The sequence below is a fragment of the Babylonia areolata genome, chromosome 24, assembly GCF_041734735.1.
Source record: "Babylonia areolata isolate BAREFJ2019XMU chromosome 24, ASM4173473v1, whole genome shotgun sequence".
Taxonomy (NCBI): Eukaryota; Metazoa; Mollusca; class Gastropoda; order Neogastropoda; family Buccinidae; genus Babylonia; species Babylonia areolata.
In genome coordinates this window covers 47,836,460-48,053,959 of record NC_134899.1, presented here as the reverse complement: position 1 = coordinate 48,053,959, position 217,500 = coordinate 47,836,460, and the positions used below count along the sequence as shown (strand labels likewise).

The 217,500-nt window shown below is 41.9% G+C and overlaps 3 protein-coding genes across 6 annotated transcripts in view; 1 reads left to right on the top strand and 2 right to left on the bottom strand.

The window, feature by feature from the left end:
* Positions 1-26,721, top strand: part of LOC143298660 (glutamate receptor 3-like) — a 148,369-nt gene extending 121,648 nt beyond the window's left edge. Inside the window, exons 16-20 of the mRNA XM_076611544.1 lie at positions 7,886-8,037; positions 8,946-9,063; positions 11,932-12,054; positions 23,162-23,299; positions 26,641-26,721. Coding sequence (XP_076467659.1) covers positions 7,886-8,037; positions 8,946-9,063; positions 11,932-12,054; positions 23,162-23,299; positions 26,641-26,721 — 612 coding nt within the window. The remainder of the gene's footprint in view (positions 1-7,885; positions 8,038-8,945; positions 9,064-11,931; positions 12,055-23,161; positions 23,300-26,640) is intronic.
* Positions 26,722-74,878: 48,157 nt separating this feature from the next.
* Positions 74,879-203,295, bottom strand: LOC143298490 (RING finger protein 150-like). 4 transcript variants are annotated; one of them, XR_013057394.1, is made up of 9 exons: positions 202,558-203,295; positions 184,019-184,284; positions 181,664-181,786; positions 159,368-159,439; positions 138,697-138,779; positions 116,874-116,970; positions 106,224-107,147; positions 79,575-79,773; positions 74,879-76,452 (listed from the first exon to the last, which is right to left on the bottom strand). XR_013057394.1 is itself a non-coding variant. In XM_076611304.1 (7 exons), exons 1-7 carry the CDS (start codon positions 203,024-203,026, stop codon positions 106,728-106,730), a joined length of 1,530 nt encoding a protein of 509 aa, XP_076467419.1. In that variant the 5' UTR covers positions 203,027-203,295; the 3' UTR covers positions 103,108-106,727. The 4 variants fall into 4 exon arrangements, 1 of the variants encoding a protein (XP_076467419.1); XR_013057395.1 differs by having other exon boundaries at positions 74,879-76,448; XR_013057396.1 differs by lacking the exon at positions 181,664-181,786 and having other exon boundaries at positions 74,882-76,452; positions 202,558-203,225.
* Positions 129,568-131,407, bottom strand: LOC143298491 (uncharacterized). The gene is made up of 2 exons (XM_076611305.1): positions 130,833-131,407; positions 129,568-130,354 (listed from the first exon to the last, which is right to left on the bottom strand). The coding sequence occupies exons 1-2, from the start codon at positions 130,954-130,956 to the stop codon at positions 129,972-129,974; spliced, it is 507 nt and encodes a 168-aa protein (XP_076467420.1). The 5' UTR covers positions 130,957-131,407; the 3' UTR covers positions 129,568-129,971.
* Positions 203,296-217,500: the final 14,205 nt, after the last annotated feature.

The following is a 217,500-nucleotide window of genomic DNA, read 5'->3' as shown; positions in this document are numbered from 1 at the left end:
AATGTGGTGGGATAACCAACAAATCAACTGAAACAAATATTGATTGCAACCATAACTAAATTTTATAACTGGAGTGCTATTTTACCAATACTAATTACAAATGTTGGTTGCAACTTAAATCGAATGTTTGTAAACAGAATACAAATATCATGCTGACAGCAGCTAAGTGTGACTATTTTCCCATGAATTCACAAATATTTGCATGAAATTATGATCAAATGTTAGTGAACTACTGATTTTAGACAGTATTTTAACTTTCTTATCAATCATAATTATGATTTGATATTATTTTAATATAGCTTTTTATATCCATATTAGTTAATGTGCATGGCTGACCAGATATTACAATATTACAATATCCCATACAGCAATCAGTTGTTTGTAAGCAGACATACAGTATATGTTAAGCTGAGTAAAACAAAGTGGAAGATATATACATGTCGTAAACTGACTGCATGTAAGTGTGATTTTCAATTTATTTTTTCCAAAGTGAAACAAATACTGATTGCAGCATTATTTATTATGTGGAACTATTTTCTCAATACTATTTACAAATGTTGGCAGCAACCTAAATAAAATGTTTGTAAGCAGACAGTATACAAATATTATGGGATTTATGCTGACTGTAGCTAAGTGTGACTCTATTTTCTCATACAAATAACAAATGTTAACAGTATGATTAGCGTTTGGTAAGCAACTGATTTCAGATAGCATTTTAACTTCCCTTCCTATCATAGTTCTAAATTGATTGTCTTTTGACATAGCTTATCATCCATCATAGGTCTGAGTGCAATCAAAAACTTATCTGCATGATTTCACCTTCAGCCCCCTACCTTCACCTGGAATAAACATTTCCCAGCAGTTTGTTCTTACAGTTTTTGCCAAATGACTTGTAATTATGTATATCAGTGTTTTGATAACACTGTTTGATAACTTACACACTGTTAATTAATATCAGTGTGTTTTGGTGTTTTCTGTTTAGTTGCAACTTGTGTTACTTCATATTGGAGAACTGTTAGTTGAACACAAATATATGCTTACATAATTGATTTCTCCTTCATGGTCTGAATGCAGTTGTAATTTCTTTTCTTTCTTTTCTAATCATAGTTTGGAACTGAAAAATGTTGGAATCTGATTTATCTGCAGTTATAACAAGCACAGTTTATTGGTATGAAGCTGTGCCACTGATGTGGAGAAGAAAAGAACTGTCATAATTGCACAAAACTAATGTAGATGAAAGATGCAACAACCTGAAATTGTAGGGATAACTGGATTCCCAAATATCTTTTAGAGCAATACACACTTCTACTTTATTTCCACCCACACATAATGTGCAAGTACACACACACACACACACACACACACACACACACACACACACACACACACACACACACACACTACAACACACCAAAACACACCACAACACACAACACACAAAAACACTACTGAACACTGACACAAACACTACTGAACACACACAACACACCACACCACACCACACCACACCACACCACACCAAACACTCGCACGAACACTACTGAACACACACACACACACACACACACACACACACACACACGCACACACACACACACACACACACACACACACACACACACACACCACAAAAACACTCACACACACACACACCACCACCACCACCACACCACACCACACACAAGAGCAACTAGCGGACTACATCCAGGAAAATCGGATATCCTCGGAAAAGTCAAAGAATACCAAAAAGAACAGATACAAGGCCATCACACCATCGATCGCCTCAAAGAAATAAAGGTAGAGAGAGTGAGCGGCCGTAAGTCTAGCATGAAAGTTAGAGCCCGATGCTTTGCAAATCAAACGAATATCGGCATCATTTCAAAATCAGCACTGCGCAAATTACTTCAAAACGGAACAGAGTCTCTGTGGGCTTTTTCAAATACAATAGACGCCACGTTCTTGGCATCAGAGATCTTTTCCCACCCCTCTTGCGGCCAATCAGTGGCAGCCTCTGTGCGTGTGTGTATGTGTGTGTCTGTGTGTTGGTGTGCGTGTGTGCGTGCGCGAGGGTGTAAGTGTACAAATGTGTCAGGAGAGCTGTGTGCACCTGTGTGCGTGCGTGCGTTTGTGTGTGTGTGTGTCTGTGTCTGTGTGTGTGTGTAGGGGATGAGGTATGTGTGTGTATGCATGTCTACACTGTGGGAGCAACGGAATATTGGAACGTGCGGGTGTGCATATATATATATATATGTGTGTGTGTGTGTGTGTGTGTGTGTGTGTGTGTGTGAGGTTGGGGTTGGGGGATATAGGCGTATGTGTGTGTGCTTGTACAAGTAAGTGGGTGGGGGGAGGGAGCGGGGGGCAGGTGCCGTGGAAGCTGCAATGTGTAGCTTAGAAATGAATGTGTGGAGGAGGAAGGGGTTGGGGTGCAGGGTAATGTGTGTGTGTGTGTGTGTGTGTTGGTGCTCATGTACGTTTGTGTGTATTTGATCGTGCTTTCATATCTGTGAAAGTGCATGTTTGTTGCATATCTGTTATGCATGTGTGTGTGTGTGTGCGTGTGTGTGTGTGTGTGTGTGTGTGTGTGTGTGAACGTGTGTCTGCATATTTTACATCTATTTGCTTATTAATCATCGTGTGTGTGTGTGTGTGTGTGTGTGTGTGTGTTTACCTAGAATTGACTTAATCAAGATTTTGCGCCTTTTTAATATTATTAGTACTATTTTTATGTATTTATCTCTTTTTTTCTTCTTTTTTTTCTCAAGGCCTGACTAAGCGCATTGGGTTACGCTGCTGGTCAGGCATCTGCTTGGCAGATGTGGTGTAGCGTATATTGATTTGACCGAACGCAGTGACGCCTCTTTGAGCTACAGATACTGATACTGATACTGATACTGAACACCCACACAAACACTACTGAACATACACTACTGAACACTCACACACACACACACACACACACACACACTGATTTTCTCCTTCATCCACACGCTCACTGTATACAAATATCATGGGATTTATGCAGACTGCAGCTAAGTGTGACTATTTTCTCATCCAAATCACAAATATTAACAGTATGACTGGTGTTTGGTAAGCAACTGATTTCAGATAGCATTTTATCTTCCCTACCTATCATACTTATCTGCCTTATTTCACCTTCAGCTTAAATAAACATTTCCCAGCAGTTTGTACTTACAGAGTTTGCCCAAATGACTTGTAGTTATGTATATCAGTGTTTTGATAACACTGTTTGATAACTTACACACCATTGTATAATATCAGTGTGTTTTGATGTTTTCAATTGTAACTTTTGTTACTTCATATTGGAGAACTGTTAGTTCAACACAAATACATGCTTACATAATTGTTTTATCCATGGTCTGAATGCAATGTAATTTCTTTTCTTTCTTTGGAACTGTAAAATGTTGGAATATGATTGTATCTGCAGTTATAACAGGCACGGTTTATTCGTATGAAGCTGTGCGAGTGATATGGAGAAGAAAAGAACTGTCATAATTGCATGTACAGGATTCTTACACATCAACACCAATGTAAATGAATTATGCAACAAACAGGTTTGGTTCCAATGTAAAATTCTTCTTAAACAAATTATTACATTTTCTTATGTATAGTATATATACACTTTTGGTATCTGATTGTAAACATCAACACATAGAGGACACACACACACACACACACACACACACACACACACACACACACACACACACACACATGTATACAAATAGACACATAGAACATACTCACACATAATTTTTTTGTATTCTCTCTGTCACTTTCCAATCAAAAGATCAATCCACCAACGCTCTCTCTCTCTCTCCTCTCAGATAGACCTGTATAAGGAACAGTACAATATTAGATAAACAAATACAATGCAGAATATATTCACTGAAGGAAAGGTTCCGTGAAAACTGGATGGCAAAGAAGCAAATAATGATAGAATTAAAACATGTCAACAATATAGTAGTAAACGAATAAAATGAAATAATGAATAAATGCAGTTTCATGTTTATAAATAAAATGTTGATGACTTATACATGAATTGAATAAAATGAAATCAGTGAATACATATAAATGAATATATAAGTATGAACTATGATAAATTTATCCAGTTTATCTTATTGCATAAATGAATAGATAGACAAAATGGCATGCTAAACAACACAGATTGTATTTCATTACATTGTTTGAGACAGTTAACAGATGAGAGATCATTTGATTGATGTAACAATTAATATTGACTGGTGAGTTACTGAATGATTGATCAAATGATTGATTTTGCAATGAATATCAATATCATGCATGGAAAAGTGACTGAATAATAACTAATAAACAGATTAACTGGATAGGGTGTGTGATGAATGAATTCAAGGAAACGTGGTGATGTGTTTGAAAAAAACGTCAAAAGAAAATAAAGAAACAAACAGTATATAAGACAGCAAAAGCATGTTATATCTTGCTGTTGCCCCATTTCAAATGTAAAAAAAAAAAATAATAAAAAATAACAACAACATCATCATAAACAACAACAAACAAGAGAGGCAAGGCCTTCAAGACTCACTTGTGATACACTTTTTAAAAAATCTATTCGTTAAAATGTGTTCTGTATTTGTTATTATAGTTATAATAAAACTTCAGGTAAAAAGAAAAAGAAAAAAGAAGTCCTAACCAGATTCGAACCCCGCGTGTTCGGGTGAGAAGAAACTGTCTTATCCATTACACTATCGTGGCTCCTTAACTGACGTTCTAAAATTTAATATTTGAACATACTTTTTTTAAAGTGCGATAAATCAATTGGGGTATTCACAGTGAGAACGCTGTTTAAATCATATTATTCTGGTATATCTTGGGCATTCAAAAAATCTTTAAGGGCAATAAAAAAAAAAATATTTTGAAGTTCGCGGTAAAGGAGACGTGGCTATCGCCGCAATCACACTGCAACATTTAGCCGTTTTCTCTAGATCTAGATAGATGTACAAGTTTAGTTACACCTGCCGGGAATGTAGTACGACACGGTCAATTCAATTTCTCTTTTATGTTCATTCTAGTTTTATAGTTTTAAAGTTGATATGAAAATTTAGTATTTTCCTAAACTAATAACATGTAGAGCCAAGTACAAGTACTTCTAAACGTCGTATGAAGTGAAAAGGACTTCATTTTGAGAAAAGTCAAGACTGGAAATTTTTTCGTTTCATCAATTCAAGGGTATTAACTCGCATGGTTTACAATTTTTAACTGTGAATTCCGACTGATTCTGTGGATATTTTTATGGCAGTTTGGGGCATAATCCAGTAAGTGATGATGCGTTCACAAATCTTTTTCTGAATAAATATTTAACTGTCTCCTTCTCCAACTTTCCATCACATGTTATCGTGTATTGTCCATTGAATATAGGATTGAACGGGCAGGTCAACATCTTGAAACAAAATGGCGTCGTTCGCGTTCGCGAAGAATGTGAGCACGCGCTTTGAATGTGTATAAATATGTGTACGCAATTGATTTTTGCCCATGACCTTCAGGGCTCAGCCAGTAGATCTATAAAGTCCACTCGTCATATTGATTTTAGTATTTTCCGATAAAGACCACTTGGGCGAATGAACATAGTGAAAGCCCTGTACACTGAGAGTAAAACACACAAGCTTTTTATGTATTGAGTATAATTTCAAAATGTAAATGTTTAAGATGAGAAAGATCAGGTTAAAACAAATTAAGTCCCCTAGCATTAATTACAGAGTAATTTCCCTTTTTTACTATCTGCACCAAAACGTTTGCAAAATAAATAAAGCTTCCATGCTTAGCAAAAGAAGTTCCTGTTTCAACATAAAATGATAATAATGACTGCTCTTGTTTTTGTGTCAGAATATTATATCAAAGTGCCAAGTTTATAAAATAAAGATAATATAAATTTTACAGTAAATGCAGTTTGCATATAATTTGGCTCCTTTTTTTTAAATTTTTTGTGCCCATCCCAGAGGTGCAATATTGTTTTAATCAAGATGACTGGAAAGAACTGAATTTTTCCTATTTTTATGTCTAATTTGGTGTCAACTGACAAAGTATTTGCAGAGAAAATGTCAGTGTTAAAGTTTACCACAGACACACAGACACACACACACACACACACTCACACACACACACACACACACACAACCGAACACCAGGTTAAAAGATAGACTCACTTTGTTTACACAAGTGAGTCAAAAACGACGTTTTTTGTTTTCTTCCTCGGAAAAAAAGGCGGGGGGTGGGGTGGGGGGGGTATTTTCATGGCAACAGTCAACCACAGTTTCCTCTTCAGTATCGACAATAAATTATCGTCAGGGCGACACTGACAGCACGTGACTTTCCAAATATGGAGCGTGATGCTTGGGGAGGTTTGTCGCGCGTGTGCGAGCGACATGCCTCGCTTCAGGTTTCAGGCGTCCGCGTGACAATGTAGCGAGGCACCAAAAAATGATGCGCGCCCGACGCTGACGCCCCGTGGGCGACGGGCCTTAGCCGATCATAGTGAGAGAGCGAGAGACGCTGATCTCAAACTGCTGTTTAACCGGGCCATGATTCGTGTTCGTGGCCGCCCCGACATTGCCGCTTGAAAAGACCCTTAAAGGCTGCTCTTTCACAGCTAAGATGTATAATAGAGGACAGAAGCTATTCAGAAGGCCGGTGGTGTGTTCCAGCTGTCTGGTCAGCAAGTTTCTGTCTATTAGTAGAGCTTACAGGCTGACAGGGCACAAGAGGGCACAAGAGAATGGGCCCAGCCTGAAAGCTTTCTTATTCTCAGCACCTAAAAGGGAGAGATAGGGTGAGGCAGGTGTGAGAGAGGGGCCGTGAGAGTCACATGCAGAGGAGGAATGGCAGAAAACAAGGGGAAAAGGCAAAAAGGCCAGGATAGACGCCCTGGATGACAAACAACGTTGAGCACCTCACTAGAAGGAGGCCACCTTATCAACGTTTGGAAATCCCCAAGCGTCTTCAGTTTCCAGAGACCCCCCAACATCCCCACCCCATCACCACAGAGAGAGAGAGAGAGAGAGAGAGCCTGCACACACACACACACACACACACACACACACACACACACACACACACACACATATATATCTTAAGATATAGAAATACACACAAACTGAAAAATCATTATGGACAGCCCAAGGGAATCGTTTTGGATCATGTGCCCCGATTACGTACCTGTGGCTACTTTTCTTTCTTTTTTTCTTTTCTTTTTTTTTTCACAATCAAGTTACATCGGAAACAACTGGAGCAAATCAAACAGACATTGGAGTGAACCGTGTTTGACTACTTTGGCGCAACAGTCAAGTAGTTAAAACGTTGGATTTTCAATCTGAGGGTCCCTGGTTCGAATCTCGGTAACCGCGCCTGGTGTGTGAAGGATGGAGATTTTTCAGATCTCCCAGGTCAACATGATTATGTGCAGACATGTTAGTGCCTGAACCCTCTTCGTGTGTATGCGTGCGTTAAAGATCCTGTACTCCATGCCAGCGTTCGATGGGTTAGGGAAACAATAACCTTCCCAGCATGCATACCCCCTAAAACGGAGTATGGCTGCTTAAATGGCTGGGTAAATGAACAAGACGGTCTTCACGTAAAATGTTACAGGTCTGTATGAGTGTGTATGTGTGTGTGTGACTGAAACCAGATTGAATGTCACAGGAAACGAATGACAAGCGCCCAAATGGCAAGTGTCAGTCGACTCTACCCAGGCAGGCAGCCTGCTGTGCAAATGACTCCATGTTTGTAAAGCGCTCAGAGTTTGGTCTCCGACCGAGGAAAGGCGCTATATTAGTAATCATATCACCATCATCAGTAAAGCGCGCCCATTTTGAACTCTGGCGTCCTGTGACAGGTACGGGATTCCAAGGGCAAGTACGCTTTCCTGACGGACAGCTCCGCCATCGAGTATGCCAATAATCGGGAACCCTGTGACACCACCTCTGCTGGTCCGAAACTCAACAACAAGGGGTTTGGTATCGCCACACCTCGCGGCTCTGACATGAGGTTGTTCAGCAGCAGCTGTGGTAGTAGTAGTAGTAGAAGCAGCAGCAGCAGGCGTAGCGGTAGTAGTCGTTGTTGTCGTAGCAGCAGCAGCAGCAGCTTTTGGTTCTTTAACTTCAAATCTTTTCAGTATTTAAAATCGTTTTCAAGTACAAAAGAAAAAATATATATACACATATTTGAGTCCGATGCTAATGAATGATCATGATTATTTTCTCTGTGTTTTTAAACTCATTTTATTGGATACATAGTTCATTTTGGAGAACAATCACATGTGTAGTTTACAATAACACCACACTGATATTTACTATCAGCTGAGTCTCGAGAGTATTACATTCCATGAATAATTATAATAATAAACGCATTTTATTTTCACATTTCAAGACATATACTTATTGGGTGGGATATGTAATAAACGTTTATTGTGCCAACTGTTCGGCCGAAAGAAATTATTCATTCAAGAATATAGGATAAAACATGGTTAGTATCTTTCCTTGAAAAGGATTGATACTCACATGAGTTCCGCATTCCAGTTTCTAATTGTGAATATTTTTAAGGCAGCCTGTGAAATTGCTCCATCAGATATTTGTTTATATGGGACAGCAGTTTTCTATGACTAATAATTTCAGCGTTTAACCCAAACACACACACACACACACACACACATACACGCACGCACGCACGCACGCACGCACACCCACCTAGGACGAGCTCACGGTGATGTATGATGCATGTGAAGACACCACAGAACGGACCGTGTATCATTTTTTGTCTGGCCTAATGTTTAAAATACTTAAATAAAATTACTTTTTTTTTCTTTCTTTCTTCAGTGTTTTTTTTTTTTTTAAGCCTGTGAAGGTTAACAGTGGACTACATTTACCTTTTAAAAGATTTTGTAATGTGCGTTTCAGAGATCAGATCACTCTGGCCGTGCTGCGACTCAAAGAGGGAGGAACACTGCACACACTGCAACAAAGGTGGTGGATAGAGAAGGGCCAGTGTGGTGGTGATAGTGGAGGAAACTCTAAGGTTGGCGTCTTTGTGTGTTCTGAGATGTGGCTGGTTGAGGAGATGAGAATTTAGAAAAGGGAAGTGGGGAAGACGAGGAGGCTCTGTGTGTGTGTGTGTGTGTGTGTGTGTGCGTGTGTGTGTGTGTGTGCGCGCGCGCGCGAATCGGAATTAGATTTTATTAGTCTTCACAGCCCAGCAGGTTTGCGTGACACAATCACGAAAAGAACATTCAGTTACTTTTCTTTAATAGCAGTCCGTTTAAACTGTCACTGTTCATGCATTCTGATGGCGAAGTAACGATATCTGAGTCTATAGGCTGGATGGGCTTTTTTTCAGATAATTCTCTCGTTTCATCTGCTCTTTTTTCTTTTTCGTTTTTTTTTTTTTTTTTGTTTGTTTGTTTTTTGTCAAACCAGATGTGGTGTAATGTATTTGACACCTTCTTGAAATTGAAACAAAAATCGTTTGATATGATTGGTGGGTCAAGAAAAAGAATTTCATATTCCAAGGTATCACACTGTGTGCTCTTTTTGTGGCTGGCGTCTTGTTAAGCCTTCCCTTTTCAATGTATATGGCCTATCATCAGTACTGATTCTGAAATTGTTCTCTTCTGTACTTCCAGATTTTACATGGTTGTTGATAAAATCCTCATATATTATCTGGTTTTATTTCATTATAACATTTAGTCTTGATTTTGTTTGTTTTCTTGTGTTTGTTTCATTAATATTTTGAATACCCTGTTCTCATTCCACGCAAAGTGTTCAGCGTTATTTTATTCTCAAATGTACACAAGATGAATCTGTTTTGGTTGACCGAGAAATTGTGTTGGTAGGTGTGTGCATGTGTGTGTGTGTGCGTGTGTGTGTGTGTGTGTGTGTGTGTGTGCGCGCGCGCGCGCGCGTGTGCGTGTCCGCGTCTGTGTCTGTGCGTGCGTTTATGTGCGTAGCCACCGCCTTTATGCTAACGCTGCAACACATCTTAATATTTTTCAGCGGTTATTTTGATATTACAGGCAGCAATGTTCTAACCATTCCACCGTCCATATGAGTCATGAATTTACCCATAGCTATAGACTTCGACTTTCAGAAATTGTAATACTTCTCCATCCAATTCAAACACATTGTACATGATTAAAAGTCCAGATGAGGCAAATAGAGTGAGGGAAATATTATCAACGAACAAATATGTTACTTCATCGAATAAAAGCTTACACCTTCGAACCATTACTACTCAGTGTTTTCCCAACAGCTCGCAGATAAATTGGGTTTTTTTCAAGTAGCTTGCATATAAGTAAATAATATGCACAGATGAACCCAAACAGTTCCGCACAAACAAAGCTCCAATTCCGTTAAAAAATTATTAATTACATGCATATACACAACAAGTCCGTGCATATACTCTTTACAACCACAGTCACAACAAAGCTCCAAGTCCGTTCATATACTCTTTACAACCACAGTCACAACAAAGCTCCAAGTCCGTTCATATACTCTTTACAACCACAGTCACAACAAAGCTCCAAGTCCGTTCATATACTCTTTACAACCACAGTCACAACAAAGCTCCAAGTCCGTTCATATACTCTTTACAACCACAGTCACAACAAAGCTCCAATACTTTGTCTACACAGGCGACAAAACACAGCGAACACTGGTAAACGTTGTCAGAAGTATATTACAACATCTTTGTTTAGGACACGTTTGGAATAATCAGTCCACATTCAAATTTCACAGTCTCAGTCACATTATCATGAATTAACTGTAATACGAATATGTTGTATTTTGGAAGAGAATCAAATCTGAAAATAAATCAAAATTACGATTTTATTATAAAATTACATATGGATACAGAACCGGATATTATATACGTGAAGGGTATCCTAATTATAATATATATTTTAAAAAATTAATTAAAAAAAACAAAAACGGTCACTGTGAAAATTAAGAATTTGCTGTTGTGAACTCACAGTAGAAAAGGGTAGATATTTTAACATCCCAAAGAAAATGAGACTATGCCTACCATGTCAAACAATTGAAGATGAATATAATTTCTTTGATGATTGCGAACTACACAAAGAAATTAGAGAAGAATGAATGCAGAAATTCAACAAAATTAACCTCCAAATTCCATCCAAACCAGTCAGCTGATTCTGGAAGACAACTTGTAGGAATGTTTGGAAAATGTGTCTACGTGTGCTGCCAAAAACGTCATCGCAAGGAGAACTAATTCAGTTTCTTGTTCTATGTTTTATCTATTGTTAATTTACTTTTTGTGTGTGGTATGTGTGACTGCGTATGTGTATCTTAGAAACCTTGTTGAAGTTTTATTGACAATTAATATCGATTCTGATTCCGATTCTGTACTCTTTAGATGCGCAACACAACAAAGACAGAAAAACTGCAAACACAAATAGCAGTTTGTCTTAAATGGACCATAGCCTACCTTTTGGTCTGGAATTCTCCGTGTAAAACAAAGTGAGGATGCTAATCAAATGCTTTGTAACATAGGTGTGTTTGGTATGATTGTAAAACCAAATGAGTCAAAGACAAAAAAGTGTTGAACAGCAAACACACAGTTGCTCTTGTTGATACAGAGCAAACAGCTATTAACACATGATTAGCTGTTTCCAAAAGCAGCTTTTTTTGATGGGAGCGTTGAAAACGAGAGGGATGACAGATTTTGCACATACAAATTTGACCTCAGTACAGTTCACTTGATTTCAAAATCCGATTCGGAGCAAATATGTATTTGCTGGTAGACAATATTTGATCAGTCTCTGTTCCTCCTGTGTCTTAAAAGACTGGACAGACGTGTGACAGTGTTTTCTGAGCATTCAGTCATAAAAAAAGTTCTGATGATGTCTGAAGTGAAGCATGTGGTTTGCAGGGCAAGACCCCACTGACGCTGAGTAACGTGGCTGGTATATTTTACATTCTGATCAGTGGGCTGGTTTTTGCCATTATCTTGGGCGTCTTTGAATTCCGCTGCTTTAGAAACAGGAGTGGCAAGGTATGTGATCATGCCAAGCGTAATTTGTACTCATATAACTTCAGCTATACTTGACAGGTGTGTGGGTTTGTGCGTAAAACGACATTTGTTTGTGAATTTATTTGTAACGGAATGCCGTAAATATTTTTTTAAATACCGACCAGTTTTGGTGAAAACAGCAATTTTGTTTCAGGTTACTATTCATAGGTGGAAGATTGGAATGGTTGGAGAGTTGAAATTGTGATGTGTTTCTTTATTTCTTTTTAACATATTTTCACAAATATGATTTAGACAATCAAAAAGGTTTTTCTTCATAAAGCAAAGTATCAAGTAAACACACGGACATGCGTGCGTGACCACAGAGACAGAGACAGACAGACAGACAGATAGAGTTGCGCGGCCATAAAGCCTTGCACACCTTAAAACGGTCGCCAAAGTGTCATCACTAAAACCAAATTTAATGGCCCATTTGCTTACCAATCCACTTGCAACCATATGAGATTACGGGACCGACAGTCCTGGTGACGAAAAACCCCCTTACCTCGGCGGGGGGAAAGGGGGGGGGGGGTATTATGTCTTCCCGGAAGTTTGATCAAATTGCTATCCAAATATACATGTGTATCAAAAAATGAATTACGGTATAAATATATAAGGGTACAGTTAAAAAAACGCACTACTTTTGCATTGTCGTGAAAGTGTGTGATCAATCAAAATGGTATGTAGTTATTAGTGAAGCGTTCTGTTCGATAAAAATTAAGTTTGTAGAGCTTAACATTATATTACCCAGCCATCTACCTTGAAAAATGACCTGCTAAATTGTACCCGAGCGCTACAGACGTTCTGTTACTATCAAAAACTCCACAAACTAAAAACAAAACAAAACAAAACTCCAGAATATCCAGTATCGCGTCCCCGCAATTTATAACAACATTTTACTTAGTAAACAAAACTTCATTAATGATTCATGTGTCCATATACCCCACTTACATCAACAATATTTCACAATATCTGCTTTATACTGTGGTCAGTTTTCTGTCCATGATTACTTGTCTCGAATAAAGTCAGTTGCGGTATCCATTTAGAAGAAAAAAAAATCTACAACAAGAAACACCAACTCCACTGTTTGACAGTTGCGAAATGACGTGGCAAACATATATATCAGACAGTTTAGAAATAATTGTAAAATTAAACTCAAGTCATCCCTATCGAATTACAGAATGGATCACTGAGTTGTTTATGTGCACTATCAGACTGTGCTGTGTTTCATCTTTCGTGTACGTCACATATCAATAACATACTTTTATGGCTTTCCCCCCTCCTTTTTAGGGGACTTTACGATGTTCATTTGCGTCCTCAGAGAGGTCATTTGCATCTGGTGAGTCTTAGATAAACTGTCCCATAGGAAGTCTCCCCAGAACTTCTAACGCTGATGTGGGCTCTGATGGCATGGTTGTTTTCCAGCCACAAAGGCTTCAGTGGAGCCACCGCAGCAGATACCTGACTGAACGACGATGCCTCCAAAGCCTGTTCCTCTCTTGCGTTTTCTCAGAGCACAAAGACAGAACAAGTAAAGTGAAACGCACTTAGACATACTGCATTCTTCTGGAACTGTTCATTGTGCCAAATGGCCATCGGTGCTTTCTTTGCAACTGCAAGGTCAAACGTGACAAAGGCATACTCCTGACCCAGTTGTCTTGTTTCGTTCAGTGACACATGCAGATCGTGTTGCACTGTCATACTACAGGATGAAGAACAGGTTGCATACAGTCAACTGGTGACTGCTCCCGCACATTGGCCAGATTCGTTCCAAAGAGTGACAACCAACCTGCCAATTCTCTAATGGGTTGCTCACAGAATACGTGTATCTGGTCAGCTCTGGTCTTTAGAAACTGGGTTCTATTTCCTGGCTTTGTTACATGACATGATGCAGACATCTTCTGGAAACAAAGCAGTGCAAGTTGTCTTTTTTTTTTCCTGGGAGCTGATGGTCCGCCTGAGGTATCTTCCTTCTCTTCGGATTTCTGTTCATATGTCAGTGTTTCACTGTTTGCATCTAAGAACGTGTCTGATATTTGTAAAGTTTTTGAAATACACTCCGTGAAATATATCCCATGTATCATCCAGTCTCTTTGCAAACTGTATGTAATCTTCAAACTGTGCACGGGTTTTGTGAATATATAAAATTTCATATTTCTTAATCTGAGCTTTGCTTTGTTCGGTCACAAATCATATGTCTGTCTCGAAGTTATTTTTGTTGTGGATGATGCAGAATTTGTTCGTCTACGCTTCTACCTTTTCTGTTCAACTCAAAGAAAATGAATGTGAGTTCATTATTTGGGTACTGTGGCGTTGCAACCAAGTATACCCCAGATTTCGTCAATATAATTTAAAGAAAAAGCAATATATATATATATATATATATATATATATATATACATATATATATACACTCCTGCATTCAAACCACATAATTACCCAGTCAGATTGATACAGTATGATTTCTTTCATTAAACAAAATGAAAAAGAAACGAAAAAAAGGTTTCATTTACAATATGGCCCTTGCGGTCGGCTGGGCTATAAATCATGTTCATTAAACTAAATAAATGCAATTCTACATATATAACACGAATGTAATCCTTTATCCAGCAACCAGGTTGCTGGCGTTTGAGCACCGGTGTAACAGGCCAGATCTTACCCTGTCCAGAGTTTACCCCCGTATGAACTCACCTAGGCCAGAATATAGCCCCGTATAAACTCGCCAGGGCTACATCAAAGCCGGGGTATAGTTTGGCCTAGGCCAATTTATACCCTCTGGGCCATTTTTACCCCCTCTCTTTTTCTCTGAAATACATGATATTTGAAGGGTGTCAAGATTAACAGCCTTAGAATAAAGGGTAAGTGAACTGTGAGGAATTTATTTTACACAGTATTTATTACCAATGGGCTTTTATTCAAAACTGGAAAGTAATCAATGTACTTGTTGCTTGAATAAAACTGTTGTCTTATTTGCAATTAAAATTGTCGATATGGAACACCTGTTTTAACTGATATTATGTTTGAACATGAAGTTCGTTCCCAGAGAGTTTCAATCACTCTGATGTACAGAGATTGCTTTTGGTGAATTATGCTTAGTAATCTTGAGGTGGAAATAGAAAGAGGGAGACGTAGTGGCACACCACGAGAGTTGCGGTTACGCAAAGTTTGTAATATGGCTGTGATTGGGGATGAGTTCTATTTTGTAATGGAATGCACAAAGTATAATGACTTCCAAACCAAGCGTGTGCATGAACAAATATTTGTCTCCGAAGTCGGTTTTCTTTTTCTTTTTTCTTTTCTTTTTTTTTCTTTCTTTCTGTTGTTGTTGTTGTTGTTGTTGTTGTTGTTGTTGTTCATAGGAAGCAGATGAAATTTGTTAGCTATAAGTACGTTTATCAAATTTGCACAAGTGGTTTATTCGAATGCTAATTGTTGCTTGACACATATTTGTGTTTTCGTATTAATTAAGTTATAATGTTGAGTATTTTAATGTCTTCTTTTGGGCGTAGAAGAATCATTTGATAGCAGTCCTCCTAAGCAAATGGAGTGAAAGGATGAATAAAACTTTAAACTATTTTTTTTTTTAGATGATGAACATGGAAGAAAGAAGAAACTAAGAAGAGAAACAAGAAAGGAAATGAGGGTATTGTTTCAGTTTCAGTATTCTGCGTTCGGACAAATCCATATACGCTACACCACATCTGCCAAGCAGATGCATGACCAGCAGCGTAACCCAACGCGCTTAGTCAGGCCTTGAGGGTATTGAAGAAAGGTATCTCTACTATAAAATCAAAGAGCAAGAAAAGAGACAAAAAACGCGCGCTTGCACACACACACACACACACACACACACACACACACACACACACACACACCACACACACACACACACTCCCTTTATTGTTGTGTCTATAAACCTTTCATTCACGGTTTTCATGACAAATAAATATGAATCTGATTCTGATTCACACACACACACACACACACACACACACGCGCGCGCGCGCGCGCGCGCGCGCGCGCGGCTTAGCGGTTTATTTTGCAGATAATTTGGTGGGTCAGGTCTATGTTCCCATAAGTCTGTGTTCCCCCAAATTTTCCTTCAGCCAGCTACAAGTTCTTACAGAACTATATTCCCCCAGGTCTATGTTGCCTTAAATTTACGTTTTCTGGGTCTTTGTTCCCCCAGGTCTTTATTCTCCCAGTCTATATCCCCCCAGGTCTATGTTCCCCAAAAAACGTTTTTGTTAGGTCTATGTTCCCCCAGATCTATATTACTCCAGGTCTATGTTCCGCCACGTCTAATCCCCCAAGTCAATGTTCCCCTAAGCATATGTTTGTTTAATCACACATACACTTTTGGGTGCTTGTCAGCAGTGGTCAGCAGTCAGTAGTGGTCAGTGTTGGTCAGTGGTCCATAGTGGTCGGCGGTGGTCACCAGTCGGTGGTGGACAGTGGTGGCCTGTGACGGTCAGCGTTCAGTAGTGGTCAGTCATGCTCAACGGTAGTCTGTAGTATGTATTGGTCAGTGGTCGTCAACAGTGGTCAGTGGTGGTCAGCAGTGGTCAGTAGTTGTCCGTGGTTAATGGTGGTCAATTGTTGTCAGTAGTGGTCCGTATATAGTTGTCAGTGGTTCTCAGCGGTTGTAAGTGGTGGTCAATGGTGATCTGTGATTGTGGTTATCGGTGACCAGCAGTAGTCAGTGGTAGTCAGCGGTCAGCAGTGGTCAGTGATCGACATTGGTGGTAATTAGTGGACAGTGATGTCAGTGGTTAGCAGAAGTCAGTGGTCAGTGGTGGTCAGTGCTGGGCAGCGGTGGTCAGTTGTCAGAAGTGGTCAGTGGTCAGAAGTGGTCACAAGCGGTCAGTAGTGGTCATAGGTCAATAGTCATAAATGGTCATTATGTAGTGGTCAGTGGTGGGTTCTGGTCGGTCAGTGGTTAGCGGTTGTAAGTGATAAGTAGTGCTAGTGGTCAGTGGTGGTCAGCTGTCTGTAGTGGTCAGTGTTGCTCAGAAGTGGTCAGTGGTGGTCAGCATTAGTCAGTGGTCATCAGTGGATAATGGTTGTGGTCAGTGGTCAATAATGGCTAGTGGTCAGTATATGGTGGACAGCAGTAGTCAGTGGTTAGCGGTGATCAGCAGTAGTCAGCGGTCAGTGCTGGGCAGCAGTGGATAGAGGTCAGTAGCGGTCAGCAGGAGTCAATGGGCAGTAGTAATCAGTGGACTGTAGTGGTCAGTGGTGGTCACTGAGTAGTGGTTGTCAGTGATCGGCAGTGGTCAGCAATGGTCAACGGTCAGTGGTGGTCAGTAGTGGTCAGTTTACAGTTAATAAAAACAAAAACCTAAAAACGGGACGTCTTGATAATGCACAAACGTGACAAAACGCAATCTGAAGATCTTTACGTAGTGGTCAGTAATGACCAACAGTATAGTGAAATCCTGCAAAAACGTCCCAATATTGCATACAAAGTGATGCAAGCTGAACTCTGATAGTGGTCAGTAGTGGTCATGCAGCGGTCAAACACCTTCAAAGACATAATACACAGATGTGACAAAATAATGCAGTCTGAGCGCTTCTGAATTGTTGTCAACAATGGTCAGCATTGGGGGAACATAGACATGCTCCCTTGCACTGCATGTCAACTAGGTCACTGATAACCTCTTTGACGTTGTCTGAAAGTGAGTTTGAGGTTAGTGGGCGTGGCACTGGCAGGCATGGCACATGAAGGACGTACGTGTGTGTGTGTGTCTGTGTCTGTGTGTGTGTGTGCGCGCGCGCGCGTGCACACGATTGTGTGAACATAGATGCTAAGGTGAACAACAGGATCGCCAAAGCCTTTGGGAGTCTCCGTGAGAACGTCTGGGAGCGGCGACGACTCAGCTCTACCACTAAGCTGAAGGTCTACTATGCAGTGATCCTTACCACCCTCCTTTACGCCAGCGAGAACTGGACTGTCTACAGCAGACACGGCAAACAGCTTAACCTGACCTGTGTCTCCGCAGACTCCGCCACATCAGGTGACAGGACAAAGTCCCCGACACGGAAGTCCTGGGACGAGCTGACCTCTACGGCGTCTAAACCCTCCTGCAGAAAGTCCAAGCCAAGTCGGCTAGACATGTACTCAAAATGCCAGACAGCCCACTGTCTAATCAGCTGTTATACGGAGAAGTGTGTCAGGGCAAGCGCACTGTTGGAGGACAGAAGAAACGCTACCAAGACTGCCTCAAAGCGTCCCTCAGAGTCCTGGGCGTCGACATCAACACGTGGGAGACACTTGCTCTGGACCGTCCAGCTTGGCACAGCATGATCACCACAGGAGCCCGTGCAGCTGAAGCCAGGCGCATCACAGGAGTGCAACGAAAGCGTGCTGTGCGCAAGGCCCGAGCAGTATCCACTGCCACAACAGCACCCACTCACTTGTGTCCTACATGTGGGCGAGACCTCAGGGCCCGGATTCGCCTCATCAGTCATCTCCGGACCCATAGCCACCGATCTTCCATCTGATTTTTGAAGCCATGGTCATCTTCAAATCCGAAGGACGAACATCATCACATCACTTTTTTGCATTAATTGCAAAGTGACGAGCGTTGGAAAGAATTATATAATTCCCATGATAATGATGATGATGATTATTGGGGGTTTTTTTGTTTGTTTGTTTTTTGTTTTTTTCCTCTTTTTTTCATTATCACCATCATCATTATCGTCATTAATGTAAATGTGATACAGACTGGCTGGGTGAGCGAAGTGTATACAGGGGCTATATTCTGGCCAGGAGGGGTATGAAATGGCCTTGGCTGGTTTAAACCAGGGGTAGAAAGTAGTCTAGGCTACTCCTTACCCGGGGTAAAAAATAACCAAGGATAGAGTTCGGCCTGTTACACCGGAAGTATTTGATAACGTGGCAAGCTAATACGGCACTAATCCAACTTAGATTCTATAGACATAAAGAAATTAGCTGGGTGATGCAGTGTGTGGATATCATACTAATGATAATGATAATAACAGTGTACATTCATGTAGCGCCCTTTCTCTCTAAGAGCTCAGGGCGCTTTACATGTAAGAAAAAGTTACAAATTACAGGAATAATTCATGGCCACTCTTTCTCAAAACCTTTCCCTCCCCCCAACTCTCCCTCTCTCAGTCGTTATGCATCCACAGTGAGCAGACAGGCTTGGGATGGTGTTGGAGAAGAAGAAACTGAACGTGCTTATAGATAGATTTAAAAAGACGAGTTTTTAGTGAAGAGGGAAAGGAGAGATAATATCAGATGCACGGATATGATAAGGAAGTTTATTCCAGATATGAGGAGCAGCAAAGAGGACAGAACGTCCACCACAGGTTCTTGTATTGACATGAGGTTTCAGAAGGTAAGAGTCAGAGGAAGAGTGGAGAGTCTTGAGGGAGTGTAAGCACTGATAAGGTCAGAAAGATAAGTAGATCCTGTGGAGTGGAAAACAGAATAGCAGATACACGCAATTCTTGCTTCGATGGGGAGCCAGTGTAGAGTACGGAGGTGGGGGAAATATGGTCAGTACGTGGGACTCTGAAAGTCAGACGGACAGCATTGTCTTGGAGTTTTTTAATTCGCTGAAGAAGGCTATGTGGACAGCCTGTGAGAAGGGAATTAAGTAGTCGATTCGTGACCGCACAAAGCAGAAATAAGAGGGTTTTATTGTAGTTTCAACAGAAATGTACTGACGGATAGAGTTAATCCAACGAAGTTCGCAATTGACTGTGTGTATCAGATTGACTATCTGAGCGTGCATACTGAGGTTTGAGTCAAGAATGACTCCAGGGTTCCTTGCCGATTTAGAAAACTAAACTGTGGCATCACCAACCACAAATGAAACAGATGTGGAGATTCTTAGAGAAGAAATAATCATAGCTTCAGTTTTGTCATCAATTAACTTAAGTTTGTTGAATGTCATCCAGGATTTGACATCAATAACACAATCTTGTATTGACTGAATCAGACGATTTGGTTAGGTTCTGCAGAGTTTTTCAGCTGTGTATCATCAGCAAAAGAGTGGCGAAGAACAGAATGACCAAAACAAAAAACAGTAGAAAGAGGAACAGTGTATGAAATGAACAGAACGGGGCCCAGGACAGAGCCTTGTGGCACACCATAGGAGATCAGGGTTGAATCAGACTTAAAGTTGAAAACAGAGAAATCTGGAAGCGGTTGAGTAGGTATGAAGAAAAACAATTCAGAACTGTTGAATGAATCCCAAAAACATGTTCAAGCCTGGAGAGGAGCATACTGTGGTCTATTGTGTCAAACGCACCCGACAGCTCGAGCAAGGTCAACACTCAAAACAGACAGTTTTCTTTCATCAACAGACAGTAAAAGGTCATTAACTACATTCAACAAAGCAGTTTCAGTGCTAGGCAGATCTAAATGCTGACTGGAAAGAAGAAAACAGATTGTTTGATGCTAAATGGTATAAAAGAACAATTTCAACTTTTTCAATGATTTTGGACACAAAAGCAAAGTTGGATACAGGGCAAAAACTTTCGAGGTCATTGTGATCCGTAATACAGTGTCATTTTAAGCACATATAACCCCAGAAGTTATTTATAGGGCTCAACGAAGAAAACTGGCCAATATTTACCCTTCCCGTGCATATGTGCCGTAATTTAAACTTGGCAGACAGTTACATTATGATGTCTGACATAAAAACACAAGAAAATCACTATTAAACTCCCCACCCCACCCCCCGTCGGGGTATTACCATTTGCCAGTCGACAGACTATGAAGTGTTGTCCCGATTTGCAGCCAATGGCATAAAATGGCAAACCATCGTCCAGGAAAAATACATATACAGTCATATAGGTACTCGCTGGGCTAACACGGAAGTGAAATCAATCTAGTGTTAGATGGATGTCTGCCTGTCAGTCAGACACAACAGGCAGGCAACTAACCTGAACTGATAACAGTGCTCTTCACCAAATGGGGATGAACCAGTCAACCCAGACCGTGACTTGCGATGAAAAGGCAGCTGTAGTACAAACATGGTACAGCTACTTTTGAAAACAACAAAGGAAACTTAAAAATTGGCACTAACCATCGGCACAGGCTTTTTAGCGAATAAAATCAAATCACAGAGAAGCACTTTGTGGACACTGCGTCAGTGCGCACAACTTCAAATTTAGTAGATACCTAAACAAATGGAAAGATGCCTAAATAAACGAGGAAGATACTGAACAAATGAGGTAGGTACCTAAACAACCCAAGATAACAAAATATATGGTCTGTTGTGATCCGAGATGAGCTTCTCAATATGATATTTGCAACATATCAAAATGATAAAGACTTGAACTAATAATGAGAAGCATTTACTGCTACCCAAAACCTAACCAGTTATATGCAGCGTTCAAAAAGTATCATTTGTAATTCGCAAGTTCAGATAGCAAACTGCGCAAATGAATGGCAACCCAAAAAATGACAATGGGAATAATATATGGGTTTTTTTTTCTATGCTGGAAAACAGGAAATCCCTTCCTTTCTTGTGATTTATTACCACAAAGGTGTTGTGTCAAATGCCGGCTTTGTGGTTCTCTTGACAGTTAATTTAAAGATTCTGAATGACAGAACTGCCTTGAACAGGAAATGTGTTGACCAGAGAGAGAGAGGATATATATATATATATATATATATATATATATATATATATCAAACATCTGTTCTTGTTGTTTTATGTGATCTGCTTATCTGTCAGGAAACGCTTCTTTGTTTATGACAATTATTGATTGCAGTTTTATCTTTTCCAAACCCATTTTAGCATCCTATCAATTTTATTGTGAAGACCGTTCAAAATTATTAAAACGTTGAAATTGCGTACGTTTACTCTTGTATTCTTTACTTTGATAATCAATAGGTTAGGTAGGCCTGATTGCGAACAGTGTGTAACTGCAAATGGTTCGTGTTGGTATAACGCCCCATTTCGATGCGTTCTCATCACACGCATTTCACAATTCAGCGTCTGCTTCGACATCGTTCTGATATCTTAATAAATCCTCATTTCTAAGAACCAGTCAAACGTCAGCTATTTCTGGCCATTTCCCTGCTCTTTCTTCTCTTCCCGCACCACTGCCGACCAAGTTCACAGACGCTCTCACAATCTTAAAATCAAGGGAAGCAAGCAAGACTCGTCATTTGCCTGTGACACACATTAAGATAAGGTGTTTGACTTGATCTGTTGAACGAATTGTGCGTTACCATTGCTGAGGGAATTTAAGAACGCATGTTGGTGACAGATCAGAACGTCAATTTCGACAGGAATCTCCAAAATATTGTCCTTTACAATTAGATATATGGTCTTTTGACGCGAGTATATTTACGAACGATGTCGCAGTTACTGAGCACTCTCAAAAGTGCGTGCGTGCGCGCGCGTGTGTGTGAGATATATATATATATATATATATATATATATATATATATATATATATATCAGAACGAACAAAAAACAGTCTGGTGCGATGTTCCAATAATATGTCATGTATAATGAGTTCAAGACTTGCTTCTGTTAAATTGTCCACATATACCCAACCCATCGTTCGCAATTGGACTTGCCCGTTCGCATTTACCGTCAGGCACCCTTGCTCATATCAACCGTTGAAAAAACGTTGAAAAGGAGGGGTTGACAAACTTTTCCTGGTGCAACCAATTGGAGAAAGCAGAAGAGCTATATTTGACATGTTGAGCTGGTCGCTTCGACTGGATCGTTCGCAGTAAGGCCTACTACCCATTTTGATTGACTGGTCGTTTGTGTCTTTTTATTTTGTTTCTTTAAAAATTGTTTCAACCATTCCTTGTTAGGAATAGTGTAACATGTTTTGGTGGGCTGACCAATTTGTTGTTCTTTTGCTGAAGACAGATATCGCATAATACATTGCTCATTATAGTATAACAAAATGCAATAAATCACAGCATCATTTTTTTTCGAAGATAAGGTCATTCTTCCCAGCATTTTTGTGTGTGTTCATTCAGTGCAATCAGATAACATATTATGACCCCCCTCATTCGTGTGGATTGTGTAAGTGGGTGGGTGGTTGAATTGGTGAGTTGGTGTTCCTCTATGGATCTTTGCAGTCAAGTGCATCAGACCACGACATCATGCGCGTGAGCCAGACCCATACACAGACCTCACTGGTTCAAACTCCATGCTCCCCAGATGACGGAATGCTGCCATATGACATCAACAACACGATGTCCAAAACGGCTACGGAGGTAAAACATACATAGGTCATTACAGTGTCTTTCAGTCCCAGCCGACGCGGGTAAAAATATGTATAATTTCCATGATTCGGTTGTCCACGTGTGTGTGTGTGTGTGTGTGTGTGTGTGTGTGTGTGTGTGTGTGTGTGTGTGTGACCCAATGCTTAGAGCGCTGGATTCTCGCCGGAGTTTCCAAAGTTCGATTCCCGGTTTCGGCGCTTTGGCGGGTTACAGGTGGAATTTTTTCCTGATCTGCCAGGTCGGCATGTGCAAGTCTGCTAGTGCCTGAACCCCCTTCGTGTGTATACGCATGCAGAAGGTGAAATGCGCACGTTAAAGATCCTGTAATTCATGTCAGCGTTTGGTGGGTTATGGAAACAAGAACATAACCAGCATGGCTTCTCCGAAAACGGAGTATGGCTGCCAAAATGGTGGGGCAAAAGAAAGGCCATACACGTGAAAGGATACATAACAGTGTGTGTGTGCGTTACTGAAACCTGAGTGACACAGGAAACGAATGATCAGTGCCCAAAGGCAGCTCTCAGTTAGCTCTATCCAGGTAGGCAGCCCGTTATGCAAATGGCTCTATAAAGCGCTTTGAGCTTGGTCTCCGACCGAGGGTAGGCACTGTATAAGTATCCATATCATCATCATTGTCATTACTGGAAATGGTAAATTAAACAAACATGGGAGTACCATTTATGGAATGAACCGTTGGAACTCAAGATCAAAATTAATGTCAAAGAACACAAAATAGCATGAAAACTGTAGGTACTGTGTCTAACCATAGTAACTTTCGAAACCGATTGTGAACCCAAGTGCCAATGTTACAGGCATAATAACATGGTGATATGAGAGTATTTATTTAAGACGATAGAAAGGCAAGATCGGAGGTAAACGTAATATGCAGCAACATGACACATACAATGGCTTTTTGATAGAGCTCAACGAGTTTTGCCAAAACATTGATCCTATCTAACAATGAAGGTCATTGATCATGATCACAATGTGTTGTCATTCAAATTATTGTCACAAACATTTTTGACTCGCATGCTGTCCACACACAGCGCCAGTCCATGTCTATGTAATAACCCTGTGTTTCAGTTGTCTTACGTACGCGCGCGTGTATGTGTGTCTTAGTGTATGTGTGTGTGTGCGTGCGTGGTTAACTTTTAAAAAAAATCATTTTCTCTGTAAATACTCCGTTGACACCATATTTGGCTTGAAAATATAAAAAAACAAATATTTCGACATTTTCTAATTATGATGATAGAGCACTTCTGGGTAGGGCATAATTACAAAGAAGCCTAAAATGTTACCCAAGTCAGGTTACTGTTATATTTTTTCTTACTCACAAAACTTAGCACCTTTATCATGTACACTGATAGATAGCATTAATTTTATCGTTTCAAGTTCAGTTAAGAAGTTCTTCTGCTAACAGTAGTAGTTTCATAGCTTCGTTTAACGGCTAGGAACAACAATGCCTAGACATGCCACTATGCCAAGTAATGGGCCATCAATCTGCATATGCTCTGTGAATTATTTTTAACGGACCTCACTCATCTAAAACATTAAATTCTAAAATATGACTCAAGGCATAGAAAGGCTATTGTATTAATGTACATCAGTGAATGGAGGCGTATTCAGAGAAAGATGTGTGCACTGGCCTAATCACTTACTACATAATGTCCCCTAACGACCAATAATCAACAAATATGAATTACAGTCCATAAATCGTCAGACATTCAGTCTCAAGTCGCACTACGCATGTGCATATTAATCTTTAACAAGCATACAAACAGCGGTCAACTTCCGCCAATATTTGGAGATAAACAGTCCGAAGTTTTCGAAAGTACTATTTCACGATTTCCGACATTGAATGTCCTTTTTCTTTTGGAACATCATCCTTATACTCAGGCAGACAGGTGGTAATAGACCGTCAGTCTACGCTGTTCAGAGAGCGAGAAACTGTTTGAAAGAATTTGATTTTTTAAGAGTAATTATCGTGTAAATTAGGGCCGATAATGCGTTTCGCGATTTTGTTATTACTTATATAAGCTGAAAAGTCGTGATCAAGAACAGTGAAAGTTTGAAACTTTGGCAGATCTATAAGATGCTCGTAAAGCAATGAAATGCCGGTCGATGTAGGCTGCTTAAGATATATTTGCTTAGTTTCCAGTACACAGCTTTCGGGTCGACAAATATTTGTTTCAGATGGTGTACAAAAATATGATTTGCATCATTATATACCCACCACCGTCTCCCCCTGGCCCCATCCGCCATTGGCGTTTTCAGTTTGGTTGTTGTGCAGAAGAAATCACACGTGAACCATGAAGGATCTTGTTCATGTGATGGGTTTGATAGGTGTGATTATTTTTGGATCCTCGCCTCTGTGGTAGCGAATGTACTTTAACAAGCTTTAAACGAAGGAACTTTCTATCTAATGTGACGAAAAACCCAACAGAGTTTGAAAAAAGGCAAATCAGCAGAGTTTTTAACTTACTTTCAAAAAACTTCTTTCGTTTCTTCTTAAACTCATTTGTTTGATTTTGGCACACTGGCGAAGCATTTATTTATACAACTTCTTGTATTTTTCTCTTGTTGGCTTTGACGTGGTCACAGCTCTCATTGATACATGTAGTTTTGCATTTACTTATTTATAAACTGTTTTCCTTTTCCTGAAAGCATATTATATGGGCTGTTTCCCTCATCAAGAAACCCATCGATCTTGGTTGAAAAGTGATTCCACCATTTTGTTTCAGGCTATCTCATGTGCGTTCGTTTTGAGTTTTGAATCAAGCTCCTAAAGATTTTTACACTTTTTGTTTAGTTAGAAGGTTGGTTACTAAGGATAGTTTTGCTAACAGAGAAGTGCAGATAATGGTGGTATAGCTTTCACGTCATTTACATTTAGTTAAAAAAATAAAATAATGCCTTTGTTCGGCAACAATGAAAGAGGACTTTATAAAAGCATGATTCGGTAAATCTGTTGTTGTTGTTTTTGTTCTTCTTGTTGTTGGGGTTTTTTGCGGGGGTTTTTGTCTGTTTTTTGTTTTGGTTTTTGTTGTTGTTGTTTGGTAATCTGATTTTTTTTCTTTTAAAAGGGTTTTGTTTTCTTGTAGTTTCTTAGATAGAAAAAGCGTTTGAATGTTTCATAAAGTGGAGCACAGTTTCCTTCATTTGCCAGTGTTGTCCTATTGATGCGCATATTGTCTTGCTTTTCTTAAAACCAGTTGTTCGATTTCACATTTTCCATTATTGTTAATGTTTATTTGACATGTTGCTCTTTTTGAAAGAGCGCGTTTCATATTTAACTCTATTACTAATACCTATATGTTTGTCATTTTTGACAGTATACATACGATGCTCCACGACTGATTGGCTTCGAGTCGTTCATGCATGGTGATCATGAACCCCGCTACAGCAACCAATGAGCAGACTATGAGCAGGTTTCACAGCAATGAATAAAATCGATTCTTCTTTTGATTATGCTACTTCGATAGATACCTAGCCCTGAACTATGATTAGTGGAACTTAGTCTTTAGTATGTGAGAAACTGAAACTAGTATGTGTATCAATCAGTTCAGAGACAACAGTTGTATTCAGCGCTTCATTGAAAGAATAATTCATGCGCTTAAATCTACTCAACTTCCAGTCTAACCATCTGTGTTTGTCTCTGTTCCGTTTCTCTCTCTCTCTCTCTCTCTCTCTCTCTCTCTCTCTCTCTCTCTCTCTCTCTCTCTCTCTCTCTCTCTCTCCAGTTTCTTTTCTCTCACCTTCCCAGGTGTCATTTCAGTGCAAGGAATGTCGTAACAAAATTAACTAGTCAAGTCTTCCATCACATGTTCTTTTTTATGACATTTTTCTTCTGAACTTTTGCCTTTCAAGATCATATTTCGGGGTGGTGTTGTATCTCTCTCTCTCTCTCTCCCTCTCTCTCTCTCTCTGAGTGTGTGTGTGTGTGTGTGTGTGTTCTTTTTTGGAACGTGAATCTTCTTGTAAGCAGCTGAGAAAAATGGCTTCTTTAAAATTCGGCAAATAGATTTTCAGTTATATAGGGTGTTCCAAGTGACATTTCTAAAACCGTACTGCAGTTGTGAAGGTCTATGACGTGACTATATGGTTGCTGTTAACGTAATTTCAAGCTCGGGAATTCGTTTTCATAACTGATATGATTCTCGAAGAAAATCTAAATGTACAAAGCATACAGGCTTATGTTGATAGCAGAGTGATATTCTATTCAACCCAACATCAAAAGAAAATTTCAAGGCTTGCCAAATGTGAAAAAGATCCATAGCAACTCAGGTCCACCTTAAGTCCAAACTCTGACCATCTCCTCCGTCTCAGAGAAGAGGCTTCAGTCAACAACTGCAACAGATACAGAACATAACTAAATACAGCTAATTTTCCCTCCTTTTCAGACGACCAAAGAAAACAGTCTGCTTCCACAGGAAGTAATCGACACCAGTCAGTCAGTACCTTTGAGTCAAAAGCCTTCAGCTTCCTGCTTCAGTTATCCTCCCATCCTCTCTCTCTCTCTCTCTCTCTCTCTCTTTCCCTGTGACTCTGAACTGTGTTCACGTGGAAGTCAGTGGCATGATTTTACAGCTTTGTGAAAGAAAATATTGTTCTTTTCAATATTTTATAATTAATACGACCCCTGACAATCCTTGATTGTGCCAGTCAGCGTGCAAAACCACCGGCTTCCCACTGGCACTGGCACTTTGTGTCAAGTTTAATCAAACTGAGGAAGAGAGAAGCGACAATTATCTCAAAAATGAGTCCGGGGTTTCAAACTCTTTGAATTTTGCTGACACCTTTTCGGTGTCACCACCCTTTTCGCTTTTCTCGTGATTTCGGGCAAAAAACTCAACCCTGGCAAAGTGAGTGGATATAGTACAAGCAACAACACCACAGCCATCTCTTCAACAACAACTGATTTGGTCAGTGCAATCTGTCGCCGATTCAGTAAAGATAACGAAAGACTGGAAGCGAACGAGAAAATACTGTCATCGAAAATAGCCGATGTTGAAACAACTATGGACACCCGTTTTGATAAACTATGCAACCGCAGAAAATACTAATAGACGATATGAATACTATATAAGAACACTACGAATATCTTCAAGACATTCAAAACATGCTCGAAAGGCTGGAAGAAAAAGTCGACAATTTCGAAAAAAACAGATGAGGTTATTCATTCTTCGGTGGCCTGTTGACCTGTGGGAAAGAATCATTGGAAAAAACATGTCATCGTGAAGTTTCTGTCCAACACAGACCGCGGCCAGGAAATGATCCTCCACTCTGTGAGAAAAGACCTGGCAGAGAAAGTCCGGAATACACAAAAGGGTCTGTTGGCACTAAGAAAAGAGATAAGGGACAAGAAGAAGAGGGCAGCGATCAGCCGTGACAGGCTCTGAACCGACAAAAGTGTGTTCACTTTTGACCAGGAGAAAAACGAAATTGAGGTATTTGCGACACACGACCATAAAAATGTCGAACCATTCCAATTAGGCATTACCGTCAGAGAAGAAATGCGGAACTAACAGTTCCTGTGGTAGAAGCGGTTGCATGATGCTTACAAAAATAATTACTGACAGCGCAGGATCAGATCACCGTAGACCTCAGAACAGGTCGACGACAGGCTTTACTTCGTTGCCAGTAGGCAGGCCAACCGAACCGTACGAGGGGGAGTGTTTGCTCACGCTTTTGTTTCCGTCCCAATGTGTGAGAAAAGTGGGAAGTCCCTCTTATGTTTTTTTTATTTTATCAAATACGTTTGCTTTGTCATGGGGGATGGTTTCTTGTCTATTCTCAACACAAAAAATGAGAGAGTGAAAAAGAAAAGGGGAATAGGGGACGATGACAGCGACGATCATGATGATGATTTTAATTAGTAAAGACGTTGGCGGTGATGGCACAGTACCGGTTTAAAACTTTTACTCACACATACACACGCGCGCGCGCGCGCGCACGTGTGTGTGTGTGTGTTTCTTTTTGTCTGGTTGGTTGGATGGTTTGTTTCTTTTCCTTCTTTGGCTCTTTTTTAAAATAATATTTTCATATTTTTGATGTCTTCTCTGAAACCGAAAATTTATTTTCAGTGCAACGTTGCATGCTGAAGGACGCTAACACAAACAGATGAACAATCATGAAATGAAGGAACATTCTAAGTAAATGTGACAGAAAAGGATGCATCACAACGAACATCATAACTTAATTTGGTCCAGTTTTCATGCTTTCTACGCGAAGGTGAAAGGTGAAGCATTGTGAAATACAGTTTGTCACATTTATATAGAAAGTTGACTCATTCAGTGTTTTTCCCAACATCCCTCGGGAATGAATGGGGTCAAGTCTTGATAATTGCCGTACCTTTGTTTGCTGTTGATTCCCATGTTAAATTTGAGGTCGACGCGGCAATGATCCGTCTCACATGAAATACCATAAATAGATGTCAGTTCCAGTGTCATCATTGTCGATGTGTCCGCTAACGTTGATGATTATGACTGTCATTATCGTCGTTGTCGTCGCCCTTCTCTTTCTTTCTTATTTTTCTCCCTCTCTCTCATTTTTCTTTGAGAAAAAGACAACAAACCAAACCCGATGACAAAGGAAATGTTTTTGATAAGAATAAGGGAAACTTCCCACGCTTTTTCACACTTGCTTCGAAGGCGCCCCTTGCTTTGAGAGGAACAACCATGCTTCTTTCACAGTCCTACGTTTTCTGGTAAAGTGAGAGAAAGCGTGTGCTAACATTCTGGTTGTCCAGCACGGTGGACTCAAGGCGTTCCTCCAGGGTGTCAGCAAAGCTCTGCTTGATGTTGCCTAGCTCCAGCTTGTTGACATTTAGGGTTGGTCATGGTGGGCGCGTAGGCGCTGACAATGGTGGTGAACTTCTTCCCGTTGCATAAAGGGAGTTTCATCGTCATCAGGCGATCGTTCACTCCTTTCGGGGGGCCAGCCAGCTTGCCAACGAGGGTTGTCTTCACTGCAAAGCCAACTCTAGCTTCACGTCACTCCTCAGGTCCGCGACCACTCCAAAAGACGGTGTAGCCTGCGCCTCGCTCAGAGTTCGCCTTCTTCTGCCAGTCTGGTCTCACTTAAGGCAGCGATGTCGATGTTGTACCTGGCTAATTCACTCGCAATGAGTGCTGTGCGTCTCTGTGGTCTGGCTGAGTCGCCTCTGTCCAGAAGCGTACTCACGTTCCATGTGGCAATGGTCAATGGGGTGCTCCTTGTTTTCTTCTTTCTTTCCTTTGTGTGTCGACCGCTTGAGTAGGGTCCCCGTTATATAATTGTGGCATTGTTTAGGGCATTATTATTACCAACTCAACTGGAAAACCTACTAGGTCTAATCGGCAACCCCCAGCTGAACGTTGAGTCTCCCGAGCTCTCGATTATGCAGCATTCTCATTGGTCCAAATGTATGTAGTCCAAACCGAGGCTTGTAGCAGACAGCTATTATTCTACATCCCCCTCGCTGAGCCTAAAATGAAAGTACATTACAACTGTGGCCCAAATGGTGTGTGTCCACGCATACTTGAACACACTAAGTGTCAGAATTTTAAACAATTTTAAAATAAAACTTTAAAGTCAACTTGAACTATAACTAACATATCTTACAGTTCATCATCACTCTTGTTTTGTTTTTATAAATTCATTTTTTGGGGGACACTTTACATGTCGTCCTCTTTTTGTGATGATTATTGCTTCTGACTGTGTTTTCTCGTCAGTGAGAATTCTGGGATGTTGCAAGGTTTCATCATCAGTAGATTGTTCTTTGGATGTCTGTTGATTGCAGCTCTGGTCTGGAAGTGTTGATGTAGCGCAGGGGGTTTGCTGTATTCCCGTCGAATGTTGATCACTTCTCTGACGCAGCTGATGTCGATTTCTTCTCTGTTTTCCTCTTTTGGTTTGTACAGTGTAAGACCTGGTAGCATTCTGTGGCAGTGATGATGTTGATGGTGAGGGACACACTACAACTGCTTCTGTGTCTGTTGGTGCTTTTATCCAAACTGGTTGTCCATTTTTTAGTTCTGGTAGTGGTCTTGCCTGATGACGCTTATCAAAGTCTTCTTTCTGGCGTTGTTTAATCTGAGCATCAGCATTTTGAAACTTCTTCAGATTCCTTTCATCTGGGACATGACATTTAGTGACAGTTGGTATTCTGTTTCTCAATTTTCTGCCCATGAGTAGTTCTGCAGGGCTTGATCCATGTTGAAGACGTGTTGATCTGTAGTTCAATAATGCTATGTATGGATCATTTGCTTTTTTTAACATCTTGATGGTGCGAACTGCTCTTTCAGCTTCTCCATTTGATTGTGGATGAAGTGGACTACTCTTCAAAGGAGTGAAACAGTAAGATTTTCCAAATTTGACAAAATCCCAAGAACTGAATTGCGGTCCATTGTCTGAAACAACCACTTCAGGGATACCTTGACGCGCAAAAATTGCTTTGATGTGTTCAATGATTGCAAGTGATGTTGTCTGTTTCAGATGTACGATCTCGATCCACCTGGAATAGTAGTCTACAATCAGTAGATATGAATGACCTTTCCATTCAAAGAGATCCATTCCAACTCTTTGCCAAGGGTAGTCAGGTGTCTTTGTCGGTTGTAATGGCTCAGGATGAAGAACTCTTTCTTTTTCACAGATCGGACAGTTTGAAATTTTCTTTTCAATCTGCTTTGATAGACCTGGCCACCAAACACAACTCCTTGCCAATGCTCTGCATTTTACTATCCCTTGGTGCCCTTCATGAAGTCGCTGCAGAATATCTTCTTGCAATTCAGAAGGAATAACTGTTCGTGTCTGAAACAGTAGTAATCCATCCTCAACAAACAAGTCATCACGTACTGTCCAGTACGGTTTCAAACTTGCATCTTTCTTAGCTTTCTCTGGCCATTTTGATTTGCAAAACTGTTTGACTTGACTGCAGACAACATCTTTGTCCTGTTTTTCCCTGATTTCTTGTAATCTTCTTTCACTTGTAGGAAATGACTCCATGACCGCATTGACACACAGTTGAGCCTCAAACTCCATAAGGCGATCTTGTTCAGCAAGACCATTGACAGGAGCACGAGACAGTGTGTCAGCAGTCACAAGGTTCTTTCCAGCAACATGGACAACATTATAGGAGAAACGCATCATTCTCATACGGAAACGCTGGATGCGTGGTGTGAGCTCATCCAAGTGTTTGGTTTTCATTAGGGCGAGCAGAGGCTTATGGTCAGTCTCGATGGTGAAACTTGGCAGTCCAACTAGGAAATCTGAAAATTTTTCACAACACCAAGTTACTGCTAGTGCCTCTTTCTCAACCTGGGCGTACCTTTGTTCTGTGTTGGTGAGCGATCTAGATGCATAAAATACTGGCTTCCAGTCTTCTCCTTCTTTTTGTAGCAGTACTCCTCCCATTCCATATGAGGAAGCATCAGCTGAGACTTTGATTGGCTTCTCAGAACTGTAGTGGATGAGAACTGGAGCTTGACTCAGGTGCTTCTTTATAGTCTGAAAGGCTGTTTCCTGCTGACTGTCCCATGTCCATGAGATCTCTTCCCGAAGCAGATCTCTCAGTGGTTTTGTGATTTCTGCTAAATTTGGAATAAATTTACCAACATGGTTCACCATGCCCAGCAATCTGCGAAGTTCTGGAACATTCTGTGGTCTGGGTAGGTTTGTAATGGCTTTCACTTTTTCCGGGTCAATTTCAATTCCTTTTTCTGAAATAATGTGACCAAGAAATTTGATTTTGTTGACTGAGAAAATGCATTTCTCATTCAGAGTCGCTCCTGCCTCTTTCAGTCTCTGAAGTACTGTTTGGAGTCGGCTGTCATGTTCCTTGATGTCTTTTCCACTGATCAGAACATCATCAATATCACACACCACTCCTGGAATCCCTGCTTACTAGTATGTGTGACATTTCTCTTTGGAAAACTTCTGGGCCTGAACTTATACCAAATGGCAACTGCTTGAAGCAATATCTTCCAAATGGTGTTATGAAAGTTGTCATCAGTTGGGATTCTTCATCAAGAGGTATCTGGAAAAATCCACTGTTGCAGTCTAGTTTGCTGAAGACAGTGGCTCCTGACAGTTGAGCGAGAAGATGATCAGTAGTGGGTAGAGGAAAAGTTTCTCTTCTGACACTTTCATTTAATCTGGTGTAGTCAACACAAATCCTTATTTTGCCATTTGCCTTTGGTACTGTGACTATAGGCGCACACCAGTCTGTTGGTTCTTTTACAGGTCGAATGATGTCATCCTCTTCCATCTTTTTCAACTCAGCCTCCACTTTACCTCTGATTGGGAGTGCCAAACGTCGAGGAGCTGTTATGGAAAAAGGTTTTGCATTTTCCTTCAGATTGATCTTGTATTTTGTCTTCATTTTGCCAAGACCTGTGAAGAGCTCCGGAAATTCCTTTTGAAATTCATTTTCTTTCTGGATTTTATTTTCCTGCTTGACTTCATTCACCCTCTCCAATAAGTGTAAGGCTTCTATGGCTGGTCTGCCCAACCGTGGCTCTTTCAAATTAGAGATGACATAAATCTCTTGCTCTGCTGAGGTGTTGTCAGTAGACAGTGTAGTATGTACAACACCCACAACTTTGAGTTGATTTTCTCCAAGCCATAAAGTTTCTTGTTTGTTTTCTTCACAAGAGGAGAATTCTTTTTGAAAAAATTTTCCGGCACGATGGTCACGTCTGCACCTGTGTCCACCCTGTATGTGACTGGCTTTCCATTCGTCATGACTTTTGCATGCCATAAATCTTCTTGAATGTTGCCAATGAAGTTGGACTTCTCCTCTGTTGTAATGGAGCCAAGGATAAAATCATTTTCTTGATCTTCTTCTTCCAGTCGTCTGACTGCTTTCTTTGTTCTGCACATTGCTGCATAATGTCCTTTTTTCTTGCACTTATGACATTCTGCCTCCTTGGCTGGGCAATCTTTGTATGAGTGCTTAGGGCTTTTCCCACAGCGTGAACATTTTTTTTCATTCTTTTGATCCTTGAACCTCTGTTCATCTTTCTTTGATTTGTCCTTCTTGTTCTGCAATCTGCTGACTTGTGCACAACCACTGGATCCTTCTTGGCCTGTGCTTATTGATTGTGATTGTTGTCTTGAAGTTTCATGATCTCTGCCTATTTCCAAGCATCTAGCAAGAGTGAGCTTTTTGTCTCCAAGAAACTTCTCTCTTACTGCTTCTTCTCTCACTCCGACTACTACCTGATCTCTTATCAGGCGATCTTCCAGTTGTGCTTCTCCAAAATTGCAGGATTTTGCCAACTGACGAAGGGATGCAATAAAAGCCTCAATGCTTTCACCTGGCTCTTGACGGCGCATGTGAAATTTGTAAGATTCATATGCCTCATGAGTCTCACCGACACAAAAATCATCAAAGGCTTTCAAAACTTTATCCAAGTTCTTTCTGTCCCTTTCATGTTCAAAATGAAACCCATCAAATATATCCATCGCGTCCTCACCAACAGTGGCGAGAAACACAGCACACTTGAACTCCCCGTCTTCTTTGTTCAGTCTGGTTGCAGTAGCGTAGTTCTCAAACTGGCACTTGAATTTCTTCCAGTTATTTGCAAGTCCACTACTATCTACATTTAGTTTTGTCGGTAATGGAACATTTGCCGTATACTGTCGCGGATTTGCCTTTTTTTCTTTTTTTCTTTTTTCGATTGAAAGCGAAAGTTAACCGAACATCAATACATTTAAGTATCCAATGTAAACAACGGTCGTATCCTTCGATCGATCAATGAAAATTAAAGAAAAAACAAACAAACTCCACTTACAGTCAGATTCACGTGTGCAACTTGCTTGGTTTGCTTCTTTTACCTGGGTTCAGTATATTCTGACACCATATATAATTGTGGCATTGTTTAGGGCATTATTATTACCAACTCAACTGGAAAACCTACTAGGTCTAATCGGCAACCCCCAGCTGAACGTTGAGTCTCCCGAGCTCTCGATTATGCAGCATTCTCATTGGTCCAAATGTATGTAGTCCAAACCGAGGCTTGTAGCAGACAGCTATTATTCTACACCCGTCAGCCGCGGTATGCTGACTAGGGTGGTGTGGAGCAGGCAATGTTTAGGGCACCTTTTCTAGCCCCTTCCTCATGCCATGGAGGTGAGCAGTGCTGTCCTGAAGAGGGCTGCTCAGTCACTCAGGGGTCTGCTGATCTCCACCGCTGCTCCAGTCGGTGAAAAACGACCCTATGGCCTGAGCAGCCTGTGTGCAGGTCCGCGGCTACGACTGCCAGTGTACCCACACCTTTCGCTTCGTCGCTCGCCTGTCGCCACAGGGCTTGTGGAAAATGATGGTATGGGATGAAGGATGACTGATGACTTGCGCGATGACTTTGTTTATAATGAGGAGGAGTTGCGCACCGTCGACCTCACTCACTTGTCCGAGACCGTCTGTATCCAGTGGCAAGACGAGGTCAAGACGACTGGAGATGGAAACGCATGCAGTGGATGACCAGGATGTCCTATGTGCATCATCCTGCCCTCAGCACTCCACAGTGCTCTGCTGCAACCGCCTTCCTCTCCGTTGAACCATGAAGGTTTCTTCCGCAGAGTCCGCCTGATCCAGTCTTCACATGCTTGGGTAGACAATCCCTGACTCACCAAGGGTTTGAGACCCGTCAGCTACCCTCACCTAGTTTAGCCAGCCTGTCAAAGCCGTTGCCCGGGGGTTGGGCACTGCCGCATGCTAGCAGCTTCTAGGACCCATAGGTGAGAGCTGGGTGCCGGTGGGGACCAACAGAGGACGAACCACTCCCGGAAGAGCGTGACAAGCCCCCCCCTCTAGAGGTACTACCACTCCCGTGCACCCCCTAACCCCAAAATAAGCGGAACAGACCTATACACAACTGAAGAATTTGTGTACTTGTGTAGCACTGTCAAACACGATGGGGGAACAGGTAGTGACTTCAAGAGTCAGCCTGCAAATCATATGGCCCAATACCACCCCAAATCAACAGCTACTCGCCCAGTACAATCAAGAGAACATAAAGGCCGTCATCATGAGATGGCGGTGGAAATGGATTGCGCACGTCATGCGAAGAGAGCAAGGTCACATCACCCGGAGAGCCCTTCACTGGACACCAGAAGGTAGACGTAAGAGAGGAAGGCCAAAGAACACCTGGTGCAGAACAATCGAAGGAGAACTGAAGATCCTGAAGCACACCTTGGGCACCATTCAGAGACTGGTCCAAATCAGACATGAGTGGCGTATCTTCCTTGCTGCCCTACATGCTGGAGGAAGTAATTACCTGTCGCATTACGTCAGTTGCGGCTCGAAGAATCCAGATAATGTCATATATATATATATATATATATAACCCCCCCAAAAAAAAACAACTCATGCGAAAGGGTGTGGCCAACACAGCCGAGTTAATTGCAAAGTTTGGCTCGTCATCACTTTTGTTTTATAGAAAGGATCGCTGAGTTGTTAGCCCGAGCTTTCTCGCAATCCCACGCTTTCTCTCACATCACGATAAATTATCTGCGAGAAAGTGTGTGGGCGCTGCCATGCATTCTTGCAAAGAGTATGTGTGGGAGTCCCCCTCCTTGTTTTTTATTTTAAAAATTCTTTTTGTCGTGGTTGATTTCTTGTCTTGAGACGACGATGGCGATGGCGAAGACATCGACGGTGATGACACTAGAAATGACAATTATCTGTTGCATTTCACATGAGACGGATCATTGCTGTGCACAAATCTTAAAATCAGCATCGGAATTACAGCAAACAAAAAAAAATCATGGGTATGTGTTAACTCAAACAGATTGTACACCAAGATTTGACCCTAACATTTCCCGACGAATGTTGGGGATAGCGTGGAAATGGAACAACTTCCTACGCTGATAGAAAGGGGACTTTGACATTGCTACACCCTTCCGTGGGGAGCCTGGATACGGGACAAAACCTTGTCTGTCACATTTATTTATGATACTCTTTCATTTTACGCTTATTATGTGTTCATTTGTTTTTGTTAGCATCCATTCGCAAGCAACTTCTCATTCGAATTGGCTTAATCATTTAAGAAAAAACACTCACAATTTTCAAATAGTCAAAAGGAAAACCAACCAACCAAACTTGCAAAAGGAAAAATCACACACACACACACACACACACACACACCAGGGCGCGTACGTCTATCACGAAACAGTGAAAAGACAAACTAAATTAAACACCAAGGAGCACGACATTTTTCTGCCAAATGATCATCAGCGCTTTCTTTGCAAGGTCATGCGTGACAAAGGCATCCTCCTGACCCAGTTGTCTAGTTTCGGCCAGTGACACCTGCAGAATGTTTTGCACATTTACACTGTCTGTGTCAGGATGATGAACAGGTTGCATGTGGTCAATTGTTGGCTGCTCCTGCACATTGACAAGATTCCTTGCACTGAGTGACACCCATCCTGCAGATCCTGGAATGCGTTGCTCCGAAGAAAACGTGTACCTGGTCAGAATATACGTGAAGCTGGGCATAGCAGCGTCAACTGCAGTCATTTGAATTGGGGAATGGGAGACCGCCTTATCGTTTGTAAAACATGGCTGGAGGCTGATACTGGAGTGGGTGTGTCACCGAGCATCGGTGTTTGGGTCTCGTTTTCAGAGTTCCTAGTCATTTCTTGAATGCCAAATCCATGAGTTGAATATGTTGTGCCAGATCCTCATCTGTCCCTTGTAAATCAGCCTTGTCTTAGCAGAAGTGAAGAGTCGCTTTATCATTAGAGGTAGTTTCTGGTACAAGCTGTACGTCTGATGACTGATATTGCAGACTGCAGTTTCAATTTCAAGGATACATGCCAACAAGTTCAATGCTTCAATCAGGATATTACCAAAATCCACAAAGATTCATGTACAATCAAATTGCAAACCAGCTGAACACCTTAAGACGACCATGACCACAGAAAATGGCAACAGATGACACATCACAGCCGAAATAACTGGTATATCAGTCATGGTAACATAATACAATGACACTGATGAAGGCCAATGGTACTAACACCAGCTTACAGAAGAAGTGTGCACAATAATTGAAATAAAAATTATGAACGTCTTTGAACAATGAAACAACATATTCTGGAGATAATCTCATGGAATCTTGAAGGTTTCAAAGAAATAATTAATGGTCAAAAGATACCTAAACTAGAAGAACAACACGTTCTTGATATTTTCTCAAAATATGATATTGTTGATTTTTTAGAGGAGACTTATCTGGATAGAGGCAACCAACGACACACATGTACCAGACTTTACCACGGAATACACTATTAACGTATTATCGACCAAAACGTGTAAAAGCACAGTAAACATCTGGAGGCATATTAATTTTCTTAAATGACAAGAAAGCTAGTTGAAAAATTAACCACAAAACAACAGATATTGTTTGGTTAAAGATACGTGCCGAAGATAGAAATACTCACATTGGCTGTCTGTATATACCCCCATCGCACTCGTCATTTGATAAAATATATACGAACAATATATGGGACAGAGTAGAATCTGACCTCGTCAGTTTATCAGCTCAAGGAAATGCAGTTTTATATGGAGACTTTAATGCCAGGAGAGGTACATCCAAATGGATGGAGAGAATACATGCATTCACTACTTGATGATGTTCCACCCAGTCACAAATGGATGCTCAATGGATCGCACTGTCCACAAGAATGGGAGAAATCTTAGCTCTATTTGTGTGTACACCAACATATGCATTATCAATGGCAGAACACTTGGAGATTTACAAAACATCTTAAAATATGTTATCAATTACTGCCCCTTGTCATTCAAAATCAATGACCCTAACCATAAATTTCGAAATAAATGACATGTCTGTGTGGAAGAAGGTGTTAATCGTGTTAACAATCCCTTAAAGAGTATTCCTTTTTCTTGGGATTAAAATCCCAAATAAACTTAGGATAATCCTAGCATCACCAGAAATTTAAAACAAAAACAAACAAAAAAACCCTGATTAATCTATAATATTAATGATATTTTGAATACAAAACTTCCTATCAGTACAAGTACAATAAAGTCATAGAAGAGTTTACACAAATATTGCAAGACGCAGTAAAACATGTCTTACAAACGCAATTAAAAAGTCTAAGAAGATTAGGCGACATAATAAGAAATGCTTTATTAGGCAACATAATAAGAAATGCTTTGAAAAAGAATTTTCTTTTCGATGTAAAAAATAAAGATAAATTCTAAATGCTTGAAACAAATACCCGTTCGAAAAAATGTACATCAGAAATAGTTTCATAAGGTAAAGCTCAACAAAAAAAATGATCAAGAAAAAAGAATATATAAATCAGAACTAGTTGACTCGCTAACCAAAGTTCTAACATATGATCCAAATACATTATGGAAAAAATTGAAACAGCTAAAAACAATTAAAAAGTATCAAAACACACATCTCTGTCAGTTAAAAGATGAATAACCCATTTACATGAACTTAATGGGAATAAAATGGGGATAGATGAGGAAAACCAAAATGCGATTCTGAAAGAAATGAAAAAAAGGTTTTAATGACGTGGATTGTAATAACACTGGTTTAGATAATATGTCTTGAACAGAAATAATCAAAGCTTCCCAAAAATCGAAGACCACCAAATCATCTGACAGATGGGATCAGATATGAGATAATTAAAGTTGTCGACTAAGACTTACTTCCCACAATATTAAACCGTATTTGATTATGTTCTGAAAACTGGATGCTATCCGAATTGATGATAAAATGGGATATCTATCCCAATTCATAAAGAGGGCTGTAAATTAAACCCAAGTGACTACAAAGGAATAACTATCATTTGCTCTTTAAAAATTCTACTTTGCCTAATCGTATGAATAATTATTTAGATTTACTTGCAAAGGAACAAGCTGGATTTAGAAGGAAAAAATAGAACTACGAACCATGTTTTTGTATTTAAAAGATAGATTATACATTTTAAAAAATAGAAAAACATTGTATGCATGTTTCGTAGACTTACAAAAAACTTGTAGTAACATTTCACATGCAGATATTTTCACAGAACTACAGAAAATTGGCATGCGAGGTAAGTGCTTCGATTTGATATTTTAAAAGTATATATGCAAACATAAAATTCTGCACCCGTAATGAAAATGGATTATCCCCTTCAGCATTTGTTCGAAGGGAAGCACTCAAGGGAAATATACAGCCTCACATTATTCAATATATTTATACATTATATTATATTCTTGATTAATTACCAGATACCGATTCACACCAACGGCAAGTCTGTCTCAAAATAAATAATATCTTTTATATGCTGATGACAGTACTATTTTCAAAAACTAAACAAGGCCCACAGCTAAACCTGAACCTGTTAGACTTATATTGTCAACAATGGGGTATTCTACTAAACAGAGACAAAACTAAACCAGTCATATTTTCGAAATCAGAATCACGAGCTCTTTTTTTTTTTTTTTTTTTTTTAAGTGGAACAGAATTCAGAAACAACTGAACAGTATAAATATCTAGGAATGATATTCCATAAATCAGGCAGTTTTTAAAAGGCTACACAACACCTGGCAAAACAAGGAATAAAGTATCTCATAGTCGTAGAAGAACTTTCAAGAATGAAAATATTAGCATACATATAATATCAAAATTATTTGATAGCCTTGTTTCACCTATCCTAACATCCCACTTGAGAAAAAGCAGACAATAACTTTACCTTTGAAAACCTGTATTAGCATTGCCTCACGAATAAATTTCCACATGAACATGTTCATTCAAGCTTTTTTAAACAAACTATGGGAGTCCATAAAAAGCCACAAATTTAGCAATTCTCGATAAAGCAGGCAAATACCCCTTAACTGTAAAAGTGATTGGTAAAATAATAAGATTTTGGTTTCACATAGCACAGGCACGAGTAAATTTGTATATCAAACTTGTGTGTGACGATATGCTTACAGATGAGACAAAACAGCAAACGCGGATTAACTTTGTTAGAATTATATTACATCTTGATTGCGAACTATACAAATAAATCAGAGAATTCGTACACAAAATTCTGCAGAAATACCTTCCAAATACAATCAAACGCAGTCAGCTGATACCGGAAGACAACGTGTATGAATGTTTAGAAAATGTGTCGATAATTGCTGCCAAATACGTCACAGCAAGGATAACCAATTCAATTTCTTTTTTCCATATTTTATTTTGTCTATTTTATCGTTAACTTACTTTCTGTGTGTGGTATGTGTGACTGCGAATGCGTGTCTTATAACCCTGTTGAGGTTTTATTGACAATTAAAATTGATTCTGATTCTGTGATTTGTAACTTTTTCTTTCTTGTAAGAGCCCTGAGCTTTATATTTATATATAGTCACAGTCACAGTGTGACAATTTGTTACATATGTGACATTTGTTCCACATTGTCGTATATCTATGTCAGCTGCGGTACAATTTGTCACCAATTAATAGACCGTTTTCTGTTGGCTCTGACTAGTTATGTAAGGTACAGTTGAGAAGGTGAGTAAACAATGACCACTACCACACAGACACATATGGCCTGGTGGTTAAGATGTCTCTCTGGGGGGATGGAAGCTCCTGGGTTTGATCCCCGGCTGAGGAAAAAACAATAACTTTAATTGGCATTGTAGCATAGGCCAGTGATCACTTTGTTGTAAACTTGCAGATTTTGACAAATTGCCAGCTTTAGTCTACTTTGCATTTCTGTTCATTGCACAATGCAGATGACCAAAAGTCACTATGACGTAATTTGCAGATTTTGACAGTTAAACAGATTATTAGTCTCCTGAGTACTTCTGTACCTTGTACAATGCAGATGACCAGTGGTCAGTGACAATTACCAGTGGTCACTTTGACCTGAAATGTCGGATATTGATTGTTAACAGCTTATTACTGTCTCCAGAGATTTTCTGTGCCTTGCATAATGCAGATGACCAGTGGTTAGTGCCACTGACTAGTGATCACTTCAATGTAAAAATAGAGGTTTTGACTCTTACAGCACTTCTTTAGTCTCCTGGTTATTTCTGTACCTTATTAAATAACCGCCTCGGCGGCCTTGGGGCCTTCGGCGTCCGCCTCTAGAGCGGTAGGTCGCGGGTCAAACCAAACCAGAGACTTAAAAACAGGCAATCTAACAGCTGTCCCGCCAGGCTCCTGGAACTAAGAGAAACAGTGTTAGGACTGGTCGGTCCGGTGTCAGTATAATGTGACTGGGTGGGATGAGTTGGCTGGATCTGCTCCACCACCCTAGAGTGGGGGCTCTCTCCGTCTAAGCATACCCGTGATGAGATCACCCAGTCGCGGAAAGACACGTTAAACCCAAATCAACAAGCAAACAAACCTTATTACATGCAGATGATCTCTGACCAGCAGTCATTTGCATTGTACTAAGTACAAAAGTACTCAGGATACCATAATAAGTTGAATAGTCAAAATCTACAAATTTGTCAAACTGACCACTTTTCAGAAGCGCTGGCCACTGGCCATGTGCATTATTTATGGTATAAAATTCTCTGGAGACACTAAGAGTCAGAATCTGACATTTTAGGTCAAAGTGATCACTGGTCATTGTCACTGACCACTGGTCATGTGCATTGTACAAGGTACAGTAGTACACATGAGACACTAATAAGCTGTCAGATCGTCAAAACCTGCAATTTACATCAAGTGACCACTGGTCAATGGCACTAACCACTGTTCATCTGCATTATACAAGGTGCAGAAAGTTTCTGGTGACAGAAATAAGCCTTTAAGAGTAAACATTTTTATTTGCTTTCAAAGTCAAAGTGACCAGTGGTCATTATCACTGACCACCAGCCATCTACATTGTACAAGGTAAAGTAGTGCTCATGACACATTAATAAGCAGTTAAAAAGTTCAAATCAGCAAATTACGTCAAAGTGATCTCTGACCTGTGCTAGGATACCAGTTTTAAAGTCTTTGGTTTAACTTAGCTGAGGATCGTACGTGCCAGGCGGACATCTTAGCCACTAGGCCATGTGTGGTAGTGGTCATTGTTTACTCACTTTTTCAACTGTACTTTACACAACTGTCCTATCAGACCCGACGGAAAACGGTGTATTTCCGTACAAATTGTACGGCAGTTGACATAAATATACAATGTGGAACAAAACTTCACAAAATTGTAATGCCGTGATATTTTGTACAGCGCAAACCGGTACGACATTATGTACCGAAACATGGGGCCAATTTGACTTCTTCAATAGAAAGTCAGTTTCGTTCAATGCGGTCTCGTCAGATATCACGGCAATGGCGCTGAATATGGCAAGTAATTAACATACACCTCATAAAATTTTGTGGTCATAAAAGGAGGAAAAACGAGACAATAAAAAGTGCAATGAAAAAGGGGTAACGATAATGATGAGTAACTGATACATCATTTGAATTTCAAATCATGCTTGAGGATTTAGAATGCGAGAGAAGTCAGTTGTGTGTGTATATATTGTGTCTGTGGGTGAGAGAGGGCTTTGGGATATTGTCCGGTAGAAATAGGATACTCTTTGCTGTCACAAAGAATATTGGGGTAGGGGAGTGGGGGTTATGTGAATTACAAACAAAATTAATACGTACAAATATTACACGTACACACGTATGCATCTGGATGCGCACACGCATGCACGCTCGCTCTCTCTCTCTCTCTCACACACACACACACACACAACACACACACACACACACACACACACGTGCTGTGGGCGCGCGCAGGTAGAGCCAGAACTCGACTGGGATTATCTTGTAAAATAAAATACAAAAATCAGTATTAGATATTCGTGTTTTTCTTTCAAGTTTTTCTTTCAAAAACGTTAACCATGATGGCATATTTTTTCTTGTAGTTTTGATGTGTGGTCGGGTAGTTGTTTCGGGTTTTAGAAATTTATGCAATTCTGTGTTTATGTGCCAACCTTTATGTACATTGCATTGTAAGCTGAACTTGTTCTGTGAACACATGTAAATAGGTTAATAAAGCTCACTTTTTACATCACAAATACGTTTATCTGAATGTTATTGGAAAGGAAATAATGTCAGACAGAGAAAGTGAATGAAACGAGCACGTCCACAACCGAATGCAATGTATATTTGGAAGCGTGCGTGTATGTGTGTGTGTGTGTGTGTGTGTGTGTGTGTGTCTGTTTAACTGTCAAAATCTGCAAATTACGTCATAGTGACTGTTGGCCATCTGCATTGTGCAATGAACAGAAATGCAAAGGTCAGAGATCACTTTTGACATAATTTGCAGATTTGAAATTTTTAACTGCTTATTAATGTGTCATGACCAGCTTGCAGGGGTGCAAGTGGTTCCGTCTCATACGGATTTCCGTCTTGATGAAATTTCGATTTTTTTTTTTTTTTTTTTTTTTTTTTTGTCCCTATGCTTTTGGTCCGGGAAAGTTTTGGTCGGAACTTGAATACTGAACTATTCACTGGAAGATGGAACTCTCTTGACTGGTTGACCAGTGCTTAGCTAAACTGAAGCCAGCGCCAGCTGTGTCTGGCCGCGCGTGCTGTGTACGACTCCCATTTTTGCCGCTGGGATCCGGATGGGACTGTTCGTTGGAAAGCGAGAACAGAGAGAATGTGTGTGTGTGTCTGTGTGTGTGTGTGTGAGAGAGAGAGAGAGAGAGAGGCACACACACACACACACACACACACTGTTACTTAGCCCTGAAACTCTGTATTTTACCGAGAGAAAAAAATCGCCTAGGACGGAAAATCATAGAAGCAGTCCGTCCCCGGGACAGACAAAAAATGAAAGGGGGAGGAGAGACATTACTGTTTCACCCCCTATTTCGTTCGAGTAAAGTAAACACAGAGTGGTATATCCCACAACCAAAGGAGGCATCACTTTTTTAATGAAACGTCAGTATAGGTGGCTGGCCTACGTGACTCTAAGCATGTGCTTTCAGCGTGCTTACCGCGTGATCGTCAGCTTCTCGAATCTGATTTGCTGTTTTTCTACTTTCTGAAATGCAAGGGCCAGCAGTTTGGCTTCACTTCCCGCGCTAGCCTAAGCTCTGTCTTTGCGAAGGGGAAGCATCTTTGCTTTAATCTTCGGGTAGCGGGAAGCAAAACTGCAAGTTTTTCACATGCCAGAATGCCGTTTTTGGAAGTTTCTGACGAGAGAAAAGCTCGAGAAATCGACAAAGATTGTAAGAACAAGTGGAAAAATGAATGGCTCAACCATGAAGACAAACTGAAACGGAAATTCTCGATGTGGTGCGCGAAAATTGACGCAAGTGGTTTGGCTATTTGCAAATGCTGTAACAACACAAAACTGAACTATGGAAAAAACGGAAAGAGATCGTTGGTGAAACACAATGAGGATCCAGACCATCTTCAACAGCTCGCTTCCTACTCGCATACCTCCACAATGCCTTGTGCAAAACCTCTGTTTGCTGGCCCTAGTTTGACGGATAAAGTCATGGACCTTAAGATCAGAATTTGTTTGTTTCTCTCTGAACACTGCCTTCCATTCAGTCTCTCTGAAGACCTAGTGGACTTAATAAAGACTTCAGCTAAAGACACAAAGGCTGTAGAAAGCCTTCACCTGTCCCGACTAACAGCAACATATTACCTGACACACGGCATTGCACGTGCTTTGAAGTCTGAATTGCATGGGGTCCTTCAAGCAGTGCCATTCAGCCTGAATATCGACGAGTCAACCAATGAAAAGAATCAGAAAGTAACCAACATCCTTGTCCGTTACATGTGTCCTGAACAGAAAACCGTCAAAACTCAACTACTTGGCAGTTTTGTGTGCAACTTAGCAAACGCAGAAAACTTACTTGCAATGGTTCTTGAAGTTTTGAATGGCGATGAAAAGCTCGGCATCCCACCTATCCCAATTGACAACATGGTGTCAGTTCTTCTTGACAATTGAAATGTGATGAGGGGAAAAAAGGGAGGACTTGAGACTTTACTAAGAAATGAAAATCCAAACTTGTTGGATATCCATGGAGATTGTGTGCATATTGTTTCTAACGCAGCTAAGGCATTTTGTGCCCCATTTGAAAATTACCTGGAAGACTTTGCCAGCAACATTTTCTATGAATTGAACAAGGCAAGTGCCAAGGCCCAGGAGCTGTTCACAGAAGTATGCCAACTACTTGACATCACACCAAGAGTTCCCATTCGACCTGTCGGCAGTCGTTTCCTTCAAATGATTGAAGTGTCTAACCGGCTTCAGTACCTACAGGCACCCATGTTCCTGTACTTTTATGGGTATCTGACAGCTTCAGAAAAGAAGGAACATGAGCAAGAGTATTAAGACATTTTGTCGAAACATGGAGTCAATGAAGACGAGCGTAGGCGTTTGGAAGAGATCCAGCGCCAAAACAAAGCATGTGCAAATGAATCATCGAATAGGAGAGACTTAATCCTGACCAGGCTCTTCAGGAACCGAGAGCGTACACTGCTGCTCCTTGATGTGTATAGAGGGGTTCTACCAGAGTTTCAGAAGTTTGTGAAAATTCATCAGAGTGAGAAGCCTCTCGTTCACGAGCTACATGCCAATATCTACAAGCTGACTGAGCAGTTTATTGGGCTCTTTATCAAGTCTGACAACATGCCACAGCGATTGAAGCCTTCCATTGCAAAGCTGTTGAAGATTGCTGTCAAGGATCAAAGCATTCAGCTGACAGATGAAAAGCTGTATGTTGGATCTTATGCTTGGGATTCCTACAAGAAATGCAGGTTTGAAAAGAGGCACTGGATGGCAAAGTTCCAAGATAACCTGCGGCAAGGCTATGAAGATGCATGCTATGCATTGCAGAACAATTTACCCCTTCGTCATGTTGTCTTGAGCAACCTCTCTGCATTTGATCCAGAGTTAAGAGGGAAAGAGGACACCTTCAATGGATTGACAAATCTTGCACAACTACTGCCTAATGTCATTCAGCAAGATGAGTTAGGGGAACTGCAGAAAGAAGCTCGGCAATACGTAAACGATACCAAACTTGATGGCTACCTTCCATCATATAGAGACAATGAAAGAATTGACACTGATTGGTGGGGCAAGATTAGTGAACTTAAGAAGGAAGACAGCAATGAGCCCTTGTACCCCTATCTCTCCAAACTGGCCTCTGCATGCTTATCTGTTTTTACTGGACCCCTCATAGAAGGAACTTTCAATATAATGGACGATATCATTGAGCGTGACCGAGCAAAGATTGAACCAGAAAATTATGAAGCAGTTGCATTGACAAAATCTGCCCTTAAAAGCTTGAAAGAGAAAAGCTGAACATTGAAGATCAAGCACAAGATGAGCATGATGACAACAAACTCCTACACTACTTACTTGGCTTTCCAGAGTTCGAAGAAAAAGAAGAAGGAGGATATCTTGGAAGACAGAATTCGTAATGCCAAAGAAGTTCAAAGAGCCCACAGTACAAAAAAGCGCCAAAATCAAGTGAGATGTGGCCCAGGGCGTATGCCATCCAGACCGTCAAGTCAACCACCCAATCCCAAACCCTCAACTCAACCATCCAGACCGTCAAGTCAACCACCCAATCCCAAACCCTCAACTCAACGATCCAGACCGCCAAGTCAACCATCCAATCCCACACCAACTCAACCATTTAGTACGCCAAGTCAACCACCCAACCCCACACCCTCAACTCAACCATCCAGACCGCCAAGTCAACCACCCAACCCCACACCCTCAACTCAACCATCCAGACCGCCAAGTCAACCACCCAACCCCACACCCTCAACTCAACCATCCCAACCCTCAGATGTGAATGCAAGGAAGAGCTTTTTTACAACATTACAAACAAGACTTCAGAATGCTGCAACTCATTCATTTTATGACTTAAAGGTACTTGCTGTAAAAGCAGAGAAACATGAAGCCTACAAATCCAGCAGTATAGGACTGTATTCAGAGTTCGATAGCACTCTTTACCATGCTGACAGAATCTCAAAGGATCTTTACCCCGAGGATGCCCCAGATCATCTGGAACCTGTTGAAATAACAGGAGATGGAAACTGTTTACCAAGATCAGTATCTGTTCTTGCATACGGTACTCGAGATCATCACCAAGAACTGCGAACCAGAATTATTGTTGAAATGGCAGCCCATGAGGACCATTATACCAGTCTCTCTGTGTCTAAAGCTTATGCAATGAGTTCTGACTTTTTTGAGATGCAAGATTTATCTCCATTGACAATCAAAGACATTTTCCAGAAGGAAGTGGCGAGCATGTGTCATCAAGGAAAAGAAATGGGAGTTTGGCAAATCCATGCAGCAGCATCTGTGCTTCAAACACCATTAATGTCTATATACCCCAAGATACAGAATGATTGGTTGGAGGAGTATGGGGAAGAGGGGCTGAATAGAAATCACTTGAACAAGGTTTTCCATCCCAGAATTTTTGAGAATGACAGCGAGGTCAGATCAGTTCCAGGCATTATGTGGACAAGAATGGGAAGAGTTGAAAGAGTTTGGCGACCAAACCATTTTGTCGCATGTCTCCCCAAAACTAATGGACCAAGAATGTCTAACACTTCTCTGACAGCACAGAAGAAAAGGGGGTCAGCTGACATCAGGCAGTTCTTTTCAAAGAAAGCAAGAGTTGAATAAATAATCTCAATTGCCAGTTAAAACAAAGGTATATAAAAGGTTGGCTTGATCAACTTTGAGGCACACACACAGATACAACTGAAGTTCCTTACAAATTGATTTGTATTTCCTAAACCTTTTGATTTTTTTTTCATTGTTCATCGAATTTTATATGATAGGTATACTGTTGACAGTGACTGTTTTCGTGTTGTTTATACTTTCAGTAAGTGACTTCGGTGTGAAAAGAAAGTTCTCTACTTCAATTCTTACTTGGGTTACCTGCTTGGAAGACACCTGTGTAAAATGCAATGACTTTATTACATACTGCACAGCTGAAATGTTTTCTGGGGATTCTGTGGAACATTATTGACATTGCTAAAACTGTAAGCAGCTCTTGGAGTACTTTTTCCTGTCCACCACTCTGAGCCACCTGTTTTCACCTCTAGAATTTCCACGTTTTTGACAGGTAAGAAGCCTCTCAAACACCCACAAGCACACCAAATTTGTTTTGTTTTATTGTTTATCCAGTGACTGACAACTTTTATTCTGCATGTCATGTTCAGATACTAATAATTGAAAAGTTATGCATGCTATACAAACGTTACTGTTTTTATCAAGCTTTCCTTCTGTTAATTTGCCAGACAAGATACTGTTAGTAAGCTGTAATGTAACCAGTGTAAGGGGGGAAATGCCACTATTGAAGGTATGCTTGTTACTTTCATCAGGACTCACTGCAATCTCTTTCTCTCATATGAGTCATAAGGTTAATAATACTTAAAATCTGATTTTAAAAACTTAGTCCATTAATAGCATTACCTAAAATCCATAAATTTTCCTTGCCAAAAATATAAACATTTTCTTCTTGAAAGGCACTCTGAGAGGCCCTGAGAGAGCTGGGGGAGCTTACGGCACTCCCCCAGACCCCCTAGACCGGACTTAAGTCTTGCCACTTTTTTCCACTTGCACCCCTGAGCTTGGCAGAACAACCAGATTCGAGCATGAGCAACATAACGACAACAGTCCGAAACCCGTTCATATGTATAGTCCAAGAGGCTCACACACACTTGGGGTGGCAGTGCTCAAAACCTTGGTCCAAGTTCTTCAGTACAGAGAATTATGTCTCTAGCAGGCTATCCTCAGCAAGTCGACAGTTCACCTCACAATGCCAGCCCCAGCCATACTGCACTCTGGTTGAAACGGTGCACAAACTGCAATCGAGTTCATTGAAATGAAATGAAATGAAATTATGGTGCTTAGAGCCTCGCCGACCACTAAGGCCATCTCAAGGCTATCGCCGCGTCAATAACTACTACAAGGATAAAAAAACAACCAATTAAAACGAGTCACCACTTCAAACTTTCCACTCCAAAGTTAAAAAAAAAACTTCCATAGTTTAAAACCTTCAAATCTGGTTAAAAATGTTCACTTCTTTTAAGAAGTCAATCAGCGCCCACGGAGGGACATCTTCAAAGAAACCGCCGTGTAATGTCTGCGTCTAACGTCATGCAGATCCCAACAGTCAAGGAGCACGTGTTTCACGGTGAGAGGCTCGTCACAGGGAATGCATCGAGGGGCCTCCTCCCCCTTCAACAAGTAAGAATGAGTAAAAAAAAAGTGTGCCCCGTACGCAGTCTGCACAGCACAGACTCCTCCTTTCTGTTCTTCACCCCCGAAGGGAGGGTCTCTTTTAGGTCTGGACGGATCTGGAAGAGCTTGTTGTCCGTCTGGGTGTTCCACTCCTCTTGCCAAAGATCCTTAACGTAAGTGTTCACCTTCCGCTTCATGTCTGTATATGGCACAAAGGATCTGGACAATTCTTTCTTTACAGCGTTCCTGGCCAGCAGGTCCGCCCTTTCGTTACCACGAATGCCAACATGTCAGGGAACCCAGGCCAACACAACCTCGTATCATTTCTTCGTTGCGAGAGTAAAATCTTCATAAAATTCCAGCAGTTTGGGATGAGTGATATTCCTGCAGGCGATCGCCTCCAGGGCTGACAAGGAGTCGGAAAAGATCATGAATCTCTTGTTTCGAAGAGAGAACCATTTTTACCGCCAGAACCAGTGCGGTCAGTTCCGCAGTGTACACCGAGCTGTCAGACAGGATGTGTTCCATTGAGGGCCGGTCAGGAAAGGCGGGACAGAACGCAGATGCAGCGACTCCGTCCTCTGACTTGGAACCGTCAGTGAAGATGCTTTGAAAAGTGGGGAATTTGTGGCACAGTTCCGAAAAGTAGATTCTGTAGGCTAGAGAACTGGTGGTGTCTTTACGGTATGAGGCCAGATCGAATCGGACCTCAGGTGTTGTAAAGGTCCACGGAGGGCTGTCAGGGAACTTAGAGAAATCTGAGATGCCACCAACATCCAGATCGGCATTTTCTAAGTGCGGCTGAATGCAGAGTCCGAGAGGAGGTATGCAGTTTGGGTTGTCTGTAAATTTCTTATCGAAAGGGTTGTTGAATACAGCGTCGTAAGCAGGGTTTGTAGGTTCAGAAAACAACTTCAAATAATAATTCAGGGCCAGCTTCAGTCTGCGGTTGGAAAGAGGCGGTTCCCCCGCCTCTGCGTACAGGCTGTGCATTTGGGTGGTGCGGAAAGCACCTAAGCTGAGACGGAGCCCTTGGTGGTGTACAGGGTCCAACAGTTTCAGGTAGGACGGTCTGGCCGAGCCGTATACTACACTTCCATAATCCAGTTTGGACTGGACCAGGGCTCTGTAGAGGTGCAAGAGAGTTCTCTTATCAGCACCCCAATTCGTGTGTGCCACAACTCGGATGATGTTCAGGGCTTTTTGGCAAGATACTTTCAGCTGTTTAATATGGCTGAGGAAGTTCAGCTTCTGATCAAAGACGACCCCCCTAAAAATCTGGCTTCCTTGACCGCCGGGATGGTGGATTTTCCCAGACGGATTTCAGGGTCCAGATAGAACTGGCGAAAATTATGAAAATGGATGCATTCAGTTTTGGAGGACGAAAATGTGAAGCCATTCTCCTCTGCCCAACACTGGATTTTGTTGACACAGAGCTGAAGCCGTCGCTGGATGCTGGCGTACATGCTGCCAGTTGCATATAAGGCAAAATCGTCCACGAACAGCGAGCTGTCCGATCCCCTCTGAACGGATTGAACGATGTCATTAATTTTGATGCTGAAAAGAGCCGGCGACAGGATGCTCCCTTGCGGGACACCCAGCTCCTGCTCGTGAATGTCGGACAGGGTGGTGCCGAGTCTCACCTGGAATTGTCTGTCTTGTAAAAAATTGTGGATGAACTGAGGCAGGTGTCCTCGGAAGCCGAGCTTGTGCAAGTCCGAGAGAATACCAAATTTCCACGTGGTATCGTAAGCTTTCTCCAAGTCAAAAAATATGGCCACCACATGTTGTTTGTTCACAAAGGCATTTCTTACAGTGGTTTCCAGACGAACCAGATGGTCAACGGTAGAGCGATGCTTGCGGAAACCGCACTGTTCTTTCGCCAGAAGGCCGTCGGTCTCTAGTTTCCACATCAGTCTACCGTTGACCATCTTCTCCATCAGTTTGCAGATGCAGCTGGTCAGTGTAATTGGGCGGTAGTTGGAGGGGTTCGAGGGGTCTTTTCCCGGTTTCGGCAGTGGGATTATGAGGGCTTTCCGCCAGGAGGGTGGAAAAAAGCCTGTGACCCAGATGTGGTTATAAACTTTAAGCAGGGTGTCCAGACAGGTTTGGGGAAGGTGCTTTAAGAGTTTATAATGGACCTCGTCCATTCCTGGACAGGAATCCGTACAGGTCTGAAGGGCAGATTTAAGTTCGTTCATTGTGAAAGGAAGGTTGTAATTCTCTGTGTTGTCGGAAAAGAAGTTACATGGTGTTTTTTCTGACAGGTTTTTGGTTTTAAGAAACCGAGCAGATTTGTTAGCAGATCTCGAGTTCTGTTCAATTGTGGAGGCAAGCAAATTGGCAACTGCTTTCTTCTCTGTGACCAGAGCGTCTGAAAGTTTAAGATGATGAAAGGTCGGGCATACGTTTTTGCCCTTAATTCTTTTTAAAACCCTCCACACTTTCTTCTTGGGTGTGTTGGAGGTTAAGGAAGAGCAAAAATCTCTCCATGACTTCCTCTGGCTCTTTTTAAAAACATACCTGGCTTTCGCCCTCAGCTGTTGATGGGTTCGAACGCTATCGGTCTCCGGTCTCTGAAAGACGCGTCGCTGCGCTCTCTTCCGAGACTTACGGGCCTCCCGACATTCCGCGTTGAACCAGGGCGTTCTAGGGACCTGAGGCTTGGAGGTAAACGATGGGACTGCTGCTTTGGCGCAATCTAAAACGATCCGAGTCAGAGTGTCAGCAGGGTCCTTGCTTTTCAATACTGTTTCTTCCTGCAGCTCCGCTCTTATCTTCTTGGTAAAAAAACTCCAGTCTGCTTTTTCATAGTTCAGGCGGTCAGGCAGAGAGTCACCTTCTCCATCTGTGGGGCGGAGGACGACAGGAAAGTGGTCACTCCCGTGCAGATCGTCGTGCACTTTCCACTCATAGTCCAGGACCAACGATGGATCGCAGACCGACAGATCTAAACACGAGAGCTTTCCAGAGGGCAGATGAAGGTAAGTGGGAGACTTGTCGTTAAGACAGCACAAGTCCATGTCGGAAAGAAGGTTTTCCAAGAGAAGACCTCGGGCTGATGTCATCTCACTTCCCCAGAGCGGGGAGTGTCCATTGAAGTCGCCCAACAGTAAAACCGGACGTGGGAGCTGGTCGACCAGGTTCATGAGGTCCTGCCTCAGAACACGGACGGAAGGAGGAAGGTAGAGAGAACAGGCAGTGATGGTTTTCTCAAGTGTGACTCTCACTGCCACTGCCTGTAAAGGGGTGCTTAAAAAACTGTACTGTATACAAGGGACTTGTGAATAAAAAGAGCAACACCTCCCGTCAATCCCTCTTGCTTCGGTTGAGCGGGTTTAAAAACTGAGTTAAAACCAGAGAGAGATAAAACCTTGCCATCTCTTTGCAGAGTCTCCTGCAGCGCCAGCACTGAAGGTTTCAAAGCACGACAAAGCAGCTGGAGTTCCTGAAAATTGGCGTAGAAACCCCGGATGTTCCAGTGGATCACTGCCATTAAAAAGGTTAAAAAAAAATAAAGCAGCAGCCTATTCCATCGCTACCCCCTGCTCCTCTGCTTGCGGTGGCTCAAGGTCGGCCAGGATGGAGTATTTATTTTTACAAATTACTTTTTCGGATTCCGACCGAGTCGGAATATCCACGACCTCGGCCCCTCCCGATCCCGCTGAGGCCGCAACCCTCCCCTCCTTGAGTTTTGGAGGTACGGGGGGTTTCCGGCCACTTCCGCCAGCCGGAGGGCCAGGCAGACGAGAGGCGGGGCGAGGGGTGCCGGGGGGTGGGGTGGGGCGGGAGGCGGACAACGTGCCTCCGCCCGAGGTTTTCCGCTCCCACCCAGCAGCCCCTGAGGACTGCCGCACAGAATGGGAAGGGGTGGACACGGCGCCTCCACCCAAGGCCAACGGTTCCGACGAGGTGGGTAAGTCGTCCGTCTGCGTCCCTGTGGACGTCGTCTGGACCGCGACGTCCACCGTCCTGGGTCTGACGACAGAGGTGTACGACGCCTTGGGCGACGCGGCCTCCACCTGTTTCTTTGCCTCAAAGAAGGATAACTTCTTTTCTGTCTTGACCTTCTGGATTTGTTTTTCTTTTTTCCAGGCGGGGCAGTCCTTCGATGAGGACGGGTGGCCACCTCCGCAGTTCGCACACTGGGCTGCACTGACACAATCGCCCTGGTGCGCCGCCTTCGAACAGGTGCCACACGCCTCTTCCTCCTTACATCGGTCTCTCATGTGTCCGAATTTCTGGCATTTAAAACATCTCAGAGGGGACGGCACATACAGGCTTACACTAACTATCAGGTATCCGACCCGAATGTCCTTGGGGACATCCGGGCAGCAGAAGGTGAGGAAGAAAGTGTTGGTCGGGACTGTCCGACCCCTTCCTCACCGTCACCCTGTACACGTCGGTCACTCCCTGAGAGGACAGCTCGCTCTTGCTTTCAGCCTCAGACACACCTTTCAACTCCGGGCATCTGATGACCCCCTTTGAGCAGTTGAGACCTTTGTGAGGGGAAACCTTCACCGCCCTATCCACGAAAGTGGTCGCCTTGAGAAGGAGCTGTGTCTGCCTTTTGGACTCTGTCTGAACTAAAAATGCTCCGCTCCTCAGCCTCGATGGATTTCAGCGATCCTGCCAGACACTGAAAGCCCTTCTGGATAGCAAAGGGGCTGAGAGCCGACAAGGGCTTGTCGTCATCAGCTCCCTCCATCACAAGCCACGATGGCCAAAATCCAGAGGTCTCAACGACCTCCGAATTGGAGTCTGAGTCGTCCGTTCCCTGCCGCCGTCTTTTTCCAGAGTGTGATTTTTTGGAAGTCATGTTGAAAAAAATGTAAATTCATCCCTCCCTTACCCACCCACCATGGGGTCCAACTTAGGGGCCAGGGTCAAGGGAACACCAGCTTGACCCCTTCCAGGTTTCGGGAGGGATATACGACCAACAGTCTAGCTCCAACGTGTTCCCCCCCGATCATGCCCAGCTCCCGGGACAGAGAACCGAGCACTACGGGGGTTATCTTCGCTAGCCACTAAACTGCCAGTCTTGACCCAGCCCCACGAAGGGGTAGCCGATTGACACACACGGGCCAATGTGTGCCGCCTGTCTTAGGAGAGGTCCGAGCCAAAGGGATGTGTTGAGAGCAGCGTGCTCTCTCAATCCCCAGGATCTCATTCCCCTCCATCACAGGTCGCGCCGCACGGCAAACACGGCAGGCCTGAAGAAGGCCGCAGAGAAAAAAGAATGTGGAAAAGAAGGCTTGATGGGGAGCTGAGGACAGAAAAGAGGCGGTAAAAAGAAGAATAGAGAACAGCGAAAGGGACAGTGGGTCACGTTTAGTTTGGGCCTCACTCACGACCTGTTCGGCATGGGAAGCCCTATCAGGGGCATCAGTACAAAACCACCACTTATTCAGCCCTAACAGCTACGATGGCTATGTAGGCTGTCAATTAAGACCTGGGACCAGAGCACCAAACCCCAAGAAGCACTGATGCCCCCGCCGACATAGCTCGCTCGATCACTGGCCACTAAGCCTCCCGACCACGACAAGGTAGTGACCCTCCCGGGAGTGGGTCAAGAGAACACCAGCCTGACCCCCTCCAGGTTTCGGGAGGAATCGAGTTCATTCCTTTCAGCAGCAGAATGACCAGCTGAAGCATGACACGAGTACTGTTGCTAACGAATGCAACACACAAGAGCAAGAGTTTGACAACCTGTACCTGTGGAGGGACTTCTTCGTTGGTGTGAGGAAGAAAATAGACAATAAAATGGATAAATTAAAATCGTTCTCTTGACGCAACAACATATGTTTCTACAACATGTACGAAAGTTTGGAAGAAGACAATGATCAGTGCGTGCATTCAGTGGTGCAATAGGAACCACCGAGACAGGAAACGCCGGACAGAAGACGACATGGTGCAAAAGGTTGTCCATCCTATAATCTGGCTAAAGCAGACGACGGAGAGATGACAAACACACTGAACGCCTGAGTTGCTTCGAACCTGACGACGTCTGAATCAGATTCTCTGAGGCTGGCAAGAAAGCATATTTCTGGAAACGTCGACTGTCAACAAGAGCAATAAAAACCGAGCACACCAACGGAAACAATCACCTCAGGGACTGCAGAGGAAGACGCACACAAGCGCGAATATATAACCAAGAATGGGTGGAACTCAATCCTGATGACCACACACAAACGACAGTAGTCGAACGACTTGATGTGGCAAAGAACAATGGAAACCCACCCTGTGAGCCCGCGATTTCTCGCAATTCCATAATTCCTCTCAAAGTGAGAGAAATCGAGGGATTGCGAGAAATCATGTTCGTTCCCCTCCCACGTTTTCTCTCAGTTGCGAGAAATCGTGGGAAGTCCCCTTTATATCTATCAAAAATATTTCCTTTGTCATCGGAGATGGTTTCTAGTCTTTTCCTAGTGCAGATCTAAGAGAAAAATGAGAGAGAGCAAAAGAAACGAGAAATGGGGGACACGACAACGACGATAATGATAATGACAATGGCGTTAGTGAAGGCATCAACAATACACGGTGAAGATGAAGGCACAATCTTGGTTTAGAAAAAGTGTGAATCTATGTGTGTGTCAATGAGTGAATGAGTGAGTGAGTGGCATGTTCTACGTGTCTTCTATTAAATCGATCATCTATTTTCAGTGCAATCGTGCATGCGAAAGGATGCTGACTCAAACAGATGGGCAAATGAGTGATCATGAAATAAAGATCATTCTAAATGTGACAGAAAAGGTTGCACAACAAACATCAAAACTACCTGGTCCAGTTTTCACTCGCCCTACGTGAGGGTAAAGCATTGTGAAACACCATTTTCGCTATCACATTTTTGAAGAAAGTTTAATCATTTTGAAGATATTCACAACATCATGGAAAGATTCGATTCAAGTTATATTATATTATATTATATTATATTATATTATATTATATAATATTATATTATATTTCTGTTTGAGTTACACACATTGCATGGATTTCGTTGTTTGCTATTGCTGTCGATGTTGAATTTGAGGTCGATGCACTGCAGTGATGTGGTGTGTCCATCGAGATCGATGATGACCATCGTTGTCATCCAGCTGGGGGATGGGGGGAGGGTGGTGGTGGGGTGGGGGTGGGGATGCTCATGAATCTATCTGTGAATGCGCAGATGGCTGAATAGTCCAATCTGCGCACGAAATGTTCGCTGACAGTTGGGGCAGACAAAGACAGGCATATCATTGTCAGGGAGCTTGTTTGCCCGTGACGTTCTGGCCCGCCTCTTGTGAACAGCTGCAGCAGTCCTGTTGGCCTCGCACAACTTGGCGCCTTTGTGCACAGCAGCGCGCCATTTGTCACGGTCCACTGCAGATTCCTCCCAGGAGCCAGGGTTGATATCAAACGCTTTAAGAGAGACTTTCAGAGTATCTCTGAAGCGCTTCTTCTGACCTCCGTGTGATCTCTTCCCTTGTTGCAGCTCGCCATAGAAGAGCCTTTTGGGCAGCCGATGGTCTGGCATGCGCGCCACGTGTCCAGCCCAGCGAAGCTGGGACTGCATCAGGATGGTGAAGATGCTGGGAAGGGTGGCTTTTGCGAGCACCTCTGTGTCTGGGGTCCTGTCTTGCCACTTGATGTTCAGTAGCTTCCTGAGGCATGTTGTGTGGAAGTGGTTCAGCTTCTTGGCATGTCGTTGGTACACTGTCCAAGTTTCGCAGGCGTACAGTAGTGTGGGGAGAACTACTGCTCTGTAGACCTTTAGCTTGGTCTCAAGACTAATGCCTCTTCTGTTCCAGACATTTGCATTGACTCTACCAAAAGTTGCGCTTGCTCTTGCAATCCTGACGTTCACTTCATCGTCGATGGTCGCATTTCGTGACAGTGTGCTGCCAAGGTATGTGAACCGCTCCACCGCACTGAGTCTCTGACCGTTGACTGTGATGTTGGGCTCAACGTAGGGTTTCCCTGGGGCTGGCTGATGGAGAACTTCAGTTTTCCTCGTGCTGATGGTAAGGCCGAAGTTCCTGCTGGCAGTGGCAAACTTGTCGACGCTGAGTTGCATGTCAGCTTCAGATCCAGCGTTGAGGGCACAATCATCAGCAAACAAAAAGTCTCTGATGATGTCTGTCATGACCTTCGTTTTTGCTTGAAGCCTTCTGAGGTTAAACAACTTGCCATCTGTTCGGTACTTTAGGCCGATTCCAACATCGCCATCTCTGAAGGCATCGGTAAGCATTGCAGAGAACATGAGGCTGAACAGCGTTGGAGCCAGGACGCAACCTTGCTTGACACCATTTGTGACAGCAAAAGGAGCAGATGTTTCGCCATTGTCCTGGACTCGAGCCTGCATGCCTTCATGGAATTGGCTGACCAAGGAAATAAATTTCCGAGGGCATCCATACTTGGCCATGATCTTCCACAGTCCCTCTCTACTCACGGTGTCGAAGGCCTTAGTGAGGTCGACATCAGTGGAGAACAGATCAGCATTTTGCTCCTGACATTTCTCTTGCAGCTGCCTTGCAGCAAACACCATGTCGGTGGTTCCGCGCTCTTTCCGGAATCCACATTGGCTCTCAGGCAAATGACCTTGGTCAAGGTGTGCTGTGAGGCGGTTTAGTAGGATCCTGGCAAGTATCTTGCCTGCGATGGAGAGCAAGGAAATGCCCCGATGGTTATCACAGGCTTGCCGGTTCCCCTTTCGCTTGTACAAGTGAATGATAGATGCATCTTTGAAATCCTGGGGGATCGTCTCTTCTTTCCACATGAGTGAGTACAGCTGATGGAGCTTCTCAGTCAGCACAGTGCCTCCATCCTTGTAGACCTCTGCTGGTATGGAGTCTGAGCCAGGTGCTTTGCCACTGGATAGCAGATGGATTGCTTTCTGGGTCTCAAGAAGTGTTGGCGGATCGTCCAGTGTTTCGTTGATGGGGACTTGTGGGAGACGGTCTATGGCTTCATCATTTATGGAGGAAGGGCGATTTAAGACACTGTTGAAGTGCTCAGCCCAGCGTTCGAGAATTTTCTCCTTCTCGGTGATCAAGGTATTTCCATCTGCACTGAGGAGGGGGGATGATCCTGAGGATGTGGGGCCGTAGACTTCTTTTAAGGCATCATAGAACCTCTTCATATCGTGCCTGTCAGCATATCCCTGGATCTCATCAGCTTTGTCACTCAGCCACTTATCCTGCATCTAGCGTAACTTTTGCTGAACAGTCCTGCGGATGGCATCGTACGCATCCTTTTTTGATGTGGACTTTGGGTTGCTCTGGTCGGCTTGTTGCAGACGGCGTTTCTCATCCAGAAGCTGCTTGATTTCATCACAGTTTTCATCAAACCAGTCTTTGTGCTTTCTGGTCATGGGTCCCAGAGTCTCTGAAGCTGTACTATAGATCAGCTCACGCAGGGTCCTCCAGTCAGACTCCACATTCTGGTTGTCCAGAGAGGCGGATTCCAGACGATCTTCCAGCAGCTCCATAAAGGACTGTTTGATGGTGATGTTATTCAGCTTAGTGATGTTGAGCCGTTTTGGAGCCTTCTGGCCTTGGGGGCGTCTCTTGGGCTGGATTCGAATATTCAGCTTCGAGACTACAAGGCGATGGTCTGTCCAACACTCGGCGCCGCACATGGTCTTTGTTACACGTACATCTTGCCTATCCCTTTTCCTGACGATGACGTAATCGATGAGATGCCAATGCTTTGAGCGTGGGTGCATCCATGACGTCCTGTTACGGGTAGGGAGGCAGAAAACTGTGTTGGTTATCAGCAGTTCGTGCTCTGCACAAGTCTGAAGCAAAAGCAATCCATTTGGGTTGCAGTGGCCCACACCGTGCTTTCCAATCACTCCATCCCAGGAGATGTAGTCAGAGCCAACTCTAGCATTGAAGTCCCCAAGAATGATGAGCTTGTCTGCTTTAGGGATAGCAGCAATGACAGAGTGAAGGTCCTCGTAGAACTTCGCCTTCACTTCATCCGGGTTGGTCATGGTTGGGGCGTAGGCACTGACAATGGTGAGGTGCTTCTGGCCAGATGCCAGTGGGAGTTTCATGGTCATAAGCCTATCGTTGACTCCCTTTGGGATTCCAGCTAGCTTGCTGACAAGTGCTGTTTTTACTGCAAAACCAACGCCAGCCTCACGTCGCTCTTCGCTTCCTCGTCCACTCCAGAAGAAGGTGTAACCAGATCCCCGTTCACAGAGCTCGCCTTCGCCTGCAAGCCGAGTCTCACTCAAGGCTGCGATGTCAATGTTGTATCTGGCGAGTTCGGATGCAACTAGCGCCGTTCTCCTTTGGGGTCTGTCCGCGTTATCTCTGTCCAGGAGAGTCCTTATGTTCCAAGCACCAATGGTGAGAGGAACGATCCTTGTTTTTTTTCTTTCTTTTTGTTTCGACCGCTGATGTAGGGTCCCCGCCAGCCGCGGTATGCTGGCCTGGGTGATATGGAGCAGGCAATTTTTAGGGCACCTTTTCTAGCCCCTTCCTCATGCCAGGGAGGTGAGCAGTGCATTCCTAAAGAGGGCTGCTCAGACGCTCAGACGGCTGCCGAGCTCCATCGCTGCTCCTGTCGACGAAGAACGACCCTATGGCCTGAGCCGCCTGCGTGCAGGTCTGCGGCTGCGACTGCCAGTGTACCCACACCTGTCGTTTCGTCGCTCGCCTGTCGCCACAGGACTTGGGGGTGATGAAATGATGAAGGATGAAAGGTCATTTTGGATGACTGATGACTTGCGCGATGAGTTTGCTTAAAGTGAAGAGTTGCGCAACGTCGACCTCACTCTCTCGTCCGGGTCCACCAATTTGCAGTGGCAAGACTAAGTCGAGATGACTGGAGGATGAGCACGGATGCAGTGGATGACCAAGATAACCTTTCGGTGTCTCATCTTGCTCTCTGCACTCCACAGTGCGTTGCTGTAACAGCCTTCCTCTCCGTTGAACCGATAGGTTTCTTCCGCAGATTCTGCCGGATCCAGACTTCGCATGCATGGGTAGACACACCCCGGGGGCCAACTGCGTGTGGCATGCACACAGCACGGTGGAGCTAGATGGCCGTCGGTGGCTCTCCTGAGCTGACGCCCTTTTATGGATCTCCATAAGGGTGTCTAGCCACCCGCCTCACCAGTCCCGGAAGGGAGCAGTGGGAGTGCCGGTTTAGTCGCCGGCAACCCGACCCTGAACAGGTTGTACTGGATTACAGGTTACCAGTAGCAGATCTAATGACCTGACCTGAACTGCAGTGATACGTCTTATGTGAAATACAATAAATAGTTGTGTTTAGTGTCATTACTGTTCATGCCTTCGCTAACGCCACTGTCGTTATCATGATCGTCGTTGTCGTCGCCCCACTTTTTCTCTTTTCTTTTTCTCTTTGAGAGAAATCGTGGTCGTTCCTCTCGCAATTCGCGGGATTGCGAGAAACCGTGGGCATACACACCCGATAAAGGCCGAACTCACTCCTTTTCTCCAAGCTATTGGAGACACAAAAGGGAACAAGAGGCGTCATGGTGTCATGAACGGCAGTCCTGCTTCGATGTTTGACAAGAACGTCTTCCCAACACATCCAGGTCGGAAACCACTGGGGGACACGCACAGGGATCTTTCATGTGCCAAGCACTCCGCTGCCAGAGATAGCACAACACCGTGGAGAGGTCGACGCTCATCATGTTACGTAACACTGACCAGACACAGTGCACTGTGAACAGCACAGGCAGAAAGTATCATGTCTTTGAGTTTGGTCCAAATACCACTTCTGCCGCCAGCCCTTGACTTTGTAGTCCTCCTAAACAAAGAACGATAAAAAAAATATTTTGACCAGTGCAGTGTGAGACAAAGATAATCCAGATGATTCCAATGATATCAGACACTACAGTGGTTGTCAGACTCACACGACTGATAACTGTGGACTGTTGTTAACCGCTGAATTGTCGCCTCCGTTGAACAGTCGCCAGCTACAATTTGGTGGACCTCCATTAACCGCGGATTTGTTGCCACGGTGGTGTGCTGTTAACCGCTGAAATGCCGCCGATCGGCAACAATTCAGCTTATCGGCGACAAATCAGCGGTTATTTTGTGAATGCTAAATTGTCGCCGTTTGTTTTGCTGTGTTGAAGACGAAAGGAAGTCAAAAAGAAGAAAGTAATGAAGAAGCAGGGAATGAAAGAAAGAAAAAAAGAGCAAAATGGGGACTGGAAGAAAAGAAAGAAAGAGAAATGGGAATTTAAAGAAGAAATATGACAAGCAAAGAACAGTTGAAAACGAAATAAGGGGAAAGAAGAAATGAATGGATTAAGGAAAGAAAAAAAGAAAGATGGAGGGGAAAAAACACAAAAAGAAAAATGATTCAAAATAAGATAATACATGTTTGTGTACATGAGCTTATTGGGGTCAGCCCTATGTTTCCCAAAATTTTCTTTCACTCAGGTCTAAGTCCCCCCCAGGTCTAAGTCCCCCCGGGTCTATATTCCCCCAGGTCTGTGTTCCCCTAGATCTAAGTTCACCCCGATTTATGTTTTCCAGCTGTTTCCCCATGGTCTATATTGCCACGGGTATATGTTCCTCCAGGTCTATATCCCCCTAGGTCTAGAGCCACTGCTGACCACTATAATATCTTCTGCAATATTGGTACTTTTTTAACCGGTCTTGACCGCTCACCACTACTGACCACTACCACCTCTGCTGGCCACTACTGACCGCTGTCCACCGTCCTCGGATGACCACCATTGACCACTCTGGGCACTGGCCACTACTGATCAATGACTCATTTACGTACCACAACTGACCGCTGACCACTGCTGTCTACTAACCACCTCTAACCACTATTGACCACTGACCACCGCTGATCACTGACTACCGCTGACCACTACTGACTGCTGACCACTAATGGCCAGTGACTACTACTGACCACTACTGACTACTGGTCACAACTGAACATTATGACCATTGGCCACTGCTGACCACTGACCACCGCTGCTCACTGACGACTGATTACCACTGACCACCACTGCTGACTACCAGTCACCACCACTGACCATGGCTGGCTTGGGTAGACATAAACGTGGGGCAATATAAACCTTGGAAAACATGTACCTGGGAGAACATAGACCTGGGGTAACATAGACATACTTCCGAGCTTAGCACGCAAATACACAGAATACCCCCCGCCCCCCAACCCCCACCACCCCCGCCCCTCCCCCCTCTACCCCGAAAGCAAAACAATTAGTCATGAACACTCAGTGAAGAAAATAACGACGACAAATCAGCGATTAACTGAGGTCCCCCAAATTGTCGCCGGTGACAATTCAGCTATTAACACTTTCCCGACCTTTTGTCCCTTCCCAGTGCCCTAGTGACCATCCACGTCCCAACCCTGGAATGGAGTCCGGAACCCTTCCCTCTGTGATTGCTATAACTGCATGAGACATGGCCACCATACCAGTGAACACACCATCCTTGTGGCAGAAATGGTGCAGATGCAGTTTATTCACCACGATTTCCTTGGCAACACTCCAGCTACATCACCCTGCAGTGACAGCAGATGACAGCAGGCAGACGTTTGTTACGCAGCCATTAGACGTTCGGCCAGTGAACGAGAACATCGAGAACCAGTCCCCCAAAGTCCCACGAGCAGACAGTCATGCAAACTGTCAAACAGTTGAAGGCCAGCCAGAAATAGGGTCCACAGAACAGGACTGCTCACTGATCAGCGAGACCCCAAGATACCCATGACGTGAAACCCGGAGCAACACAAGGTGCCGGGGGGCAAGGTGACGGACAGCTTCCCGTGCATTGGTGTGAGTGCGTTACGACTCCCTGGTCCACAAGAACAATCCTTAGTATGTGGATACTGTCCTGCTGATCCCATGATACATGTTTAAGGTGCATTTCATTTCTAACATATTCACTAATATTTATCACCAGATAAAAGACTTCCTTTGTCTAAGCGTGATGTCATTCTGTTCACAGAAACTTTGGCATACAGTTTTCCTGTCATATACATATTTACTTCACCGGGTTAAGACTTTCTGAGAAGAAGGATCTGAAGGTGGAAAACAAGACAGCTGAGCTTGAAACAGTGACACATTACATCAAACCTGGCATCGTTTGTGGCTGTCATTCATGGTTGAGTAAGGATACTAAATCCAGCGGTCTTCCCAGATGACTGCCATGTGTACAGGAAAGACTCACACAAAAAAACACCACTACAAGGGGAGGTGTCTTAATACTGGTGCGCAAAGATATTGCTTCATCGGAAGAGGAAAATCTTGACTCCGACTCTGAAGTTGTCTGGGTGAAGATAAAATTGAAGGGTAGAAGGGACCTCTTGAGAGGCTCACTCAACATGCCACAACACCAGGACATCCAGGAACCGAGGAAGTCAGTTGAGGGCGGTGACAGCTGATACTCTTGGTCCAATAATATGAGCGAAAAAATTGGCTTGTGTACAAGGAAATTCCTTTCCAATGTTTTCTTGCATCATTAAGTAGTTTTTTGTGTGTATGATGCCACTGTATAAAGTTTACCGATTTATGATGGGGAAAATAATCGAAAATTATTTTTTTTAAATTGCTTTTGCATCTGACACAAAGGGACGACCATACAAGCAGTGCGTACACATGCCTGAAAAGCGGCATGACGTGTCTTCACTTGTGCGGTTTGTTGCTCGCTGAAAAGGAAGAAAATCAAGGTCTATGGTGGCCATTTCTGTCAGAAGAAATTTGTGCATACGAAATCTCTCTCTCTCTCTCTCTCTCTCTCTCTCTCTCTCTCTCTCTCTCTCTCTCTGTGCGTATGTGTAAGTGTGTGTGTGTGTGTCAGTGGTTGTGCATGAGAGAGAGAGAGAGAGAGAGCAGATCAGTTTCAGTTTCTCAAGAAGGCGTCACAGCATTTGGACAAAAAGTGCAAGTGAAAGAATATAATTCTTAGAATACTTGTCAGTGTCAGATCTTCTTTTTACTTTTAACTTAAAAAACGCTCTCTTTCCTCGGTGTTGTGCTCTTTTGTTCTCTCAGTCCTCTTTTCTTAACCTGCCTCCAATAGCCATTCAACATCCCTTTTTTTCAGTTTGTTTTAAGCTCCTCTGAGACGAGTTTAGCCACTTTCAAAGCGCGAGAAAAAAAAACAAAAAAAAAACTGCTGTACACAGAAAAATACCCCTATTTTCACATTCTCCATACCCTGTACAATCACAATGGAGAAAAAGCCAACAAAATAACAAAGGGTTCCAAAAAAGGAAGGGTGAAACAGTAGTTCATGGGGTTCTTTTTTCTTATGTAGAGGCTACTTTCAAACTGTCAGAAACAGTAGTCGGGCCAAGAACCAAAATTCGTACTGCAGACGTCAGATATATGCGCAAATAACTCTTTATCTCAGGCTGTAGTTTACATATAGGACAAACCTATACATTTTGACTTGCAAAGGCAAACAGCGCATTCGGCAGGCTGTACAAGAGAGTGTGGAACAATAAACACCTGAAGAAAGACACAAAGATCAGCGTGTACAGAGCTGTTTTACTGCCCACCCTGTTGTATGGCTCCGAAACCTGGGTCACCTACCGGCACCACATACGACTGCTTGATCGCTTTCACCAGCGCTGCCTTAGCACCATCCTCAGCATCCACTGGAGTGACTACATCACAAATGCCGAGGTCCTGGAGCAGGCAAAGACTATCAGCATCGAGGCAGTGCTGCTAAAGACCCAGCTACGTTGGGCAGGGCACGTGTCCAGGATGGAGGACCACCGCCTGCCCAAGATCGCGCTGTATGGCGAACTGTCCACTGGCCACCGTGACAGAGGAGCACCCAAGAAGAGATACAAAGACTCCATGAAGAAAGCTCTTGGTGCCTGTCACATTGACCATCGCCAGTGGTCCGCAGTAGCCGCTGATCGAGAGACTTGGCGACGCACCATCCACCAAGCTGTCTCCTCCTTCGAAAACAACCGCAGGGCCAGCCTTGAGGACAAACGCAGGAGGAAGAACCACGACGCTGCAGCCGCGAACCCAGACCAGACTTTCCCTTGCAACCGCTGCGGCCGACTCTGCTTTTCCCGCATTGGCCGTGTCAGCCATGAGCGTGCCTGCATCAGACGTGGACAACGCCCTTCTTAGATCTTCGTCAGCGAAGCCAGGCCATGATGATGATACATTTTGCTATTCTTTTTTTTTCCCAAAAAAAAAGAGAAAAAAGGGTTACTTTTCAAGGAGAGTCTAAATCGTTTTGTAAATGGTTCGATCGACAAGACTGTTCATACTGCTGACTAAGTTAATGCAGCTCTGCCTCTTACATTCCACACATCCAACATGCACTGTTTCTGCACGACGAGTGCATGAAAACGACAGGAGTATTTAGAGGACTGACCTTCTGTTTTACAGTTGCACTTGAAGAAGCTCTTCAGGTGCAACAGTAATGTATGTCAAAACAGGAAACATGATATCAGAAATATCCTGACCCCAAGCTGTTGGATTCATATGGATGGAATCCTTCTCACGTGTACTCATCCATTTTTGCACCTGGTAGAAGGTGCAGAGGTGTGGTGCTGCTTTGCTGCAAGATTGCAATTTTCTGGGTGTATTTCAATTGTCGCAGTGTCTTCAAACTGTCATGTCCTACCACCACAGAGACCGACCAGGGCTTTTTCAATCATTTCGGTTTGTTCCTGTCTGCACAAGGAGAACACTTCAGCACTCTTCTGGAAGATGACTGAATCTTGGCGTTTTCTGAGTCGAAGGGATTTGCCAGTTTGCATAAAAAGCGTATTTTGGCAAATACGGACTCCCAGTAGTCTGCATTGTTTTCCATTGCTGTTTTTTGCTGCCTTAATTAAGATAAGTTAGGTCTCCTACAGCTGAGTTCAGTTTTGTCTTCATTGAGCTCTAGCTTGTTTTTGTCCATCCATGTTTTTGCATCAACTACACAAGTTTCCAATTCAGTAATGACTGTTTTAAAATCAGATGGTGGAGCGGCTTTTTGTAATTCTGTGTCATCTGCATATTTATGGTAACAAAATGAATGCCTTTTGAAAATGTCAGACAAAGGCTAAGTGTACAAAGTGAACAAGATGAGACCTAAGACTGACCCCTGCGGGACACCAAACACAAGAGGTATAACTTTAGAGGTGCAATGTTTTTCTTTAACCTTGAATTGACGATTTGAAAGATATGAAGAAAACCATTTTAAAGCAGTAGATTTAATGCCAAAGGTAGCGCTAAGACGGTTGATAAGAATTTGGTGGTTAATTGTATCAAATGCCGCTGACATATCTAAAAATGCCACAACAGATATAAGTCTTTTGTCTGTAATTGAGAGGAGACTATCTGTCACCGAAAGAAGGGCTGTTTCTGTGTTTGTTGCATATCTGTTAGGCGTGTGTGTGTGTGTGTGTGTGTGTGTGTGTGTGTGTGTGTGTGTAAATGTGTGTCTGCATGTTTTACATTTATTTATCATTATTGTCTTTTCATTTTATTTTCATTTAATGTTTTGTTTTGTTTTGGGGTTTGTTTGTTGTTGTTGTTGTTGTTGTTTTGGGGGGGTTGGTTTTTTTTCTTTGTTGTTTTTCTTTTCCCTCAAGGCCTGGCTAAGCGCTTTGGGTTACGCTGCTGGTCAGGCATCTGCTTGGCAGATGTGGTGTAGCGTATATGGATTTGTCCGAACGCAGTGATACCTCCTTGAGCTTCTGATACTGACACTGATAATGTGCTTTGGCTTATCCAAAAAGCTGACTGACAAGTTTCAAGCAGGCCGTTTTCATCAAGATGTTCCTGGAGCTGATGTAACACAACTTTTTTCAATGATTTTAGAAATGAAAGAAAGATTAGAGACAGGTCTATAGTTCTTTAGCTGATTTGTGTCCAAATTGTGCTTTTTTCAAAAGAGGGGTGACAATGGCCAATTTAAGACATCTCACTCTAGAGAATGATTAATAATTCTGGTGATCAACGGGAGAAGTTCATCAAGACATAATTTCAAAAGGTTAGTGGGCAATGGATCAAGGTCACAGTTCTTAATTGGAGATTTAAGAATAAAATCTCTTACAGCTTTTCCAGAAATATGTCTAAAACATGTCATTAAGTTTCCTTTAAAATCATTAAATCGGTCCTCTGGTGGGCTAGCATCCAGTTCTTGTCGTATGTTTACAATTTTGTCATTAAAATAATTACTAAAAGCATCAGGGAGATCCTGAGGAGGAATGTTTTTTAGGCAGCAACAGTTCTCTACTTTTGCCAATGAGCTGGTTTGATACAGCATATAGCTGTTTGGACGCGGAACACTGACTGATGGAGGCGCTGAAATGTTGATGCTTTGCAGCTGTCTGCATGTCATTCATATTTTTACGCTCCTTGACATAGATCTGTCTGGAGACGGTCAGTTTGTTGGAGCGCCAGACATCCTCGGCCTGTCGTTCTCGAAGCTTGGCGGCCCTCAGTTCATCAGTCACCCAGGGAGCAGAGGGACGGTCAGTAAACAAGGCGAGTGGAGAGAGGGGCATGCTTGTCCAGTATGTGACGGAGGCCAGTGTTGTATATTGTCAGAGGAGATGAGCTTGAGTCAGTTCCATCCATGAAGGATTTGATGTCATCCTGGAATACTAGTAGCTCAAGGTTAATCATCTTTGTGTTCCGTGATGTAACAAAACGTTTTGGACGCTTCAGTCTTTTAACTCTCTCCATACGAACGGCGAAAGAGACGACGTTAACAGCGTTTCACCCAAATTACCATCATCAAAATATTGCATGTGGAAGGCTCTTATACTGAAGAGGTGAATGTTGACAAAGAATACCACAATTCTGACGACGGAAGCTAAAGGTTGGTTCATTCAGACACCCACTGGACCTCCGAGGGGTCTGTGTAGAGGAGAAGAGAGGACTGGCCGTACTGAGTGAGTTAAAAGGAATGTCATAAAGAATTGCCATGTGGTCAACAAGAGCCAAGTCCATGACCTTAAACTGAGGGGTGTGAATGTTCTCCCGAACCACAAGCCAGTCGAGTGTGTCACCATGTTTGTGGGTTGGTTCACATATTAGCTGCTTTAACCCTTGGCCGTGAAGTAGAGTATGCAACCGTAGTATAATTGAACTGCTGGTCTGTTCATAATGAGGTTAAAATCGCCAGTTAAAACTAAGTCCCCTGCCTCCAGTTTTATATGTATCCAGGATATTAGGAAATTCAGTAATAAAAGTCTGGGTGTTGCATTTATTGTGTCGACTTGGTGGGGGTCTATATATGCAAATAATATGGCGCACAGAACTATTGCACTCAACCCTTAACGCTACACCCTCAAATGATGTATAATCGAGGGGTTTGAATGCACAGATATCCTGAATATGGCTTCTCATAATGGTTGCAATACCGCCTCCCCTTCCTAACCTGTCTAGGGAATGATTTCAGTTTGTACCCTTGCGGCGTAAGCTGCGCAATATATGATTCGTCTCCCTGCTCATACAACCAGGTCTCAGTCAGTATGGCGATGTCAAAGCATGGTCAATAATCACATCGTTAATAAAAGCGGTCTTCTGTCTGCATGACTGAATGTTCGCACACATCAGTTTAGATATGACGGATGAGAGGGTAAATCAGTTGACTGTACATTCTTCACGGGGATTATATGAATATCAAAAGAGTTTATTCTCACACTATGACTCACACTGTGATTTATGTGTGGTTCGGGAATTGAAATGATGGCACTACCTTGAACGACACGTATCATTTTCCTTTTCCCCCACCCCCCACCAAGATCGTTTTTTACGGGGGAGGTTGTAACCATTGTTCAAGTCTTTGAGACGTCGTATCACATCCCGAGATAAAAGTGTGTGTGCACTGTCCCAGTGTAAGTGTGTTTTGCACTGAACACTGCGTGTTGGCCATACTCAATGGCGGACGGCGATAGGAAACTGAAGCCCTGAGAAAAAATGTCCAACCGAGCAGTTTAAAGGCACACGGAGCAGGATAAAACCACCACATTAAAGGTATGTCCATCACCAAGTAGTCTGACAGATATAAACACGATTTAAAACACAGGGAATAACACAATCCACTAAAAATTTGAGAGAGCTGAAGAGCCTGCCTGTGAGGCAACTTAATCTGCACTCAGTAGTATCAAGGTGCAGTATTTAATCCAATACCCTACCAAGGCAGTGAAACATAATACCCTTACCAAGGATGTGATACGACACAAAGGAACTATTCTTTTTGGAGCATAAAGAACTCTGGCTGATCACTGCTGTGCAGGTATGGAGTCGTTTGATATTACTAGCAGTAATGCTTCCACTAGCCCCACAGCAAGGCCTTCATCTCATCTCTCACAGTTCCCAGTACTGACTTTATGACAATGATTAGAAACATGCAAATGAAACTGACATCTTTGGCAAGCCGTTTGGAAACACCCGCCCCCCATAATTATACAGGACACTTTATTGCTAGTAATATCAGCACTGGTGCTTCTGAGGACGTACTTCGTCAGGTACAAGTGCCACTGTGCATAAACATACACTTCAGACTGACAACGACAGTGATATGTCGATTGAGATTGACAACAGTCTGCCATCCCCACCCCCATCAGTGATGACCTGGCCAAACACATGCACATTATGTGGGACGTTCATGTCCCTTCCTCCTATAAAATGGACGTTTTGAACAGCACAGCAAACGCCCCCACAACCTGCAAACGCTCCCACAACCTTACTTCCATGGTTATCCCTCAGCTCTACCAACCCATTGCAGAGATGCAATCCACCTACACAAAACAGGCAGATCAAAAGCTCATGAGTGCCAGAAATCCATCACCTCCGCAGCAAATGCCATCGCCAAAGCAGCGGACCATCTGTTGGTCTGCAAGGATGGTTCCCAGCTTCTGTACATGTCAACCCCTACCAAGACGGTTTGTGCATCAGGGTTTATGCCGATCACTTCAGTGAGACACACATCAAACAGGCCATGAAATCGCCGCTCTCCACATACCTACACCTACAGCCAGTCCAGGATACATCAGGCAGGCCAAGAAGATGCCATCGTCCACACACACCCATCTGAGGTGTACAACTGACAGTCTAGAAGAATTTTATTGAATATACAACATGACTAACTAAATGGGTCTGCAATTTAGAGACAAATATCCCATGCATCTGAGTGTGTTTAATCCTCCATCCTGGGGTATCAAGTGAGATAATTAGTAAGGTCACAGTTTTACCCTAATTTTCTTTTACCACTTTTGGGATTGGGGCGTTTTGGCTCGCTTTGAGTTCATGATTGTCCTGAAGGGGCTGAAGACAATTTTGGAGATTAAAATTGAGGTGAGCCAGCACCCCCAAGGATGTGAAATTTTGGGTACCAAAAAAAGTTTGGAGTCTTAATGAGTCCTGCACAAACACAAGTATGTATGTATGTATGTATATAAAGGACCACGGGCACTTTGGAGGCCTGGATCAAGGTGAGCCAGCACCCCCTGTCAAACTTGGGCATGTTGAAGTTTTTGAACAATTCTTCAATGCAGTGACACTCAAGTTGATATTTTTTTCAATGAGCATGTGTGCTCTCACAATGGGCCAGCAACATACCACATTATTAGAAGTTTTCGCCTTCCACAGAAACCAGAAGAGAAAACATTCAAGCAAGTGTGACGGGCCCAATAGCCGAGTGGTTAAAGCGTTGGACTTTCAACCTGAGGGTCCCGGGTTCGAATCTTGGTGACGGCGCCTGTTGGGTAAAGGGTCGAGATTTTCCCCCGTCTCCCAGGTCAACATAAGTGCAGACCTGCTAGTGCCTGAACCCCCTTCGCGTGTATACGCACGCAGATCAAACACGCACGTTTAGAATCCTGTTATCCATCTCAACTTCGGTGGGTTATGGAAACAAGAACATACCCTGCATGCACACCCCCGAAAACGGAGTATGGCTGCCTACATGGCGGGATGAATAAACAAAACAGTCATATACGTAAAATGTTACAAGTCTGAGTGTGTATGTGTGCGTACTTTAAATCTAATTTGAGTGACACAGGAAACGAATGATGAGCGCCCAGTGGCAGCCGTCAGTTGGATCTACCCAGGTAGGCAGCCTGTGTGCAAATGACCCCGTGTTTGTAAAGCGCTCAGAGCTTCGTCTCCGACTGAGGATAGGCGCTATATACTGAAGTATCCATATCATCATCAGTCTGTACACTGACCCCATTGGCTATTCGAGTCCACTGCATTTTCAGAGGTATGATCATTTGCATTTTGTGTGTGTGTTGAGTGCAGTGCGTGCATGAGTGAGTATGCACAAGTTTTTATATTGATATGCACTTGTATGTATCCTAATTTCTACTGTATCTGTGTTTGTGTATGATTTTCGATTTATGTTCGTACCTTGTTATGTACTATTACCGACTGCATAAAGCACACGGGAGAAAAGGCAACTGTGCAATGTGACAGCTGACTGTGATTTGAAAACACAATTCGTGTATTTGCATGGCTACTTCTCACGCACCATGGGGTGAGTGCCCTTCATACCATGTACAACTGAAACTTCTTGCAAGAGTGATGCAACAGAGAAATGGGTTTTCGCACATTACATTTTCGTGTCCTCCCAGTGTTTCCAATTCATGTTCTGTTGACACCGATGTAAACATTGACTCGCTTGTCACAACATTAAATATTTTTGTTGTTAGCCTATCATTTGGACTTTTGCACTCTTGATGTACAGCCCATGAGTCCAATCAGTGAACTATAATTCCTTTGTCACTGTGGCGTGATTATGCCCTTTAAAGCCCGGAGTCAATTTAGTGAACTCTGATTTTCTTGCCATAGAAGGATTGATTTTCATGCTCATGATCTACAGCCTCTTGGGCCTTTCAGTGAGTTCCGATTTCTTTCCCCATTATATTCGGATTTTGACGTTTACATCCTTCATGCGGAGTCCATGAGTCTATGTTGAATTCTTGACCTCATTCAATGAACCCTGGAGTGTTTTATCATCAAACTATGGCCAAAAAACAACCCCAAAACAACAAAGAACAAAAACTGAAACCACCAACAGGCTTTGGTCATCAGATTAGAAGTCAATAATAATAATAACAACAACAATAATAATAATAATGATAAATACATAAATGAATGAAATAGATAAATTCAAGTCACTTCATTGGCATGGCAGATACTATAAAATGCCTCCACATCCGTTTCATTTCACTGCTGAGGCCTTACGTCCACAAGTGCCACCAATCCTATCTGTCATAGACATATGATACACGAGGCGGTGTTTTAAGGCCTCTGCGGTCTCAGCATTTATGGTTTCCTCATTGAGCTAATCCTGTCCCCAACAGTTTTGGAAAAAAGCTGTTACAAATTTACGTCTTTGCGTGTTATTGTCATATGGAAATACGAATTGACAATCTTGCAACAACAACAAAAGTCAGGCACTGATTCTTTTTTTCTTGTAGGTATGATAAATGTAGGTCTGCAAGTATTCCCAGGTGTTTAGAAGTATAGTCTTGCTTGATGAAGTGGGCTGACCAATGTTGGACGCCCTCAACCTTGTCAATGTCCTTTTGCAAGTGTGGGTCCCAGATAAAAGAACTATATTCAAAGACCGATCGGACGAAGGGTGTGTATGCCGTTTTCCTATACTCCTGGGGGCAAAACTGTATGTTCCGTCTGAGCAGCCCACGACCGTGTTCGCTTTTTAGTGATTTTGCCAACATGTTCTGACCAGGATACATTTCTATCTGGACACTAAGATGTGAGTGCGATTCTACCCGCTGGAGAATGTCTCCATCAAGTTGGTAAAAGTGTGATGAGGTGCTGCGGGTACTCAAGATGTAACACTTTTTAGTGCAGTTAACACGACCTGATTCTGCATTCTGTTCAGAGCTTGTGGCTTGGTTTTGGCGCTGGTTGACCATGCTGTAGAACTGTATGCATGGTGTAGAACTGTATCCCTGGTGTACTGATCTCCGTGGCTTGACATGCTTAAACCGCAATATTGGACAGTCAAGACGTTTCAGAATAACTTCCTATTAATATGTGCGTGCGTTTCTCGACCAAAGTGGATTCTTCAACATACTTGCTGTGGATAACTTGTTCCCGTAGGTTCTTTCACGTGCTTTTAACCTCGGTTAACTGTCTCACCCGAAAGACTAGCATCCTGGGGTCTTGTGCATGAAACCTTTCTACCGTAGTTGGCAACTACGCCAAAGTTGACAACTTTATAGTTGGTTACTTTTTCTGTCGTGCGAAGTATCCAATGCATGAAGAGTCACTCGAATGTTACTTTAGAGTTGACAACTACACAGCACACGATCTTTAACTTCAGGAATACACGAAACTGTCAGACCGGAGACATGCCCACTGATAGTTTTTCCAGTCATTTCCTGCTTAGACTGACAACAACAAAAAAAAAAAAAAAAAAAAAAGTATTGCTTCAAAATGCATACAGAATACAGGGTAATGCAAACATCTAAGACTGTCAATATCTGAGGAAGAAAACATGGACACAGACTTATACGCTTGCTGTGAACGCTGTTGATGGGCAAAAACTGGTAAGTCATCAAGTTAAACTTTCGAAATTAATGATGAGGTTAATGTGTGTTAAATTTCCAAAATAGACCTAATTAATGTGTGCTTGTTACAATTACAAAATGGAAAAATATGTAGTTTTTTAGGACTGAATATGCAAATTTAAAAAAGAAATTAATGATGATGATAAATGCGTGTTAAATTTCCAAACTAGACCTAATTAATGTGTGCTAGTTAAAATCACAAAATGGAGAAATATGTAGTTTTTGAAGACTGAATATGCAGATATAAAAAAGAACGGTTCTCTTATTACAAAATCATTGAAATATAAGTGTGCATATCTGCCATACTGACAACGATTGTTAAATAACCAACAGGCACACAGTGAACTGTAATTCCTTTTTATGATGCTCAATCTTTTCTTGTATACAATGTCTAAGCTTCATTTTCTGATAGCACTAATTCAATGGACATGACCATTACTTTTCGTGTGTCATTTAAAAATAGTTTATTGTCACTGCTGTCATTGTCACATGATGAAGCCTTCAAGTATAAAATATTACTGAATCAGTGAATAATGTAGTCACAGGAAATCACAGTACTTGAGTGCAGTAGTAAGTTTACCTTACTATATCAGTATATGCATAACAAAATCATTACACTAATATCTGATGCATGATCATGTTTGCAGAGTGAGTAATACAATCATCTGAAAATATGCTGGAAGTGGGTATTGTGAAGACATCAAAATAGATATATAACTAAATAAGCGAAGATCTGCTGTTTCTAAGGGGCACCTGCAAAAATCTGTTGTAAAAAAAGAAAAGAAAAAAGAAAGTATTCTATCATTGCTCAAGGTAAATCTAATGTATGCATGTTGTTTGACATTTGCTAGATTCAGTGTATTACTGTTATTTGATAGAAGTGGTGACCTAGTAGTAATGCGCCTGATTAGGTTTTATGTCACATGGGCCAAGATGTGGTTTGGCTGCCAGTCATTCAGATGAGATGATAAACTCCGGCCCTGTATGCAGCACGCACTTAATGCACTTAAAAGAATGTCTCCCTGGAAAAAATCATCTAGAAAAACCTACTTTGATAGTAAAATCCACTTGAGACTGGAAAAAAGGAAATGGGTGGCACTGCACTGTGTGTGTGTGTGTGTGTGTGTGTGTGTGTGTGTGTGTGTGTGTGTGTGTGTGTAGTTAAGTGTGCCCACTATCTAGAATTTAGAACATGCTTTCTTGAGCCAATACTTGAAAAAAATAAAGTCCAACAGCAACACACATAAATCACATCAAACAACTGATAATAATAACTTCAGTTTCACTTACAAATGTATGCACTCTTAGTTTCGTTTTTGAGATACTGAAGATAAAATTATCTTAAAATGTTTCAGTTACTCCTCCTTGCTGGCCAAACAGTGGGGGTGATGCCATCGACAGCCAGACCACACCCACAAGGACTGCTTTTTTCCACAGTTGGTCCACCCCCAGGCAGCGGGTGATCAGTGACTCACTTTCTTCACACACAAAAACAAAAATGACTGTCAGCATATCTAGGTAATGATGATGATAAAATGAAAGAATGGATTGTGTATGTTATTTTTATTTATTTGTTTTTTTAAATACAGCAAAGATGGAATTGATAAAACATTCAGAAGGAATTCTATGCTCCCCTGAACATGAAACAGCAGCAAGAAATGGAGGCTCTGAAAAGAAACCAGTTTACATGAGCTCTGAAACATGACAATATGAAATCATTAAAACTGTTTACAAACAGAGGCATATCCGATGTATATATGTGAAAAGAAGTCGTCCCATCCCCATCCTTGTCTAATTTTGTGGAATACATCTGTACATCAATAATCTGCTGGAGCAGAAATCAGTCTAATCTCAGTATAAAATTTTCTAACATTTTTATCAAAATATCACATACATATATCGGGTGTCCCATAAAAAGTGAACGGCTTTTTGACAAGTATTTTCTCAGCGATAGAGAAACCGAATTCATTGGAAATTTTCACACACAGTAACCTTAGGGTATCATCAACAAGTCTGCAAAATATCTAAAAGTTCGGATGCAAATTATGCGAGTATTGTCAAATTCAAAACAGCATGTCAAAATATATCAGAGCTGTCCAATGTGACCTTCATCATGTTCATGCCAGCTGCCTGGTGTTGGCATCTGTCAATCAGTGTCAGTCTAAAAATAGCCTGTCTGGGTGTCAAATCTATTGATTTTTTTTTTCATTTTTTTTTTTTTCATTGTCATCTGTATCCAAAATCAGTTCTGTCCAAAGTTTCAGTTTGGAAGGATCAACCATGCCTTTGAGTGAAAGTGATAAGGTTACCATTGAAAACTGGTTCAAGGAGAAAGGCTGGAGTGGAAGAAGGATCGTAAAGGAATTTCCAGGCAATGGGTGGAGTCATGTCACTGTAAAGAGACTTATCGCTAAATTATGCACTACAGGGTCAGTAGCACGTAAAACTGGCAGTGGGAGACCCAAGATTGCATGTTCGGGGGAGAACAAGGACCGTGTTGAGGAACTGATTCAATCCCTGGAGGAGAACCCAGGGACCCACAAATCTCTCAGAGAAGCTGCAAGTGATTCACAAGTGAGGAAGTCTTCTGTGCAAAGAATGGCGAAAGAACTGGAGCTGAAGCCCTTCAAGAGGATACGGGTATCAAGGAGAGACCAAAATGTTAGAGGGAAAAGAAAAACTCGCTGCCATAACTTGAATGACCGCTACTCGGCCACTGATGTGAAAAGGATCATTTTCACAGACGAGAAAGACTTTACATAAGAGATAGCTAAAAATCGCCAAAACGATCGCTTTTATGGGAAACGGAAACGAGAAATTCAGCCATTTCGCCTCTATCATGAGACTTCCAGATTTTCAAAAAAGATATTGGTTTTAGCTGGAGTATCCTGGAAAGAAAAACAAACATTCATTTTATTGACACTGATAGAGCCAAGGTTAATAGTGAAAGCTACATTCAGTTATTGGATGACAATCTTCTCCCGGATTGTAGGCGTCTTTATCCTAGAAACAATTACATGTTTCAGCAAGATGGGGCTCCTTCACACACAAGTAGGGTAACCCAGGCCCATCTGGAGGAGGCTGCACCAGAATTCATCAAGAAGGATGAATGGCCTCCACAAAGTCCTGACTGTAACCCAGTGGATTATACCATATGGGACTCTCTGAAGGAGAAAGTTTACCGGGGAGTGAGAGACAAATTGACCGAGCAGGCGTTAAAGGACAGGATAATTATGTCATGGGAGGAGATATCGGTGGAAGAAATACGTAAAAGCATTTCTGCTGGGAAGAAACGGCTTCGTTTAGCCGTGGAGGAAAATGGAGGCCACATTGAGCATTAACTGAAATAAGTGAGTTTTCCTCTGATACTGGGTTTTTTGACATGCTGTTTTGAATTTGACAATACTCGCATAATCTGCGTCCGAACTTTTAGATATTTTGCAGACTTGTTGATGATACCCTAAAGTTACTGTGTGGAAACTTTCAATGAATTTGGTTTCTCTATCACTGAGAAGATACTTGTCAAAATGCACGGTTCACTTTTGGGGGGACACCCGATGTACTTACATGCATACATACCACACACACATATATATTTATCAAAATATCACACACACACACACACACACACACACACAAAACCCACAGATGCCAACCCCTGTCAAGTGTTTGTAGGAGCAATCAAGAAATTTGGTAGGAACATTTTGAATTTGGTAAGAACACTCCGACTCCGAGCCACATCAGTAAATGTACATTTTATCTACAAGGCATACAAACACTTGAGCCTACCTGCAACACCTTACCTGCGATTAAACTGACTGGTCCACTATCTGCTGTTTCAATGTAAACATGCACGCGATTAACTGAGCATCACCAAGTAAGACCAAGATTAGTAGTGACTACCCTGGCCTCGTTATCGATAGATCTAGAGCGTCTGGGTAATGTTGCAACAGGAAAGCATGTGACCATGTTATCTAGTCGAATATGAACTCGTCAGAACAATTTTGACATTGGCGTAACGTCGGAACAAACTGCATCTCTGAAAAACACACATCTACACGCACTCAGTGACTTACACCTATGTGCACATCATACACTGCCACACACACACACACACACTGCCACACACACACACACACTGTCACACACACACAAACCTGCATGCACTTATACAGCTGTTACCTAGGGATGCAACAGCGCACCCTACCAGTACCACACACACATTGTGATAATACACATTGTACACTGACAGTGACACATGCACATTTTCAGTTTCAGTTTCAGTAGCTCAAGGAGGCGTCACTGCGTTCGGACAAAACCATATACGCTACACCACATCTGCCAAGCAGATGCCTGACCAGCAGCGTAACCCAACGCGCTTAGTCAGGCCTTGAGAAAAAAACAAAAAACAAAAAACGGGGGAATAAATAATAGATAAGCTTGCATAAATAAATAAATAATAATTATAATATAGAAAAAGGTAGCATTTTCACAATAACAAAAAACAAACATAATAAAATCTAATAAATCTAATGTCACAAAAATAAGTTCATTCAAACTACCAATTTCTTTATCACATATAACATAATCTCAAACTCACCTATACTGGGTTGAGGATTGGGGTCATCAGCCAGGTTCATGTATTCAACTGTTGCCATGCAAAATACTTCTCCAGTGGAGGCTGATTTCCCTTAAAAGCTGTAAACAGTGGGCTCAACCTCAATACCCTGACATGGACAGGTCCAGTTCATCTTGTCACAATGCTGATGAATCTCGGGTCTGCATGCATCAATGGCAACCTATCGAACAATAGAATTTTAACAATTTAATTTCTGTAGCTTAATTCACACACAATTTATGCATAAATTTACATACCTTTGTAAATCAACAATAGACAATGTGGAATTACAAACATTCAAATCAATTAAATATAATTTGCTAACAGATGGGTAAAAACAAAACTGTCATTTTGATAATTTTATAAACCTTCAACATAAAACTGATTCGTTGGAAAACACCCGCTAAATTCCTAGTTAAATTGTTGTAAAAATGGGCTTTCAAACATATGAGATACAGGAGGGCCTGGGTGTGAAGTGGTCAATCATACCTTTATAACTTATTATTGCATGTGGTGTGCGTGTGTAAAAGCACTGATATGAGTGGGGAGGGGTTGATAAGATGGATAGGGGTGAATGTGTGTAAACAGTATTTCTAAAATGCCAGGAACAAACTGGCTGTATTATCAGTTTTTCATTATTATGATTATGCACACATTAAATCCAGACCTTGGACACACTCAAACTGTCCTACAATGTCCTACATTTCAATTGAAATGACACCGTAGTACATTGACATGTATGTCAATTTGGCAGGTTCGCTGCAGCAGCGTGTACCAATGTTGATATTGACTGTAGTACACACACACACTGACAGTGACAGTCGTTTAAGTAACAACACACTGAGCGAATGATAACAAAATCATTCACGAATTCACATGATGACGCCTGCATGGATGCAGCCACCCTCAGTTAATTTGTGAAGCCTCTCATTGCAAATAACTTGCTTTTGCTTACCCCACCGGCTTCCTCTTGTCCACGTATCCATTTTCCCACACAACGATAGAAAGCATTGTTCACTCGTGTAATTGTGCGAAATGCTGTCACTTGATCCATACTGATCAATTCTGCCACAACATTTTGAAACATGGCTGTGGAATAACATCGAAACATCAGACAAATTTGTAAAACAGAGGTGAGTGATTCTTCCCTTCAATGTCGTCTCCTGTTTTTCAAGCTAACGAAAAAATTACACGCCTTGGAAATCGAAAATTTGTGTTGATTTATGAGTCTTTGTACATTTTCAGGGGGTGTGAACGGTCCATGAGTACGTGTTCTCTTCGGATTGCACATCTGTTTTGTTGCTTCAACATGGACACGCTATCTTGTTTGGCTGGATGGTTGACGACTAAAGGACTTCCGGAGGTGGTGGAAATTTAGTAACCGGCTTGGAGATTTAGTAGCCAACTTAACCGGATGTAGACTTTCAGATTTAATTGCCAACTTTCATTTTAGTTGACAACTAAGCGTTTAGTAAGGTTTCATGCATTAGACCCCAGACCACTTCTCGGAAGTCTAGTGGAGAGGGTGTAAAAATCACGGTCAGTCCTGAACCAGAGGAGACTGGCTTCCTTTTATGTTTTTTTATTTATTGAGACATCTTGCTATAGCGCATACCTTTTACCACTTGACCACCTTTGGCACAATGACCATACGCATTCAGTGCAATGACCATATACATGCACAGCCCTCTTGAAGGACCTCATTCGAAGGTTAACAACATTAAATTACTAACTTTGCACAAGTTATCTCAGCACAAAGCAATCATGCAAACCATGTGTACACAGCCGTGCAGATCTCTCTCTCTCAGATATATTTTGAACAGCTTCTATTCCAGAGAAAATCCAACACTGTACAGTTTGATATTTGAATAATATGGCAGCGCATGGATACAACAGCTGAAGAAAAGAATAGCAGAAAAACAATCAACGGACAAATCAACAAACACTCATCTCCTGTGAATGATGTGATATGGCCAAACTTGCATTCCAAAAACCAAACGGCACTTTCAAATTTTCAAAAATGTATCTTGATATCCTGACACAGAACTGTGGCTATTTATCTAATGGGATTCATTTCATACGGACTAGTGGGAGGATGGGAGGGAGCAGGGGACGAGAAGCGAGGCTCATGGATGAAAGTAACCATCTCTTCCGATTTTAAAGATAAATCTCTTGACTTCGTTTTTAGGACATAAATGAGCTGTTGCTATCTCTGAATACTGCCGCAGAATGGGCAACATCCAATAACCCATCATTTCCATGAAGCCTGGAGCTGAAAGTGCATAGGATGAGAACGTGTTTTAATTTCGTTCTCCTTTTTGACTCACTTGTGTAAACAAAGTGAGTATGTTTTAACCCAGTGTTCGGTTGTCTGTGTGTGTGTGTGTGTGTGTGTGTGTATGTGTGTGTGTCTGTGTGTCCGTGGTAAACTTTAACACTGACATTTTCTCTGCAAATACTTTGTCAGTTGACACCAAATTAGGCATAAAAATATGAAAAATTCAGTTCTTTCCAGTCATCTTGTTTAAAACAATATTGCACCTCTGGGATGGGCACAAAAATATAAAAAATGAAGCCTAATTATATGCAAACTGCATTTACTGTTATATTTATATTTTTTGTATTCTCTAAACTTGGCACTTTGATCTGATATTCCGACCCAACAACAAGAGCAGTCATTATTATCATTTTATGTTGAAACAGGAACTTCTTTTGCTAAGCATGGAAGCTTTATTTATTTTGCAAACGTTTTGGTGCAGATAGTAAAAAAGGGAAATTACTCTGTAATTAATGCTAGGGGACTTAATTTGCTTTAAATTGATCTTTCTCATCTTAAACATTACATTTTGAAATTATACTCAATACATAAAAACCTTGGATTTTTTTTAAAGTGTATCACAAGTGAGTCTTGAAGGCCTTGCCTCTCTTGTTTGTTGTTGTCACTAATCAGATGACTGATTTGTTTGTAGAGGAGGCAAAGTGGCGTGCAATCAACAACAATCTACCTGAAGATCTAGTCATCAGCTCCATCCACATGTAATATGCGGCTTCTGTTCAAACGTGTGTGTGTGTGTGTGTGTGTGTGTGTATGCAGTGCGTGCATGTGTGAGTATGCACAAGTTTTTATATTGATAGGCACTTGTATGTATCCTAATTTCTACTGTATCTGTGTTTGTGTATGATTTTCAATTTATGTTCGTACCTTGTTATGTACTATCCCCCCCAATATTCCTTGTGACCCCTGTACACTTGGTAATAAGGACATATTCTATTCTATAACAGACAAATTAGTCAGCCCAGTTGCAAGTTGGGTTAGTTGATGAAAGAGCTCCCCGACCTCTGTACGGGGAAGTTCTCTGTCTCAGTTTCTGAGTATCTGATTGACCTTTTATGTTGACTGAACCAGCATTTGTCATTATTGAGACAGTTGATTCATTTACATGTTTGCAAGAGTTGTGGCTGTCATAAACTTATAATCTGTTTTATTTTCATACCTTTAGTATGTACTGACAACAAACATGTCATTTCCAATTATATTTTCTTTGTTTCTTTTTGGATGTCATTATATGGCGGCGGAAATAGATTTATAGCTGCACACATCTTACAATGTTCATTTCAAATGTCTGAATATCATCATCATCTCATTCCCTCGACCACTGGGGTCGTTGGGGGGACATGAGGAAGATGTCATAGCTCGCCACGCCGTTCTGTTGGCAGCTGTCGTGAGGAGATCTGGCATCGTTATTTTGGTCCATTCCTTGACGTTGTCGGACCAGCAAGTGAATTTTTTTGCGAAGGAAAATAAATGAAGATTCTGAATGTGGTCTTCTTTCCCAAATTAATTTTATTGTAAATATATATTCAGAAGCTGGTCCGACAACGTCTGAATATATATTTACAATAAAATTAATTTGGGAAAGAAGACCACATTCAGAATCTTCATTTATTTTCCTTCACAAAAAAATTCACTTGCTTTCTATATCTCTATTAGTTTTTATGCTAGAATTTTGTTATTGCCATCCCTGAATCCTAAAATTTTCCTGGCAAAGGGACTACTTGAAAGAAAAAATCATCTGTCACTGAACGTGTTAACATGTATTACAGTATTAGCATTTTATGTGTGAAAAAAATATATTGAAATAAAAAGTAGGAACAATTATGATTCCTGCTGAACAACAACAAAACCATAAATGCAGGAGGTGGAAGGGGGAAAGGGGAGGGGGTAGGGATGGGAGTGATGGGGGCATTACCAGTACATACATATAACAATCCAAATCAAATTTTCTTACAATCAGAAACAAATGTTTTTTAACTGAAAGTTGTGTGCTGGCAATGGAGGAATTACATCTTAAGCAGCACACACTGATCAACTTTTCATAGTTTTACTATCCACAATATACATAAAAGTTTCAAACTTTGTTTTTATCACATTTAGCTTCAATGAACAGTAACAAAATTGCAAAATACATTTTCAAGAGTAATATTCATGCTAATCACCCTGGGCAAGTCCAGTTCTTTAAGTAAAATTACAATTAGCAGATCAGACGTGTTCTTCCACTCTGAACAGAGTACACTGAAGGTCCATCACCTGGTGTTTGTTTTTTTATCCAATCAAGGACGATGTTAAAAAAAGAAGAAGAAAAAACAAACAAAAAAGCTTTTCACTGTCAGATTCCATGAAAACGCACGAATTTTTAAAAACTATGAATGTTTCTCACAAAATACTGGTGGAAATTGGCCTCTGTTTCTGTAACCTGAAAAGTCCTAAAACGCACATTGGCAGAGTGAGTTAAATTTCACAAATTCCGGACCACATTCATGCAATCCACATGCTGATAATAAGTATGCTGGTACACTGGCACGGCTGATTCACAGATGCATATCTGCTAAATGAAGAAAATCAACAAAATAATAATTAATCAGCCTCTTTTTTTTTCTCTCCTGGAGATTACAACCTAAAAAACAAATACAGTAATATTCATGGACATGAACCTATGACATCATTCCTTTGATGCTGATCATTCTGTCTTTTTTTCCTTCTTTTTTTTAAGAGGACTGAAAAAAGGGGTAACCATAACATAAACACAATGATACATAACACAGAAAACCATATGTAATGACAGGCATACAAAACCAAAATTGCCAAGAGGTACCTCACAAGTCCCAGACACAAAAACAGAATCAACCTAATACAAGTGACCAATTATTAAGTCCAGAAAAGGACAAAAAAATATGCAAGACTTTATATAAACAATGTAAGTGAATGGACCAGCAAGGCAGAAATAAGAAAGGAAGAGACAACAAATAGGAAAGAAAAAACCCAGACGTAAAGGGAGCGATAGCAACAATGAAATTTCTAACATTTGACTGTTATATTTCCATGAAATGAAAGTGCATATATACACACAACTTAAACAAATGGAGAAGTGGGCTAATGGAGTCTCCCGTCGGACCAACAGATGAGTAGGCAAGCAGGCTTATCTGTCGGATTGTGTCCTCATATGGGAGAAGATGCCGATTCTGGAGGTGCAGCACTTCCCACAGGTGTTGCAAGGGAAAACATCTCCAGAAGTTGAGCCCTGCTTCCTTCGCTCATGCTTCTCCTAAATGGCCAGCGTTTTCTTGTTTCCAAACGTCTTTATGCCACTAGAGCACAGCATCCTCCAGCGAGAGCGGTCAAGGGAACCAGTTTTCCCTGGAAGCGATGTCTATGTCACAGGCTTTGAGGTTTGTCTTCAAGGTGTTCTTGAAGCGCTTGCAGGGTCTTCCAAGTTCATCATCATAATCATAAAAAATTGCAATCATTATCATAATTATGATATCATAATTATGATAATGATATTAGTAATTGTGTGATTCTGGTAGTGTGAAGCGCCTAGTGTGTTAGCTAAGTGTCTGTGTGCATTTCATCTCTTGCTTTCAGCCTTCACTGCTGGCTAGCACCGCTGTGTAACAGCACTGCGAAAAGAGAGCCGAGTGGGACATTGAGCCACAGAAGGCGAGAGGGTGGAGAAATAACAACACAACTCTCCTTCACCTTAAAAATTCCCCTGGGCTGGTCAGGCAAGCAGGTTTGCTGATAAACCCAAAGGCAACCTTCACCAGACACTTCAAGTCCTACGGTGATGGAGAAGTAGTGACAGGGACAGGCAAAGTATGTTGCTGAAGGTCCCTAGCTACAACTCTGCAGGTAGGCAACTGTTGGCTGGTGGTTGTTCATCGTACACAGGGCAGATGTGGTGCTCATGTCCTCCTACATTGGCAGAGCAGCCCTATTCAGGGACAGAACTGCTCTCCCCACGTGGGGGGGGGGGGGGGGGGGGGGGGGAGATAAAAGGATCCCTAAACAAAGCCTGCCCTTCACAGTACATGACAGGTGACCGCGCCTGCCTGGTCATCCAAGAAGTCGAAAGACAAAGAACAAGAAAATGTAGATGCCCCTGACATTTGGGGCATGAAATGGCCAAACCTTACTAGACAGAGACAACAGACCAGAGCATCATACCGCTCTGATTGCCAAGATGCTAGACCGTTATCAGATCGACACAGCGGCTCTGAGTGAAACAAGACTTGCGAGCGAGACACAACTTGAAGAAGTTGGAAGAGGCTACACCTTTTATTGCACTGGAAGCCTGAAGATAGCCCAAGAACTTCTGGTGTTGGATTTGCCATTCGCACAAAGTTTGTCAGAAGCTGGATAGCCTGCCACATAGCATTAACGATCGCCTGATGACATTGCAGCTTAGGCTTACAAAGGACTGCTTTGCCGCCGTCATCAGCATCTATGCTCCAACAATGACGAACCCTGGTGACATCAAAGAAACCTTCTTCAAGGAACTGAACCGTGTCATCACTGAGGTCAACCACAAGGGCAAACTCATCATCCTTGGGGACTTTAACGTTTCTGTGGGAAGGGACTACTCCACTCGGCCCCACGTTCTTCAAAGCCACAGCACTGGAAACTGCAACTCCAATGGTCAGCTGTTGTTGTCACTGTGTGCACAACATGAACTTTCAATCACCAACACCATCTTCCAGCAGGCAGACAAGTTCAAGAACACATGGATGCACCCCCATGCCAAACAATGGCACATACCTATGTTATTGTTCGCCACAGGGACAGACGTGATGTCCTCATTACACACTGCATGAGGGGAGCTGACTGCTGGTCCAATTACCACCTGATCAGAAGCAAGATGAACACCCAGCTTGCACCAAAGAGCAAATTGGCCAAAGATAAGCCCCCAAGAAGACTGAACATTGCTCGCCTGAATATCAGTAGAGACATTCTGCATGGAAGGATCCAGGAATGTCTGTCAAACATCAACCTTACTAGAAAAGACACTGTTAAGGAATGGAAAGCCTTGAAAGAATCCCTGTTCAATGCTGCAGCTGACACTGTGGGCTATGTTAACGCAGACCTGATCGACGAAAACGACCCTGAGATCAAGAAGCTCACAGACATGCTCCGCAAGACGTGCAGAGATCACCTTAGCGACAAGACCTGCGAGAAGAAGAAACAGAAGTACCAGCAAGCCAGGCAGCTCATCCAACAAAAGCTTCAGAAGATAAAGAACGATTGGTGGGAAAAGAAAGCAGAAAGTCTGCAGGCTGCGGCTGGCATTAACAACATGAAGACATTTCACTTGGGCCTTCGCACGATCTATGGACCAAAGACAACTGGCTCAACACCCATTCGTGCTTCTGACCAGACCAAACAGCTGACAGATAAAACTGGCATCCTTGCTCACTGGGCTGAGCACTTCAATGGTCTTTTGAACAGAGACTCATTCATATCTGAAGAAGCAATCGCAGTGCTCCCCAAATTGCCAGTGAAGTAATTTCTGGCAGACCTACCCTCCAGTGCAGAGACTGCGAAGGCTCTGAAGCAGACCACATCCTGTAAAGCTACAGTAGAAGATGGAATTCCAGCTGACGTCTAAAAGAATGGAGACAAGGTACCCCTGCTGACCACTCTCTTCCAGTCCATATAATTAAAGAGAGAAGTGGACCAAGACTTCGAATACACATCTACAAGAGAAAGGGTGATAAAGCGTCCTGTGACAATCATCGTGGGATTTCCCTCTTGTGCATCGTAGGAAAGATTCTAGCCAGGACAATCGTGAACAGACTCATCACCCACATAGCAGACTCCATCATCCCTGAATCACAGTGCGGGTTTCGTGCAGGCAGGGGAACAACTGACACTCGTGTTTGCTGTCTGCCAGTTACAGGAGAAGTGTCAAGAGCAGAATCAGGAGCAATACATGGTGATTGTTGTCCGACAGGTGCAATAGCTGAGTGGTTAAAACGTTGTACTTCCAATCTGAGGGTCCCAGGTTCAAATCTCGGTAATGGCGCCTGGTGGGTAAAGGGTGGAGCTTTTACAGATCTCCCAGGTCAACATATGTGCAGGCTTTTTAGTGCCTGAACCCCCTTTCTGTGTATACGCACACAAAGATCAAACATGCACAATAAAGATCCTGTAACCCATGTCAGTGTTCAGTGGGTTATGGAAACAAGAATATACCCAACATGTACACCCCTGAAAAAACTGTATTGACTGCCTACACAACGGGGTAAACGAACAAGACAGCCGTAAAATGTTACATGTCTGTATGAGTGTGTATGTGTATGTGACTGAAACCTAACTGAATGACACAGGAAACGAATGACGAGCGCCCAAATGGCAGCTGTCAGTTGGCTCTACCCAGCTAGGCAGCCTGTTGTGTAAATGACTCCGTGTTTGTAAAGTGCTTTGAGCTTGGTTTCCAACCGATGACAGGTGCTATGTAAGTACTCATAGCATCATCACCAAGGCCTTTAACACAACGATAATTCATTCCATGATGGCATGCAGGCGAGGGTGCAAGAAAACGAAGATACATCTGGCCTGTTCCCAGAGAAAAACGAGTGAACCAGGGATGCATTTTAGCCCCTACCCACTTTTCCATTCTGTTTGCTGCAATGCTGATTGATGCATTCTGGGACTGTGACAAGGGGGTATACATCCAGTTTCATTACGATGGCAAACTCTTTAACCTTCGACGACTTCAGGCCAAGACTTAATTATTTGTGGCCCTTCTGAGACAGTTCCCCTTTGCTGATGACTGTGCACTGGAAGTGCACTCCCACAAGTGCATCACAGATCGCTTTGCAAGGGCCTGTCAACACTTTGGACTTACAAATCAATGTTGGTAAGACCGAGGCCATGTTGCAGCCTTCACCATCGGGGCCAGTGCTCCACCACCATCACCTGTCGTCATCAACAACACAGAGATCAAAACTATGGACAAGTTCTGCTACTTGGGCAGCTCTGTAAACAGCAATGGATCTCAGGATGCAGAAATGATGCTGCGCATCTGAAAGGCCAGCTCTGCCTTTGGTAGACTCTCAGAGAGTCTGTGGCAAGACCATGGCATTAAATTACACACATAAGTTGCCATGTACAGAGCTGTTGTTCTGAGTGCTTTCCTCTACTGTTGTGGGACTTGGACCATGTACTGCTGACACATCCAACAACTAGAACAGTTCCATCAATGATGTTTGCACAAGATCTGCAGCATCAAATAGCAATACAGAGTGTCCAAACAACAGGTCTTGAAGAAGTGTGGCCAATCCAGTATTCAGTGTATACTCATCAAAGGCCAGCTCTGATGGACAGGACACATCCATATGGGGGACAGCAGGATTCCAAAGATGCTGCTCTATGGACAACTGAAGGAAAGACAACGTGACCAAGGAAGGCCTCTCAAGAAATACAAAGACATCTTGAAGGACAACCTGAAGCTGTAACATCAACACTGCTTCCTGGGAAGAACACAGTGGAAGCAACAGTATACCCAGGGCACAAAGCTATCCGAGCGCAACAGAGCAGCCGCCATCCAGGAAAAGAAGAATTAGAGAAAACAGGGTCCATCCCTGCAGGACTCTATTCCATGCAGCATCTGTTGATGACCTAGTGCCTCAGGTATTGGTCTGCATTGCCACATGAGGACTACATAAGCAGATGGCCTGCCTGCCTACTCATCCATCAGTCAGGACTGGAGAATCCAGAGAGTAAAAGTAAAAGGAGACCTGGAAGAGGAAAGATGCAGACTTTTTCTTTTCCTATACAATGACAATATAGGTAAATCAAACAGAAAAAACAAAAACAAAAGAAAACAGGCAACAATAACAAAAACGGTTCATCTGACAGCTTACACTATTGATGAGGTATTATGATAAAAGGAAGAAAACAAAATAGCGGATGGTAGCCAAACACCTACATGCATATTATACATACATGAAAAAGCATACACCTATACATGTGTATTCAACAGCCCCTATGGTCTCAAGTTATTGATCAGTGGCAGCAAAGATTACATCACGAGTTGAGGTGGGTGGTTTTTTTCCTGACTGATACAGAAACCACTGTTTAAAACTATACATGTTTATTGCCATTCTAGCATTGTGTTCTTCTATTTTGTAACATAAGGAGAGGCAACTTTCAAAGGCAATCACGTTTAGTGTGCTATTTTCAAATTTACATTTCTAGATGTACATTTTTCTTTGGGGGATTCAAAAAATCAAATATTGTGTCTGTAAGTATATTTTCATAAATTCCAAATAATACATGTGATGCAACATGTAAAAAACCCGGCTAAAGACGGAAGTTATCATTTTATACATAGTACTTTCTGAAAGTTTAAAATTCACAGACTGACATACAAAAAACAGAATTGCTCTATCTAACATGGTTTTTTCCTATGATTTTTCAAAGTTGATACAAAATTTACCACTGTATGGGGTCGGAACATAAATAGATTTTATTTTTTAATAATTATCATTCACACTTCTGGCCGTGATAAAGCGCCTTACAAAGAGTTGCAAGGGGAGAGCGTGTTGGAGCAGAATGCAGCTCACCAGAAAGCATTTAGTGCGGTACAATACATGTGACTGACAGCTGCCAGACTGATGCTGACCTATACCTCTGTGAGCAGGACACTGCAGCAGATAACAGATACCATACAGAAAGGAAGAGACCTCCTTAGGTCAAAAGGAAAACATTTTCAATCTGACCATACAAGCAGTGCACAAACATGCCTGCTAGCCATGTGATGCTGCCTTGTTATTACTCACTTGTGTTCGTGGCCAGCCCACTGAAAAGGAAGAGATAAAGTATGTATGGTGACCATTTCTGTCAGAAGCAAGAACATTTGTGCATAAGAATCTGCACTGTGTGTGTGTGTGTATGTGAGAGAGAGAGAGACAGCTGTTGAGTTTGTTTCAGGTGTCACAGCATTTGGACAAGAGCAACTGAGAGAAAATAATTCATGGAATACTTATCAGTGTCAGATGATTTTACTGTATTTAACTGAAAATAATACACCCTTTTCTGTTGTGCTCTTCTGTTCCCTCAAGCCTCTTGTCTTATACCTGCCTCCAATAGCCATTCGCCACCCCTTTATTTCCAATTTCTTTTAAGCTCCTCTGAGACACATATTAGCTGCTTTAATGGCAGAAAAAAAGGCTGAATATGGAACAATCCCCCCCCCCCACCCCGATCACATTCTACATACCCTAGACAATCACAAAAATCAAGGAGTTCCAAAAAAAGATGGGGCAAACAGTATTTAATGTTTTGCTTTTTCTAATGTAGAGACAACTTTCAAGCTGTCGGTGATAGTATTCAGACAAAGAATTGAAATTTGTATTGCAGATCCCAGACATAAAATCATACTCTTTATCTCAGGCTGTAATTTACACCATATGACAATCCTGTTTGTTTGTTTGGTTGTTGTTTTGCTGTGAATTTTTTCTTTAATAAAAAATCAGTTTTTAGGCAGAGTCTAATTCATTTATAAATATTCATCCCAAATGGTTCGATCAGCAAGACCGAGCTAGTATTGCTTCCTTCTATATTCCACACATCCAACAACACAGACAAGTCCATGATGATGGCAAGGAGTATTTAGAGGACTGACAGTATGTTTTATAGCTGCACTTGATGATATAAAGAAGCTCTTCAGATGCAGCTACAATGTCTATCAGAACAGGAAATATTATGTTGTCAGCAATATCCCATCCCCAGGCTGTTGGATTCATGTTGAAGGAATCCTCTTCATGTGTACTCATACATTCTTGCACCAAGTAGAAGGTGCGGAAGAAAATGGAACTTTGCTGCTAATGATGGTGGTGGTTGCTTGCATGCAAGGTTGCAAGTTTCTGGGTGAATTTCACATGTCGCAGTGTGTTCAAGCTGTCATAATTATGTCTTACATCATACAGACCAACCAGGGCTTTTTCTCCTGTTTCAATTATTTTGGTATGTTGCTGTCTGCACAGAAGAATGCTTCAGCACTCTTCCGGATGATGACAGAGTTTCGGCATTTTTAGAGTTGAAGGGATTAACAGTTTGCAAGAAAAGCAAACTTTGGCAAACAAGACTCCCAGTTCTACACCTGAACATATTTCCCGTAGGTTGACATGAAAAACACACACTGATGCTCTGTGTTTACATGGCAAAAGAGAGCTAACAGCTCAACCACTACTGTCTGAATTGTTACTGCCTTTTCCATTGCCGTTTTTACTGCCGGGCAATCAGGATCTCTTGCTGCTTGAAATACTTCAAAGCCATTTTTGACTCACTTGTGTAAACAAAGTGGGTCTACGTTTTAACCCAGAGTTCGGGTGTGTGTGTGTGTGTGTGTTTGTGTGTCCGTGGTAAACTTTAACATTGCCATTTTATTCTGGAAATACTTTGCCAATACCAAATTTGGTTTAAACACAGTATGATAAAAAAAAATAAAAAAAAATCTTCAGTCATACCGATAACAGGCTGTATAAATATCCAGAATTAAGCTGTATTTCCGAATTATTAATGTTTCATTTCGTTGAGATTCGTTCCGAAATCCAAAAATTCTAAAAGCTGCTTCCCACTGAGTTAGGCCTACGGGAAGGTAGGTTGTGTTTGAAGACGACATGACATCATTTTTCTTGTTCACAATTAACTCTCTCCATAAGAACGGTGAAAGAGACAACGTTAACAGCGTTTCACCCCAATTACCACCATCAAAATATTGCGAGTGGAAGGCTCTTATACTGAATAGGTGAATGTTGACAAAGAATACCACAATTCTGGCGACGGAAGCTAAAGGTTGGGTCATTGAGACACCCACTGGACATCCGAGGGGTCTGTGTTGAGGAGAAGAGAGGACTGGCCGTACTGAGTGAGTTAAAAGGAAAGAAATACATATTCTGGACAGAACACATACAGTGATACTAACTACACCATTGATATTTTTACTGCATATAAATATTCTAAAGTGGATACTGAATTAACTGGAATGAACATAAAAAAAAAAGTGAATTGATCGTTTCTTTCAGCCCGTTGTAGACTGGTTTGTGCAGATCTAGAGATCTACCATGTGTTGCTGTGTACTTGAAGCGATGGCAATGTCTCCCTTACCGCCAAAATAAAATAATAATCAAGATATAATAAAACACACAAAAAACATACCTGAAATCACTTCCCAACTAAATTCAACTCGGCCACACGTGCAAAGTAAGTGACAAGGTCAAGTCACGCTGCAGACACTGTGCGTGCAGAAACCTTTTGTCATCCGTTTGGCACTGTTGTTTCAAAAAACTGATTGTACATAAATGTTACAATCATGTATTTTTATATACAAAATGAATAACATGATATTATATTTTGTTATATAATATGACGTTACATGATGTTCTATAATGTTATATGATACTAAACTATATCATACTCTATAATATAAACTTTTTCAACATCTATTACAATTTATCATTATTCAAAAACTTTCCTGCAGAACTTTGCAAGATTTGACTGCGTTCATCCATCATTCACAGCCACAGGACCCTACCTATAATATCTGGTATAGTCGTCCCATTGTGTCAGAAGTAGCGTGCAGATGAAAACGTCATCTTTCATAATCAATCTTTGGTAGACTTAATAAAATCATTTCATACATACAAAAAACTATTTATTCAAGTAAAAAAAAAACAAAAAAACTTGAAATGGAATTAGCACCAAGCCGATTTTTTTCAATAACATTATTGGACCAATAGCTTTGAATTGCATTCTGATGTTTGAAAACATGATAGCTTTTCAGGGTTTACACACACAACAGACACACACTGATCTATTTTAAGATTAGTAGCTGCACATGTGTCTTTCTCTGAATTAGTGTGGGTCACACACATCCCAGAATGAAACACTATCAATTACAATATATTGTAGAAAGCCTGAACCCTTAATAGAATTATCAATCTAGCCAACTTTCAATCAGAAACATGGAACCAGGCAAAACAAACAATTCAGCAAGTGTAACGAGTGAAAAGTGAGTAAAAATGTACTATGTTCATAATCTAATATGATTCAGAAGGTTCTGGGGGAGACTGCCAATGCCCATTCACTGCTCATTTCCATATTGTTACTTTGCAGGCCAGAATTTCCCCATCTTTGTTGCTGTCAGCTTTCAACTTAAATATGGCAAAAGAGTGCAGTATTTTTTACATGGTTTTTACAAGCATGCACCTCAAAACATTAAAAATACTCCAGTTTAGGGCAGTTTTATACTAAAATACTCACTGACAGCAAAGATGACACTTCAAAGATGTGAAATTTGTCACACTTTTGATTTTCATTATTTTGACCCTAACCGCATGTTTTTGTGCAAAGCTTAGAATTGCTGCCTGCAACTTTAGCCGGATTTTCTGGTGCTGCATCTCATATGTTCATTTATTTTTATGTTTGAACACACCACACATTGCTTTCAATTATTCTTTGAGATTTTTCCATAAGTGTTGAGAGTTGTTGCACCTCCAGAACATATTATGTTCAATATCACCTTTCTGTTCCATGCAGAATTCATACTAGTTATTGTCGATGAACATATTATGTTCAATATCACCTTTCTGTTCCATGCAGAATTCATACTAGTTATTGTCGATTATTCCCATGTCTTTCAGAACAATCTTAGTTACAAGAATTTTATGTACAATATGCAGTTGAAGCCGTTCTAGTTTATTTCTTGTATTTTTTTGTATCTGAATCTTTTTAATGTAGCCAATAAGCCAATGTCAATGCAAACATGGAGAATACAAATGTCAGCTGGCTGTGCTATGAATTACTTATATAACAGCACACACACACACACAAGCACACAGATATATATATATTATCTGCTGGTGTGTGTCCTCATATAGGAGAAGAGGCCGATACTAGATGCGCAGTACTTCCCACAGGTGTTGCAAGGGAAAACGTCTCCAGAAGTTGAGCCCTGCTTCCTTCGCTCACGCTTCTCCTTAATGGCCAGTGTTCTCTTGTTTTCAAACGTCTTTATGTTATATATATATACACTCACACATGTATTTAATCACAACAAGCAGCTCATTCACGATTCCAAGCATCGACAGTGGCAATCAAAGACTTTTACAAAATAAAACCCTTTTGTCATGTTCTTTTTGAACTCTCACACCTTTCCTTCAATGATTGATCATTAACTCAATGGAACCCGTTCAGATTGATATGCCGAAGCGTAAGATCCGACCGAACTCTGAATTTTTTTCATACACTCAGCAGTGTTCAATTAAAGGGAAACTGCACAGGCTTCTAGAGGGACCATTTTTGGAAACGTTGAGTTCTTTCCCTTTGACCATTAATCACGTGAAGGGCTTTTCTTTTCTCAATCTTTCTTGACTGGGTTTGAAGGTCAACTTTTACACAACAAAGATGGTGGTGCAGCGAACGTACTCTTTGCATGAGGCAGACTTGTGACAGAAGAAGGATCAGACATTGAACGTGACCTCCTAAACACTGGCGACGAATTCTCTGATGATTTTTTTTTTATGATGATGACATTCAGTTAGTACAAGATGATGATTTTGAAAGTGACGACAAAACTTTGCTGACTGACCCCTACGACGCTGAGACAGAAATCGACACTGACACAAGTGACGGCCATACTGCAAAACAAGATGACTTGATGACTGTAGATATTGATGATGAGGAACAAGAGTACTTGTATGAGTGGGTAAAAGACCTGACAAACTTCCCACTGGCTGCACCTTTCGCTGCCCACAGCTGTTGACTTCTACCAACTGATCGTTGACAAAGACCTTATCAAACTGTTCAGGACAGAAACAAACTGCTAATCTATGGAGACACATGCTCAAAAACAAGCAACTGGACAACTGACACTACATTCAATTTTTAGAACTTGGAAGCCAGTGACAATCGACAAGATGACACATTTTGTTGCCATACTCCTACACATGGGACTGATAAAAAAAAAATACCCGAAAATCACTGACTACTGGTCAACCGATCCTTCTCTGCACACTGAATTTGCCTCATTCCTGCTGAAGTGCGAGCATTTTCGCTCAGTTCTTGCCTTCTTTCACTTGAATCACAATAACAACTTCATTCCAAGAAGGCAAGATGGACATGACCCATTGTACAAGATTCGCCCCTTCTTTGATCAAACGCTGGAGGTGAGTGCGTTTACAATTTGGTATTATTGCTAATTTTTTTTTTTTTTTTTGCATGTTTACCCGGACTTTCTTGGGTCGACCACCGTTTTATTTTGTATATAAATTACACAATCAACTAAACAACATGGAAATAATCAAACCAATACTTGGCACTCCATAATAACTATATGTCAGAGTAATCAGTAGCATTTATGGAATAAATACAACTTTCATTTACGGATTTTGGGCTTGTTAAAAAAAAAGAAAAAAAGAGAAAAAAAAAAGAGACAATAATATGGAAGGAATCCGTACAATATCATATGATATATAATATCATATCACAAATCATACAATCATGTGTACCAAACTTAGAATCAATCTTTTTCTTTTCTGTGGCCTCAGTTGCATGCAGATCATGGAGCACCAGAACTTGGTGGGGGTTTTTTGTTCGCTTTTGTTTTTGTTTTTTTGTTGTTGTTGTTTTTTTTGGTGCTTTCACACGCCTTCATTGGCCAAAAAAAACAAAAAATAAAAAAAATTTTCTTCTGTTTTCTTTCGCTTTTTTTTCCTTCTGTATAACATGTCAGTTTTCAATTAATATATGTAAGTACATCTAAATGTATTCAAAGTAGTATTCTTCCGAATACACTAAGTTCTTTGTCTGAATATTCAGTTTTCATGGACAATTTCAGTGAATGTTTTAACATTATGCATGTGTTTTCAGTTGTCTGTGATTAAGTCTGCTCTGATTTGAGTGTGTGGATTCTGTATGTGAGATAATCATCGAAATCATCTTGGTATAATACATATACGTCGAAAAACATGCAATTAGATCAACATTAATTATTGGAGGAGAAAAAAAAAAAAAGGAGAAGAAGAAAAAAAAGGAAAGTTGACGCTCGGACAGGAGCTAGGTTCCGCCCTCCCCTGAAACGACGCACAGTGATTGTTCTTCTGCCGGACGCATTGATCAAGGACGCTCGCCACATTTTCCTCAGGACAACTCGTCGTGTAACACATGAAAGTAAATGACATACTTGACATTATACAATGCACATTGTCGACATTTTACATATACTCATTCGGCCAGTCCGTGAAATAAATACAAGTATTTAGCAATAATGATACAAATAAAAGATACGAAAGTGAATATGTGAAAGGTGTTTGCGTACAGTATGTGTGTGTGTGTGTGTGTGTGTGTGTGATCTTTTTTTTTATTTTTACATTTACTTACATGGAATCAGTTGACTTCTGAGGCCTAGCTCTCTTTCAAAAATGCATTGTATAGAGAGGGAGGACTCAGTTTTTTTGAAAATGCTTATACACATTTTGCTTACAAGGATTATGTAATTGATGTATTTGTAATTTCCAAGCAGGCGTTTTGATTTGTTAATACCAAAAAGTATATCAGTTATTGAAAGTTTCAATCTAAGATCTGTTTTTAAATTGATCAATTTTTCTATGTAACACCAAAAACTGCTTACAAGTGGACATTCAAAGAAAAAGTGTTCAATGTAATCGACTGTGTCTGGACAATAAGAACATTTATTATTTTCTTTTACTTTCATTTTACAAAGAAGAATATTTGTTGGATAAATGTTATGTAGAATTTTCCATTGAAGAACTTTTAATCGTACTTCTTTTGTAACATCATTGGCTCTTGACCATGCTGACTTATCTAAATAATTTGTATGCCAAATTTTCTTAACCAAAGTTTTTCCGCAAATGGAGTTACAATTTCTTCATTTTCAAGTAATATATTCTTAATAATTCTAGGTTTTGTGTTATACTTGCTAACCTCCCATACATTAGATTCTGTATTTTTTTCCCCTTTCTGTATCCACTGAATCCATGTTTTGGGGAGAGAATGGATAAGAAGATTATATTCAAGTATCAGGTTTGCTTTGTTCTGTCCAATTTGTGTTTGTATTTCTTCTAAAGTAAGTATTCTGTTTTCACTTGCATGAATTACATCTTTAATCAGTTCTATCCCATTTGCTTGCCATGTTTGAAAAAATAACGTTTTGTTTTTGTATGTGATCAAAGAGTTGTTGAATAGCATCTGATTCTGGAAGTTGCTGCTGTTTATTATATTGTGTGTTGCTAAAGATTTGTTTTCTAAAAAGGTAGTTACTATACTCCGCCAGAACACATTATCAATTCTATCTAGACCCTTGACGTCTCTTAATTTAAAGTTGATATGGAAAACCCTGTTATATTTTGCAAGTTTTCCAACATGCCATTTCGGTATTAAGCACCAGTTTTGCTCTTCATTTGCTTCATGAAGTTTTCCTGCCCACTGTAAATTAAAGCACTTTTGTAAAGTAATCATATTTATCATTTTAAGGCCTCCGGCATTGTATTTAGCTTCGATGACTTTCCGTTTTATCTTTTCAAATGCCTTTCTATTACTTTGTTTTTTCTGCCATAGAAACCTGTAAAAAGTGGTGTTCATTTTGCATAGAATACTGTGTGGAAGACCAATGGACTTCTTACGTAAATTAACTGACTAATTAAAAAAGTCTTTATAACTACTACTTTACCTTGAATACTGAGATCACGCTTACTCCATTCCTTTATCAATGTATTAACCTTCACCGTACTTGGTTATTTTCCCACTTATCCATATTTTGTGGGTCTCACAGACCCACACTCGCTAAAGAAGGAATCCAGAGCTTACCCCCTATTCATACATCGTGGGTCTGACAGACCCATACAAATTAATGTGGGCTTTTCCAACTTCAATAGACTGAGCAACACGTTCCTGTCATCAGATCTTTTCCCACCCCTCTTCCGGCCAATCAATAGCAGCCTCTGTATGTGTGTGTCTGTGTCTGTGTGTGGCAGCCTCTGTATGTATGTGTGTGTGTATGTGTGGCAGCCTCTGTGTGTGTGTGTGTGTGTATTTGTGTGCGTGCGCGAGCGTGTAAGTATACACGTCAGGAGAGCTCTGTGCGCGCGCGCATGTGTGTGTGTGTTCGTGTGTGTGTAGAGGATGAGGTATGTGTGTGTTTGCATGTGTACTGTAGGAGCAACGGAATATTGGAATGTGCGGGTGTACACACACACACACACACACACACACACACGCACGCACGCACGCACGCACACGCACGCACGCACATACACACACACACATATATATATATATGTCATCGTCAGGAAAAGGGATAGGCAAGATGTACGTGTAACAAAGACCATGTGCGGCGCCGAGTGTTGGACAGACCATCGCCTTGTAGTCTCGAAGCTGAATATTCGAATCCAGCCCAAGAGACGCCCCCAAGGCCAGAAGGCTCCAAAACGGCTTAACATCGCTAAGCTGAAAAACATCACCATCAAACAGTCCTTTGTGGAGCTGCTGGAAGATCGTCTGGAATCCGCCTCTCTGGACAACCAGAATGTGGAGTCTGACTGGAGGACCCTGCGTGAGCTGATCTATAGTACAGCTTCAGAGACCCTGGGACCCATGACCAGAAAGCACAAAGACTGGTTTGATGAAAACTGTGATGAAATCAAGCAGCTTCTGGATGAGAAACGCCGTCTGCATCAAGCCTACCTCAGCAACCCAAAGTCCACATCAAAAAAGGATGCGTACGATGCCATCCGCAGGACTGTTCAGCAAAAGTTACGCCAGATGCAGGATAAGTGGCTGAGTGACAAAGCTGATGAGATCCAGGGATATGCTGACAGGCACGATATGAAGAGGTTCTATGATGCCTTAAAAGAAGTCTACGGCCCCACATCCTCAGGATCATCCCCCCTCCTCAGTGCAGATGGGAATACCTTGATCACCGAGAAGGAGAAAATTATCGAACGCTGGGCTGAGCACTTCAACAGTGTCTTAAATCGCCCTTCCTTCATAAATGATGAAGCCATAGACCGTCTCCCACAAGTCCCCATCAACGAAACACTGGACGATCCGCCAACACCTCTTGAGACCCAGAAAGCAATCCATCTGCTATCCAGTGGCAAAGCACCTGGCTCAGACTCCATACCAGCAGAGGTCTACAACGATGGAGGCACTGTGCTGACTGAGAAGCTCCATCAGCTGTACTCACTCATGTGGAAAGAAGAGATGATCCCCCAGGATTTCAAAGATGCATCTATCATTCACTTGTACAAGCGAAAGGGGAACCGGCAAGCCTGTGATAACCATCGGGGCATTTCCTTGCTCTCCATCGCAGGCAAGATACTTGCCAGGATCCTACTAAACCGCCTCACAGCACACCTTGACCAAGGTCATTTGCCTGAGAGCCAATGTGGATTCCGGAAAGAGCGCGGAACCACCGACATGGTGTTTGCTGCAAGGCAGCTGCAAGAGAAATGTCAGGAGCAAAATGCTGCTCTGTTCTCCACCTATGTCAACCTCACCAAGGCCTTCGACACCGTGAGTAAAGAGGGACTGTGGAAGATCATGGCCAAGTACGGATGCCCTACCAGCCGCCGTGGCGAAGTGGTTAGCGTCGCGGACTGACGGCTGGGAGGACGCGGGTTCGAATCCCAGCGGAGGTGGGTTTTTCGGCCCGTGGCCGGCTCCTACCCAGAGTTGAGTGTGCTGTGGGCTTAAATGGGGAGACTGGGACCACACAGTCGAGTGTCATCCACTTCAAGGATGCGTCTTTGGGTGTGTTGCTCTAATTACCTGACCAACACTGCAAGTGTCTGTATCTCTCGGGCCTGGTTAACGCCGGGATATCATTATGACAGGAAGCGTAGAGTACAGCCTTGTCACGCAGTCCCAAACCAAAATGGACCTCCATAGCAACATCGTCATCATCATCGTCATCCTCCTCCCCCTTCATCGTCATCAATATAAACAAAATAGTCTCAAAGTCTGTGACCTTTCATGCCCTGCTCTCATGGTGACCTCAGTTTCGATACCCCTCCACTTCCATGCTTTGGGTGAGTCCTGTCAATGTCGTCAGTGTCGGCAGATTCATGGGGGGGCTGTTGTTTGAGGGACGTGGTGGCGGTCTCCACTCTGGGAGAGACGCTCGCTCAGTCTGGCTCCGCGACTAAGCCATTATTGTCGTTAGTAGGGGGCTTAGTAGGTGGTGTCCTAAGTACGTTAAAACAGAACAGGCACCACTGAACACCACTGAAGTGACTCAGCAGCAGTGCAGGGTCTCCTCTGATGTGTGGCCTCCAGGCGACCTAACATCGATGGTTCCCTGTGGACTGCCGACGCTGGGACTGCGACGGACGAACCCGGGTGTGGCCATGTATGGGGGAATCTAAATGAGCGGCGTGGGAGTAATGCCACTGAAACGGCGCAGATGATGGGGCAGCAAAACAAAAAAACAAAAACAAAAAAAAAGTACGGATGCCCTCGGAAATTTATTTCCTTGGTCAGCCAATTCCATGAAGGCATGCAGGCTCGAGTCCAGGACAATGGCGAAACATCTGCTCCTTTTGCTGTCACAAATGGTGTCAAGCAAGGCTGCGTCCTGGCTCCAATGCTGTTCAGCCTCATGTTCTCTGCAATGCTTACTGATGCCTTCAGAGATGGCGATGTTGGAATCGACCTAAAGTATCGAACAGATGGCAAGCTAACTTGATGGCAATTAATAAACTTGATAATCATCAAAATATAACTTGCCTGAGGCAATGACACCGGTAGCCTGCTGTACTGTTGTGTTCTCCGTGAGAGCCGGATGCGATGTGCCAGCCAACTACAGAAGCAGTGAGGTAGCCTATGTGTCATCAGTCATGTACGCACAATCACTTCGTTCCACGTAGTACAAAGGGATTATTGGTTTGTTCCCTTCTTTTGCGAGTATGGGTCTGAGAGACCCACGAATTACGAATAAGGGTACTTAGTGTTTTCTCTTCTTTGGGGAGTATGGGTCTGTAAGACCCACAACGTAGGAATGCAGGTAAAAATTTTCACAATTACGTAACTGATTAACTAATCAGTTAAAGTGTACATTAATTTACTAAAATGATGCATATGTTGTGACAACAAAAGTCATGAAATTTCAAATTAATCGGACACCAAATATATTTTAAAGGCATTTTTTAAGGCAAAAATGGGTCTGTCAGACCCACAAAGTACGGTGAAGGTTAATATGGTCTATTCTTTGTGTCCAATTATCTGCAATTTCCTGTGCCATCTTATCTGCTTGAAAATAAATAACTAAGATTTTAATTTTACTGACTAAAGTAAATGGAAGAACTTCATTTCCGTTATGCTGACCAATCCTCTTTGCCTTCGTTTTTTCTATGTTCAATTTCAAGCCAGAGAATCTTTCGAATGCCGTAAATATTTCTAAAGCTTTCATCATGTCTTCTCTATTTCTAAGGAACAAAGCAGTATCATCAGCCATTTGTTTGATTTTTAAGTGAGTTGGATTACCGTTACCAGAACATGAGGGTACTTTAATGCCCATGATTGTATGATTTCTAATTTTTATAGCGAGCAATTCTACAGCCAAAACAAATGCTAGTGGAGAAAAGGTGAATCCCTGTCTAATTCCACACGTTACTGCAAAGGGTTCAGAAATCCAACCTCCTTGGTTGATGCAGCTGGAAGAGCCATTATTTAAAACGTGAACCCATCTTTGGAAGTCTGGTCCAAAGCCGAAAACCTGTAAAAGAAACATTTTAGATATGGAATCGAATGCCTTACAGTAATCAATGGCTAGTAAATACCCGGTTTCATTGCGCTTACTTAAATAATTTATTACATCGTCAATAGATCTTATAATTGTTGCAATATTTCTACCTTTAATATAACCCACTTGGTCGTCGTGAATTAGTTTATGTACTACTTCACTAAGTCTTTCTGATAAAACTTTCGCTAGTATCTTATAATCAGAATTGGTCAAAGTGATAGGTCTCCAGTTTGTTATCTATCTCTTTCTAATCCTTTCCCTTTGTGTAGTAACGTAATTACCCCTTGTTTTTGTGTATAAGACAGTTCACCTTTATGAAAAGAATCAACAAAAGAACTTGTTACTATTGTGTAATTTAACCCAAAAGAATTTTAAAAATTCTATCGTAATTCCGTCATATCCAGGAGCTGAACCAAGTTTCTTAAAGCCATGGTCGTTTCTTCTATTGTAACCAGTCCTTCACATGAAGCGGAACCGTCTTCATCTAAGCGTGGGAAAGTTTCAGTCTCTAGAAATGTGTTAGTTTCGTCTTGTATGTTGTCAGATGTGGTTGTTTGGTTGTATAGATTTTTTGTAAAATGCAACCTGCTCTTGAAGTATATCGTTCTGATCAGTTATTGTTTCCCCCGTTTCCTTACGCAGCCTTGTTATAACTTTTCTCTTTCCTCTAGCTTTTTCTAAATTACAGAAGTACTTAGTGTTGCGTTCCCCGTCTTCAATCCATTTACTCCTTGATCGTATCTGTGCACCCTTTGCTTCGTTTAGTTGCAGCAGTTCTAATTTTTGTTTTAAGTGTATGAAATTAGTTTGTGTTTTCTCGTTTGTAGGATCTTTAATCAGCTTTTCCCCCTCCTCTAAAATCTGCATGTTTAGCTTTCGGGACTCATTTCTTCGTTGACAAGATAATCCTTTACCAAATTCACTACAAAAATTTCTTATTTCGACTTGGCACATTTCCCATCTATCTAAATCTGTTAAATAGTCTGTACCGTCATTGTTTAGCTGTCTGTAAAGTAAGTCATTCATTCTTTGTACGAAAGTGTCATTCTTTAAGAAACTATTATTGAACTTCCAGTATCCTGGACCACGTGAAAATTCATTGTCACTAAATTCTATTACAACAGCTTTATGATCTGAATTAGGAACTATAATATGTTCGCATGTTACTAGATGATGTATCATGCTTTCTGATATAAAGCAATAGTCAAGGTGACGGGCTATGAATGGATTGCTGCGACACCAGGTGAAGTCTTGTTCTTTCATGTGGAACATTCTCCAGGTGTCAGTTAAATTAAGAACATTTTTTAATCTATTAAATTCCTGAATTTCATTTTCTCGATGAGGTTGACCCGATATAACGTCAAGGTTGTTGTCAAGAACACAATTAAAGTCACCACAAAAAATAAAGTTGTTGTCACTAAAGTCATTACAGTGTTGCTGAAGTTCTGTAAAAAAGGCCGCTTTTTCTGAGGCATTGTGTGGAGCGTATATATTTGCTAGATGAAAATTACATTTCTCATGTGAGACTGAGACGATTAAGATTCTGCTTTGTGCCATTTCTAATTTTACTCTCCCAGTGAACTGTTTTGCAACTAATATTACTTCTCCCTTACTTCTGTTTGTTCCTTCATGATAAAAGATTTCCCCTCCCCACTGTTTTTCCCATACAGGTAAGTCACTATGAGTTATGTGGGCCTCTTGTAGACAAACAATATTGAACTTGTTGCTTTTCAAATATTGAAAAAGTGATAATCTTTTAAATTTGTTTTTTAATACTCTACAATTCAATGATGCTATGCGTAACTTATCCATGAGAGAATGAGATTAAATCATTGTTTGCTTGTTCGTTTTTCTGTTCATATGCCTGTTTGTGTGCTCTGCGTGTTTGCATGCATAGTTGACAATCTGGTTCCGTATTTCCGTGATTGCTATCCATCTTAAGTCGTCGAATCATGAGGTGTGATCAAAACTCGTAGTCCGTTGTTCAAAGCCAGTCCGTCATCAAAAGGTCAGTCCAGGTCATGCTAGAAGCTAGCGAGACACCTCCACGTCTGGAGCCCCACGGCAGTCAGACCGCCCACCTTCCCGTCTGGAATGTTTGCTGTCACCCCTTCCCTCAGGGCTGTTCTCCCGAGACCGACGACGCTTGGGGGTCTCCGAGCGGTGACGAGGGGGGACTCCTCAGTTCCAATGAGGTGCTCAGCGTTGCCTGTCGAGTGGAGGGTCGTCCCCTGGATTGTCTGTCCTTTTTTGTCACTCTCTGTCCTTCCTCACTCTGCACTTCACTTTCATCCTCCTCATTCACGCCTGTCTCACTCTCACTCTCCCTTCTTGGCTTATCCGAAACAGAAAACTCACAAGTAGGGTCCCCCCCCTTTATGCCCCGTCTTTCTGCAAGCCCTACAAACAACGTATTTTTCGCAGACAGAACTGTGATGGCCTTGCTCCAAGCAGTTGGAACACACTAGTGGTTTCCTCGCTAGCTTCTGTTCTTTATGGAAAACTTTAGCTGTGAAAAAGCTTACTTTAAGAGTGTTTTCCAGAGGCACAATTGGGACTGTCACAAACACGAATCTTCGCCCAGTTAAAAACCGGTTAAGTTTGTTGTCAGCATCTCTCGCTCTCTCGCATTTTATAGTTGATCGTAGCTCGCATCCCGCTTTCAGAAGGGAGTGCTCTATCTCACTATCAGCAACGGATATAGGGATGTTGTCAATGAAAATTTTAGTGGTTGGCTTTTCCTCTCCAGATTCGTCTCTTAGGATGTACGGGTTAGTGTTAGATGATTGCAGTACCGTACCTCTTATGCGTATCCCTTGAATGAGAAGCTGGGACCTTGCCTCTATCGTAGCGGGGTACAGCCTCCACAGCCCGTTGATCTCCTGGGCACCCACCATCGAACCTTGTCCTGCAACACGCTCCGCAGCCAAGCACATCTCCAACACCGTAGCGCGCTTGTTTCTGGAGTTAGGGATGTCTCTTGTCTTTAAGAAGACAGGCTTGACACTTGCAGACTCTGGCATATCTATAAATGAAAAAAAGAGCGAACACGACGGACGGCAAAAGAAAACTTCGAAAAGCCGAATACGATTTTGAACAGTCGCAACGGTTTCGCCGCACTGAGACAGGGAAAAAAGCAGCGTTGAAACTGGAACACAACTCAGCTTGCATTCGGTGTGGAGAGCACAGCAAAACGTGACCGCTCGGTACGGCTGTCGCTCACCGAAAGGCTATTATTGCTAATTTATTTCTTGTGTAATGTTGATTTTTAAAATTTTTAATGAATGGTTTGTATAGATTAATGTAAAATTATCATTTTCTGTGTGTGCACTCATTGAATTGTGTGTGGGGGGTGTCTGTATAATGGGTTGTGTCTGTGTATTATGTGTGGACATGTCTGCATGCGTGTTATTTATACTGTCACTCCTGAATTATGCATGTGTATATGCTGTGTAATATTATTGATGTTTATTTTGCATTTGTTATTGTTTTGTTTTGTTTTTTGCCCTGAGGCCAGGCAGTCACTGACCTGCTAACATTCCAATCACCAAGGAGCAGCAGACCAAGAAAACACAGAGAGGGTGCAAGGTGTGTTATGCCAAACTGCAAGCACAAGGGGCGTCATGTCAACAACTGAAAAACGCAAAAAAATCCACCACGATCATGTGCAAACAGTGTAAAGTGCCCCTCTGTTTTCCAATATTTCTGTTTTTCAGTATTTAGTGACATAATTTAAAATATGTTTTTAAATATTTAGCAGCATGTAATGAAAAAACTTTTAAAATGTTAAGAGATTGTAAACTTTCTAGTGATATATAATTTGCATGTCTTTGTGTGAAAATGTGTTGAATTTTTCAAATATGACCGAAATAGCCCGTCGCAGCAAAACTGCATTAGCTATTTAACTACGTCTCCATAGAGTTGATCCAGTCACAAGAATTCTTCATATACTCAGTGACATTTGTCCTACTTCAAATCTTCAGACTGCAACCTCTTTGGGCTTAATATATTCTTTTGCTAGCCTTGTAATGAATCATGTACATATTCCTACATCCAAATGCCTGTCTCTACGGTCATTCTCTGATGAATGCTCTGTGCACCTGTGCTGGCCATCACCCACCCCCTCCTCAACATCCCTGTGAGTAGCCATCAATGCTTCCATTTCAGAGTCCTGCCAGGAAGAAATGAGAGTCAGCTGCTCAGTGCTGGCACCATTCCCGACAGGACTGAATGGAGAGTAGCTCTCCACCTGGGAAGTGGGTCCAGCAGCAACCATGGTGAAGTCTTCATCTGAAGGTAAATGGAGACAGGTGTGAGGCAGGAGCAGCACCTTGACCTCTGTGTCAGGCAGCACCTGCTCCTCTGCAACAATGCTGGGCTCACCCTCATCAACAGCAGGAGGGATGTTGTCCACCTCTGGATCTTGGTGAACACTATCCTGGCTGCCCATCACCTGGCAACACATACACACACACATACGTGTACATCTACTAATTTTCACCATCTCCATGTCATGGACAACAATGCATGCCAATATTTGTTTTTAATCAATTGATTTTTGTCATTCAATGATAGTTAATTGAGAAACAACCCCTGTTACAGAGCAATGGTCTCAAGAAAGTCCTAGAATGAACTCCATCCCTCAATTGTGTTCCCTCTTCTACACACCACAAAACGTTCAATCTGACATATTGACACATTCATTAATAGCAGTCATTTTCATCACTTTTAGTTAAGTGTCATTTTTTCTGCTAAGTTTTGAAGTTACATTTATGGTACATCTACTAGGAACAGCAAAATTCTATTCATATCTCACTTATCCAAAACATTAAATTTTGAAATATAACTTGAGGTATATAAAGGCTGTTGTGTGTTTTACACTCCATGTGAAGGTCTTTCATCATCTAGTATCTACATTCACACAAGTGGTCATTTGTCAGTAAAAACAGCCTCCTCAATTAGTTCCATGTTTTACCAGCATTATCAGCACGCAGATCACATTAACAGTTTGTGAAAACACTTTACTGAAAGGAGACAAAAAAGGCTGCTGAATATGATTCAGAGAATAATTTGTGCAAAGGTGTTATCACTCACAAAGTAATGTGGACAAAAGATTGTCTCAACCAACCAATCAACTTGAACATAAACACAAGCATGGAATGATCAAGATACCATAAGGGACTTCCAACAACATGCACACGTGTCTGATGTTATCATGAGAATCTTGCACAGTTTTTTTCCAGGAATTTCTAAATAGCCTAGATCAATGTGACTGTCATGGGAAATTTACATGCTGTCAGTGTGTTCAGTGACAGTTGTTTTCAATTTTCTGTTCAGAGGTAGATGCACAGTGTTTACTGAGTGTGTGAAATCCTTCTGGATGTCTGGTAAAGTGGTGCAATTACCCGGATTCAGTTATAGTCTAAGAAAATTACGAAAATACCTCAAAAAAATTGCAAGAAAAGGTTTTTTTTGCTCTATGTATTCAGGATTTTTCACACTATCACCTGTAAAAAATCGAAGAAAATCGAATGTCAGATAAGAGCAGGAAAATTAAATAAAGAAAAATAAACACAAGGAGATGGCGCGAACGGAACACCATATTTGAGTCTGAAACTCTCAACTGGGTCACGTCACTGACACCTTGTCAAGGATGCCACAACGGGGATGGGCCTGTTAAGTACTACGCTTCTCCGGCATTTCGTCCGCGCAGCAGAACCTGCCTACCACTGTATCTTATGCTTCTCTGTTGAGCGTACTGAATATCATACATGATTTTACATTGCTTCATTGTTAAGTAATGTTTCCGAAAAAGCAAGTGTACTTACAACAGTCAAATTAGACTGTTACTAAAATGTAATCACAGTTATCATGATCTTAAAGTGTGCTTGCACAGACTGCATGGTAGTGGCATAGGGGTAGACAGGTTCGCGCGATTCCTCCATGTTCGCATGTGTGAAGTATGGAGTATGGTAAACCATGCGCTTAATAAAGTTTCCTTCGCTGAAAATTTAAAGATTTTCTTTTTTGAGATTTCTTTGCAAAATGGAAATGGACTAACATCAAGACATGTGTGATTTGCAAACACCCCTGCAGTGTTGACAAAACATTTTCCGTACTATCGGAAAAGGGCTGCAAAGATGATAATAACTTTTCTTTTTTTTTATTAAGTTTGTGGGCTTTCGTTCCCATCAGTGTTTATTTCATATGTATTCGTTTGTTTATTTCCTTAAGCACTGTCTTCAAGGCTTAGCTTTTATTGTTTTCTTTTGTTTGGTTGTTTTTTTTGTTGTTGTTTTGTTGTTGTTGTTGTTGTTGTTGTTGATCTCCATTTAACTACTGACTGTGAAAGTGTGTGTGTGTGTGTGTGTGCGCGCACGCGCGTGCTAGAAAGGCGGAAGGGCGAGGGAGGGGTTAGGAAGGAGAGGGACGGAGCTGAGAAGAAGAAGAGAAAGAAGAGAGAGAGAGAGAGAGAGAGAGAGAGAGAACTAACAGAAGGAATCTTGTTTACTGAAGGAAAAGAACAAGCACAGGAAGACTTTTCTTACGTACTACCCCCATTTTATGAAAAAAAAGAACTTGCGGAAAGGCAATAAGAAAAACAAGGCATTACATAAATGTATATGCCAGAGAACAAACGAATTTCATCAATTGACAGAGTACAGAAAAGCAAGTCAGTATGATTTTAACGCACGATGCATATCTGTGTATAAACAGAATGTTGCAACAGAAGAGAGACAGACAGACAGACAGAGAGAGAGGCCTTGTTGGTCAGGTATGATGCAAGCTGTTCACATGGGCAGTCACAGTGGCATCTCGGGCTTCCTGCCCATAATCGACTTCAGTCCAAGTGATATGGCCTGTCACTACTCTACCATGCATTTCATCACAAAAGAGGTCACACGACACAACTCAACACCTGTCCTGACTCTGGATCAACCACTCTGGTGGAAAGCCAAGGACATCTTGCTAATGAGCCTCCTGCCAGTTATATGAAGTCGATGGTGCTGCGCTTGGTGCTTTCCATGCTGAAATGAGCTTCTGAGGCTGCATTGGACGGTTGATGGAGGGCAGTGGGTTGCAATTGGTTAAAGGTTCTGGAACTGCCCTTCTCTCCAAACGTTGTCATGCACATGACGCAAGGAAAAGCAGTGACACGAGCAGGAAGGGGACATTTTAGTGGACTCTTTGCTTAAACGCACTTGTGACTGCTAAAACATGTGGAGTCAAGCTGCCAACTACACAGAACCTAGATCTTGCTCCAGAAGACCTTCATTTGGAACAAGTGGATCAACAAGTTCAAAATGAACTTCAAAATTCAACTGACACTTTCAAATCAAATACTACTGATCACACGGACTTCACCGAACCAATGTTAGATGAAGATCTTGATCATGGACTGGCTTTGTATAATTTCTCTCACGGAGGGCAAACTTGTAGCTCATGACCTTGAGGCAAACACGCATCTTATCTCCAGAATTTCTGACAAGTTGGATGCAAAGAAGAAGGAGCTAAAACAATACGCCACAGCTGCCTCGTTGTTGCAATACATGCATCTCATAGATATTTTACGACGTTTTCTGAAGGCAGAGAGGACGGGAAACTGGCATCTTCACCTGAGTGCGTTGCAGGAGATGATACCTTTTCTTGCTTCAGCTGGTCACAGTCTGTACACAAAGTCAATCCAGCTGTACCTGCAAGATATGGTGCAACTTGAACAAACCAACCCAGACGTGTACAACAAATTTCAAGAAGGTCATCATATTTTCCGCAGAAGTGATCGCTACTTGGCTGGTCTTTCTGTCGATCTTTTATTGAGCAAGTGTTGATAAGAAGCATCAAATCAACAGGGAGGATGACACGTGATCGTGGAATGCCAGAATCCCAACGTGCAGCATGGCTTCTATCAATGCCCACTAGTGCTGACATCAATACGTCAGTTCAGAACATCACCGGGTTGTCTTTCTCAAGTGAACAGCACAAAGACATCAGCATTGCCAGAAAGAGGCAGGATGGTCATGACATGATGGTCATCCTTGCTCTCCTGGAAGAGAGAGATCCCTTCATTGCTGGTCCTGTTCTGAAGAATACAGCCACGGGTATGGTTGAAACACCAAGGTGGATGCACACAAGGCAAACTAAGTGGGAAATACAATCTTGAAGATGGAAAGCCACAAAGCCACGGAATACACCTTCAGGTCAGAACAGGCTGTTACGATGGCCTCCATAAACACTGTCAAGATCGACGCAGAAGTGGTGGCTATCGAACCTCAACTTCTGTTTCAGCGCCTGGTTTCAGCCACAGGCAGTAAATACGAGGACACGTGTGAGGTGTTCAGATATGAGCTGTCGAGTCACCCATCATCTCTTTCTAAGTCTTCTATTTTTCTTCGTCAAGGAAATAAAGCCCTTCTTGTTGATGAGATCTGGAAGAGAGTTTCCAAACCCATGCCAGAGAGTGCCTTTCTTGGTGACGTGCGTTTGTTCTGCATGGAGAGGCACTTCTAAAAAAAAATCCCTGGTCTCGTGGCTCAACTTACATTTCCATCATTGAAACTTACGTCAGACATGTGCGACAGAAGTACAAGAAGCCTGTGATGGCTATACAAGTGGCCCAAGCACAAAAGACGTCACATATATATGCAGAACTGAGGGAAAGTCGACCACTGAGGTTCAGTTTACACCAGACATGACCCTGCATATTGGGAAAGACCTGTTTCTGGCCAATCATAAAAACAAGCAACGTTTTATTGACTTGCTTTCTTGTAACAACGGATGCGTGACTTTCTGTTCTGAAGGAGATGCTGACTGCATGATTGTTGCTGAGGTTCAGGAAAGTGCAAAAGGTAAAGAGACAGTGGTTGCTGACGATGACACAGATCTTTTAGTCCTTTTGGTCTGTCATTTCAAAAGTGATTCAGAGGAAGTCTTTCTCAAGAAAAGCAGAAAGCCGTTCAGGTGCTGGAACATCAAGCAGTTTCAGAGTTCACTTAGCAGCTTATGTCATATCTTGCCTGTCATCTATGCAGCCATAGGTTGTGACACAACGTCCCGAGCTTTTGGAACTGGCAAACGGACAGGTTTCCAGAAATTCCTGAGCTCAGAACGACTTCGTGAACTGGCAGAGACATTCCTGAAGAACATAGAGAAAGGTGAGATTGTTGTTGCTGCTGAGCAGATGCTCTTGTCTTTGTATGATAGGAAGACAGCGTCCACCCTTGACAAGATTAGATACATGATGTTCTGTTCAAAGGTAGCGTCTGGGACAACATTCATACAAGTTCACTCACTGCCCCCAACGTCCTCTGCTACCAAATACCAGTGTTTGAGGACATATCTGCAAGTCCAACAGTGGAAATGACACACTTGTGTTGGGACAATTGGGCTGGAAGATTGTTGACAACCAGATGGTGCAGCCTTGCACAGCAGACTTTCCTCCTGCTCCTTCCAAGCTTCTGTGCATTATCCGCTGTGATTTCGAGTGTGACTGTGACAAAAAGGAGTACCTGCAGAAAACAAGGTTTTGACGGCTCGCCAGCATGTGGAGAGTGTCATGGAATACATTATTCGAATTCAGCACAGGTGATAACCGCTGAAGAACAACACTGAGAGGGAAGCCTTTGTGAGGATGGACATTATTATGAATTAGTCCAGTAATTCTATGATAAAAAGTGGTCTAATCCCAAAATAATCGCAATATGTTGGGTTTTTTCAGACTTGCATCTATACTTATTGGTAAAGAATGTCTGCAAAATGTAAGTGTATATTTTAAAAATGCAACCTTAAGACGTATAAAGCCAGCTTTGTGTGAATAAGTCGCTCTGCTTATACACTGCCTTTCACGTTAACAATGTGCACAGACTGTCAGGATCTGACATAGATGAATCCATTAGAATAGACAACATCTCATGTATGAATTCCACGCTTCCAGGTCACAGTGGACAAAACATCTACATGAATGACACATTTTGCGCGCGCATGTGTGTGAGTGTGCGCATATCCACATTTGGTGATATTTTGCTTTCAAATTCAAAATAATGTTTTGCCTCTCTCTCTCTCTCTTTCTTACACACACACACACACACACACACACACACACAACACAACACACACACACACAGTTGTTTGAAATACCCCCACGACAGAAGATAATGATAATAAATAAAATGAAACAGACAAGACAGTTCATAATTAGATAAATAAATGAATAAACAAAAATAAACTGAATGATAAATGTGTAACTAACGAACTAAAGATAAAACAAATAGATGAATAAGTAAATTGATAAATACATAAATAGAAAAAACAAACAAACAAACAAAATAAATCAATGTTTTTAGAACCCAGACAATGGCTTGTCGTCACTTCAGATCACACAAGTGCCTTGATGACCCTCCGTTTCCATTTTACATACAATTACTAAATAAAGTTGAATATTGTAATTTCTTCAGTAAAATATTTTTTTAAGCGCATGGTTCACCATACTTCAACACCATATTTTGCGAAGCCGGCAACATGTGAACCTTTCTTCAACGCCACTTTCGTGCTGTCTGTCTAGATGCAAATTAGGTACAAGATAACTGTTATATCAGTTCAGTAACTGATTCAATTGACAGTTATAAGTATGTTTTATTATTCCGAAATCACTAATTGCCAACAAATCAACGTAAAACTTTCACTACGGTCAGGGCAGTACGAAACAGGTTTCACTGAACGGAGTGAGAAAGCGTGGGGAGGAACCAGGCCTGCCCGCAGAGCCCGACTTGACAAGGCGTGAATGACAAGCTGCGGCAGCAAAAAAGTATGGTCTGCTTTTTCTTCCATCTCGGCCTACTTATTTTTCTTTATTTAATTTTCCTGATCTTATCTGACGTTCGATTATCTTCGATTTTTTATGGGTGATAGAGCGAAAAATTCTGAACACGTAGAGCCAAAAAAACGTTTTCTTGCAATTTTTTGGAGGTTCGGCCACTTTTTCTCACAGAATTACTAGACTATTATTCAAACACTCAATTATTCAAACACATGTCTTTGTATGTTTTGACCCAAGGATGGGGTTTCTACAAACCACATGGGGAAAACAGTTCTTCCATTAAGTACTCTGTGTTTTCATTTATTTTTCCTTACTTATCTTGAATTTTTATTTCTGTAGGTGATAATATATGAAAGAAAAATGGGGGTGGGGAAGTTAAAAAGTAATCCATCTCCCCCAAGTTATCAATTATTATTTTCTTGCTTCCTTTCATTTGTTTCGTGCTCTCACTTTTTTACCCATTTGTAATTTCTCAGTCAAATACAAGTATAACAGAAATGAGTCTTGGCTGTATTACTGTTTGCAAATTAAAGCCAGCATCCTGAATCCACCATTTTCGGTCTGCCGTCATGGTAAGCCAAGATTTACAAACATGATATGCCTTTACACCTATCTGTGTCCTTTAAGTTTTATTCATGATACATTTCATAATCAGAGTGTTGGACATCTGTTAAAGTTCGTTAGTGTCTCACAATGCAGTTGAGGACAAGAATTTAATCCTGGCCTTAGGCCTCATTCGTCTATTCTTTTCCTCGGTCTGCTGACATTCAACAAGGGGCGTCTCAGCTGAAATAAACCATGGTGCTGTAATAGAAGACCAGAGGGGAGGTGATTCATTCTATACTGCACTGCAACCTAAGTTTGGACAGCGAAGGACCCTGCAACCTTAACACTGATTGGCATGCTGTATATCTTAATCGGAAAAAAAAATACAAAAGACATAAAAAGCTGTGTACTTAATGACATTGTGTACTTTGATTGATATAATACAATTTGATTCTTGCTCACATCGGTCTTTATTAGAAATGCTACATCTTACTTAATGACATTGTGTACTTTGATTGATATAATACAATTTGATTCTTGCTCACATCAATCTTTATTAGAAATGCTACATCTTTTTCCAGTGTCTATTATTTATAGTTTTGTTGCTTGTTTTTTGTTGGGGTTTTTTGTTGGTTTTTTGTTGTTGTTGTTGTTTTTTTTTGGGGGGGGGGTTGTTGTTGTTGCTGTTGTTGTTTTGTTTTTTGTTTGTTTTTTAAATCATAAAAAAGGAATAAAAACTGATTACTTTTATGCCCTGGATTCCTGATTTCCTCTGTGTGAGAGGACAGGTCCTTTCCCAACTAAGGCAGGACATGACAGTGATCATAAAAGGAGAGAAAAACTCATACCATGCATTTTCACTGACTCTGACAAAGATATTGTACTAAGACAGGTTCAAACAGGTTACACCATCACTGATGGGAAGGTTTTGGAGTAGAAGAACATATATTGATCTGGAACTGGATTTGTCCTGAGTGATTATCATGTATGCCTGAAAATGTTTTGGTGATTTTGTTATAATTCATCAAAGCTAGAGAGCTGTGATGAAGACAGGGAAAGTTTGAAACTTTGACAGATCCATATCACAATCATAAAACAATGAAACGCCAATCAACGTGGAATACTTAAGATAGAATTCTTCCTTTTCCAGCACACAACTTCCATTTTGACAACAATTTGTTTCTGATGATAAGCAAAAACATGATTTGGATATATGGAAGTATCTAAGTATTAGTAACCTCCCCCTCCCTGCCCCCTAGACTCCCCCTCCATCCACACTCCCACCCTATGTATTTTTGCTTTTGCTGCTGTTAAGCTTTTCATGTCATTTACTTTTTAATCCACTTCAAAGTCAAAGTCAAAATTTTGTTTTTAGGTGCATTGGTGAATTAAAGCAGCAGCTACTTTTTATATCAAGTCATCCATAAAAGAAAAGAAAGTAGATCTGAAAATATAAGAACAGTATAGAGAAGAAATATAGAGTTGCAAGTGTGTCTCACACAAATACAGCATATACACATGCTTGCACAAGCGTCCACCACCCCCACCCAGTCATCTAATACAATATGTCCTCTGTTTCGTCAGGAAACTCAGCACCATCCTAATTCTTGCTTCTGTTTGCCATGGTAACAATAAAAATGAACATTCCTGGCAAGTTGGAATCAATCTCCAAGCTCTGAATGGACAAAACAGGTGTACTGCAATTAAGTTTTTGTGTTTATCTTAAAGCACAGCAAGGCTTTTATGCTCATGTGTGTGCCTGTTGCCCCTGGCATTCCAGCCAAAAATTGCTTTTTTTTTTTTCCTCAGCCAGAAGAATCCTTCTGTATCAAACCTGAAATCTGGACACAGCCAAAAATGTGGCACCCCTAAAAATGTTGTTGAGCTTTTTTTTCTTTTTCTTTCTTTTTTTTTTTTTTTTGAAAAGGTGATTGCATCACCAGAAAATATGCTCAATACTACATCTAACTTCTAAACAAAAGTCACAATTATTACTATTTACTATTCCATTTCTATTAAAACTACAATTGTGCTAGTGACTATGCATTAAAAGAAGTTGCAAGATGAGCGGGATTTCACTGGGTCTGGGATTGATTCATAGTCATTTTAAAACAAAAATAGTTTACATTCACATGTCAGACTGGAACTGCTAAATAATTATAGTTGGATGTGGCATAACACCCTAGAAATAAGTCATGTTTATTTCATATAGACGCTTTATACCTAATATTTGAAGAGAAAAATATATATCCAATCTACCTACATCTATTAACAACAACCTGTTCCATCCCCCCACCCCACCCCCCAAAAAAAGAGTAGGACTGCTTACACAGCAGGGGTAAAAATGGTCATACACTTAACAGTTAATTCATGCATACGAGTGAATGTGGGAGTCACAGCCAAAAAATGATGAAGAAGATCAACCCATTCCAAAGACATCAGCTGACTTTCCAGAAAAAGCGCTTAACCAGTGCAACAAAAACTTCCACTGACGTCCTGCAACGGTTCTGATCTTTCCTTCAACCGAGACTGGTTTAACTGCTGTTTAAGTTTTAATTTTGGGTGTGTGTAATACCAGTGATGTTCTTTATCCTCCATACCAAACAGGGGTCAAAGGATTTAATATCTGTGATTCTTGTGTGTGTAGAGGTCTGTCTGTGTGTCTATGGGTGTGAGTCTGTGTGTTAATGTATGCGTGTGTGTTTTCTTTGTGTGTGTGTGTGTGTGTGTGTGCATGTGTGTGTCTGTGTCTGTGTATGCGCTTGTGCACCTGTGTCCATGTATATGTGAGAAAGGGATGCTTGTTGATTTCTTGAGTACCTGCATGCCATAAGCACGTAGAATATCCAGCTTACACATGGGACAGCTACGTTGATCCAGCAACCATGGGTCCACACAGGACTTATGGAACACATGCCTGCAAAAAAATTCAAGAAACATGAAACACACAAATGTATATCAGATATTCATACTAATTTGAATATCTTGTCAACAAATTCACTCTTTCAATTAAATCAACAATAAAGACTCACAAATTCAATTTCCACTGAAAGTAATAAAAGGTAATGGAATGTTGCATTTGTGAGCTGGTGTGTCTTGATGAACATGTATGATTTATTTGCTCTTGTGTTTGCTTGGTTGTTGGTCGGTCTTCATGCTTTTGTTTGCCTCCTTTTAACTATGAACATGGCCATCACTAGATATTTAAGTGTGTAATAAATATTCACTGATAGAATAAAATAGAATAGAACAGAATGTCTTTATTACCAAGTGCACACTGGAAATAGCATGCTTATAGTTAGATATACCTGTAGAAGAAAAGAAGCATACGTGTTTACGACAACAATCACAACACTTATAGTCATGTAAGTCAATAACTCTCCCAACGACAAACAAGGGTTCTTTCAAGATAATCAATCAATCATGTTCTCAGAAACAGAACAGTCAAGCTTTTTTCCCATACCAAAGAGTGTCCCTCCTTTAGAGGCAGAAGTTCTTTGATGATACTCCCCCCCCACCCCCCTCACCCCACCACCGGTTTCAACTGAGCCAATAGAGTGTCTACCGTGCATCCAGTTTGGCTGGTCTACAAAGGAGTCCAATCAACAGGTCAGTGACAAAAAGCGTGAAAAAATAAGAACAAATGGTTCCCATCCATTGTCTCTAAACCTTGGGTTTCATGAAAATCGTGGATTGTTAGCTGTTGTCCAGTTCCTGCTAGACATTTCACTATGTCATGGCCACACACCCTGCCTGATCTTCGACCTATCATCTTACACCACTCCACTCTCTCTCCTCCCACTCTTCTCAAATTATGCGAAAGTACTGCACCCTTACTGTCAGTCACTGTCACCCACTCTAAACTGATGTCTGATTGGACAGATGGATTGGAAAAAGCATTGAACATTGCTGTCAATCTCATCACTGTCACTGTTATCACCTTCGAGTTCAAACCAATCATCACACAATATAGATGCATCTCTTATCGCCACTGCCATATATAATCATCTGCACAGCCTGCAAAGTTGTGTATATCATTTGACTGGGACCTCTGTCTTAGCTGGACAAAGTTTCTGACACCTTTTTGCGTGTGATGCAAACCCACTTTTCAGGCGCACTTGACAAAGCCCAATTAGCAAAACATTATCAAGAAGAAAGGGGTCCTCCCTCCACCTGATGTATGCTCAATTTTTTATCAGTATGTTTAAAATCCACACACATCAATGAGTCTATTAGACGGAGGATGAAGTTTTGTGCTGTCCCTTAATAATGGCTCCATGACGATTCTACTACATTATCCCTCTCATAAGTCGCATGTCTAGTGGCTACACCACTCTGAATATTGCCAACTAGTACGTTCATGCCTAATACTCGTGTAATTTCATCCTCCGTCATAACAGGCTTGTTATAATTCCAATTACACTTTCCTAGTATAAACCTCCCTCTCTCCGTCTTCATACACAATCACAATCAAGTTTTGGACAATTCCTGTGAACTTTAATGTTTGACCCATGCTTACACTTGGCTGGGTTTTTATTTGCACTGGTGTATGTTGTATCCCATTCACACCCTCCTGCTACATGGAGACGCATAATGTGTATGTGAATGTTTACGCGTGCGACTGTGTGTGTGTGTGTGTATGTGTATGTATGTATGTGTGTGTGTGTGCGCGCGCGTGCACGCGCGTTTTATCAATTACCTGCAAGCACTGAGAATTTTCAAGTCCATCTATACCTCATTTGCTGCTTGAATATTAAGTATATTGGAGATGTGGCTCCCCCCCACCCCCACCCCCCCCACCCCCGCAATACTTATTTTTGCAATTAAGATAATCTTATTCACTTTGTTCATAGTGTCATTGTCAAATCGTTTATTTTGAAAACTAAACAATACGTCTCTTAATGAGAGCTGTACTGGATGTCCAATAATACCATTGATGAAGTTTTCAATGTTTTGCCAAAATATATTAACAGGGGGGCATTCATAAAAGAAATGTTCGATGAAGTAGATCTACTTCATCCCTGCAAACTGTGCATTTGTTGTCGTTTACTACTTTAATTTTGTGCAGTAAAATATTTGTGGGATAGATGTCGTGTATAATCTTCCACTGCAATTCCTTCAATCTAACTTCTTTTGTGACCTTGTGAGGGATTGTCCATATCTGTTAACTTCAACACCAAGTTTTCTTTGCCAGAAGCCAATGGCACATGGCTTTATTTCATCTTATTTGTTTGTCTGGTCATGTAACTTTTGTAGAATAGCATTTGGCTTTGTGCAGTATCTGTGTGCTTCACAATCTTTTCTAGGATTAACGGTTGACTGGTCGTTTTGCGAGGCTATCCATTCCTTCCATTGTTTTGGAACAGCGTTAACTATCGTGTTGTATTCAAATACAATGCTGGCAGGGTTTTGATTTACTTTGTTTTGAAGTTCTTCTGCAGTGAGTAGTCTAGTATCATTAACTTTTATTAAATCTTTCTTTCGATACCATTATTTTTCCACTTTGGGAAAAAGATGTTTTTTGTACTGTATCAATCTATTGTTCCATAAGAATTCTTGATGTCCAGTTGTCTTCTATATTTTGAGCTTTAACACTGTTTTTGAGAAAATTCCAAGTATCTTGATCTTGTCTGTAATGTTAAACTGTAGATTTTCTGCATGGATGTGTTTTCCAATTTTCATTGCTTTAGTTTTCGACTGGTTTAAAGAAAGTCCTGAAAACTTTGAAAATTCTCTAAGGATATAAGAGGCACACATCATATCGTCCTTATCCTGAAGAAATAGTGTTATCAGCTAGTTGCCATATATTTAAAAACTCAGTTTGCTCCTTGTTGTTTGGTAATCTGATTCCTGTTATATTACTACTATTTCTTAACTGCCAGTAGTTTGATGGATAGTATGAAGGCTAATGGTGAAAAGAGACAGCCTTGCCTAATGCCGCAGGTTATGGGGAATGCTTGAGAGATCCACCCTCCATGATTTATGCTGCTGAATGTATTGTTACTGAGAGACGCTATCCATTTTCTCATCTGTTCACCAAAACCGAATATTTTGAAGGAGTTAAATATGAGACAATGTGAAACTGAATCAAATGCTTTTGTATAATCTACAGCTAACAGATATTCAGCCTTGTTTTTATGATTTAAATATTCTACTATATTGTCAATTGTTCTCATTATTGTTGAAATACTTCTCCCTTTAATATATCCTGCTTGGTCTTGATTTATTTCTTTCCATATCACCTTGCTCACTCGTCCTGCAAATATTTTTGCTAATATTTTGTAATCAGTGTTCAAAAGTGTGATTGGTCTCCAGTTGCTAAGCTGATCGCGAGCAAGTTCTTTACCTTTATGCAAAAGAATAATTATTCCCTGGTTTGTGTATATGACATTTCTCCCTTTTCAAATGAGTCATTGAAAGCATGTGTGAGTTGATTCTTAATTTTGTCCCAGAATACTTTCATGAATTCCACAGTTAAACCATTGCTACGTGGAGAAGAGCCATTTTTCACTGATTTTAAAGCAGTGCCTGCTTCGTCTACCGACACTAGACCTTCACACAAATCTACTTCTTCTTCATCTAATGTGGAGAACTATAAATCTTTCATAAAATCTTGTACCGCTTCTTGTGTATTGTGTGTGTCTGTGGTCTGACTGCATAACTCTGAGAAGTATTTAACTTGTTCTTCCATTATTTTTATTTGGTCCGTTAATATTTCTCCATCATGTGTTTCTAACCTCATTATAACTTTTTTTTCTTAGCGCGAATCTTTTCCAAATTTAGAAAATATTTTGTGGGTTTTTTTTCTTCTCCCTCTTCTATGCATTTTTCACGAGCTCTAATTTGTGCACCTCTTGCTTTCTCTCAGGATATCATCTCTACTTCCTGTTTCCTTGGAACATGTCTCGTCATATCTGAATGTTATGTGGATTGTCTATTAATCAGTTCAGTGCCAGAGAATTTTGTTTTAAAAAAAAATAAATTAAAAAAAAAGTGCTCTCCCCTTGCCAGGGAATTTTGAGGATTCGGGGATAATAAATCACAAAAAATTCTAGCACAAAAGCTATGGGTGATACAGAAAGAAAGTAAATGTTTTTGTGAAGGAAAATGAGTGTAGATTCTGCTTCTGGGCTTTTTATTTTATTTTTTTTTTTTTTTACCCCAATTGGGTTGATTGTAGATAACTGTTCAGGCATGTAAAGTCAAGATAATAATTTTTGTGCAACAAAAAAGTCCGATTTCCACCTCTACATAATAACATTCATAAAGAAAAGAAACAAAATACTATTAGAAATTGGCACATTATACCTGTAGAAGAAATTAAAACAGGCTGTAAGTTTATAAAACAAATCACAGCTCATGCAGACATGTAAGTAAATTCCTGTCCCAACAATGACAAAGGTGGGTAAAGTCAATGTAAAAGGTCAATCACCATCTCAGAAACTGATCTGGCAAGCTTTTTGACAGCTAAGAGCGTTCGCAAGTGAGAGGGTGAAGTTCTTTGATGATATTCACTCCTTTAAAGTTGCATGTGGGCCGAATAAAGGGTCTGCTGTGCATCGGGCTTGCCACCTCTTCAAACAACCAACAAGTCAACCATCTGATTCAACGAAAAAACAAAAAGCATGTGTTTCACGTCCAGTGCAGGTTCCACCCTTGTTTCATGAAAATCGTGGAGCATTGGCTTTTGTCGATCCAAAGTCTGCTGACATTTGACCTATTGTCTTACATCACTCCTCTCCCTCTCCTCCCCTTCTTCCAATGCTCGCTGCAGGTAGTCTGTCAGTCACAGCCACTTGTTCAAAAACACTGTCTGATTGGATAGATGGACTGAATTACCATCAAATGGGCTGTCAGTTTCATAACTGTCATTGTCAACCACCTTTGTTTTCAAACCAATCATCAGATAAGAGAGATCCTCCATCGCGAAAGCTGTCTCTAATCACAAGCAGAGCTTTCAGAATTGTGTAAATCTTCTGACTGTGACCACTTCCTTTACTGGACAGTTTTCAATGCCTTTTTTTGTACATGATGCAACCCCCTTTTCCATGCGTGTATCACGTGGTCAGTTAGCAGATTACTGTCTCAAGGCCTGACTAAGCGCGTTGGGTTACGCTGCTGGTCAGGCATCTGCTTGGCAGATGTGGTGTAGCGTATATGGATTTGTCCGAACGCAGTGACGCCTCCTTGAGCTACTGATACTGAAACTGTCGACTAGAAAGGGGTCTTCTACCTGATGAATGTTCATTTAATAGGAAATTTTCTATCTAAAATTACGTTTAAATAACATACTTACCGTGACCCAACTAGTGCAGACTCCGGCAGGGGTCTGACATTCCTGTCCTGTGCAAACTACTATCCGCCTATGCGGAGAAAACGAAAGCAACTACGGCCGATAACCTCCCGGAAGTAGGTAACCTCCCCTTTGTCCCGCTGGTTAGCGCCCTCTTTTGACGGCAATATGCCATCACCAGCGCAGCAAGCAGGGAGAACAGGAAGCGGGGAGGACGGGAGGGTCTTAAATTTGGGTCACGTTAAGTATGTTATTTAAACGTAATTTTAGATAGAAAATTTCCTTTTAATTACACATACTTAACCGTGACCCAACTAGTGCAGAATAGCACGACAAGGTGGAGGGCTCGCCTGTTCTACTGTCTGTATGCTGTGATGGTCTGTTGTGCAACTACCACAGAAGCGATGGCTCTTGCGCCATCAACCCGCAGGCGTGCGACGTCTCTCTGGTAGAAGTCGACGAGCCATCATCCCTAAAGCGATAGGTGTCCCTCAAGTAGAATTTGACGAAAGCAGAGTGTACTGTGTCGCCTAAGGACATTGGTGCGGGTAAAGAAGACAGAGGTCCACAGCTGTATTGTGGGGGAGGTCTGTGGACCACAGCTGAGCGGATGAGCGCGGATGAGCGTCAATGCAAGGAGGTGCGCATGTGGTTTGATCTTATGATTCCACAACGGATGTGGGCCGATAGTGGAAGTGGTTTTGTGTTTGAAGGAAACTGTGGCACGAGACAGAGGTAGGTCACCGTGTTGGGCCTGCCTCAGGCATGACAGCCAGATCTGTAGAGCTCCTCCATGCGAGCTGACAGGCGATGGGCACTCCCCCCCCCCCCTTTTTTGACGCTGTCAAAAAATGACAGCACTGGTATGTTGCCTATGCATAGAATGGCAGACATTTGGCAACAAAAGACTTGATGTCCCTGGTGTCTCTGGGACAGGGTTGTGTAATTGCCCAGGTAGGTACCATCACGAAGGGGCATACGGAAGGCTTGGTGGCTTCTCTACCTGAGTGTGGCATGTTGGAGTAACCCGCAGAAAGTTGTCGGCAGTCAATGGCTGGGTTGGATCAGGCTGTGGAAGTGCATTTCATGTGCCCACAGGTCACTGAGTCTCATTCTGTGGTAGAATTCCCAAATGGAAGAGGGTTTCCATGGGGAAAATTTTTGCTGAAGGTTCTTTAGTGAGAAAGGGGACCGGATCCATGACAGGCCTCTGGCTGTGTGTGGTGCGCACTGAGTCTGGGATGGAGCGGGGCGGGCCAGGGAGGTAAGTGGCTCAAGATGTGTTGTACTGGCTATTGACATCAAAGCACTGATCTGACATACGTTTTTAGTATGGCCAACTGCAAGGTGAGAGCTGTATTATCAGTGGTTTCGTAATTGCAAAGGGAAATCATTTGCAGCTTAGTCTTTCATGAATGACTATGTCTCTCAGACTAGAAGTCAAATTGCACTGGGACTTAGTGCTGTAGCCTTAGGCCTAAGTAGCCTTTGGGAACCGTCCCAATGATGAGTCCTAAGGCCCTCTTGATTGAGGGACCGGGGATGCAACTTGGGCAAAACACTCTCTACTATAAATTGTATAATCGAATTCCAGCTCGAATAGACTGGACAGCAGATGCCTCCTCTGCTGTTCTGATGGAGACTGTCGTACACGACTGATTATCATATACTGTTCCTAGGAGGACACCAATCAGCAAGGGTAAATCAGGAAACAGCTGCTGTGTGCTTCAGGGACGAAGGTGTTCACCATGCAGGTTATGTTGCAATGTAAGGAAGCCGGAAAGAGTTGACGGGGTCTTGTGGTGCAACCGTGTGTCAGAAAGACATGGTGCTTGCTTCCGAAGTGACAACAAAGTCATCCTCTGACAGGCCCTTGACTGAAGGCTGGGGCTCCATGATGGGATAGCCTGCCTAGGCTAGAAACCCCTGGAAGTGTCTCATTGGAAAGACAGTGCTTGAGAAGGAATGGCCATCTGTAACCACAGCAGTGGTTGTGTGTAGAGGCCGAAAGGATCGGGCAGGGAAGACTAAGTGCAGAAAGTGCTTTCAAACGCCAATTGTTTGAGACGTTGATGCTGGATTTGTGTTCAAGCAAGGTGATGGGGTGAACTGATGTGCTTGAATGCGGCATCTGCCGTGCTGGTATGAGTGGGCAGAAAGGTACACCCCTGTGGCTAATGGACGGTTCGTTGTGCTTTGTGGGACACATCCGTCCTCGTCAATATGCCTTTCTCCCAAATGTAGAGGAAAACAATTATGACCCAGGCCTTCTGCTACTAGAGAGGAGTAGAAGAGATGGGCTGAGGGTGATTGTCTCCTGCCCAGTGGGCAGTTTTTGGGTCCGCTAAAACTTGTAAGGCAAGATAGACACCTCTTCATGGGAAGGCTGGCTAGGATGTAGGGCCTGTGTGGAGCTTTTGTCACAATCACAGTGGTGCAAACCAAGGGTTGTTGTAGGCAAGGGGAGAAAGAAGGGATGCCTTACAAACTTGGAAGGAATGAAAGGCATGTGTGTCCAGAGTGGCACCTCTAAGTTGGACTGCCTCATCCCTCCTTGTGCATCTCCAGCCTTATGGGTGATTGTTGAAGGCAAATGAGTTGGGTTGCCTTGTCCGTCCTTGCACCAAGAGAGGCATTCTTAGCCCTGTGGGTGTGAAGGAGGTGTGTGTGGATCCCTAAGGACCAGCCACTACTGAAATGTGAAGGAGCATACATTCAGGCGTGAATGAGGCTATTATTATTATTTTATTTTATTTTATTTATTTATTTTTTTTTTTTTTTTGTGAGTGCAATCGTCCTCAAAAGGAAGGTAGGGATGAATATGAAAATGAATACATATATGTGCCAAGGGAATAAAAACTTCCATCAGCTCAAGTGATGATGTCAGAAGTATGTCAATGACAAGAGATCGAGACACAAGAAATAAGCCGCTGTATAAGCATACGTGTAGCGTGCACAGATATACCAAAGTAAATGGGTAAGTGTGCATAATCATCAATGGAAAGGAATCTGTCCATGCACCTACGTATGAGATGTACATACGCATATGAATAAAGTGCCAGTACGTAGAGGCAGAGAGTTCTGGGCATTGTGAACAGAAGGCCGCAAATGCCAGTGTGCTTATATTGCTATGTAGGGAATCTCAATGAATAGATGTCAATGAATAGAGATAGAAATATAATTGTACATGTTAATATGAAAGTCGTCTGAACCTATCCCATAAGCACATACACATGTGTATACCGAGGGATAAGTACGCATCTATAAGTGAAAGCAGAAATGTGTATGAATGTAGCAATATATCTCATATATATGTATATATGTGTGTGTATATATATATATATCTATATATATATATATATATATATATATATATATACACATATATATAGATTTTTTTTTTTTTTTTAATATGTATATATATATTTCGTGATTGTTGTTTGTGATAATAAATCAAATGGATAGAAGAGGAAATATTGTGATGTATTTCCTGTGGCCAATAGCCTGAGAAACAGCAAGAAAAGTGCAGTTGCTATGCAAAGATGTGTAAAGTCCCTCACTGGGCATGAGGACCCAATGAGAAACCGAAAGAAAACATCGTTGGTGGACAGCACGGGGGGCAGGAGTGATGTGCTGTGTCGGCGAAACTAACCACAGCTTCAAGCGCCTAGGTTACAAATGTGGAGTTGCCTTGGCGCCGAAAATCGTCGAAAAGGAAGGTGTCTTTAGAGCACATATCCCCCTGGAGCGACGTGTCCTCGCTGAACAGGGAGGAGTGTCATGTTGTGTGTGAGAGTCCGTGGTTCGATGCCACCGTAACCGACACAGGTGAAAACGAGCGCAAGGGGAATAATTATAATGTCCCTTAGTGCCGTGGGCATCCCAACCCGAATCGGTCGCCATCGGACGCGAGACGGTCGGGGCATGTGGCATGATGGCGCCGTAATCCAGTGTTATGGGCGTCGTGGACGAGGGGGTGACAAGTCCGTCGGCTTGCCGTGGGATGTGCATCCCCCTGTTGCTGAACGGCGGTCTAATCTCGCGAATAGCTCCTGCGAGAGGACCGACTTTCAGTTGTCAGTTGTGTGTTGACGGATAAAGTGATAGACAAGATCGGCCCGAGCACTGCCGAGAGGCAGGATCGAGTTATTAATACATTTAAAAATTATCTTGATATTCATTGTAAAAACTTTAAATACAAAACTCATTTACATATTTACTGATTTTTCAAGCACTGCGCACTCAATGTTGAAAAATGCAACAGACATACGTGGGGACTCTCTTTTTCTTCCCCACTTCAAGCGGGTAAAAGGCCTTGTCAGGCCTGCACGCCTTGATATTGATACATGATATGATATAAGAGGTACTCCAAAGTGGAAGTGCCAATATTAGTCTGGGTAACATCAGAGTTAGGCAATGGGGCAGAAGAATCCAACACTGCCGAAGTTCCAATGGGGCGTGCACGTACCTGCTCTGTGGGCGAGGGGCGGTGCAGGCGCAAGGCGCGGCACCGGAAGGCAGAGTGGTGCATAATTGCTGCAGCAAGTTTAGCGATGAGTTGCTGATTGTTTGGTTGAGTAGCTTGCTGAGACACCATTAGTGGATGGGAAACACCAGCACTCGGCGGTGTGGCAGATGGGGTCATCACCGCATAGCTTGGTAGGACCGTGCACACACTCGCACTGAAGGCGAGGAGCAGTGCCGGTGCAAGGGAAATAACTGCGGCGGTCACCGGCAAGGGTGCCGAAGCAGGGGTTGCCTCCCTTGGATCGGGTGATCCGGACGAGGAGGGAGGTGCACGCGTATGGGCAAGCGTGTCCCCTAGTGGTCCACCTTCCTCCCTACACCAGGGGAGGGCATCCCTACGCGCCTCAGTCGCCATTGGATCCGAGACGGTCGAGGCATGCCGCGTGGAGGGTCGCGTGATCCGATGTCACGGCCGCCACCACGGACGCATCGCACATAGGGCCCAGTCTAACGCGCGGATCCAAAACAAGCTGCCCTTTTTTTTCTTTTTTTTTTTCCCCAAAGGGATTGTGGCCATTCCATTGGTGCAACTGTGGGTATGGTAAAGAGATAGAGGAGATCGACTCGTACACAGCCGACTGGCAGGGCCGAGAAAACGCGGATCGCGTCGAGTGAGTTCGCGGATCAATAAAAATGAGATGAAAGGTAACACTGACCTGAGTGTGTGACCACAAACCTCTGGAAGTCACCAGAGGAGGTGTAGGAGGTGGCGAAGGTCTGGAGTCGACCGGAGGGAGCGGAGGAAGTGGAGAAGGCGGCGGGTTGGCGTTGTTTAGAGGGCCAGGAGTAGAGGGCCCAGAGTGTCAGCGAATCGATTGCGATCGCGCCTTAATTTTAGCACGATTCCCCAATCAAGCTACATAATTATGTGACCTGGTTGGAGACATAATTTGACAACAAACAAGAACGCCAGAGAATCGACAGACAGAAAATACGAAAAAACTTAGCCGTATGAAGAGCACAGGAACAGGAGTCATGATGGCTGCCGGAAAAAGAGGGCGCTAACCAGCGGGACAAAGGGGAGGTTACCTACTTCCAGGAGGTTATCGGCCGTAGTTTCGTCTGCTCCGCATAGGCGGATAGTAGTTTGCACAGGACAGGAATGTCAGACCCCTGCCGGAGTCTGCACTAGTTGGGTCACGGTTAAGTATGTGTAATTAAATAGTATTTTTATAATCCAGACACATCAAACTAACTGTTCAGAGTCTGTTTATGTGAACTGAACCAAACTCCACTGAAGGATAAATCAGAACATATGCGGGACGTCAGTGGCCATCTTATAGGCACAATGGCAATACTTTTTGTAGGATGTCAGCTGATGTCTTACAGGCACTCTACTGGTTAACAGTTGGTTTAACTTCTTCAGACGACATTGTAGATCCACTATTTGGTTTTTCATTCTACAATGTCGTCCCACTATTTGGTTTTTCGTTCTACATGCTTTGAACTTCCCATATTCTATGCAAAACTCTCTTATTTTGATTTTCCTGATGGATCAGTCAATGTGTGTGTGTTATTTTCTCCAAGGAACTAATCTAACAGATTGTTCATACGTGTTCAGAAATAAGTGTCTTTAAGTTAAGGATTATCAAAACGCCAATATCCTGGACCTCTGGTAAACTGAATTATTTAGTTCAGTTAAAACGGCTTATGGTTGGTGTGTGGAACAGTGATAATGTCACACATGAAACACAAAGTAAACAATTCTTGATTTACAAAACTGTAGTCTAATCGCCGTGCAGTGAAGGGATGCTGTTTACACCATGTGTATTCCTTTTTTTGTGCCATGGAGCATTTTCCACGCGTCAGTTAAACAGGCGCTCTTTACTAGACTCTTAAAGGTTTCAACTTCTTTTTTTGCATGTGGGTGACCAGCTGTGATGTCGACATCACTAGCCATTGCGCAGTTAAAATCACCAACAACCAGCAGCTTACTGTCTGTGTAGTGAGTCAAGGTATTCTATAAGTGTTTGAAGAAACGGACTTTTGAGATGCTGTCATTTGGTGCGCATATATTTACAACAATAAAGTTTAGTTCTTGCGTATGTACGGATACTATCAATATTCTATCTTGTTTCTTTTCCACTTTTACTTCCCCAGAAAATTATTTTGAAACTAAAATGATTTCCCCTCTGCTGTGTTTCATTCCCTCCTGATATATGATTTTCCTTCCACATGGTCTTTCCCATTTTTAGATCATTAGATGTCACTTTTGGTTATGTGAGATTCTTGAATACATACAATGTCAATTTTCTGACTTATAAAATAATTGAACAATGCTTTTCTTGTCATGTTATTTTTAACCCTTTCACCGCCAGCAAGTTTAGAGTGCAACACTCCCTGGCGCCAGCTGATTTTCAAGAAAGAGCAAGAAATTACAACCACTGATTTCAAATTACTATAACTTTTTTGTTTTTGAACCAAATGACTTCCTGTTGTTGTTTTTTCAAAGTAAGAGGAATGATGGAATTGTTGTTTTTTGGAGCAATAAATGATGTTTGTACAAGTGAAAGATTTAGATTTTTGTGTTAATTATTATGTTTGTTTTTTTCAATACAAATTTTGCACTTCGACACATTACAGACATAAACAAAGACAGGTACAACACAAATATCACTATAATGCAGGTGAAAACAAAGCAAACTCACCAACTGAAGTCTTCAGTACAACTATATTTCCCATGAAATGGTGAAATCCAGAATATAATCCATGGGAAACACACAAAATGAACTTCCTTTTTGTAGAAAAATGATGATTTCTGTCTCTTCACTTGATTGAGTGTAGGACATTGAAGAGCAAGAGAGGTATGTTTATTTACCACACATAATTTCATGTCCGTTTTTTTCTCTTGTGAAGATTATGGAGGTACACTGTATAAAGCAGTGCCAGTGTAAAAATCTATGTTTTTGCTATTTGTGCACTTGTTTATGAGTATAATATCTTTTATTTGCAGTGTACTCACTTGAAATATCTTACTGTGGTGGAACTATATATATATGTTTTACAACTATCTGATGAAACTGAACTACTACTAAAATCAGAAAATAAATGAATGGAGGTAAAATATGTATACAAATATGTACACAGGTCTGAACTTTTCACTGTTTGAGACCGTGAATTTTGATTGCTGCTGCTTTCCTGTAGTCCTCCACAGTATGATACAGTTCAAAGCACAATGGCTTCTTGCACATTATGGTTCCAAATGGCAGGCTGAGCAGCCAGTATGTCTGCCAGTAGTCCTCGATTTCAGGCTTACAACACAGCCCCATCGCAATCTGAAGTACTGTGTATGCCTTCATCTCAGGGACAGTGACGTCTCTGGCAGCATTCAGCCTTGAATGTTGACTGAGTTCAGTGATGCCTGACAGCAGCTCCTCTGCATACAGATTACACTGGTCAGCCATGAGTTGGAATGCTGATTCTGGGAGGAAAAGCATAAAGAAGTCCACTGAACGGAAGTTGTCAGTGTTGACAAGGACACCTGAAACACATGAGCAAAAAAAAAGTAATATACAATCAGTAATAATTATATAACAGCTGATTTATTATCAGCTAATGATAACTACTGCAAATAAAAGATATTATACTCATAAACAAGTGCACAAATAGCAAAAACATATATTTTTACACTGGCACTGCTTTATACAGTGTACCTCCATTATCTTCACAAGAAAAAAAAACAGACATGAAATATGTGTGTGGAAAATAAACATACTGCTCTTGCTCTTCAATGTCCTACACATGTCTGATACAATGCACACATAATTTTATATGTGCTACTAGTGAATGAACAGTGCACCTCTGATTGATCTGTTCATATAAAAAAAAAATAAGTGCAACCTAATCTTAGTCACACACACTCTCAGTGACATACATGTGTGAGCACACACACACACACACACACACAAACACACACACACACACACACACACGCACACACACACACACAGATCTCTTACTTGTCTTTTTTATCAAAATTTGGAAGCCATTCTGCAGGACAGTAGGGATCATCCATGTGGTACAACACCCACTGAAACAAATCAGGGCTTGGTAGAATGCCCCCTCCCTCCTGGTCGTTGGCATGTAGTCGAGCTTGACCCACGTACAGCCACGCTGTGTTGTTGGTCTCCGACGTGAAACAGACGCTGTGACTTGAACAACACACTCTTCCCCTTCACTATCAGTCACTCACAGCTGCTAATGTGGTGGCCTTAGCAGAAACACGTGCTCCACTCGTTTGGCCTCGCCCCGTATGCTCACGACTTGGTACTTGGCTCGGTGCCCAGTCACCACCACTATCACTATCCCCTTAGACAATGAAACTTCATCATCATACCGGAATTCTTCGACGAATCTTCATTTTGCTGGCCTGGCTGCAGTCTCAGTTGCTCTATAACTTGCTCAGTTGTGAAGTAGCGTTGTCTGCTCATCAATGCAGCCATTTTGGAAAATGAAAAGATCGAAGTTGCGGATAAAACTATAATAAATTCACTCAAAAACTTACAGAAGTACTGAAAAAATGGTGTCGATCGATAGAAGGGGATTCCCCTGGTCACATGCACAAAATATGGCCTTTCAAACCTCCCCAAAATAAGAGTGGTTGGTTTGTGAATGACCTACCCTGTTTTGGTCGCCTTTTGGCGACACCAGGGGCCTCCCTAGTGGGTGCCAAAAAGCAACATCAGCAACCAAAGTGTTAAGGCTTCTGGCATCGACAGACAAAACACGAATCACATCCATTATAAATCAATATGATATTTCAATTCACAAGACAGTAATCAAAGTCCATGAAACAAAGCGTGGTCCATTAAATTTGGCACAGGAGAGGGTGTGGGGTGTGGGGGTGTCACTCAATATGATCAGTTGATTCGCAGTACATGGTCTCGTCAGAATCAACTTCGTTTCGTTCTCCGAACTTGAGGATTTTGTCCGTATGAGAGGAGGGGGACAATGGGACATTTTTGGATTGGGGGCGTTTAACTGATCCAGATCCGTCCCGTCTGTATGTGCTCAGTGTTGTCCGTCTCTTTTTGACATGTGGTCTGCTACGGTCACTGATGTCACTGCTGTCAGTCTTGTCGTGTGTTTTTTCTTTACTGCTGATGTTTCATTTTTGTTTGTCTGCGCTGTCGTCATATTTGTTTGTCTGTTGCACTGTCAGACAAAATACTGTCTTTTGTGATCGTAATGCATTTTTCACCCCTTACGTGCAGGGTGCACTCAGGGTCCCCTGCCTTGTGTCCATCAGTGTAACACTCTTTACATTAAACGGGTTTTACAGTCCTAGCTTCTGTGGCCTTTGGACAGTTATGACTTTCAGAGTGCTGTTGTTTCACTGCAGTCTTCTGTTCTTTGTGGTACAGACTGGCCCTAAATGGACCAATCTGTACAGTTCTCTGGAGGGGTTTATTTGGTACCCCAATGTAAATGAAATGTCTCCCTGTCTTCCAGGGTGTCAACTTGCCTTGTTTGTCTCTGTCTCTCTCCAGAATCAGTTTGGAGCGAATAGACACTCCCAGTTCTTTAACAGTTTGCAACGGCTCCTCATCAGAGAACGCCAGGGGCACATTACCGATGGTGAGCTTTGTTGCAAGTGGCTGTTCTTCTCTCTCCTTCAACACTCTGTCTGTAAAGTCTCTTGCGACGAATGGGTTTTGGCTTTTTATGTTTACGTGCACACCATGAAGGGTAAAGCCTTGGATTAGAAGTTTCTCTCTGCTCTCTCTGGTGCAAGGATATATCCTCCACAGAGATCCAGTCTTTTGAGCGCTGTCCATTCTATCATGACCACACACTTTTTCTGCGGTAGTAAACAGTTTTTGTTCAAAAGCCAGTTGTTCATTGTTGATGACAAAAACTGGCAAAACTCTCTCACCTACTGTCTCCATGGCCATCATGATAGGGTACGGTGGGATGTTTGCGGATCGCGCGCGCGCACACACACACACAGTGACACACACACACACACAAACACACACACACACTAAAAAAAAAAACCAAAAAAAACCACAGTAATGTGACAGAGCGAAAAACAACCACAAAAACAATGTGTGAAAATTAAACAAAGAGGGAAGGAAAGAGAAAGCTCATATCACAATAGGAGCAAAGGAGAGCAAATCTTATCACCACTGCCATATATAATCATCTGCACAGCCTGCAAAGTTGTGTAAATCATTTGACTAGGACCTCTATCTTTGCTGGACAAAGTTTCTGACACCTTTTTGCGTGTGATGCAAACCCACTTTTAAGGCGCACTTGACAAAGCCCAATTAGCAAAACATTATCAAGAAGAAAGGGGTCCTCCCTCCACCTGATGTATGCTCAATTTTTTATCAGTATGTTTAAAATCCACACACATCAATGAGTCTATTAGACGGAGGATGAAGTTTTGTGCTGTCCCTTAATAATGGCTCCATGATGATTCTACTACATTATCCCTCTCATAAGTCGCAAGTCTAGTGGCTACGCTGCTCTGAATATTGCCAACTAGTACGTTCATGCCTAATACTCATGTAATTTCATCCTCCATCATAACAGGCTTGTTATAATTCCAATCAAATTACACTTTCCTAGTATAAGCCTCCCTCTCTCAGTCTTCATGCACACACATCACAATCAAGTTATCAGTCTGGATGCAAAAAAGCACATTCTTAACTCACTGAGTCAATCCCTACTGGGCAATTTGTAAGCGCGCATTCCTCTGTGCGCTGGGCGTTCGTATAGGTTTTTTGAAAAAATTGTTTAAAAAAATAACGAGTAAACACAGTCTCGTGAAATTTGGAGACACAATCGCTCAGGTATCAAATAAAGACAACACAATGTTTCATAACTCTAACTTCTAAAATGCTTTCTGTACAGCAGGGGGTAAAAAATGATAATTTTTCATGACCATTGTAAAATCATGTGAGGGAGGTATAGAATTTGTACAGGTGAAGTCTGCACTATTCATGAAAAAAGCATTGTTTTCCACAAATCACACTCTTCGAATCCCATTAGAGTGTAAATGAATGAATAGGAGCCTCTACAAACTGCAAGTGAACTTACTTCAACTTGAGGGGTTGGGAGGAGGGGGGGGGGGGGGTCTGTCATGCCTTGTAACTTTTGTCTGTGTGTGTCTTGCCCCATGTATGGTGGAAGTGTTGGAAAAGAAACATCAATCAAACAAACCCTTCCTCTGTTTCAACAGCCAGTGGTTCATTAGCATATTCACCACCAATCACCCTCTCCATTCCAACTGCCTGTCACTTGCCACATCTACTGCCCCTCCTCTTTCCCCTGTCACTCACACCAGTTTCACTGTCCAATACACATTGCCCTCCTTCTGATGGTCTGAAATAAGTCTCCTTTCTCCATCCACTTCCAAATCAAAGCCATCCCTTTGATCTTGTATGCTGAAAGCACAGGTTTCTTGTCTCTGTTGAGACTAACTTGTTTGACCCTCAGAGGCCATTGTCACACGTGCAATCACTCAGTCCAGGTTGGAATAAAAAATAGCTTGAAACCTCAGTGACAAGCAAAGATTGGCCAATACCAGTGGTCTGATGTTTTGCTATGCTAATAAGGCAAGACAGCAGACCCATTCAGCATTGTCCATTCCCAGCTGTGTGAGGCTTGGAAATTTTTGAATGTCAGAATGTGTATAGCGGTTCAGTCACTCGCCTGTCATCAAGTAATAAGTAGGGAGTGAGTTAATGGTGGGAAGTGATTGGCCTTAATCACAGTAATGAGTAAAGAGGTATATTTTCAGGCCTTACCTGAAAGACTCATGGAAATGACTGTCAGAGATGATAGAGAGTTCCAGAGCTTAGCTGCTGAGAAAGAAAAGGCTCGTTGGCCATGCTTTTTGAGTGTGAAATTAGGAAGCTGAAAGAGCCAGCAGAGGATCAAACTGTCCTGTAGGGAATGTATATATGTATGGCGAAGTTAAGAAAGATACTGAGGAGCAGAGCCTGTGATAAGTTTGAGGCAGAGACAGGAGCGCTTCTATTTTATTCTTTGTTCAATTGGAAAGAAAAATAAAGTAGGGGAGTGCAATGTTGGTTTCTAGATTATCTATAAATGAGCCTAGCAGCAGAGTTCTGGATATGCTGAAGAGGTTGAATGACAGATTGAGGGCAGCCAATGAAAACATAGTTGTAATAATCAAGACAAGAAAGGATGTAAGAAGAAACTAGAGTCTTGGTTGCTTCTTTAAGAAAGTGAACAAATTGAAGAGATACATTTGAGCTCATGGAATGCTAGCTGATATGTTTTTGCAACATGCTGTTTCAGGGAAAGATTCTTGTCAAGACAAACGCCAAGGTCACAGACACTGTCAGAAAACCTGATTTCAGAATCAACCAATGGATCTGAAGAGGAATAGGAACTGAAAGGGAAAACGGTGATACTTTTTAATGAAATGGATGGCTTCCGTTCATCACATTTCAGTCAGTCTGTTGTTTGACATCCAATTTTCAACATCAGAAACACAGAAAATGAGAGCAAAGGTTAGTCAGCTGGAGCAGCAGATTGTAGCAGCTGTATGTCATTGACAAACATTACATGTGTGATCAACTGACTGTGGATTAGCTCAGACAGAAGGGAAGAGTACATGTACACAGGGCCTAGCACAGAACCTTTTGAAACAACAAATGCGAGAGTTGAATTTTGTGAGTGATGATCTTTAATCAAAAGAAACTATTTCTCCCTCATAGGTAAGATGAAACCAATTGAGTGCTTTCCCATAAATTTTGAAGGTGTTCTCAAACTTGCTCAGTAAAATTTCATGATCAATCTTGTAGATGCTATGTCCTACACGGTAGACAGAATAATGTGGAGAGAGAAGACTATTGGAGTCAAGATGAGAAGAGAGCTGGGGGAGAACTACTTTCTGAATGATTTTTGACAAGTATTTGACAATGGTATTTAAAAACACTGGGATCGAGAGAACTTTTCTTTAGAAGAGGTTTAACAGTAGCGGATTTGAATTCAGAAGCGACATTTCCAGGCAACAATGAATCATTTATAATGTTGGTGACGGATGGAAGGAGAAAGTCAAGATGGTCAAGCAGAAGAGAAGCGGGAACGAGGTCAATATTGCAGTGGTTTTGGATGATTTCATGATTATATTTTGAATGAACTCTTCAGATAAAATGGAAAGAACTCAGAAAATCAGGTAACATGGTACTGTGTGGAGGAGGGATTAGGTTTGAGTATGGGTTTTATTTTCTGGTAAAATTAGTCAGGGAACTGGTCAGGAAAATGAGAAATGTTGTGAGAGGATGGGAGAATAGTATCCATTGTTTCTCCAATCACAAAGTTGATGGTATGAAACAGGTCTCTGCATGAGGAGGCAGCTGCAATCTTAGCTGAACAAAATGCGGATTGAGTGCAATGCAAAAATCAATGACTTTTTGTTTTACAGTGTCATATAACTGATGGTGTATAGTTAGTTATGTTTCATGGACTACCATTCCAAATGTCTACTGACATTAACTCACTCCATGCCAAGAGTTTTTGCCCTTGCCAATCCCAGAAAACCCAGGGTTTGTATAGGATGGGGAAAAAATTCTCAAAAAAAACAAACACCCAGACAATTGAAATTTAGTATGTGTATTCAGTGAATGTTGTTCCATATTTGTGCAAAAAATTTAAGTATTTACTCACCATCTTGTTGTTGACCATGGTATTCATTTTTTGTGTATTTTGTAGCATTTTTGCACCCATCAGAAAGGTGTACCAAGTGTCCTTGAACAGCTTACAAATGTTCCACATCACATCCTAACATTATTTGAGGAACTGAAGACCTAGTACATGCAATAAAGTATGAACAGATGGTGGAGAAAGTTGAAAATCACGCACACAAAAGAAAATATTGTCTCTACACAAAAAAGGGGGTTCACTGTACACAAAAACCTGATGTATTATCACTGACAATAGTCTTGTCTGGAGTGAAAAAAGCTCATGGCAGGTGATGTTGAGTCCTGGGCACAGCTTCACACACAGTGGAACTCCACATTTTGGACACCAATTGGCAGTTTGGTGTCTTGGTGTGTTGCGGCACTTGAACAGGTCTTCACAGACCTTGCACTTGCAGTAGCTGGTCACTCATATCCACTCCAGCCATGTTGGTGATGTAGTCTTGTATTGCAGCTGGCTTCTGTCTTTCAGGACGGTGTCGTGTTGTCACACTGACCATGGTAGTTGGCAGCATGACTGTTGTCAGCACATGAACTGGTTTTTTGTCCTGCCACTTCAGCACAGCAACATGACCTGCAACCATACACATATACAAATGATCATGCAGGTCTGACTCTTTCTTCTTATTGTTGTTTAAATTATTTGTTTGTTTATTCCCTTGTTTATTCTAAATATTTATGTGAATGGAAGCATAATGTGGTAAGTTTTTTACATGTAGTCAAAGAAAACCGCTTTAGATTTATTTTTACAATATTACAAACAATAATGACAGTATCATCAGTATTAGTACTATTAGTCATTTCTATAGCACCTTGTTCTACAAATAAACTCCATGTTATTGTAAAACAGAAAATAAGTAAACATATGCATGCAATCACACACACACACATACACACACACACACACAGATGTACACCTGGGCATGTGACATCGTTTTGTTTCACACACACACACACACACACACAGATATATATAGATATATATATATATATATATATATATATATATATATATAATACATACACTCTCACCATTTTCAGTCCAATCACTGGCAAAAACACCAGCAAAGTCGTCCATTTCCTTAGTGATTTCGTTGTCAGTGTCGGTCAGCTGGCACATGGTCAGGACTTGCTTTCCTCTCCACTGTAAACACCCTCTTCAGCGGCCGAATCTATTTCTAGTTCATTGGGATATGGTTCAAAATCACTGTCCGACGAATCAATATTATCTCCTTCAACATCGGAGCCTTCAGTTTGGATCATTTCCAAAGTAGCTTCAATGCTGTGTTGCGTTTGACCTCTCCTACCGTGTCGAACACTTCGACGCGACGCCATCTTGTCAAACAACTTGCAGAGCTGACCAAGGGTATGCTTCGTTGTCGTCTGCTAACGAACGTGTCACTACACACACGCAGTGTGTGTGAATGAAAAGTTGGTCGGAGATAACTCAAGAATCAGTTCTGCTTTTGAGTTTCGTATCCGACACGTCACTCCAACAGCTCGACTTTTCAAAATCCAAATCCGCATATGCGGACATTGGCAACCAACGCTTTGTCCGACGACATCCGCATATGCGGACAATGGCAGCGAGTCAGTTAACTGTGAGAACAAAATCTTTATTTTCAGGTTGAATACATACTGAAGTGTTTTGTAGTATTGCTGTGGTTTTCTGTTCTGTAATGTGTTTATTTCCCAAAATTGTCCTGTAAAAACAAATACATGTCCATTCTCACCACAACAATTACCAATAACATTGAATTATATTGTCAAATTATAGCCAAGGGTATAAGGAAAGAACATGCCAAAACTCTCAGAGGAATTTCATAAAAGGAATGAGCAGTGAACAGTTTAGTAAATCTACCAAGGAAAGCAAAATTTTGCCCTGGCATGTATCATTCCCTTGGATGGGTTGCGTGAGTGATTTTTGCAGCACTAAGTTTGTTTAGCGTTAACAATGTTCCCAAGTCTAAGGTGTTAGTGTGGAGTTCATGAACATTCTTAACACTAAGCAAGCTTAGCACTACTAAGATCATTCATACAACCCAGCCCTGAAGTTATTTACTATAGCAATGAATCAAGAGGTCAATCTGAGTTTTCAGGCAGGTCAAGAACAACATGCAATATCATTCAAAAACAAAAGACTCACTTGCAAGGCAAAGTTCTGACAACATCATGTGGCTTGTAGCCTTCGATGCAAACAGCACACTGATCAAAATCACTGTCCAGTTCCTGAAAGATTATCACACATTATTTTGGAACAGGGAAATAGACAGAGTTTTTCATATTTGTGGGATGGGGGATGGGGGTGGGGGCATGTGTGTGTGTGTGTGTGTGTGTGTGTGTGTGTGTGTGTGTGTGAATGTGTGTGCGTGTGCATGTGAGTGTTTTATAACCGCATAATTATTCATTAATTCACAAACAAAACAAAGAACCCCACTCAAACACAACAATAATTAGAAAAATAAATAATAATAATAATAATAATAATAATAATAATGGTATTTATATAGCGCTGAATCTTGTGCAGAGACAAAGCGCTTTCGCACCAGTCATTCACACGCATGAAATGAAATTATGGTGCTTAGAGCCTCGCCGACCACTAAGGCCATCTCAAGGCTATCACCATGTTAACTACTACAAGGATAAAAAATTTTTAAAAAACCAAACAATTAAAACGAGTCACCACTTCAAACTTTCCACTCCAAAGTTAAAAAAAAACAAAAAAAACTTCCATAGTTTAAAACCTTCAAATCTGGTTAATAATGTTCACTTCTTTTAAGAAGTCCATCAGCGCCCACAGAGGGACATCACGAAACAAAGTCTTCAAAGAAACCGCCGTGTAATGTCTGTGTCTAACGTCATGCAGATCCCAACAGTCAAGGAGCACGTGTTTCACGGTGAGAGGTTCATCACAGGGAATACATCGAGGGGCCTCTTCCCCCTTCAACAAGTAAGACTTGAGTTAAAAAAAAAAGTGTGCCCCGCATGCAGTCTGCACAGCACAGACTCCTCCTTTCTGTTCTTCACCCCTGAAGGGAGGGTCTCTTTTAGGTCTGGACGGATCTGAAAAAGCTTGTTGTCCGTCTGGGTGTTCCACTCCTCTTGCCAAAGATCCTTAACATAAGTGCTCACCTTCCGCTTCATGTCTGTGTATGGTACAAAGGATCTGGATAATTCTTTCTTTACAGCGTTCCTGGCCAGCAGGTCCGCCCTTTCGTTACCACGAATGCCAACATGTCCAGGAACCCAGGCCAACACAACCTCGTATCCTTTCTTCATTGCGAGAGTAAAAGCTTCATAAAATTCCAGCAGTTTGGGATGAGTGATATTCCTGCAGGCGATCGCCTCCAGGGCTGACAAGGAGTCGGAAAAGATCATGAATCTCTTGTTTCGAAGAGAGAACCATTTTTACTGCCAGAACCAGTGCGGTCAGTTCCGCAGTGTACACCGAGCAATCAGACAGGATGTGTTCCGTTGAGGGCCGGTCAGGAAAGGTGGGACAGAACGCAGATGCAGCGACTCCGTCCTCTGACTTGGAACCGTCAGTGAAGATTCTTTGAAAAGTGGGAAATTTGTGGCAGAGTTCCGAAAAGTAAGTTCTGTAGGCCAGAGAACTGGTGGAGACTTTACGGTACGAGGCCAGATCGAATCGGATCTCAGGTATTCTAAAGGTCCACGGAGGGCTGTCGGGGAACTTGGAGAAATCTGAGATGCCACCGACATCCACATCGGCATTTTCTAAGTGCGGCTGAATGCGGAGTCCAAGAGGAGGGATGCAGTTTGGGTTGTCTTTAAATTTCTTGTCAAAAGGGTTGTTGAATACAGAGTCGTAAGCAGGGTTTGTATGTTCAGAAAACAATTTCAAATAATAATTTACGGTCAGCTTCAGTCTGCGGTTGGAGAGAGGCGGTTCCCCGCCTCTGCGTACAGGCTGTGCACAGGGGTGGTGCGGAACGCACCTAAGCTGAGACGGAGCCCTTGGTGGTGTATAGGGTCCAACAGTTTCAGGTAAGACGGTCTGGCCGAGCCGTATACTACACTTCCGTAATCCAGTTTGGACCGGACCAGGGCTCTGTAGAGGTGCAAGAGAGTTCTCTTATCAGCACCCCAGCCCGTGTGTGCTACAACTCGCATGATGTTCAGGGCTTTTTGGCAAGATATTTTCAGCTGTTTGATATGGCTGAGGAAGTTCAGCTTCTGATCAAAGACAACCCCTAAAAATTTGGCTTCCTTGACCGCCGGGATGGTGGATTTTCCCAGACGGATTTCAGGGTCCGGATAGAACTGGCGAAAGTTATGAAAATGAATACATTCAGTTTTGGAGGACGAAAAGGTGAAGCCATTCTCCTCTGCCCAACACTGGATTTTGTTGACGCAGAGCTGAAGCCGTCGCTGGATGCTGGCATACGTGCTGCCAGTCGCATACAAGGCGAAATCGTCCACAAACAGCGAGCTGTCCGATCCCTTCTGAACGGATTGAACGATGTCATTAATTTTTATGCTGAAGAGAGCCGGCGATAGAATGCTCCCTTGCGGGAAAAATTGTGGATGAAATGGGGCAGGTGTCCTCGCAAGCCGAGCTGGTGCAGGTCTGAGAGGATTCCAAATTTCCAGGTGGTATCGTAAGCTTTCTCAAAGTCCAAAAATATGGCCACCACATGCTGTTTGTTTAAAAAGGCATTTCTTACAGTGGTTTCCAGACGAACCAGATGGTCAACGGTAGAGCGATGCTTGCGGAAACCGCACTGTTCTTTCGCCAGAAGGCCGTCAGTCTCTAGTTTCCACATCAGTCTACCGTTGACCATCTTCTCCATCAGTTTGCAGATGCAGCTGGTCAGTGCTATTGGGCGGTAGTTGGAGGGGTTCGAGGGGTCTTTTCCCGGTTTCGGCACCGGGATTACGAGGGCTTTCCGCCAGGTTTCGGGAAGATGTTTTAAGAGTTTATAATGGACCTCGTCCATTCCTGGACAGGAATCCGTGCAGGTCTGAAGGGCAGATTTAAGTTCATTCATAGTGAAAGGAAGGTTGTAACTCTCTGTGTTGTCGGAAGAGAAGTTACAGGGTGTTTTTTCTGTCAGGTTTTTGGTTTTGAGAAACCAAGCAGATTTGTTGGCAGATCTCGAGTTCTGTTCAATTGTGGAGGCAAGCAAATTGGCAACTGCTTTCTTCTCTGTGACCATAGCTTCTGAAAGTTTAAGGTGATAAAAAGTTGGGCAGACGTTTTTGCCCTTAATTTTTTTTTAAAACCCTCCACACTTTCTTCTTGGGTGTGTTGGAGGTTAAGGAAGAGCAAAAAATCTCTCCACAACTTTCTCTGGCTCTTTTTAAAAACATACCTGGCTTTCGCCCTCAGCTGTTGATGGGTTTGAACGCTATCGGTCTCCGGTCTCTGAAAGACGCGTCGCTGCGCTCTCTTCCGAGACTTACGGGCCTCCCGACATTCCGCGTTGAACCAGGGCGTTCTAGGGACCTGAGGCTTGGAGGTAGACTATGGGACTGCTGCTTTGGCGCAATCTAAAACGATCTGAGTCAGAGTGTCAGCAGGGTCATTGCTTTTTAATACTGTTTCTTCCTGCAGCTCCGCTCTTATCTTCGTGGTAAAAATTCCCCAGTCGGCTTTGTCATAGTTCAGGCGGTCAGGCAGAGAGTCACCTTCCCCATCTGTGGGGCGGAGGACGACAGGAAAGTGGTCACTCCCGTGCAGATTGTCGTGCACTCTCCACTCGTAGTCCAGGACCAACGATGGATCGCAGACTGACAGATCTAAACACGAGAGCTTTCCAGAGGACAGATGAAGGTAAGTGGGTGACCTGTCGTTAAGACAGCACAGGTCCATATCGGAAAGAAGGTTTTCCAAGAGAAGACCACAGGCTGATGTCATCTTACTTCCCCAGAGCAGGGAGTGTCCACTGAAGTCGCCCAACAGTAGAAACGGTCGTGGGAGCTGGTCGACCAGGTTCATGAGGTCCTGCCTCAGAACACAGACGGAAGGAGGAAGGTAGAGAGAGCAGACGGTGATGGTTTTCCCAAGTGTGACTCTGACTGCCACCGCCTGTAAAGGGGTGCTTAAAGGAACTGTACTGTATAAAAGGGACTTGCGTATAAAAAGAGCGACACCTCCCGTCAATCCCTCTTGCTTCGGTTGAGCGGGTTTAAAAATGGAGTTAAAACCAGAGAGAGATAAAACTTTGCCATCTCTTTGCAGAGTCTCCTGCAGCGCCAGCACTGAAGGTTTCAAAGCACGACAAAGCAGCTGAAGTTCCTGGAAATTGGCGTAGAACCCACGGATGTTCCAGTGGATCACTGCCATTAAAAAGGTTAAAAAAAAAATAAAGCAGCAGCCTATTCCATCACTACCCCCTGCTCCTCTGCTTGCGGTGGCTCAAGGTCGGCCAAGATCGAGTACCTATTTTGGGAATTTAATTTTTCCGATTCCGACCAAGCCGGAATATCCACCACCTCGGCTCTTCCCAATCCCGCCGAGGCCGCAACCCTCCCCTCCTTGAGTTTTGGAGGTACGGGAGTTTCTGGCCACTCCCGCCAGCCCGAGGGCCAGGCAGACGAGAGGCGGGGCGAGGGGGGCCGGGGGGTGGGGGGGGACAGGAGGCGGACAATGTGCCTCCGCCTGAGGCTTTCCGCTCCCGCCCAGCAGCCCCTGAGGACCACCGTACAGGATGGAAAGGGGTGGACACGGCGCCTCCACCCAAGGCCAACAGTTCTATTAAGGTAGTTACGTCGTCCGTCTGCGTCCCTGTGGACGTCGTCTGGACCGCGACGTCCACCATCCTGGGTCTGACGACAGAGGTGTTAGACGCCTTTGGCAACGCGGCCTCCACTTGTTTTCTTGCCTCAAAGAATTATATTTTCTTCTCCGTCTTCACCTTCTGGATTTCCTTTTCTTTTCTCCAGGCGGGGCAGTCTTTTGATGAGGACGGGTGGCCGCCTCCGCAGTTCACACAATGGGCTGGACTGACGCATTCGCCCTGGTGCGCCGCCTTTGAACAGGTGCCACACGCCTCTTCCTCCTTGCATCGGTCCCGCACGTGTACAAATTTCTGGCATTTGAAACATCTTAGAGGGTACAGGCTTACATTCACCATCAGGTATCCGACTCGAATGTCCTTGGGGACATTTGGGCAACAGAAGGTGAGGAAAACTGTGTTGGTCGGGACTCTGTCCGACCCCTTCTTTACTGTCACCCTGTAAACGTCGGTCACTCCCTGAGAGGACAGCTCGCTCTTGATCTCTGCTTCAGACACTCCACTCAACTCCAGGCATCTGATGACCCCCTTTTAACAGTTTAGACCCTTGTGAGGGGAAACCCTCACCGCCCTATCCACAAAAGTGGTCGCCTTGAGCAGAAGCTGTGTCTGCCTTTTAGACTCTGTCTCCACCAAAAATGCTCCGCTCCTCAGCCTCTTGATAGATTTCAGTGATCCCGCCAGACATTGGAAGCCCTTCTGGATAGCAAAGGGGCTGAGAGCCGACAAGGGCTTGTCGTCATCAGCGCCCTCCACCACAAGCCACGACGGCCAAAATCCAGAGGTCTCACCGACCTCCGAATCAGAGTCCGAGTCGTCTGTTCCTGGTCTCCTTCTTTTGCCAAGTTTAGGGGGGGGGTGTTTGCTTGGAAGTCATGGTTTATTAATTGTATATTCATCCCTCCCTTACCCACCCACCATGGGGTCCAACTTAGGGGCCAGGGTCAAGGGAACACCAGCTTGACCCCTTCCAGGTTTCGGGAGGGAAATACAACTAACAGCTTAGCTCCAACGTGTTCCCCCCCGATCATGCCCTGCTCCCGGGGACAGAGAACAGAGCACTACGGGGGTTATCCTCGCTAGCCTCCAAACTGCCAGTCTTGACCCAGCCCCACGAAGGGGTAGCCGATTGACACACACGGGCCAATGTGTGCCACCTGTCTTAGGAGAGGTCCGAGCCAAAGGGATGTGTTGAGAGCAGCGTGCTCTCTCAATCCCCAGGATCTCATTCCCCTCCATCACAGGTCGCGCCGCACGGCAAACACGGCGGGCCTGAAGAAGGCCGCAGAGAAAAAAGAATGTGGAAAAGAAGGCTTGATGGGGAGCTGAGGACAGAAAAGAGGCGGTAAAAAGAAGAATAGAGAATAGCAAAAGGGACAGTGGGTCATGTTTAGTTTGGGCCTCACTCACGACCTGTTCGGCATGGGGAGCCCTATCAGGGGCATCAGTACGAAAACCACTACTTATTCAGCCTGAACAGCTACAATGGCTATGTAGGCTGTCAATTAAGACCTGGGACTAGAGCAACAAACCCCCAGAAGCACTGATGCCCCCGCCAACATAGCTCGCTCGATCACTGGCCACTAAGCCTCCCGACCACGACAAGGTAGTGACCCCCCCGGGAGGGGGTCAAGAGAACACCAGCTTGACCCCCTCCAGGTTTCGGGAGGATTCACACGCATGTATAACTCTAAAACTGTAGAAATTAAAGACAAGGTAGGGCAGGCAAGGGAGGCTATTTTGGGAAGGTGGGTTTTAAGGCCAGACTTGAAAGAGCTGAGTGTGGAGACTTGACGAAGTGAAAGAGGAAGTTCATTCCAATCACAAGGTCCAGAGACAGAGAAAGAACAGCGGCCAACAGTCGAGTGTTTGAATCTGGGTATGCGTAAACAGAGTGGATCCGAAGCCAATCGTAGTGAGCGAGATGGAGTGTATAGGTGAAGGCAGCCGCAGGGATAGGAAGGGGCAGTTCTGTGAATGCATCAATAACATAGAGTGCTGGTCTTGTACTTTATTCAGTGTGAGACAGGGAGCTAGTGGAGATGTTGCAAAAGAGGTGTGATGTGCTCAGATCTTTTCTTTCTGAGGACGAGTCGGGCAGCAGAGTTTTGTATGCGCTGAAGGGACTGAATGGATGAAGCAGGCAAACCAACAATAGAGAGTTACAGTAGTCAAGGTGAGAGAGAATGAGAGAAACGACAAGTCTAGATGTTGCGTCAGTGGACAGATATTTCCGGACGGCACTGATGCGCCGCAGTTGACAGTAGCAGGACTGACATGTCTGACTGATAATTTTTTGCATGGACAGTGAATTGTCAAGGACAACACCGAGGTTCCTGACTGACGTGGAAAGAGGGATGCCAAGTTTGATTGTGTCAATTGTGATGGAAGACAGTTTTTGTTTAGTTCCAATGATCATTGCTTCAGTTTTGTCTGCGTTCAATTGTAACTTATTTAGAGTCATCCAGTTTTGAATGTCCAGGAAGCAGTTGGATGTTTTTTACAAGAGTGACAACAATTTTTCAGGGGTATCACTCCTCTGGAGTTGAGTGTCATCAGCATAAGAATGATGACTGATATTATGGCAGTTGATAATTTCAGCAAGAGGAGCAGTGTACAGTGTGAAGAGCACTGGGCCTAAAACAGATCCCTGTGGGACTCCATGTTCGATTTTAAAGGGTTCAGATTGGAAATGATCAACAATGACAGACTGGAATCAATCAGTGAGATAACATTTGAACCAGTTTAGAAAAGTGCCGTTGATACCAAATGTAAAATGAAGACGGGAAAGAAGGATTGAATGGTCTATCGTGTCAAAGACATCTTACCAACTGTAAAACACATGCAAAGAATACACCGTACTAACAGTAACACCCTGCCAAGTCTGTTCCATTAACTCTCATCAACTATGAACTCAATCTCTTTTCAGCTAGCTCATGTACCCAGAAATTCCAGCATGTGGAAAAGGTGACAGAACTTCTGCACTTTTACAGAAGAAATGACAGAACAATAAAAATGCAAAGTTAATCATCTCTTGTGAAGTGAAAAAAAAATCTTCACAAAGTCATCTTTATTATTTAAAAAAAACAAAAACAACAACACTGATTGATAAACTGATCTGCTTACTCACATTCTGACATCACATCAAACACAACACAAAATCAATCAGAAAGGAAATTTTCTATCTAAAATTACGTTTAAATAACATACTTACCATGACCCAACTAGTGCAGACTCCGGCAGGGGTCTGACATTCCTGTCCTGTGCAAACTACTATCCGCCTATGCGGAGAAAATGAAAGCAACTACGGCCGGTAACCTCCCGGAAGTAGGTAAACTCCCCTTTGTCCCGCTGGCTAGCGCCCTCTTTTGACGGCAATATGCCATCACCAGCGCAGTGAGCAGGGAGAACAGGAAGCGGGGAGGACGGGAGGGTCTTAAATTTGGGTCACGGTAAGTATGTTATTTAAACGTAATTTTAGATAGAAAATTTCCTTTTAACTACACATACTTAACCGTGACCCAACTAGTGCAGAATAGCGCGACAAGGTGGAGGGCTCGCCTGTTCTACTGTCTGTGTGCTGCAATGGCCTGTTGTGCAACTACCACAGAAGCGATGCCTCTTGAGCCATCATCCCGCAAGCGTGCGACGTCTCTCTGGTAGAAGTCGATGAAGGTGGCAGGGTTTTTCCAGTGGGCAGCCTCCATGTCTTGCAGCCATGTTGAGTGCGCTAAGGCAAGAGAAGAGGACCATGCTCTGACTTCATGTGCTCTGGCTGAGGAGGCATCAAGTCTCAATCCTTCTGTTCTATCGCCAGTGCACTGCAATGGCCTGTTGTGTGACCACTGCAGAGGCAATGCCTCTTGAGTCATCATCCCTAAAGCGACAGATGTCCCTCAAGTAGAATTCGATGAAGGTAGAGTGTACTGTGTCGCCTAAGGATATTGGTGCGGGCAAAGAAGACTGAGGTCCGCAGCTGTATTGTGGGAGAGGTCTGTGGACCACCGCTGTGCTGATAAATGTAGCGCAAACGAAATGGGGTCGGTGTGTTGAATCCACACTGTACTGACAGCCCTTCGAATCAAAGGGAGGGAAGGAACCAGCTGCCGTGGCGAAGTGGTTAGCGTTGCGGATTGACAGCTGGGAGGACGCAGGTTTGAATCCCAGCGGAGGTGGGTTTTTCAGCCCGTGGCCGGCTCCTACCCAGAGCTGAGTGTGCTGTGGGCTTAAATGGGGAGACTGGGACCACACAGTCGAGTGTCATCCACTTCAAGGATGCGTCTTTGGGTGTGTTGCTCTAATTACCTGACCAACACTGCAAGTGTCTGTATCTCTCGGGCCTGGTTAACGCCGGGATATCATTATGACAGGAAGCATAGAGTACAGCCTTGTCACGCAGTCCCAAACCAAAATGGACCTCCATAGCAACATTGTCATCATCATCGTCATCCTCCTCCTCCTTCATCGTCATCAATATAAACAAAATAGTCTCAAAGTCTGTGGCCTTTCATGCCCTGCTCTCATGGTGACCTCAGTTTCGATGCCCCTCCACTTCTGTGCTTGGGGTGAGTCCTGTCAATGTCGTCAGTGTCGGCAGATTCATGGGGGGCTGTTGTTTGAGAGATGTGGTGGCGGTCTCCACTCTGGAGGGGACGCTCACTCAGTCTGGCTCCGCGGCTAAGCCATTATTGTCGTTAGTAGGGGGCTTAAAAGGTGGTGTCCTAAGTACGTTAAAACAGAACAGGCACCACTGAACACCACCGAAGTGACTCAGCAGCAGTGCAGGGTCTCCTCTGGTGTGTGGCCTCCTGGCGACCTAACATCGATGGTTCCCTGTGGATTGCCGATGCTGGAACTGTGACGGACGAACCCGGGTGTGGCCGTGTATGGGGGAATCTAGAGTGAGTGGCGTGGGAGTAGTGCCACTGAAATGGTGCAGATGATGGGGCAGCAAAAAAAAAAAAAAAAAAGGGAGGGAAGGAAACACTTACCCAAAAGGGCTGTCTCACTTGAGCGCGGTTGAGCGTCAATGCAAGGAGGTGCACATGTGGTTTGACCTGATGATTCCACATCGGTTGTGGGCCGATAGTGAAAGTGATATATGCGTTTAGAGGAAACTGTGGCACGAGACAGAGGTAGGCCACCATGTTGGGCTTGCCTTAGGCGCGACAGCCAGATCTGTAGAGCTCCTCCATGAGAGCTGACAGGCAATAGGCACTGCCCCCCCCCACCCCCCCCTCCCTCCCACTTTTCTGTCGTTGCCAAAAAAGACAGCACTGGCATGTTGCCTATTTGCAGACATTTGGCAACAAGAGACTTGAGATCCCTGGTGTCTCTGGGACAGGGCTGTGTAATTGCCCAGTTAGGTACCATCACGAAGGGGAATACGGAAGGCTTGGTGGCTTCTCTACCTGAGAGTGGCATGTTGGAGCAACCTGCAGAAAGTTGTCGGCAGTCAATGGCTGGAATAGATCAGGCTTTGGGAGTGCACTTCATGTGCCCGCAGGTCACTGACTCTCATTCTGTGGTGGAATTCCTAATGGAAGAGGATTTCCATGGGGAAAATTCTTGCTGAAGTTTTTTAGTGAGAAAGGGGACCAGATCCATGACAGGCCTCTAGCTGTGTGTGGTGCGCACTAAGTCTGGGATGGAGCAGGGCAGGGGCAGGGAGGAAAGTGGCTCTAGATGTTTTGTACTGGCCATTTACATCAAATCACTGATCTGACATGCGTTTTCAGTATGGTCAACAGTAAAGTGAGAGCTGTATTATCAGCGGTTTCTGAATTGCAAAGGGAAATCATTTGCAGCTTTGTCTTTCATGAAGGACAATGTCTCTCAGACTAGAAGTCAAATTGCACTGGGACTTAGTGCTGTAGCCTTGACTATGTCTCCCAGACTACGGGGCTAACTAGCCTTTGGGATCCGTCCCTATGGTGAGTCCTAAGGCCCTCTTGATCGAGGGACTGGGGATGCAACTTGGGAAAAACACTTTCTACTATAAATTATATAATAAAATTCCAGCCCAAATAATCGGGGCAGCAGTTGCCTCCTCTGCTGATCTGATGGTCAATGTCATACACGACTGATTATCATATACTGGTCCTAGGAGGACACCAGTCAGCATGGGTAAATCAGGAAACAGCTGCTGTGTGCTTGAAGGATGAAGGTGTCCACCATGCAGGTCATGTTGAAATGTAAGGAAGCCAGAAGGAGTTGACGGGGTCTTATGGTGCAACCCGTGTGTCTGAAAAACATGGTGCTTGCTTCCGAAGTGACAACAAAGTCATCCTCTGACAAGCCCTTGACTGAAGGCTGGGGCTCCATGATGGGATAGCCTGCCTAGGCTAGAAACCCCTGGAAGTGTCTCATTGGAAAGACAGTGCTTGAGAAGGAATGCCCATCTGTAACCACAGCAGTGGTTGTGTGTTGAGGCTGAAAGGATCGGGCAGGGAAGACCATGTGCAGAAAATGCTTTCGAATGCCAATTGTTTGAGACATCGATGCTGGATCTCTGTTCAAGGAAGGCGATGGGGTGAACTAATGTGCTTGAATGCGGCATCTGCTATGTCGGTATGAGTGGGCAGAAAGGTACGCCCCTGTGGGTAATGAACGGTTCCTTGTGCTTTGTGAGACGCATCCATCCTCGTCAATATGCCATTCTCCCGAGTGTAGAGGAAAACAATTATTACCCAGGCCTTCTGCTACTAGTGAGGAGTGGAAGAGATGGACTTAGGGCGATTGCCTCCTGCCCAGTGGGCAGTTTTTGGGCCCGCTAAAAACTTGGAAGGAATGAAGGGCATGTGTGTCCGGAGTGGCACCTCTAAGTTGGACTGCCTCATCCCTACTTGTACATGTACCAGGTTAGGGCATGTCTAGCCCTGTGGGTGATTGTTGTAGGCAAATGAGTTGGGTTGCCTTGTCCCTCCATGCACCAAGAGAGGGCATCCTTAGCCCTGTGGGTGGGAAGGGAGTGTGTGTGTGTCCCTAAGGACCAGCCACTACTGATATGTGAAGGAGCATACATTCAGGTGTGAATGAGGCAGTTTTGTCTGTGAGTGCAGTCGTCCTCCGAAAGCAAGGTAGGGATGAATTTATGAAAATGAATACATATATGTGCAATGGGATTATAAACTTCCAATAACTCAAGTGATAGTGTGAGGAATATGCCAATGACATGACAAGAAATTGAGTCACGAGAAATAAGCGGCTGTATAAGCAAACGTGTAGCGTGCACAGACATACCCAAGTAAATGGGCAAGTGTGCATAATCTGTATTGGGAAGGAATCTGTGTATGCACCTATATATAAGAGATGTACATACGCATATGAATAAAGTGCCAGTATGTAGACATAGAGAGATCTGGGCATGCAGGGTTCGTCACTAACGGGAGCGCTGAGCGGAACGCTCTGAAAAAACAAATTGCGCTCTGGAAAATTCCTTGACTCAGAGCGCTTGCGCTCTTGATTTTGAAAAGACATAAGCATACACTACTGTATCTAAATTGTTATTCCATTGTCCATCACAAACAAGAGTCAAAAGCGCGATCGTTTTGCATTTACCGAAGTTTGAAAGCCGTCTGTTTACGTTTTGTTAGTTCAACCGGAAGTAGGCCTAGTGAAGTGTGGTCCAAGGAAGAGAAGGCCAAACTTTCAAAAGCGTCAGAAAACTGAGAAGCCGGAAAGTGAGAGTGAGAGTGAGAAGAATGGATTAAGTGACTCAAGTATCGAAGAGGAATTGATGTAAACAAGAATTAAAGGTGAGAAAATGAATTTATGTTTGAGACTTGTTGCTCTATGTTTTTAGTGTGCGCTCTTAGTTTTCAGTTTGCGCTCATCAAAATTCTGAAACTAGAGCGCAGGCGCTCATGTGAATAAATGTTAATGACGAACCCTGGCATGTGAACAGAATGATGCAATTGCAAGTGTGTCTGTATTGCTATGTAGGGAATCTCAATGAACAGATGTCAGTGAATAGAGATACAAATAAAATTGTACATGTTAACCCCTAGGCTGCCTGCATGATGAGATAACTCGTCATGGAAAGCATGTATGCTTCGCTGCCACAATGACGAGATAACTCGTCATCGAAATATTCTGACTTTTCCCTGCTTTGCATTCAGTTCGCTGACAAAAATGCTGGTAGCTTTAGCTTGGGGAATCATTCTAGATTCTATTCATAGCTAGAAACACCATCTGCGTCATAAGGCAGTCCTTTATTTGAATGTTTTGGTTGGGTTACTGGCTGCAGTCTTTGCCTGGCTCCTCTCCTCGCTCGCTCAACAAAATGTCGGACTGACTCTCTGCTCAAGACATGCGCTCAAGGCAAACTAAATCAACCAAGATTACTTTCTTTAGCTGATGCTCAGAAAGAATTGGAGCATAAATTCGAAGGAGAAGACAGTGGTGAACATTTATAGGACGATTTGATAGAAAATAAAGGGAGCAATCAAGAGAGTGGCCAAGATGCGACTATCAGTGAGTGATGCCGGCTGTTCAACACTAGCAGACGACAGGTCACCGAATTTTTAGCAGGACACCGTATGAGCTATTTTCTTGGCACTCAGCCAACGCGGTCTGATGAGAACTGGATGAAGTGACCCTGTGAGAGGGGTGAAGAGGAGGGGGGTGGAGACTGAGGGGGCGTGGCCTCACATCCATATTATCACTTGCAGAAGTCACAATGCATCTATTTCTTTTTCAGTTTTTTTATATTGTGGTTGTTCTAGTATGATTTTGTGTGTGCAGATGTCCATTTGTCCAGAAAATAATATTTTTGTGCAAATTACCTGACTAATGTTTGTAATGAACAAGTTGAAAATGTGACAGAAAACAAACCACTGATTTCAAAACAACAGCATGTCACTTAAAATATATAAAATGGGAAAACATCATGTGTTTTGTATTCTTTATTCATTTCCCTTTCAGAAAATGTATACTTTTATGGGTCTTTCTCCAATAACAAAGAGCACAGAATTTTTTTAAAATTTATACCCGTTTTTTGTGAAAAAAAACCTGGCAAATAGATTTCATTACAATCTTATTTTCCTGGCAGCGAAAGGGTTAATATGAAAGTCGTATGAACCTATCCTATAAGCGCACACACATGTGTATACCGAGGGATAAGTATACATCTATAAGTGTAAATAGAAATGTGTATAAATGTAGCAAGATATTGTATATATATATATCTATATCTCTATCTCTCTCCCTCCAAATATATATATATATATATATATATATACTTTTTTTTTCTTTTTTCTTTCTTTTTTTTTTTTTTTGATAATAAATCAAAAATAATAGATGGGGAAATATTTTGATTTATTTCCTGTTATTGTGTATAACCAGAAGAGAATGGTAATAGGGATGGTTGCCTGCAGAGGACTGTGTGCAAGTGTGTGTGTGGTTTGTCCGTCGGGATCAACGAGGACCATCTAGTCATCCTGGAGGTGGGTGGGTTGGGCTCTGTGGGTAGGCAGATGACTGGTCAGGCCAATCCATGCCCGGAAGATTCTGACGCACTGTGGACAGGGGATGGTGGCGACTGTTGGGGACTTGCTGGCACTGCTTTTCCTGGCCTGTCTGCGTTGCTCTGCTACAGCGATTCTGTTGGCCTCACAGGATTTGACGCCTTTGTGGACAGCTGAATGCCACTTTGGTCTGTCCATTGCATTCAGCTCCCATGTGTCGTGCCTGATATTGAAGGCCTTCAGAGAAGCTTTCAGAGTGTCTTTGAAGCGCTTCTTTTGGCCTCCATGGGAGCGCTTGCCATGCTGGAGTTCGCTGTGCAGCAGTTTCTTGGGGAGCTGGTGGTTTGGCATGCAAACTACATGGCCTGCCCAGCGCAGCTGGGCCTGCATCAAGATGGTGTAGATGCTGGGCAAGTTTGCACAAGTGAGCACCTCTGTGTCAGGGATCTTCTCTTGCCACTTTATGCTGATAAGTTTTCTGAGGCTGGTGGTGTGGAAGCGCTGGCTTTGGTGAGTCTGGCATTCACCTCGTCGTCGATGACAACTGTGCGAGAGAGTGTACTGCCCAGGTATGTGAACTTGTCCACCGCGTTCAGTCGTTACCCATTGATGAAGATGTTTGGTTCAACATAAGGCTTTCCTGGAGCTGGCTGGTGCATCACCTCAGTCTTCTTTGTGCTGATTGTGAGGCCAAAGTTGTCACAGGCAGCAGAGAACTTGTCGACACTGTGTTGCATGTCAGCTTCGGAGGCAGCGTTGAGAGCACAGTCATCAGCAAACCGTGTCTGTCCTCACCTTGGTTTTTGCTTGAAGCATCCTGAGGTTGAAGAGTGAGCCATCTGTGCGGTACCTGATGCCAATGCCTACGTCAGCGTCTCTGAAGGCATCTGTCAGCATGGCTGAAAACATGAGACTGAACAGGGTGGGGGCAAGAACACACCCTTGCTTGACTCCATTGGAGACAGGGAATGGTTCTGAAGTCTCTCCGTTGTCTTGGACTTGAGCCAGCATCCCATCGTGTAGTTGCCGTATGATGGTGATGAACTTTCTGGGACATCCATACTTCGCCATGATTCTCCAAAGGCCATCTCTGCTAACAGTACTGAAGGCCTTGGTCAGATCGACATAGGTGGAGTAAAGGTCAGCGTTCTGTTCCTGACACTTCTCCTGGAACTGCCTGGCAGCAAACACCATGTCGATAGTCCCGCGTTCTTTCCGGAAGCCACACTGGCTCTCTGGTAGGAGACCTTGCTCAAGGTGCGCTATGAGATGGTTGAGTAGCACTCTGGCCAGAGTCTTGCCTGCGACAGACAGCAGGGATATTCCACGATGGTTGTCACAGGCCTGACAGTTTCCTTTGCGCTTGTACAGGTGTATGATGGAAGCGTCTTTGAAGTCCTGTGGAACTGCCTCATGCTGCCAGATGAGCTGGAACAGCTGATGAAGCTTCTCAGTCAGCGCCATACCACATTCTTTGTAGACCTCAGCTGGAATGGAGTCTGAGCCAGGGGCTTTGCCACTGGATAGCAGACGGATAGCTTTCTGGGTCTCCTCCAAAGTTGGAATGGCATCCAACGACTCACTGACTGGCACCTGGGGGAGTCGGTCGATGGCTTCATCATTGATGGTGGAAGGGCGGTTCAGTACGCTGTCAAAGCATTCAGCCCATATCTCAAGGATTCCGTGCTTATCAGTGATCAGGGTAGAACCATCAGCACTGAGGAGTGGAGCAGATTCGGAGGTGGTGGGACCGTAGACTTCTTTCAGGCCGTTATAGAAGTTCTTCGTGTCGTTCCTGTCTGCAAAGCCCTGGATCTCATCAGCTTTGTTGCTCAACCAGGAATCCTGCATCTGCCGCAGCTTCAGCTGGATGGTGCTGCATGCGCTCTTCAGTATATCTTTCTTTGACTGTGACTTGGGATCTTCAATGGGGGTTCTGTAGGCTTGGCGTTTGTCTTCTAGCAGCTGCTTGATCTCAGTGCAGTTCTCATCAAACCAGTCTTTGTGCTTCCTGACAGAAGGCCCCAAGCACTCCATGGCAGTGTTGTACACCGTCTCATGCAGTGCGCTCCATGCTGCCTCCACATTCTGGTTGTCCAGCACGGTGGACTCAAGGCGTTCTTCCAGGGTGTCAGCAAAGCTCTGCTTGATGTTGCCTAGCTCCAGCTTGTTGACATTCAGGCGTTTGGGTGCTTTCATGCCCTGAGGCCGTCTCTTGGGCTGGATGCGGAGGTTGAGCTTGGAGACGATAAGGTAATAACAAAGTCGATGAGATGCCAATGCCCAGAGCGAGGATGCATCCACGACATCCTGTTATGGGTAGGGAGGCAGAAGATGGTGTTTGTGATAAGAAGGTCGTGCTCGGTACATGTCTGGAGAAGTAGTTGGCCATTGCTGTTACAGTTACCAACCCCATGCTTCCCAATCACGCCTTCCCAGGAGATGACGTCACAACCAACTCTCACGTTAAAGTAACCAAGAATGATGAGCTTGTCTGTGCTGGGAAGTGGTGATGACAGCGTTCAGGTCCTCGTAGAACTTGTCCTTGGTCTCATCCTGATTGGTCATGGTGGGCGCGTAGGCACTGACAATGGTGGTAAACTTCTTCCCATTGCATCTAGGGAGTTTCATCATCATCAGGCGATCATTCACTCCTTTCGGGGGGCCAGCCAGCTTGCCAACGAGGGTTGTCTTCACTGCAAAGCCAACTCCAGCCTCACGTCTCTCCTCAGGTCCGCGACCACTCCAAAAGAAGGTGTAGCCTGCGCCTCACTCACAAAGTTCGCATTCTTCTGCCAGTCTGGTCTCTCTTAAGGCAGCGATGTCGATGTTGTACCTGGCTAATTCACTCGCAATGAGTGCTGTGCGTCTCTGTGGTCTGGCCGAGTCGCCTCTGTCCAGAAGTGTACGCACGTTCCATGTGGCAATGGTCAATGGGGTGCTCCTTGTTTTCTTCTTTCTTTCCTTTGTGTGTCGACCGCTTGAGTAGGGTCCCCGTCAGCCGCGGTATGCTGACTAGGGTGGTGTGGAGCAGGCAATGTTTAGGGCACCTTTTCTAGCCCCTTCCTCAAGCCATGGGGGTGAGCAGTGCTGTCCTGAAGAGGGCTGCTCAGTCGCTCAGGGGGCTGCCGATCTCCACCGCTGCTCCAGTCGGTGAAAAACGACCCTATGGCCTGAGCCGCCTGTGTGCAGGTCCGCGGCTACAACTGCCAGTGTACCCACAACTGTCACTTCGTCGCTCGCCTGTCACCACAGGGCTTGGGGAAAAAGATGGTATGGGATGAAGGATGACTGATGACTTGCGCAATGACTTTGTTTATAGTGAGGAGGAGTTGTGCACCCTCGACCCCACTCTCTTGTCCGAGACTGTCTGTATCCAGTGGCAAGACGAGGTCAAGACGACTGGAGATGGAAACGGATGCAGTGGATGACCAGGATGTCCTATGTGCCTCATCCTGCCCTCAGCTCTCCACAGTGCTCTGCTGCAACCGCCTTCCTCTCCGTTGAACCATAAGGTTTCTTCCGCAGAGTCCGCCGGATCCAGTCTTCACATGCTTGGGTAGACAAGCCCTAACTCACCGAGGGTTTGAGACCCAATGGCTACCCTCACCTAGTTTAGCCAGCCTGTCAAAGCCGTTGCCCGGGGGTTGGGCACTGCCGCATGCTAGCAGCTTCTAGGACCCATAGGTGAGAGCTGGGTGCCGGTGAGGACCAACAGAGGACGATCCACTCCCGGAAGAGCGTGACAAGCCCCCCCTCTAGACGTACTACCCCTCCCATGCACCCCCTAACCCCAAGTATGTGGGGGATGAAGAACACCAAAGTTCAGTGGCCAATAGCCTGAGAAACAGCAAGAAAGATGCAGTTGCTATGCAAAGTTGTGTAAAGTCCATGAATGGGCATCAGGACCCAATGAGAAACTGAAAAAACATTGTTGGTGGACAGCACGGGGGGGCAGGAGTGACGTGCTGTGTTGGCGAAAGTAACTACAGCGTCAACCGCCTAGGTTACAAATGCGGAGTTGCCTCCCTTGGCACCGATAATCGTCGAAAAGAATGGTGTCTTTAGAGCACATATCCCCTGGTGCGATGTGTCCTCACTGTAGAGAGAGGAGTGTCATGCTGCGTGTGAGAGTCCATGGTTCGATGCCACTGTAACCGACACAGGTGAAAACGGCTGCAAGGGGAATAATTATAATGTCCCTTAGTGCCGTGGGCATCCCAACCCGAATCGGTCGCCATCAACGGTGCCGTAATCCAGTGTTATGGGCGTCGTGGACGAGGGGGTGACAAGTCTGTCGGCTTGCCGTGGGATGTGCATCCCCCTGTAGCTGAACGGCGGTCCAACCTTGCGAATAGCTCCTGCGAGAGGACCGACGTTCAGCTGTTGTGTGTTGACGGATAAAGGGATAGACAAGAACGGCCCGAGCACTGCCGAGAGGCAGGATCGAGTTATCAAGAGGCACTCCAACGTGGAAGTGCCGATATTAGTCTGGGTAACAGCAGAGTTAGGCGATGGGGCAGAAGAATCCAGCACTGCCGAAGTTCAATGGGCCGTGCACGTACCTGCTCTGTGGGCGAGGGGCGGTGCAGGGAAGCAGAGTGGTGCATAATTGCTGCAGCAAGTTAGCAATGAGTTGCTGATTGTTTGGTTGAGCAGTTTGCTGAGATGCCATTAGTGGAAGGGAAACAGCAGCAATCGGCGGTGTAGCAGATGGGGTCATCACCGCATAGCTTGGTGGGACCATGCACGCACCCGCACTGTAGGCAAGGAGCAGTGCCGATGCAAGGGAAATAATTGCGGCGGTCACCGGCAAGGGTGCCAAAGCAGGGGTTGCCTCCCTTGGATCGGGTGCTCCAGACAAGGAGAGGGGTGCACGCGTATGGGCGAGCATGTCCCCTAGTGGTCCATGTTCCTCCCTACACCAGGCGAGGGCATCCCTACACGCCTCAGTCGCCATTGGACCCGAGATGGTCGAGGCATGCCACGTGGGGGGTCGCGTGATCTGATGTCACGGCCGCTACATTCCATTGGTGCAACTGTGGGTATGGGTAAAGAGATAGAGGAGGTCGACTCGTACACTGCCGAGAAAACGCGGATCACGTCGAGTGCGTACGCAGATCGATAAAATTGACATGAAAGGCAACACTGACCTGAGTGTGTGGCAACAAACCTCCGGAAGTCACCAGAGGAGGTGTAGGAGGTGGTGGAGGTCTGGAGTCAACCGGAGGGAGCGGAGGAAGTGGAGGAGGCGGCGGGTTGGTGCTGTTGAGAGGGCCAGGAGTAGAGGGCCCAGATTATCAGCGAATCAATTGCGATCGCGCCTTAATTTTAGCATGACTGCCCAATCGAGCTACATAATTATGTGACCTGGTTGGAGACATAATTTGACAAAAAACAAGAACGCCAGAGAATCGACAGACAGGCAGAAAATACGAAAAAAAATATTAGCAGTATGAAGAGCACAGGAACAGGAGTCATGATGGCTGCTGGAAAAAGAGGGCTCTAGCCAGCAGGACAAAGGAGAGGTTACCTACTTCCGGGAGGTTACCGGCCGTAGTTGCTTTCATTTTCTCCACTTTGGCGGATAGTAGTTTGCACAGGACAAGAATGTCAGACTCCTGCCGGAGTCTGCACTAGTTGGGTCACGGTAAAGTATGTGTAATTAAACATATAATTATCAGGTTAAACACCACTCTAACTCAGTAACTGCTACAAAATATTAAAATCTTAAAGGTTGTTTGATGTTTAATGCCTAGAATATAAAAAAAAAAAAAATAGTGATTACTTTTATTTCAATAAATTTTGTGCTCAGTGGATGATTCTCGTATATGCATAATTCTGAGATCAATTACACATGAAGACAGAACTGACAGATGGTGATAATTTCTGGAACAGATTCTGCAATTACTTTTTTTTTTCTTTCAACATCTGGCATAGTAAGGAACTTTTTTTTTTTAATATGATGTACACACATTCATGGACACACACACACACACATACACACACACACACACACACATGTGCAGGCATTATAATAATAGTAATAATAAGAAGAAGAATGTACATTCATTTTGCACCATTTCTCTTAAGAGCTCAGGGCGCTTTACATAAAACAAAAAGTTACAAATTACTGAATCATTCATGACCACTCTTTCACAAAATCCTTCCCTCCCCTGCCCCCCACTCTCCCTCTATCATTCATCATGCATCCAAAGTGAGCCGACATGGATGGTGTTCGAGAAGAAGGAAGCTGACAGTGTTTATAGATAGGTTTTAAAAAGATGAGGTTTTTTTAGTGAAAAGTGAAAGGCAGAAATAGAATCAGACGCACAGATATGATGAAAAAGGTTATTCCAGATATGAGGAGCAGCAAAAAGGAAAGAACGTTCACGAAAGGTTCTTGAATTCTTGAATTGACACAACACACACACACACACACCACCCTGCAATTTTCTTTTTCTCTTCACTAACTCCCTATTACAGCATGAAATTACTAGAAATTTGTAGTATTATTGCACTACAGAATGAACCTCAGAAGTTCATATAGTCTTGATTTAATTCACATGTCATCTGACTGATCACTTACCTTGTCTCCATTTTTCACCGTTTTCTGTGGAATTTTACCAATCGCCTTTTTTGCTGCACTGGTTAGACGTCTCTGAAAGAAACAAGCAAAACACTGGATTGTGTACTCCTGTACTCACAGTATTTCAAAGAAGCTTACACACTGTCTTGCCTCAAAACAGATAATTCATTTTCACAAAATACAATCACAAAGACCACGTATTTTTCACATAATACACTTATATAGAGGAAGAAATAGAAATGAACAGTAAACAAGCTTGGATTTGCTGGCTACATGGTAGGGATAAAGCAATGTTCTCAAGCCATACGACAGGTCATAGTCTAAATATCAACAGAGATTGTTGACATAATTCAGTTACTAAAAGATCATTCACTTACTAGTATTAGCCGTGGTATAAACTATCCCCCAAAAGAGGATATATCAAAGATAGTAAAAAGTAATATGTATTATATAAAAAGATATATATCTTAAAAAAATTTTTAAAAATCAAGAAGGATGGGAGATGGGGTGGGGTGGCGTGAAGGTATCAAACATCTAAAACAGACTGAAGATAATATAATTCATGGAATAAACTGAGCTCATAATTAAAGCATTTTGGCATTCTGTGACAAAAAAAAAATTCAAATGGTTGGTTTGGGTCCAGGAATGAAAAACTTACACTTGATAATGTCTCTTTTTTCCTGCCAGACTAGGTGATTTAGAGGAAAATTTTTATCAAAACATGAACAGACAGACTGAATTTTTGTGCCAAGTCATCTCATCTCATCTCATCTATCCCTTGACTGGGGCACCATGGATGACTGCCTGGTCAGCTTGCGCCACCTGCCTCGGTCCTCAGCGGCCCTTTGAGTTGTGGCAAATGGCAGGCCCGTCCACTCTTTGATGTTGTCCTCCCACCGCTTTCTCTGTCTGCCTCTCTTCCTCCTTCCTTGTACGGTACCCTGCAGGATGGTCTTGGCTAGGCCGTCTGATCGTGTGACGTGTCCATACCAGCGGAGCTTGTGTTCCTTCACTGTGGTTAGCAGGTCTTTGAATGGGCCAATGGCGTTTTGGACTCTTCTTTTCACTTCCTCATTTGTGATGTGGTCTTTGTATGTAATGTTCAGGATCTTGCGGAAGCATCTCATTTCCAGGGCCTGGATTCTTCTCTGGAGTTCTGCAGTGAGGGTCCAGGATTCGCAAGCGTATAGAAATATTGAGAAGATGAGGGAGCGCATTAGTCTGATTTTGGACGAGAGGGAGATCTTTTTGTCCTTCCTTCTTGAAAGGATCATGACTGACGCCCTGGAAGATCATGTGGGAACTGTCAGCATTGGAGGCAGAGTCATCACCAACCTGCGCTTTGCCGATGACATTGATGGCCTGGCAGGAGAAGAGAAAGAACTAGAAGAACTCGTGCACAAACTTGACAAGACATCATCAGCCTACGGCATGGAGATCAGTGCCGAGAAGACCAAGGTTATGACCAACAACAGCCAAGGCGTAACGTCCAACTTGCACGTAAACGGTGAAAAACTGGAAGAAGTCTCCTCCTTCAAATACTTGGGTGCCATTGTGTCAGACGAGGGTTCGAAACCAGAGGTCCTGTCCAGAATCGCGCAGACTACTGCCAAGTCAATGGTGTACTAACTAAATTGATTGCATACTGTTACTGAGCAGTAATCTGATTACACAAGACTCAGGTGCAAAAACATGAACAATCATTGCCAATGCATTTATAAGTTGCTATCATGCTTGTAATAAATCATTAGATAATCGTAACTTGTCATGAACTTTGACCTTACCTAATTTTCAAGTGATAACACAAAGTTTGCATATGATTAACATGTTAACACCATGGGATATGTTTTGCAATGAAACTGTCCAGAGCAAAATCACATAATAATGCTTGACAATTTGCAAGAAAATGTCAAAAAATTTCAGTTGAAATATTTCCTTTTGGGGGGAGGGGGGTGTGGGGATGGGGTGAAAACAGAGTTAAAATGTTTTAACAGATAGTGCTATGAAAAAAAAAGAAGTAAATCAGTCTCATTTCTGTTTAAGTTTCATGCTCTTTCGAGGACTTCCTTTTCCCTGTATCAGAAGTTCATGAGTGCAACATGCACAAAGGCATTGGTCAAAAGCAAAAGTTAGTTGCATCATGACCGAATGAGTTTTGCTAGCTTTAATCTTAGAAACGAGCTGTAACAATGAGACTGCATTCAGTTGAATTGCTTGGTTCATCACTGACCTTGAATGCTAAAATAAACTTCTGGTGACATTGTTTTTATAATTCTGAGAGGACCCCTGCATGCTTGAGACATTACAAACATCATAATTATTTGTTAAAACAAAAAACACAAATGAAAACGTGCAGGTTAATCATAAAATAGTTTGACTTTTTTTCTCATTTTCAGTAGGTGAAGCACGGAAGGAAATTTCACAAGACATGATGTTAAGCCAACTGTATATATTTCTTTGTTTTTTCTTGAATTTTAACTGATTTTGAAATAGTTTTCGTGTTTTCTTCAGATTATGTAAGAAGTTGTTGCTATACCTATATCAGACTTATCAATCACAAAAAGTAAATTCTTCCCAACTTCACACAAATGATTTGCATTTTGCAGCTTAATGAGTGAAGTTACCAACTAGGAATCCAAATAATCATTCTGTGACAGTAGACTATGATTCAGTTCACATGTAAAATCAGGAATTATGATTATCATCTTGCAAAAATTTGGTCAGACCAGTTCAGAGCTTTCATTTTACAATTCAATATCAAATATTGGTTCATAACTTCATGGAACAGCTTTTGTTATGAAGAAATCACCGTAAACATTTAAATACAACATAACTTTCTGTCAATCAACAGCTGACACTGTTCCTATCCCCACATCGTTTCAAATATCAACACATTGTTGTTGTTTTTCAAATCTGTATGCAAAAAATGTTGTGGTTTTTGTTAAGTGTTTGTTGTGAATTTACTTTCATACTCTAGAACATTCTACACTGATATCTAAGCAATATAGGATCACCGATACACTTCTACATGTTCAAAACTTACATTGAAAATAACACATTTCAAGCTGCACCTAAACAGTTGTCACCGAGTCCTATTCACAGTATAGAGTGATGGCCAAGTAGTAACGCATCCACCTTGGAAGAGAGAGAATATGAACGCATGGTACCGAATCCCACATTTACCTGTATCTTCTACCTTCCACTCGACCTTAGTGGCAGTTTGGATGTGAATCAGTCAGTTGAGACAATAAACTGAGGTCCGTATGTGGTATGCACTTGGCACACGTAAAAGAACCCACGGCAACAAAAGGATTGTCTCTGTCAAAATTCTGTAGAAAAATCCACTTCAACAAGAGACAGCAAATATACTTGCAGGCATCGCCTGTAGCAATGTGCTCTCCCTGGGGTGAGCAGCCCTAATTTAACACAGGGAAATCTGTTATGACAAAGAGTAGTATAATACAATAAAAAGTAAAGCAAAACGCCCATTTTCAATTATTTCCGGCGTATGAATTTCTTTATCTTTTTAACTGTCTCACATGTTAACCTGTGTGGTTTGTTTACTTATTTCATTATACACTGGGATCAGTCTGACTTCATATCTGCTAACAATGTTTTTAAAATAGTTCAGCTTTTCAGTTTTCATTAGCAGTGTATTGGCAACTGTTTTCTGTCTCATTTTTGTTAAATGTATTGATTATATACATCTGCAAGAAAATGGAATTTTCCAAAACAAAAAGACACCTCTTGTTTGTATTTTACTTTTGGATATTGTAACATTTTGTTATGTGATAGTAGTGAAATTATGAAAAGACAAATTGAAAGCTTGCTTTAACAACAGAAAATAATACAGATATTCTTCAAAGACATATTGTTAGATTTTAGGGCTTTCTATTCTTCTTAAAGTAAACTTCAAATTATGGATTTTCTATTACCTAAACTTGCATACTTGCAACACTTTGGGGACAAATTTTTGGTCTAAATTGTTTTTCCCCTTTGCTCATATGTTATTCTTACTTAGTTGGCAGGATAATTCGTATGAATCACATCTGCTGATCAACGACAACATTAGTTTTGTGTTATTGGGAACAAGCGATTACATCACGAAACTATGATTGTCAGAGTTATTTCCCTTCATATCGGGCCGCTTCAACAGCATTTTTGATGATTCCACGATCCGACTTGCTTGAACATCTTGTGGCTCTAGATCGATTAACAAATGGAAAAGAAAGGAAAATAGGAAGAACAATGACAAGCTTGATCTTCAGGCAAGATGTCCATACATCGATAAACTTAGCTTTGTGAATAGCTTCAACTAGTACGATTCAGTTAAGAGTGATTGTGCCTGCATGTGTCACTTTCGCTCTGTGTGTGTGTGTGTGTGTGTGTGTGTGTGTGTGTGTGTGTATTCTTCATTTTACGCCAGTTCACCAAGATGGAAAAAAGTATGTGCGCACGCACGTTCTGTCAGTGTGTGCACATGTATGCACTGATCTAAAAATTCAGATCAGGTCTTGTGAGTGTGTGTGTGTGTGTGTTTCTGAGTGGTGTATCACTGTGTCTAGTTTCTTAGTGTGTGTGTTAGTGTTAGTGTGAACGATTCACTGTGTGCTTTGTTTGAGTTTGTGAACGTGTTCCATTGTGTGTGTGTGTTGTGTTAGAGAGACAAGAGTATGTGTGTGTGTGTGCATGTTTGTGTGACTTATGTATGTGTTGGGTGGGGAGGTTGGTTTCAAGCTATGTGAGCCAACAGCTCAAACACACATATATACACTCACACTATCACAGCACAAAACACACAAACTGACACTGCACACACAGAGAGAGAGAGAGAGAGAGTACAGGGCAAATTTCACATAATTTCACCTCAGCATCTGATATGGATAAGATGCGGTTTTCCCCCCAGGTTTCCATTTACTCTTTTTGTATACATTCTAAAGTGGGCAAGTTTTCATGTATGTTCTTTGCCTTTTGTATGTATCTGACATTTGCCTTTGGTAAGGATGGAATTTTCACTTCAGCACACATTATAGTCCCACATTTTCTCCAATATTTAATCCAGACAGCAAGAAAAGATCCTCAAGCAAAAGGTTTTTTGGTGTGTGTTTTTTTTAATTCACTTCCCTCTGTTACGTGCTTTCAAGTCAATTGTTCACCCTCACCAGCCTTTTGAAATGAATGATGTAAAACCTTTTGGTATTATACCTACATACTGTATGATTTGTGTTTGTAATGAGAATCCGTCATGTCTCATGCATGAAGATTAGATGGTCTTTTCATGAAAACTTCAAAGCAATCAACTGTTACTGCTACTTGTTACCAAAAGGATTCCACAAATTGATGCGGCATACATGATTGTAGACACAGTCTCATTAAAGTCATAATCAGCATCTGGTGATAAGAGGCGCCTCTTCCCTTGCAGCAGAGAAGACAGTAAAAACTGTAATACTGTCAGGAAAACCACATAACTGGGATATCATTAGTAAAATTTCAACTTTTCAATATTTCCTCTCTATTCTTTACTCTTTTGTGTCAGGTGTTTTCTATTATTTTCACTCTGCTGTGCCCAAGGTGAAGAGATGGGGCCCAGCGGGGTGAGACTTCATATCACAGGCAGGCTTATTTCCAAACATAAACCTTTTTTGTTGACCTTTGCAGTTAATCTCTCTCTCTCTTTCTCCCTCTCTCTCTCTCTCTCACACACATCAACACGTGCATGCACACACACACACACACACACACACAATCACACACATGTGCACACACACACACACACACTCAGACCCACACTTTCTCTCTCTTTCTTCCCCCCACCCCACCTTTTCAGCTCAGTTCAATCAAATTGTTCATAGTAAAAATGTATGTATGATTCTCTGAATATATAGATATGCATGGCAGTGTGTGTGTGTGTGTGTGTGTGTGTGTGCGCGCGCGCGCACATCAGTCAATCAGTGTGTATATTTTTGTGTGTGTGCACACATGTCAATCAGTGTGTGTGTGTGTGTGTGTGTGTGAAAATCAGTGTGTGTGTGTGTGTGTGTCAGTGTGTGTGTGTGTGTCACTGTGTGTGTTTGTGTGCACATCCATGTGTGTGTGTGTGTGTGTGCACATCATGCAGTGTGTGTGTGTGTGTGTGTGTGTGTGTGTGTACGTACATGTGCATGTGTGCACACATCCAGTTTGATGTTCACCTTATACACTGATCTGAAGACATGTCTTGTTTCAGTTTTCTGTGTTTTTATTTGAAACAGTTGTTAAGCAGTTTGCTCCCAATTTCCTAACTGAGCAAGATCTACAATGACACAGACAAGCAACAACCAAGGCCCACATTAATCATCACTCCTTTGTTCATCAGAAGGGAACTGGGGTCGTGACTGATGGAACTAACAGTAAGAGACACAGGTTGAGACTGATGAAACTAACAGACACAGATACATAAAATAAGTTACTGTTGGATAAGATTTTATTATTTAGGCTAATTCCTGTAGTGAAGTGATATGATAAGCCAACAAATTGTGGGCCTTCATCTGAATGCTGAATTCTGAAGATGGAGGAGACCACTGGGCTACAGTCATTGGAGGACAGAAGGGACACAAAGATCCTCATCCAGGCAGCAAAATTCAAACGCCTTGAAAACCATCCAATGAACAACAGAATGAGCAGACCCACCAAGAGCCGACTGAAAAGAGGCAGCTTCATCCACCAGTCAAGACGCCTTGAAAGACAAACCCCAGTCTTGATGGAACACAAAGCAAAGCCTATCCCAGCAAATATCACCCACCCATCTTGGAAGAGGTGGGTATTCCCAACAGTCGTCACCAGCATTCCCAGACTGGAGAAGAGAGGAACACAGTCAGACACCCAAAGGAAGGCCCTGGCCATGGAGTACATCTGCAACCAGTACCCCCAGGAAGACTGGACCCATGTCTTTACAGATGGCTCCGCCACAAAAGCAACGAGGGATGGTGGAGCTGGAATCTTCCTCTGATACAAAGACAGAGATGAAGAAATTGCAATCCCAACAGAAAAATACTCCACCAACTTCCGAGCTGAGCGAGAAGCCTTCTGTGAGGCAGCCACAACAGTCTCGCAGAACTCCACAAGAACAACAGGGCAGGTGGTGGTGTTCTTAGACGCTCTCTCCATGCTCCAAGCCCTCAAGAACTCCCGCTGCAAAGAACAGAACCATCTCACTTCAGCCCTTGTCGCCCTGAGTGCCAGAGTGGAGAAAGTGGTGATACAATGGGTACCAGCACACTGTGGCATCAGAGGCAATGAAAAAGGAGACATTCTGGCAAAAGTCAGTGCACAGAAGGAGCAGGCCAACAAACTGGTGTCATACGATGAAATCAAGACAATCATCAAGGCACAGCAAGGAATAAGGTGGCGCCTCCAGCACCCCAAATATAACCCAGAAGACAGATACCATTTGCTAGAATGACGGGAACAGGTCAAGTTCTTCCGCCTGAGGACTGGACACAACCGCCTGCTCCACCACATGCACACAAAATTTGGCATTGGACAAAGTGGAGAGTGCCCTTGTGGTGAGGGACCAATGACAACTGACCACATCCTTCAAGACTGCATGACGCATGCAGCATCCAGGAGGAAGTACTGGCCAACACCGACAGCAGTGGAAGCCAAGCTGTACGGCACCCTGGAGGAGCTGCAACGGACGGCAGCCTTCATTGAGGACACCGGGCTGCTCATCTAATGGGAGGCAAACAAAGAAGAAGAAGAATCTGAATGCGGGTCAGAATTCACAATCAAAGTTTGTGTAAACCAAAGCTTCAACATGTGTAATGAAAACTAGCCTATTTGGGGAGAACAAATGAGAATTCACTTTATTTCGTAGCTAACAACATAGTGTTATCTCCACGGAAATGTCTTGAACAAACACGTAAATTTCACTGTGGTGCGCTGGATAGTGCGATACATGCATAGCTGCCTCCTAGCTTTGTTCTGGGACTTCTTCAACCTGCTTCCTCTACTGTTGAAACAACTATGGGAAATCGTTAATAATTGATACCCAGTGGTTCTGGAAGCTGCATTGTATCATTGGCTTGTACAGCCGAAAATGCACCAATGCTCGGTATCTTGGTGGAGACGTTCGTAGTTTGGCACCGCGTCATGTAGTTTCGTTTTCATCCGTTACGCCCAACAAAATGGCATCCTGTCCCACAATGCGTGACGTCATTTTCTCAAGCCCTTTTCCATGTTTTCATCATCTCTATCGCCATCATACAACAAATCAAACAAATTTGAGCCAACTCAAAAACTTTTTGCATTCACACACACACACACACACACACACGGATTATTACATTGACACACTTTGTTTAAACAATTGAGTAAAATAAAAAGAAAACACACCAAACTCAAGCCAGAACTTTGAAAACTGCAATGCAGTCACCATTTGCAAACAAAGTTTCAACATGACCAGCCAGACTCGACTATGCGATGGCTTCTGGGAGGATTGCATGAGCGAACTTAAAGTGCTGTGGTTGGCTTAAATCTAAAAAATTAATAACTTAACTAAATTCGGGTTGCACAAGCGTGCTTATCCGCAAAATGATCATAAAAATCTGTCGTAACTTTGAGATTGCTACCCCCTAGGCTAAGTGTGAGTGCTTACGCTTCGTCTGAATTTCAGGCGAGAACATACATTCAGAGACGACACACATCAGTTTAAAGTTTACAACGATGTTAGGTTGTACAATCGCCTCCGTTTTCGCATGGCCGATATTTTGGAACTCTGTGATACTACTGCAGACAATGTCGAGCAACTTTCAAGAAAGCTAAGGTGATACTGTTCCTCTCTCTCTCTCTCTCTTATTTATTTTATTATTTCTCAACAGATCTGAGTGGAACTCAACCAGTCACATAAACGATGTTGGCGGTACCGAGTTTTGTATAGTTTATGATGTGGGCCCCAGTACCACTTCTTTGTATGACAAAGTGGTTTACATGTGTGTTTGTGTGCACCAGTTTGAGGGCTGGCAGCAAATGTGATTTTAGATCGAGAATTAGATCTGTGTGCGTGTGTCAGTGTGTCTGTGTGTGTGAGCACACACCTGATCAATTCTATGTCAATCTATCTATCTATCTACTACAGAAATCTGTTATTACAAAAAGAGTAATACAATATGCATCCAAAATTGGCCTCCCATTTGAGGACACACACCGACAGATAAGTCTGCCTGCCTACTCATCCGTCAGTCCCACGGGAGACTCCATATAATACAATACAGTATCATATGTATACATTACATTTCTTTCTTCTTTTTTTAATCTGTATTGACTATAAGTATATATAAAAAGTTCATCAGTTCCAATGAAGCCACTGAACATATAATTTTTTGCATTCACTTTCTGTGTTTCAGCAGATACAAACCTGCTGAAGCCTGCAACATCATGGTCATTCTTATTCACAGACACAGTGATTAACAGATCCAGACAATGAATGTGAATCTGATGACTCAGACTAGAATGATGATGATGATGGTATTGTACTTGGAGCTGGTAATGCTAGTGACATGCCAGGATGACTGGTTAATGACAAAATGGTTGAAAGTTATTTCCTTTGGTAAGTTGTTCCATGTTACTTGTTGTTCAACATGCCACAAGTACATATAACAAGCACTTACTTGTTCTGTTTTGTTATTTATTAACCTGTGAGAAAGTATGTGTGAACCATAGGGTAACTGAGTATATGATTTCTAGAATGTTATTCACAGCCAGGTATGCATTTATGTGTTGCAAGTTGCAAGCAGATGATGTAAAAGGGGTATGCAGGACAACGATGTGTAAAACCAGCATTAGAAATCAGCAAATGAACAGATACAACCAAGTGGCGTTAACCCCTCCCCTCCTCCACCTACACTGATTAATGTTTCATTTCATTATTTTTTTTGTGATGATGCATAAGTTTGATAGCAAATACGATGTGACGCATAAATGTGCCATGAGCGAGAAACACAATTTGCATGAAACAATTTTAATTTGGAAGTAAATTTTAACAACTTTGACAGCAATTATCAAATTATTTTTTCAAAATTTTATCAAGTTTTCTCTTCCAGTTCTCATTCTGTAGCTAACCGGTATCCAACAAATGAGAATCATCTTCAGTTTCTCCACATTTTCAGCTCTTTTCATACTTGCTTTTCTTCCAAAATAAAAAATTACATATCATAGTTTACTTATCATAATGACTTAGATTGTGAATACAAATAAGGGTGCATCATTTGTGAGACTGATTCACTGAGTGGGTGCACACATCCTAATCTGTTTGGTTTTATGTGCGTGTGAGTGTGTATGTGTGCGCGCAGAAGCTTAAAAACTGTACAGAATACCAGAGGTGAACATGCCTCACACTGTCAAAAGACATTAAATCACCATATTTTAAATGCATTACATACATGATGTGTTTGTATACAAATTCATGTAATGATTATGAGATTAGAAAAAGATAAGGAAAAGGAAAGATAAGTGGACAGTGTTTTCAAAGAAATAATTGGAGCATAGTCTTATTCTTGTTGCCGACTGCACAGGGCCATATCAGGACTGTCAAACCATACAAATGCTCAACCGCGTCAACACAAAACTGTCACATCTACAAAAAAACACTAAGACAAACCCACAAAACAGTTCATGACACAGTATCCCAACCATTTAGCTCCTTATGGCAAATAAGACTAGGCCATTCTGAGTCATTCCGCTTAATTTATCATCCCCAGATTACAAAAAATCTTAAAGAAGGAAAAAAAAAAAACAATACTTCAAAGCCGAACCAAAAATACGTTAAAAAAAAAAAAAAAAAAAAAAAAGGCCACATAGGCAAATAACACTGCAGAATGGGCAGCTAGTGCCCATCCCAGTGTTTACATCTCACTGCCTAATCACCAGAGCAAAACAGCACAGATAGTACATCATAGACTGCGGAAAGGAGAAAAAAAAGTGTCAAGGCTTGTATGAAAAAAGAAAGGGGAATGGACTGGGAAGGCTGAAAAGGAGACAACAGTGGAGACAGAAAAAAGGCAGAAACAAAGAGAGTGACAGAAAAGAGGAAATTTCTAGCACAGAATTTCCAGAAGGTGGGGATGCTATTTATTCTGAAAGACCCCTGGCATCCCCACGAGGGAATCAGAGCATATGAAATATGTTGAAAAATATGCAGAATATATATTCCTATAATTTTCTCTCTCTCTCTATTTTATATATATATATATATATATATATAAAGTAAATTTGTACTACACACACCCATGTCTATGACAACAGTCATACAAAGTGAAAGTAAATTGTTTATTTTATTTCATATATTCCTTCTCTCATCTATCCATTCCACAATTCCTACATTCATCCATCAATGTATGAGAAAGCAAAATGTAAATGAAAATTAAGTACTGTTTGTGTTTTAGAGGAAGGACACTATTAATTTAAAAAAATTAAAAAAAATTAAATAAGAAAAAAGAGAGAGAGAGAGAGAGAGAGAGAGAGAGAATGAATCTTCTATTTCTTCACATTTTCAGCTAACCATTTTAATTTCAGGTATTGACAAGAAATATATATCCTTAGTTTGCACATCGACTAGTTTTGATTGGAATTACGACATCCGCCTCATAAATAATTGACTTTTTGTTACACTTTGGAAAAATGTACAAATATAATGTAAATTTGACAACTTAGCAGCTTTGGAAAGATGCATTTCCTGGCACTGTAGAATACAGTACAATGCAAGAATACAGTGCAATGTACAGGACTTTAAAACAAAGTGGCTATCTTACAACACATCAGTTACAGATCTTTCTTAAATACAATGAACACAATTCAAGAATACAATGCAATGTACTGGGGTGGGTTGCATGAGCAAACTTAAGGGCTAAGGTTGGCTTGAATCTAAAAAGTTCGTAACTGTATGAAATTCATGTTGCACAAGCGTGCTTGTCTGCAAAATGATCATAAAAATCTGTCGTAACTTTGAGACTGCTACCCCCATGGCGTAAAAGTGATTGGAGCAACCAAAATGGTGAACCGTCTGGTGTTTCAGCTTACGCTTCATCAGAATTTCAGGCAAGAACGTGTATTCAAAGAAGACACACATTCAATTTGAAGTTTACAACGTTGTTGGGTTGTACAATCGCCTTTGTTTTCACAAGGCCAATATTTTGGAACTCCGTGATACTGTTCTACCGCAAGGGCCATTTGTTTTAACTCAAGGATATGAACAGATCTTATTATCTTTGCACATTACTGATATACTGAATTTTCGTCAAAATCCTTCCTTTCCTGACTCTGTTCTGATCAATAGCACACCTGTTTCACTTTCTCCTTCTGTTTGCAGTCTTGGTGTAATCCTAGACCAGTCTCTTTCCTTCCAACAGCACATTTCGAATATCTGTAAAGTTGCCTATTTGGAACTGCTCAGAATCAGCTCTATCTGCTGCTATCTCTCAACCGATGCAACCAAGACACTTGTATGCTCTCTGGTTCTCTCAAGATTGGATTACTGCAACTCTCTTTTGGCCAGCCTTCCCAAATATCTATCAGACAGACTCCAAAGAATTCAGAATAATGCTGCCAGACTCATTTGCAGAGCTTCTAAATTTGACCATGTTTCTCCTATCCTTCAGTCTCTCTACTGGTTGCCTGTTTCTGATCAAATAGGCTATAAGCTATCCACTCTGACCTTTTCTGCAGTCAACAGATCTGGCCCCAAGGATCTTTCTGAACTCCTCCATATCTATACCCCGTCTTGCCAGCTCCGTTCTTCCTCTGATACTCAATTTCTCAGGATACCTCATGTCAGAAGTAAGACCTATGGACACAGATCGCTTTCTTTCCAATCGCCAAAGACGTGGAACAAGCTCCCTGATAACCTCCATCATTCTGATTCCCTCGCATCTTTTAAATCTCGTCTCAAAACTCACCTTTTCCCTCAGCAATAAGTTCAATTGTGGCAGGTCCACTTCCTTTGTGTTAGCTGTGCTTGACTATGTGTGTATACATATGTATGTGTACATAACTACATGCATGTACATGAATGTGTATAGTGTGTGCATGTGTTTATGTACGTTTGTGCCTGCCTATGTGTGCGTTTGTGTTAGGGTAGCTGTTAGATACACATTTATGTTAAAATGTATTATGCAGTGTGTGTGTGTGTGTGTGTGTGTGTGTGTGTGTGTGTGTGTGTGGTCACATTTTGGTGTGTGTATGTAACAAAACATTGATGCAATGTTTTATGTTAACAAAAGCATTTTTGAAAAGCACCTAGAGCAGATTTCTGGATAGTGTGCTATCCATTATTATTATTATATATGTATACGTTTTCTCTCTCTAAATGGACTGATCTGTTCCTCCATGAGATGGCATGTCTACCCATTTAGAGAAAAAGAAATAATACATGTACAATGGCAAAGTATACAAATACAAGAAATAATAGGTGTACAAAGCAAAGTGTACAAATGCTTTAAAGTCAGGTCTGCTGCTGTTAACCATGTAACCCAGTACTACCTGCCGCATGTGGGGAGTAAACCCAACATGAAAATCCGATCTGGAGAGGGATAGTCTCTGCCAGATTTGACACATCGTTAAAGATGGCTAAAGGTGGGTGGTTGCTGACCCCTTATACATAACATGTCACGCACGTGGCCCACTGGTGTGTGGATACGCCCTGGCGCCCATGAACCAGCCCCCATCTATGGGTCAAATACAAAGTGGTCATCCCAACTATCTCGACTATGTCTTGCCACTGGGTCCAGATAGGCCAGGACAAGAGTGAGGCTGACGACCTAACAACTCTCCCTCACTTTAATCCAAGTCCAGCGCAAATCATGACTTCAAATTTAGGATCGCTCTGCTCACCTCCATGGAGGAAGGGACTAGAAAAAACACAGCCTGCCTCACTTCTCCATGGTCAGCTTACCACAGCAGGTGGGGATCCCTCATAGTGGTCGACAGACAAAAATGAAGAAGAAAGTGAAGAAAGTGATGGTGCTCAACCTTGGTACCTGGAATGTGAGAACTCTGCTGGATGACATCAAGGCAGACAAACCAAAGAACTGCACTGGTTGCCAAAGAGCTAGTTTGCTACAATGTAAGACAATGCAGCTCTTAGTGAAACACGCCTAGCAGACAAGGGCCAGCTTAATGAACGTGGTGGTGGATACACGTTCTTCTGGAGTGGTCACAGCAGCGCTGAAGGACGAGAAACAGGTGTGGGATTTGCCATCAAATCTCACCTCGCCTGTAAACTCACCAAGCTTCCAGAGGTTATCAATGACTGCCTGATGGAAATCCAACAAGAAACTGTTGATTCTGATCAATAGTTGATGGGTTGTTCATTTTTACAACAGTTTGGCATATCCCCTTGATTCCCTCAGCTCTCATAGTCTCCTCATTGGGTCCAGGTTTCTTTCGAATATTTTAAAATAAAAATGAACAAACAGCCGGCGCTTCCATCTTACTGATGGAATTATCAAAGGACTCAGTTGATTATCATTACAACCAATTCGGATCAGAACCCACTGCTGGAAGACAATATTTAATATAAATAATTTTGTGCTTGTAAATGGGTGGCTGCAGTTGAAGAATAATCTGGATATTAATCTATTGTGAAAGGTAAACAGAGGTAACTTAGAGAAGGGGGATCTGCTTCCTCTTGACACATCAACGAATAGGAGAGGTGGTCCATCAATTATACAACATGAACTTGGTTTTTCAGAATGGGCAAAACCCAGTCTTTCTTCTGTAAATGATGTCTGTATTCCACACAGAGATCCACTTGTACATAAAGGGTGGGATAAAGACATAGAAATTGCCCAACCTTGGGTTAATATTGTAAAAAAAAAAAAATTTTTTTAAACAGTTCAAGAAAAATACAAAACAGTGGTTCGCTGTTATCATCACACATGAAAAGATAATGTGGTAATAAACCAAACTGATTTTGGTTATGCTATGGGGATGAAAGGAAACAAGACAGGCACATTAAGACTACATAAGGAGTTTGACTTCAGTCAGCCTGCTGCTGGATCAACTATCATTTTAGATGTACTTCTTGGTGATGCCCCAGAATCACAAGCAATTATTATTATTACAAAAGGATTAACCATAAACTGGTATGCAATGCACATGAATAAACTTTTAACACTTTTCATACATGTGCCACAAGAAAATGAATACCTACTTGTGAAATTTTCTCTTGAAGGTGTTGAAATCAATTACTCGGTTCCATAATTCTCTATTGGCTTCATTCATATTGGTGCTGCACAGTTTTAACAACTACGTTACACCATTATATCACTTGATATTGCCTATTTAAAGACATCATAAGTATTATATATAGAGAGAGAGCATGTATCTAGCACCAAAGTCCTAACTTGTGCTGGCCTCCCGACCATGTATACCATGCTGAGAAAGCGTCGGCTGCGCTCACTGGGCCACATTCGCCGCATGGAAGATGGTTGCATCCCAGAAGACATCCTTTATGGAGAGCTCGCCACAGGGCAGAGAAGCATCGGCCACCCACAGCTGAGATACAAAGACATTTGCAAACGTGACATGAAGCATTTGAGATCAACACAGAGTCGTGGGAGGACCTTGCAGATGACCGCAACAGCTGGAGAAGCACTCTCAAAAATCAGCTACGGATTGGTGAGGACAAACTGTCAGCTGCCGCAGCAGAAAAGCAAACTCACAGAAAAGGGATGACAGCCGACAGACCAGCATCAGCTTACACACGTGACCGCTGCGACAGACTGTATCCCTCGCATCGGTCTCTACAGTCACAGGCAACGCTGCTTGGTCCAAGCAGACAGCCCAATTAGATGTTAGGTCAGATATATTCTATCCATGGTCAGCCATGACCAAAGGAGGCGTACTACTACTACTACTGTCTAGCATTAACGATAAAATGGATGGTTTTCCACAGCAACAAATCAGTGATTTAAAACACTAACTCCAAAAAGAATGTGACTACAGGGCATCATTGTATAAAAAGTATAAGCGCAGTAGTAATAACACTGATGTCGACACAGCTCTTATCAGTCAGCCTCGGGCTTGGTGCAACAGGAATCAGATTACTTTCCACCATCATAACCGCACCTGCAGGGATTGGGTCTGAGGAAGCTGCAGGATTTTCTTTAGTGTACTTGGTATAATCAGCAAGTTCATAAATAAACAACTGCGACTGAAAACGGAGAAACATGATGAAATTTGTGTGCTTGCAGAGTTAAAATCAAACAACATATGTGATCCTATTTCCAAAGCACTGATAGATGATAAAATAACAGATGAAGGATTCAAACTTATCGTCTGAAGTAGAAAACTACCAGTTAAAGAAAGCTGACATACAATCAAAAGCAAAAGTAGGTCTCTCTGAGGTAGAAGGGGCAAAGACCAGGCAATGTTGTTTTGCACAAAAGGATTCTTGAGGAAAAACAAGTTCATCAAATATACAACATGACTGACTAAATGGGACTGCAATTTTGAGACAAATATTCTATGCATCTGACCATCTTTAATCCTCCACCTTGGGGTCTCAAGTGAGTATTACAATTAGTAAGGTCACAGTTTTACCCTAAACGGTCTATGGTTATCTACACAGCCGGATAAATAAACAAAACAGTCATATACATAAAATGTCCATAAACAAAACGGTAATATACATAAAATGTCCATGAGTGTGTATGTGTGCGTACATGAAATCTAACTGAATGGCATAGGAGACAAATGAGCGCCCAATGGCAGCTGTCAGTCGGTTCTACCCAGATTGTGCAAATGACCCCGTGTTTGTAGAGCGCTTAGAGCTTGGTCTCCCACCAACAGACTCTATGTAAGTATCCATAACATCATCATCATGAAGTGTGTGATATGGCTGACAATTGCTTTAAACTAAAACTCTCAGGGGCCAGTGCCAGTATTTTGTTTAATTCTTGAAATGGAAAAAAAAAGAGAAGTGTCCATACCTATCTATTGGAGTTTTGTAGCCCAGTCCAAACATGCAATTCTGGACAGTCCTTGCCATGCAACCTGACACTTGTTAGAGCATTTCAAATTGCTGTCTCATGAAGCTGCTGCCAGGAATATCCAGAAAATGCATTGTTCCTCAGAGGGAGTGCCACCAGAGAACATCATGAAGGTACAGGCTGATACAAGAACGACCAGACAGGAACATCAAACTTCTGCCAGAAGAGGAACAGGGGATGACAGAAGACAGTACTCCCGACTGCCAACCACTGACAAGCATTGCTTTCGCTGTGGTATGCTGCAAGACCCAAGACAGTGCACATTCAGAGATAAAAACTGTTTCCAGTGTGGAAAAAAGGGCACATAAAGCAAATAAGTTTCCAAAATAACAGTAGTGTGAATGCAAAGAACACTGGTGCTGATGATGATATTAATGATAACTGTGATTGTGTTCACACTGTTTGTTTGGGGTTTTTTGACTCACTTGTGTAAACAAAGTGAGTCTATGTTTTAACCCTGTGTTCGGTTGTCTGTGTGTGTCTGTGTGTCCGTGGTAAACTTTAACACTGACATTTTCTCTGCAAATACTTTGTCAGTTGACACCAAATTAGGCATAAAAATAGGAAAAATTCAGTTCTTTCCAGTCATCTTGTTTAACTCACTCATTGCCATTGTCCGCATATGCGGATGTCGTCGGAAAAAGCGTTCGATGCCAATGTCCGCATATGCAGATTTGGATTTTGAAAAGTTGCGCTGTTGGAGTAACGTGTCGGATACGAAACTCAAAAGCAGAACTGATTCTTAAGTGATCTCCGGCCAACTTTTCATTCACACACACAGCGTGTGTGTAGTGACATGCTCATTAGCAGACGACAACAAAGCATACCCTCGGTCAGCTCTGCAAGTTGTTGGACAAGATGGCGTCACGTCGAAGTGTTTGACACAGTAGGAGAGGTCAAACGCAACACAGTGTTGAAGCTACTTTGGAAATGATCCAAACTGAAGGCTCCGATGTTGAAGGAGATAATGTTGGTTCGTCGGACAGTGATTTTGAACCATATCCCGATGAACTAGAAATAGATTCGGCCACTGAAGAGGGTGTTTACAGTGGAGAGGAAAGCGAGTCCTGACCATGTGCCAGCTGACCGACACTGACAACGAAATCACTGAGGAAACAGACGACTTTGCTGGTGTTTTTACCAGTGATTGGACTGAAAATGGTGAGTGTGTATATATATATTATATATATATATATATGTGTGTGTGTGTGTGTGTGTGTGTGTGTGTGAAAGAAAACAATGTCACATGCTCAGGTGTACAACTCTGTGCTTTTTCACTCCAGACAAGACTATTGTCAGTGATAATACATCAGGTTTTCGTGTGCAGTGAACTCCCTTTTTTTATGTAGAGACAACATTTTCTTTTGTGTGCGTGATTTTCAACTTTCTCCACCATCTGTTCATACTTCATTGCATGTACTAGGTCTTCAGTTCCTCAAACAGTGTTAGGATGTGATGTGGAACATTTGTAAGCTGTTCAAGGACACTTGGTATACCTTTCTGATGGGTGCAAAAATGCTACAAAATACACAAAAAATGAATACCGTGATTAACAAGACGGTGAGTAAATAATTTATTTTTCTGCACAAATATGGAACAACATTCACTGAATACACATACTAAATTTCAATTCTCTGGGTGTTTATTTGTTTTTTTGAGAATTTTTTTCCCATCCTATACAAACCCTGGGTTTTCAGGGATTCGCAAGGCAAATACTCTTGGCATGGAGTGAGTTAAAACAATATTGCACCTCTGGGATGGGCACAAAAACAAAACAAAAAATGAAGCCAAATTACATGCAAACTGCATTTACTGTTATATTTATATTTTTTTTGTATTCTCTAAACTTGGCACTTTGATCTGATATTCTGACCCAACAACAAGAGCAGTCATTATTATCATTTTTTGTTCAAACAGGAACTTCTTTTGCTAAGCATGGAAGTTTTATTTATTTTGCAAACGTTTTGGTGCAGATAGTAAAAAAGGGAAATTACTCTGTAATTAATGCTAGAGGACTTAATTTGCTTTAAACTGATCTTTCTCATCTTAAACATTACATTTTTAAATTATACTCAATACATAAAAAGCTTGGATTTTTTTTTTAAGTGTATCACAAGTGAGTCTTGAAGGCCTTGCCTCTCTTGTTTGTGTTTGGTTTTGTTTTGTTTTTGTTTTTGTTTATTTGGTTGTTTTGTTGTTTTTTTGGGTTTTTTTACTCACTTGTGTAAACAAAGTGAGTCTATGTCTTAACCCCAAGGCTACCTATATGAAGAGATAACTCGTCATGGCAAGCATGTACGCTTCGCTGCTACAATGACGAGATAACTTGTCATGGAAATATTCTGACTTTTCCCTGCTTTGCATTCAGTTCATCGACAAAAATGCTGGTAGCTTTAGCTTGGGGAATCTTTCTGGATTCTATTCATAGCTAGAAACACCATCAAGGTCATGAGGCAGTCCTTTATTTGAACATTTTGGTTGGGTTACTGGCCACAGTGTTTGCCTGGCTCCTCTCCTCGCTCGCTCAACAAAATGTCGGACTGATGCCATGCTCAAGACATGCGATCGTGGCGAACTAAATCAACCAAGATTTCTTTCTTTAGCTGAAGCTCAGAAAGAATTGAAGCGTAAATTCAAAGAAGTCAGTGATGAACATTTATAGGGCAATTTGATAGAAAATAAAGGGGGCAATCAAGAGGGTGGCCAAGATACGACTATCAGTGAGTGATGCCAGCTGAACAAACCTTAGCAGACGACAGAAAGTGACTGAATTATTAGCAGGACACAGTGTGAACGATTTTCATGGGGCTCAGCCAACGCAGTCTGATGAGAACTGGATAAAGTGACCCTGTGAGAGGGGTGAAGAGGAGGGGGGGGGGTGGAAACTGAGGGGACGTGGCCTCTCATCCACATTATCACTTGGAGAAGTCACAATGCATTGTGTATCTTTCTCTTTTTCATTTTTTTTTTAATTGTGGTTGTTCTAATATGATTTTATGTGTGCAGATATCCATTTGTCCAGAAAATATTATATTTTAGTGCAAATTACCTGACTGATCTTTGTAATGAACAAGTTGAAAATGTGACAAAAAACAAAACACTGATTTCAAAACAACAGCATGTCACTAAAAAATATATAAAATTGGAACACATCATGTGTTTTGTATTCTTTATTTACTTACCTTTCAGAAAATATATACTTTTATGGGTCTTTCTCCAATAACAAAGAGCACAGAATTTTTTTGAAATTTTTTTTTTTTTTTGTGAAAAAAACCCCTGGCAAATAGATTTCACTTAAATCTGATTTTCCTGGCAGCGAATGGGTTAACCTGGTGTTCGGTTGTCTGTGTGTGTGTGTGTGTGTGTGTGTGTGTCTGTGTCTGTGTATCCATGGTAAACTTTAACATTGCCATTTTCTCTGCAAATACTTTGTCAGTTGACACCAAACTTGGCATTAAAATAGGAAAAATTCAGTTCTTTCCAGTCATCTTGATTAAAACAATATTGCACCTCTGGGATGGGCACAAACAAATTTTAAAAAAAGAAGCCAAATTATATGCAAACTGAATTTACTGTTATATTTATATTTCTTTTATTCCCTAACTTGGCACTTTGATCTGATGTTCTGACACAACAACAAGAGCAGTCATTTTTTTATCATTTTTTGTTCAAACAAGAACTTCTTTTGCTAAGCATGGAAGTTATATTTATTTTGCATGTCTTTGGTGCAGATAGTAAAAAAGGGAAATTAATCTGTAATTAATGCTAGGGGGGTTAATTTGCTTTAAACTGATCTTTCTCATCTTAAACATTACATTTTGAAATGATACTCAATACATAAAAAGCTTGTGTGTTTTACTCTCAGTGTACAGGGCTTTCACTATGTTCATTCGCCAAAGTGGTCTTTTTCGGAAAATACTAAAATCAATACTACGAGTGGACTTTATAGATCTATTGGCTGAGCCCTGAAGGTCATGGGCAAAAATCAATTGCATACACATATTTATACATATTCAAAGCGTGTGCTCATATTCCTCACGAACAAAGGACGCCATTTTGTTTCGAGTTGTTGATCTGCCCGTTCAATCATATAGTCGATCAACAATACATGATAACAAGTGATGGAAAGTTGGAGAAGGAGACCGTTAAATATCTATTCTGAGAAAGATTTGTGAACGCCTCATCACTTACTGGATTATGCCCCAAACTGCCATGATAAAAATATCAACAAAATCAGTCGGAATTCACAGTTAAAAATAATAAACCATGAGAGTTAATACCCTTGATGAAACGTAAAAATTTCCAGTCTTGACTTTTCTCAAAATGAAGTCCTTTTCACTTCATACAACATTTAGGAAGAACTTGTACTTGGCTGTACATGTTATTAGTTTAACAAAATACTCAATTTTCATATCAACTTTAAAACTATAAAACTAGAATGAACATAAAATAGAAATTGAATCGACCGTGTCGTACTCAGTACATTCCCGGCGGGTGTAACTAAACTTGCACGTCTATCTAGATCCGAGAAAACGGCTAAATGTTGCAGTGTGATTGCGGTGATAGCCATGTCTCCTTTACACGTCTCCTTTACCGCGGACTTAAAAAAGAATTTTTAATTGCCCTCAAAGATCTTTTGAATGCCCAAGATACACCAGAATAATATCATTTAAACAGTGTTCTCACTGCGAATACCGCAAGTGATTTATCGCCCTTAAAAAAGCATGTTTAAATGTTACATTTTAGAACATCAGTTAAGGAGCCACAATAGTATAATGGGTAAGGCAATTTCTTCTCACCCGAAAACGCTGGGTTTGAATCTGCCATCAGGACTTTTTTTTTTTACTACCCGAAGCTTTATAATAACAAATACAGAACACATTTTAATGAATAGATTTTTTTTTAAGTGTATTACAAGTGAGTCTTGAAGGCCTTGCCTCTCTTGTTTTGTTTTGTTTTGTTTTGTTTTGGTTTGTTGTTGTTGTTGCTGTTTTTGTACTGTGGGCCAGGGAGGGAATGATCAAGTTGCCTTAATGATGTGTGACTTAGAAGTTGGGCAAGTCATTAAGTTTGAGATAGATAAAAAATCTTTTACTGGTCATTATGGACACATACTTGGTGTTTTCAACACAAGCCTGAAAACAAAAACAAACAAGCCACACGGCTGCTCAGCCGAGCACAAAATCCGGCTCTTTAGTTGGCCGAGCAGCGTCTAGCGTCTTGGGTCAAAAATTTTTTAATGCCAGACTTTCCCACCGCACTCTGTACTGACCGGCACATTCGCCGCGGTATTTCTGGCCCCGCGCGCCAAACTGGGACACTGCCTTCTTTGTTTCACTCGGCCCCGCGGCCCCCGCCCCGCTTTTCCCACCTTTTCACAGCATCCACACATTTCCTGCAGCGATTACAGAAAGTTGAATTATTGCCATTCCTGGTTGTATTATTGGAGTGCAGTTTGATTTGATTTACACAATTTCATTATTTTATCAACATCATCGTTTCATTTTTTTAAAATTTTTTTTACCTTAAAAATCTTCCTCTTTCTCGTGAAATGAAGGGCACGGCAGTGCCATAAGCCGACAGACACTCACCCCGCTCTCCATTCCCCTGCTGCTCGCACTCACCATGCTACAGTGTGTTCATTTAAACGTTTGTTGTGCTGCCAAGAAAAATCGCACAACTCAAAAGGTAAGCTAATCTGCATGCAGGCATGCCATATGTTCTGTGTGTATTTACGATGTTATTGTGCTAAACGCCTGTTTTCTTAGAGAGGGATTTAAACTTAACGATTTTTGCGATCATGTTTCTGCTTATCCTTCTCTTCTCTTTCTTCATTTATGTTTCAGCCGTTGCCGCAACAACCGCTATGTGAGAAAACATATTGTGTTTGGAGTCAATGGAAAGCTTATTTTGTGTTCTTTTTAGAAAACCACTTCTTTAGTCGTTATTTCCGATCCATCCGAGGAGATGATGCGCGAAAGAAACAAAGCAGATTTGCTGCCGAACAAGCGTACAGCGAGTGCTGCTGGCGCGGCCTGTTTGTCAGCCGCGTTTATTCATATCCATGCCCTACTTCCTGGGTTCACGAACTTTCGCAGGGCCAACTAAAGTGCCAGCACTGAACACCCGTGGCCAATGCATCAATCCTGGTCACAGAACACAAACATGACTTTGTGGGACAAAAAGTGATTGTCTGATAAGCGCTGGTAACTGTTAATCTTGTGCAGAAGGTTGGTGATGGGCAGCTGGGACTAATCCTTGCAAAACATCCTAATCAGTTTAAAGAACAGGCTGGCAAATTTGAAAGGGTGCAGGCTAAGGTTCAAGATGATGGTGACAAGGCACCAGTTTCTTCAAACCAAGGTAAAATCTATATGCAATGAAAACCCAAGGTTGAAAATTGCAGAGATTAATGGAAGAAAATGCAAATGTCAGTATCCATCTCTGATTGGGATGCTCTCATAGTTCCCATGCTGAAATCAAATAGTCAGGTTCACATTTGTCAACACATTTCCCAGCTTAAGCAGTGTCCCATGCCAACACTTGATAATCTGATGGCAAAACTAGGCAAGGGTTCAGTCTTTCAAAAACTTGATTTGACATGATTTTGATTTCAGGAAGGTGACAGAATGGTAAAGACACTTATCTGCCAATACAGTGTCCATGAGAGTCTAGGTTTGATTCCTGCTCTCATCCTTCCTCCAAAGTCCGACTATAAATCAAACTGACTGTCTAGTAATTCTGATATAACAGACTTGGCGCACTGAAAAAGAACCCATGGCAACATAAATGTTGTCCTCTGGAAAAATTCTGTAGAAGAAATCCACTCAGATAGGTACACAAATATGTATGCATGCACTCAAGGCCTGAATAGCACGCTATCTGCCTAGCAGATGTGTTGTAGTAGATTTGTCTGAAAGCAGCGATGCCTTCTTAAGAAACTGATTTGTCATGTGCATACTCCAAGTTTGAACTACATCCAGACAACAGAAAGTATGTGATCATCAACACTCACAGGGGTATGTTCACATACAAAGGCTCCCCTTTGGTGTTTCATCAGCACCTGTTCAGTTTCAGAGGGTCATGGAAACCCCTCAGAAGTATTTCCTGCACAGCTGTATATTTTGGTATTTTGGTGACAGGTAACACAGAGATAGATTCATACAAACATTTGGGTAAATATAATCCAGAGACAGAGATTAACAACTCATGGCTACACGACCAAGTGTGTTTGTCAATTACTTTGAAACTTAACATTTTCCATGAGTATTTGTCAGTCTGAAGTGATCTCTACAACTTTTCTGTCTAAAATATCTTCATTCCAGATTTAATGTGTATAAAAAGTGGATGGTTTCCCAACTCGTGTGTCAATTTTGTCATTGAAAATGTCAGCCAGTAACAAACACACAGAGAAATGATTCAGATCATTACACAGATTTGCAATGCTTTTAGTTTTATGTTGGAAAAAAAAAATCCTTCCCTTAATCCACAACCAATAGAAACATAAAGCTATGTGTAAGACTGATAGCAATATGCAATCATTCAGAAAGAGAAAAGGGACGGACACAACAATGGAGAGACACAGGAACAGACAGAGGGAGGCAGATTAGAACAGAGAGACACTTACACTCAAACGCTCTTTGGCATGAGCATATCTGAAGCGCTGGATGTAATAGAATACCAGCCAGGCCAGTGAAATGATCATAAGGACAATGAAGGAGATGGAGACAAACAGGACAGAAGTTTTGCTAATGCTGCTGTGAGAGCCATGCCCTCCAGTTGTTTCCTTTCTGCCTGGACTGATGGTCATTTCCACCTTCACTCCATCATCAGCTAACCTGGCCAGCTTCTTCCCGGTCTTCTGAGACACGAAGATGGATACGTGGGTCTCCACTGAAACAATGACAAAAAATCTAAATGAGAAAATAAAGAATTAAGGTATGTCAACTTTTGACATATTCAACACAAAGTAACCTATCATTGTGTGTGCACAACATTGTAATGTAGTAACCACTGGTTATTACTAGGAAGAACTGGAGTGTGCCCTTCCCTGATGTACATCACTATAAAGATTGGTTCTCGATTCTGCAGGTCATACATTTTTACAACAAAAGAAAAAAGAGACTTGACCTGGAACATCTTTAATTTCTTCCATTTTGCTGTAAAAGCTTTCAGTTTCTTCACTCCACGAAGACTTTCCCCAAACAACTTTTAAAGAAGCAGGGCCTAAGTTTTGTGTCATGATGAAAACTACCCTGTATCACAGTTTACCAAAATGTCATAATTGTACATATATCCCATCCATTTGTTCTGCAGGACAACATTACACAGTAAAATATCTATAAATTACCTGTAAATGGGATCAACTTACTTGTTCTATAACAACCCAATCTGTGGGGTGGAGTGTTGGCCTAGTGGTAATGCATCTGCCTAGGAAGTGATAGAATCTGTATGCACTGGTTCAATCCCTACAAACACCAGGCAGTATTTTCTCACCTTCTGCTAGACAGTAAGTGTTAGTCTGGATGTTGTTGAGGTGATAAACCAAGGTCCCACATGCAACCTGCACTTATCGCATGTTTAATAATTTTTTTAATATTTTTTTAATACAACAGAAGGGTTGTTCCTGGCAAAATTCCATAGAAAAATCCACTTTTATAAGAAAACAAATTGCTCTCATAGTAGCCATGCACTCTCCCTGAAGAGAGGTGTCCAAATTTCACAGGCAAAAATCTGTTGTGACAAGAGTACAAAACAATAATTCAATACAATTGTCTGCAATCTAGTATATGTCTGGGTAATGAAAGGTATGGTTTGCCAAAAGGTTACTACGTTCATTCACTTGTCAAGGAACAAAGCCCAAACAACAAATTGTTCCAATACAAGTCCTGCTCTCTTTCTCCCCCCCCCCCCCCCCCCCAATGTACACATACATACACGAAACACACACATGTATGAGCACACACCATGTCCTTGGTCTTTCTCATGAAACTCAGAATGGAAACCAGGTAGGCTACCTAAATTAATGAAAAATATGTTAAAAGTGGAAATCGCTGCTTTTTTTTTTTTTTTTTTTTTGCTGAATATTACTCTACATGGTTTGTAGAATATGAAAATCAACCCTAGGACGCACAGGTCTCTGTCCTAGTAGCTGAAAATTAGGTCACATTGTGCAATACCTTGTACAAATGACCTACTTTACACATTCTTACGGGAACATGCAGAAGTTGCACCTCGTTGGAAGGATCAGAAAAAATTACCTTCAGATATGTCATCAAATCAGTTTCACAACATAAATTATAACAGTAAAAGGCTTATTTGTGTGTCAGTCACCAGTCAACATAAGATCGGTTTGCCCAAGTATTCCTCAGTCAGCTTCTCCAAAGATAATCACAGGAGAGTTTGCTGCAATATATTTTCCTTTTGCTGAATAATACTCTACATGGTTTGTAGAATCTGAAAATCAACCCTAGGATGCACAGGTCACTGTCCTACCAGCTGAAAATTGGCTCACAATACGTGATACCTTTTACAAATGACCTATTTTACAAATTATTACAGGAACAGCTCCTCCAAGATATCACAGGAGAGTTTGGTACAATATATTTTCTTTTGCGGAATATTACTCTACATGGTTTGTAGAATCTGAAAATAAACCCTAGGACCCACGGGTCACTGTCCTACAAGCTGAAAATTAGGTCACATTACACAATACCTTGTACAAATTAGCTACTTTACAAATTCTTGCGGGAGCATGCAGAAGTTGCACCTCGTTGGAAAAGTCTTGAAAAATCATGTTCAAATCTGTCATCAAATCATATTCATAACATAAATCACAACAGTAAAAGGCTTATTTGTGTGCCAGTCACCAGTAAGCACAAGATCAGTTTGCCCTGGTATTCCTCGGTCACCTCCTCCAAAGATAATCACAGGAGTTTGCACAGGTAACACTGCGGCAGTTACCACATGTAACAGAGCAGGCCAGTCCATGTTTCTTGTTGCTCCACCACCTTGACTTACAGTCTGACTGGCAGCTGTATCCAACTACTTAAAGAAATGTGTCTGGAGCAGGTGGCGGGTCAGCCATGAAAGGCTCAAGATGGTCGTCATTTTTACAATATCCCTTGCCCTCTGGATTCAGGTTACAGTCACAGTGCACCCACTGCGGTACTTGAAGATATGACCACATATTGTGATACTTGCTGGCATCAGTGGTTGGTGGCAGAGAGTGGATCTGTACAAAGCTGGGTGATTAGACCCACTTTCCGTAGTACAAGATGATGACAATCTTGCCTGCAGACACCACCTCTTCCACTGTTTGGAATACACTTCAGCAGCTTCCTGAAAGATGTTTTCTGCCTTCAGCTCCCTTAGTGTGGGTATGCCTTTTTCCATCCCAGACAACCTTGGGTTTGAACATAATTATCCTGTGATGGCATGCACAAACAGTAATCCATGGCATATATCCTCTCCAAGTGCCTGCTGTAGCCTCTGGATGACCAGGCTCACTGTTTCTTTTTCTTTGACTTTAAACCTGATCTGAAGAATTGGGCTGACATGGTGTCAGAGCAAATCAGCAGGTTGGTGTCTTTTCCAATGACCACACCAGGATGATCAGCTGTATGTCTGACGGCAGTTTCAACAGGATGATCAGCTATATGTCTGATGACAGTTTCAACATTTTCAACGATTAGGGCATCTGCATCAATTGGGCTGTGAAGTGTTGGGTGTCCATTTGCCACAAACATCACAAAGCACAGTTATGAGTTTTAGCTTGTTCACAAGGTTTGCCAATACACTTCACTGGTGGCAAAACCTGTATTTTGTATCATTTTTGTTAAGTTTTGCCGCTCTTTCGATTCTGAAAAACTTCGCCTCTGAATCTTTTGTCTGCGGGGTGTCAAACTGCAGGCTGAGGATCTTCCAAGAAGCTGTTCTGCGGGTTACCGTGTTTTGGATACAAGATCAGATAATGTAGCTTGTTCATCATTATTTACCTCCAAATGTTGACATATTTTGAGGAAAGTGTCCAACCTGGCCTGTTAATGATCCTCAAAGGACCGGGACAGTTTAGGTTTTTGCGTCAGTAAATCAAGCAGGAATGTTCCTATGTTCTGAGGCTGGCACTGCAGGCATCAAGGTACACAGCATCCCATGCAAAAAGGTCCTCCCTACTTGCTGACCACATTCTGCCAGAGACTGTTTTTGCCCTGTTGTCATCTTGGTTTTTACTGGGAAGGCTTTATGTATTTTTCTCTGATTATGGACATTAGCAGGGATACCACAAAACAGACAGTGGATCCTTGGATCATAGGCAGGCTGAAACTCGTCTGGATGGCCATATGTACAGGCGTTATGCTTCATCTCTGGATATATCCTAATTGTTTTTGCATTTGTAGACAAGCCAGCCTTTTGTACATAATCTATGCCCTGCACACTTTAAAATGTCACCACACTGTGCGCTTTTCCGACTGACAGTCTTAGATCCCGTCTCACCTAATTTCACTGTTGGTTGACTGTCATCATGGAATTCTTAGCACATGATGCACTTTGCTCCTCTTTCACCTGTAACACACAGAGTACAGAACACCTTATTGCCCTTTCACTTCTTCAGTTAAAATGAATGGTGGTATTTACCTTATGTGTCATCATATTTATAATTCACAAACACAAACACATGCATGCATGCATCCATTAGCCAGAATAATAATCACAGTTTTAAAAGTTCGCAAGGAAAAATAATCAGCTTTTATCATAATTTCCAAATTCAAGCTGATAAAGATAATAAACCCAGAACTCCAACAACAAATGTTATAAGTGAAACATGATTAAAGCATTCCTGCTAACTTTTAACAATTTCATAATAATCACCTTATCGAGATATCAAAATATAATTCCATAAAATTAATGTGTTTTATGGCAAACTGTGTCATATTTCATTTGCATATATGAATGAAATCATTCAAGCAAGCATGTTACTCTTACCTCCTGTTCAGTTTTCTTCTTCGGGGAGATCTGCGGGATTTTGATTTTCTTGGTCGGTCAAAGTTTTTCAGGGTCGGTCACCAGTGAGTGTATGTCTGTCGGTGTATCGCGGCAAGCGCAATGCCAAGATAAAAACTACGCTTTTCTGGGTAGCGGACGCCGGCGTTCACACGCCGTGTCAACACCTCAATATCTCTACTGCGGCTGGTGCGCTTGCCATAAGTTATATGGTGTACCAGAGCGGTCATTATTTTAGCAAATCACAGCATTCGAAAACTTACTTTGTTAATTATGACCACTTGCCAAACTTTTGTACATCCTAGAGTATTTTTCTTGTTATAGATGGCTTTATTCTAACCTATGAGAAGAAAAAAAAAATTATATTGCAGCGATTTTCATTGAAAAATTAGTTTCAGTAGACTAAGCCACACATAACTGAAAACAAGACGGGGACCAGCCAACCACCAATAGTCCAGGGCAGATACAAAAATGGTCAAAATGTGTGCAACAAAACCGTTCTTTTCATGATAAAATAGAATCAATCATACTGATCACACTGATATAAAGTTTACCGCTGTAGGTGGGCAGGAACATAATTAGATTTTGATTTTTATTAATCATTGTTCACACTTCTGGCCATGAGTGCCTTAAAAAGAGTCGTAAGGCAAGAGAAAGCCAGGGTTACGCAAGTGCAGTATAAGGGGTCGCCAGAGGAAAGCGTTTAGCGTGGTAAAGTACTTGTGACTGACTGTTATCACGCTGATGCTGTTCTATACCTCCATTATTAGGAAACTGCGGCAGATGACAGATACCGTACAGAAAATAAGAAAACTCTTTCAGGTCAAAAGGAAACAAACATTTTCAAGTTTATGTATTATACTAGATTGGTAGAAGACGCAAATTTGCTTTTATGAATGTTTTACAGTTTCTTACCAGTCATGACATATCATAAAGAATGAAATCGGTATTATACCAACTGCAAAGGTGAATTTACGAAGGCAGCACAAGATCATTTAGTTTGTAAGTACAATTTTGTTGACATTTAACGAAATGCACAACTTGGATATACTTCATGCTCTGCTTATTACCGTGTAGAATATAAATACCTAAATACGCGTTAACCAGGTTTGTTTCAATGAATGTTGTCGGAGCACTGTCCAGACAATTAAATCAGAAAGCAAGGAAGGTAGATGATGGCAAAATCGACCAACATCATGTCTTGATGTAAAAAGAACGGAATGAAATACATATTTTTCTTTGGAAATGAACTGGTGTTTGGAAATGTGACTCACAAACCCTGGCACAGTAGACACGTCGTTTTACCGTGGGAAAGAAAATGCATCTGGCTGGAGTATGAAGGTGGCAAAATGAAGTGTATCTGATAGTTATGAAGAGCAAAGACCACCTGGAAGATGAAAATGGGTCAGACTCCAGAACTTTGTTAGAAATGGGGTCTCTCAGTCTAATTCAATATAAATATGTGTTTACAATGATTATTCAAATGTTTCACATGTTATCAGGATTGCAATTGAATAGAGAAATATCTGTAACAATTTTATGAGAATCTGTTTTGTTCTCGTGTCTTAAATGTGTTGAAAATAATTTAAAACATCCAAAATTTTGGCGCCATTTTGTGACATGGCAATGTGTCTAAACATGAAATGGTCAGAAACAAATCAGCGCAAACATTATTAAAATCCAGTACACACAGACCTGATCTATATTCATTTGTTGTGATAATAAAACATTGATCATCAATAAAAATGGTATTTTAAGTTTGAAATATTAAGCAAAAAACCCACATGACAGATGTAGACAACCCGTTCCTCTTGACATGTTTTTTTATTCATTCAAGGCAAGCACATTCATGAATACACTACACGTTCTCTACTTGCAACAGGTGGTCAACACATCTATCTTCGACAGCACATACTCATTTTCTGGTAAAAATGTCTATTCAACTATTTAAATGCACCTGACATCACATATTAATTTTGGGTTCTGCTTTTCTGTGTTACTTCTGTGTATGTGAAGGACCCAATAAAAATATACATGTAAACAAAATTAGAACTGTTTTCATATAAATCATGCGGATTCATCACAGGAAATCATAAATCGGTTTGACAAACATCCCTCAATCGTGTGTGTTTGAAATCAGATTCAGAGAATGTGTTGTTTCCAACCGTGTGTGAAATGTACATATGTTACACAGAAATCTCTGATATGTTCATTCACACCCCATGGTTCCTATAATGTTTGAAAATAAACTGTATGTTAATTTCATCATTGTTGTGGTTTGTTTATGCATTTTCCTCTAATCCGATTAAGTTTAGACACAATTCTTCAGATAAAGAGGAAAACTTTTGTCAAGTGATATAAATTATACAATTCCCATTTCATAATAAGATGAACAGTAGTACTTTAAACAGTTAAACACTGGGGAGAACTGATGTGAAAATGGAGTGCCTGCAGTGTTTCTGAAAATAATAAAATCATCCAGGGTGGGGAAGTTACTTTAGGTATTTTGTGTTCCATGTTACATATGTCATAAGGTTATAGGTAATCATTAATAAAATACATAATTTTGCACATACTTTGTTTGATTTCATTGCATGGGCTATGGATTGCATGATAGATTCATTACTATCATTATTATAAATCCAGTAATTCAAACATCTGTGTTTAGGTAACTTGGATTCAATGTTACACATGTTACAACAAAGTTTTACATAATCATTAACAAATGATAACAATGATTCATTGTTATTATTATTATCATTATTATTATTATTATTTATATCCCACACTAAATTGACATCACTGCGCCAGGGTTCAAGAGTCACATTTGCAAATACCGGTTTATTTCCAAAGAAAAATATGTATTTCAAGCCGTTCTTTTCACATCAAGACATGATGTTCAATTTTGCCATCACCTGCCTTCCATACTTTCTGACTTAATAGTCTGGACAGAGCGTCGATAATGTTCATTGAAACAAACCTGGTTAACACATATTTAGATATTTATATTCTACACGTTAATAAGCAGAGCATGAAGTATATCCAAGTTGTGCATTGTGTTAACTGTCAACAAAATTGTACTTACAAACTGAATGATCCCGTGCTGCCTTTGTAAATTCACCTTTGCAGTCAGTATAATACCAATTTCATTCTTTATATGTCATGAATGGTAAGAAACTTGAAAACATTCATAAAAACGAATTTGCATCTTCTACCAATCTAGTATAAAATACATTAAATTGAAAATGTCTGTTTCCTTTTGACCCCAAAAAGCTCTCTTACTAGCTTTCTGTTCAGAATCTGTTGTCTGCCGCAGTGACCTGCCCACAGAGCAGGATCAGCACGGCAGCAGTCAGTCACAAGTACTGTGCCGCGCTGGACGCTTTCCTCTGGTGACCCCTCATACCACGCTTGCTTAACAGTCGCATGTTCTTGCCTTGTGACTCTTTGTAAGGCGCTCTCACATGGGCAGAAGTAATAAAAACATACGATTCTGGACATTAAAAATCAAAATCTAATTCTGTTCCTGTCCCCATATAGTGGTAAACTTTTATTTGTGATTCTTTTTATCACAACAGATTTCTCTGTGTGAAATTCGGGCTGCTCTCCTCAGGGAGAGCACGTCACTACACTACTGCGCCACCCATTTTTTTGTTTTTTTTCCTGCATGCAGTTTTGTTTTTTCCTATCGAAGTGGATTTTCCTACAGAATTTTGCCAGAAACAACCCTTTTGTTGCCATGGGTTCTTTTACGTGCACTTTATATCACTCAGTGTGATCAGTATGATTTATTCTAACGTAAAAAGAACAGTTTTGTTGGCCTGACGCAAATTTTAATCTAAATTTCCTAGCCTACAAGTTTATCAAAGATGTCATCAACGCTGATAGCAGCCAGCTGCTTGCTGTGCTGTGCAGCCTTCGCAGTGATGGTTGGGGAAAGGATAAAAGATGTGGGTACATTTTGCCCCAGTATGTATGCTGTGTGAGTTTCACTAAATAAATGGCTATGGGTCAGTTTCAGTTTCACTTTCTCAAGGAGGCGTCACTGCGTTCGGACAAATCCATACACGCTACACCACATCTGTTGAGCAGATGCCTGACCAGCAGCATAACCCAACGCGCTTAGTCAGGCCTTGAGTGCATGCTTACATATTTGTGTACCTATGAAAGTGGATTTCATTTTACGTAATTTCGCCAGAGGACAACACTCTCGTTGCCATGGGTTCTTTTTCAGTGCGCCAAGTGCGTGCTGCACACGGGACCTCGGTTTATCGTCTCATCCGAAAGACTAGACGCTCAGTTTGATTTTCCAGTCAAACTTAGGAGAAAGGGCGAGAGCGGGATTCGAACCCACACCCTCACGGACTCTCTGTATTGGCAGCTGAGCGTCTTAACCATTCTGCCACCTTCCTCTATGGGTCAATAATTCCCCAGTGTGTATGCCGTGCAAGGGTTCTTCTTTAAAAGCATGGGTCAATTTTCCCCAGCTGGTAGGGCGTGCAAAAATTTATAGTACGTACAGTGAAGATTAAAAACAGAAAAAGATCAGTTCTTTCCACGCTAATTATAATGAAACGGCATATCTTGGAAAGGCACAAACAATGTTTAAATATTTTCACAAAAAGATATTGTTACATATTTCTTTTTTGTTCACAAAACTTAGCACTTTTGACTAAAGACATACAGTTTAATTGCAGTCGTTTTATAACTGACTCACCTGTGTAAACAAAGTGAGTCTATGTTAAATGCTGTTGTTTTGGTTGTGTGGGGGTGTGTGGGGGGGTGTCCGTAGTAAACTTTAACATTCTCATTTTCTCTGGAAACATTTATTCAGTTGATACCAAATTTCGCTAAAGAATTGAAAAAGACACTGCACATCTGAAAATGGCACAAAAAATCTTAGAACATTTTCACACACACACACACACACACACAAAAAATCACTTTTTTTTTCCCCTCTTTTTTATTCACGAAACTTAGCAGGGTTAGGGGGTAAAGCCTCCTTAACCTGAAGACCCATTGAAAGGATTGTGTCTGAAGTGTCTAAATGACAGTGTACAGTTTGAAGCTGAATCAAAAATATGGTTTAAAAGGCATTTGGAAGGCTCTCCAGCAATAAAAAAACAAACCAAAACAATCTTATCGAAACAAAAGTATTTAAAAGGTGCAAGGTGACTGAGCAGCTCTCCAAAGGGTTTGATTACTTCAGATCGAACTCTGGTTACAGGGAGCGATGCAAAAAGGCACCCTAGATTTAGCAAAGCTCTGAGGCTTGGTGCACTAGTGAAATGTTATTCAACCAGTGACCCATCAAATGGACAAAACAAAACCCCACACTAGAGCGCTAGTGGGTAACCCATGTCCCTTACTTAAATCATGTTATTTCAACTAATGTTTTGACAAAGTTTCAGGTGCCCAGGTGTGTTCTAATAACACATCCAATAGTCCTGTGGTACAACTGGGAGAGGTACCATTGACCAGTACTCCTGAGCGGCAACAGGCACAGACCATCCCTATGGTGAACCGTACAGCAGGACATAAGTGTCCCTCTGGATTTCCAAGAAAGATACTAACCCACGCTCTTTCAGGGGAAGACACTGATGGACATTTGGACAGTGCTACCTGCACCAACCAGGTAGGCTTATAACAAGAAGATGTGTCAAAGATGCAGCACTCAGGCTCCCCTAAGTGTCCATGGCACATCAAATCCACAGACAAATGGACAGAAGCCAGATGGTGCTAGTTTCAGCATCATCATCCAAGGGTGAATGCCAGTCAATAAACAGAAACCAGTGATCCCCAGAGCCAAGAGTTATGGATCCCAGGTCCACCAAGACAAAAGGATGTGGGAAACAATGAAGTTCAGAAGAAAGATGGCATGGCAAGGATACACTGGGCTCTGCAGTAAGTCGGCTGCGACTGACCGTCCCTGAACAGGGGCACCAGCGCACCCTGCCCCTGAGTCTCAGTGCTCAAACAAGCAGGCTTCTGCTTCAATTGGTCGCAGGTGCCCCACAATGATTTTCCAGTTGAGATACTGGGCACAAAAAGACACAGAAGAATCATCTGGGCATACGTCCTAGAGGAGCTGCCAAAGACACTATCCAAAACTTCAACATCTGGACTAGGCAGCAGGAAAGTGTCTACCACAGTGACAAGCATGCAAGTGGTTACTGCTGGAAATCAACTCATGCCTCCTCTAGCAGTCATTATCCAAGGAGGTGCTGGGAGCCAGAATGTGAGGGTGGTGAGCATGAAGACCACACCTTGGAACACCACGTGCTCATAGTCTTTAAACAAGCAACTGGATCCAATACTGCCAGAAAACTTAGAACTGAGGGAGGACGCTAGAGCAGGCAGTGGTGTGGCTGTCGTGTCCAGGAAGGCTCACTGAATGGGTGCAATTTATAGAGTGGCAGGGCCTGTTGATGGATGCTGACAACAGCATCACAGAGTCAACAAGCTCCAATGGCTGCTATGTCATGTTACCTAGGTAAGCAGGTCGAGGACACCTACAGTCTACATCCTCTGACCTTGGCAGTGGTCCCACCCATCTATTGGAAAGCCGCCCAGACAAGAATCCCAGCGTGCACATTATGCCAGCCCTTCAGCCTGCTTAGAAGGAACGGACAATGACCAACCATGAGCCTCTGATGCACATTTCCACTTGGATCACACCATCCAGGCCATGTGGATTCATGCTGGCCCTAGCTTAGTCGCATCATCATATTGTGCCTTCATGCCAGCTGGAAATGTGGTCCATTTGATTGGGACCTGTGCCTCCTTCTGTGATCCCAACACCAACACCATGCTGCTGGAGTTGGAGGCTTTCCAACAAAAATGCTGCAATCTGAAGAGCTACTGGAAGTCTTTGCCTCCATTGCCCTCCGGCTCTTCCAATAAGTTCAAATGGCGCCCGTGCCAACCAGCTGGTGAGGACCACCCGGACGTCTGCTGCTTCCCCCAGAAGAGGAAAATGTTAAAGATGGAGAGAGTGTTGTGAAACAGGGCATAGCTGACGTCATTTACCCCAGGAATGCGATCACCAAAGGGCAGTCACTCATACAAGAAGCAGCAGATGACGCTTGCTGATAACAACTCACTAGGTGTTCAGGCATCAACAACGGAGACAGCAACCAGTGGTCAAGTCAGTCAGCTTCCTTCCTCAAAACTGACCAGTCTGTCATCATCCCACTGGCTCAACTACTGCAACAGTAGCGGACTACGCCCTGCACAACAATGACACAGCAAACTACATCCACTACTGACACCCTGCTGGACAGTACTCTAAACATCAACTCAGTCACATTTTGAGAATTTCATCAGTCATGCAAACTAATTCAATGAGAATACTCAGATAACAAGTATTTAGACTGACATTATTAGTAAAATTTGATTGATTTCCGATTACCTACTGATGCCCTTGGTTGAGATCATACCAGATATTGTGCTTTTCCAATCATTTAAGAAATTCTAGGATGCCAAACAATTTACTCTCTTTTTCCATTTCCCTCTCTCACCCATTCTCAAGTTCTATCACTTTTTAGAGCTATCCTCACATATGCCGGTGTTCACACAGACACACTGACACACAGACACACACATTCTAAACAAAATATGGGGAAGAACTATTAAAAAAAAATCAAAAAAATCACATACTTTGCACACTAATAACCCAACAACACACACACACACACACACACACACACAGGAGACCAGACAAGACTTCACATGTTCTTCATCCAAGGTTACAAATGTTTGCACACCAAACACACACTAACACACACACAATTGTTGCACACTTATGTTTGTTCTCTCTCTGAATTCTACAAGATTTTGAATACACAAAATGTATTTCATATAAAAATATATATATTCATTCAAACTCCTTAATATTGTTAAGAAACAAGCAAACATTTGTGTGTTTAACTTCTCAACTTATTCAATCTGTTTAATATTCGGTTTAATTTGTTAAGGTAACCGTAAAACATTAACCATGCACAGTGAATCTCTGTCTCAGTGAGATCCTGACACTGATTGTAATACATATGTGTGTGCATGAGGACAGAGTGAGTGAGTGTGGGTGCAGGTGTGTGCATGCACACACATGCATATGTGTGTTGTGTTGTGACTGTTTATGTGTGTGTGTTGTGTGTGTGTATGTGTGTGTGCATGCACATTATTTTTCCATACTATTTACAAATGTTGGCAGCAACTTCAATCAAATATTTGTAAGCAGACTTTTAAAAAAAAATTAAAATATCATGCCATGGTGACTGCATGTAAGTGAATCTACTTTCCAATAAAAATATAATGTTCTATCATTAGCTGCAATTTATGATCAAATGTTGGAAAGTAACTGATATTAGACAGTGTTTTGTATGGCATAGAAACCAGAGTTGTTGACCTATAAATAAGACCCTTTATTTTATTCATATTGCCAGTTTATTTATCCCATATATTAGGTAGGCCCGGCCAAATTTTCAAGTTCATAGCAGAAGCCTCATACTTGCAAGCATGAAAGAGTGCAATAAAGTAAGAAGCCACACCAAATTTCAAAGCAATATCTGAAATAGGTTTAGAGATATACAGTTCTGAATGTTTAAAAAAAAATTGGCAATTTTAGCGATTCTCACAAAATGGCATTTTGGAACCCATGTAGAATTGCAACTCATACATTCTCATAGTCAAAACTCTTCATATATGATCTATATAGTACACAGAATACCTAAGATTTTTTTCACTTGTTATTGGCTGAATGCCAGTGTAATAAATTCTGGGGAAAATGCTTATTTTCTGCATGTCCGATCCTGCAGTTTTGATGGTAGCATTACTAAAACGACTGTAACTCAAGAACTATAGCATCTACATAAACATTTATGAAATTTTCAGGTTCAGGAAAGACTGTAGACTTACAAGACAGCAAATATTAATCATTTATTTTGATAAATGGCAGCTTTTGATATGATTATTATAATATGAAAAAGAAATGCTTTATTCAAGACGATCGGGGATAATGAGCTCCATTAACGCAATTTTTTTTTTTATCCTTTTAGACATTTTTCAGGTGTGTTTTTTTGCCAACTTGAAGTCAAAGTTAATATGTATGCATCACTTTATGTAACTTTTTTCTTGTTTATACTTCATTATTATTATACCAGTTCTAAAGTACAGACATCCAGCTATACCAATGCATGGTCCATATCAGTGCTGAAGCATAAAAAGGTTGAAAGGAAACAAGTCTTCCAATACAGCATCCAAGTACCCCTGGTATTGTTATTTTATTACTCTCTCTCTCTCTCTCTCTCCCCTCAGGCCTGAGGCCGATGTACAATAAACCATTTGTCTGGTCTTGTCTTGTCTTTTTCTCCTCATTCAAGTAACTGCAAACATTTGAAATTCAGAAGCACAAAAGTGCCCAAAATCTTTTCCTTGTTTCTTTAATACTATGTGCTGAGGATATTGTCTCCACTGTTTTTTCAAGCATGTCCACCTGCTGTACAATAACATTACAATCAAAGTCTGGCACTAAGGAATCAAGACAATGCTCTATGATATACCACCAGCAGGTAGCATACACACATACGTGTGTGTGTGTGTGTGTGTGTGTGTGTGTGTGTCTGTGATGATGATGGCTGGCTCTTCACTTAAGAAGATCAGTGGGAAGTTCCCACCAGGGATGGGCGGCATGCCTTTTCATGACTAATTAGTCCAATCCGTGATCTGCAGAGTCTGTGGCATTGTGGGCAGGTGTAGATCTGGCCTGCATTGCTGGGCTGCGGACCTGGGTCTTGCCTTCTCCTTCTTTTCTTCAGGATGTTCAGTCGTCTGGTTTCCTCAAAGTGTTGGGTTCCCGTGAGCGTTGAAGATCTCCAGCTATCTCAATCTGATGCTGACTGCTCCCATGTCTTGGGGTTGATGTCCGCTTGGTACAGTTGCTACTTCAGTTGGTCCTTGAATCTTTTCTGTGGTGCGCCTGTATTGCGTTTGCCTTGGACCAATCCCCATAGGATACTGCTTTCGGCATGTGAGTGTCAGGCATCCGGGTGATGTGTCCTGCCCAGCAAAGTTGTTTTAGCATGAGCATTGACTCGATACTTTGCAGTTGAGCTCTTTCTTGGTCTTCTATGTTTATTATGTAGTCCTTCCACTTGATGCCCATGATAGACTGAAGGCATCTGTGATGGAACTGCTCCAGCCACTTTGTTTCCGGTACAACATCCATGCCTCTGATCCATACAGCAGTGTTGACAGTACAGCAGCTCGGTAGACTTGCATCTTTGTGAAGAGTTGCAAGGAGTGGTTTTTCCATACTCTTTTCTGGAGGCGGCCAAATGCACTGCTTGCCTTTGAGAGGCAGTTGGTCACTGTAGCGTCATTCGATATGACGCTGCCCAGGTAGGTGAACTGCTCTACCGTGTTAAGGGGATGGCCATCAATGCTTATGTGGGGAGCAATGTACACGGTCCCCGGTGCTTCTTGGTGGAGGACTTCAGTTTTCTTCAGGCTTACAGTCAGACCAAATGCCTTGGCTGCCTGAGAAAAACGGTCTACGATGACCCGCAGAGCTTCTTCTGTATGTGCCAGGAGGGCGCAGTCGTCTGCAAAGAGCAGGTCCAGGATAGCTTCTTCTGAGGTCTTCGTGTGGGCCATGAGCCTTCATAAGTTGAATACGCTGCCGTCGGTCCTGAATCTGATATAAATCCCCTCGTCTAGATCCTCGTTTGCTTCTCTCAGCATCATGCTGAAGAAGATCGCGAAGAGTGTAGGGGCTAATACGCAGCCTTGCTTCACTCCATTGCTGATTGTCAACATTATTGTGGTTATTATTATTTGATTTCTAGTTTTATCTTTGGAATCCCGCACCTTCAAAAGCTTACAAACAGAAAAGTCATTTAACATCAGGCAGAGACTCACCTGTGACAGCAGGAACATAATATATGTTCTGTTCTGCAATATCTGTGCACACAAGCAATATGTGGGTCAGACCCAGAATTCTCTCCGGGAAAGAATATACCAGCATAGGTCTGACATAGGTCTGAACAATTCAGCAAAGCGAACGTGGGTCACCATGCACTTCCACGAGCCTTGTCACACGCAGGACAACATAAAGGTCATGGCCATTGAAGAAGTACATCTGAAGAATAAACAACCAAGGCTCAAGAGGGAACAGTTCTGGATGACGAAAATGAGGATAGTCCACCCTTTTGGTCTCAACATGCTACAACTGGATATCTGAATTTATTTCGACCTGAAAGCTGTGTTTGACAATGATGATGGATCAGTTCCAGAGACAGAATGGTGTGAAGGCTAACTTGTGTGAAAACAACTACTACTACTACTACAACGACAACGACAATGACTACGACTACTACTACCACCACCACAACTACTACCACTTCCATGACTATTACAGCAACAACAACCACTACTACGACGACAACAATGACGACGATGACGACAACGATGACAGTTACAAATACTACTGATTGTGGGTGTGGAGGTGACGCTGGTGCTGATTATGGTGATGGATGTCCTACAATTCTATTTCATTCAGTTGTTTATTTTGTTTTCTTTTATCTTATTTATTTATTTATTTTTTACATTTTTTCATCAATTAATCATAGATGTAAAATTCAACCCTTCCCCTTTCTTTCCCCTCATCAGTACTTTTTTTTAGATGCATCTCTTTTTGTAATACAGCCCATTGTTCTCAACGATTTCATTGTTTAAAATTGTAACCCCCCTACACCCCTCCTCTTTTTTTTATTTTTTTTATTCTTATCTATTTGTTTTTTGTTGTTGTTTTTGGGGGGTTTTTATTCATTCTTTTTTTTCTTTTTCTTTTTTTTAATGCTATTATTATTATTATTATCATTATTAATCTTCTTTTGATTATCTCCCCCCCCCTCCCCCTTTATTTTCTTTTTCTTTATTTATTTTAAATATCTATTTATTTTCTTTATTTATTTATCATTGTTTTTTATTTCATTTTTCTTATTATTGTTATTATTTATCATTTTATTTCTCTACTGTTGATTGAGTTATTCAGTAAGTTAAGTTTTAAGGAACTTATTTTTTGACAGCAGAAGAAAACAGACAATTGTAATTCTTTAGGCTCTGGGCGAAACCTGGCACAGTGAAATTGCATCACATGTACGTCATGGTGTGCTTGGGTCATAATAGCTACTAAGAGTGACCCTGGCAACATGTAAAAAACTTATCCCTGGAGGAAGGAACGTGATTGTTCAGAAAATTTGGAATATCTGACAGATTGATATGTTTGTTTTTCTTTTTTCTTCTCTCTCTCTCTCTCTCTCTCTCTCTCTCTCTATATATATATATATATATAGTATATATATATATATATATAGTATATATATATATATATATATATATATATATATATTACACATTATCTGATTTACTCAATTACATGATCTCTTTTAATGTTCTCTCTTTCCTATGTATGTCAATATGTGTATGTTTGTGTGAGGATGTTTGACTCTTTGAGTGAATGCTTTTATTAGTGCTACTGTAATGTGCACAGACTGATAGAGCTTCAAGAATATGCACCATAGCAAGATGTCTTAATTTATTATAAAAAAATTTTAAAAGAGAGAGAGAGAGAGAGAAAGAAATACTGGATTTTTTAGGGCTGGCAACAATTTGGCTGAGCAACAAGTCAGCGTTGACATTAAATGATTGGTAACATGGCTTCGCCTCTTGTGTTTGGCTGGTTGCAGTTTTTTGGGGTTTTTTTTGTTTTGGTTTGTGTGTGTGTGTGTGTGTGTTTTGTTTGTTTGTTTGTTGTTGTTTTTTGTCATAGTTTGTTTGTTTGTTTGTGTTTTATTTGGGTAAAATGTTTAAAGAACTCAGTATATTTTTCAGTTTAAATCTAGAACCCTCTTTACGGTCACCTGTACAAAATTGAAATGAGTCAATCATCATTCAATCCAGGAAGAACCTGACAAGGATTGCTCTCTATCTAATGGCCCATTATATGGGGAAAAAAATCCAAAATGAAAGCAGCAGCTCTCCTGTCTCCTGAAGACTACGGAACTGGCTGAAATGATACTTTGTAAAAATTCTGCATAGGGACCAATTCAATTGGAAAGGAAAGCGAAATTTTGAAGAAGAAAAAAAGCAAATATGGCAGTTAAATGTAAATATCTAGGTTACAAAACTTGTGATGCAGTATCTTTTAAATCTTTTGATCAAAATTGTACACTGAATAATTCTTTCCAGATCATGAGTGTACACTGAATTTTTCCAGTTTCCTTCTTTCTGGAAACTTGTCCATGCTGTTGTGTTATATATATACTAGAAGACTGTGGTATTTTCCTGAAACTGTCAAATTAGAAAACTGTGGTATTTTCCTAAATCAACTATAACCACACAAAAAATCAATTAAAAAATAACAAGGACCTACAGTGTTTTAGAACTGCTTTTTTCATTAGTTTCAAGACTTGAATAGAGTTCTTATCTGCAGGCAGCCTCACACAAAGTGATACTATGTATGATACTTTGATAGGCAGTAATCAAAATTTATGCAAGACTCCTCTAAAGGTGTATGCAAGAGAATGTTTTCATACCTTCAAAATACACTTCCAGCAATGGTGTATATATGCACAAAACAATGCATGAAACCACCATTTTGTGAGCTTACATGGGCCAAAACACTGGAGTTTAATAATTCCTATCCTATATACATCATACATATATGATATAGCTTAGCACTGTGTTAATATCCATATCCAAGCACCTCCTGAACTATACAAATCTATCATTTCATCATTATTATACCAACTTCATTTCATAAAATACAGCAGCTGCATTGATAATCTGAAAACTTGTATGCCTTTCATGCTTTTCAAAAGCATTACATTGTTTGTTTCTTTTTCAAACAATTATATGTAGACCTATCTTTTTAAATGTTTTCTTCAACATGCACAGCCTTCTTCAGTTCATGCCACTGGAACTGATAGTCTTACTAAGTTACATGCTTCTTTTTTTCTCAACTCAACTTGCACTGGTGTTTATGTTACACAGCCACAGGTACTTATCAATCATATCTGCATTCAAATCTGATACATTTTTCAAGCACCCAGGTATTTTCTTTACTTTGTTATTATATGTTTTAAGTATCACTTGCTTTCTTACCTTTATGTTTCATGATAGTGATGCCCTCCTCGTCATGGTTGTATACCACTACTGCTGTTGCATTGTACGTTTGAGTCGCCATCTTAATTTTGTCTGTGAAGGTGCAACCACCTCTTTCTATCAGTGCAATCCAAGGGACGTGCGGTATTTTGTTTGTGTATTCTTTGCATCCAAGTGATTTATTTTCTTTGTCATGAACGTGCATCACCTGGCCCGTTTTCGTTTCCACCAAACTTTCCGCTCCATATTTTCCTTCGGCCGTTTCATTCATTTGTTTCTTCGTAACTGGATCTCGGTAGGTGAAGTTCACTTCTGCCAAATAAAATGAAACTGGGCCTGAATCTCCCTGTTGCGCACTCTCACCAACACCACTGCATGGTGGGAGTGTCAATATCAGCGCCACAACAAAAGCACATCGAACCCATTCGTCTGCCCATGGTGGTGGCTTCCGATTATCGGACACTGACATATCTCTGTCACGTTCGCTTTGTCCTCTGTCAGAGAAATTTACATCAGCAGTCTATTAAAAAATGCTGTCTTCAGTTTTTACACATCTTTGGACAGTAGCCAGAAGTACCTAAAACTTGCTCCAATGTGTATGACTGCGTACTTTTCCACCCTCGTTATTTTGTTTCCCAATACTTATTTGGGAACTGACGTCGCACTGCAGCGCCCTCTGTAAACATTCAACCATCGTCCCGCTTGAACTGATTGCTTCAGAATTTGTTTCACAACCATCTCAAACAGTTTTAAACGAGGTTAAATGGGGTGTGGGGGATGGTTCTTACTGGCATTTTTCGTTTTCATCCCCTTTCACAATTAACGTCTGCTTCGACATCGTTGAATATTCAATCTGTCTGATAAACCCTGTATGAAACCCCGTGATCCATTTCAGTATGAAACCAAAGAGACAACCGTCATCGAAAAATTAAGACGCAGAAGAAACAAAAGAACGGCACCGAACAGGATGCAAACTGTTCAGCCCCCATGGTGGAATACCGACACACAGAGAGCCTGGATATAAAAACATGCGGCTGTCAAACTTTGGCAAAAAGAGAGAACAAAACCATCTCCAGACAAAGATATTGAAACAAAAATGAAAGAAAAAGCTAAACAGTTTGAAGTCATTGCTCAAGAGGCCAAAAATGACAAGTGGAAACAGTTTTGCGAGGCACTCAGTTATGACACAACATTGACAGAGTTCTGGCAATTTTATCGTCGCAGTGGAAGGGAAAACGTGCACAACAACACTTGAACCCCAGACATGTTAGACACTGACGGCCGGAACCAAGCTTAAGACAAACGAAGAAAAAGGATCCGCCCTGCTCAAACGTTTCATACAACAGAGCGATCAAAGAAACTTAGATGAGAAAAAGAAATATGTTGAGGAGTTAAACCAAACCCTTATGCAGACTGGACCCGATGATGACAACGAAGCAATAGCTAAATGCAAGAAAGAATCGGCTCCTGGCCCAGACAAAGTTCGCTACTCGGACATCAACTGAAGGAGCTATCGGAAGAAGACAGAAGCAAACTTTTCAATCTATATCAAAACAGTTTCCACAATGGACATGTGCCGGAGGACTGGACACACAGCTTCTTAAAACCCATACCAAAACCAGGAAAGGACCATCGTCAGGTAAGCGGCTACCCGAGATCCTAACCATGCAAAACATTGCTGGAAGGCTCGTGGAACGCATGATAGCCAGGAAACTTGCAAGGGATCTTGAACACAGGCACATTCTCCCTTCAAATCAAGGTTGTTACAGAACAGAAGTCCACATGGGAAAATGCAGCTGCTTTTGCATATGAGGTGTATGAAGGATTTCAAAGAAAACTAAGAAGAAACACTTGCAGTAGCAATCGACCTTGAAGATGCCTACGGTAAAGTCCAGTTTGCGAACCTCATGGAGCTGCTACTAAGGTATGGAGCCGTAAGTTTGACACTGACAAGATGGATAGCAGCAGCGATTGGATGTCTGCACCTTCTAAACTATCCATGGGACTGCCACAAGGGTCTCCGCTCTCTCCTGTTCTCTATAATGTCTACACGAAGGGCCTTGCAGACTTAAACAACAATGGAATAGCTCAGGTGCTTACTCTTGCGGATGATGGCCTGGTCTTCAAAACTTCGAAAGATGCTCAGGAAAGAACTAAAGCCGTCCAGAAACAACTAAACAATATTGCTCAATGGTGCAAAGACACAGGATCTTCCATCAATCCAGCGAAAGCCCAAACATTGCTGTGCACTCTCAACAACAGAACTGCGAGCAAATCACCACCACCTGTGTCATTCGACGGGATTCAGATCGAGAAAACTGAATGCCTACGCTACCTAGGAATACACTTTGACAGGAAGCTGACCTTCAGAAAACATACGGAAAATACTGTTCTCAAATGTAAAAAGTGCCTTTCAGTCTTAAAACCAATGGCAACCAAAGGTTGTGAACAACGCCACCTCTTCCTGCTATACCAATCACTCGTCCTCAGTGTGATCGACTACGGACTTTGGCTCACAACACCATCTCAAAGCAACCTCAGTCCTAAAATTAGAAAGAGTTCAAAATGAAGCTATGAGGCTGATCCTTGACCTTCCTTCAGTGCAGGCCAGAAACAAGTTAGAACAGGTTAAGACCTACTACAAAGCATTAGAAAACCCTCAAAACCCACTGCATGACGCAGTCAAAGAACCAAAAGGCAACCGTCTAGGACGAGGAAGATCATGGATGGGGCAAGCAGAAGACACAATCCAGTTAGTATGCCGACTACAAGACCTGAAAGAAACAAAAGAATGGGAGAAAAACCCCGAAAACCTCAACCATCTATTCAACACAGCCATTTCACCCACTCTAGGAAGGCATTGTCGGGAATGGCCAGAGGGCAAAACTGATGCGGAAGTGAAGCGACTCATAAAAGAAAACAGTAAAGAAGAGGACATCATCATATGCACAGATGGCTCAGTCACCAAAGACCAGTCCGGTTGGGGATTCACTGCGAAAAAAAATGGAAAAACAATTAGGGAAGAGAATGCTGCCTCCAGCCTAACGATGGAAGTTGAAGCTGTGACACATGCCCTCCAGTGGCTATCGTTCATCCATACACCCGGAAACCAACATGTCATGATTCTAACCGACTCATTGAACCTCATACAGAAAATTGAAAACGGAATGGGAAGCCCAGAGTGGCATAAGGCAATGCGCAACTTGCAGGTTAAAAAACTCACATGGTCATACTGCCCGGGACATGAGGGTGTTAAGGGAAATAAGCGAGCTGACAGACTTCCTAGGAACGCAACGCCAATGAGTGGCCTACATCTTGGAAAATCGGAAATCCTCAGAAAAGTCAAAGAATATCAAAAAGAACTGAGGTACAAGGCCATTACACCATCGATCGCCTCAAAGAAATAAAAGCATAGAGAGGGAGCGGCCAAGTCTAACATGAAAGGTAGAGCGCTGACGATGCTTTGCAAATCAAACAAATATCGGCATCATTTCCAAACCAACATTGCGCAAATTTCTCCAAAACGGAACAGAGTCTCTGTGGGCTTTTCCAAATACATTAGACTGAGCAACACACTAGACGCCACGTTCTTGGCATCAGAGATCTTTTCCCATCCCTATTTCGGCCAATCAGTGGCAGCCTCTGTGCGTGTGCGTATGTGTGTGTTTGTGTGTATGTGTGAGTCTGTGTGTTTGAGTGCGTTTGTGCATGCGCAAGGGTGTAAGTGTACACAAGTGTCAGGAGAGTTCTGTGCACGTGCGTATGTTTGTGTGTGAGGGGGAGGTGGGGGTGCCGGGGGGAGGGGGGGTAGAGGATGAGGTATGTGAGTGTACCCATGCCTACACAGTTGGAGCAACGGGATATTGGAACGTGCGGGTGTGTATATATATATATATCTTTGTATATCCACAACTTCACGATAGGCCGTTTCCCGGTTTAAAGGGCGCTGCCATAGCCGTTACTATAAATAGTCCATATGCAGTCACGTTCCGGTTTACATTGACAACATGAACAGAGAGTGATGAAAATGCGGTAGGCAGTGGTCACCACCGTTCAGCACATGGTTCTTCCTACAGTAAAATAAATAAATGAAATGCTTTATGAGGGCACAGAAAAGCCATGTTACGACCATAACCCCATCTTAAGCAAAACTGAAAAACTACTGCAGTAAATATTGTGATTTCAATCACCAAAGACGTGGAACAAGCTCCCTGATAACCTCCGTCATTCTGATTCCCTCGCATCTTTTAAATCTCGTCTCAAAACTCACCTTTTCCCTCAGCAATAAGTTCAATTGTGGCAGGTCCACTTCCTTTGCGTTAGCTGTGCTTGACTATGTGTGTATACATATGTATGTGTACATAACTACATGCATGTATATGAATGTGTATTGTGTGTGCGTGTGTTTATGTAAGTTTGTGCCTGCCTATGTGTGCGTATGTGTTAGGGTAGCTAGCTGTTAGATACACATGTCTGTTAAAATGTATGTATGCAGCGTGTGTGTGTGTGTGTGTGTGTGTGTGTGTGTGTAGTCACATTTTGGTGTGTGTATGTAAAATAGACATGATGTATTATATTACCAAAAGCGTTTTTGTAAAGCACCTAGAGCAGATTTCTGGATAGTGTGCTATATAAGTATCCATTATTATTATCATTATTATTAAATATCGGCCCTGACCTTATCCCTGAAAAACAGATGACAGAAGACGAATGAGGATGTGTCAACTTTCTAAGCAGTGACGATCGATAATAATACTTTATGCACTCAGCCAATACACGTGTGTAAAATAGAAATTGTCATTGAGCATTTACCATGGTGTTAGTTTTCTCCTGAAGCAAGCTTTCAGATACGACCCATCAAATTTTGGGAAGTCACTGAAGCTACTGTAAGCGGGACATTTATAAAATAAAATATAAAGTATGTCTTTATCTATAGTCTAATCAGCCTGGTTTCTGAAATTAGTGATAATACTTTAATTACACAATATTATGTTAGCCCAGTTTTAGGGATATGTCAATGAAAGTCAATTCTAGGAAAAGTTTATCAAAGTTTATCATCATGCCTAAATGAACTGACCATGCTGTCTACAGAGGAATAAATGATACTAGAGCGCGTGCGCACGCACACACATTCACACACACACACACACACACATGCGCGCACGCATGCATGCATGCATGCATGCATATTACAAACACTATACATTTTAATGTAATAGGGAGCTCAGTTTTCATTGAAACTTACAATCAGATAAAATTCACACCCAAGCTACTGCTGGCTTATTTCACAGTGGTGCTGCAAAGTGTCCGAGTTAGTGATATTTAAATCTTTTACTTAATTTCCCCAAATTTGAGAATAACAACAACAACAACAAAATTTAAAGATAATAATAAAAGCATTAATAATAATAATAATAAGAAGAAGAATGACAATAATAATAATACTAATAATGATTAAAAAAAAAAAAAAAAAGTAGTAGTAGCAGTATAAAAATAGTAATTATAGCATTTATAAGGTGCAAACTACCCAATGTGACCAAAGTAATTCCCATGAAACAATCCATAAATACAATAGCGCATGACACTATTAATGACAGACAACAGCACATGAAGACATACAAGAAAACTTTGGATATAAAAATACACATTGCAAATATCAATAAAAAAATAAATAAAATATACCTTACACACACACTCTGTCTGTCTGTCTGTCTCATGCATGCACACAAACACACTTGGTGTAGCTGAGTAGTATTTAAAGGGAATCTTTGGAACAATAATTGTTCTAACTTTTGTCATTAATGCTACAATAAAATTAACAGTCAGGGATTGGTGGTGAAAGGGAGAAGTGAGGAGGGGGTTAAAATGGTAATAAATTTGCTCAACATTATCTTCAAACTAAAGCCCATTTCACCAGGGAGTTCTAAAGACTGACTGATGAATCTCTGTCAAAATGGACAGTTTTGCTTTGGTTTTACCACAAACTGTACCTCTATCTTGGGGGATGTAAAAGTCTTAATTTACCGCCCCCTCCTCTCTCCTTTGACACAATAGTGATAATAATGATTATCAAAAATATGCACAGCTCTGTGTGTGTGTGTGTGTGTTGAGAGAGAGAGAGAGAGAGGCTGAGGCAAAAGAGGGATGACAGGATGAGGTGTGTGTGTGTGTGTGTGTGTGTGTGTGTGTGTATGTCTGTTTGTGCCTCTGTGTGTGTGTGTGTGTGTGTGCGCACGCGTGCGTGCGCGCGCGCGCGCGCGCGTGTGTGTGTGTGTGTGTGTGTGTGTGTGAAATGCTTAAAGCTGTTTTAGGACACACTGCACTGCATCCACTGTAAAACAGCCAAGATCAGTCAAGCATTAACATCATAAGCAAATAAGCCTGTCTGCAGTATTTTCATGGATATAATATATTGTTTAAAATTAAATGTTTACTTAGTTTTGAAAATTGAGTAGACATATTGATTAAGCTCCCTAAATCTTATCTTGGACATTTCTCAAATTCATAGTACACAGAGGAAAAAATGGACTTTTGACATTCACTGTTACTTTTTTTTTTTTTCTTCTTCTTTTTTTTTTTTTTTTAGCATGATTTACTTTGACATTGGGTATGGATTAGTTAATAACTTTGTCAATCATCATATATTTGTGTTCATGACAATATCACAGGTTTTCTGTACTTATGGAGGAGCAATAACAAAAACATTTTTTGAATTTGTAAATGGCTCATACATTGGTCTTATTCTCAGCCTGTCCTCTCTCAGAATGTCATATGAATAGTGAAAAAAAAGGAAAAAAGAAAGATAGGGAGAAAATTTTGCCCTTCCTGTAGCCTTTGTGGACAGAGAATAAATAAAACAGGTAGTAGTGTGTACCATTCACCCTGCACCTAAAAGGTTGCACAGATTAGTTGCAAAAGAACAGATCAATATAAATGTTTAGGGATTGGAAAACTCTTCAATCCACTCTCTCCTCGTACCACAGCAGGGTCTTTTAGAAAGATGAATTGAGGTGTTTATTTCTCTAACTTAACAGCACACCTGGAACACACACAATATTAAAACCCAGGTTAAATCAATACCAAAACATATGCTAGACATAATTGCACTGATGTAACAGAAACATAATTATGTTGTCTGGACAAGTAAACAATTCCACAGATAACCTTTCTCCATTCTGACACTCAATGTCTAGCCGTACACTCTCTTCTCAAAGAGATCTATGTAAAAATGTAAAACAAGCTTCATATAGCTTACCATCAACAATCAGTGGCACATAAGTTAATGTGCACCAAATATATGACTAACAAATACTAACTCCCAGTGTTTAACTCCTGTTAAACCACCATAGAATAATAGCTGTCGCACCAAGTATGTGGCAGACAATTACAAACTCCTAGTGTTTAACTCCAGTTAAATCACCATACAAATTACAATAATAGCTGTTTCCATTAAGACTGAACAAATCTGTACTTTGTCTCTGCAAAGTATCTCACTGGTAAAGTTTTTACATGGGAATCATATAGTTACCAAGTAATCTGGCAAATATATAGCAACCTGTGTGCACCAACATAGAACTGTCTGTCAGTAGTCTCAAATCTTATTGAACACGTACAGCTATGTGTTACCCCACTGGCATATGACACATGACTACAGCACATGGTAATCACAACTACCAAGTCACACATGTTCCCCATGTTGCATTATCACTCATGTGCACACACACATGGAAACACATGAACATACAGTTAGCCTGTAGATTTGTTCACCTTGAATATAAACATCACCACCTAACATACAAAATAGGTATGTCAAACCTCAAAATAACTCCAACTGTTACAACCAAAACATTCTACACAGATGCAACCCACACATAATCTCTGTGTTTCTTTGTGACTGAATGCTTACATTGTTCCCACAGTATGTCAACAATTGACACACCACTGACATGTTACTGAACATGATCATTTATGTAAGCCAAGATGCACAACATGTAAACCCAAACATGATGTCCAAGCATCATACCATAATATCAACCTGTAGGAAACAGGAAAGGGGGAGGGGGATACCCAAATACCCTAAACCAGTACTCCATTTAGTCATGTATTGGCTACATTGTGTATTTTAACCACTTTTCCCTCAGTCACTAGCCTCAAATACAATTAAGCCATACACATGCTGGCTATGCTCTCTCACAAGTCATGGTATCTGCATCAACATATTCCAGTTACATTAACTGTGAAATACCACATCAGCTAAAAAGGATCTCTCAACACTCTTGTGACATAACATCACAATTATACAAACTCCAAACTGTTTCCAAAAAACCATAAAGTAAATTGTCAACAAAGCAAATTACCAGTACAAGCATTACTCACAGCCCCCAACGTTTCAGGGTTCACTTTATATTCATGTAGCAGACACAATCCCACTGAGCCAGTGTGTTAGTCACAGAATCCAAGTATACCATAAATCAAGCATTCAACTAAGTCCGAAAAATAGATACTAGTGTGACACTCACAGCCCCCATGGTACTGTCTTGACCGTCTAGCTCTCTGGCCTGCTTCAAGGAAGGAAAAGGAAGAAACCCCACTTGCCTATTCATTTTATCCTCTTCACAAGCTGGCGCCATATGCAAACTATCTTCTGACACAGAACGTTTCCAATTGGCTGAAGTAAACAGACCAATCTGGGACCAACCGTGCTAGACTTGCACATCCAACACTTTTCTCACAGAACCCAGCATTGTCAAGGAGAAGGGGAGGGGAGGGGGGGTGTGATGAAAAGAGGAAGGGTAGGAGGAGGAAAGATCGCCCTGATTTTCTGTTCTAAACAGTTCATGATAAACACACCACACCATGTGGTGACCATTGAGGCAGATGCCATCCTGCCAGAGATCGACATGGGGGGGTAAGGAGGGGGGCCGGGGGGGGGCGGGGGGGGGGGGGGGGTTGAGGGTGATGGAAGGGAAAAGGGCAGGGGATCGCATAGGAAGAGAATGGTCAGAGAAGATACCATCTTTACTTATTAGTATTTCTTGATAACTTGCTCCCTCTGCACTTGGCCAAGGGAAGGGGGGCGAGGGAGAGAGGGTATGGGGAGGGGTGTTGGTGGGGATAGATGCCATGGAATGTGTGGAGGTGGGGGGGAGAAGAGTAGGGAGGTACGGGGAGGAGGGGTCCATCAGTGAACAGTGTGTTTGAGAAAATCCCACACTTCCACCATAGGCGCCTGACACACTATAACATGCCATTTCAGGACTGATTAATAATCATGTTATATCATTTTATTGTATTCATGAGAATATGGATACTTAATTAATAACATATATAAATTATGCACATGGCAATTATTGCTCTCTTTCTCTGCCACATAGTTTACACAACTGAAGCACTATCATGACTTTCAAGAGCCCTCAAACACAAAATTTATCTTTTGAATCAAATTGTGCTTTGGTTTTGTCATTGATTTACAGATCTACAATTTTCTTCTGTGTGTGTGTGGGTGTGTGTGTGTGTGTGTGTGCACGCAATTTATAACTTGGCACACGCGTTTTGTTTTTGTTTTGTTTTTTTGCGTGTGTACGTGTGTGTGCACGTTCACGTGTGTGCGTGCGCGCGCACGCGCGCGCTTGTGTGTGTTGGCACAAAACAATGTCAGCTTCACATGCTTCAGTGTTGTTCACGGACGGACTGGGCATCAATTCTGCCTCAGTCAGACAACACAGGCCCGGCAGTGGCGTATTTAAGAACACGGTTTTTACTCTCCCGGAATAAACGTAATGGAATGAAACTAGACTGTTCAAGTTTTATAATTTTCATTGCTTTGCCTTCGGGTGTTTCAGCAAGCACGAGATATATATTTCGTCTCTGAAGACCACGCTTCATATCGTCTATGCAAGCTGCCGAAGAAACCTGTGAAGGATGAATGATCTCCAAACCTTTATTTCAGTTTCCTAAAGCATTTCTTCAACATTCCAACGTCTCGGACACATTGCCATAGCAAAACAAATAAATTAAAAAATGGACTGACGCAGTCCTTCCACAACAGCAACTGCTGTAAACAGGAAGACCACTGCATACGCACCGCTCAGCCGTTTCCAGATTCAGCCGTTGGAGGATAATGTTGTTTGGGAGCGTGAAGTTGTCAATATGTGTGTGGGGTTGGGGGTGGGGGATATGGGCGTATGTGTGTGTGCTTGTACAAGTAAGTGTTCATCTGTGTGTGTGTGTGTGTGTGAGTGTGTGTGTGTGTGCCGTGGAAGCTGCGATACGTAGCCTAGAAATGAGTGTGTGGAGGAGGGGGGTAGAGGAGGTGCATGGTAATGTGTGTGTGTGTGTTGGGGCTCATGTACGTTTATGTGTATTTGACTGTGCTTTCATATCTGTGAAACTGCATGTTTGGTGCACATCTGTTATGCATGTGTGGGTGTATGTGTGAATGTGTGTCTTCATGTTTTACATTTATTTGCTTATTTACCATCATTGTTGTCATATTTATGTATTTATTATTATTATTGTTGTTGTTGTTGTTGTTGTTATTATTATTACTACCTTTTTTCATATTATAATTATTATTTATTTATTTATCTATTTATGTATTTATTTACTTATTTATGTACGCTTATCTATTATTTATTCACCTTTTTTTCTCAAGGCCTGACTACAGTAAGCGCGTTGGGCTACGCCGCTGGTCAGGCATCTGCTTGGCAGATGTGGTGTAGCGTATATGGATTTGTCCGAACGCAGAGACGCCTCCTTGAGCTACTGAAACTGAAACTGAATATTCAATCCCAAAATCCAGTCAAACATCAACTATTTCCGCTCTCGCTTCCTACTCTTAGCGAACCACTGCCGATCAAGTACACAAACGTGCTCTCAAGAACGTGCGGGTGTGCATATATATATATTTGTATATATGTGTGTGGGATTGGGGGTGGGGGATATTGGCGTATGTGTGTGTGCTTGTAAGTGTGCCTCTGTGTGTGTGTGTGTGTGTGTGTGTGTGTGGTGTGTGTGTGTGTGTGTGCGCGCGCGCGCAGTGGAAGCTGCGATACCGTAGCCTAGAAATGAGTGTGTGGAGGAGGGTGGGGGGTAGAGGGGGTGCAGGGTAATGTGTGTATGTGTGTGTGTGTTGGGGCTCATGTACGTCAGTGTATTTGATTGTGCTTTCATATCTGTGAAACTGCATGTTTGGTGCATATCTGTTATGCATGTGTGTGTATGTGTGTGTGTGAATGTGTGTCTGCATGCCGTTACATTTATTTGCTTATTTATCATCATTGTTGTCTTATTTATTTATTTATTTATTAGTAGTTCTTTTTTTATGTATTTATCTATTAATAATTTACTTCTTTTTTTTCTCAAGGCCTGACTAAGCTCGTTGGGTTACGCTGCTGATGAGTCATCTGCTTGGCAGATGTAGTGTAGCATATATGGATTTGTTCGAACGCAGTGACGCCTCCTTGAGCTACTAAAACTGAAACTGAAACTGCTCTCAAAATCCAAAAATCAAGGAAAAAAAAGCTGATTTAATTGGATATGTTAAATGAATTGTGCATTTCCAGTGCTGGGAAGATTTTTTTAAAACATGTTGACAACAGAACATAAATTTCCAAAAGTGTCATTTGCAATGAAACCACCTGAGAATATTTTGACGTGAGTCTATTTGCGAACGATGATGCACAGTTTCTGAGCGTTCTCAAAAGGGAGTGTGATGTTGGATCAGTGTGTGTGTGTGTGTGTTTAAAGGTTTGTTTTTGTGTGTATGTGCATATGCCGTGATCAAAACCAACAATACAACAGTCTGGTACGATGTTCCGATAATGTCATGTCTAATGAGTTCAAGACCTGCTTCTGTTTTAATTGCCCACATGTACCCATCACTGAAGGGTTGACCCGATACTACCCGGCCGTGTAGATACTCCCCCGAGTCGATGCTCCCCCGTGTCCGGCTCATTAATCCCTCCGGCTCAGAAAGATACAAAAACTGAAGCAAATACACATGTATGTATACAGTCGTGACTAATAATGCTTTCTGTTTGACCAAAGATGTGTTGTGGAATGATCAATGTGTCAGTTATGTGTTCTCTTCTTACAACCGGTGGGTCCGCCTTCAGAGTTGAGCAGCAGTGCGCGACGTGTGTTGGGGCCCTTGAACTTGTTCGTAAGAAAAAAATTTAGAGTAATTTGCCCTTGATTACGCCGGAAAGAGAATTCGTGGGGAGTCTCTAAAGCGAAAGTTGCGAGTTCTTCAATCTTCAATCTTCAAATTGGAAGGTCAGCCGTCATTACTGACTATTAATGACCTGTGTGCGCAGAGGCGTAAAAACCTAGTCATAACCTAAGTAGACCTATCTTCCTGCCGGAGGGGGTGACAATGAGAAAGAACATGTATACATATTCCCTCCCACCGTCGGGGGGGGGAGGGTTGGAGGGGGGGGGGGGGGGGGACTAAACTGTGATCTTGTTCAGCTCCCTCTTGAAAGCTACCAAGGAGGGAGCCTCTGCTGCTGTTGCAGGCAGGGAGTTCCTAACGGGGATGGTTGATGGGAAAAAACTGTATTTATAAGGGTCAGAGGAGGAGCTAAGATGGACAAATTTGTGTCGATGATTTGATCTTGTTTTGCTGGATCCTTTCTTGAGAAATTTGTCTGGAGGGATGTCTACAATGCCATTGACCATTTTATACATTAGGGTCAGCCTTTGTCTGTTCCGCCGTGATTCGAGGGATTCCCATCCTAGTTCTTGCAGCATGGGCGTTACGCTGCTGGTCCACCCATAGTCGTTGTGTACATAACGTGCTGCTCTTCTTTGCACCATTTCAATCTTGTTCTTTTGGCCTTCTTTGTACGGGCTCCAGACTGATGAGCAATACTCCAGGTGCGGGCGTACAAGAGTTTGGTAGGCGTTGGCTTTGGTGGTTTTATTGGATGTTTTTAGATTCCTTTTTAGGAAGCCTACCATGCTATTGGCTTTATTGGTGACTCTTGTAACATGTTCTTTCCAGTTTAGATCATTTCTTATGTCGACGCCGAGATATTTTGCGCTGTCAATGTGCTGGAGGGTGTGTCCTTTTAATTTGTAGTTGTAGCTGATGGGGTTCCTTGATGTTGTACAGGTAAGGACATTACATTTTTCTGGGTGGAATTCCATTCCCCAACGCTGTTCCCAGTCAGACAGTGTGTTGAGGTCTCGTTGGAGCATTTTGCAGTCTTGGATTGTCTTGATGGCAGAGTAGACTATACAGTCATCAGGGAACAATCTAATATTGGCCTTGATGTTCTGAGGCAGATCGTTGATGTAAATCAGAGATAGGATAGGGCCTAGAACTGTCCCCTGGGTTTAAAAGGGGATACTCTACAATCGACCACATGTTCACTTTGTTAGCCCTAATACAAAAACAATTTTCATTCAATCGTAAACAAAATGTAACGTTTATAGACTTTGAAAAGGCTTTTGATTCCATAAACAGAAACCTTCTCTGGCCAGTTCTCTAAAAAAAAAAAATAAATAAAAAATGGTATAACAGGTAAATTGTACAGATGTGTTAGAAGTATGTATGATGTTGTCAAAGCTAGAGTATAGTGTGGCACTAGATTGACTGATTACATTTCATGTACATCTGGAGTCAAACAAGGTGATGCATGTAGCCCAATTCAATTCTTTTTTCTTTTTCTTTTCTTTTTTTTGTTTTTGTTTCTTTTTTGTTTTGTTTATAAATGGACTAGCAATAGAAGTGATTAATAATGGTAGGCATGGTGCCATGTTTTCACTTGATGCATTTGAATTGTTTTTTATGTTGGCTGATGATGTTGTTTTGATTTCAGAGACTGTTAATTGTAGATTTACAAAGACAATTGAATAGTCTACAGCGTGCAGCTACATCTCTACAGTTAAAAGTAAATATGTCTAAAAGCAATATTATTGTATTTCGGAAGGGTGGATATTTAAGTGTAAGAGAACGATGGTCTTATGATGGTGATACAATGCCTGTTGTTAACGTTTCTAAGTATCTAGTAGTTCTGTTTTCTACCCGTTTGAGTTTTGTTTCTGCATGCAGGGAACTAGCAAGTAAAACAAAAAATGCTTTGATCCGTGTTATGAAAAGGTTATATACTTTGAACAATAATTCATTCCACTTGTTTATTAAGCTGTTTGATTGTCAAATACAACCAATAGTACAATATGGATCTAAGATATGGGAACTAGATAATGCTGTTTTACATTGTGAGTCTGTCCATTTATTTGCTTTGAAGAATTTTTTAGAAGTAGATATGCGAACACCGAATGATCTAGTCTATGGCGAAACAAATCGCTACCCAATATATGTAAACTCCGCTGTAAATTGTATTCGATATTGGCTTAAGCTGTTGCAAATGGTGTAGAGTTATGTCCCCTTCCTGGCGCACATGATGCGCAGGGTTACTTAGTTACGAGGACAACCGTCAACAAAAAAAACCTTTGGAGTCTGCTCTGGCCGCTCACGGACATTACAAATGGGGGATAATAGAATACCGTATAAAGCATATAAGATATTACATGATTTAGATAGAAATGGAAAAAAAAAAAATTAATTGGGTAACGAAGGTTCGTCTTTGTTCGAATATGGATTTGGCTTTGTGTGGATGGAACAGGGTGTTGGTAGTGTTATATCTGTTTTTCGCCAAAGGCTTATTGATTGTAGATGGCAAACATGGCATAGCCACATTTGTACTAGTGATGGATTTGATATGTATAGAACATTCTGTAATATGCCTGATTTGAAACCTTTTATGTTGTTAGTTATAGACAGGCATCTGAAACGTGTAACGACGAGATTTAGACTAGGTATATCAGAATTGACAGTGCATCACTTTAGATACAGATGTTTTTGTGCAAATGATTTAGTCTGTCCTTTACGTCATGAAGCCCAAGAAAACGAGGTGCACTTTGTTCTTTGCTGCC

What these genes read in the sequence shown, in the direction of transcription:
- LOC143298491 (XM_076611305.1), bottom strand. Translation starts at nt 130,956, where the DNA reads ATGCCAACGACCAGGAGGGAGGGGGCATTCTACCAAGCCCTGATTTGT. An exon ending in AATTTTGATAAAAAAGACAA is followed by an intron (nt 130,355 to 130,832) that starts GTAAGAGATCTG and finishes CATGTGTTTCAG; the next exon opens with GTGTCCTTGTCAACACTGAC.
- LOC143298490 (XM_076611304.1), bottom strand. Translation starts at nt 203,026, where the DNA reads ATGTCAGTGTCCGATAATCGGAAGCCACCACCATGGGCAGACGAATGG. An exon ending in ATACCGCGGCGAATGTGCCG is followed by an intron (nt 159,440 to 181,663) that starts GTCAGTACAGAG and finishes TGTTTCTTTCAG; the next exon opens with AGACGTCTAACCAGTGCAGC. An exon ending in TACGTGCTTATGGCATGCAG is followed by an intron (nt 107,148 to 116,873) that starts GTACTCAAGAAA and finishes ATGTGTTGCCAG; the next exon opens with GTGATGGGCAGCCAGGATAG.